This window comes from Dryobates pubescens, chromosome Z (genome assembly GCF_014839835.1).
Source record: "Dryobates pubescens isolate bDryPub1 chromosome Z, bDryPub1.pri, whole genome shotgun sequence".
NCBI classification, from domain to species: domain Eukaryota; kingdom Metazoa; phylum Chordata; class Aves; order Piciformes; family Picidae; genus Dryobates; species Dryobates pubescens.
The window spans coordinates 44,759,468-45,024,705 of NC_071657.1; the positions used below are offsets into that span (position 1 = coordinate 44,759,468).

The window sequence follows — 265,238 nt, forward strand, 5'->3', positions numbered from 1 at the left end:
CAGGTAGAACAATATTTTCCACACTGGGCTCCATGAACAAAGAAGGAGTGGTAAAGGGTCTGGAGTGATACTAAGGACCTGTATAAAACAGCAACATCAGATATATGAAGCAATAGGTTCTCACCAATGGGATCTGAGAGTGGTGCATTTTCTTTGTCCCCTCAAAATGAAACACAACTATTACAGCAGTAATAGTTTAAATGGAAGGTGTCATTTCTTTGTTTCATGGGGTTGTGGGTTTTGTTGGGGTTTTCTTTCTTTGTTTTGTTGGGGGTTTTTTTCAGAAAGTTGCTTTTTTTCAGGAAGTCTTTTACCATTGTACTGAAAAGAAACCATTCAAGAGCATGTTTTTGAATCCCACTGAAATATAAATATCCTTGATATTAATTGATTTCACTTGGATTTAGGAGAAAAAAATCCATAAATAGAATCCCAATTATCAGTGCATCTGTAGATAAAAAGAGAAAAGTATCCATTTTAAAAATAACATAATATCAGAAAGGACCCAAATAAGCCAGCTTTGGCAATAAGAAACAAAAGGATTCATTTTTGCCCTCAGTGGTTTCTGAGAACACATCTATCAGAAAAAAAAAAGGAGGAATTATGAGATTCATGTGGACTTCAATAATCAGTAAAAGTGTGTTTTGGTCTCCAACAGATCTCAGACTCTCTATTAATAGCTCCTTTCTTTTTTCATATCAAGTACATCGACTAAAGTATGTCGTGGACTCTTAGGTGCTCTGTTCAAAATTCAGCCTAACATCTTTGGTGCAAGCAGGTAATTTAAGTAGAAAATATTCTCTAGGTTTATACCAAACTAAACTTTGTTGCCTATTAAAAGAAAAAAAGAGTTGAGGTAACTACATTCCTCATAAATCTCAAGAAAGTATTCAAAGAACAAGTCATCAATAGATACTGTTTGTTATTACTTTTTCCAGAGGCTGATGACTAATAAAGATTATATACAAATGCTAAATCTCACATGATGGATTATTGGCACATGAGATATCTCAGATGATAAATGTTCCTCAAAGATTCTAGAACAAACAGTATATTCTGTACAACTCTCTATATAATGAAAGATCTAACCACTTCTTCCCATCTTCCATCTACAGATGCTGTCTTCTTCGGAGGAATGCTTAGAATGTCTAGAATAGGATGTATGCTTCACACACACATGAAAAAAACCAAACCAAACCAAACAAAACCCCACCATAAAACAACAAAAAAAATAGAGTTGTTAGCATCCAGTGATACTGACTCTTTAATTAACCACTGAGGAAGTGAAATACCAAAAAGTCATTTAACCAGTGTAAGGGCATAAAATCTACTTGCTGAAGCAGCAGGTAGTGGAGATGAAGAGCAAAAGAGATATGGCCTGCTGCTTGCTTCGGTTTTCCCAAACACAAAAAGACAGTCTGACTGCTGCTAATACTGGGACAGCAGCTGGGGATGCCATGCAACAGTAGTTATCCCTACTCCCACCCATTCTGTTTCCCTGGCAGTGTTTTTGCTCTCCCTATAGCAAAACCAGCTCCAACCCCATGTCAATCCCTTTGTCTGAGGTAGCAGAATTCAGTCATCTTCCTAGAACTGACAAACTTTGACTTTATCATGAATGTTAATCATCAAACACTTTAAACTCAAGTATTTGCATGTGGCAGTTAATGACAGCATATTAATATGTTATAAAATCAACATTATTATGTTTGAAATGTTATGATTTTAATGTTTCCTGTGAAAATGAGGAACAGTGATACTTGTTACTCTCAAAGTCTCATTTTTTGTAGAAGCCAGTACATAACCAGGATTGATTGATTGATTGATTGATTTTAATTAAATTACATTCTCAAGAGTGGTAATTCTGCCCAAGCAAAAAAAAAAAAAAAAAAGGTCACTGAATTGGAGTAATACACAAAGGAAAACTTATTCTCTTCTAAAACAAGCCATCAAGGCCCGACATCCTCTATATAAAATAAACCTGCAATATTCCAAAATGGGAGGAGATTAATATTTAAGGAATTATGCTTTTATTATTATTATTATTTTATTGAAGCAAACCTAGCTTCTGCCAGTGATAATTACTTTCTGCTGTATCAATATGGTTTCTTTACTGCATTCATTTTACATATTTGAGAAGATGACAGGAAGACTCTTCTTGACAATATTCTGCAGCTTTATAGTGGTAATGAGAAATCTGGTACCTTCTTTCGGAGAGTGAATTTTCCTAAGTATTTCAAAAGAGAAAAGGGACCTGCTTTTCATTGTAAATGACTTCTGATGATTCTGGTAGACTGTACAGGAGGCAGAGGACTCCTGGATACATGTTCCTTGTGCTGTGTCTGATTAGAAGCACAGTATAGTTCAAATCACCTAATATCTCAGTAGCTTTACAGTGCTGGTGGCCCTGCAGTACTTTGCAATGTAAAGCCTGCTGTGATTGAGGTGAACTTCCGTAACCATGCAAAAAATCTTGGTGTAGTAATATGACAACTGGGTGACTCCAAACTATGAAAGGAAAAGGTTTTGGCTTAGGAGAGCTGAGGATGCAGCACTCTAGTCTCCACCAAAGAAAGAGCGAAGAAGTAGAGTGGCATGACCTGGGATACATGCAGGGTTTGGCAGCTAGGACAGCAGATCATCTCTTTCATTTATCTTTGAAGATGCCTGTGGCATCCTAGAACATTACTGAATTAAATGAGAGCTACCAGGGTTTGCTGACAAAGCATGGCTTCCAAAACTGCAGATTGCCATGGAGCAGCACCCTTGCCACATGCCTAAAGCCAAGCAACTGATAATCCAGCATCCAGACAAAGGGAATCAAGGGGCTAGCAAGACACAGCTTTACAATCATGGGCACAAACTAAATGTGACCAATTCAAGAATGACAATAATAAAACATCTGGAGCTCAAACCTTGACAGCAACTGCATGAAAAAGAAAAAAAAGAAGAAAGAAAAATTAAAAAAAAAGAAAGATAAAAAACGTCTTAAGAACACAGTAAATCTCTACCAGAAAACAAAGGTATCAAAAGTATACCAGAATTCCTACAGAGACAGAGCAACAGAAACAACTGTGTCACCACCTTCACTCAGTGTGGTGTACTATCTGTAAGGCATATCCTGGTTTCCTTATGCCTACTCTCTGTAGTGTACTTTGGTAGGGGAGGGCGGGCAGAAATCACAGAATCAACCAGGCTGGAAAAGACCTTTGAGATCATCAAGTCCTATCACCCAGCAGCATCTAATCAACTAAACCATGGACTAAGTGCCTCATCCCACCTTGTTTAAAACACTTGCAGCAATGGTGACTCCACCACTTCCCTGGGCAGCCCATTCCAATGGCCAATCACTCTTTCTATGAAGAATTTCTTCCTAACATCCAGTCTAAACATCCCCTGGTGCAGCTTGAGACTCTGTCCTCTATTTCTGGTGCTGGTTGCCTGGGAGAAGTGACCAATCCCCTCCTGGCTACAGCCACCCTACAGGTAGTTGTAGAGAGCAGTAAGGTCTCCTCTGAGCCTCCTCTTCTCCAGGCTAAGCAACCCCAGCTCCCTCTGCCTCTCCACATAGTGCTTGTGCTCCAAACCCCTCACCAGCTTTGTTACCCTTCTCTGGACATGTTCAAGCAAGTCAAAATCTTTCCTAAACTGAGGGGCCCAGAACTGGACACAGGACCCAAGGTGTGGCCTAACCACTGCTGAGTACAGGGGCAGAATGACTGCTGGCCACACTGTTCCTGATACAGGCCAGAATGCCATTTGCCTTCTCAGCCCCCTGGGCACACTACTGCTTCGTGTTCAGCCTACTATCAACCAGTATCCCCAGGTCCCTCTCTGCCCGGCTGCTCTCCAGCCACTCTGACTCCAGCCTGTAACACTGCATGGGATTCTTGTGGCCAATATGTAGAACCAGGCACTTACATGTGTTAAATCTCATGCCATTGGACTCTGCCCATCTGTCCAGCCTGTCAAAGTCCCTCTGCAGAGCCCTCTGTCTCGGTCTGGAGAGGGTAAGAGACTCAGTTCTTTTGAATATTCCTGTGTTGTGAAATTCGAGGCACAAACGAGGCCAAAATATCAACAGCTAGACTATTTATTACATGAATAAAGTGGACGGATCAGAAGGGGAGAGGGAGAAAATAGAAAGAAGAGAGAGAAGAGAGAGAGAAGAGGAAAGGTATTATATTACCATACCCCTCACCCCTCCCCCCAAGACAGTTTGAGTCTGTGGAGGAAAGGTGCTGCAGGAGATGTTGGGTCTGTAGAGAAAGGGTGCTGAGGCTTTGGCTGGAGAAGAGATGTGATAAAGGTGCTGCAGGAGATGTTGGGTCTGTAGAGAAAGGGTGCTGAGACTTCCTCTGGACAGCCTGGGTCTGGAGAGAAAGGGTGCTGAGGCTTTGGCTGGAGAAGAACTGTGGTCCTCTGGTCAGCCTCTTCAGCTCCATGAGTTGCAGCAGGCGGAACTTAGGACACGGAGAGAGGGTTCAGTCTGCTTCTTCCAGGCTCCACGGCCTCTTTTTTCCTTCTCAGCGGCATGGTCCTTCTTATGCATTTTTCTTCATCTCCATTTTTCTTCTGAGTTTTACTTCTGCCAAGCCAGTAGTTGCTCAAGTCTTTTATACAGTTTTTAGTCCTTAGGTATGTGTTTAAGTATTGTCCTTCAGGAATTCAGGGGCCAGGAAATCCTCCTTAGGTAAATATCCAAGTATCTCTTAGAATAAACCAGGTTGGAAGAGACCTTCAAGATCATCGCATCCAATCCATCAACCAATCCAACCCACTTAATCAACTAAACCATGGCACCAAGCACCCCATCAAGTCTCCTCCTGAACACCTCCAATGATGATGACTCCACCACCTCCCCAGGCAGCCCATTCCAATGGGCAGTCACTCTCTCTGTATAGAACTTCTTCATAACATCCAACCTAAACCTCCCCTGCTACAGCCTGAGACTGTGTCCTCTTGTTCTGGTACTGGCTGCCTGGGAGAAGAGACCAATATCCGCCTGTCTACAACCTCCCTTCAGGTAGCTGTAGAGAGCAATAAGGTCACCCCTGAGTCTCCTCTTCCCAAGGCTATGCAACCCCAGCTCCCTCAGTCTCTCCTCATAGGGCTTGTGTTCCAAACCCCTCACCAACTTTGTTGCCCTTCTCTGGACTTGTTCCAGCAAGTCAACATCCTTCCTAAACTGAGTGGCCCAGAAGGAAATCTTTCTGTGCATTCCTGTGTGTTTGGGCAGGGGTCTGAATGGAGTGGGGAGACCTCTGCCTCCTCCTTCTCCACCTACATGCCCCCACACTCATTACACATCAGGAAACAAGTGGTGAATCCATTGTCTCACCCTTTCCAGGGTACTTGATGGGTGGAGATTATCTTGTCCTGAAGGCCTGGTGGCTGGGTCTTTGGGCCATTGTTGTAGGCCAACTGCAGTCCAGTGTTATCATGATGCAATCACGAGGTGATTTGAATCCAGGATTGGTAGACAGGATTCCTACATGATCTTTGTACCTTCCTTCCAGTGGCTCTGCCCAACACATATTGTCCGGGCAAGAGCAAGTGATTTTAACTTTGTTGAGTCACACAAGGAGTTTAGTCTCTCACACCCTCCTACCCTCTAACAGATCAACACCTGTTCCTAACTTTGTGTCATCTGTAAATTTACTGTTGATGGACTCAATCCCCTCATCCAGGTCATCAATAAAGATATTGAACAGGATTGGGCCCAACACTGTGTGGTGAAGAGGTTATTAATTTATGAATTATGAAAATATTATTTTTATTAATTATCAAATTATTAATAACCAATGAATCACCAACTTATATACATGTTCTAGTGCACATTCGTGAAATAGATTCCACAAATGGCTTAGTGTTATGATTAGAGCTTAATTGAACTAATTACAAACTATTTCTATATTAAGTATAACTAAGGGTGTAGTTCTGCTGCTTGGCCACTAGATGGCGACTCTGTGGAACGCAGTTGGCTTCTCTCCACGGCAGTGGAGAGGAAATGGAACCTGGGCTTAGCTAGCAAGCAGGCTCCCTTCACAGGACTCGGCAAGTTCCCTCCAGACTATAGGCAGCGATCCTGGTGTGGATCGGCCTGTGGGGCTGGTAGGGCTGGTCCTGGGACGGGGTCGGCCCTCAGAGTCGACTCGCACGGCAGGGCAGGGTGACGGTGCTGGCAGGCGGGCTCGGCCCTGGTCGGGGTCGGGCCGCAGGGTCGGCCCTCATGGAGTCGGCTCGCACGATAGTGTGGGGCGACGGTTACCGGCAGGTGGGCTCGGAGAACGCAGCTACAGGCGGGGCAGACCCGGCAGGGGTCGGCCCGGCTATGGCAGATTCCCGAGGCTGAGTGACACAGCCTTGGAGACAGAATGTGATTGCGTTAGGCGGCGGCTCCTCTCGCTTACTGAGCTTAAAGGAAGAGCAGGATGCTCAAAGTGGTCCTGGCTTCAGGTGCAGTATAAGTACGAACGATGCTTTGGCTAGTCCTGGTGTTTAACAGGGCTCAGAGCAGCACACGTGGCGCTCTTCTCTCCCGCTACGGCGGGGCTAGGCAATTGTGGACTCGGTCTCTATCAAGTCCCTTCTCCCCGGCAACTGGGCAGGTCTTACCCTTGGGGGTTGGTCCAGTCCTCTGGTGACACGGGGGCTCTCCCAGTCAATACGATTGGCTATGGCGAGACTGGGCTCCTCGGCTCAGTGCAGCGTCTTCCCTCTGTGGAAATGATCTTCCAATTGCTTCTCACAATGCAGAGGCTTTTAGTAAGCGTGCATGTATATAACAGAAGATAAACAACAATAAACTCAATGGCAGAGGCTGCGGCTCGGAGGGTTACACTCTCAAGCAAGCACAGAGACAAGAATGGAAGAGGGGGCAACTTGTTTACCAGCTGGGGTAATACTTATAGAGTTCCTCAAGGCTGGGTTTCACCAACGGGCACTCTCATAAACAACTAGCTTCAGCCTATGGGGAGCATGAAGCTAAAATTCTACCATATTTGTTGTTTGTTGCACGAGCCCAGCATGCGCTGAGTGTGTGCTGGCCTGGCTAGTGCCTTGGCTTTTGTCTTCCTCCTGAAGGAGGGGGAGCTTGCCCACATGCTGGGACAAGATTCATTATCTGGGCATAATGTGCCTTCACCACACAGTGATCCCTGGGGGACACCACTAGTGACTGGTTGCCAGCTGGATGTGGCACCATTCACCACCACTCTCTGGGTTCTGCCCTCCAGCCATTTCCTATCTCAACACAATGTGCTCCTGTCCAAGCCATGGGCTGACATCTTGGCCAGGAGTTTGCTGTGGGGGACAGTGTCAAAGGCCTTGCTGAATTCCAGGTAGACTGCATCCACAGCCTTCCCCACATACACCAGGCAGGTGACCTGATCATAAAAAGATATCAGGTTGGTGAGACAGGACCTGCCTCTCATAAATCCATAAACAGATTGGGTTTTTTGGTCTGCATATGACGGTAGTGTAAAGGGACTTCTGAGAAGATTTAAGTTGCTTTAAACCTTGTAGCCATTCTGAAACAAATATATTGAAAATATCTAATATCAGATTAAGTGAACTGGGATTTAGTATTAAGGACAATATTATAGAAAGATCTTAACCTTCCTGTAGTGTTGCAGAAAATATGTGACAATTAGGATTTGCCCTAGGTACTGAAAATTTCTAGACATGTTACTTGTCTAAACAAGTCTGTCACACAGTGGTAGAAACAACTCTTGCCAGCTATGTGTAAGAGACCTGTAAGTTCTTTTAATAAAAGCACAATAGCATTTACTACGCTTAATAGTATAGTGTTACACAGAGATAAATGTAACCCATCTTTTTATGTTGAAAGAAAATAAATTAGGTGTCCTTAGATGTTTTACCTTAAAATTGAGTTTTTAAGAGTACTGAAAAGATTTTGATTTTATTCAGTTCCTTCCCAAAATTTTGCATTGTATCAATTCAAGGAATTAGCAGCAATGAAAGAATAAAACAATTTTTAAAATGTTCTTCTCAGAAATGTATTTAATGTTTCTAGTAACTAGAGACAGATGGAATCTAAGCCACAGATAACCCTGACAAACTTGGTGGCCTGTTATGATGAGTTACAGCATTAGTAGATAAGGGAAGAGCAACTGATGTCAGGTAGCTGGACTTGTGTAAAACATTTGACACAGTCCCACATGGCATCCTAGTCATAAAACTGGAAAAACATGGACTTGAGGAATGGATCATTGACTGGATAAGGAATTGGTCAGATGGTCACACTCAGAGAATTGTAGTCAATGGCTCAGTGTCCATATGGAGACCAGAGCAAGTGGCATCCATCAGGAGTCAGTACTGGGACCAGTGCTGTTTAACATCTATGGCACCAGATCTGAGGCTTTATCGGATATTCCTTCTCAGTCCTACTCCAAGATGCTACAGAACTCTGACCTCAGGCGCTAGTGGACACCATTTCTGGCTTCCTTTGCAGCAGTGGTCAGCAGAATTGGCCTGGAGGCTGGCCATGCTGTTATCACAAATGGATGCTGTGCAGAAGAAGAAAAAGAAATGAACTATTACTGTCCAAACTCAGTGACACACAGACTCAAGAAGTGCTCCTTTGTTTACCAGCAGTATGCCCAAAGAGGACTGAGGAAACCTGTGTCTTCATGTCCAGCCCCTTACTATCACAGGTATCACAAACACAGGTCCATGGTCCCCCATCAGTCCATTTCTCAAAGTGCTCTCAGCTGGCTGGAATTTTGGCCCTGCCTGACCTCCGGGAATGCTGTTGCTGTGCCAGAGCCTTGTTCCTTTCAGAAAACACACAACGCTTCCTTAGGTTCACATTTTCTGAAGACATGGGCTATTTTAGTTGGCAGAAAGGCTAAGGGGCATAATCCATTCCTCAGGGAACCCAAAACCTCTAGGGAATCTTTATCCCAGTAGTGTCCCATTGCTTTTCTGAAGGACACTGAGGTATAGATTTTAATCAGCAAGACAAGAGCAGGGAGACACATGATGCTCTCAGCTCTGGGTTCCAGCCTGCCTGGTATCATTACATTTGAGGGTGCATAGATGCCTTCAAGTTTAGGTGATGAGGAAACTCTTCCACAGTGCAGCTGTTGCTCTTGCAACTGCTTTGTATTTTACCTGCAGATAGTCCTTGGTAGATCATCACCTGTCCACATCCACCTCCAGACAGCAGTGAAGAAAGTCAAAAAGGACAGCAGATAGTTCAGCAGGGTTCTGTGGCTTTGATGTCCCATTTGCAGTAATCAGATCACCTACCTAAATAAAAAAGCAGTACATCTGCTTCTTTCCTATCCACAAATGCCCCTATAGACACCTCTCTCTCCTTTCAGGTCCAGTCACCAGTGGCAGCTTCTTCCCTGGCATAGAGTTAGAGACAATATTTCTATACCAACAAATAATCCCCCTTGATACAGCCACAGCTACTCCAACATCAATATGATTTTGCCTTGATGGTGACTGTGTTGGCTGATCCAGTGAGTATGAGCTACATCAGCAACAATATATTTGACTTCCATAATGCAAAGACTGTTCAATCACTTGCTCTCTTCATTATAAAAATGGTACAGAGATCAAAGAATTTAATGGGCTTGTTCCTTGGATAAAGGCACTGAAACATTTGGAATCTCAATTCTAACACAAAGAATCTCACTCAAATAAATTATAAAGAGAAGACATAAACTGACACACAACAGCCACCTGCTACTGTACCTTTCAGCAGTCCCCCACTTCCAGATCAGCTTCACTTTGTGGATACATAAAAAACTTGCAGTGTTCTAATCAGAACAATGAGTAGTTCCTTCCCTGCAGTAAGTTGTGACTAAGCCATGAGCACTACTGTGAGTTTACAAGATTCTTTTTCCCTGCAGATATGGTTGAAAGGCCTTTCTAAATAGCTCCCCAGTTGGACAAGCTTGGCACTCAACAATTCTTGAGCTACAGCTCCCAGAGAGTTCAACACCACAAGAGAAATGTCAGGCATGACACACTTCTGAACTGGCAGTGTGCCACTTCTCTGATGTTCTGTTAATGTAACCAATGCTGTGTACAGGTTCTGATCATGTGCTCCAGTGACATGCTTAGAAGCAGGCATTGGTGGACAGTTCACTCTAATGTGACTGAGATTTTGTATCCTAGGAGGCAAATGATGGGACCAATCAGAAAGACAATGGTATCTACTGATTTGCACCTTATCCTGCTACAGTTTTCATAGGTGTATGAAGGTTCTCCTTTGGCCATCTCTACTGTTATTATGCCAAGGGACCAGATGTCCACCTTGGGGCCATATGGCTCTTCCTTCACCATTTCTGAAGCCATCCAGTGGGGAGTTCCAGCATACGTTGTCTTTTTGTCCTGTTCAGGGGCGAGCTGAGCACAAAGACCAAAATCAGCTGAGAAGGAAAGCAAGTCTTGTTAAATCCATCTTGGTCTGAGAACATGTGGTTGAACTTACCTGAAGAAGCAGCTATGCTCTGGTTACTCAGTACAGTAGCCAAGGAAGTGCTGAACTGGCCACTTTCCAAACCCCTCAAGTTCCATGCAGGGGCCTTTATTCTTCTGAAGATTTAGCTGGTCACTCCTCCTTTATGGAAGGAGTTGCCCAAATAAAAACCACTCTCACAGCTTATTCCTTTCTATATTTCTCTGTATGCTGGAACTGCATTCTCAGCTTGCAGATGTGCTCAGGGCACTGCCAGTCATCACTTCTGGGTAACTGGCAGTCAGTCAAAAAAAGCCCCACATCACATGCTGGGAATGCTGCCCTTAACCAAGAATACCTATTCAGTTTGACAAACCCATCCATTCCAATCAAGATGTTACAGCTGTTGCAGTCTCTGTGAATGATCCCTTTGGAATGAAGAAAATCCAAGCCTTTAGACACTGGCAGATGAAAAAGAAACATGAAGGTAAAAATTAAGGACCTGATTTCACCACAGAAGAAAGCAAAGGCCTCTAAAAGATTTAATTACTGGATGAATTGTGAACAATGGCAAAATGTTTGCTCTCAAGAGGCATAGCTTGCTGCTCCAATGCTAGCAGAGGACTAATGGCCTTCTAAAGGAAGGTCTACGAGCTTTTGGAAATGTCCATTGTTAGAGATTGTCCCCTGAAAGCACAGGCAGAATGGCTGCTGCTACACTGGGTGTGCTACTGCCATGCATATGAAAATCTGTTTTGCCAAAACAGAAAAAATCCCTCCTGAAATATGAAGTGCATCACTTTCAAGTGGGAGGTTGTATGGCAAATATTTTATGGGTAAGCTCTGCAGCAGATTTGAAAGAGCTTGGTAGTCATTTGTCAGAAGCTAGCACTCCATTTTGGGTGGAAGGCTGCGCATATCCTTCTATGCTGAAGATGGGGGTAGGGGGTGTGTTTGTCGCAGTTTGTTGTGGTTTGGTTTGGGGTTTTGTTTGTTTGCTTTGTACTTACATTAAATTCTGTCATCAATGTGTTTGCTTTTACAGGTGAGGAATGCAGTACAGGCATGTTCCAGGGAAAGGGTGAAAATGGCAAAGGTGAGAACAGCAAAACTAAAATAACAAAGAGTACAGTAAGAGTAGAAAAGAGGAAAACAACAGAACTGAAGAAGTTCAGTGCTACTGGCAGGCAGCTCACTGAAGGTGTCCTATCCTCTCTGTACTGTAAAAGCTATAGAGAAACAAAAGCCTCTGAAGATGTCATCTCTCATGTTCTTACCATCTACAGAGAAGGACTATCCTGTCCCAACAACTGGAAGCACATGTGAGATCCCTTACCTCCCTACAGACAGCTTCTGCCTGTCCTTCATCCATATACATATACATCCTTCATACATATACCATAACAGCACCAGCCAGGGAGCCTCCAGACAGGTATTTCAGGACCAGCCATAGTTCATCACCCACCGCACAGCTGAAAATAAAACAGTGGCAGAGTAGATCAATAATAAAGAGTTCAATAATCTGCCAGTGAATATCTTTGGCTTGCAGAGGAACATTCACCTAATAAGAACAGAACCATTCAACTGCCTAGATAGTTGATGATGTTTGGGTTCTTATGGTCCAGTATAATCAGGATTTCATTAATCAGAGACATCTCAGCCTCTTTGCTGACATTCATATGCTTAATGGCCACCTGAAAATGATATTGAAATGCATTAACTTCAGTAGCCTGTTTCACAAAAATCAGAATGAACTCTGTCTTCTCCTTAGATTCAGGAGCTCAGTTGCTTCCATGACAACACCCTATTTCTCTGTTGCCTTGGGTGCTAGTTACAAGAAACAAGGCCATGGATATTTGGCCTTGTAAAATCTGGAGAAATGCTCTTTCCACATTCAACCATAAATCTCTAGCAACACATTCTGAACCTAGGCTCTACACAAATGGACTCTGTTTCTCACCTCTAGCTTAGAGCAGTTACAAAGTGTGGCCCTGCAGTGGGTAAGAAACCCACCATGAGATTCAGTTGTCTTTGCTAACAGCCAGAAATTATAGATCAGAAATCTGAATCTGTAGCCCCAACAAGCAAATTTTAAAGAAACCACCTTGTCTGTTTATTGCCAGTATGATCACTTTTGCTTTCAACCATTGCAGTGGTCCTTCCTCTGCCTCATCTGGGCTCCACTGCCTTGTCCCTCCAGGCTCAGCCCTACCTCCCTCTCTACCTTCCAGCACACCTTCAGCCAAGGAGTCTGTGGTGGGTTGAGAGAGAAGGCCCAGCTTGCCCCCCCCCCCCACTAAGAAGGAATAGAAAAAACCCCACAGCTAACTCAGCCAGAAAAGCAAAGGGAATGCTGTATTTTACAAGCAATATGGAAATGCAGGGTATGTACACACAATATATACAGTATTTACAATATATATACAGAAATATACAGCAAGAAGGATACAGGAACAGCCCCCCCCCACACACCTCCGGACAGAGGGGGTTTCCCCCTGTACCTCCTTCACCCCCCTACCTCCCTTTTTCCCCAAAGAGGGTTAGAGAGAGAAAAGGGGAGCTAATAAGGAAGAAATCTCTTGTTAAGCCTAGTGCAGGATTAGTTAGGATTAGCTTATCTGTTATCGTTCTGGATAGGTGCTCAGAAGCAGGCAGGCTGGAAAGGGTGAGCGAAGAGGAACACACACAGGAACTCAGGAACATTCCAGCTGCACTAAAACTTAAAGCTACATTCTACCAATCTACCAATGAAATTCGTTTAGAATACCATGTTTACAAAACATTCAGCCAGAGTGTCCCAGCATTGTCCCTTTCTTAAAGGCACAGCCTCAAATGGTCACAGAGTCCTACAAATATGTCTTCCCCAGGGGTCCCAGAACCAACTTGCACCTTCTCAGGAGTGGTGGTGTAGCAGGGAGAGAGTTGTGGCCTGTGGCTGTTTAAAGCCTGCCTCCTTTTCATGCCTATGCTTCCTCTGCCTGGTCCTGCTCTCAATGTAGCACAGAAGATACCACCCCTCTGCTTTCATTCCGGTTTCTCTAAGCAGATTTTTGGGCAAGGTTTGCATCTAGTCCAACATTCTGGTTTGGAAAAGGAAATGAATGCTAAGGTGCCATTGTCAGTGTAAGCACAGATAGCACCAGACTCCTGCTGATCCCAGGCAGACCAGGACCTCCCCTGTGGAATGTGCAGGCACTTTCTCAGACATTACTCAACACCAGTGTGCAGTGGTTGTTGCAAAGCAGATTGCCCAGTGTAAGCATTTAGTTACTGAACAAAGAGCCACCTTTCTCTAAAAGAGCTTTCACTCAGAAGGTGAAGAGGCCGGATGATGGATTTTGCCAGCTGACACTGGTCCGTGTTTCAGAGGAACTGCATTTGCAGGAAAGGTCTAGGGGTAACCTGAAAGCCCCAGTGTGCACCACAAGGGAAAGCACTGAAAACCTGCAAAAACTCTGGGACTCCTGCACTCACCTCTTGTTCTGTGGCTATTTGAACAGGACGATAAACAGCTCCGTGGCCCCTAGAAAAATAACAGCAAAGAAAGGAGCAGTTTTGTGCCTGTAGCAGAAAGAAAGCCCAGACAGATCTCTGCTGCTTGCAGTCTTTATAAATCACCCATGTTTATCCACTCCTTCAGCCAGCAGCTGAAGGAACAGGAAGAAAAAGGACTGGTTCAGCAATCTGGTTCTTCCAGATCATCCTCTCTGATTGCCTTTGTGATTATTTTTTTCTAGAGGATCTTTCCCTTTCACACTAAACTGACCTGCAGTATCACAGTCATGAACTGCTTATGGCAGCTCACTTACTCCTCTGCAAGAAGAGTGTGCAATCTTCAGGCTGCACTAAGAGCTGGAGGAAATCAGCTCAGATACCTCTTTTAGGCCAGAGATTTACCACCTCTCTTTTGCACTAGTTGTTGAGAAGCACCTCACCCCAAGGACTGCCAAAAAGTTGTGAGGGCAATCGCCATGTTCTCACAGTGATCACAATCATCTGCCTCACATACGTTTATTCTGACTCTGCCGTTTTCATCTGACAAGTGTCTTTGGAGAGAATGACACCAGCTTTAAGTGACCACTGATACTTACAAATAACTTGTGGAAGAAACTATCATTGAACTAACCTTTGCCAAGTTTTTCAGCTTCTAAATATTTTTTCTCAGAATGTCCCATGCTCACAATGCTCCCTGGAAGACACAAAGTTATAGAGGCTTCCTTAAAGGTGCAGCAGATCAAGCCACAGCCTTCTGCTCAACCAGAAAAAAATCTCTACTTTTACCTTTGCTGCAGAAGGAAGCTCAGGCAAATCCAGCTGTGCTGGTTTAAGGCTTAATTGGAATTTGAGAGCTCAGATGAGTGCACCTGAAGGATGCCAAGGGCTCAGGTCCAGCCAACAAGAATTTAGGAGGGGCAGATCCTGCCTTTCCAACCTGATCTCCTTCTATGATCAGTTGACCCACCTGGTGGATGTGGGGAGGCCTGTGGATGTGGTCTACCTGGACTTCAGCAAGGCCTTTGACACCGTCTCCCACAGCAAACCGCTGGCTAAGCTATCAGCTCGTAGCTTGGACCGCAACACTCTGTGCTGGGTTAGGAACTGGCAGGAGGGCCGAGCCCAGAGAGTGGTGGTGAATGGTGCCACATCCAGCTGGCGGCCAGTCACCAGTGGCATCCCCCAGGGATCAGTGCTGGGCCCCATCCTCTTTAATATCTTCATTGATGATCTGGATGAGGGGATTGAGGCAGTCATCAGCAAATTTGCAGATGACACCAAGTTAGGAGCAGATGTTGCTCAGTTAGAGGATAGAAGGGCTCTGCAGAGGGACCTCGACCGACTGCACAGATGGGCAGAGTCCAGTAGGATGGCATTCAACAAATCCAAGTGCCGGGTGCTGCACTTTGGCCACAACAACCCCATGCAGAGTTACAGGCTGGGGTCAGAGTGGCTGGAGAGCTCCCAAACAGAGAGGGACCTGGGAGTGCTGATTGACAGCCACCTAAACATGAGCCAGCAGTGTGCCCAGGTGGCCAAGAAGGCCAATGGCATCCTGGCCTGCATTAGGAATAGTGTGTCCAGCAGGAGCAGGGAGGTCATTGTGCCCCTGTACTCTGCATTGGTTAGGCCACACCTTGAGTCCTATGTCCAGTTCTGGGCCCCTCAGTTTAGGAAGGACATCGAGACGCTTGATTGTGTCCAGAGAAGGGCAACAAGGCTGGTGAGAGGCCTTGAGCACAAGTGCTATAAGGAGAGGCTGAGGGAGCTGGGATTGTTTAGCCTGGAGAAGAGAAGGCTCAGGGGAGTCGTCATTGCTCTCTACAACTACCTGAAAGGTGGTTGTAGCCAGGAAGGGGTTGGTCTCTTCTCTCTAGCAACCAGCACCAGAACAAGAAGACACAGTCTCAAGGTGTGCCATGGGAGGTTTAGTCTCGAGGTGAGGAGAAAGTTCTTCACAGAGAGAGTCCTTCGTCATTGGAATGGGCTGCCCAGGGAGGTGGTGGAGTCACCATCCCTGGAGGTGTTCAAGAGGGCATTGGACGTGGCACTTGGTGCCATGGTGTAGTCATGAGGTCTGTGGTGACAGGTTGGACTCAATGATCCTTGAGGTCTCTTCCAACCTTGGTGATACTGTGATACTCTGATACTGTGATGATAACAAATCGAGAATTCCTCTACTTGCTCCCCTCCCTTTCCCTGATAAGGAAAGGGGAAGAAAAGAAGGAGAAAAGGGAAAAATGGGATAGGAAAAAAGTGAAGGAGGTGAATCTACCAAAAAAAAAAAATGTATCTGGAGTCAGTTTGGAAGTACGAGAAGTAAATTTTTTAACAAAATATACATATATAACAGTAAGAGGAAAGGTTTACAAGGGTAAGGGATAAGGATAGATTGGAAAATATACAAAACTAAGCCTAGATGGCCTTGTATTTTCCTGGATGTAAGTGGATTCAGTCCTCTAGAAAGCGTGGGTGCAGATTGGAGACAGAGCCAGTTCCAATCACGTGGCCAGTGCAGGAAACCACCAGCAGCTAAGGTTCTTTTGAGCAGGCAAAGCAGATGAGGGCAAGGGCAGCAAATATCCTCCTTTTTATAGGCTTGCTGGACAGGAAGGCAGAGTGGAATTGACCACCTTTGACCTGGGGGACTCCTCCTCCTGGGAGGTTTGGGACCTGTTCAAAGTGGTCTGGACATTAAGAACATTCTGTACACGACTGCAAGTGACAATGGTCCAACCTGGTGCTTATGGAAGAGAGCTCCGTTGAGACACGAGGATGCCCACTTGGTTTCTGGAGTCATGTCTAGAGATGCTCAGAGGCAAATTACACTCCAACAGAGAAAGAGATTCTAATTGCCTATGAAGGAGTAAAAGCTGCTTCTGAAGCAACTGGAACTGAGTCACAACTTCTTCTAGCTCCCAGATTGCCAGTTTTGAACTGTATGTTCAAAGGTAAAAGTTCTTCACCACATCATGCAACAGATGCCACATGGTCTAAGTGCATGGTTCTGATAACACAGAGAGCTTGAATGGGAAATCTTGAAAGGCCTGGTCTGGTGGAAGTGATCACAAATTGGCCTGAAGGCACTGACTGCACAAAACCTCCAGAGGACAGAGTAACTCCTCATGAGATACTGGGAATATTAATTAGTTTCAAATTTATCACAGTACATTAGAGGTTAGAAGGGACCTTAAGAGATCATTGAGTCCAACCCCCATGCCAAAGCAGGATCACTTAGGGTAGTCTGCACAGGAATGCATCCAGGTGGGTTTTGAAATCTCCAGAGAAGGACATAGAATAGAATACATATACATAGAATAAACCAGGTTGGAAGAGACCTTCAAGATCACCGTGTCCAACCCATCAACCAATCAAACACCACCCAAACAACTAACCCACGGCACCAAGCACCCCATCAAGTCTCCTCCTGAAAACCTCCAGTGATGGCGACTCCACCACCTCCCCAGGCAGCCCATTCCAATGTGCAATCACTCTTTCTGTATAGAACTTTTTCCTAACATCTAGCCTGAACCTCCCCTGGCGCAGCCTGAGACTGTGTCCTCTTGTTCTGGTACTGGCTGCCTGGGAGAAGAGACCAACATCCGTCTGTCTACAACCTCCCTTCAGGTAGCTGTAGAGAGTAATAAGGTCACCCCTGAGTCTCCTCTTCTCCAGGCTAAGCAACCCCAGCTCCCTCAGCTTCTCCTCGTAGGGCTTGTGTTCCAAACCCCTCACGAACTTTGTTGCTCTTCTCTGGACTCGTTCCAGCAAGTCAACATCCTTCCTAAACTGAGGGGCCCAGAACTGGACACAGTACTCGAGGTGCGGCCTAACCAGTGCAGTGTACAGGGGCAGAATGACCTCCCTGCTCCTGCTGGCCACACTGTTCCTGATGCAGGCCAGGATGCCGTTGGCCCTCTTAGCTGCCTGGGCACACTGCAGGCTCATGTTCAGTCTACCGTCGACCAGCACCCCCAGGTCCCTCTCAGTCTGACTGCTCTCCAGCCACTCTGACCCCAGCCTGTAGCTCTGCATGGGGTTGCTGTGGCCAATGTGCAGAACCCGGCACTTGGATGTGTTAAATCTCATGCCGTTGGACTCTGCCCATCTGTCCAGCCTGTCAAGGTCCCTCTGCAGAGCCTCTCTACCCTCCAGTAGATCAACTCCTGCCCCCAGCTTGGTGTCATCAGCAAATTTACTGATGATGGACTCAATGTCCTCGTCCAGATCATCAATAAAGATGTTAAAGAGCATGGGGCCCAGTACTGATCCCTGGGGCACACCACTAGTGACTGGCTGCCAGCTGGATGTGGCACCATTCACTACCACTCTCTGGGCTCGGCGCTCTAGCCAGTTCCTAACCCATCATAGTGTGCTCCCATCCAAGCCATGGGCTAACATCTTGGCCAGGAGTTTGCTATGGGGAACGGTGTCAAAGGCCTTGCTGAGGTCCAGGTAGACTACATCCACAGGCCTCCCCACATCCACCAGGCGGGTCACCTGATCATAGAAGGAGATCAGGTTGGTCAGGCAGGACCTGCCCTTCCTAAACCCATGCTGACTGGGCCTGATCCCTTGGCCATCCTCTAAGTGTTGTGTGATTGCACTCAGGATGACCTGTTCCATAATCTTTCCTGGCACTGAGGTCAGGCTGACAGGCCTGTAATTCCCTGGCTCATCCAACCGGCCCTTATTGTGGATGGGTACCACACTGGCCAGCTTCCAGTCATCTGGGATCTCTCTAGTGAGCCAGGACTGATGAAAAATCATGGAGAGTGGCTTGGCCAGCTCATCTGCCAGCTCTCTCAGCACCCTAGGATGGATCCCATCTCGTCCCATGGACTTGTGGGGGTCTAAGCTGCTGAGGAGAGCTCCTATCACTTGCTCTTGGAACACAGGGAAACTATGCAACTCCCTAGCTCCTTCTGCCAGCTCTGCAGGCCAGCTGTCTGGTAGACGTTCTTTCTCGCTAGTAAAAATTGAGGTAAAGAAGGTGTTAAGTACCTCTGCCTTTTCCTCATCCTGTGATACAACATTTCCCTCCATGTCAACCAAGGAGTGGAGGTTGTCCCTGCCCTTCCTCTTGCTATTAATATATTTATAGAAGGACTTTTTGTTGTCCTTCACATCAGAGGCCAGTTTGAGGTCCAAATGTGCTTTTGCCTCTCTAATTTTCCTTCTACATGCCCTAGCAACCTCTTTAAACATCCCATGGGTTGCCTCCCCTTTCTTCCAAAGATGATACACCCTCTTTTTTTCCCTTAGTTCTGTTAAAAGTTCATTACACAACCAGGCTGGCCGTCTGCCCCGGCAGCTCCTCTTCCGGCACATTGGCACAGCCTGTTCCTGAGCCTTCATCAGTTCTTTCTTGAAGTAGGTCCAGCCCTCCTGGACCCCTTTATTTTTAAGGGCTTTCTCCCAAGGAACACTCTGAATTATTTCCTTGAGCAACCTGAAGTCCGCCCTCCAGAAGTCCAGAGTGGAGGTCTTCTTGCTGCCCCTCTTAATTTGACCAAATACCGAAAATTCAATTATCTCGTGGTCGCTGGCCCCTAAACAGCCTCCGACCACCACATCACCCACCAGCCCTTCCCTGCTGGTGAAGAGGAGGTCAAGCATAGCCTTGCCCCTGGTAGGCTCACGCAGTACCTGGGATAAGAAGCTGTCCTCCATGCATTCTAAGAACCTCCTAGACTGTCTCCTCTCTGCTGTGTTGAGATCCCAGCAGATGTCAGGCAGGTTGAAGTCACCCATAAGGACAAGGTCAGGAGATCTTGAGACAGCCTTAAGCTGTCTATAGAATGCTTCGTCGACATCATCCTCCTGGTTGGGTGGTCTATAACATACTCCAACCAGGATGTCTGCCCTGCTGGTCTTCCCTCTAATTCTTGCCCACAAGCATTCAACCTGATCGTCCCTAATCTCTAGTTCAATGGCATCTAGTGCCTCCCTGATGTACAGGGCCACCCCTCCACCCCTTCTTCCTTGTCTATCTCTCCTGAAGAGCCTGTAGCCGTCAATTGCAGCACTCCAGTCATGTGAGCTATCCCACCACGTCTCTGTGATGGCAACTACGTCATAACTTTCCTGCTGTAACAAGGCTTCCAGCTCCCCTTGTTTGTTTCCCATGCTTCGTGCATTAGTGTACATGCACCTCAGCTGGGCTGCTTGTTTGGCCTCTGACCCTAGCTTACTGCCCCCAGACTCTTGCCTGAGGGGACTAGTTTCAGCCCCTTCCCCCTTCGAAACTAGTTTAAAGCCCTGTCAATGAGAGCTGCCAGTTCCCTCCCCAGAATCTTTTTACCTTTGGGGGACAGGCCATTATCATATATTGTGATCTTTCCCCTTCTTTGGGACAGAAGTACTCCATCTGTTGCCAGGTGGCCTGGTGCAGTAGAAAGTTTACCAAGATCAAAAAACCCAAAATTCTTTTGTCTGCACCAGCCTCTAAGCCACTTGTTGACTATGGCTGCTGTCCTGTTCCTTGTGGTATTCCCTCCTGCAACTAAGGGTATTGAGGATAAAATTATTTGAGCACCTGACCCCTCAACCAGATCTCCCAGGGCCCTGAAATCATTTTTGATAGCCCTGGGAGTTCTGATTACAACATCATCATTCCCTATCTGTGTAAGTAGCAAAGGATAATAGTCAGAAGGCTGTACCAGCCTGGGCAGCCTTCTGGTAACATCATTAATTTGGGCTCCAGCGAGACAACAGAGTTCCCTATGAGATGGGTCTGGCCGACAAATGGGGCCCTCCATTCCCCTCAGAAGTGAATCGCCAATAACAATTACCCTCCTCTTTTTCTTGAGGGAGCCGGTCCTGATGCCAGGGGAGGGTTGTTTAACCTTAGGCTGCTTTGCCTTAGGCCGTTTAACCTTAGGTTGTTTACCCTTAGGCTCTTTAGCCTCAGGGAGAACCCCAGATGGTGTGTTCTCTGGCAACAGGACCACCTCACCCTCGATCTCCAGTGCCCCATACCTGTTCGTCAAGAGCAGTGGGGAAGGCGTGGGAAGGCAAGGAGGCTTAACCTTGTGTCTTTTGAGAGGAACCTGTGTCCATTCCCCTCTGCTTTTTGGGTAACCAGCCTCTGCTGTGGGAGCCTGCAGGGCCTGCTTACTCTGGTTCATATCTTTCCCCCTCTGGTTTATCTCTTTCCTCTTCTGGTTCATCTCTTCCCTACATTTCCTTACACTTTTAAGACTAGCAACCTCATCCATTAGTCTGGCCACCAGATTAAGTAGGTAGTCAATCTGCTCACACCTTATGCAAGAGTTACCCCTACTACTCTGCATCTCAAGAGCCAGGCTCCAGCACTCTCTACAGCCAGATACCTGGACAGCTACCTGCTTATGTTCTTCCTCAGTCTGGGTCGACACTGACTTTTTTAGGGAGTTTTTGCTACGAGTTACAACCATGATTGTCCCTGACCACAGCACCCACTAGAAAAAGAAAGGAAAAAGAGAAAAAAAATAAAAAAAAAAATTAAAAAAAAAAAAACAAAGAAAAAAAAAGAAGTAGCGAAACCGCGACAATACAGGCTTCCCGACGAATGGACCCCTTGCGCGCGACTGCAAACCGCGTTTAAATCAGCCGGGGGTGACGCAGTGATCACGAGCCCCAGTGGCGTGAAGAGACGACTCCCACCGACCTCGCGGCGTGCTCAGGGGACGTTCTCAGCTCCGGCGACCTCCGCAGCCCAACAGGAGAGAGTCGGACGGTCCCCGGTGGCTGCAGGTCCCGGTGCGGTCCCAGCACGGCTTCCCGACGAAAGGACCCCTCATGCTGAGGAAGCTCCTCCTTACAGTGATCTTTCTGATGATGAAAAGAAATATGCTTTGTTCACAGAAGGTTCCTGTCAATTTGTTGGAAGTCTGCAGTGTGGAGTCCCACACTCAGAGTTGCAGAGGCAAAAGATGGAGAAGGTGAATCCAGCCAATTTGCAGACATAAAAGCTGTCCTGCTAGTTCTCAATGTAGCTGAACATGAGGGATGGCCAAAGCTTTATCTCTACACTGATTCATGGATGGTAGCAAATTTTCTGTGGGACTGGCTAAAAGACTGGAAGAAGAATGAATGGCAGAGGAAAGGAAAGCCTATTTGGGCTGCCAATCCGTGGCAAGGCATTGCTGCTCGCATTAAGAGAATTCCAGTGAAGACACATTGATGCTCACATTCCTCAGAGTAAAAATAATGAGGAACAGCAATACACCCATCAGGCAGATTTAGCTGCAAAAGTTTCTCAAGTAGATGCAAACTTGATCTTGATTGGAAACACCAAGGTGAGATCTTTCTAGCTCTGTGGGCTCATGATTCTTCAGGACATCAAGGCAGAGATGCAACCTACCTATGGGCTCATGACAGATCCATAGACATTTCCATGGATGCTATCACACAAGTCATCCATTTGTGCTGCTATTAAGCAGGCAAAGTGAATCAAGCCCTTGTAGTATGATGAACAAGGGTCCAAGTACAAGTATGGTGAAGCCTGGCAGATTGGCTACATCAGTCTACCTCATTCTCAATCTGGTAAGCAATATGCGCTTACTATGGTAGAGGCAAACACTGTATGGTTGGAAACTTATCCAGTTCCTCACGCAACTGCACCATTCACCATTCTTGGTCTGGAAAGACAAATCCTGTGGAGACATGGAACTTCAGAGAGAATTGGCAGTGGAACTCATTTCAAGAACAATCTTATAAAAAACTGTGCCAAAGAGCACAACACTGAGTGGATATTACACATTCCCTACTATGCACCAGCTGCGGGAAAGATTGAATGCTACAATGGTTTGCTGAAAACCACTCTGAATGCCGTGGGGGGTGGATCTTTTTAAAACTGGGAGAAACATCTAGCACAAGCAATCTGGTTAGTAAATAGTAGAGGTTCAGTGAATTGAGCTGGACCTGCACACTCAGATTTGCTACAAAAATTAGAAGGTGATAGAGTTCCTGTTCTTAGAGAAAAGAATCTATTGGGCAAAACTGTTTGGGTATTTTCTCCTTCAGGAGAGGCCAAACCTGTCCAAGGGGTGGTTTCTGCTGAAGGTCCTGGTCACACTTACTGGATAATGCAAGACAATGATGAAATTCAGTGTATTCCACAAAGAAATCTAACTTCAGCTGAGAGAGTTTAAATTCGGGTTGTTGTACAGATACAACATTGTGCCCATAGGAAGAATCCATGAGGAATCTATGGTGCATGAACCCTGAGAGTCCTGAGAGCCCTGAGTCACCTGAGAGTCCCTGTTCCTTTTCTTCATCTCATCTACAAAGAGACAAACTGTTTTCTGTTTCCTTGAGTTTTTAACTTTTGAATCATCTACATCTGAGATAGCTGGAATGGAAGATAATCTGAAGATAGGAACTTTACCCATTATTGTAGATATTGTTTTAGATTAGATGGATAGTATTCACAGCCAACGGAATTGTTTAGAAGGGGTGGGTTGTGGTAGTTTTAGCCTATGCCTTTAAAATTTTTTCATAGATCTTAAACAGAAAGTAGTAAAATGTAAATAAATCTAAATCACTATTGTGTGTAAAAAGGAAAATAATGATAGTTCTAAGCAATCCCATTGGAGAGTTATCTACCATAAGATTTAGTTTACAAAACAGTTTCTCTTCTCACCTCTTTGTTCTAGGAGATACTAAGTTTGTGCTTCTGCTGGCTTCTGCTTTACCTTGGCTGCATTGTTTCAGCTAAGTTCTAACTGTCTCCTGTCACTTTTATGTACAGGGAGGTAAAGGGGAACAGGGAGGGAGAAGCTATTAGCTGCCCCTGGTCTTTGACCAGGGGGATCCTTGTGCTGTTCATTAATTATAAATACATGTAAATATTGCAAATACTGTATATTTTGTACACATTAATTGCATTCCATTGTAGATCATACTTTTGCTTGTAAATACAGCTCTCATTTGCTTCCAACTGAGTTGGTCTGCCAAATTTAATGTTGGGAGGAGAATTTTCAATCCACCACTGTACAGTAACTTTATGGTAAGAGCACTTATTCCAGATTCTGTTGTGAGTTTGTCGTACAGATGATGTCCACTGCATGCCTTCTTTTCTATCTTAATTATTTTATGTTCCCCTACAAGGGCAAAAAGACAGCCTTGCAGTGTTATGGGACCAGTTGATAATACAAAGGGAAATCACATTCAAAATATGCCTCGTTTAAAAGAAAATACATTGAAACACAAACATAACATAATACTTTTGAAGGAAAAACATGTATTGTGTGTGCTGAGGAGCAAATCAGCTACCTGAAGCTGTTACAAAAATGTCATGTTTGTATCCCTTTATAATTTAACAAGATGGTACTGTTTCTGTTAGTCATCCTGCTGATAAATATAGATAACTGGAAATCTCTCACAAAAATAATTCAACATGGATTTCTCTAATATGACTTAGCAGCAACAGCAGAGTAACCTTATGCTTTGTGATTGGTATCTGATTTCAGGCACCAAAAGAAATAAGTAATTGAGAGGATACACAAATACACTGTGTTTAAGCCACATCATGATGCAGGATTTGTTTATTACAGAACACAGAAACCATGCCAGTAGTTGATGGTCAAATCAGATTCATACTGGACACTTGAAGCTTTTTAATTTATTTTCCTGTGCTAGAGAGATCATCTAAGCAGGGGGCATAGGTTATGACCTATGTCTGACTCAAAATGGGGAATGAAAGAGTACTGTTTTGAGAGTAATCAAAGTCTTTCTCTTCTGTAAGACAGAAAATTTGTTATTTTCCAAACAAAAGCCAGAGGTTGGCTTCCTTGAAACAAACACCTGCACAACTGGATGTTTTTAAGTCCAGACTGGATGTGGCTCTGGGCAACCTGATCTTGTGGAAAGTAGCCCAGGCAGGGGAGCTGGAACTAGATGGTCCTTGAGGTACCTTTCAACCCTGACAATTCTATGATTCTATGAACTCATGCATTGACATAAGACAACAGCAGGAAAGTAACTAGGGAGACCTCAGCAGAACGGCAGTAAGTTTTGTACTCACTTCTACCAGGTTGGTTCTTGAGGCTAAATATATAATGGGAATGAAATACACACTCTCTAGACAGGTCAAACAGTTGCAATGTTCTTTGCATGACTTGCTGACAGATAGCTCATTAAGCAGCACTGCATTTGACTTGAAAGGGAGAGATTTGCTCTGAACTTGCTAAACTGCTGCCAGTGGCACAAAGAAGATATAAATAGATGAGTGGAGAGCTGATGGGCCCATGGAATAACTTGCAAAGCTGATGAAGGGAAATCTATACATAACCTGAAGAAATTCTTATAAGAAAGTCTTTTCAAAGATTAAACATGAATGGATTTATTAAGACAAAATCTTTGATTCATCTCCACAGTCATCCTAGAGACACTGTGCAGGCAAACCACCTTGTCTGCATCTGAGCATGATAAGCTCATTAGCATGATAGTCCTTGGTTCAGAAATCTTATGACAGGAAAGGAAGAAGTATGCAATGCTTAACTGAAACTATGTGGGAAATTCAGGTAGTAAAATGCAATTATTTGAAAAGAAATTTTGCCAGAACACTGTATTTAATGAGGCTGGCATGGGAAAGGGCCAAAGACATCCAACAGGAAGGACAAACTGACCAGGGAGTAAAGAACTTTCAACAAGGTATAGCACTGATACTGGGTTTAATTTCCTCAAAGAGAGGAAGTCATCAAGTCACCTTGCTCAGTGTAAAAGTGCTTAGTCCAAGGTCATGAAAAGTATCTGTTGTTTTTTAACCATCACAGCTCAGGATTTTCATATGGAGATGAGAGAAATATCCTGTTCTTTGCATAAACACTTCCCTGTCTTGGGAAGATGGTTGTCAGACTTCCTTCTGTGGGCCAGTCATCTAAGACCTATCCAGGATTTGTTTTGCGTCTGGCTTTTAAATTGGTGAAAGAAAAGTAGGGAATCTCACAAATGTGGTAACTGCCCAACTCTCAGCACTGTAATGTGTTCATTCAGCTTTTGCTCAGAGCAGTCCCATTTAAGTCACATTTAGTTTCCCTAAGACTTATTTTCCATTGCAAAAAGATAGCCCAGTCAAATTAGGATTGATTCTAGCTTTCTTGCAAGAACTGGACATAACACTGCACAGCAAAAAGACTGCAATAGTAATGAAAGGAAATATTGGTTTAAGGAGATTACCTCCACAGTCTTAGAGGCACTGCACAATATGTCCACAGTCTTTCAGTATTGATACATTCCTGAGAAGATTGCATAACATTTCATATTTCTAGATTCTTTTCGCAGAAGCAAAGCAGAGATTTGCTGTGCTTATGAATAACTTCACACTCTGCTCTTCCCTAGTGTTTTGGCCTAGGAAACATGAATTTAGATTTTACTTGCATTCAAGCAAAAGTAATTTTAGTAGCAATAACCATATATTATTAACACCATTTACAAACTTTCTTTGCTAAGGACAGCAAACAAGCAAGAAATGTCTTTATTTTTTTCTTCATTTTCTTTCAACTAAAGCTATCTTGACAAATCTGCAGTTCCACAATCAAGAGTTGAATGATGTAATTGCCCAGACTGATCAGTGTGCCCTCCTATGCATCTTGAAAAAACAAAACCTTTAGTGATATTCAATAGCATTCAGTGACATTGGAAAGCTTACCCATGAAAGAAATAGACACTGAAATTAGAAGTTCACTGCTTTTCATTCAGAACTGATTCTGGTCCAATACTGGTTCTTTGGCTGCACTCCAAAGAATTTATAAAGCAAATACTGATCCCACTGCAAAAGATAAAAATGTCAGCTTGTGGTCTAAAATAGTTTCTACAACATGAAAAAAAATGGCCTTTAGGGCTTTTCTGTGACATCTGTAGAAATGTCAAGAAGTTAATTTTCTCTTAAAACCAATTTTGTCATATGCAGCCTTGTTTCATCACATTTTCCTGAGCATTTCTCTGATCCTTTGTTTGCCTAATGCAGACACCTTGACGTTGTCGGTAATGATAGTGTAGGGGCCTATAAACAATTTCTTGATTTTGTGATATTAATTTGATAATTTTGTGGCAATATAATTCCTACTGTAAAGAAAGCAGAGAATAGAGAATGATAGTACATTTGTAACAGTAGAATGTAATTTATAGGTGTATTTGATCTCCAGTAAACTGTGACAAACGTTTGACTGAAGAGGAAGCTATTTTTGCTGCCATGTGCTAGTATGCTGCTTTAGATATGTAGTTTGCTGAATCAGAAGTTTACTGTGGTTTGTTTTTTTTCTTTCATCAGTGACTTTAGGATTTGTGCTGTCGTGGAGGAATTTTATCCTTCTTTTCAGTGGATATCAGTGTTTTCTGTATTGTAGGATACCTTTCCAAGCATTTCTGTGAAACTGAAAAAGCAGAACAAAGGAGAAAAGCAGTTATGTTAAAGTGCTGAATATCCAGAGAGGCTTCATCTGGGCCAGTTGTGACAACTCAAGAGGTGATAGTTTTAAATGGAAAGAGGGAAGATTTAGACTAGCTACAAGGAAGGAATTTTTTACAGTGAGTGTGGTGAAACACTGGAACCATTTGCTGCAGTGTCTCATCCCTGGAAACATTCAGGGTCATGCTGGATGGAACTCTCATCTAGATGAAGATGTCCCTTGCTCACTGTAGTGGGTTAGGACTAGATGACCCTTAAGGGTCCCTTCTAACCCAAAATATACTTTGATTCTATGTATTCATTTTTCTGATTGGATTTGACGTTTTGTGTTCTCCCATGCTGACAGTGGTCCCCTCATGGCCCCATGCCTGTTGCTATGTGATATGCACCATCACTTACACATTGCCAGGCGATGCTGTGTTCATCCTTCTTTGCAGTGTGCCCCTGAGTGCTTCACTGGATCTGTTGAAACAGCTTCTCATGAAGGGTTATGTGTAAAGGCTCATAATGTGACCACCAACAAATACCACTAAAATGTGATAGCCATGTGATAGAAAACATGTTCAAAGCAGCAGCAAAATCCTGATGGTGTCTCAAGAGAATCCTGAAGAAATCAGAGCTCCTCCTGCCGCCTTTGCTCCTGGGTCATTAGGAGAGTCACACTGTCATGTTTGCCATTTGATTAAGTTAAGCAAGTTCATACTTCTCTTGTGACCATTGTGCTGCTGGCACTGCTGGCAAAAATGGAAGAGATCAGCTATGTGACCAAAGAGATCTCCAGAAGTCATGCAAGGTAGACAAGTGATGGTTTAACCTCATTTCCTATGTGTATGAAGTGATGATCTTCAATGGCATATCTGGACTATAAAAAGGTTTATTTTGTGCCTTGAAAACTTCAGAAGCCTCATCTAAAGTAATTTAATTTTATAACAATATTAGAAACCTTGCTTTTCTACAATGAATCTCTTTTTTACCCCTGAAATTCTTATTGGTTCTTAGCAGTTAAAAAATGATTCACCCAATACTTTTTAGAATTAAAGTCTATGAGAAATGTTAAGAGTTTGTTGTCTGAGGACTGCACATAACTGTCAGCCTGTGGCTTGGACAGCAGTACTCTGCATTGGGTTAGGAACTGGCTGGAAGGCAGAGCCCAGAGAGTGGTGGTGAACAGTGCCACATCCAGCTGGCAGCCAGTCACTAGTGGTGTCCCCCAGGGATCAGTGCTGGACCCCATCCTCTTTAATATCTTTATCGATGATCTGGATGAGGGCATTGAGTCCATCATCATTAAATTTGCAGATGACACCAAGCTGGGGACAGATGTTGATCTGTTAGAGGGTGGGAGAGCTCTGCAGAGGGACCTTGACAGACTGAACAGACGGGCAGAGTCCAATGGCATGAGATTTAACACATCTAAGTTCTACACACTTGCCACAACAGCCCCATGCAGTGCTACAGGCTGGGGTCATAGTGGCTGGAGAGCAGCCAGGCAGAGAGGGATGTGGGCGTGCTGGTTGATAGTAGGCTGAAAATGTGTGGGCAGTGTGCCCAGGTGGCCAAGAAGGCCAATGGCATCCTGGCCTGCATCAGGAACAGTATGGCCAGCAGGAGCAGGGAGGTCATTGTGCCCTGGACTCAGCAGTGGTTAGGCCACACCTTGGGTCCTGTGTCCAGTTCTGGGCCCCTCAGTTTAGGAAAGATGTTGACGTGCTTGAACATGTCCAGAGAAGGGTAACAAAGCTGGGGAGGGGTTTGGAGCACAAGCCCTGTGAGGAGAGGCTGAGGGAGCTGGGGTTGCTTAGCCTGGAGAAGAGGAGGCTCAGGGGAGACCTTATTGCTGTCTACAACTACCTGAAGGGAGGTTGTAGCCAGGTGGGGGCTGGTCTCTTCTCCTGGGTGGCCAGCACCAGAACAAGAGGACAGAGTCTCAAGATGCACCAGGGGAAGTTTAGGTTGGATATTAGGAAGAAGTTCTTCATAGAAAGAGTGATTGGCCATTGGAATGGGCTGCCCAGGGAGGTGGTGGAGTCACCATCTCTGGAGGTGTTTAGGAAGATACTGGATGAGGTGCTTGGTGCCATGGTTTAGTTGATTAGACGATGTTGGGTGATACATTGGACTCGATGATCTCAAAGGTCTTTTCCAACCTGGTTGATTCTGTTCTATTCTATTCTATTCTATAATGAAAAAAAACTTGTACAAATGAACTGCTCCATACTACTTCAAAACTAGGACACCCTTAATTCTATTACTTGCATGGATCAGTACTCACAGGTAGGTTCTGTGTTTTTCTATGATAAGTTCCATATTTTTGTAAGAATGTTCACATGTTTTATTCCTGGCTTTTTCTATTTTCAGTTTCATTTTTTAGAAGAAGTGTTTAAAAAAAAAAAAATTAGCAAAAGGCCTAAGTCTGATCTTTTGCCTAAACTTTTTTTCTGCCTATGCAGAAGTTCTAAGGAACTGGCAGGACTAAGACTGTCTTTGATATTTGTGGAGTAGCACAAGCCTTTCTGCCTTGGTGGGCTAAGGGGCATCATCAAGGCAAGGATAACACAAATTATTTGCATTATTTAGTTTGTTAAAAATGAAAGCATGTGAATGTCAAACAGGGAGTCTCAAACACTAAATAAGCTGAAAAGTCAGTTTTTGTCTCATTGGCATTTGGAATTACATCCAACTGAAAGCAATGATAGAATTATCCCACAAAAGTGGAAAGAGAAGCAGGGCATCTTTTTGTGGCTGTTTGAGGCTGTGCCTTTAAGGAAGGGACACTCTGGCTGAATGTTTTGTAAATATATTGTATTCTAAACGAATTTCATTGGTGGATATGTGGGAGTATGATTTTAAGATTCAGAGCAGCTGAAACTTTCAGGCAGTTCACTTCCCTTCGCTCACCCTTCTAGCTGACTGCTTCTGGGCTTCTGGCCAAAATAACAGATAAGCATTAATAAGCACTAATCTTGCTGGACTAGGCCCTTCTCTGCTCTTGTTAACTCCCCTTTTCTCTTTCTAACCCTCTTTGGGCAAGAAGGGAGGTAGGGGGGTGAAGGGGGTACAGGGGGAAGCACCTTCTACTAGGGGTTCCTATTCCTGTTTTTGTTTCATTGCTGTATATTTCTGTATATATTGTAAGTTTGGTATATTTGTGTACATAAATTCCCTGCGATCATTGCTTTGTAAATACAGCATTTTGCCCTTTTGCTTCACCAGCTGAGTTGGCTGTGGCTATTTTGCTTCTTCGTGGGGGAGGGGAAGCTGGGCCTTTCCTTTCAACCCACCACACTTTTCTTCATGGCTTTTCTTAACCTATGTAAGTGTTGCAGTTTGAGCTGGGTGCCCCCCTGGTGTGTTCACTTCCTGTGTCCAGAAGTCCAGCCCAGCGGGATGGACACAGGAAATTGTGTATTTCCTACCATAATTCTTTGCACCACTATAAGATCCAGTGCGGAGTCTAGCACGTTCTCTTTTCTTCCTCCTCCGCCAGCCGGTAACTGGGGGAGATGTCTCCTGGCTTTGGGCCTGGCTAGGCCCAAGGCCACGGGGGGATGGGCAGTCTCAGGCCTGGCCAGCTGAGACTAGCCCAGCAGAGGGAGGGGGAAGAAGGAGCCCTGAGGGTCTCGGGTGTACCCTCAGGTGGGAATGGGATGCCTCTGGGTTTGCTTTGGGATCTTTCTTTGTCACTGCGCTTTGGGTTCTCTGTCACATTCACTGCTTTCTATTTAAACTTTCATCACTTTTGCAATCCGTTTGTCTGAGTGTTTTATTCCTGCCCGTGGTGGGGAGAGAGGGGGCTGCCTCAACCCAGCACACAAGGTGCTCAGTACTTGTCAAGTTTGTGCACATCTGCATTCATTCCAAAAACACCTGTGTGTTTTTGGATCAGTTTCCATCAAACTTGACACAGCGGCTGAGTTTTCAAATACAGTCCATTTTCTGTGAACACACTGAAAATTGATGATTAGTAAGAAAGTAATACCCTCACTTGAAGAGAATTTGGGTGAATATCAGTTGTTGCATGCCTACCTTTCACCTTTCTTTTGGAGGAACCAGGCAAGATGAATACAGCACTGTCCTTGCCCAGGATGGAACCTGCCTGGGTCACCAGCACTATGAAAGAAGATGGGAGGCTGCAGAGGATTAAAGTATTTGATAGAAAGAGTGATTTAAGAGCGGAGGGAAAGGCAGAAATATGTATGAAACAAATACATTTTAGAATAAAGTCCCTAAGTGATAATCAAAGATAAACCAAGATATCTTCATTTTACCATTCTGGGACTGAGGGGAAGAAAGAAAGAAGGAGAGTTAAATTGAGATGTTGAGACAACTGTGCTGATGGAGAATATTTACAACTGACTGTGATACCTTCCTGTGATCAAGTCATAAAATCATAGAAATGTTAGATTGGGATAATCAGTTTCAGGGAGAATTTTGGATTTATTTTACTTGTGACTAGTATGGCTATATTTTATAGTTTGGTGAGGTGCCTAAAGGCCCAAATACATGTGTGTTTAAGTAGTGTTGATATTGGAAAGTCATATACGAATTAAATCTGTGGCAGCCCTTCTGGGTCGAAGGTAGTATGACTGTCCATTTTAAACTGAGAATGATCCATTTCCTCCCTTCTCCTCCCTTAAAAAAAAAACAAAAATCATCAGGAAATTGGACAAGTATCATTGTTTTAAATTACCTATATGTAATAAAAACTTTAGTTTAAGAAAAAGGAGAGAAATTCCAAGTAATGAAAAACAGTGAAGGTTTGTGAAATAGTGTGTGGTGAATGGGAATGTATGAAACCACAGAAAGAACATATTTTATTAGCAATCTAAATTGAAAAGATTGCTGGTAGGAGACCTATAAATCCAATTAAGGTACATAAAGATGCTATGTAAGTGAGAACAAATACTGCAAATGAAGAGTAGGAAATGGATAACTGCAACAAGTATTTCTTATATAGGGGCAATAACACATCATTCATATAAAACAGGAGCAAATACTTGTTTGAAGGACCACTTATATCCGAGAAAAACTCTTTGTATATAAAGTAGATAGCAGAGACAGGTTCTTGAGAAGTCTGTTCAGTTTTAAAATGGCTCCTTTCACAGACAGAGGAGCAAATGTCACCCATTAAATTAAAACTTCGATAGAAAAGCAGGCCTGAAATGAAGTGTGACTTTCAAAAAGCATTTAAATAGTGTTCAACTTCAAGTCCACTCATAGTCCTCTCATTTGAACTTTCATGAAAAAAATACTTCCTTTATGACAAAATCTTAAACACTTTGAGTGGTTATTTAGATACTATACATGCAAGCATAATAATTTTCTGTGAATATTCATAATGTTTTGAAATGTCCTTTTTCATTCTTCAGCATACAAAAGAACTTGTGCAAAAAATGTATTCACAAAGGTAAGAACTAATAGCTATAATGGCTGATTTTGTTATTCAGAAAATACAGAGAATTGTGTTAGTTTATGTCTGGATGTAAGCACTGAAAGAGAATTAATAAATGTTTTGCAAGAGTATCTGGAACAAAGTCAGGCAGAAAAAACATAAGTTTTAAAAGTACATTGATTAAAACAATATAGGTTGCAGGATATTCACAGAACTGGTTGGAAAGAGATGTACCCTGAGGCTGGGTAACTATGAGTGGCAGAGTGCCTAGTCCAGTGGTCACCAAGGCTGGTGAGAGGCCTTGAGCACAAGCCCTATGAGGAGAGGCTGAGGGAGCTGGGATTGTTTAGCCTGGAGAAGAGAAGGATCAGAGGCGACCTCATTGCCCTCTACAACTACCTGAAGGGTGGTTGTAGCCAGGTGGGGGTTGGTCTCTTCTCCCAGGCAACCAGCACCAGAACAAGGGGACACAGTCTCAAGTTGTGTCAGGGGAGGTTTAGACTCGAGGTGAGGAAAAAGTTCTTCACTGAGCGAGTCATTCGTCATTGGAATGGGCTGCCCAGGGAGGTGGTGGAGTCGCCGTCCCTGGAGGTGTTCAAGGGGAGATTGGACGTGGCGCTTGGTGCTATGATCTAGTTGTGAGGTCTGTTGGAACAGGTTGGACTTGATGATCCTTGGGGTCTCTTCCAACCTTAGTTACTGTGATACTGTGATACTGTGATACCTCTAATTTCTTGGAATTTCACCCCTGAGCAAGTGCAAAATCCTGACAAACTGGTGAAATATTTGGAAAAAGTCTGTTGTCAGCCCAGAAGATCCCAGGAGACAGAAATCACTGTGATGTGTTTGGGCCTGTCGCATGCCTGTCAATCTGTTCTCACCACTGTTCAGAGTGCTTAGGGGCAAAAGAAGGAGATCAGGTTGGTCAGGCAGGACCTGCCCTTCCTAAATCCATGCTGGCTGGACCTGAGCCCTTGGCCATCCTTCAGGTGCGCAGTTATTGCCGCCAGGATAATCTGTTACATCACTTTCCCTGGCACTGAGGTCAGGCTAACTGGCCTGGAGTTTCCAGGTTCCTCCATCCAACCTTTCTTGTGGATGGGGACCACATTGGCCATTTTGCAGTCATCTGGGACCTCACCGGTGAGCCAGGACTGGAGGAAAATGATGGAGAGTGGCTTGGCCAGCTCATCTGCCAGCTCTCTCAGCACTCAAGGATGGATCCCATCTGGTCCCATGGACTTGTGAGTGTCCAAGTAGCTCAGCAGGTCCCGAACTAATTCCTCATGGATTTCCAGGGCATTACACTGCTCCCCGACCCCATCGCCCATCTCAGGAGGCCACTCGTCCTGAACTCCTGCCTTGCTGTTAAACATTGAGGCAAAGAAGGTATTCAGGACCTCAGCCTTTTCCTCGTCTTCAGTCACAGTGTTCCCCTCCAGGTCTAATAAGGAGTGGAGGTTCTTCTTGCCCTTCTTTTTAGTGTTAATATATTTGTAAAAATGCTTTTTATTGACTTTCACAGAGGTGGCCAGCTTCAGTTCCAACTGGGCCTTTGCCTCTATAAGTTTGTTCCTACATAATCTAACAACTTCCTTAAACATATAATGAGAAAACTTCCCTTCCTTCCAAAGGTGATACAGCCTCTTTTTTCCCCTTAAATCCTCCAGGAGCTGCTTTCTCATCCAGGCTGGTCACCTTCCCCGCCAGCTCATCTTTTGGCACATGGGAACTGCCAGTTCCTGTGCCTTCAAGAGCTCCTGTTTGAAGTAGGTCCAACCCTCCTGGACCCCTCGGTTCATGAGGGTTGATAACCAGGGAACTTTACAAAAAAGTTTCTTAAACAGACTGAAGTTTGCCCTCCGGAAGTCCAAGGTGAAGGTTCTGTTGGTGCTCCTCCCTATCTCCCTGCATATTGAAAACTTCACTATCTCATGATCACTGCACCCTAGGCAGCCTCCCACCATCATGTCTGCCACCAGCCCTTCTCTATTGGAGAACAGCAGGTCAAGCAGAGCCTGACCCCTGGTAGGCTCACATATCAGCTGCATCAGGAAGCAGTCCTCCATGCACTCCAGGAATCTTCTGGACTTCCTCCTCTCTGCTGAGTTTAAGTTCCCAGCAGATATCTGGCAGGTTGAAGTCACCCACAAGGAGATGATCTTGAGACAGCCTCCAATTGCTTATAGAATAATTTGTTAGCCTCCTCACCCTGGTTGGGTGGTCTGTAACAGACTCCAAGCAGGATGTCAGATTTGTTAGGCTGCCCTCTGATTTTAACCCACAGGCCCTATGAGGAGAGGCTGAGGGAGATGGGATTGTTTAGCCTGGAGAAGAGAAGGCTCAGGAGGTGACCTCATTGCCCTCTACAGCTACCTGAAGGGTGGTTGTAGCCAGGAAGGGGATGGTCTCTTCTCTCTATCAACCAGGACCAGAACAAGAGGACACAGTCTCAAGCTGCGCCAGGGGAGGTTTAGACTCAAAGTGAGGAGAAAGTTCTTCACTGAGCGAGTCATTCATCATTGGAATGGGCTGCCTAGGGAGGTGGTGGAGTCACCATCCCTGGAGGTGTTCAAGAGGAGATTGGATGTGGTCTAGTCATGAGGTCTGTGGAGACAGGTTGGACTCAATGATTCTTGAGGTCTCTTTCAACCTTAGTTATACTGCGATACTGTAATATACAGAGCCACCCCTCCTCCTCTTCTCCCTCGCCTGTCTCTCCTAAAGAACCTGTAACCCCCCAGTGTAGCACTCCAATCGTGTGTGTTATCCCACCATGTTTCTGAGATGGCGACTATATCATAGCACCGTGGTGGACCAGGACCTCCAGCTCGTCTTGCTTATTGCCCAGGCTGCGTGCATTGGTGTACATGCACTTCAGCTGGGCTCCTGACTTCTCAATTAACCCTAATTTGTCCCCTACGCTTTCTTCTGCAGAGGGACTGATTTCCTCACCCACCCACTTCAGACCTAGTTTAAAGCACTCCTAACGAGCCCTGCCAACTGTAGTGCTAGGACTCTCTTATCCTTTCTAGATAATTGCACCCCATCAGGACCCAGCAGGTCAGGTGCAGTAAAAGTTGCCCCATGATTGAAGAAACCAAAGTTCCGCTGCTGGCACCATCCCCTGAGCCAATTGTTGATGGTGTGGGTTCTCCCGTTCCTCTCAGTGTACACCCCTGCCACTAAGGGAACTGAGCAGAACACCACTTGAGCTCCTGCCCCATCAATCAATTGTCCAAGGGCCTTGAACTCCTTTTTAATCACCCTGGTGCCCTTCTTGTCAATTTCATCACTCCCAGCTTGTATTACCAGCAGAGGGTAATAGTCAGAGGGCTGGATTAACTTTGGGCTTGCTCCTTGCAATGTCCCTAACCCACGCCCTGGGTAGGGAGCAGACCTCCGTGTGGGATGGGTCGGGATGACATATGGGTCCCTCAGTACCCACCAGGAGAGAGTCCCCAACAACTATAACCCTTCCTCTTTTCTTTGTGGAGCTGGTCATTATAGCTGTTGGGGACTGCTTGGCCTTAGGCTCCTCTCTGGATGGCTGCTCCTCAGCCCTCTCATCCCCACTGCCCTCAGCCTGCAGGGCCTCATATTTATTATGCAAGGGCAGCAGAAGAGGAGGAGAGGGCTGGGATGGATTTCTCTTGCCACCCCTGGCAGGGACCTGTATCCATCCCTCCCCATTTCCAGAGACCCTTCCCTCAGCAGGGGAGATCTGCAGAGCCTTCTCCCACAAATCTAACTCCCTTTCACTTTCCCTTATTGACCTCAGCCTAGTTACCTCCTCCTTCAGCTCGGCCACTTCATCCTTCAGCTCCTCCACCAGACTGAGGAGAAAGTTCACCTGGTCACACCTGACACAGGTGTTCTCTCCTTCCCCCTCTATTCCAAGTGCCAGGCTGAAGCACTCTCTGCAGCTGGCAGCCTGGACTCCAGCATGCTGATGAAGCAACTCTGTCTGGGTAGATTCTGTTCTTCTACCCTCCGTCCGAGTGACGACCATGGTGCAACGTTTGAGTGATTTTTTATTTTTTTTTTTAATGCAAGAAGCCAAAAGGCTCTCAAAACAAAATGGTGCTGTGTCACAGCCTGGGCGGGATTTAAACCTCCCGCGGCTGACATCACACTCCCATTCCTGCTCAGGCTCGTGAGAGCACAATCCTGTCGGACCCCCTGCCTACCAGGAGTCCTCTCAACCCGCAAAACCCCAAAAGGAAGGCAAAAAGCCAAGCAGAAAGCTCACGATTCAAGCGGTGCGGTGCTGAAGTGGCTGTCCCGATAGGCTCTCAAACCATTTTATTTTTTTCCCATCCCAGAAAAAAAACCCAACCAAACAACAGGGTGGAGGGCTTGCGAGTGCTTTGCCCTCCCTGCAGGGCATTTTCCCCCTGGGAAATTGAGTCTGTTCCACTACCCCCTCCCTGCCCAGCTAGGTTATAAAAGGCAGTACGTTGCAGCCATTAGCTCTCTTTTTTGGCCTCTGCATCTCCTGGACGAGAGCTACTGCGGCTGCCTTCCTGCTCCTCTGCCACATGGTCAGGCCTGATCCTTCTCCCTACTGCCTCTGCACCTCTTCAGAGAGAGACTGGTTTTATATTCTTTTTTCTTTCCCAACCATCCATCCTTGTTCCTTGCCCTTGTGAACCTTACCTTGCTTTCAGCGTGGGGGTTGGACTCAATGATCTTTGGAGGTCCCTTCCAACCTCTAACTGTTTGTGATTTGGTGATTCTGTGATCAGTAATTTGAATCCATTAATGCTAGAATTTTAATTTACAATCAATTTCATATGACATGGTCTCAGTACCAAGGGACAAACATAGTTCCATTTTCCCCTTCACTTTCTTTTCCAAGTAATATTTCTCAAAATTGATTTTTTTTGTCTTTATTTGAGTAGTTTGCAATTCTAATAGGCTGATTTTTTATCTGGCTGCTTCAGCACCAGCTGTAAAGATGAACCATATTGAACATTTTATTAAATCTTCTACTATATTAATTTAATTTGTTTTAGACACTGTTGAAAACTATCCAACAAGTGCTTTTTTTTTTTGTTTAAATAACAAAAATCACACACAGCTTATGTATAAGGTTGCCTCGTACAGACAAACCAATGCTTGCTTAGTATGATAGGGAAGAGATAAATGCTTCTCCATTTGCAAAAATGTACATAAAAAGTCTCTCTTTTTCTCTTTTTGTTTTTGTTTACTTTGTTTTGTTATTTATCAGAGGCTGTGCTTATCATGCCTTCAGGATGTATTTGGGAATTAAATCAAAGGTGGTGGTTTTCTACATTTTGCCTTTGCATTTCAGGGCAGTAAATCAAGTGGATCTATAGTACAACTCACATGTTGTGATTAATAAGGTGGGGTTGTAAACAGTAATAAAGAGAAAAATTAAACCTGTGGCATGCCATCTCAGTTATCTAGAGGCTGTATCCTCTGTGAAATGCAGTCATGAGCACACACAGTCTTTGTAATTCCATGGTGAATTCCTGTTTTATAGTAATGCAGTATTCACTTGCCTAGATAAGGAGAAGGTCTTGTGGTTTGAAGCAACAGGATTTTCTGGGAGTCTAGATGCCTGGTTGTGGTGGTTTAGGCTGGGTGCTGGCCCAGATGCCACTGCGCAGGCCACACCTGGGAGGTCCCAAGGGGTGGGCCCAGCCCAGGGGGTGGTCACAGGGACCAGGTATTCCATTCCCATAATGCCCTGCTCCCCTACAAACAGGCCATGCGGGGTCTTCACTTCCTCTTTCATCCCCTGCTGCTGCCTAGGTAACATGGCGTGAGCTGCCTCCCTTGGGCCTGCTCAGGCCCAAGGCTGGGTTGGGGGCAGGGGAAGAAAGAGCCCTGGGGGGGGTTGGGTGTACCCCCAGGTGGGGATGGGATGTTCTTGGGTATGTTCTGGGATCTCTCTCTTTGTCATGCTGCTTGTGGGTCTCTGTAAAACTTTCATTGTTGTTTATTGTTGTTTTCCTATTTAAACTTTCCATCACTTTTGCAATCCGTTTGCCTGAGTCGTTATTTCTGCCTGTGGTGGGGAGGGGACCTGCCCCAACCCATTACACTGGTAGTAGGAGCATTCAGGAAGGAAATGCATATGACCATGTCACCTGAGAGGAAGAAGGTCTAGCCATGAACCACAGATGACTGTTTCTGCTTGATATATGCTCTTTTCATAGCTCAGTTTTCCTCTTCTTTTTCATTCAGTCACATGGCAAGGTTGTGAGTTCCAGCCTGCAGTGTGCAGGACTGTTCACACTGGGCAGCATGGTCCTCCCTCCTTTTTTTCTCTTCCAACCTGGTTTATTCTATGTATTTTCTATTCTATGTATTTTTTCTCTAATGTTTTCTGACTACAAAATTGTATCGGAAATCTGAGATAAATATACTCTTGCCAGAAAAGTGCCTCTACTGCTTCTCAAAATACAGTCCTCATGTCATGATGGCAGTGCCTAAAGGTGGAAACTCTTCCATGGCTTTACCTTCCCACCCTTCTGGTATCCCTTTTCCTTATTGACACCATCTCCCTCTCCTTGGGAACCTCATCCTGAATTGTTCCTTTCAGATCAATTGTACTGCAACAGAACTACCAGGATCAAAATAACCTTGAGAGGCAAAAAATTGCATAGAACTTTTAAAAAAAGAAGTATTTGTTTCCACAGTTGCTTTAATAAATAAGGTCAGACTAATCTACAGTGAGTTAAAAACACCACAGAAAATTTGAGAGTGCAGTAAAGGAAAATAAAACAAAGACAAAGAATTACAAACTCACTGCTACTGTAGTTTTGTTTCAGGAAAATTAACCTGTCCTATAATTTGACTATTATCCCTAAACTGAATTTTGGGTTTTATTGTTTTTCTTTTAGTGCTTTTAGCTTCAGTTGAGTAGCTAAGTGTGAGGAAATATACTACAGTATCATTTTTGTATGGAGATTAGCTTGAATGGGTTTTATTTTCCTCATAATTAATCAGCCTGTATAGTGCTGTGTTTTAGAATGGTATTCAAAACAGTGTTTATAACATACCAATGTTTATTCATTGATCAGTGGGCCTATGACACATCAGGACATTGAGGAAAAGATGCAACATTGTGATTGAGGTAATTGGTGTAACTAATTGAGACTCTGGCACACAGGTTATGCTTTGAATGCAGAACATGCCAGAGTCAAGAAAGACAAGCAGGTAAAGCTTACCTTTCTCACATGGAGTATGATACATAAGATGTTAATATGGGGCGGTTTAGGGGACTCATGTCACACTGCCACAAATATTCCAAGGCAGATGCCACTTTCTTACAACAGTGGATGAAACTACCTGACTGCCAGAAACATACCATGGAAATATGCCATGTGATCCATACTGCTGCCTGAAACACCATCCATGGTGCTTGAAAATCAAGCCTCACAGCGGCAGAGAACTCCAGAAAGAAACCCATTGGACTATGAGACTCATAGATACCTGGGCTTATCATTTCTCCCATCTCAACAGGTGTGGAGTGAGTGAGTGAGCTACTGTGTGGTCTTTAAGAAGCTTGCTGTTGAAGGTGTATATTCACGAAGGATACCTGGGCTGTAACTATTTATTGGCTCATTTTAGAAAATAATTTGCATTGCATACTTTCATTCTGTGGAGAAAGCTTACATACTATTCCTAGTGCAAGTGTCTTCCTTATTTCAGCAGACAGGTGTTCATTGGAGAAGATACTATATACTGGGTTCTCTCAGTTTAAGAAGCAGAATTTGTTTTAGAAAAATAACCAGATTGTTGTTGGAGTTATGATAAAACAGGCTTAAATCTTTGCCATGAGAGGAGTAGCGTTTGCATTTTGGACACATTTTTTTGTTAGGACTGAAGAGTTGAAATAGATGGCAATAGTGCTGGTGGACATATCTCCCTTTTCATTATGTAATGCCTTTTACTTTACACATGAAGAAATAATTCCAATTCAGTTAAAACAATATTTTAATTGTGAATTTAAAAAAAATAAATTTAAAATATAATGATTAGTCACTAGGTAAAAAAAAAAAATTAAAAAACCCACAATGACACAACATTTTTTATGCGGCTTTATTTGAAAGGAAATTAGCCAAAAGCAGAATTCAGTGATGATGTTGTCTGTAATGGATGAGATAATGCCATGATTACAGTAAAAGAATAATTTGAAGTTTGAAAACTTAAAAATGCGTAGACAATTGTTAAATGAAAAAAATTATTAAAATAAAGTCATTGCATCCCTCTGAATTCTAGTTTACACACAGAGACAGAGACATATATTCATACATATATGAAACTAAGACTGCAAATTTTCCAAGAAGATGTTTTGAACTTGGAATACCAGACATGGTTTAAACAAACTTTTCTATCCAACACAGGTGTGGGTCAACCTGTTGGTGTAAATAGGTTGGTTAAATTAAAGCAAATAAACAATGTTAAGTATAGCAGACCCATGCTCTTTACAGTAAAGCTAATAGACAGCATCTGTGCATCCACTATACAGTGTTCAGACTAACTGACAACCACCTTAAATAAATAGATTAACGTCATTTGTGCAACTGGAAGAAAGTTCTCAGTTTATTTCAAGCAATGAGGCATCTGTGGCTTTTTGTCTTAAGATAATATAGCCATATCTTTTGTGACTGTTCTTTCAGGTCTGATAGCCCCTTTCCAGAGCTGCAGAGTGGATAAAAATCCCTCTTATCTACAAAATAGAAGTTGGTTCTTTTCTGAGAATCAGCAGTTCCCATTTGAATTCAAAGAAAATACAAGCACGTGCAGGAGCAAAGATCTGAAGCTGGTAACAACTGAAAGGAGAGGTTATCTCCCAGAGCCACCTCTTACTGGTTTTGTACATTACACATATAAAAATTGATTTTTAAGGTAAAAATGTTGCAGAGATCTATTTGAATATGCTAAATAAGAAAAACTTGGGAGGTAAAAATATTCAGATATGTGTTGAGGATGATGCACAGTTTGATCTCACTGACATAACAAAAAATTATGACCTCCCTCATAACTTTATATTTGTGCTATATTTTAACATTAAGACTGTTGCTTACTGTACTACACACAGAGCAAGGAGGCTAGGGCTCTGAAGAGTGTGCACTAAAGTCTTATAACACTTTAGAAGCAGAGACTTGAAGAACTGCAAAAACTATTATGTACCAAGAGAAGGAAGAACCTGAACTATTTCCCTTATCAGGTTTAGAAGGCCCTTAATGGAAAATAACATGTAGGAGAAATGACAGCCAGAGACCTGACTGTTTGCAAATATCCAGGGCTCTAGAGGGAGGACTATTCCTAGATCTGGAGTATTCATGATGGAAAAGAAGGAACTGCCATCTTGAAAACAATGTAGTATCATAGTATCAGTCAGGGTTGGAAGGGACCACAAGGATCATCTAGTTCCAAGCCCCCTGACACGGGCAGGGACACCTCACACTAGATCAGGCTGGCCAGAGCCTCGTCCAGCCTGGTTTTAAACAGGGACGGTGCCCCAACCACCTCCCTGGACAACCCATTCCAGGGCTTCACCACTCTCATGGGGAAGAACTTCCTCCTCACATCCAGCCTAAATCTCCCCACCTCCAGCGTCATTCCATTCCCCCTAGTTCTATCACTACCTGATAGCCTGAGAAGTCTCTCCCCAGCCTTCTTGGAGGCCCCCTTCAGATACTGGAAGGCCACAACTAGGTCACCTCAGAGCCTTCTCTTCTCCAGACTGAACAGCCCCAACTCTTTCAGTCTGTCCTCACAGGAGAGGTGCTCCAGCCCTCTGATCATCCTCATGGCCCTTCTCTGGACACATCCCAGCACGTCCATATCCCTCTTGCAACAGGGGCTCCAGAACTGGACGCAGTAGTCCAGGTGGGGTCTCACCAGAGCTGAGTAGAGGGGGAGAATCACATCCCTTGACCTGCTGGCCACACTTCTCTTGAGGCAGCCCAGGATCTGATTGGCTTTCTGGGATGCAAGTGCACACTGAGAGCTCATGATGAGCTTCTCGTCCACCAGCACCCCCAAGTCTCTCTCCTCCGGGCTGCTTTCCAGCCAGTCACTGCCCAGCCTGGATTTGTGCCTGGGATTGCCTCGACCCAGATGCAGGACCCTGCACTTGGTCTTGTTGAACCTCATGAGGTTGGCTTGTGCCCACCTCTCCAGCCTGTCCAGGTCCTTCTGGATGTCATCCCTTCCCTCCAGCTTGTCTGCTGCACCACACAGCTTGGTGTCATCAGCAAACTTGCTGAGGGTTCACTCAATGCCACTGTCCTTGTCACCGACAAAGATGTTGAACAAGCCTGGTCCCAGGATTGATCCCTGAGGGACTCCGCTTGTCACTGGCCTCCACTTGGACATGGACCCATTGACAGCCACTCTTTGGGTATGGCCCTCAAGCCAGTTCTATACCCATCTAGTGGTCTAGCCATCAAACCCATGTATCACCAGTTTGGAGACCAGGATGTGGTGCGGGACAGTGTCGAAGGCTTTGCTCAGGTCCAGGTAAACAACATCAGTTGCTCGCCCCTCAGCTATTAATGTTGTCACCTGTTCATAGAAGGCCACCAGCTTGGTCAGGCAGGATTTGCCCTGGGTGAAGTCATGATGACTGTTCCAAATCACCCCTTCTCTATTCTTCTGAGTCAGTAGTGCCTCCAGGAGGACCTGCTCCATGATCTTTCCAGGCACAGAGGTGAGACTGACTGGCCTGTAGTTCCCTGTTTCCTCCTTCTTACCCTTTTTGAAAATGGGGGTAATGTTTCCCCTTTTCCAGTCCTTGGGGACTTCCCCAGACTGCCATGACTTTTGAAATATAATGGAGAGGGGTTTAGCAACGTCATATTATTCTCCAAATTTCAAATATAATATTTTTGAAGGACAGTGATTTCATAAAAACAGAGGAAAACAGGAAAACTGGAACAAGAAATTTAACTGAAAAAACCCACAATTTTTAGTTTGTATTGACAAAAACCTATCTGAGAAGCTAGCAATACCTGAATGCATGAACTCTATCACACTTTCCACGGGCTGCTAAAAAGATTCATGGACCAGCAAAAGAATAAATCACTCAGACAGATTTATTATATTTTCCCATCTCCACCTAGCCCAGATATTACTAATGTGTTCCTCCTCAGAGGATAAGGTGCAGCAAGGAATGGCCTTTAGGCTCCATTATCAGTTTCTTTTCCTGAGAAGCATATACCTAGAACACTGATGGAAAAGTATTTCCAGATTATGCAGGATGTCCATCATTGTGAACATCTGAACATCTGACCCTTCTGGAAGGTGATAAAGATGAGGAAACATCTCTAAAATATTGAATGTGAGTGATTCTGGTGCAACAGCAGAATACAAGAAAATATGTTGTGACCTAATGCACCATCTGGTCTCTAGCAATAACCAGTTAAAACAAGAAGACTGAAAAGAGCCACTTCTCTTCCTCAAACTGTCCCACATTTGCACATTACAGTTCAATATTTTAATTGTATTTCTTCCATTGCCATAAGATTCAAACACTTTCACTCACAGCATATGGAAATTAGATTAAGTGTCCTGTATTGCTCTAGACCAAGGTATTTCAGATATAAACTAGAATATATTAATCTAAATAATCAATACTCTCTAGGTGTGCATTTAGCTCAGATTTTTTGTCTTGTTTCATCAAACATTCATATGGTCAATGAGAGTCTATAGACTTTTGAAACTGAAAAATAAAAAACTCTGATTAACTAGATCTTCTGAAAACAAAATAAAACAGAGAATGTGCTGTAGTCAGTGAAGACCATGCACCTCTCTTATTTAATTATGTTGAATAATAATAGGAAGGCTGTTTGAGTTTTCTTTCTATTCTACCCTTAGCAAAACGTCATTTTTCTGCCCAAGAGCCTTTGATAGAGCTTACGCTTTAAATCACCATTTTTCTGTGATGAAAAGTCTTTATTCCTTCCTCACTGACCTCTGCATTCACTATTCAATACATTCATACTTGCTTCAGAGCTTTGATTCAGGTTGAACAAAGTAAAGGGGCATCTTATTCTTAATTGACTTAGGTGTGATATTTCCAGTCCATTCATCTAAAAGAAGTGCACAAAAAGGCATTATTTAGAATGAAGGATACATTTTATAACCTCTTACTTAAGCATCGCTCACTTATATAGATGTGTTCTCTTTTCTCTTAACTTTGCACATCTTTTTCATTTTCATTTTGCTTTTTCTTGTCCTTGTTCTGCTCTCCTCTTCTTTTTCCTTTCTCTTTTTTCTTTTTTGACAACTACTCTTCTATAGGCACAGTGATTCTTCAGTTTATATGTAATTTATTTTTATGTACTGAAAACATACAGTAGAATTCTTGTGCAATACAATACAATGTGGATTACTCAAAAGCAGATTGCTTTTAGATATTGTATATTTTCTGAGATAATATTTGTTGTTAGAGGAGTCCTGTACAGGACAAAAAACCATGACAATAGAAGCTGTTTTCTTTCTACTACATGCTTAACAAAACATTATCAAAGTCACTGGAATTATTTCATATTTATTCATGCCTGTATGAGAACTGAATGTGCCAATTCTTTGATTAAGGATTTACATATCAAATTACAATTAATACATTTCCTTTCTGTTCTATTTCAGTGTACTCGGTGACAATACAGAGGCAATAAATCTGGCATAATGCATGTGGTATATGGAAAGATCCAATGAGAATCAGGCAAAACCAGACATACTCTATTGATCTTCTGCAAGACTGAAGCTTGGATTTGGACTGTAATTCCTGAAAAAAAAAAAAAAAAAAAAAAAAAAAAAAAAAAAAAAAAAGAAGATTTTGAAGCAGTAGGGGGTTGTTGCTGGCCCTGCACCAGTGGGGCAGTGTTCCAGTACTAATGAAGACCAAAAGGCCTTCCACTTCACCAGTGCAGAATTGGCATGTCCAGCTCGCTCCCTGCACTGCCTGTACACCAACACAGGCAGCATGGAGAATAAAGAGTAGGAGTTAGAAATCCATGTGCAGTCAAGAGGTTATGATCTGGTGGCAGTTACAGAGACATGGTGGGACAGCTCACATGACTGGAGCGTGGTCATGGATGGCTATGTCCTTTTTAGGAAAGACACATCAACAAAGCGAGGTGGTGGAGTTCCTCTCTATGTGAGGGAGCAACTATAATGTAGTGAGTTCAGCCCAGGGCTGGCTGAGGGGCAAGTTGATAGTTATTGGGGTGAATCAAGGGGCAGGCCAACATGGGTGATAATGTTGTGGGTATTTATTGCAGACCACTTGATCAGGTTGATGAAGTAGATGAGGCCTTCTACAGGCAACTTACAGCAGCCTCACAATCTCAGGCCCTGTTTCTCATGGGGGATTTTAACTACCCAGATACTTGCTGGAAGGCCTATTCAGCCAGCCATTCACAGTCCAGGAGGTTCCTCCAGTGCATTGATGATAACTTCATGATGCAAATGGTAGATGAGCCAACTAGGAGAGGAGCGTTACTGGACCTGATACTCACCAGCAAGGAGGGTCTGGTTGTAGCAGTGAAGGTTGAGGGCAGCCTTGGCTGCAGCGACCACGAGATGGTAGAGTTCCAGATCTTGTGTGTTAAGAAACAAGTAAGATCACAACACTGGATTTCAGCAGGGCCAACTTTGGCCTTTTCAAGCAATCCTAGGGGAAATCTCATGGGACAGGGTACTAGAAGGCATAGGGGCCCAAGATGGTTAGTCTTCAAGGACCTCTTCTTCCAAACTCAAGATCAGAGCATCCTACAGGGTAGGAAATTGAGAAAGGGAGCCACGAGACCTGCATGGTTGAGTAGGGAGCTGCTAACCAAACTCAGGTGGAAGGAGAGTCTACAGATTATGGAAGGAGAGGCTGGCCACTTGGGAGGAGTATAGGTCTGTTGTTAGAGGATGTAGGGAGGCAACTATGAAGGCTAAGGCCTCATTGGAATTCAACATTGTGAGGGAGGTCAGGGACAACAAAAAGGGCTTCATCAAGTATGCTGCAGGAAAAGCTAACACTAGAGGTAGTGTAGACCCAGTGCTGAATGTGATGGGTGCCTTGTTGATGGAGGACACAGAGAAGGTGTCCATAGTTTGTGTTGGCTAGGCAGAATAATATGGATGATGTCACACCATGAGAAATTATAAGGATTATTGCTCCTGAGAAAGATCAGTGGGTTTGGATTATGGTGGCAGCAATAGCTAGGCCTATATGGCTTATGGATGAGTAGGCAATGAGGGATTTAAGGTCGGTTTGGCATAGACAGATGCAGCTGGTTGTTAGTGCGCCTGATAAGGCTAGAGCTAGGAAGGGGTACTGGAAGGATTCAGAGGAGTGATTTGTTAGGAGAGTGACATATATAATGCCATATCCTCCAAGTTTCAGTAAGAGGGCTGTGAGGAATATGGAGCCTGCAACTGGGGCTTCTATGAGGGATTTGGGGACTCAGGGCAGGGCTTTTACTATGAAGGTTAATAGTAGAGCCAAGTTTGATAGAGGTGTGGTTCAGGAGTCAGTTGGGGTGGTGGGATGGGCAAGTTTGATTAGGGGGAGGTAGAGGATACCGTATGTCTGGTTTTGACTGATTCTCATTGTATCTTTCCATATTCCCTGAGGCTCCAGAGGGGAATGGAACAAAGGAGGTATTTTCCATGGTTGATGAGGACTGGGTTAGGGAACAGTTAAGTAATCTGGACATCCATAAATCCATGGGTCCTGATGGAATGTACCCAAGGGTGCTGAGGGAACTGGCAGAAGTCATTGCCAGACCACTCTCCATCATTTTTGGCAAGTCATGGCAGACAGGAGAGGTGCCTGGGGCCTGGAGGAAGGAAAATGTCATTCCAACCTTCAAAAAGAGTAACAGGGAGAACCCAGGTAACTATAGACCAGTCAGTCTCACCTCCATCCCTGGAAAGGTAATGGAGCAACTTATCCTTGGCGCTGTCCATAGGCACATCAAGGACAAGAGGGTCATTAAGAGTAGCCAACATGGCTTTACTAAAGGGAAGTCATGTTTGACCAACTTGATAGCCTTTTGTGAGAACATAATCAGGTGGATAGATGATGACAGAGCTGCGGATGTGGTCCATTTTGTTTTCAGTAAGGCACTGTGCTGGGTTTCATCCATCCTGGGGGAGGGCTGCGAGAGCCCTGCTTCCCCAAGGGACAAAAGAAACCTGATCTGGGTGAACAGAGAGGGACTCAGTTTCTCCCTCCCAGGAGGAGAGATCCCCCGGATCAAAGGTGGTCTATTCCACTCCCCCTTCCTGTCCAGCAAGCCTATAAAAAGGAAGACGTTGCAGCCATTAGCCCTTTTTGCTCCTGCCTCGCCTATTTGAAAGGACCACTACTAGCCTCCTGGTTCTGCCATGTGGTCAGGCCTGGTCTTCTCCCTGCCATACCCAAAGGACTGAAATCCACATACACTGAGGGAGATAAAGGCCATCCAAATTTGGTTTTGTATGTTTTTCTATTTATCCTTATTCCTTGTCCTTGTAAATCCTCCCTGTTACTGCTATATACATATATAGTTAAAAAATTTACTTCTCCTACTTCCAAACCTACTCCAGATTATTTTTTGATAGGTTTACCTCCTTCCTTTTTTTAACTTTTGCTCATTTTTCCTTATTAGGGAAAAAGAGGGGGGGTGGGGGAGGAATTTTAGTTTGCTACCATCTGAGCTCTTAAACTCCAGTTAAGGCTCAAACCACAACAATATGTTGGCACTCCAACGTAGGGTTTGAAAAATAATATTTTATTTGAAAAGTAATACTCTTTTTGGAAAGAAAAAATTGGAAGTAGACAGGATAATTTTGAAGACATTAATGTTCCAAGTGTTTCATGGGGTTTTGGCTGGATCTTTTGGAACCGTATGTATAAACTAAGAACTTATCATGTGGTTTGGTTAATGGTAGAGATGATGCTCCATGGGATAAATATTTTAGCAATGCAGTTGGGCATGTACCTCTTAAATTCTATGAATTTAACTGGAAGTGATAACTTGTCTGACATAGACAATTTTTCTGAAGCAGGCTTGAAACTAACAGTGTAGATAAAATTGTCTTTGAGGGAAAATTGCATTATATAACAATATAGAATAGAATAGAATAGAATAGAATAGAATAGAATAGAATAGAATAGAATAGAATAGAATAGAATAGAATAGAATAGAATAGGATAGGATAGAATTAACCAGGTTGGAAAAGACCTTTGAGATCATCGAGTCCAACACTATCTAATCAACTAAACCATGGCATCAAGCACCCCATTCAGTCTCCTCTTAAACACCTGCAGTGATGGTGACTCCACCACCTCCCTGGGCAGCCCATTCCAAAGGCCAATCACTCTTTCTATGAAGAACTTCTTCCTAACATCCAACCTAAACTTCCCCTGGTGCAGCTTGAGACTGTGTCCTCTTGTTCTGGTGCCGGTTGCCTGGGAAAAGAGATTAGCCCCCACTGGACTACAACCTCCCTTCAGGTAGTTGTAGACAGCAATAAGGTCTCCCCTGAGCCTCTTCTTCTCCAGGCTAAGCAACCCCAGCTCCCTCAGCCTCTCCTCACAGGGCTTGTGCTCCAAAACCCTCCCCAGCTTTGTTACCCTTCTCTGGACACGTTCAAGCAAGTCAACATCTTTCCTAAACTGAGGGGCCCAGGACTGGACACAGGACCCAAGGTGTGGCCTAACCACTGCTGAGTCCAGGGCACAATGATCTCCCTGCTCCTGCTGGACACACTGTTCCTGATACAGGCCAGGATGCCATTGGCCTTCTTGGCCACCTGGGCACACTGCTGGCTCATTTTCAGCCTACTATCAACCAGTACCCCCACATCCTCTCTGCCTGGCTGCTCTCCAGCCACTCTGACCCCAGCCTGTAGCACTGCATGGGGTTGCTGTGGCAAGTGTGTACAACCCTGCACTTAGATGTGTTAAATCTCATGCCATTGGACTCTGCCTCTCTGTCCAGCCTGTCAAGGTTCCTCTGCAGAGCTCTCCTACCCTCTAACAGATCAACATCTGTCCCCAGCTTGGTGTAATCTTCAAATTTACTGATGATGGACTCAATGCCCTCATCCAGATCATCGATAAAGATATTAAAGAGGATGAGGCCCAGCACTGATCCCTGGGGGACACCACTCCATTTGGTCTCATTCTTCAGTTACTAATTATGGCAGTGTATCCAAGCTGAATCTTGCAGTTACAATAATTCAACTCAGGAAATTTCTGGTAGTGATTTTAACAGCTTCCTTTGTTCACATATGCAAGAAAATTAGCTTCACAAATCCATCCAGAGGTTTACTGAAAACAAACAAATCTGTATTTTAAAGCAGTTCTTCATTAAGACTGAATAAATGTAGGAATCTGCACTTAAATTTGGTGGGAAATATTCTCAGAAATGGTCACTGGCTCATATTCTATTAAATTCCTTCTGATATCTGTGCATTCAGAATATATTTTTTCTGTGCTTGAGTTCAGTTTTTGAAAATACTATTCTTCATAGCTAATATTTACAAAAGTCTAGCTACAAAAATACTATGAATTCCCAGACCTGGCTCTCACACAGGTAAAGATATCAGTGGAGACATTCTAGGATGTATTCTGAATAAACCTTTCTGATTTTCTATCCTGACTTTGAAGATACTTGTTTATACCCCACTTTAACTTGACTGGTCACTTTTTAATATATGCATAATATATGCCATCACAGTTCACAAAGTAGTATTCAGGTGACTGATTGTTGAACACTTGACTGGAGCATTTATTTACCACACCCTTAAACATTATAGAGACTTCAGGATATGGTCAATTGTCAATTACACTGATCGAAACCCACAATCACTCCTGTGAAGCCTGTGTAATTAACCTAAAAGTACGTATGTTATATATGTGTATGTATATGTATGAAAATTTCAATGGTTAATGAAAGTATCCAGCTTACAATCACATAGTTCACATACAGTTCTGACAGTCAGGAACACTTCCAAAAGTTAACCATGATCTCAGAATAGCCAAATGGTCTGTTCAGGGAACTTATGATCCTAATTGCCTAGAGAATCTCTGAACTATCTCTAAGTTAAACCTACTCTGAAGCAGTCCCTTTTTCCTCTCCAAGACCACAGTTATTCAAGACTGTAAGAGACTAAATCTTGTCTCTCTTGATGTGAATCAATGAAGATAAAATCACCTTTGCTGCTTGCTCAGACAGTAGTTGATATGTATTGGGCAGACACCACTTGATAATGACTCTCTGGAATTTGCATAGACAAGATCATCTCTACACATCAGCTACCCCGTAAAGGGAGGATGGTGAAAAGGACAATGGATTCACCACCTGGACACATACCTAAAAAATTGTATAATGTACCTGAGCAATACTGTCTCAGGAGAAGGAAAAGACCTGGGCAATGCCTGCTCTGAAGGAAAACAAAGAAAATACCAGGAGAGAAAAGGACAGAGACATCACCATGTAGCCTGGAAGAAGCAGACCAGGAGGAACCCTCTCTCTGTGTCCTAAGTTCCACCTTCTGCAACTCATGGAGCTGAAGAGGCTGCTCAGAGAAGGACTTGGACTTTGGGATCTCTCGCTCCCCTCCTCCAGTGGAGGACAGCACAGCCAACAAGCATGACCTCTCCTCCATGCCAAAGTGGCAGCACACTTCCTCCGCCGACCCAAACCTTCTTGGGGAGGTTGGTGGTAATATAATACCTTTCCTCTCCTCTCTACCTCTTGTCACTCTCTCTCTCTCTGTTTTTTCTCTCTCTCTCCCTTCTTCTGTTCTGTCCACTTTAATCTGTTAATAAACAGCCTCACTGTTGATCTTTTGCCCTCATTTGTGCCTCTAATTTCATAACACAGGAATATTCAAAAGAACTGAGTCTCTTTCCCATTCTGGAATGAGACAGAAAACCCATACCTACTACTGCTGTAGGAACAAAGGAAGGATAATGCAGGATACTTTTAAGGTAGAAAATTAAATTCAGCTCTGGTGTGCAAGCTACAACGTAGCTTTAGCCACCTCCTATGTCACCTTTTTCCTTCTTGCTGTGCTGTTAACAGTAGAGAATTTACTCTGGTTACATGATAGGCAACAGTTCTCTAGAAAGAATAATAATTTCAGCACTGACTTCCTCTCCTGAGGACAAAAAATTATTTCTAGAGGTATTTCAAAAAACATTTTTGGTCAGGAGCTTAGGACTGGGCAAAGATTCTGCTGATTAGACTAGTTTTGGGGGTTTTGTTACCTACTTACTGGTTGGTTGCATGTTGTGTGTTATGCTGGATGGTAAAAGTTGCATTTTTATCACATGCTTACTTTAACTAAGTGAAAGAAGATAAAGTCTGTGAGCACGTACAAAAGTAAACTAATTGTGTTTATTCAGAATATTTAAAAAATCTTGGTCTGTGGAAAAATAGTACAGAAGTCCACCAGGAGATGTGACCATTAGAGGTATGGAATGGAATGTGAACAAGCCTATAAATTCTTCTCTGACACACAGAATTTTTATATTATAACAGACTGCTTTGCATTGAATAAGAATAGCTTAGTGGGGGTCAAATCTAAGTTCAGATAAAAAAAAAAAATCTGTGCTTAAAACATTCCTAGAGATAAAAAAAAAATTAAAAAGATGAGTGGTAGACACACATTGACTGAGTTACTAGTGCTTTTTGCATAATAACCAACTAATTTGCTCTATTGAATTGATAACCAAGAATATTTTTGATAGTTGTCTGAAATAGTAAAAATACAAGCTTAGAGACTACTAGAACTATTTTTCAGTAATAGAGTGGAACTTAAATAACTTACATGGTATTGTTGAAATTCAGTAGCAATAGGTTATCAACTCTGTCTTTTTAACACAAAATATTTAACATAATGATAAGTATAGTGTGCAGGACTGCATATTTGTATGGAAAGAGAACTTATGTTGTTCAGTATCTATGCTGAATGCTGTAACTATGATATGTAGTACACTCTTCTGTGATTAGAAAATACTGGTGAAATTGCCAAATGAAGCTGAAAATGGATGGTTTATTTCCAGTTGTCTGTACGTTAAGAATCTTGAGCTCAAAATCACCCTATATTTTAAGTAATCTTGCTAATGTATTGGAATATCACCTAGAAAAGGAAATCAATGTGACAAATATTTACTTTAATATGAATTCTTCAATTGTCTTTAGCTGACAGAGAATTTGACTACATGAGTGCAATTCAGGCTTTGTATATAAAACTCTGATCAATTTTCATAGTGAAATATGAAAAATGTTGCCATCCATGTATAAGTGCTTTTTTAAATGAACTAGAACATAGGGAAGATACAGCTGTTGCTAGTAAAACTGCTTTAAAACAACATCCAAAGTATAAGGGGTGAAATATCCAAAACACAATTATTCCACTTTCCACATTTTTTTAAATTCAGAAGCACAAAAAAGGAAAAGAAAAATCTTTTTCATCTGCTCTATGATAAAATCTAAAGTGTGACTATCTGTCCATATGCTCCTGCTATGTGTATACGGAAGACTTTCTTTTAAAAGTGTCTTCCTTGCATAATCTATACATCTTTACATGTATATTTGGTGTATTTCAACAGAAGAAGCCTGGCAAAGAAGATCCCTTAAAAGGGATTATGAAAAAGCAATGAAAAAAATTGTTTTTCAGAAAGAAAAGAAAAAGTTGAAAAAGCATAGGCCAGGACATAAAAGATTTAATTTTACCATTGTTGAAATAAAAGCCAATATTGGAGCTCAATTCACGAGACATTTTTATTAAAAGTCATGTTCCTGGTTATCAGCTTCATAGAATCATAGAATCAATAAAGTTGGAAAAGACCTCAAAGATCATCAAGTCCAACCTGTCACCCAAGACCTCATGACTACTAAACCATGGCACCAAGTGCCATGTCCAATCCCCTCTTAAAACACCTCTAGGGACGGTGACTCCACCACCTCCCGGGGCAGCCCATTCCAATGACGAACAACTCACTCGGTGAAGAACATTCTCCTCACCTTGAGTCTAAACCTCCCCTGGTGCAGCTTGAGGCTGTGTCCTCTTGTTCTGGTGCTGGTTGCCTGGGAGAAGAGACAACCACCTCCTGGCTACAACCACCCTTCAGGTAGTTGTAGACAGCAACAAGGTCTCCCCTGAGCCTCCTCTTCTCCAGGCTTAACAATCCCAGCTCCCTCAGCCTCTCCTCACAGGGCTTATGCTCAAGGTCTCTCACCAGCCTTGTTCTTCTCTGGATATGTTCAGGAGTCTCAATGTCCTCATCTTCTATTTAACTAGAAGGTATCTGCAAAAGAAAATTCTTCAACTTTATAGTTCATTGTAACGTATAATGACATAGATAAAAACAATGATAAGGGACTATGAGCAATAAAATGTGTAACTGTTATGCAGAATGCTTAACACAAAGTCTGTAGTGTCTCATCTTAAATTCTGTGTAGTACTTTTATTAGATTATTGTATTTTAGTAATCCAGCAAGACGTATTTCTCTGCAGTTACCTTGCCAATACTAAGTTTTATAAATGTTATATAAATGCTCATCAGTGATGAAATGAACACCACTGTCTCCTGATATCCATTTTTATTCAAGCTGGAGCTCTAGATTATATTTAAATTATATATCTGTTTATTAATGCAAGTAGCAGATCTTGATCTGTGCTCATCAGGATTAGCTCTTGGGATGCTGAATATTTAGCAGAATATTATAGTCTCTTGTAATCATGTTTATAGAAGTTGTATCATTTTAAATGAGGGGGGAAAAAAAAGAAATTGGAAGCCTAGTTTGCACTGGAATGCCAGCGTGGATTGCAAAGGACAAATCACAAACTCTTCATGTGGTGACACTGAGGAGGGACCAACCTAAACTTCTCCCCAGCAGTGCTGACTGCTGGAGTTCATAACACAAGCTCATGCTGACTGTTTGTTTGTATCCCAGACGTGATAGTTCAGTTGATTGAAGTGGCAAGATTGGCGCAGGTTTCTTGCTCTCATATAGAATTGTTTGAAAATTGCTGTGACTGCACAAGAGAATGATAGTCTTGCCTGCAAAGACTTGAGATGCTGGGAATGTCTTGGCAAGCTGTCAAGCATTCAGTTGTACCCCATGCGGTGCTATTTTCTATAATCAATCTTTGTGTATTTCTTATCCCATGCAAAAGCACACAAAAAATTCAAATGCCATGCTGACTAACATCTTTTCAGTCCTTGGAGAAAAAGATGTGCTTTTAAACCCTATGATTTTTTTTTTCTTTCTATTTTTTCTTTTATTCTTCACTGTGACCCTTAATTTATAATCTCATGGACTGACAGGCAGTGCTCATCACACTATAACTTGCATTTTACACCTACTTTGTTTTGGAACAAAATTTGAGGAGAAAAAAAAAAGAGAGAAGGAGAAGGAGAAGGAGAAGGAGAAGGAGAAGGAGAAGGAGAAGGAGGAGAAGGAGAAGGAGAAGGAGAAGGAGAAGGAGAAGGAGAAGGAGAAGGAGAAGGAGAAGGAGAAGGAGAAGGAGAAGGAGAAGGAGAAGGAGAAGGAGAAGGAGAAGGAGAAGGAGAAGGAGAAGGAGAAGGAGAAGGAGAAGGAGGAGAAGATGACAAAACCAACAACACACACACAAAAAGGAGGAAAAAAAAAACACATAAAAAGAAAAAAACCCACCAGATTACTAGAATCCTAGTATAGAAACGTGCTTATCCTACTTGATTTTTTTCCCCTTTGTGGTGAAAAGCAAGTAAAAATGCATTTGTTATTGTATCCAGCATTCCATCACCATTATTATTGCTGTTCTCTAAAATCTCTCTTTTATTATAGTCATCTACCATTACTTGTTTATAAGATCTTTGGAGAGCTGTGGGGTTTTCTAAGAAATGTTGGCAGCATTGTGAAATTTTTCTATAATAATTGCTGAAAATAGCTCATCCACTGACATGCTCAAATAACCCCATTAAAGTATCTCTCTTGATCCTTTCCTATGTTCATTCCCCTGGGAATTCCTATAGCTATTGCTATCCTGAAGGCAAGAAGCTGCTGTCTATAGTGAAAAGGTGGCTGTTATTTTCTGAGCTGTTGTCATTCCCATAAGAAAGCAACTCACCAACGCTATAGTTAGTCACTTACAATACCTAGCTCTTCCAAACCAGGCTCAGACAAATACCAAATAGACTTTCCCTGCAAGCTGAGTTCAGCTTTTGAAGAGTAAACAAACATTTCATTAAAATAGTCTTAGTAAAGACAGACAGGGAGAACTGAACTGAGCTGTCACCTTGTATTAGTCACACCCATAAATTCTGCCATGTTACAGTGTTCAGTTGTGGTATCCCAGAGAGCTTGGAAAAGGCAGTTCTTCAGGTTTCCCTCACATTTTGGAGTTTTTTTCTGGGGGGGGAGGTTATCATTTCCCTTGCAGTGTCCAGTACGTGTTTGCATCAGTACTGTCATGTTTGCTTTGTGCAAGTGTGCTCAAATACTAATCTCAACAGCAATAATTTCTATTAAGACACTGCAGATAATAATTTTTGTTAAAACTGCTTTTTCTGCATTAGCTCTTCTTTCATGTCCAGGGCAAGGCATTTCTCATGCTGATATTTTCCTGTTCTTTTGTATTCTTTTCTTCCCAGTAGCAGTGACAGTTTGTTCAGCACCCACATTCACTGTGACAATCTGACAACTGGTATCACCAGGCCAGAGTTATGTGCAGTTTATTACTTTAAGTAGGATTTATCTAGTACAACCTCACAGCCTAAGGGGGTGGAGAAAGAGATTTAATTCAAAATTAAAGTCTTGTAGGAGTCCTTTTAATATAAGAAAAATAGACAGAAGGAATACAGAGTGAGGGCAGAATTTTAATGGTTGGAAAAGCATGACATGTGAATGTGATTATTAAATGCAATGAGTCATGGAAGTGGGAAGAGCACACATGAAGGGTGGGAAAAAAAAAAAAAGCAAAGGAAAAAGAATAACAACAGACTTCGTAACATGTGATAAAATACAAATAAAACCTCCATAAGATTTCAATGGAGTACTGGCTGAAGATTTACTTTCAAAGTATAGCTTTGAAAACACAAATTTAAACAAAAGTCCAGATCAATAATTCTTGAAAGTAGCCATTCAAGTAAAAAAGAAAAATCCAATAGAAACAGCTTTTCATTTAACAAATATTACTTTGCTTTGCAAGCACTCAAGAACTGTATTATTGTTAAAGAATACTGTGTAAACAATGAAACTGAGAGCTGACTACTGCACTCAAGTATTCCAAATTCAGATACTGTTCCAAGGCTGTTACAGTCTGATCAGGAATTTTCCTCTATAACTTAGGCCATGAGAAAGAAATAATTTCTTACACACAAACCCCATAATCCCAGACATGGAAGTTCTTTGATGTTACCTTTCACTGCTACTGGTAAAATGAATTTATGCATGAAAATCAAACAAGGGAAACAAATGGGATGGAAATAGGTGAGCATAATTAGAAAATGTAGTAATCTCCATCTTCTACATAATTAGCATTGGAGAACTTTTGTGGGTTTTTTCGATACAAGGATTTTTTTTTTTTTTTTAATCAGTGAAGAGTTCATCTCATTATACCATGGACTACCAGTTTTCTTTGATACTTCAATGATCAGAGGGATGGAGAACCTCTCCCATCAAGACAGGCAGAGAGAGCTGGGAAGTTATCCATAGGACAGCAATGTGCCATAATGGTCAAGAGGGCCAAAGGCATTCTGCAGTACATTAAGAAAAGTGTGTCCAGCAGATCTAAAGAGGTTCTCTGTTCTCCCTCTCTGTTCCACATCTGGTGAGACCAGATCTGGAATCCTATGTCCAGTTTTGGGTTCCAAATTTCACCATCAACTATTGGCTCAGGGGATGGTGTCAGCAGCGGAACTTTGGTTTCTTCGATCATGGGACAACTTTCACTGCACCCAACCTGCTGGGTCCCGATGGGGTGCATTTGTCTAGAAGGGGTAAGAGAGTCCTAGCACTAGAGTTGGCAGGGCTCATTAGGAGGGCTTTAAACTAGGTCTGAAGTGGGTGGGTGAGGATATGGGTCCCTCTGCAGAGGAAAGAGTAGGGCACAAATTAGGATCAATGAGAGTTCGGGAGCCCAGCTGCAGTGTGTGCACACCAATGCACGCAGCATGGGCAATATGCAAGAGGAGCTGGAGGTCCTGGTCCACCAGGGTGGCTATTATATAGTTGCCATCTCAGAAACTTGGTGGGACAACACACTCGACTGGAGTGCTACACTAGGGGGTTACAGGCTCTTTAGGATGGATAGGTGAGGGAGAAGAGGAGGAGGGGTGGCTTTGTATATTAGGGAGTCACTTTCTGCCACAGAACTTGAGGTGGAAGATGAGGGAATTGAGAGACTGTGGGTTAAAATCAGAGGGCAGCCTAACAAATCTGACATCCTGGTGGGAGTCTGTTATAGACCACCCAACCAGGATGAGGAGGCTGATGAATTGTTCTACAAAAAACTGGAGGCTGTCTCAAGATCATCAGATCTTGTCCTTGTCAGTGACTTCAACCTGCCAGATATCTGCTGGGAACTTAACTCAGCAGAGAGGAGGCAGTCCAGAAGATTCCTGGAGTGAATGGAGGACTGCTTCCTGACGCAGCTGTTAAGTGAGCATACCAGGGGACAGGCTCTGCTTGACCTGCTGCTCTCCAATAGGGAAGGGCTGGTGGGAGATGTGACCGTGGGAGGCTGCCTAGGGTGCAGTGACCACGAGATAGTGAAGTTTTCAATATGCAGGGAGATAGGGAGGAGCACCAACAGAACCTTCACCTTGGTCTTCCAGAGGCCAAACTTCAGCCTGTTTAAGAAACTTATTTGTAACGTTCCCTGGCTATCAACCCTCATGAACCGAGGGGTCCAGGAGGGTTGGACCTACTTCAAACAGGAGCTCTTGGAGGTACAGGAACTGGCAGTTCCCATGTGCCAAAAGATGAGCCAGTGGGGAAGGTGACCGGCCTGGATGAGCAAGCAGCTCCTGGAGGATTTAAGGGGAAAAAAGAAGCTGCATCACCTTTGGAAGGAGGGGAAGGCTTCTCGAGGTATGTTCAAGGAAGTGGTTAGATTATGTAGGAAAAAAATTAGAGAGGCAAAGGCCCAGCTGGAACTGAAGCTGGCCACCTCTGTCAAAGACAATAAAAATCATTTTTACAAATATATTAACACTAAAAGAAGGGCAAGAAAAACCTCCACTACTTATTGGACCTGGAGGGGACCACGGTGACTGAAGACGAGGAAAAGGCTGAGGTCCTGAATACCTTCTTTGCCTCAATGTTTAACAGCAAGGTAGAAGTCCAGGATGAGTGGCCTCCTGAGCTGGGCAATAGGGTTGGGGAGCAGTGTGATGCCCTGGAAATCCATGAGGAATTAGTTCGGGGCCTGCTGAGCCACTTGGACACTCACAAGTCCATGGGACCAGATGGGATCCATCCTAGGGTGCTGAGAGAGCTGGCAGATGAGCTGGCCAAGCCACTCTCCATCATTTTCCTCCAGTCCTGGCTCACTGGAGAGGTCCCAGATGACTGGAAACTAGCCAGTGTGGTCCCCATCCACAAGAAGGGTCGGATGGAGGAACCTGGAAACTACAGGCCAGTTAGCCTGACCTCAGTGCCAGGGAAAGAGATGGAGCAGATTATCCTGGCAGCAATAACTGCGCACCTGAAGGATGGCCAAGGGATCAGGTCCAGCCAACATGGATTTTGGAAGGGCATGTCCTGCCTCTCCAACCTGATTTCCTTCTATGATCAGGTGACCCGTCTGGTGGATGTGGGGAGGCCTGTGGATGTGGACTTCATCGAGGCCTTTGACACCGTCCCCCACAGCAAACTGCTTGCTAAGCTCATGGCTTGGACCACAACACTCTGGGTTAGGAACTGGCTGGAGGGCCAAGCCCAGAGAGTGGTGGTGAATGGTGCCACATCCAGCTGGTGGTCAATCACCAGTGGCATCCCCCAGGGATCAGTGCTGGGCCCCATCCTCTTTAACATCTTCATTGATGATCTGGATGAGGGGGTTGAGTCAGTCATCAGCAAGTTTGCAGACAATACCAAGTTAGGAGCAGATGTTGATCAGTTAGAGGGTAGAAAGGCTCTGCAGAGGGACCTTGACCGACTGGACAGATGGGCAGAGTCCAACGGCATGGCATTTAACAAGTCCAAGTGCCGGGAGCTGCACTTTGGACACGGCAACCCCATGCAGAGCTACAGGCTGGGGTCAGAGTGGCTGGAGAGCTCCCAAACAGAGAGGGACCTGGGGGTACTGATTGACAGCTGCCTAAACATGAGCCAGCAGTGTGCCCAGGTGGCCAAGAAGGCCAATGGCATCCTGGCCTGCATTAGGAATAGTGTGTCCAGCAGGAGCAGGGAGGTCATTGTGCCCCTGTACTCTGCATTGGTTAGGCCACACCTTGAGTCCTGTGTCCAGTTCTGGGCCCCTCAGTTTAGGAAGGACATCGAGACGCTTGATTGTGTCCAGAGAAGGGCAACAAGGCTGGTGAGAAGCTTTGAGCACAAGCCCTATGAGGAGAGGCTGAGGGAGCTGGGATTGTTTAGCCTGCCTGGAGAAGAGAAGGCTCATGGGTGACCTCATTGCTCTCTACAACTACCTGATAGGTGGTTGTAGCCAGGAAGGGGTTGGTCTCTTCTCCCAGGCAACCAGCACCAGAACAAGAGGACACAGTCTCAAGCTGCACCAGGGGAGGTTTAGACTCGAGGTGAGGAGAAAGTTCTTCACTGAGCGAGTTGTTTGTCATTGGAATGGGCTGCCCAGGGAGGTGGTGGAGTCACTGTCCCTGGAGGTGTTCAAGAGGGGATTGGACGTGACACTTGGTGCCATGATCTAGTCATGAAGTCTGTGGAGACAGGTGGGACTCAATGATCCTTGAGGTCTCTTCCATCCTTAGTTATACTGTGATACTGTGATACTGTGAAGAGACGGAGGTCTGCTAGAGAGAGACCAACAGAGAGGTACAAGGGTGATTGCAGGACTTAAACATCTCTCCTACAATGAAAGACTGAGAGACCTGAGACAGTTTAGACTTGAGAGGAGAAGGCTGAGAGGGGATCTTATCAACATCTATAAATATCTGAGGAGTGCATGTCCAGATGAAGGTAACAGTAACTTTTCAGTGGTTCCCAGTGATGGGACAAAGAACAATGAGTACAAGCTAGAATACAGGAGATTCCACCTGAAACTGAGGAGACAATTCTTTACAGTGAGTGTGATGGAGCACTGGAACGGGGTGCTCAGAGAAGTTGCCCAGAGAGAAGGAGGCTCTCGAGACTTTCAAAACCCTCCTGGATGCATTCATGGGCAGCTTACCATAGGTGATCTTGCTTTGACAAGGGACTTGGACTCAATGATCTCTGGAGGTTCTTTCCAACGCTTAGGATTCTGTGATTCTGAGATTGTTCAGGACGGAGAAGAGAACAATCCAGCAAGACCTTACAGCAGCCTTCCAGTACCAAAGGAGCCCAAAATAGATGTGGAGAGTTTTTACCAGTGCATGTGTTGTAGTGCAGGGTATAATGGCTTTACACTGAAAAAGGGTAGAGCTAGATTATATGTAAAGAATAAGTTCTTCATTGTGAGGTTGGTGAGGCGCTGGAACAATTTGCCCAAAGGATGTGGATGCCACCTCCCTGCAAGTATGCATTCAAGGCCAGAGTGGGTGGAACTTTGAGCAAGATGATCTGGTGAAAGTTATCCCTGTCCATGGCACCAAGATTGGATCTTTAAGGTCTCTACAACCCAAACCATTCTGTGATTCTGTAATTCAGTTTTTCTCAGGCACACGGGACCATCCAGCCTGATAAGGAAATAAGTAGTGCTTCATAATACCATAGGGCAACTTCTTAGCCCAAAAGGAAGTGAAATGTTCTTGTGCTGGATCACTGGAGAATGTTCTGCATCCGTAGGTAAGGCTTTCATGTTTATGAAGTTTTGTTTTGTATAAGCAACTTGCTGAACAAAACTTCAGAGTCACTTACCTGGGATATCTAGCACCTTCTTGAAACTCAGTGTGATGGCAACTAATAACCTCAAATAATGATGGTAGTGAGACAAAGTTACTCCCATGACTATCTGTCAAGAATGTTGCAAAAATGAAAGTTGGATTACTAAAATATGCTCCTTTTGATATTCCATGATTTTCAGGTTAATATCTGCAGTAAAATATCCTGAATCAAATTAGAGTGAAGGTCATGTAACCACATATGAATGATGGTATTTTGTGACACATTTAATTCAGCACTAGTAATGCTTTGTTCCCCACTTCCTTGCTCACTTTTAGCATTCAGTAAATCTGTAGTTGGCTACAAAGAAATGGAGCCAACATTTTAAAAATGAAACCACAACAAAACAATCAAACAAAGAAATAACTGCAAAAGAAAAATACTTTTGGACATGGTACAAGTTTTGGGAAGAAGCTTACAATCAATTTTTAATCAGCTGCTGGTGGAGCTAGCATGCTAGTATGATTACCCATAACCTGACTATACAGCCTCATTTTCCTGTACAGAGCATCATCCGTCAGAGGACTAAATGCTTGAAGACTCCTCATAGTCATTTTCTTTGAGTGGAATTTCATGTTTTTTCTTCTCCTTTTAATACTTCAACATTAGCATATTGCTCAGAAAAGAAGAGAAATGTTATTTGGGAAATGAAGTACTGGAGGAGAAGTCAGTACACAGCATTTCATCATCCATCCTCACTGTGGTGCTCTCTGGAAAGGTGCTAGAAATCACAGAGTGCCATGTTGCTGCGGTGTGCTGCAGTGCTGCATGGTGTGCCCAGTCTCACAGGGCTGTGCACTGCATCTGTTGTAGAAGAAGAAAGGGTCGTTACTGTGTTAACTTTCAGATCTTGAAGGGTCCCCATGCAACATGTGTAATTTAATACTTAATCTTACTTAAAGTTTTTTTTAATCTCAACCAGGAATTAAAGATTAAAATAAGGAAGTCTGCAGCCTGCTTCCTGACAAAGAAGACCTTCACATGGTTTGTAAAATGATAATTTAACATAAATCTTCTAAATTACAAATGGAAAGTAATGGAATGACTTCTCTGGAGGTAGCAGATGTGAAGAGCAGCAGTGTGTTTTGCACTCAATACTAGCTAAATGAATTTACATTAATATATAAGTGAGTATAAAGTAACACATAAAAAGCTTTATGGATTTAGCAACACAGTTTTACAAACCTCTACAATGCTGACTACAATTTCCACAGTGATCTTCCCATTTACATGAAAAATGAATGTTCTTATTTGGTTATATCTGTAGTCTTCCTTTAACAAGACTTCTGAAGCATTACAGGAATTTGTTTATTTTTGAGGCTCAATTAAAAAGAAAAAAGCACCAAGTTGACAACTCCATAAAACTCTAACTTTTTCTAACTATGACCTTTCTTTGTACTTGAAATAAGGAAAAAGTTGCCTTCTTCATCACATTTATTGTAGGAAAATTGAAGAATACAAATAATAAAAAACTACAATTAATCATTTGGCTCATCAGAGAAAATATAATAAATTTGGGACCCTATTCACTCTTTCTGTCAGAAATATGTTTGTGAAAAATTATTAATAACCAAGGAAGGAACCCATACTTTAAAATGCACTCCCCAAAAATAGGGACAATTAATTAAGAGCAATGCCTAATTTAACCAGCTGTAGATTTATTATTCTTGAGTGACATATATTTCTACATCACACTCATGGGAAAATTACATCAGTGAATATATATATATATGTACATAGTAGGAATAAATACTTTTAGAAGAGAAAGAGAGGGGGAAACAGAGGGAGAAGAGAAAACAAGGCCTTAAGAGAAACAGAGGCCTTAAGAGAAAAGGTAAATATCTGGCTTCACAAACAGCCCAAAATGTCACCTTGTCACAAAACTGTTTAACCCTACTTCTGTTTTCCTTCTTCAGCTTCTTATTCTCCTTTCTAGATCTTCCTGGTTTCTTCTGTTTGAAAAAAGACTGAATAAAGAAAAATCAAAAAAGAAGGAGGAAGAAGACAGAAAAATCTATGTTGCTTGAAATGCTTGTTTCGTTTGTTTTTCTGTCTAGTGCCATTCCAGGAAACACTGTCCGAGTATGCAAATGACTAAGAAGGAGGAGGAAAGGTACGAAGATATTTTATTATTCTACCCAGAGTCATATTCCCCTAGCCTACTTCCTTGGAATGATGGGTCACCTCAAGAAGTGTCCCTGGCTGAGCACAGGCCATTGTTTCACAGCTACCTTGTCCCAAAGGGACAAAACACCTCAAAAATGCTCTGAACCAGACAATGGGGCAGGAGCCAGCAGGTCTGGTTTTTCAGGAAAATGCCCACGTTGTCCAGGATTGTCTGAACATGTCCTGGAGCCCAAGTGGGCCAGTGTGTGTGCCTTTGACCGTGTTTGGAGAAAACTCTTTCTATAGGTTACAGTGTCAGGGTTTTATCTCTCAATCTATGTTTTCACTGGCCATTATTGTCTGGGGAAATCTGTAAGTACCAGCTCAAAGAGCCAGAGCCTTGCCTTGCCATTGTCCAAGCTCTGGGAGAAATCACAAACCTCACTTGGAATCTGAGCTGTGTTTCAGTTTACCCAGACAGGACTGCAAAGACCCCTCACTGTACAGCATTGCAAAGCCCAGGAGCAGAGCAGATGCATCTTGCTGGGCCGAGCGGTGAACCCCCTGGGAGGAGCTGAGTCCCCGGGACAGTTTTGTTTTATTGGAAGAAGTGACGAGTGCTGCTGCAAAGAATTGCAGCAGCAGAACCTCTTTTCTAATGCTTTCAGCTACAAAGCCTTCAGAGATAAATCCTGAATGTGTCTCAGCAACAACCTGAGACCAAGAGAAAGTGAAACAGCTTCCACGTGGTCGACACCATTTTGGTTTTGATTAAATCCCCATGTGTGCTGTGGGATACCACAATCAGTGAGTAATTATAAAATCTGATTTTTATAAGCATCTATTAAAGGTCTGTTGCCCTAGGGAATTCTGGAGTTCCCCCTCCCTTGTGGGCAATCTCCGTCTTTGTTGCCGATGTTCCCTTTTTTCTTTACAGTTTAAAGTGCTGTTTGTTGTTTCTGGAATTTTGCTCATATTTTTTAAATTGTTACTTGTTCCTGCTGGTGAGGTATCTGTTCCACAACCAAATATTTTGAACTAGTAAATAGGTTTTATTAATATTTTCTGTGGGATTTTTTATGATTAATAAAGTTATGAATATTTTTATTAATAGTTCCACCTATTGAATGTTAATAGCCTCCTTACAATCATGACATACCTCTCTACAATCATTAGACAGGGCACTCTCGGGATGTGGTTTAATGGCTGTAGTGGTCTTACATTGACAGTTGGACTCAGGGACCTTAGAAGCCTTGTCCCACAGAAACAATTCTATGATTCTATGAAAATCACTGCCCCTTCTGTATGTCCCTATCAATTTTCCAGTACCATTGCTTTTGCAAGGCTGGTTGCTGTCCAGAGAGTTTACCTGATTCCTCTCATCATGCTTCTGCAACAATACATCATGCAAGGGAAGGAAATTAACCTTTTCCAAGCAGTCCAGATTTTATCTGGATTAAATGACCTCTGACCACAGCCTCAGTGCAAGCCAAGGCTACAGAAGCGGTCCTTCAGTGTCTACCAACAAGAAATTTATCTTTTCCAACAGAAATTTACCTTTTATTCTAACAAACTTGTAAATTAATTAAATATTGTCATGACTTTTCTACAGCTGTGAATGCTAAACAATTTAAGAGAGATGCCTCAAGATAACATCAAAGGAATTATCTAGGAAAATGTATGTGATGGTTCAGGCTGGGTGCCCCCCCTGGTGCCACTGCGCAAGCCACACCTGTGATGTCCCCGCTTTTGCAATCCATTTGTCTGAGTTTTCCTTTTCCCCATGGTGGGAGCATTGGCCTTGCAACCTGCCACAATGTAACAACTGAAAAGTTCTTGCTTTTCAGATATCTCCTAATTAACTAGATTTTTTTCCTTCAAGGGTTTTTCAGTCTCCCTCAGTATTAGGAATGATACAGTAGATCTTTTTAAATATGATCTAAATAAGATAAATTTATGCTACCATATGGTTTTAAAAATGCACTTCACAATGAACAAGGAGCTTTTTAAGACAGTTTAAGTTTGTTGTTTTTTTTAATTTATTAAAAATCATATTTAGAGAGTTATGTATAAACCAATTTTTTGTCAAAGTATAAATGCAAAATTTTCAGTATTGCAGCTTACATTTTTATGTAAGTGTATACAATAAGAAATGTTGATTTTTCTATCTAAAACAGATTGTTAAACAAAACATATGAAGATTGTGATAATTAAGATGAAGCCTTGTGTCTGTGCTACCCAGTTTTATTTTTGTTTGGGTTTTTTTATATGTATCTTTTTCTCCTTATCTTGATGTTCCACACTAAGTCAAATAATCTTTACCTAGAAGTGTGGGCAATAAGCCAACCTTTATGAGCTATTAATGGTAACCTTATTCACGAAACAAATTCTCCCTAAAGATCAGGAAGACAAACACCAGGGCTGAACCCTTTTTTTTTTTTTTTGGTAACCTGTGGTATCAAAAGTGACTTTTTTTTTTCCCAAAAGCAAAGGATTCTATGTGGTTATTGACACCTATAACTTCATTAGCAAGACTGAAATTTTGAAGTTCTCTTTCATGTAGCATTTCAATAAGACAAAAAGATTTGCATACGAGGAGCTATAAGGAGATTTCTGTGATGATTTATTACTCTTCTGACATCAAGTAGAAATAATCTGAAACAACTCTAATGTGTAATTGGCAGAATCACTCTACATAACTTCATCTCTCTGTCTTTTTCCATAATGCCAGTGTCATAAGCATTATCTGCAAAAATTTGAAATAAGATTAGTAAGTGTGCTCATAAAAGAGACCTTATTTTCTGCTGCTTCTTTGGTTTAATGACTACAGTTTCTAGAAGAAATAAGTTTAGATTCATTGTCTCCCAACAATTCTCACCCCTTCTCTCCCTCCCAAAAAATGTTAAAAAGTCTTTAAAACAAAATTGAAACTCCAGTCAATTTTGAAGTAAAGTCTTTTAGTTCTAGTTAGGGGGTAAAAATTAGGCTAGAAAAGGAGCTAACTTGGAGCCTGCATTTTGGCAGATACTCAAGCAAGAATCTTTAGTTGCTCTTCCACCATCTTACTTGTCTGTCTGGACAGGGAACTGCAACAAGGAAACTACCTGCCATGAAAAAAAGCCATTTAAATCAATACTCCAAATCATGCTGTCTACTTGACAACAGAGGTGATTTAATTTTTCAGCATTCAGAAGGGTGTCCAAGCTTACAAAATTTAAAAATAAGATTGTAATTGTGCAGCAGAAAGTGAAAGAGGACAAACTAAAAATGGCCCAAAATACCTGTGTGCAGCCACTAAATGTTATATCTCCATCAGCCAAGTTACCCACACCACCAAGAGAAGTGAGAGAGGGAGCAATCATAGGTGTTAAAATATCGTATTACTCTTTCTCCTTGTGTGGGTCAACAATTCATGCTTTTATACATACCCAGCATAGAATCCCAGTTTCTGTGGATTAAGACTCGAAGAATACTACAGTGATTTGTGAATAAATCATGTCAACCAGTTTTTACAATCCTGCTCTTAAAATGAAAGAAATCTGCTTCTGCAATATTGTGATATAGAGAGGCAAAAGCCCATTTAGAGGTTAGACTGGTCTCTGCTGTGAAGGACAACAAAAAGTCCTTCTACAAATATATTAATAGCAAGAGGAGGGGCAAGGACAGCCTCCACTCCTTGGTGGGCACAGAGGGGAACATAGTAACAAAAGATGAGGAAAAGGCAGAGGTACTTAACATCTTCTTTGCCTCAAATTTTAATAGCATGATATGTTGTCTTCTGGACAATTGGCTTCCTGACCTGGCAGATGGCATCAGGGAGCAGTATAGTTCCCCTGTAGTCCAGGAGGAAGTAGTTAGAGCCTTCTTAGCCACTTGGATCCCCACAAGTCCATGGGAATGGATGGGATCCATTCTAGGGTGCTGAAAGAGCTGGTAGATGAGCTGGCCAAGCCTCTCTCCATCATTTTCCACCAGTCCTGGGTCACCAGAGAAGTCCCAGATGACTGGAAGCTGGTGAACATGATGCCCATCCACAAGAAGGGCCAGAAGGAGGAACTTGGAAACTACAAGCCTGTCAGCCTGAACTCAGTGCCAGGGAAAATTGTACAGCAGATCATCTTGGGGGCAATCACTGCACACCTGAAGGATGGCCAAGGGATCAGGCCCAGCCAGCATGGATTTAGGAGGGGCAGGTCCTGCCTGACCAACCTGATCTCCTTCTATAATCAGGTGACCTGCCTGGTGGATGTAGGGAAGGCTGTGGATGTAGTCTACCTGGACTTCAGCAAGGCTTTGACACCATCCCCCACAGCAAACTCCTGGCCAAGCTGTCAACCCATGGCTTGGACAGCAGCACTCTGCGTTGGGTTAGGAACTGGATGGAGGGCCAAGCCCAGAGAATGGTGGTGAACAGTGCCACATCCAGACGGCAGCCAGGCACTAGTGATGTCCCCCAGGGATCACTACTGGGCCTATCCTGTTCAATATCTTTATCAATGATTTGGATAAGGGGATTGAGTCCATCATCAGTAAATTTGCAGATGACACTAAGCTGGGGGCAGGTGTTGATCTGTTAGAGGGTAGAAGGGCTCTGCAGAGGGACCTTGACAGGCTGGACAGACGGGCAGAGTCCAACAAGGTGTCATTTAACAAGTCCAAGTGCTGAGTGCTGCACTTTGCCCACAACAACCCCATGCAGTGCTACAGGCTGGGGTCAGGGTGGCTGGAGAGCAGCCTTGCAGAAAGGGACCTGGGGGTACTGATTGACAGCTGGCTGAACATGAGCCAGCAGTGTGCCCAGGTGGCCAAGAAGGCCAATGGCATCCTGGCCTGTATCATAGTGTGTCCAGCAGGAGCAGGGAGGTCATTGTGCCCCTGTACTCTGCATTGGTTAGGCCACACCTTGAGTATCACAGTATCACAGTATCACTAAGGTTGGAAGAGACCTCAAAGATCATTGAGTACTGTGTTCAGGTCTGGGCCCCTCAGTTTAGGAAAGATGTTGACTTGCTGGAAGGTGTCCAAAGAATGGCAATGAGGCTAGTGAGAGGCCTCAAGCACAAGCCCTACAAGGAGAGGCTGAGGGAGCTGGGACTGTTTAGCCTGGTGCAGGGTGACCTTGCTGTCTACAACTACCTGAAGGGAGGTTGTAGCCAGGTGGAGGTTGGTCTCTTCTCCTGGGTGGCCAGCGCCAGACCAAGAGGACACAGTCTCAAGCTGCAGCAGGGGAAGTTTAGGCTCAAGGTGACGAGAAAATTTTTCACAGAGAGAGCTGTTAGCTGCTGGAATGTGCTGCCCAGGGAGGTGGTGGAGTCACCATCCCTGGAGGTGTTCAAGAGGGGATTGGATGTAGCACTTGGTGCCATGGTTTAGTAGTCATGAGGTCTATGGTGACAGGTTGGACTTGATGATCTTTGAGGTCTTTTCCAACCTTATTGATTGATGATTCCATGATAAATGTCTTAAACTTTTGTGCTTTTGGTATAAGGATTTCTGAATCTTCCTTTTCATTTTCCAGCATAACAAAGATACATTTCTAAAAATCACATACATATATATTAAATGCTATATAATGCTTTACATAAACAACCTACCACAAATAAGTGGGTTTTTTTTCCCCAGATCTTATAATTCACACATTTCAGATGCTAAAATTATCCTGTCAGCCTTGAATGCAAAGCTGTCATGCTAGATGCTGACAATACAAATATTATGCGTTTGTTCAAAAAGCAATATTGAGATCCTTTGTGGCTTAGTTTTGGATTATTTAAGAATGAAGAGTCAGGTGATTGAAAAAAAAAAAAAAAGAGCAGGATTTTATTTCAAATAAAAATGAATGAACCAATGAATGAATTAATGGATGGATGTTACATAGACTATAAGTCACGAAAACTTTGTTACATTCACATTCTTATTACAATGTCGCATCTATATGAATCTCAGGCTGTTGGAGAAAGTTCAACATTTAATGCATTAATAGAAAGAAATATGTTGTGCCATAATGAATAACATCTCTTTTTTTGTTTTGAGAGGTTAATACCTGTACTACAGGATAAGCATTTATCTGGCAAGTACAAACAACAACAAAAAAGGTCCACAGCTTGCAGTTTCTGGTTCTAAGTCCCACTGCAGCCTGAATAATGTGCAAAGAGCACGTCAACCTCTCCTTGCATCACACATTCAGAAGGAATGTGGTGTTTTGACAAAAAGGATGTTAGTAGAGACACTTATTGTATAAAAAGCTTAGAGCTGTCTTCCTTGAGACTGGCTTTTGAAGAGTAGACAATCCAGCTAACCACATTTGCTGTGAGGCCATAGAGTAAATGGAATTGGAGGTTGAATGAAAATAACTATACCTCCTATACAAGAAAAAATGTGAAGCAAACACTTAAACCATTAAGCCATCAGTGGTTGCTGCATTTTTTAGTTTAAATTTTATGGTATCAACAAGTTTTGTAAAACAGCAAGATATATTATCTTACTGAGTCAACAATGAAAGCTTTTCTTTTTTTTTTTTTTGGGGGGGGGGGGTGCCGTTTATTTTTTTTTTCTTTTTGTTTCTTTTCTCTTTGAAGTACAGCAATTACCTTACATTTTAAAATACAAGTTACATAAGAAAATACCACACGTCATTTTGTGAGCTTTAATATTTTCCTTAAAACATTGGTTTGAAAAATATCTATAGCAATGTACCAGTAAAACCAGGGAAATGAAGGGTGGGGATGATGTTCACTGAAGAGTATTTACCACTGGGGACTCCACTGGCATTCAGTTGTCTCATTTAATTATCACTTTCCTGATTCAACCATTATTCATGAGCTTCCTTGTGTTCTTAAAAAGCTCTGAGCTATGCTTGCCAATGTTATGGCATATTATGAAGCACAGTTATGCAGCAAGAGGGAGGGGGTGATAATGCATTGGTCTATACTGCTGGCATGTTTTCTACTTGAACTCCTCAGCTGCCAGCAGAATGCAGAGCTTTTTATTCAAACTCTACTGCTGTTTTTTAAGCATTGTGCTAGAATTACAATCCTTTGCATTGCTTGGGCAAAACACAGCAATACAAAGGCAGTATGAATCATTTGCATGAAGTTTACACCAGTTTCCATTTGACTGCATTTCTCTTTTGTAACAGTGGTGAAAGAAATACAGGAAAAGTTCCTAACAGATGCAGGCAGAATACACTTGGGTAGGTTTGAGATTAATTTTAATTGGCATCAGTTTTATCCATACATGAAACTGGTGCATACTCATTTCCTTTCTTCATGCCCTCTCTCCTAATTTAAATGTTTAGGGGGTTAGCTGAATATACACTGCTAGTTTACTAGGTTTAAATTTTATTAAAAATTTATATGTCCAAGGTAGTCAGAATAAAGATAAAGATAGAAAGGCTAAATTGAAGACAGTTGTTTTCCTACATATGCCTCAAATCATGCCACAGATAATTTAAGAGGGAGTAGAGCAACCAAAATTACATAATTTCTATTCTAAACCACTGCATTTCATTCGTAATAGCAATAATCCTGAGGAAATCAGTAATCAATGAAGTTAACACCTAGTTTCCTAGAATGTTTTCTGCCCTTGGCTTCTTCTTAGGGCATTAAGTCAAAACCCATAACTTTTAAATAAAGATTTTCTAAAATTTTTTTTAGTTATTGCGTAAATGCTGAATTGGTGCTTCACAAGCACATACGTAAAACCACAATACAGCTAAGGTAGAACAGTTATTACTGGGAGTACAAAAGCACTGCTAACACTTTTAGATGTGAAAAGCAAAACCAGGAAACAGCTCAGCATATTTCTGAGCTGTCTTGTATCAGATATATATATGAGAGTAAGAACCAGATTCTCCCAAATTTATGCTAAGGTGAAAGGAAAAATGGATCAATGCTTTTTGCACAGTCTGGTCAAAACACTTATTATTTCAAATTCCTCTTTCAAGCATGCAGATTCTCTTGGTTTAAATGAAACGATAAGGTAATTTGAAACAAAATGTAGTTCCAATAAATTCAGCAGAGTTGCCTTTAATTCAGTGGCAAGCAAGTATGAATTTGGCAGTGAATTATATACTAACAATGTTTACAAAATTCTGAGGTCTTCACTTACTTAAAGGTTTCATTAATTTCAGTGGCAACAGTAATATTACATGAGTAGGAGGTTACTTAAATAAGTGTTATTTTCATATCTAAATACATTAACACTGGTATGAGCTATGAATGAATAAAACAGCCCAACGTCTATTCAGAATTACATTTGTGTAGCTAAGAACAGAATTTGGCTCCGTGTGCTTGGCTGGGGCTCGAGTTGCTAAGACTCGTCTATGAATTGAAAAAGCTGCTGCAACCAGTATGTGCCAACTGAGCCAGTGCTGGAGCTGTTGCATCTCCTTTGCTCCAAAGGCTCAAGAGCAAAACTACTTGCACAAAACCTATATGCCTCTGACTGAGGAGCATCAGGACTGATTTCTGTGACATGTGGTGTATATCCTGTGCTGGATGTATAGCAGGATATTCAGCAACTTGCACTAAGAAAGCAAGACAACACTGAGAGGGGTAGGTTTTAAAGACAAAGCCCCAGTAAGCTGGCCCAGTGTGGCTTTAGTTTGGAGACACTAGTTTTGATTTTTAGCATGAAGAGTAAAAGCTGTTAGGGCAGTTTTAGAAAGGGACACAGTATGTATACATTATTAATTGCTGGTAATTTTCAAATCAGTACTGCATATTGTCCCTAAAAACTATGCCTTAATTGAACTATGCCTTAATTGATTGTAAGTAAATGCAACAATCTTTTCTTACTTTATACTTTATAAATAAATTTTTCTGCAGATTTTTCCATCATGTCTACTGGATGTTGCTTCCATTCTTCTGTTCCTGAAATTTTAAGTAAGAAATTTTTACTACCTGCACTTTGTTTTTGCTAGCTGTCAACTAGTCAAATAGGGTTAATCCAGTAAAATCTTTTTCATTAGTGTTGTTATTAGTTGCTTTATTTTATGTTTAAGGCAGCATCATGTGGCTTCAGGGTCTCCTTTATATCTGAAAATTGATCTTCTGGGTCAAATTTTCAAGTTTTTAGTCTTTGGGGGGGGGTGTTTGTTTGTTTATTTCAACCAAATATTAGCACATTCAAAATATTTGTTTTCAATTTTTTTTTAATTATTACTATTTTTGGGTAGGATATGCAGTTCAATATAATCAGTTGTTTAAGTTTAGGATTGATATGTAAAAGAAGCCTTATCAAGCACATCAATCCCCTACTTTTCCTGTTCATTATTTTTCCTTTGATCACACTTAACAAGATAACATAATTTATGGGTAGCACAGAAGAAGTCAGAATTACCCAAGCCTACTTTCACAAGGTGCAAGCATAAAGGTAAACACAGGTCCTATTTTTAGATTTTTTACAACATTCTTTCTTCTAGGCATTGCATTTTATTATTGTACAATTTATCTTCCTAAGATACTACATTTTAATTGTTACTTCTCAGTTTCATCAATAAATATTATCTGTCTGGGACCTTAACGTAAAGTGTAATCAGAAAAAATCTGCAATCATCATTATATAAATGCTCAGACGCCACTGGGTAACAAAAAATATACATTTCCCTCATATTGGTAATTAACATTTTTTTCTCAGCCAAGTACTGGTAGAGGCTAACTACACATTTAACCTAACTAATAGGTGACTGATAGTGACTATATAGCTCAATGGTATTACACTGGTAGTTTTCTGTTTCTTTCATCAGATGAAATAAACTCTGCTATTTACAGATATTTCCCAGTAACATCACAATGCAACTCTGTCAACATTGTTAATGAAAAATTATATTTCTACAGCACGTATAGAGAAAACTGCAGCTCAAAAAAACCACAATGTCACAGTATTTATTATGTATTTAGAAAAATCATATTTTCTCCAATCATATAGAACAAGATATATGGTGGAACTATGTAACCAAAACACATAATTTGACTATACAGAATTTGGAAGGTGGTGGTGATGGCGTGGGAAGAGGTGTTAATACAGTATAGCTACAGACACAGAAAAACTCAGAATGTGGAACTACAAAAATGCAGTTTTCACCGGAAACACATTTTTTTTTTTTAATAGTCTTCATTGCTATAGAAATTAATTTCAAAGAAGTCCTAAAGAAGTCTTCATCTCCTGTTTTGCCAGAAGTAGTATATGTCATTTCAGAGCTTACAGCAGTCTCCACAGAATCTGAGAACCCAGCCACAAAGATAAGCAAAGAGTCTTTGAACCTGATTAAAAATTCTATCGGAAAACAGTGGTAAGTCTTCCATATTTGTGGTAGCTGTGCAGCTAAGGAATTGCCACAGCTTTCAGAGCTAGTCTGAATTCCCAAAGCATTAGAAGCTTCACATCCAGCACTATTGTGGAGCTCACATTCTCCTCACAAAATTGGATGGCACTTCCAAGACATAACAAAATGATTGAAGGCTGTTTAAAATGAGCACTCATAGACTGTTGGGGTTTTTTTAAATCTCCAGGTAGGACTCAGTTTTAGCTGGCATTGACCACCTCATTTCTTCCCAGCCAGACTAGTAGCCATACTGCATTGTAGCAAAGGTAGAGATCAGCATCACATTTTTTACTGCCAGAGATTATGGCCTCATTTGCTGGTTTACATACATGCTTTAAAGACATACAGAGAAACAAAACTGATCCTTGGGCAATCTAAGTTTAAAAGGTAGGCATCAACTAATAAAGAAGCAGTTTTGCAGATGAGACAAATGTATGATCAACAGTGTGAAAATGCTGCGAAAGAATGTAGCAGCATGTGAAGAAATTCAGGGGAATGAGGAATAGAATAGAATAGAATAGAATAGAATAGAATAGAATAGAATAGAATAGAATAGAATAGAATAAACTAGGTTGGAATAGACCTTTGAGATCATCAATTCCAAATTACCATGCAACACTATCTAATCAACTAAACCATGGCACCAATCACCCCATCCAGTCTCCTCTTAAACACCTGCAGTGATGATGACTCCATCACCCCCCTGGGCAGCCCATTCCAGTGGCCAATCACTCTTTCTGTGAAGAACTTCTTCCTAACATCCAACCTAAACTTCCCCTGGCACAGCTTGAGACTGTGTCCTCTTGTTCTGGTGCTGGTTACCTGGGAAAAGAGACCAGCCCCCACGTGGCTACCCTTCAGGTAGCTGTACACAGCAATAAGGTCTCCCCTGAGCCTCCTCTTCTCCAGGCTAAGCAATCTCTAAGAGTGCAATATCCACAGACAAAAAAATATTTATAACTGCTGACTTTAAGTCTTGCTCTGAAACCAAACAGTTTAAGACTGAAGCTGAAACTTGGCCTTTAGCTTCCTTCTGCACATGTATATTTGGGAATGCAAGGTTTAATTCAGCATAGAAGCTATTTCACAAGTATCACCACAATGTGACTGGTGAGGAGGGTGTGTGAAAAGAAGTGATTATATATTTTTTTGTTTAGCATTGGTTCAATTAGTGTGTATTTGACAAAGGAAAAACTAGATTATTCTTTAAATGACATGTCTGTTTCAGTGACATAATTTATAGGACAAAGGAAGCAGGGGGAAAAGAATCTTATCTATACAGGTTTTTGTTTGTTTTTTTTAACAAAATAAATAATCTACAACTTCTACAGCTTGCAAGGAACAACTTGACACAGCAATTATTTGAATAATGTTTTCATTATCCCTTTGACTCCTTAGACTGGTTTACATTTCTCTGTAATTTTGAAATGATTTGGTAGTATTTGACATTACTTTCCTTTATTTCTTGAGCATTGACTGCTTCTTTACTTACTATCTTCCTAGTCATAAAGAAACACTGAGTATGGCATTGCAAAAATGTCTGTAATATATAATTATCTAACCTATCTTAACATCCTACTGAACTTATCTAACATAATACTTTTTTTTTTTGTTCTAATGAGATAGTTTTAAAAAATATTTTGAAATGTAGAAAAGCATACAAGTATTTAGGAATATTGAAATTATAATACTGTATCATAAAATGGTCTAAAGCAATGTTTATTCTTCAACAATGGTAAGCACTGTACTCTTTACATTTAAAAAAATAAACATCTCAGCATCTTGTAGGCCTCTTTGAGAGCTAGAAAACAAATTATAAGATATTTTCCAAAACTTAACACTTAGTAGCCTTGAGAAATTCACTGTTTCCATGGATTCCAAGCTTTTTGAGTCTGCTCAGAGTACTGTCACTGCTCAGAGTACCTGTATAAAATTTCAGGTTCTAAAATGCAAAAAGTTTAAAAGAACCATTATGTAGCCTTCTACCCTACTCAGTATTCACCCATAAGTGCTGAGGGAACTGGTGGATGAGGTTGCTAAACCGGTAAGATCATGGAACAGATCCTCCTGGAGGCATTGCTGAGGCTGAAGAATAATGAAGAGCTGATTGGGTACAATCAACATGGCTTCACCAAGGGCAAGTCCTGCCTGACAAACCTGGTGGCCTTCTATGACAAGGTCACAACATTAATAGCCTGGACCTGAGCAAAGCCTTCGACACTGTCCCACATGACATCCTGGTCTCCAAGCCGGTGCAGTATGGGTTTGGACCACTCAGTGGATAAGAACTGGCCTGACAGCTGCATCCAAAGAGTGGCTGTCACTGGGTCCATGTCCAGGTGGAGGCCAGTGACAAGTGGAGCCCCTCAGGGATCACTACCAGGACCAGTCTTGTTTAACATCTTTGTTGGTGACACGGACAGTGACATTGAGTGTGCCCTCAGCAGGTTTGCTGACAACACCAATCTGTGTAGTGCGCCTGACATTCTGGAGGGAAGGGAGGCACCATGACAAGCTGGAGATGTGGGCTCAAGCCAACCTCATGAGGTTCAACACGACTAAATGCAATGTCATACATCTGGGTCAGGGCAATCCTAAGAACTGATATAGGCTGGGCAGTGACTGGCTTGAGAGCAGCCCTGAAGAAAAGGACTTGGGGGTACTGGTGGATGAGAGGCTCAACATGAGCCACCAGCGTGCACTCGCAGCCCAGAAAACCAATCACATCCTGTGCTTCATCAAGAGAAGTATAGTCAGCAGGTCAAGGGAGGTGATTATCCCCCTGTAACCCACTCTGGTGAGACTCCACCTGGAGTACTGCATCCAGTTCTGGAGCCCCTATTACAGGAAGGATCTGGACAATCTGGCGCATGTCCAGAGAAGGGCCATGAGGATGATTAGAGGACTGGAGCACCTCTCCTATGAGGGCAGTCTGAGAGAGTTCAGGCTGTTCAGTCTGGAGAAAAGAAGGCTCCAAGGAGACCTTATTGCGGCCTTCCAGTATCTTAAGTGGGTCTACAAGAAAGCTAGTGAGTGACTTTTTAGGGTATCAGGTAATGATAGGACTAGGGGGGAATGGAAAAAAAATAGAAATGTGGAGATTCAGATTGGATGTTAGGAAGAAGTTCTTCACCATGAGGGTGGTGAGATGCTGGAACAGGTTGCCAGGGAGGTGGTGAAAGCCCCACCCCTGGAGGTTTCTAAGGCCAGACTGGATGTGGCTCTGAGCAACCTGATCTAGTGTGAGGTGTCCCTGCTCATGGCAGGGGAGTTGGAACTAGCTGATCCTTGAGGTCCCTTCCAACCCTAATAATTCTATGGTTCTGTGATTCCCTCTCTCCTCACAGTAGTTGCAGTGTGCTCAGCAGAATTACAGAAACACAAGTTATACATCATGTAATACATCATGTAATACAGTATCAAGTAGAGCTTTGAGGGATTATGTAATGCATGTAAGGCTCTTTTAAAATTTTATATATTTTTTGTGTTTCTGGGTCTACCAGTAATTATCTTCCTGCTTACTCTCTATCCTGTTGTTCTTGTAAATAAGTAATTTTAACACAAAAGCTCAAGTATTATGTATAATATAGAGTAAAAATATTCTCTGTCCCTTTTAATGTGATTCTCTAATTTTGCATAGCTAAAATGGTAGTGTTTAGAAATCAACAGTTTTGGGAAGTTAACAGGAGTTATTATTATAAATAACATTATTATACTAATGTTATTTTGTTGTAGTAAAAAGACAGTTATTGTGCTATTTTGCTATTGTGCTATTGTGCTAATCTTCTAATCTTGCTTTATAATCACTAATTTGTGAATATAGGGGTTTTAGCCTATCTTTTATTTCTTGGTTCTACTGGTTTGTAAATTGAGTCACTTTAGCCTATTATCCTGCTGTTTTTTCATTAATCTTTTCCAAATGTTTCTGTTTCTACATTTTGGATGATAATTGAAATTACTATTGTGTTTTCATACTGTTTAATCAATGAATTTAATACTTCTTTGGATAGTCATTCCTTGTCCATTTACCAAGTTCACCTGCACTGATTATGGTCTATCTCCCTGTGATGCAGGAGCAACCCATCATAGATCTGGGGGACCAGGATCTAATTATTTGTGCCTGGCATCAAAAGCAGTGTCCTGTTAGTAGTAGCAGCCTTGAAGCTGGTCATTTCATTTGAGCAATAATTGTAGGTATTTGGAGACTTACTTTCCATTTGTACTCTCACCCCGTTATAAACATGTCATGTGAAGGTTTTCCTTCTACAGAAAGAAAGAATGCATCTCAGGAAGGCCATGTTTCACCCTGGTAATTTCTAAGTAAAGGTGAAGCAGTATCATGAATAGGCAAAAATACTAAAATAATTTGTGTGTAGTACAGTGCAGTGGAGCTCTAGCCCAGCTTACTGTTTTTCGCCACATGCCTCCATTCTGTTGAATATATTCTGCAGGAGAGATATTATGCAAAATACTGTGTTGCAGCCCCCTCACAGTAATAGCAAGGAGTGCAGGACAGGCTGCTAAACCTGTCCATGCAGCAGAATAAACTTCTTACGCAGAGTTAGTTCTCTGCTATCACAGTTTGACTGTTGCCAGTACCAAAAATAATTCATTTAAAGCTACTCTGGCATTTTTATGCTACACTGTATCCTAGTGGGCTTTTACATTTTCCTGTTCTTAGGATTTAAGTCAAAAATACCAGAAGAGAACATTTGCAGGTTGTCAGGTGCAACTGGCTATCCTGGAAACCTGAGATTTAAAGGAATATTAGCTTCTCGGCCTTCCTTATTTATGTTCAAGCTGTTCATTTATCTGTCCATGAGACAGATATTATGGAGGCACTGAGATATTTAATGTTAAATACTTAATTGTTGACTGCTTTTATAATGGAGCAACACACAGCAACATTAGCATGGGATGGCATATGTGCCAAGAACTCGGGTTTAGATCAGTATTTATTAGTGTCATATATATCTCATGTGAACTATTCTTTGCATATCTATCTACATGAATTGCTCAGTGTTTTTATAGCACTATGTCCCCAAAGTGTCTACTGGAGTCAGTCAGTTAGTCATACCTCATCACAATGAGTACACACTAAATAATTTTGTAATTAAAGCAGGCAATGTTTATTAGCCAATTTGTTTCAAAAAAATATTATATATCTTATGTGATTAAATGAGAATGTATAAAAGAAGAGGAAAATTCAAAACAATAGCACTTTCTGTACTAGGTCAGCCAACATGAGAAGATTTTAATATCAGAATTGTGCTAAATAAGCATCCTAACTCAGACTGTAATTCAGAAAAGCACATAACCGTGTTTAATCTTAAGCACTTGCATTAGTACTTTCTCAGATCAAGACTTGCTAAATCTGCCTGCCTCATAGAAGGGGTTGAGCTGAGGACATTTTTTCCTTCCTGAGATTGGCCTATGAACTGGAAAGAAAAATTAACTGCATGAATAAAAGTTGTGGTAATAGCTTTGTATGAGAAAGATTTTTTTATTTTTTTTTTTTTAATGAAAGAGGAACAGGGTTAGTCGCTTCTGTTTTTGGAGACTGTTTTTGTTATGTGACATAACTAGTTGGCTTGCTTTGCGTTGGCCTGTAAATGGATCATGCCAAAAATAGGGGTAAGCAATCTGTAGGCTCTTCTAGTGTCTTTAAATATCTACTTCAACATTTTAGTATGAGTATTTTCAAAAGCCTGACTCTATTCTCATCTGTTTCAAAAACTAGAGCAATAGCAGGCACTTTGAACATCTCTGGCCATAATGTTGCCATAGTGTTCAAGAATATTTTTTGCAAGTATCTGAAAATAAGTGTACTTTGAGATACAAATTTTGAAGGTAACTATGCTGAAAGCAACTTTAGTTTTCACCATAAATGCAGGAGATAACCACCTCTACACACTTCTTAAAGTACTTACAGTATATGCAATGTGAATAGGTGCATCCAACCACTAGTTTGTTTGTTTGTTTGTTTGTGGTTTGGTGTTTTTTTCAGTAATACTTCACAAACATAAGAAAACACACAAACAAACTTTGTGTATAGATCTGGAATACTGTTGTGTAGTAAGTGTATATTCCACAAAGGGGAACTCTTTCTGTATCAGGTCATTCCATAAAGAAAGAAATATACAAGTGTAAGAAAATTAGAAGAAACTAAAAGCTGCCTTAGAATAGGAACTCTTAAGCACTCTTCAACTGTAGCTGTTTCCAAGAGCTACAGCTAAGGCTGCAGAGTACAGAGGTATACTCAATGTGCACAGGAGATTAGTCTAAAACAGAACCCCAGATATGAACACTTCAAAAATCACAAGAAAGGCAAAATATCGAAATGTAAACACCTCTTGGCTCATCAAAAATGTGAAAGAAATAGGTTTCTTTTCTGTTCAAAATCATGGAATACAGCCACTTTAAAACACAAGATAGAAATTATCTTTTTATCTCAAGCCCATCATTGTGTTTGCAACTTATTGCAGCAAAATAATAAATTCCTGAATGCTTAAGAGAAGGTTTTAGGTTACTCCCTGTCAGTGTGTTTTATCCTTCTTGCAAAGTCCACAATGTTAGATTAAATTTTTCTAAATTTTTCCATTTCACATTCCTGTCATATTTTGTATCCAAGATTTCAATTTCAGTCACAGCATTGTGTTGAATACAAAATGTTACTGTTTCCTTTAATTTTACCTCTTAAAATGTAAAACTGTAGTGCACAATTATGAACAGGAAAACTAGGATTTCACCAGAAACTTAATTCATTTGCTAAAAAATAAAATATCTGTGTTCTGAATTTTGCTTTTTCCCCCCAATGAAACAACATAAAAAATGTTTAAAATCAGACTGCTTCTATGAGGCAAATAGGAAAGTTTAGCTGGAATATCAGCGTACAGTTCAAGTGGAAAATCCCTGCTTGTAATAGATCCACACTTTTTAAACTATTGCATGAATAATACACATTCAAAGAAACATGTTGTTCCTGATGTACAGTGCCTGGTGCCTCAGAGGCTTCCAGTAGAAGGGTTCAAAGAACTGAAATCCTCTTATCCTTCTGTCTCCTTCCTGAAGCCCCTTCTTCTTGGTTTGCCTCCAAACAGCACAGGAACGCTTGGCCCTGCTAAGAAACTAGAATGTGGACACAAATTTCAAAAGGTCATTGTCACTCCATAGCTTTTTTCTGTGCAGAAAGACAGTCTTTCACTGCTGCTCCTCACTTCATCAACATTTGAATATGATGCAGTTTCCCCTGAGCAAACACCGGGTTATTTGGGCATAGATACTACAGCCAAACTTAACTCCTTCCCTGTCTGAGTTTCATGACCCAAACCATCATTTGAAAGTTTGTACTCTACTAGGGTTAATGCAGCTCTGATGAACAATTACATCCTTAGAGTCAGACTTTTCCATTTCTGACTCTTTCAGGGAAACACTGAGGGAAAGGGAAATTCTCACCAGGTATCCATTCTTGTTAAAAGAGATACATTTAAGTGAGACATTTTATACAAGGATCCAGTGGTTGACAACTGCACCTAAATCATGAGGCTTTCATTAATACTTGAAAAAAAAAAATGCATTTGTAAAAAAAAAGAGACCTTGAAATGTATAATCTATACACATTTTATAATAAGTTGGCAGTTTTACAGAAAACAGATATTTTTAAATGTTGCAAAGTATTTCAGGAGTTGAGATTTTTATCTCACAAGGCAGAGGAAATAATCAAATATGGTTTTTCATTCTGATTTTCTCAAGTTTCTGGTTATCTTGACATGCAGAATGCATTGCATGCTTAGCTTCTAAAACTAAACTGGCATAACTAAAAGTTTTCAATTACTGAATATTATTTCTGATTGCGTCATGATTTTCTAGGGCTGCTTTTAAAAAAAATGTTATTAGTTCAGAAAAAATGCACAGTTCTTGAATGAAATAATATTTTGTGGAAACAATTTGAAATTTCATGGTTGTTACAGGCTTTATAAAAGATAAACACAGTACAGTGTATGTGTGTGCTTTCAGACTGCAGGCATGAAGAAAGAAGGAAGAATTTAGTACATGAATCAGAAGTAAAGAATCTATGGGAGAAGTCCACATTCCTGAACCTGTCAATAACTCTGTTCAGAAGTTATGAAATAAAAATTAGAAAGTCATTCTCATGACTTACATAAAGTTAAAAGTGTCTGGCAATGACAGAGATGAGATGAACAAAACTGTGACCAATCTTGCTCCTACTGAATCTAAGAAATAAATTTAGATATGTGATGCATCTGTCTTCCTATCATGTTAACAGAAATTGATATCCCAGGAAACTCTGTCCTCTCAAGAGAGTTTGTTTAAATTATTATCTATTCAGTAATTTTTAATGAAACTACTAAATTAGGTGTAACATGCTACAGCTTTAAAGACTATATTACAATTATTGCAATGATAAAACGATGTAGTCTTAAATATTGTCTTAGAAGATTTGTTATCCAAAGAGCCTTGGGAAAGCTGATAATGCAAGAGAGTATTCTGAAAGACTATTTCTCATTGTTTAGCTTGCAGTGAAAATATATTGGCTTTTTTTTTTTTTTAATTTTTAAATAAAATAACTTATTTATTGTGTTTTAACTCTTTTGCCTGGCTTTTTCTAAACTTTTACTCCAAAACACTCATCTTAAACAAGAAATCCCACTAAAGGCTCTTTGTAACTTAGGATAATTGCCATTTCACGAGCATGGTGGATTCAATCGTACCTCAACTTATTTAGCTATTAAGCTACTATAAATTTCTGCATGACCACAGACTATGTGGCTGTGTGATATTTACCTGCTTCAAAGAGTTTCAAACAGACATGCGTTGTGGAATAATGTATTTATAATTTGCTTGGTGCTCACTGAAGTCTACATATGCTTATTATATCTATCATATTATTTGCTGCCATTACTAGTGCTAATCAGATGATATTTCACCCTCAGTACCAGAATAAACAGTGAATTTAACTTGCTCAACGTAGTTGTTAGTTTCAGCTAGAAGTTAGCTGAGACATGTATACTGAATGCACTAGTTAGCAAGTAGATAGCTTGTCACTTCCTAGTAAAGTTTTGACTGATGTTAAGATGCAGCTTTACAACAATTAAACCAAAAAATCATATCGGCATAGACAAGAGCAATTCAACTCAGAATATGAAAACAAAACAAAACAAAACAAAAACCCACCAAAACCACTTGTTGCCTCTTCAAAATCACCTATCTTTGCTTCCTCTTGGGCATCCAACTGGAAGAAAATAAGTCTTGACTGCAACACATCAAGTATGAACTTCTCCCAGCTGCTTTTCTAATGTCACAATCATTAGACAGGAGCTAATTAATCCTTCACCAAATTCCAAACTAGATATTGGGTAAATTATACACATTAAAAAGATGAGATGAAAGCTCCATTTTTTCTGACTTGTTTTGCAAAATGACGTATGAGAGTGGTTTTATTGCAAGTACCTCAGAAACCATTGAGTCTGATGAACACACTGAAGTGATGCCTGATGGGAAAATCCACAAAAGAGTCTTAGAATCAAAACTGTTACCACCAACCACATCTGCTGAAATCTCAGCTATAAAGAAGATGAGCCATTGTAAATTCCTGGTCTTGTGATGTGAAAAGGACAGCATGTAATTGACTTTGCAAGCCACACTGGTGGAAGTGGAGTAAAAAATAAGCAATCAGTAAGAGGAAATGTTATAAGAAAACTCCCTGACCAAATGTTAATTTTGCATGCAGCATATAAATTGTAAAAATACAATGGTCAATAATTTTGAAACCTGCCATCTTAGGAATTCAGCATGCTTTTCAAAAATTTAATTTAATTTTTAATTTAAACTGACTCTGTCTTTACCAGAGTGAATACAGTTATAATTATCAAGTAAATCAAGATATTTTCAGTATTAGTAGAACTGATTCTTCATGCTTTCCTCATTGCAGTTTAAGCAGATGTTTTGAAGGCAGCTAATCACAAGACCTACTTTCTGTGAACTTGTCAGTTTTTTGATCAGCACTAAAACTTTTACTGTTTGCACAAAGAGTGGAAACCACTTTGTCTATATTGATTCTTAACTTTTCAAAGCACAATAAATCATGCATATGATCTTGGCCAGGTCTGTATCTCTTTGACATTTATCCCATTTTGATTTATGAGGTCAATATGAAGAATGATGTATGGATACACTTTAGTTAAAACAGGGGTTTTGTGGGGTTTTTGTGGGTTGTGTGTGTCTGTGTGTTTGTGAGTTTTGGTTTGGTTTGGTTTTGGTTTTTCATGGGCAAAACGTCACTTAATTCAGAAGGGAAGTTGCAGGTCAGAGAAAATACTCCTGTCCCCGGAACAAACCCGATTCTGCAGAACCGTCTGCCGGTCTTGGGAAAAACAAACTGCTTTCGACGTCCAGATTTGTTGGTCAATGGGAAGATGATTCACCGCCAAACTGTCCCATTCATGTTGGAAAATGCAATTTCTTGGTGACAATCAGAGTTGGGTGAGAGCTTTACTATTCCTCCCTAGAGACATCCTTCCTACCCTCCCAACAAAAATACTAAAGCACACGGAGATTATCTGCGCCTGTTTGTTACCTTTCTCCACAAGCTCCAGAGCGCTGCAGATAAAACTCATTTCGGTATCAACACGCCATGCCTCGGCTGCCGGACAGGACCCGCCGGCAGCCAGGCGCTCCTAGAAGGAGCAAAAGTTGCCAGGAAGAGGCGGCACGGAACCTCGCGGAGCTGCGCGCACGGGTCCGGGTCCGGGTCCGTGTCCGAGGCCGGGGGCGGTGGCGGCGGTGGCTCCCTGCTGCCCGCGGTCGCGGCTCCGCGCGGGCGGCCGGCGATTGGCGGCGGCGTTGACAGCGGGCGGGGCCGTGCCGGCGGCACCGCCCGCCCCCCGCTATAAGCCTCTTTGCAGCTTTCTCTTTGGGTCTCATTCCCGCTTTGCGCGTCTCTGTGTCTGCGCAGTGGAAAGCTGCACCGGGGAGCTGCTGAGGGGCGCCGGTGTCATGTGAAAGCGCACATGCCCTGTCAGGCGCGCAGCCTCCCCTTCTTTTCTTCCTCCGCGTGTTTTTCCTATTTTTAATAACGTAACTCCTTTCCTTCCTCCTACCCTGTTTCGCCTCTAGCCACCCGCCGCCGCTCCGCGGCCCAGGCGTCCCCTGCAGGGGCTTCGCCGCGGGCGGGCGGGCGTGGGGCGCCTGCCAGGGAGGCGTGTGCCCGGCGGCGGGCAGCCTGCGGAGCCGCACCCCGCGGAGCCGCTTCGGAGGTTATGTTTTTCCCGGCGGAGCAGAGCTGTGGAAGCTGCCGCCTCCGCGGGTGCTGAGACGGGATTTTTGTGGTGCGGTTCCCGGGCTCCCAGCTTCATGACTGCGCGGAGCGGGGAGCCAACACCATGCGAGGTAAGCGGGCCGGGAGGCGGCTCTTTCTGGGAAAACTGCTGGGGAAGGGACCGAAGGGGAGATGTCGTGCTGGGGAAGAGGGTCCCGGAAAGAAAGTTTCTGGGTTGTGCCCGCCTGCTGGCGTGGGGGCTCGCGACGTGTTCTCTGCATGTGCGGTGCCCGGGGTCAGCCGAAGAGGCCTTCACGGCCGGAGGCAGAGGGGGTCACCCCCCGCATACCCGTGCGAGAATGCTCGGCCTCGCCCTGGGCCGCAGCGGGCGGTGTGAGAAGGACGGGGCACGCGGTTGGCAGTGTCGTGGAGTCCCCGCTCGCAACTGTCCACGAGGCGCACTCGGCCTCGGCGACTGGCCCCTACCGGAGGATCCGCCTTCCTGTTGGTCCTGGGGCGATGCCAGCACGGGAGGGGCTCCCTCTTTTCTCCCCAAAAGTTGTTTTCGGGACTTCATCGCTGTCTTCGCCCTGTTCCTCAGACGGCATGTCGCCCGGGAAGGCCCTCTTCCCCAAGGATCACCTAATGGGGCGGGAAGGGTTGCGTTGCCCGGGACACCCTCTCCCTTCCCCCGTGTCCATAGCTCTCTTAAATGGCACTCCGAGGCGGCGCCTTTGCAGCCCCACCCGGTGAGGGTCCCGCGGGAGAGAGCACAGAGCTTCCCTAACAACGGAACACCCCCACGGCATGGAGACGTGCCCGGGTGCTTGTCCTGAGAGTATCTCTGGGTTGGGAGAGGGGATGTATGCTGTTACTGGTACGCTGGACACCTAAATGAGTGAGGAGGGGTATGGGAGGCGTGGGAGCGCGTTGTTCCCTCGTGGCCGAGATCCGGACTCCGTTGGGCCCCCATCCCCGGGCCAGGCGAGCAGCGGCACCGGAACGAGAACAACCCCTACCACCCCCCAGCCACGCGCGTCTACTTCGCCCCCATTTTCCATTCCCCTTTATCTCGCAGTTCTTCAGCCCGGTCGCTTCCCTTACCCCTCGGCGTAATAAAGGGACAGAGACTACACTTTCACGGGGTATAGTGAAAGAGGACAAGAAAGGCTTACGAGGAGGGGAGCACTGTCGGTGTTGACAGAGATGTCGTTTGCAGATTTCTTGGGTTTCTGGTTTGCTTTAATGAATGGGGACACAGACGCTGTAAACGAATTTTATCTAATATTTCCTCGTGCGGGATATCACGTCCTGTAGCTGCGTGCGTTAACAGCTCGAACAGGTCACTCGTGTGTGTGTGTCTAAAGGAATGGTAACTTTGACATTTGCTCAGATAAACTTAAAAAAGAAAACCCACAACAGTTTCCCTCTGCATTCATAGAAGGCGGGTGTCCGCTTTGGGGCATGTTTCAAGAACTTGCTAAACAGCGTTTGTCTTTCATAAGAACTACAGAAAACGAGGACTCTCAGTTCTGTATAGCGGCCCCTCATGCATCTTTGCAGTTTTGGGGGTGTTGTTTGTTGGCTGGTTGTGGGTTTTGTTTGCTTGGGGGTTGAGTTGTTTGGGGTTTTTACGGGCCTCCAGTGCAAGCAGGAGCCGAATTACAAATAGTCTGGGAGATTGTCTTCGAAACGCGTCTGTCAGTACCCCCCTGGGCAGGAGTCCCGACTCCCGTGTTCGGGAAGGTTTGTCCACCGGAGCCCCAGCCGCCCGGGTTTCTCTGCCGCTGCTTCGGGGCGGCCAGTGCGGTCGCGCCACGCAGGAGCTCCGTTTGGCCAGTGTGAAGTTGCATGTCCCTCTCCTCTGCCCCTTTCCTTTAAAACGTGGTCCATGGTGCCCAAGCAGCCATGGGCAGGGAGAGGAAGGTTGGGTCTTTACACACACCTGGCGGCATCATTTGCGGGCTTTACCCCTGCCCCGCAGATACCTCCTACTACCCCTTAGGCTGTCCTGTCAGCTACTGTCCATGAAAATGCTGCTCTGCTCCTAGAAAGCAAGTTTATATTTTCATTATATTTAGGCTTGCACAACAGGGAATTTACAAGTGAAGGGGTAAAAGGGACTACAGTGGAGGGAGGAGAAAAACAACAAATACGAAACTTTCATTGTTGTGAAAAACTTAGTGCAAGAGGTTATTGAACTCACACTTTACATCAGATGTACATAGGGATGAGAGCAGCGCTTGAGGCTCCCTCAGATGAACAAGGATGTTGTATGCAAATTGAGCATCTGTCTACTGCATTTGTGCCTTTGCTAATGAAGGAAATGTGGATGTTCACAATTTGTTAAAATGTGATATCCATTTACAACAATGTTTCTAGACAGCTCTAAGCCTTTTTGTGAAGGTACAGTTGGTTTCAACTTTGTTACATCCACTGTTGGGCTTGAAGGAGGAAGTCCTTTTGTTTACACATTTGAGGTCTTTCCCCTAAGTTTCCCAACTGAGTGGTGATCTTTCCAAGTTGCAGTTGGCCCATGCAGGCCAACGTGCCTGAGATGTGCAGGTACTGCTCTTCATAGAGGATAGAGGCCAAAGAGCTAAAAATACTCAGCCTGTGTTACTGCCTGCTGCATCCCAAAGCATTGGGGAGGCTTAGAGGCTGTTTGTCATTCGACCCCATGGAAGCACAGCTAGTTTTGAGGCACACCTCAGCTGTTCTGCTACATTATACTCATTGGTGGTGTCCTATCTAGAATGATAATTCCCTATGCTTCCAGTCTTTGTTTTAATCCCTTTGAGTATACATAGCTGTGCTGTCTTGTAGCGGAGGAGTATTCTGGTACAGGAGGCAGAACATCTGAGCTTTTGGTGCTCTCACTGTCATGGTAGGTCCAGGTATTTTCCTCTGAACTTGGAATGGAAATTTTGAAGTTGATGACTTCTGTACTTACATTTTATAGAGGCAAGAAAATGTAGAAGGGAATGGTAGTTCCTTTCTTCCACTTGTCCCACTCCTGATAGCCTATAATAGGGTTAAGAACATAGAAGGTGTATTTAATATTTCTCTGGGAAAAGAGGACTGAAAATGTACTGAAATTATTGTGCTGCTTAGTTAAAGAAAATAAAACCTACTTTTTTTTTTTTGTATCTTGAAAGTTTTTTTTCTGAAACTAATTTTTAAAGTTTAAAACTGTTACTATTTGATGAATTGTATATAATACAGCTGATACGCAAACATAAAAACTTCCCCAAATGACAAAACCATCAATGTCAAATCACTGAATTTTGCTCTGGGCATATGCTATCGGTACACAAACAAAACCCAAGTCTGTGATCACAATAATTTCAGTTGACTATAAAGAAGCTATGCAGAGTACTCCTTCTATTGAACTAATATTTAAACTTTCAGCTGGATATCCTACTAAAAAGTTTTCTCTTTTATGTTTCAAAGAGAAAGAACTCAAAAAACTGAAGCCAAGATGCTTGACCAAGTTTTGCTGTTTTGTTTTGTCTTGTTGGTATCAGGACTGAGCAATGATACATGTTGCATAATGTTACATAGTTATTCTGTTTTCATGCATCATTGAAATATTTGTAAGCAATTAGGATTTGTTTGGTTCACACTTTCCTATGTGCAGTACTGCTGAGTGAGCTTATTAAGTAACAGAGGGAAATAGCCTGGATATCTGAGAAAGTTCTCTTTAATAGATGAGCACACGGAGTCTTTACAAGCTCATTAAAGCAAAGGAAAGTTATTTCACAAGACATTCCAGAAAAAGTAAATGTGACGCTGTCTGGAATATGCAACATCATTGACATTGCTTAGGATAATAAACACATTGACTATTTAAAACAAAGGTGGTAAGAGAGAAGCAGTACTGATTTTGGTAGACTTAGGACCCTGCTGTACTACAGCAAAATGTGTTTGTCATCACAGTGTGATGCATCCAATCACTACCTGAATAATGTTATTTGATTTCATTGAGGCTTCTTGATATGCGGTTGAACTCCAATTTCTGGTGTTAGGCCTTTGCAAGAAAAAATTTAACAAATGTTGGTAAATGCATAGAAAATGAGTCAGCAGTAAACTATTCCTGTATTACATAATAAAATATCCAAATATGTACAGTTAATATAGAATAACTCCTCTTTAAAATGAACATAAATAAAACCTGCAGAGTGAGAGCCTGTTTGTACCTTTGCAATACTTTACTTCCAATTGCATCGTACTTACTTTCCAATGAATGCTTTGCATTTATCTTGATATGCTATGCCAAAGTGTTGAGAGCACCACAGAACGAAAGTTTCTTAATAAAAGCCTCTTGGGTTTAATATCATTAGGAATTTTACCATAGAAAAGATTTTTTTTTTTAATTGTTTTTTTCCTGTTTGGTTTTTAATTAAAAAAAAATGGTTTTCATGTATAGAAAGCTACTGGTTCTTGAATATGATAGTTACTTTTAAAACTGTGAAAATATCATGTACATTAACTGGAAACAATTTCACCTTTGTGGTATGGACAATGTCTGATATCCATTCATGGCATTTTACAGATACAGTGATGAGCAGTAACTTGGTATAACTTGTGCATTTGACAATGCAGTCAATTACTGTTTTGTGATTAAAATCTGTACCAACAATTTGGGGGAAGACATACCAGGAGGAAAAAAAACAACACCTATGTTCTGATAGAGCGAGTCAGAATTCCTTTTTACAATGTACTTGTGCTAACTAGAGGAAAGTTTTTAGTATGTTATCCTGGGTACTGCTAAACATGATGTTGATAAATGCCTATTATGAAATGTATAGAAAACCAAATCACAGAAATTAAAGATTTCAAAGCTTTCCCAAGAAATCATTTTCCTCCTCCTCCAGCAATACGATGAATTCACAGAAATCAAAGTCTCTGCTATGAAATTGAAGAATATATGCTTTGTAGCTGAAAACAAAAGACGCACCCAGGAGAAAATATTGTTTGAACTAATCATCAAATGAATAGAAATGAACTTTACCAGTACACCAGTATAATGGGTTATGTTAACTAGCTCTTTCGTAGTCCATATGCTGCCCTTTCAACCCACGACCCTATCGAGCTCTTAATGAGGAAAATCACAGGTGTTATAACGACATTTGTGGTAAATCGGGCTAAATATAATGGTTGTATAAATAAGCAACTGTAGTAACACAGGACAAAAGGAAAGTTGTTACAAAGAGAAGAAATAAAAAAGAGAGAAGAAACTTTGAGCATTACTGCGCAAACATGAGATAACAATGCATTGGTTGTTACGCAGTTTTACACTTCCAGCGTGCCCTAGATCACTTGCTAGTGAGCTTAGTAATAAACCTGTTAAATCAACTTCAGCCAAAGTGTAAATTTAATAAACCTGATACATTTGAATTAAAAATCAGCTGCTTTACAGAGTAATTTTAGCAGCTTCATGCATTTAGCGCAGTTGGGGCTTTCCCTAATGACTTTCATAGAGAAACTCTAAATGTCAAAATGTTGTTCTTTGTACTTTGTTTATGAAGTTTAGTGTTGTTCCTTCTGATTCTGTATGCTGTCTGGGCAAAGTCTACAGTGCAACTCTGAGAAAGAGACATCTCGCAGTGTGACAGGGAGCAGCAGACAGAAGGTGCATTTTGGATTGTGCTGTTTTTCTGTTTGTGTCTAATATTGCTATCGTGAGCATATTAAAAGCTCTGATTAATGCACAGGATTGAGAATAGGATACAGCTGGGTCAGCCTGGTCCTTGTTTTAATGAACACTGACTCACTTGAGGGGTCCTACTGATAAGACATTTCACCCACTGTATTTTTAATGTCTTAGAACTATTTTTTGTAAAGCAGAAATGCTCACGCTTAATTTTGCCAGACACATTCTGCTGGAAACTTATGCAAACAGAATGACAGCTGTTTCTGCTCTGCTACAAGTATATAGGCCAATTTAGTCTGACATAAATGTTGTTATTATGCTGTTAATGATGAATTCTTTTGATGAATTGTCAATTACAATGCATTTATACAATTTTAAAGCAAGATCACCACTTTTATTGCAGCAGGAAAATGTGCTGAATTTTTAAAATCACATGTTTATCTGGATCTACATAATGGACCTGCTCATTAAAGAGTAAATGTCAAGGAACTATGCTTACTTGACAGATAAACTAATTTTCAAATAATTTTCCTGTTGTTGTGGGCCTTGTTTATGCAGTAGTTCAGTCAGATTTGATGGGGCTATACCTTATAGTAAGACTACTGCCTTACAAGTAAGGCAAACTGAATTTGAGGGAGATTGTTCTATGTCCATTGGAAACCTAGTGACCTGGCATTCTATGAAAATGCAATAATTATAAAGGTGCACAGGAAATCAACATTTTAAGAAACATGCTGTGTTTGGGAAAAAAAAAAAAAAAAGTCTGAATGTGAAATTTTAATGAAATCATCTCTGACTCCTAAGTGCCTGCTACTCTCTGCTGCTGCAATATAGCCATTAGCCTGGCTGGAAATTCATATTTTCTGGAAAGATATACTCTTAAATATACTACTTGTTGGGATTTTGTTTGTTTGTTTGTGTTTGTTTTTTAGATAATCCTGACATAGAAAAAGTGCTCAAAACCACTTTTTTCTCAGCCAATTATCAGTACATTTATTTGTTTACTTGTTATGCTGTATTTCTGCTGGTAAATAGTGCCAAAGCGATCTTTAACTAAAGACTAAGAAAATACATACATTTGTAATATATTTAGGTATGAATATGCTACAAAGGCTAGTAAACATTTCAGCATGGCTGAAAGCAGTGTAATTTTCAGGGTAGTTTTGACAATTATTGTGAATTTAGTCTTTAAAGCATTTTGTTTGTCTATAGATGTTATTGAGGTGGTCTCACAATTAACAGATTCATTTAGTTATCAGTGATTACTTAGAAGGTATCCTGAGCATGACAAACACCATTCACACCAAATTTATTCTTTTTAAGAGTCATATTTCTATTTCTGCTTCATTAATCCATAGCAGGCCTAAATTACTTTATCTTTCAGAGTAACTTTTCCAAACCAGATGTGCCTTTTTGTTGCATTTATTTTTTTTTCTCTGTAAAGCAATCCTTTGGACTAAAAATATCTTTTCGTATACAATTAATATGTATTATGAGTTTTTTTTGAGTGAAGGTGTTTGTGGTGGGGGAAAAAAGCTAAATTAAATGAAAACTAAGAAGTTGTTAAATTGCAGTTCAGTCTACTGTCAAAATAATGAGCTGTCAAGAAGGTTGCATATTTTGTTTTGGAGCAGGTTGTTGTTGGTCTTAGATGAAATTATAGTTCTCCTAAAATAAACTTCAAGTGTAAAAAGTGAAGACAAGGCTATATTATAAATAAGCAACTCTTAAATTACCATTTCCACTACAGCAGGAGGTGGAGTGTGATAGCCTTTATGGAATTTGATAATTTGTGGAAGTTAGATTATGCAGTATGCAATACACATTGAAGATCTGGACTTGGAATCTACTGACCAGAGTTGATAGTCTGTTCCTGTTTGTTATAGTGAAAACTGTGGGGCAAACAGTCTTCCAAAAGATTTATTGGCAATTAAAATATTTTTTTAGGACATTTTAGTGAATTTACTATATGTGAACTGTATAAAACAGGGTTTAGCAAAATTAAGGATAATATTTTCATTTAAAATGTTGTTTAGAGGCAATAATGTGTGTTAACATATCTTTCTTTCTTGAAAATACACCTGATTTTACTAAGTAAACATAAACTGCTGCTGGTTAAATTTCTGATTTGAGAGCCTGCCACAGGAGTGCTTTTTGGAAATTCTAACTCTGCTAGCACATTTTTCCTTGATTACTTGTATACTTCCACAGTGAGGCACCAATTTTGCTTCTCAAAATAAGATGGAAAAGTTAAAGTAAATGTTGCATTTCAGCTGGCAAGTTGTGAAACAGGTGCTCTGTTACTTCTTCTCATATTTGTTTGGGAGAAGAATGAAGCCATAAACTGGCTCTGAAAAGCATTGCTTGCTTCAGCATGCATTGTTCTGGGGATTTTATGCAATATTTGTACAGTGAACTGTGTTTATTAATTAATTGGAATGAACTGAAAAGAAAGGAGAGACCATGTACAGGAACTGAGGCCAGATACTCAAATGCAGTGGAATCCCATATGTGAACAAATGCAGCACAGTCTAGTGGTACAGAGAAGTAATGGCACCAGAGAAGAAACATACTAAGGCACAATGCCCTTTGGTGATTACAGCTTTGTGAAGAACAGAAACTCTTCTTTTGGAAAAAGTTTGACTTATGACTACATAGAGATTATTTTATTTTGTGTAGGAATTTATACTAAAATTCTTAGCTTTTTTCCTTTCAGTGCATTTGTGAGAGGTATACAAGTACTGGCTGTTACAAGTGTCTGTCAGCAAGCCAGACTTCTTTTAATGACACAAGCCATTCTCTCTATACCACTAAGACATGGAAATATGGTATGAGAATATCAGTTAAATTGTTTTTTCTAAATGTCTTGAAGGCTATTATGTATGTCACGTGATAACATTTAAGCAGTACTGCTTCAGTAATGTTTAGTAGGTGTACTAACTAGAATAATGGGAGATTTTAATTTTAAATTAATGTTCCATTTTATTTCTAAAAGTAAAAAAGTAGCGACACTTTCACCAAATCTCATTCAAAAATCTATGTACTAAATCTAAATTTGTGTCTAAAATCACAAGGATTAAATACTATAAACTACGGTGACATACAGATAACCCAGCTTTTATTCATTTGGGTGGGATGCATTTTACTGAGGAATCACAATTGTTGGTATATACTAGTTTCTTCTTAGCCACAGCCAATTCTAGAAAATTAAGATTATATTAATCTCTCAAATGAGGAATCTCTCAAACAGGAATAAGGAGGAAGATCAAAATAACAATGTCATTTATTATAACTCATGGAGAATAACTCAAACTAAACATTGTTCCATACCTTAAAGAACATCACCATCCTATTCCACTATAATTTGCAGAGCAAAATTTCTTCATGCTTATGAAATTCCTTGTTCTGAGCTGATCAGGAATTACCAGTGTTGTGATGAACCTTTGAAAGTATCTAGTAACTACTATGATTTAGCCATAATTTAATTGATAATAATATCTTATTAAAAAAAAAAAAAAAAAAAAGTAGAAAACTTTGCATGCAATACCTAGTCCAACATTTTCAGAAGTAACAATTATCACACTAAGATTTCTGGAGAAACTGTTCATATGTGTCAATACTTCCAGCAAAGGTATGTTTCAGAGTATTACATCAACTGCGTGAAATCTGTCTGCAGAACTTTGGCTGAGCCAAGCTGTATCTTTAATTTTGAAACCAAAGTCCATATCGACTTGTCCAGAACATTCTACTGTGGCACAATATGGTCATTTGTTTTTTTACAGTCTACTGATTTTCAGAATATGGGTGAGCCAAATAATACTATCACTTTGAGTGCAGCAGATCAGAGGGGAGAGAACTTGAGCTGTCTTAATGCAGGTGCCTGTGCAGGTGTTGCTTTCTTCATTTATCACTGGTCTGAATTTGACAAAATTCCAATACTTATTTTTGTAAAAGATCACTTACAAAGAATTGTTGTAAGTGAGAAAATGCTACAAACTCCAGTGTGAGTGACATGAAAAACAGGAAACTAAATAACACCTTTTGCAGCAAGCTATTTTCAGACTTCAGCAGAACTTAGGATAAAAAGATTGTGCCAGCTGTATCATAAAACTGAAGGAGAGAACTGAATCTTTTCAACATGAAATTTAAACAGGTAGAACACTAAAAAGGAAGGCAAACAGTGGAGGGTAAATTTGAATATACAACAAACAAAATAGAAGGGGTGATGTTCCCAAAGAGAGTGCCATGGGAGAAGCCAGTAGAAATGGAAAAGAACAGAATATAGAAAGGAAGAATGAGGAAATTGAAGTTTTTTTAAAATACAAATGTTGCTGTACTACAAAGTCCTGGATTTTTCAATTTCCACTTATTTCAGGTGGAGTTAACTAAACCGGGCATACTGTTACAAATGGGGAAGAAAGAAGTGGCATAAAGAAAAACAACGTGAATGTATTCATTGTGATATTTTTTTGTTACTTTGTTGTAGTGGGATTTGAAACTATTGTTTTCAGCTGAACACAAACATTAGACATCCATTCTCATTCATTTCACTATGTACATCTAGAGCTCCATGACTCAGGAGTGCTGCAAGTTTGAACATCACATATGCAGTTATGTAAGCTGTGTGAACAAGCCTGTCAGTGCACCTCAGCCAAGTTAGTCATTTGCAAAATACATCCAAACCTGATCTTTTTAAACTCTAAATTGAGTGAAATTAAATGAGTTTGCATTTTTTCAATCTTTCTACACTTTTTTCTGTCCCTTGTTATTTCTCAGGTTTTTTTCAGTCACTTTTGTTAAAAATACTACACTCAGAAAAGTCCTTGACATTAAATTTGATTCACTTGTTAGAATATATATGATTGATTCATTAGCCTGTGCCCTGTGTATTACAGGAAGATGCTACATTCTTCTTACCCTTTGTTCCTTTTGGTTTATCTTTGTTTGGGATATACTGTAGGGAAGAAATAAACAATTTGTTAAATCTTGGACTGGCTACATCTTTGTCATTTACTCTATTACATTTGTATCTATGTAGCCTTGGAGTTACAAGAGGTGCTTGAGGGGTGTATCTACTTTCTTAGTACTGCTTGATTGCCAGCACCTGCTCTTTGTCTTGCCTGATAAAAGAATTTTCCTGTATCTGGATTTATTTACTTTTATGAAATTGTCTGTTATGCAGAGTTCATGCAGTTCATATAATAGGCTTTTGGAGTTAGTGGAAATTAGCAGTACTGAATGTCACATCTGATTGCAAAACTTTTTTTTTTTTTAAATTTTGGTTTTGTAAGATGTAAATAATGGACTTAGGTTTTTTATTTCTTCATGTTAAGAAGGTAAAGAATGCTCTTCTGATGCTCTCCATTTCTCCTAGATCAGGGTGACTTTTAAGTATGTATCCTTGACTAACTTTCCCTTCTATAGCAGCTCCACAAAGGTTATTACAGAACCAAAGAACCACAGAATTCTCCATAACCCAAGGAATAAAAAACCCAAAGTCCAACAAACAAAAATAAAAACAACCCACCAAAACCAAAGAGAAATATGAGTTTTCTGAAAACTACTCGGGTAGCATAGGAGGCTCATTTACATTAATTCTCTGCTTTCCCACCTCCCCTCTGTAGTTTTCTGTAAGTCCTAAGCATAAACCAGGCAGAGAGCCAAGCTGTCATCTGTTAACATCTATTTCATCCTTCTTGGGATCATTTGAGCTAGAGGAGTGTGTATGTCTCAGAGAAAAGTCTTCATGATATGAAATGTTTAGCAATGCATCAGATTTTGATCCACTGTTAACCTGCATTATTGGGCAAAACAGAGCAGCACTATGAAATCATTTCAGGGAGACGAATTCTATTACTGTGATTTTTCATAATCTCCATAACAACATTTTTATTCATAGAATGGCTTGAGTTGGAAGAGACCTTAGTGATCATCTAGTTCAAACCTCTCTGCCAGGGGAAGGAACACATTTCAGTGGACCAGGCTCCTCAAATCCTCATCCAGCCTGGTCTTAAACACTCCCAGGGGTGAAGCATCCACAACTTCCTGCTCTAGTTTAAAACCATCACCCCTTGCCCTATCCCCACATGCCCCAATAAAAAGTCCTTCTCTAGCTTTCCTGTAGGTCCCCATCAGGTACTGGAATGCTCTTATAAGGTCTCCCCAGCGCTGCCTTCAGGCTGAAGAGACTTTTTCCCTCAGCCTGTCCTCATAGAAGTCCTCCAGCCCTCTGATCATTTCTCTGGCCCTTCTGTGGACCTGTCCAACAGATCCAGGGCCTTCTTGTGTTGGGAGCTCCAGAGCTTGATGCAGTACGCCAGGTGGCATCCACAAGACCAAAGGAGAGGGGCAGAATTGCCTTGCTTGACCTGCAAGCCATACTTCCTTTGATGCAGCCAGGATACAGTTGGCTTTTGGGGCTGTCAGTGCACACTGATGGTTTATGTCAACTGCCCTGTCAGCCAGCACCCCCAAGTTCATCTCTGCAGGGCTGCTTGCAATCCACTCATCACTCAGCCTGTGTTTGTCTTTGGGGCTGTCCCAACCCAGGTACAAGACCTTGAACTTGGCCTTGTTGAACTTCTTAAGGTTGACATGGGCCTGCCTTTCCAGACTGTCAAAGTCTCTCTGGATCAAATCCCTTCCCTCCAGTATGTCAATTACATCACACGGTATGAAGGGTGCACTTGATCTTTTGATACAGGCTTCAGTGTGGAACAAATTAAAGGATGTGTATATTCTTTACTCATCATTTTTCATTTAAGTAAGGCCATTTCTGAGAAACTACCAATCATGGTTTAGAGGCCAACAGTTACAGTATTTCAAGCAATGCTAAACTACTAATACTTTGCTTACTGCTCAGCAAAGTAACTGAAAATATTTCATATTTTATGTGTGTATAGATAAGTTTCATATTTTATGAAAGAATAGGTGATATTTTGATACTTTTATGCCTAGATTAATTGAAAAACTCCTTCAAAGTTAAGTTGGTTTTGATGTGGGTTTTTTGTTTTTCTTTTCATGATGTGACTTTCCAAGAGTAGATTCACATCCAAGCATATAAATGTACCTTACTTATTTATGTATTTTTGTGTTTTATAATGCAGAAGAAATTATAAAAATAATATGTTATTTTCCAGTCCTGTTTGGGTATCAGATTTTACTCTTAGAGGTAACCAGTCATTCTGATGTCTGTTTATTGGTTTTAAGTTGGTGGTTTGTGGTTTTTTTTGGGTTTGTTTTTTTTTTGTTTGTTTGTTTTTTTGCTGTTGTTGTAGTTGCTTGTTACCTGTTAAATTTTCTTCCTGCTGTATTAGTTTAATCCTCACCTACTGTGGCTGTCAGGTATTTGTTGCATCTCAGTACATTTAATATTTTTGTAGTCTTTGTGGTTTTTCCCTTTGCGAAATGCTTCTGTCACAAGTATAGTCTGACTGACAGACTTAATGGAGAAAGACCACTGAATCAGTGTTTAAAATGAGCTCACAATGTGATCCTACCACACAATTCATTAGACTTACTAGAAAAGCAGGTTGAAGAAGGGTTTGTAATCATCTGTATCAGACTAGTTATACACACTTGTGAATTCTTTTTGTAGGGATGTTCATCAACTATTCATGTAAAAGAAATTTAAAAAATGTGTAAAGTTATATCATTTACTTTCTTCCCCTGTGTGACTGTTTCTGGCTATAACAGTTCCTCTTCTATTGCAGATAGAGTGACTTTATACAGTAAGGGAAAGAGGCAGAATGCTTTTGTGCATTGACACTTTGTCAAATCAGTTAAATTAGAACTTTCCTAAATGTTTTGCTGTATAATGCACATCACACTTGCTTGAAAAAGGTGCCAGATCGGTGAGTCGTCTGTGTCCTTCAGGGTTTTAGGACCCGATGCTGAAGGGGTTTTTGACATGTGAATGGTTGCATGGATGAGGAGACTGACATGCCAAATACTTTTTCAGGCAGATCTTGTTAAGTGCAGACTTAAGAGATGTCCTTGGGAGCTGAACTGCCCACTGCACTGGGACTGTCTCTCTCCCATGCCACTTTCCTATTGTGCCTAACACTGACCTTGAAAGACCCTTTTCCTGTGGCTGTTATAACCTCGACCTTTTTCCTGACAGTGCCAACAGGGGTGCCAATTAGTGCTACGTGGTGGGTTTTGTTTTTCTTTTTGTATGAACAAAGTCTATTGAGGCCTGGATTGGGACCACCAGCTTACTTCTTGAAAGCCACCAAGTGCCATGGCATTTTTATTTCTCTCAGTCACTATCGACCTGTTTTTGAACCTTCATCTGTAATCTATAGCCAGTCTTCAATTCAATCATTAGTTTGAAATAATTTCACTTGGTAAGAGGTGTTTGCTTCTGAAGTAAGATATGATAATATACTATTATATAATAAATACCTAAAGTAACTTTAATTTCTTCTTGTGATTACATGCTGAATTTGAGTCTGTTTTTTACAAGTTCATAATTTTTATCAAAATATTGAAGAATTGACCGGGCATACAAAAAAAGGCACAGTAGGAATAACAGGAGCATTAGAATTTTATATCAAATAAATCCCATGTGTTGAGATAAGCTTTGCAATCTAATATACAAGCATGAGAGTCTTTATTCTGTTCTTGGTTTCTTGTAAGTGATCTTAGGATATTTCTAGTTACTAGAGATTTTCTGTCAAAAATATTTAAACATATTCAGGCATATTCCAGACTTTTTAAGATTTCAGAGGTAGAAAACTGAACTGAAAAATAGAGTTGTTTTTAAGCATTGCAGGGAGACCAGGATTAAATCAGAATAATGTTTTGAAGCATTCTCTATTTTCCTGTCAGCAGAAAAAAGTATTTTACAGGAATCTTGGTTTCTTCTTTCAAATACAAGCAAACAGGATCTTGTCTGTCTAGTAGAAGTGGCAATCACTAGTAGCCATTTAAATCTACAATGCCAAATTTCAGTTGACGTTATGTATGTGTATACTCAACATGTCAGCTGAATACAACATTCTTGATTTTATCTTTTTTCAGTATTTTTAATATTTAAAAAAATCAAAATACTTAATTCTTTTGGTTTTATAACTGGACAGTAAATAAATGGTACCATTCAGTTTTTGTTCAGCTTTTCTTGTAGCTGTTTTTCCTTGAGTGAAAGCTGTGAATCCTTCATTTTGAGGCATATTATAACAGTATCTGCAACTTTGAGTCCTGTGGTGATGAAGCTGAAGTTGAGGAAATACTAGAATTTTGTTATTAGCGACAGTAGAGAGGAAAGCACAGGGAGGGCAGAACTAGGCTATTATTGTCATAATATGGCTATAGACTGGATTGTGGATATATCCTCTTAAAAGTGCTGTCCTGATGCTGCAAAGAATAAGTATTCTTACTTGTTTAGAATTTTTATATCCATGAAGAGGCTATATAAGGAATGATGTAAATGTTGGAACAACTTAGCAAGTTATGCCAGAAAAGATTTTTATACCAGTTCTGTAAATTCAACTGCTACGTTTCTGAGAAAGAGAAGGCTGTAAGGAGTAGAGGCAAGTGTATGAGTGAGTGTGAGTGATTTTTGTGAAGTGGGGCAAAGAAATCTGTGTTAAAGATGAGAGAACTGGGGGAGGGAGACACTTTAGTCTCTCCTTTAAGTGCATCTCCCTCCTGAGTACACTTACTTCCATCACAATGGAGTAGAAGAGATCTTTGTTTCGTGGTGCAGTACCCCTGGGACCTAATTTAGCTTTTATAGCAAATTCAAAAAGAGATCGAGTGAGCAAGAGAGACTAGAAAAAAGATATGAGTTTGAACCATAAATATTGTGGGTTGCTTCTGCAAATCCTTTAAAAGAAATTCTAGTAGAAATGCTGACTTGGACGGTCTACTAAAAGAGGGCTAAACCTCAGAAATGCACTTTCTTTCTTTATTCAGTGGTGGTAATGAAGAGATAGTATGAATGTGTGTTTTAGGGCAGCAGTGGCTTTCTTAATTTGAGTAACAACTAGAAAACCATTAAATTCAAGCAGTAATACAACATTAATTTTTTTTTGCTTCTGAAAATGCCTTTTTTGTTGAAGTCATACTGTTAGAAGCTTATATTGTATCCAGTACTGTGAACAACAAAATCATTCTCAGCCATCTCAAAACTTAATCTATGACATTTTTTATTTCCTTCTCATGTGACTTCTGTTTAAGAGTTCAGAATGGGTTTTCTATCTTCTACCACATAATTTTGCAAGGATTGAATTTGGACCCCTGGATTTGGGGTCATCATGGTATTTTTGGATAATCTTTTTCCTGTATTTTACAGGTCTATATTGTCATCATGAATGGAATTGTATTGTGTGTTCATGTAACCCCATGAATTTTACTCAGTAGGACCCATTTCTGTAGACTCTTGACATCAGAGCTCTGCTTTGCCACGCTACAGATGTGCCTTGTGAGTATCACTCTTCTAAAAGTGTAACATTAATCTAATTCACATGCAGGGAAAATTTGCTTTGGTGCAGCTTGCTATTCTGTTGCCAACACACACATGTTACTTTGATGTCTATAGTTATGGACGGCTGCAGAAATATATTTTTTGTTAAAATGAAATTAAATGAAATGTATCATCCATTACCCTGTTTAGCTTGAGGTTTTATTGATGTTTTTATGGCTGATCCAGTTGTCCTGCGGGTTCATAACTTACATGATCATTTCCTTTAAAGAGTATTTAATAAAAAAATACATAGGCTTGTCAGTAACATTTGAAAAGCTGCTACTATTCACCTCAAAAGTATAAAAGTATGCATTTAAAAGTGCATGCTTTTAAGGAATTTGGTGGGTTTTTTGTTGTGTTTTTTTTTTTTCTTTATCATCTAATTTCAGCTGGCTGCCTTGTTCCTTTTCTGAGGGGCACTTGCTAGTAAATATCCTACTTCCACAAACTTGTATTCACAGATGTAATTGCTAGTTTAAGACACATCACTTTGCTGAGACTTGTTGCTGCTGTTGCTAGGCAGCCCAATTTGTACCAGCCAATAGCACAATGTAATTCTCTTCAGCAGCCGATTTCAATTAAAGGTCTGGACATATAACTGGTTTCTTCAAGCTGGTCACTTCCAATATGAAGGGCTGAGCTGCACAACAGCTTGATTTCCTAAGTTTTTCTGTAATGAATTCAGACTAGGTATATTAGAAAAATACTGAAACAAATAATTGAACTGTTTCTTTTTTTTTCTTGCATAAATCAATTTGGATGGGAAGCTAGTGTTTGCAATGATGTTTGTTTCCTTAATTTTCTGTATAGATTTTATGCTCTCTCTGGTGTGTTGAGAAGAAAAAGAACTGAACATGAACTAACAGAAAACCCTCTTTTAATCTGCAACCTGATTAGGAATCCTCAAAAAAGATCCTATGCCAATATTTGCTTCTGCCAGAGAAAGTAGCGTAAGAGATATTTTCAGAAATGTTTCTGAATCTGCTTCACAATATTACATCTTAAGCAAAAAGATCTCATCATGAAACTGATAAAAAAAGTTGTCCACCTCACCCCCCCACCCCCCCCCCCCCAAAAAAAAAAAGAAAAGGAAGAAAAGAAAAAGAAAAAGGACTATTTTGGTATGTTGAGGAGTTATATGGGAACCCAAAAAAGATTAGAAAAAGGAAATGTTTTATCTCAATGTGTTGAGTCATGGATGGGGAAAAAAAAAAGTGTCAAAAGTAGATTTTGACATGGTTTAATTTAAAATTTAAGATAATTGTGCTAATTTCATTTACAGCAGAGACTGAGGAAGCATTTTTGTAGACATGGCTATCTTGCCTCACCAAAATGTACATATTTTACTTTTGCCCATCATTGTTATGGGAAGTAAAGGTAGAATTTAACCATTTAATTCATGTTTAAAAATATTTTTCTTGTTCTGTCCCTCAGCACTGTTAACATACCTCATTCTATTGAAGATAATGAAGACCTTGCTTCCCAGAATTACAGTGATCTCAGATTTTATGTTGCTGCATTAGTATTTTCATCCAAATTCTGATAACAAATAGGACAAACCTGTTATTTAGTCCTTCTGTGGAGATGCATTACTGAATAAAGAAGCAGTAAAAGCATAGAGAGAGCAGTACATTTTATAAGGTTTGCAACAATAACCCAGTATAATTTACTATGGTTAGTATTTTGATCCTTTGCCAGCATGCAGACCTGTAGTTTCCCTTTGTTTGTTGGTTTTGTTGTACAGATTTTGTTGAAGTATTTTGTCTGGTTGTAAAGGTGTCCTGGGACATTTTTTTCCTCACCAGGTTCCACCCCAATGTAAAATGTGGTCCTCTGTTCTGGAAAGAAAGAGGTACTACATTTCTAGCATTTGATTCTTGGACTATTTCAAGGTTGTTCAAGGTCTGCTAAATAATTACTGAGAGTCCAACAGCATGAGATTTAACACATCCAAGTGCCGGGTTCTGCACATTGGCCACAAGAACCCCATGCAGAGCTACAGGCTGGGGTCAGAGTGCCTGGAGAGCTGCCAAACAGAGAGGGACCTGGGGGTACTGGTTGATGGTAGGCTGAACATGAGCCTGCAATGTGCCCAGGCAGCCAAGAGGGCCAGTGGCATCCTGGCCTGCATCAGGAACAGTGTGGCCAGCAGGAGCAGGGAGGTCATTGTGCCCCTGTACACTGCACTGGTTAGGCCGCACCTCGAGTACTGTGTCCAGTTCTGGGCCCCTCAGTTTAGGAAGGATGTTGACTTGCTGGAACGGGTCCAGAGAAGGGCAACAAAGTTGGTGAGGGGTTTGGAACACAAGCCCTATGAGGAAAGACTGAGGGAGCTGGGGTTGCTTAGCCTGGAGAGGAGGAGACTCAGGGGTGACCTTATTGTTCTCTACAACTACCTGAAGGGAAGTTGTAGACAGGCGGATGTTGGTCTCTTCTCCTAGGCAGCCAGTACCAGAACAAGAAGACACAGTCTCAGGCTGCACCAGGGGAGGTTTAGGTTGGATGTTAGGAAGAAGTTCTATACAGAGAGAGTGATTGCCCATTGGAATGGGCTGCCTGGGGAGGTGGTGGGGTTGCCGTCATTGGAGGTGCTCAGGAGGAGACTTGATGGGGTGCTTGGTGCCATGGGTTAGTTGTTTAGGTGTGTTGGATTGGTTGAGTGGTTGGACACGATGATCTTGAAGGTCTCTTCCAACCTGGTCTATTCTATTCTATTCTATTCTATTCTATTCTATTCTATTCTATTCTATTCTATTTGTACCAGTGTTTTCAGTTGCTGGAAGCTCTCTCTAAGGCCTCATCAGGCTGGCTACTTAATTCACAAGTTCTCAGAGCATCTCTAGCAAGAACCCAGTAATTCTTCATACCCCAAACTGGTGCTCCATAGAAACTCTGTGATCTTCATTTTGTCTTTTCTGTCTTATCTAATGCCATTCTCCATCCACTAGGGTGTTCCTCCATTATCCTTTTGGTTAGCCCATATGAGCTTCACATCACCTGCTGGAGGTCAGCATAATCCTATAGCACCAAAGAGACTTGACACAGAATGTTGTGGGAAAGAAATTAAAATGGCTGTGAGTACATGCATAAGGGAGAAGATAAATACTTGGAGCAAAGGCTTTTCTACAGGACATTGAATAAAGAGACAAGGATGCCAATATATTATATCCACTTAGCACTCAGTAAAGGCCAGCAGAGATTACTGACAGGAACTAAGTACTTTATCTTTTCTCATCCAGGCACTAGATTAAGAGCCAGTACAATTCCTCTCCTCCTAAAAACAGAACCAAACCAAACACACAACCAAACAAAAACCTACATTTCTCTGGTTTGTTTTGCTCAAAGCATTGGCTAAGAAATCTTTTGGGCACAAATTTATTTCTTTTCCAGACACTCAGCCTACGTGAAAGAAAACACAGGACAATCTCCCAAACTCTTCTTATGACTTAAGGTTTATTGTGGTGTTCCTAGGCTGCATGTTTAGTGTCTTGCTCATCTCCAGGCTAGATTATTCTAGAGAAATATTTTTGTAGGTTATGATGGTTGGATCTGATGAAGAGCTTCATCTGGAATAAAACCATGCCAAATACTGTAAAAATAATTTAAATCATTTTTCCTTGATTTAGCAGAGGGAACATGAATCCTGGACTTCTCTGAGGCCCAAGATAGAAGCAGGAGGAAAGGACAGGCATTTCTGTTCTTCTAGCATAACAGCCCAAGTGATGATGAACTTAACATGTATCAGGATAGGACAAACTGTGATTATGGTCAATCACATGAATTCTTGTGGATTGACTACTTGCTTATGCAGAAAAGATGGAAAGAAGGAGGGGAGAGAGCAGAATGCAGAAGTCAAGAGTGTGCTTAGATAAGGGGCTGCATCTACAAATCAATCTGGTTTTTTCTGTATCTGTTTAGCCTGTTGTTTGTATTGTCTAATGTGCTGCCTTTGAAAAGAACAAGGCTCCAAAATGCCATTGAAAGTCACTTTCTTTTCTTATCTCCTGTGTGAACTATTCTGTCATTCCTATCCCTAAATATTTAAGACAGTTTTTGAGGCTATCCAGCCTTTTTCTGTTTCACAAAACCTAAAAGCTGTTCTAAAAAGTTGCTATATTCCTTGCAGGGATGGTACAGTATCTAGTTATTTACAAATAACATAGATCTGTTATTTGTAGTAATTCTTCCATGAGGGCTATCAAATGAATACTATTGTCTTGATTTTTGGCCTACAGTAATGACCTCAGAATGGGGAAATCATCCTGTGAAGTCACTGTTCTACTTGCCAAGTTTTAACTTTCTCCTGGGGAGACATTTTAGACCATAGCTCATCTATGTGAATGATCCTCTTTCAAAAATAGTGTTCAATTTTGCAAGGAACTAGCTGTAGACAGAGGCCAGGAAAGGCTGTATGTGGCAGAGAGGTTTTTCTGGGAATCACTCTGGGGGTGTCACTATGGAGTGTTATCTGTGGCAAGCAATCTGAGGGATGTTGATTGACAGGCTTATGTTAGGTAGGCTGAGCAAATGATACTTTCAGGTGTAGCTCAAGGCATTTAGTATGGGCAGTGGTGTAGATGCAGTTTAGAAATACATGTTACTTGGTAGTTTCATCAGACTGCTGTATCATGCCTTAGGTTTTTTAAGTTTGCAAACTGAATGGGGCTTGATAGGTCAATGTTGGTACGTTTACACAGCTTATACTATGTTGAAGGTTAAACATACTATAGAAATTACTGACTTTATTGTAATACTGATTTCAAAGGTAACTTTGTGTTTTGTTAGTGTTCTCATGATGCTATAAAAACTTAGATTATTATCTACCAAGTCATTATAAAATAAATTTCGTACCTGTGAACTAGTCAAGTATAAAACTCTGTAAGAGCCTCTTCTAAGCTGCAGAATACTTAGTCTCTGAAAGCTCTTTTGCTTTTAACATATAGGTTCTTCTGAAATCAAAAGTTCCTATTTTCTCCTACCTGTTTGTCTTTCCCATCTGTACTCTCTCATGGTGCAGAATGTTCAGAGTGTTCCTATGCCTGTGATTTTTGAGGGTTAGGAATTTGACTAACAGAGCAGGATGTACACTGAACATGAGTGGGAGATGACGGGGGCTTTTTAAAGCAGGGTTAAGAGTATGATCATGCACCAGCCAAGAGTACTGTAACAACATTGCTGCAGACAATATCGAGGAAGTAAAGAATGGAGATGTTGGTTTCTATTGTGCTTTTTGATGGAAATATCTGGAATTTTTAAAGATTCATTGGGTCAGATACAGGGCAAACATGATCCATTAGCTCCATGGAGCAAGACCGAATGTCCAGATTTCATACGCTGACCTCAGGTCTATTTTCCAAATTTGAAACTGGATAAAAATAGTAGTTGAGTCAGGAACTGGAGCAAGAGCATCCTCCCCAAATGACTTGGTGACAGTTCTAAAGAACCATGCTCACCCTTGTTCTCTTTTGATTTTCTCCTTAACTTCCTCCTTTTTCTAAAGAACATTAGTCCAAAATTCAACTATGTCATAAGGAGAAACTAAGAATATTCACTATCATAAAGTCTCTGAAACTTCTGCAAGTTCCTTAACATGATTATTATGGTCTACTTATGCCTCTTCATAGGCCCTTACATATGCCCTTAGCTGCCATACTATTTAGCGGTAACAAATGTCTTGACTTTCAGATTGTATTAATCATCACAATTCTGGTGAAAATGCTTAAATTGTGACAATTTTCTTCAGCTTAAAGTGTGCTTTAATGTCAATGTCTTCTAAGATTATAATTGGAAGTGCATTGGGAGATCATGGTCAGAGTGAGAAATCATTATTCACTTTTAATGGAATAATGGCGGTATTTCCTGAACTAACAACTCCAAACGCCAAAGAGTAAACAAAGATACTGAAGAATTATTGAAGTCCCAAAAACTGTAGCTATATGAGGATGGTTTCATTTGGAGTGTTTAGTTGCTGTGATTGTTTTTTGCCATACATACAAGGTAAACACGCAACTTAGTACCCAATTGTTTACTGAGGGTGCATCCAAGTTGATCACAAGTTCACAAAATCAGGTGTTGTACAATTGTTGTAGTAAGTGGCATGGATCAGCAGTAGACTTAGTAGTGTTGTATAGTGCTGTCCTCAGAGGGTTGTTCTGCCACCAGCAGCAGGCCTAACTGTGAGTGATGGTTCAGAAGTGCAGCAGGATTGTCATTTGTCCTACCACAGCATCAAAGTAGTGTTGAACATAATCGCCCAATCAAGTTAATGCACATGAATTTATGGACCACTCTGCATTGCAGGTTGTTTTTTGAATGATTCCCTTGATTTCACTGAGTAAGAATAAGAATTTGTAGAGTAAGAATTACTTCATCACAGACTATCAGTTAATTTTGTCTCTCAGCTCTGTCCTGTGTGCACAATAAAAAAGTTTCTAAGAGATTCAGTGGGTTTTGTTTTGGCTTCTCCTAAGCAGTTGAATAATTTATTCTTTTATGCAGGATAAACCTGATCCTTCTGGCTGACAGAGTAAAATCACTCAAATCTTTTTTCACTCACTATTTGTAAGACAAAAAGTATCTTCAAAGATACACTGATCATTTGAGCTGTGTGTAGCTGGCTTCACAGATAAAGGAAGATGGTTGATTTTTCTTTTATTATTTATTTTTAATTCTACTTCCGTGATAAATAAGGACTGGCTCCTGGGAAATATTTTTCTTTTTCTCTTTTTTTTTTCTTTTTGATTTTTCATTTAATACAGAATCACAGAATTGTCAGGGTTGGAAGGGACTCCAAGGATCACCTAGTTCCAACGCCCCTGCCATGGGCAGGGACACCCTCCACTAGATCAGGCTGTCCAGAGCCACATCTGTTCTGCCCTTTAAAAACATCCAGAAATGTTTTTTATACTCAGAATGTCTGCATGCAGGAGAGAGATTTGCAGTAAAGAATTAATGTGCGCATATTCCTTACATTTTCTCTTACTTGGCTCAGAATATGTTTCCAAATACTTTGCTTGTGCCACATTGCTATGCTGTCTTAGAGAGTCTTGCTATTTAAGATCCTTTGTCTTCAGCATTCTTCCTGTCTTTTCTACTATTACCCAGGTATTTCCAGGTGTTTCTGTTGCTTTACTTCCTTGAGGTTTAAAGAAATCTTGAACCAAAACATTTTTCCTCTGCCAGTGAAATATCTTTCTTAGTAAGTCTTCACACGCAGCACAACCTCTTTTTAGACATAATTTCTTTACCATTACTTAGGTGCTGGTTACGGAAAAGGCTGCCTTTAAAAGGCTGTTACTCAGATAATACACTGATATCATAACACTGAGGTAATACATAAAAATCTGTCTGTGAGTTTTGTGTTGCCCCCACCCCTTCAGGTATGCGAGCATTTCACTACTAGCATCCTTCCTCTGATACCAGTCTTTCTGTGGCAGTGCATCTGAAGTCTGTAACTTTTTCTCTTAATTTCTCTTACCTTGACATACTTAACTTCTCATTTCAGACAGTATGTCTGTTCTTAAACCTGTACTAAGAACCCTGCTGCATGTAACCATTTAATGACACATCCTTTGATGCCTGCAGACTTTTGCCTTTGATCTTTTCTCTAGGTTAGCAACCCTTAACTGTTTCTTCTCCTATCCTAGAGGTGCTTTTGTGATGGGCCTGTTGGAAACTGCATCCTACTCATCTCTCTCCAGTTATGATTGTACTGTATCTAACATATTAACATATCTTTCCATATGTTATCAAAAATTGCTAATTGAATCACAAGTAATTTGATAAACTGTGTGCCTAGAGAGCTATGCTTTCTGTTACTTTTCAACACATACTCTATAATGTTGGTCTCCTCTTCAGGAAGGGACAATTAAAACACAGTCAAACAAAAAAGGTCCAAACACAGACTTTTTGACTGAACCACAGATGTATGAAATGTCCCAAGTTCTGGTATTGCTACATGAACCAGTTACATGATTTCTGTAGTAACGTGAAGCATTTGGGTAACGATAGGTTTCTGTTCAGGTGGCTAAGAACTTCAGATTTGGAATACGTAAATTTTCTGTAGGATTTTGATAGTTTATTCCTCCTAGTACTGCCTTTTTGCCCTTGCTTTTATTTCTAAAGTTTCTGTTGCTATTTTGAATGAATACTTTGCCACCACTTCAGTTTCCTTTGTTCACTTATATGCCTAAATTGCATTAAGTGTCCTAATTTTGAGCCATGAGCTGCTCAGGGTGACAGGACAGAAAGGTATTTTACACCCAGGGAGTGAAAAACACACAGAATTGGAGGTTAAACTTTACTGCTATTTACAAATGTGTACAGAAATACAGCAGGTATTCGGAGAAAAGAACTGTATGCATATATTAGACCCAGTTCTCCACCTGGGCTCCTCAAGCCAAAACCTTCCAAAAACATTACCCCAATCAGCCTCAGCTTGTCCCAGGAGCAGGGCAAACTGCCCCCCCCCCCCCCAAGACAGGCCTACCACAGCCTCATTTCCCCCCAGATAGGTCTCAGCCGCCCCCCTCTCCCCTAACACACCTACCCCACCCCCTAGCCAAAATTGCACAAGATGAAATTCACTACAGAAGGCCCAAAACTCTCCCACACTACCATAGAGATAAGAGGAGTTGTGCCAGGTGAGAGCAGAGAGAGGGAGGAAAGGAAAAAGAGGAAGAACAGACAGAGCTCCCCTTATATAAGGAGATGGAGCATGATGGGAATGAAATAACAAAGATTACATTTCCCTGTGTCCACCTCCTTTACTTTCTGGTACTTCTGGAGGACTTTTTCTGTATGGTTAAGACAACCAGTATTAAACCCATAACACTAAACCATCACAAGGCTAGCTTTTTTTGATAGTTCTCTGCAAATAAAAGTCAATTTCCCAATACTTTACTATCCAATGAACTTTTTTTATAATGTGTTATTTAATATTGCTGAATCATATCATGGTCACTTTGCCAGTCAATTGCTGTTGTGTGACAATGAGTGACTACCTAACTCTGAGCTGGTCAGGCAATTAGGACCAAGCAGTAAATGTGAGCCTTTTCCTTCTGTATTTTGGCTCACATATTTATTCAGATTGCCACCTATTCTCCAAAATGTCTTCCAGAATTGCAAGTGATGAATTGCAAGTGTTTAGTATGTTCAGAGGAGTCACCAGAATTAGCTCTCTAAAGCTCTTTTCCTGGCTACACTGCATCTTTATTCAATTGTGAAGTAGGGGTAAGAATTGCTACATTCCTGGGACAGTTGGATGTTAAATTAATACTTGCAAAGAACTGCATGTTGTTATAGCAATGGCAGGGTATTTTTTAAAAATTTCTTTTACTAGGTAGCAGGTTTTCCCTTGGAGCATTCAACCATCAATGGCTGAAATTGGATGCAGCCACCACATTTCCCCCACACCATATTACACACTGACAGAAAATACAAACAGAAGAGGAAAATCTGTGGGAAGGAGAAGAAGGATAAAAAACATGTACTGAAATAAGCAGGGTAGCAATAAAAATTTGTCAAGTTAGAAAACTGTTGTCATATTTCTGAAATAAACAACACAAGAAAATCCTCTGGTAACTGTTTGCCTTTACTTGCTGTTACTGTATTTCCCTAGATAAACTTCTCTGGACTTTTCCCAGAACTACATCCAAAACTTCTGGCTTGTAAGGCACAAAAGGGCAATATAGTGGAGTTCTTCCCTGCATTTTTGGTACATTCACTCTTTTTGCCTTCAGTATAGCACTAAGAAAGACCTTCTTGAGGCCATTAGTATTTTAAGAGATAAACACTTAGGAAGGGTATCAAAAGGTTTGTAGAACAGCTGTTGAGGGACTTTGTAAAAAGGCGTGTAGTTATAGGATGAGAGGTAACGTCTTAAAATTAGAAGAATCTAGGTTTAGATTATAGATTAGGAAGAAATTTTTCCCCATGTGTGACAGTGTATCCAGGAGCTCCTTTCTCATGCAGGCAGGTCTCTTAACATTCTTTCCTACCTTCCTCTTTGTCAGTATACTTTGCTCCTGGGCACAGAGAAGGTGATCCTTGAATAGGGACCAGCTGTCCTGGGCCCCCTTTACCTCCAGGGCATTGCCCCATGATACTTTGGCCAGCAGATCCCTGAAGTGATCAAAGTATGCATTGAGGTTTTTTTAAGAGTTAGTATTACTTCTTAACCAAAATATGTATAATTGTAACTACTAGATTTTTTTAATACTAAAATATTGGAGTTTAATTGCATAGACATTCAATCCCTCATATCTTTCCTTAAGTGTTCTCAATGTCTTTGGGGTATTCACTAATTTTAATTGAAATTTGTATCTTTTGGTTGTTTTTAGTAGTTTTTGGAGTATATGTTTATTCTGGCACAGAAAATTTGCATTATTATGTGTGTTACCATCATAAAGACTTGGTTGTTTTTTTTTTCAACCATGCTTCTTGGTATTTGACATACAAAACATATTTTATGATAAATAAGTTCAGACTAGAAATTCATACATGTATTTTCTCACATTCTGCCTGTATAAATAAGAGCTTGTGTTGCAGTTAATTGATTGTGACAAAATAAAGCTTTAGACTTACACTATGGTGTAAATGAGATCATGTTTGTTGTTTGTCCTGTCCAGGATGTAGAAATACAGGAGTTGCCTCTCAGTTTTACTGAAATTTGTTTTTCTGTATGTTACATTTTCAGCTGAGACAATGTTTTTCATAGTGAAGACAGTATTTTCTTTTGTCTATTGTAGCTGCAATACTAAAGATAACTCATAAATTTACTAGTCTGAAGTTGGGAAGTTGGTTAGAAATGTGAAACAGTAAGTTTCAAAGTTTCATAAATGCATAGTACATAGAATATATATTTAAGTACATAGAATAGTATATAAGTATTTAGTGTATAGAATATATACTTAAAGTGGGAGTTTTGAACCTGTGAAATTTCACTTGAAATGTCTCTAAACAGTTAATACTGATAATGTAATTTTATATAAACAATAATGATGAATGTTAAACACGCAATTTTATTTTGTAAGTTAGAGGAAAGCATAAGAAATATACTTGAATCTGTAATTTTTTTTCAGAAGTGGATTGTTTGGGTTTTGTTGTTTTATTTTATGTATAACTTTTAAATGAGGAGAATGATCTGCTCAGCAAGTCATAATTACAAAAATGGCATATAGTTCACAGAGTTGGGAAAAAACCTGGAGAAAATAAGCAAAATTAATTTCTGCATTACTGTGCATAATTAATGACTCAGTAAAATAAAGGGCAGATATTATAAAGAATGGATGGAATATTGTTTTTTTCATTGTAGGATAAAGGTTTACTTAAATTAAAAAACTGTGGCAGCAAGTAGTAATGTCTCTGAAATCATTTTGTGTAAAGTAACAGAAGCAGCAACCATCTACCTTCGTTCTCCACTTTGTGGAGACAGTGATGCAGGATGTTTTATTTCTGATGTTAATGGGTGAGTAAAATGTCTGGGGATTTTTCTTACTTGGTGTATGCCTGTAATTAATGCCACAGAATTCCAGGCAAATTATCCATTTTAAGCAGTTTCTTCTCCTATGTTCTCAAGTATGCAAAAAGAAACTGCAGTTTCCTTCAATTATTTGCATTTACTTGAATTTCCTCCATAAATAATATCAATTCTCTGGATTGTCTATAAGCATTTTGTTGGAAATGTTTGGTATTTTAAATTCCAGATGTGATCATTGTCCTTTAAAAATAATATCTGGCACAGTTTCTGTTCATTAACCAGTAAAGTCTATTCTAACAAGTGTCTTTCTACTTAAGTACTCAGAAATGCAAAATTCAAGACCATTCTTTCATATATATCTGTGGTAGTGTTTATGGAAGTTAGTAAATCTGTTTGCTAGGGTATTTTATGGAAGGTGAGTGTGAAAAGTGAATACATCTCTTTTTCTTGGAAATAATTTCTGAAAATGTTTTGGGATGTTTATCTACATGACGTCTATATAAAACTCCCTCACAGAGGTGCGCACAGAAAAATAATACAAGTAACGACCACAATAAATATCCTCATCTTTTACAATAGTGAAAACTGTGTTTACATCAGTAGTAGACCTCCTGATGACCACTAAGATTGTCATGGTGCAGTCACAGGATAGTTGTGACCTTCGACTGTAGTACCTGAGATTGCTCAGTACCTCTGAAAAAGTCCTGTGACCCTATAAATTTAATTTTGCACTAATAGCCTTATATTTAATTAAGCAATTGTTTGCTTAATTTTTTTAATTATGATTGAAGGAGCAATGTCAGGCTATTTCTGGTATCAACAGTGATTGCTGAATTGCTGGGTTTGTAGCAGAACGTAGTAAGTTATTTAAAAGTGTTATATTCTGATCATGATGCACAGACTTCCTGCCATGGTCATTGTAAGCACAGTTGAAACAGCTTTTCTGGGAGACTTGAAGGAAAAAGTAGGAAAGGAAGCTGGTCATGGTTCAAATCTTGTTTGTTTCCCTGGTGGAGATTTCTTAGTGCTCTAATAAATATTTCAGTAAGTTAGAATTTTGGGTGAACTTTTACGTGATTGGGAGACCAGCTTCCTAATTCCCAGAGGGACATAGCCACATACTCCTCAAAGGACTTAAGTACAAATACTTAAGTATTCCGAAAACTTCCCATTCTATTCAGGTGCCTAATTTTTCATAGAAAATTGACAGTTGGCTGCATTTCTACAGGAATTTTGGGAATTTCACTACACAGTTTTCATCCTCAGAGGTTAGAAAGCTGCTGCTAAGGACAATAATCAAGCTCACAAGTCTCAGAAAACATCATAGGAAGATACATCTTGAACGTGACAGTTTTTCTGGTAACTTTGTTATCTGAATGAGATTGTCATTAAAACTTGAACAAATAGTATTTGAATTCCCTTTTTTGAATAAAAGAACAGGTCTTTTAAGACACGTATTAAATTCTACTCCAGGCATAATTCATACAACAGGAAAACTGGCAGTTATGGGAGGGGGAAATATCACAAATACTTTTTATTGACTTGCAGAGTGCAGGGACAAGTGAAGAACGAAGAGGGCCTTCTACCAGTAGGGTAGAGCTAGATAGTAAAACCTGGATTTTAGCTCTCCCACCTAGAGCAAGGGTGGACACATGCATTTCTGGCCATCTTGCCTCAGATATCCAACTTCCTTATCATGAATGTGATGCAGTTAAGAAATTTTGTGCAAAAAGGTTTCCCTTAGTTTATTTATGTACAAACACTTTTAACCTACAAGACAGCTATCTGCCAGCTGAAACCAAGTGCCTGAAATTATGAGGGGCACCTGTGCCTACTGGCCCATCATAGATAAGATACAGGGCCTGAGTTGCACCTTTCAGGGTCCAAGCCTGTGGTATGACAGTCTTGCAGGTCCCCAAAGACATGGTAGAAGGTAGAGTACAATAAGCAATGAAAGCCACATTGTTTGAGAGTAGAATATTGGAGGTCATACATGATGCTTCCTAGTCATATGGACTAGCTGGAACAAATGGCATGAATAAGTAAAATATCTGTTCTGCATGGAGCATTTATCTCGTCTTCTGAGCATGGGGCAAAGATTAGGTGTGTATCAGCCAGCTATATTTAATGTTTCTTTCTCCAGCTGAAAAATGGGTTTGATCTATCTTGAGCTACTAAGGGAGTGGGTGTCAGAGAAATATTGACAGGAATCTAAAGAGAAAAAAGAAGCACAAAAGCAAAACTCTGTGCCCCTCCAGTGACCTTGCTGACAGCTCTGCATGTCCTTAGATTTGGCTTCCTGTTTAGATGCTCCCCACTGAAGGTGTCCTTAAATTTTGACCTTTCATTAAGAAGAGGGTATGTAAGCTTGTACACTGGGTTGATGCCTGTCATTTTTCAACCATTCCTGTTTTCAGAAAAGTACTGTTCTTCAGGTTACTAAGGTTGGGTTTATCCTATAGAATCTAATTCTGTATCTAAACTCGCCTTGCTGAGTAGGGAACAACACTTTTGTTTTTTCTGGCTCAGTTGTGTACTGTATTTTATCCTTCAAAAGTATTGTTAATGACTTCAAAAATGCAATGTAGAATAGCAGCTCTACTGTATGCAGAGACCATGTGCAATGCATATTAAAAATTCACAATACAAATGGTATTCTACTGCTAATGTAAAAGGATTTACGTATGTAAAGCTAGGATGGAAAGTTATTGTATCTATGTAAAAATGTTTTAAATTTCTTTAAACTTTTACATTTTAAAATGCAAAACATTTTCTAAAGTGAGTATTACAATACTAAATATTTGTAATACTGAATCTATTATTGTAATACTGTATATGTGCCAACATTGCAACAGTGGCCATGCTCAAAGACTTGAAAATTTGCAGTTAGAGAAATTGAGTTATTCTAATATTGTTTGGCATAGCATTAATTTCTCTATTCTTCCTGCAGAAAGAATATGGAATAATTAATATGTAGCTGTATAATTACTTCCTACATTATTAATCAGTGAGGCTGTACTGATTTTGTCGTTTTAATGCATGTTTCATTACTGAAATCACACACAAAAAAATGTGGCCCTTAGTTCTTACTTTTGCAGCCAAATTCTTGTAATTTGTTGTTCCCATATAACTAGAGTGTAAAGGATCAAGGATGATATAGCAGTAGGGAGGGGAGAATGCTAAAAGAAGTGTTTTGACATCTTGACACTATTTTGACAGCAAGGCCCTTCAGGAAGAGTAAAACTCAAAACAGCAAGAGAATAACTGATGGGAAACTGTATATGATAAGAGTATTTCAGAATATGGAAGTTGCTGAAAGAAAGAGAAAATAAAACAGACCAACAACAAAATAAATGCTGAAGGGGGTTGATTAAGAAATCCTTCTTCTCAAAATTATTCATTACACCACACTATATGAGAGGCTTAAATATCTTTAAAACCTTCTCTTGATTACAAACCAAATTCTTGCCTTTTTCAGCCTGATATTTCCTCACTTCAAGGATAGGGACATGCTTAAAAGAATCCAACACAGAGCCACAAATATAATTAAGGGAGAGGAAAGGCTGAGGGAGCTGGGTCTCAGACTTGGAGAAGACTAAGAGGTGGTGTCATTAATATTTATAAATATGTGAAAGACAAGCATCAGGAGGACGGAGCCAGGCTTTCAGTGATGTCCAGTGACTGGACAAAGGGCAGTTGGGGCAAGGGTTGTGATGAATTCATATCTATTAATTTCATACTAGTTAATGGAACTATGAAAAGCATCTGAGATCCAGCAAAAGTCTATTTTGCTGTGGTAACTTAGGACTTATCTGTGAGATCCGTGCTTGCATTCACAGAACTGTAATCAAAGTTCCTGAAACTCTTCAGTCTGCATTTAGGGTGAATTCTTTGTAAAAATGTCTATGTAGTGCTTTTGTATCAGGATAGAGCCTCCAGCACTAACAAAAGACCCAGCCTACACTGGAGTTGTGAATGACTTGGTAAAATGGCAAAATAAAAAATGGCAATTCACACCAATGATCACCAACAGAAACTAGATTAGGCACTGAGAAGCAAGAAAGAAGGGAAATTTAATTTGCTTAATAATCGAAGTTGGAAAAACTTTTTTTCAATTATCAAATGGAAAATCCTAAGTCTTCCAGCTGATTGTGTTGAAGGTAAATTGAAATGTTTTCTCATTTAACAGATTCTGTGAATATTCCTAAATATGAGTATCCTAAGCTGTTCTAGACTACTAATAACTAGATATTTTTATGATGTTGCATGGACTATAGGTTTCAAATACACAGATAACAGAATTAGGGATGTGTAGCTACATAAATCTGTCACTCCTACATAGTTGAGCAATCAAACTTTGTTAGCGGTATGTTTAAATCTAGATCCTAGCTCTCCACTCCATCCTGATCATGCATGCAAATGTATGTATGTGTCACACAGTAGTACAGAAACCAACATTTTCTTCTAAGTCAAACTTCCACATGACAGAGCAATAAAACACATCACAGGAGTTTGTATTAGTAATTATTCTCAACCCTGTTTTAAAAGTGTTTGCTCTGTCACATTCTTCTGGGATGGAGACAGTGTATTAGAAACTGAGACACTCCTTGGGAAAATGCTATGGGAAAGGGTTTTGGTGCATTGCTTTTCTACATCTCTTACAATCTCCTATAAACTAAAGGAATTTTTCAGTTCTTAATTGGTAGAGGAATGCATTAGAAAAGGAGTTTTAGCTGAGACGCTACTCACATTATTGTTGCAAATAATTGGATTGTTTCAGCTAGCACATCAGCTATTGTGAATGTCATATGGCTGCTACGAGCTAACACTGAAATATTTGTTATAAGATGACAAGCAGGTAGAAGACCACAGATCAGAAAACACTGATTAGAATATATATATTTAATATGTATTTAATAATGTCCAGTGGGGATAGCATGGAATAAGTAAAAAGAGCATGTTTTTCCAATTGAGTCCTTTGATTCAATGGCATGATTAGTTCTTTATTTCTGCATTGTTCTTCTTTAGAAAATGTTAACCTTTCTTTTTCAGCAAACAAGGTGGGACGGATTGCATGAATACATTGTGACTTACTTTGTAGGAAGCTTAGTAGTAAAAAAATACTTAGATATGAAGTAATATACTTTTTGTCTTAAAGGAATACAAAATCATGTTGAGTAAGGTTTTCATTAATAAATAAATCAAAATTAAAAAGATACTACAGTATTGAACCAAAGTGTTTATCTTGTATGGCATTAGGAACTTTGTAATGGTGAAGTCAGTGGAACTAAAGCCCTCTCACAATAGTCGATGAAGGCTCTAAGATTCAGCCATTTAAAGAGCAAAACCCCAACATGAATTAGATCAGACATGATGCTGAACCCTCTGCAGGGTGCTGGTACACACAATGGCTATATTGTGAGAAGTCTGACTCATAAAGAGTGTCTTACATAAAGCATATTATATAAAGTAGTTCTTCACCTGCTGGCATGCATTCAGGACTGCAGAAAGTTCTGCAAATCTCCCAAAGTTTGAATGTGTCACCATGTTCAAGTCTGCCTCTGTATCTAAGTGGCTAGCCACTACTGTTAGACTTTATAAATATGTAAGCACTCATCAGACATTGAAATGCAGTGTTGGGGATATCAGTGATGAAAGAGGAGTGTGCCTGTTGGAAAATGTGGTAAATAGTGCCTTTTCCCAAAAATGTTAACCGCAATTTTGGTATCTTCACAGAGCAAATAAGAATTTGCCTATGTGTGAAATATTCAGTGTAGTGAACTGTCTGAAATGAAACAGTTAATCATTCTCTATATTATGATGAATTAATTTAAAAAATATTTTTAATTGCCAATATGCTGAAATATACAATAATAATTATATTTTATCCTACAAGCACATCTTCAGTTTGGCTTTGCTTTACAGCTCACAGGCTCTCAGCCCATTAATCAGAAGATGACACTCCTAAGTGGTAAACCTGATGATACATATTAATATTTATGGTTTTGCTATACTGTACTCTTGCTTTCACTATACTGGGAAAGAGCAATGCTGTCTATCAGTATGAGCTAACACCTCTTTAAAACTGTAAACTGACAAGCAGCACACTGGCATTTTTACTAATTAATTTAACAAGCAGATGACAACTAATCAAACTGAACTGCCAGGCGGCCTGCCTATACAGTAGCAGGCATTTGCTTTCAGTGCCTGCTCTGTGGTTTTAGGAATTTTACTATCTCACCAACATTTGCTGAATATAATATATTTCTTGAATGCAGATTACTAAAGGAAAAACAAAGCAACTGTTAAGGTCAGCCCAGAATATACGAGATTTCAGATATTTCTTTATTTAATGCAAATGGACATTTTCAGTAGAAGATACTGGGGCATTTGGAAGTAAGATCAAGCATTCAGGTATATGTATGTATACACACATATGCACATATATATATAAAATATAAATTTAAATATAGTAGTATGGGTTAGGAACTGGCTGGAGGGCCGAGCCCAGAGAGTGGTGGTGAATGGTGCCACATCCAGCTGGCAGCCAGTCACCAGTGGCATCCCCCAGGGATCAGTACTGGCCCCCATCCTCTTTAACATCTTCATTGATGATCTGGATGAGGGGATTGAGTCAGTCATCAGCAAGTTTGCAGATGACACAAAGTTAGGAGCAGATGTTGGTCAGTTAGAGGGTAGAAAGGCTCTGCAGAGGGACCTCGACCGACTGGACAGGTGGGCAGAGTCCAATGGCATGGCATTTAACAAGTCCTAAGTGCCAGGAGCTGCACTTTGGCCACAGCAACCTCATGCAGAGCTACAGGCTGGGGTCAGAGTGGCTGGAGAGCTCCCAAACAGAGAGGGACCTGGGGGTGCTGATTGACAGCTGCCTAAACATGAGCCAGCAGTGTGCCCAGGGGGCCAAGAGGGCCAGTGGCATCCTGGCCTGTATTAGGAATAGTGTGGCCAGCAGGAGCAGGGAAGTCCTTGTGCCCCTGTACTCTGCATTGGTTACTTGAGTACTGAGTCCACTTCTGGGCCCCTCAGTTTAAGAAGGACATCGAAACACTTGAACGTGTCCAGAGAAGGGCAACAAGGCTGGTGAGAGGCCTTGAGCACAAGCCCTATGAGGAGAGGCTGAGGGAGCTGGGATTGTTTAGTCTGGAGAAGAGGAGGCTCAGGGGTGACCTCATTGCTCTCTACAACTACCTGAAAGGTGGTTGTAGCCAGGAAGGGGTTGGTCTCTTCTCCCAGGCAACCAGCACCAGAACAAGAGGACACAGTCTCAAGCTGCACCAGGGGAAGTTTAGACTCGAAATGAGAAGAAAGTTCTTTACTGAGCGAGTTGTTCGTCATTGGAATGGGCTGCCCAGGTTGGTGGTGGAGTCACCATCCCTGGAGGTGTGCAAGAGGAGATTGGACGTGGCACTTGGTGCCATGGTCTAGTCATGGGGTTTGTGGAGACAGGTTGGACTTGATGATCTTTGAGGTCTCTTCCAACCTTGGTGATACTGTGATAGTACTTTTCATTATAATATTTCCATATATTAATACTTTGCCTACAGTTGTGTGCCAGTCCTGCCAGCATTTTGAAGATAAAGCTCTTCAAATGCACATGAAGTTGTGGCTTAATTTGAAATACATATTTATTTTTTTTTTTTTTAATGTGGGAGTTGTTGGTTTGGGTTTAGGGTTTTTTCTTGATTTTTTTTTTAAACCCAACATTTTAAGGAATTTTATCTGTGACTACTTTAAAAAAAAAAATGAACTGATAGAAATTACAGACTCTTTGCATTAAAAGGTTTGACACTATTTAACCTCTAGAAGGAACAATTTTTTTCAGTGGTCTGAGGCTCTGCCACTGTCCTCATATACCCAGTCCTTGAGGCTCCATCTCTGAGCCATAAACATGGGTAGAGCCACCCAAGTGGAATATTTCTATTGAAAATATTCTACTCTGATGATACTGCTTCACCTGATGTTTGAGTTCATGAGTTCAGAGATTTCTGGCGACTCTAAAACATTGTCTATCTAAAAATAAACTGACGCAGTGTGCTGAAGCCAGATTCCAAGCTGCATGTGCTGTCAAGGCTACTTTTCCTTAAGGAGCTTCCTCAATCCTTAGTCTCTTTCCTGAAGAGCAGCACAAACATCCAAGCACGAGGAAGCATCCCAGCTGTGTTGGGATGTATCCCAACTGTGTCCTGACTTGTCATGCCATAAAACAGTTCTCTGTGTGGGTCATATGGTATGTGCTTTGCACAAGGTCATACTGCAAGTCAGAGTCAGGTCTGGAGTAGTAACTGGATTGAGAAGCAATGATTCTTTCTCCCACCATGACAAACTGCTGCATGCCACTTGCTATTATGCTATGGCAGTGGTGAAAACCCCCCTACATTTTATTGTTGTTTCTTCAATAAGGGGTAAGGAATGCAAAACTGACTGGAGATTCCTGTTCATCAACAGTAAAGCAGCATAATCAAATGTGCTTGATACATCTCGCTAATGGCTCCTTTAGTTTAAAAAATAACTCAAAATATAAATCACCAGCACAAATAGGAGACCAGTAGCCAAACTGCCTAAGAAAGTATAGACAGCATTGTCTATACTAGGCACACATTGACCTATGTTTAAGCACGCACAATCACGAGGATGTTCTGGAAAAGGCTTCTGTATATCCTGTGTCTGACACCTCACTTTATCAGTTTTATGTCTGGGCAACTCTACTGAAATCTCTCCATCTGTAAATAATTGCAAATTTTGTGTGCTTTTTTTTGTGTGTGTGTATGTGTGGTGGTGGTGTTTGTTTTGGTTGTTGTTAAAGTAGTTAAGTTTACATATCAACTTTTAGGTCTAATCTGCCTATGGTTAAGAATTCTGATAAAACACAGCATATTGGGGAGATTGCAATGGAGACTTCCAGGACCCAACACGAAAGGAACAAGAAAGAGGAGACGTAGGCAGGAGCAGAGCCTTAACTATGCCTGCATCAATCACATACCTTTTCATACTATTCATCCCTTCTTCAACTCCTATGTGTTTCCAGTTTTGACTTGGAGGGGATGCTACATGTTGTTCTCTGTAAGCTGTCACTAGTGTCTCTAGTAGAGGCGTTACACTGTCTCAGATGAAGAGCTTGGGTTTGCAGACAAAAGAAGAGCTCTTCTGTTTGCAGATCTCATAAGCTTGTACTTCAAGTGCCAAATATTTGAGAAAAGTCTGTGATTTCATTGTATTTCACTTACACCTGAGTTCCAAAGCAAGATAAGCAAAAACCTGTGAATGTTGATACACGGCAATGCTTGCACTAAAAAAGTAATAAAAAATGTTATTGCTCTTAGAACGCCACATTAACATGACTTCCAGACAGGGACATTTTTGTCTGAGAATTGGCCTGCTCAGGACCTACCTGTTGGTGGCCAGGGCTATGCAGTTTTGAGACCCAGCCTGAATATTGCACACTACTTGAGAGACAACATGAGCTCTCTCCTTTTCCTGGCAAACAGAGGTTCTCTTTTAGAGTGCTGTGCTACGTTTTGGTTTGGTTTCTTGTTTGGTGTATTTTGGTTGTTGGGTTTTTTTTTGGTTGGTTGTTTTTTGACACATTTAGCTTAACAAAATATCTTCATTACTGACAGTCCTGAGAGAGATAACTGTGTTTTACTGCACCATGCAATGCTGTACTGTGAGTCCACTGTGGTGACTGAGGAAAAATTATGAAATAACTCAAGGACAACTGAGGCAGCCCTGCAAGACAGCATAGCACCACAAAGGTTATGCTAGTGTATTTAATCCCTAGGTATTGCATATTAAAGTGGTTGTGTGAGGACATCACTACTTTTTCTTTGTTGGTTTTTTTTTTTTTTTTAACTACAAATCTAGGCTAAAAATTTCATTTGGCAGCCACTGAGCCACTCTAAATTCAGCAGATGAATCTAAGCAAAGAACAGATCTATCACTGTATCTGACTGATCTCTCTGCACAGTGACAAATTCTCACCTCTCTATATAGATCAGCAGGCTCTGTAACCAGGCAGTCACGCCTAAGTTGTGACAGCACATCACAAGATTGGCAATTTGGAACCCCCAGAGTACAAGGTAAAACATGCTGTTTTTTTACATGAAAACAGCAGCCTTTTACATTCCAATACTTTTTACAACCCTCACTCCCCCATGGGACTTTCACAGGAAAACATAATGTTCTTCTATCTTCCAATACACAGAAAAACATACAAAGCAAGGAAGTAATGAAAACAAATCTACCAGTCTGAATTTTCTGTAACTTTTATTTCTTTAACATATTTTCATTCTCTCAGCTCAGGCATAGTTAAGAAAAAAAATTTCCCGTTTGTAATGTAAAGTTAAAAGCTTCAATCTTGAGATAAAAAAAAAGTAGGCATATCAAGTCACAAAGAGAGATGGTCATAAGAAGAATAGCAGAGATACTGTATATCACCAACTGTCTTTGTTGTCAGTGAAAACTGGAAATACATGGCTTGATTTTCAAAGCTAATGGTACAGATAAAGCATATTTTAAAATTAGGTTTGCATGTTACATTGCTTCTGTATAGAAATTTGATTACTATAATGCGTGGCCATGTCAGAAAACTCATCGTGATTAAAGACACTGGCTCTAAGGTAAAGGCATTTAGGTAAATGTCTTAGGATATTTTAAGAAGCTGACAACATCTGCATTTGTATGTTTGCATGTTGAATGAAACCATTAGGAACCACAGAAATGGGGAAATGGAGACAAAATATATAAAATTTCAGTTAAAATTGTATTTGGTTTGGCTGCACTAAAGTTAGCTCTTCCCATAGTATCTTTCATAGTGCTGTGCTTTGTAGTGGTAGCTAGAAGGGTGTTGATAACACACCAGTGTTTTGGCTACTGCTGATCAGTGCTCACAGAGCACCAAGGCTGTGCTTTTCCAACATTCCCCACCCTGCTCCCAGTAGTGGCTTGAGGGGTAGGGAGATCTTTGGAGGGTACACAGCCAGGCCAGCTGACCCAAACTGACCAAAGGGCTATTCCACATGACACAACATCAGCTCAGATGTAAAAGCTAAGTGAAAGAAGGAAATGGGGAGGCATTCGTTGATGGTGTTTTCTTCTGTGTGCTCTTGCTCTTGCTTTATTAAACTGCGCTTATCTTGACCCACAGGCTTCTTGTTATATTTTCCCTCTTCCCTGGCCATGTAAGAAGGGGAGTGATAGAGTGGATTTGGTGGACATCTGACCCCCAGACAGGGCCAGACCACCATTAATAAATAAGTAAAATAATTAAGTGGATTTTCAAATATATAAATATTATATCTTTATTTATTTATATATATGTATATTTTTTTTTCTTCTATATAAATATATAAGAAAAGCTACGAGGCACAAATGAAACGTGCTTATTCTCCCTAATGTGGAAATACTTACAATACTGAAAAATTTATGTGATGTTACGGGTTTCTCTGAAAATATTAATTAAAAAAAAAAAAATCAGTTTCCAGGTCAGAAAGCTGAGAGGATCTTTGTAGGAAGATTCATTAGTGAATAAATAAATAAATTTCATGTTAGGCTTGAAATTCTGTGTTCTGTTGTGTGATGTGGGTGTAATAGAGATCTGCCCATTACATTGTTACCTGGGACTTGATATGAAGGTGTGATGGTTCTCCAGCTTTTTAAGATAACTGTACCTTATACACATTCAGATTTTTTATGTATCAGTATTCAACTCTAGCATTAAACTTTTCATTTTAAACTCTTTAGGATGACTAAGTGAAAACAAAATAATTGGTTGTCTGGAGCAGATGCTGGTTACTGAGCATGGATTCACAGACCACAGTCTGGAAACTGCCATTTGATTGCCTTACCTGATGATTTGGAGTTTTTTTACAGTTGGCGTATAATTAGCCATGCTATGCTTCTTTCCTAGAGTTTTATACATTTTCTCAAAACCACAGTTTTTGTTGGTAGAAATCACAAACTGAGTTGGACATAAAGCAGATCTGTCTTCTCAAGAGATTGTCACTGCTCTCCAAAGTGCCAGCATGCAGGATTTCAGAAAATAACCAGTCTACTGCATCAGTCTATGTAGTGAGGATGACTTATAAAAGAACATGTTGCAAAGAATAAGTGTGGTCACTGAGATCAGATGGAATCCTGGGAGTCCTTTGGTATTAGAAAATTCAGGTGTGAGAATAATAAAAACTTTGAAACCATCCAATATATTAATTATGCAAGGTGTGCTGTTCTGGTTCCCTGGTCTGCTAGGCCTGAAGTGTCATTACTTATAATAATAATTTGGAGTACCAGTGCAGCAAGGAGAACATACACTTGGCAATGGCTTGTTTTCTTTCATGAGAAGTAAAGCCTCAAAGCCTTCCTTTTTTAATGAACATAACAGATAGATACAGATAGTTCTTTAGCATGCGTTGGTGTGTATGTAAGTTCAGAGCCTCAGTAGAAATGAAATAATAATTTTGATTGATAAAAGAATAGGACATCGGCTCTGAAATTATTGATTGTTCTACTAAGAGAAATAGTGTGCTTTTGCAACACTAAATTTTGGAATGAAGTAGCCACATTTAAAATATTCCACATGCCAGAGGTTCTAAGAGTTTATTTGCCAAGCAAAACGGCTTCTAAGAGATAACTCTGAAGGCAGCTGTGTTTATACACTACAGTCCCCAGAATGCAAGCCCTTTAAGATTTTCCCTCCCTCCATAATGATTTTAAGGTATCACTTTCAAAAGTAAAGCAAGGTGTAGCAAGGTGTTGGTCAATTATTATTGTATTACTTAAAAGACCTCAAGTACATCCAATTCAGTTGATGGTGAGAGTAGCGCTTAAGAGTAAAGAATCAAATTCTAGCCTCCAGGGTTTTTAAAAGGCATGAGAATATTTACAGAATGATCCAGGAAAAAAGGAATGCAAGGTGAAGAACAGTTCTAAATGTTTCTGCATAAATCAGAGAAATTACCTGTTGAGGAGAGGCCTAGGGATGTTCATTGCACGCTCTTTCTTACAGAAAGCATATGGAGAAGCATGTGAGAGAACCGCATAGGACCATCTTTTCAAAGGTACCATGATATCTCTGCTGTAAAGCACAATGAGGACATTTTCCAGAACCAGTTAATTAAGTAGGCATAATTTCTTGAGAGTCCACCATAGCAAAACCCCAAAGAAAACAAACTAAAACCAAAGTCAAAGCAAATACTATTTCTACCATTGCCATGCTAATGGTATTCGCTACAAAATATTAAATTATAAACCTGACTTTAGTTGTCAGCCTGATTTCAGTTCTTAAGATACATACAGAAGAGGGCAATGAGACTCATAAAAGGCCTGGACCACATGATCTACAAGGAGTGTCTGAGGGAGCAGGGGTTGTTGAGTCTAGGGAAAATGAGGCTGTGGGGGAGGCCTTATCACTCTCTACAGCTACCTGAAGGTAGGTTAGAATGAGGAAGGGGCAGCCTCTGCTCCTTGATGACAAGTTACAGGACTGGAGGAAATGGTTACAAGCTGCACCAGGGGAGGTTTAGGTGGCATATTAGGAAATAATTCTTCAGTGAAAGGGTTATCAAACATTGGAACAGTCTGCCCAGGGCAGTGGTGGAGTTAAGGTGTTAGATTCAGCATTTAATGCTGAATCATGGTGCAAATTAAGAAAGTCTAGAGAAATTAGTTTTGAAACAAAGTAGCTTCATATAAACTTTGAATCTCATATGACCTTCATTTTAATCTTGACTACCTGTTACTCAGTAAGCATCCTTGTCCAAGATCAGCTTTACTTGCCCATCCTAGAAGCAGGCTGCAATGCAGAACTTGGAAGAATGCTTGCAAATTAATACCGTGTAGCTTAGTATGGTAAATACCCACATGCATTTCTCTTTTCACATTTTGTAGAGCAGAACAAACTCCATGCTACAAAAGCAACATTAATAATCACAAATCTGAGTAAAAAGTGCATCCTATTCTATTCTATAACAGCATTAAGGAAAACACTTTATACTTTCTCAATCCTCAAACATTTCCTTTCAAAAGATTAAGGTAATCCATGAAGTAAGTTTTCCTCCAATCAGGTTGTAGTTTCAAGTGGCAAAGAGGTATTCCAAGTATCCTTATCTTTAGGTGTTCAGATGGCCAAAATCACTTTTTAACTAGTATGAGGAGAAAATACAGCTGCTTCATTCTTAATTGCTAAAGGATGTTCTAAATTCCTACATTTCATGCTATGTGATTTTTTATTCACTGTGATTTTTGCTGTTTTTTAAGATTACATTTGCAACCTCCACACCTATTCTTTACTTCAGGAAGGGGAAAAAGCAGTGCCAGCACTCTCAGTTGCAATGAAGGGAGCACAGAGTAAGAAACACAGACTTCTCCAGTTCTCTGTGCCAGATGTACAATTTAGCATGTGCTGTGTTTGTGGATTGTGGCCACTCGGCCAGTGTGCTGGGAAGAGCACTATTTCTGCCTGGCATCTAAGGGCAGCTGTACCAAAAGAAGCAAGTTATGATAGCAAAGCGTACAGGGTTCTGCTCAGTGTCTTAATGGTCTAAAACACAAGCAAGTGCTCTGCAACTATGAAAAAACCCTGCCTCCTAGGGAGATGCCTGGTTGAGATCTGAATCATGAGCAGTGTGAAATTTGGGAGAAAGAGACAGTTTTCCTGTTGCCTGTAATCTTTAAGACATTGTGAAAATCTGCAAGAACATTCTACAAAGAAGAGAATCACTACCCTTTATCATTGTAGATATACAGTCACTGGATATGTGCTAGGTGGAAAGTGAATTGATTGGTTAATAAGACTTCTTTTTACATGCAATGTGCAACATCTACTGTTCTTGTTCCTTTACAAAAGTATCCATTTCTTTCAGGGAACAGAAAACTTCACTTAGGAGAATAGCTTCAGTTCCCTTTCTTTTGGCTAAGTCAATGAATAATTGGTAACATAAATCCCTAAGTAAAAGAAGAAATCAAGTCACTACTGTGCTTAGAAATCCTGTATTGTTTGTATTGTCTAAAAAATATGATTGATATTTTTAAAGAATTCACACACACACAAAAAAAAAAAGAAATAGAACAAGGAAGAGGAAGAAAAAGAGGAAGAGAAAGAAGGAGAAAGAGAGAATGAAAAACAACAGCAAGCAAACAAAAAAAAATATCCAAAGTGGGGGGGGTGGGGAAAGAAGCCAGGTGTCTATATTTGGGGGTTGATTTTGCAGTAGTGACACTGTAACCCTAAACGTAGCAGTTTGGAAATGGATGCAACTGACAGTCTGATTAATGTATGTGCTCTTAAAATGTAGAATAGGAAATTGAGCATGTATCCAAAATCTCTTTTCCTACATCAATGAAATTCTTTTATATTGGCATAAAGTAAGGGAGAATCAGGTCTTCTGTCTTTATTCCCCTGAAGCCATATACTTAGGACATGAATTTTTGATAACCTTTAATAATAGCACTTCTCTGTAGCTCCTTCCTATCTTACAGATAAATAACATTTTTGGGTAAAATGTAGTGGTACTGAGACCTTCAAGAATCATGTAGAGGAAAAATGCTTTTCAATATTAGATAATGAACTGCAGGTAGTCATGCCCAACCAATGAACTGATCTTCAGATACCTCTATTTACATTGTATAATGCCAGGAGCTGTGGTATGTCAATGGAAACAAACTGCCTGGCACTCGTAGATAAAATGAGAGGTCTGTTCAAATGTGTATTAGGATAGTAATACCTGATAGTTGACCATTTTGTGTCTAGAAATAGCATCTAGAGTTCAGATATGTGCATTACAAAAAGTTATACAGAGAGTTTCATGTTCCAATAGAAACTTGCTGCTGCTGGGGTCAGAAAGGAATTGTCAGGACATTGGAATAGGTAATTTCAGGGTTCCTTTACAGCCTGAATTATTCTGTGGTATAGTGGTTACCCAAATCCATAGCTAAGCCTGGGCAGAGATGTGTGGAATTAAGTCACATTTGTTTGAAGAAATGCCTACATGGAAGGAGGATATCAAGATGCTGGGCTCTCTGCTCTCATTCTATATGATAGATCCTACTTTTCTAAGATGCAGCTTATTTGGTGCCTACATAACTTCATTTCTTTTTAGACAACTCCATGTAATTCAAACAATGAAATGTGACTTCAAAAGATTAAGCCCTTTTTTGCAATCAATCATAATGTAGTTTTAGGGAAGGAGGCTTAGATGACATCAGTGGAAATAAAGTCATGTAGTAAGAAAAGATGTAAATACTTTGTCATTTGCAGGTCAGTGGTTACCTTTTTAAAGATTTTCCCTTTATACCAGTCAAGATTCCTGTAATAAAGAGAGTCATGAAGATGTCATGTATTGTATGAGCCAGATAAGGGGTCTTCCATAATACTCAAAAGCTGCATTTGGGTTATAAATTCACATGACAAAGCTGAGGACTTTTTGAAACTGGGATTTAGAAGTGTGTTTTTTAATGTCTTTAAAAGAATAAATGGAGGGCCGTTATTCGTTTCACAGTATCCTTATCTGATTGAAACTTGAAGATAAGTTCCCTTTTTGTCAAAGAATGGATTGCAGATAGTTTCAGAAGAAACAGAAAGTGGTTGAAATACTAACTAACCTGTCTGTTCTGATGATGCAAAAGTTCTTAGACAACAGAGATTGGATGACACTTTCTTCTTTCTTCCCAAGACATTTTGTGTTAAATGGTGTTATACAAAATCTTGTTTATAGCCTTTCAATGCTCTAATGTTAAAGTGAGTAAGTGCCATATAATTGTCCTGGGGAGCATAATATTATGTGTTATGTAAGACAACAATAAAACCAGGTGAACATTTATTTTTCTTCAAGGTCCACTTTTCCTTGTCCTTTTCACTGTTTGATTTCCTGATGCGCTGAGGTTATAATATAGTCTGCGTCTTATGCAATTCTGAAATCAGAGCTGGTATGTGGTTTCTTTCAGCCTGTCAAAGATGCAGTATGTTATATTATATTCAGCAGTGCTGCTCAACACAGCGTATGACTGTAAATCTTCTTTTTATGTAGCCTGCAGTAGAGAACTTTGTCCTTCGTGATTTACCAGGTTTTATTCATCTGGAAAAGGACTAGCATTCAAGAGCTGTTTCAGGAGGGACTTAACTGGCTCTGCAAAGATGTGAGGAAAGGAAAAAAAACCAAGGCGGGGGGGGCAAAATCCAGTATTTAAAAGAAACAAATAAAAAAAAGTCCAGCCAAACCAAACAACCAAAACCCATAAATAAAGAGAAACAGATCAAAATTTTACTTTACTTCATGATTGCCACAAAAATTCTGAGCACGTGTTGCACAAAATTGTAGGTCAGGAGCTAGTAACAGGAAACGTAACTCTGGAGGCCGCTCCGGTCAGGATGGTAGCATTTTGTTCACTTACTTTTAAACCCCTGAAAATTTTTGCTCTTTGTGCTACCACATAATCAAGCTGTGGCTTGCACTCATTTTTTGGAAGTAACTGTAAGGAAGAGCTTATAATACTGTGTTTATCTGCTTCTGCGTGTAGATCTGACATAGCTGTTTGTGTGTGTGTCAAGAAGGAGGAATTACTATCTGTAAGCCTACCAGAAATTTCCACAGAAGGCATACATCTATCCAACACTGCTGAACAGACAATTTAGGCACTTCTTAAAACTATGTATTTAAGCCTTAAAGTCCTGTCAGTTACTGTATTTGTATTGCTGAGACTTAACTAGACTCCACTAAAATTGTGTATTGTATTGCTACTAAGTGTCAGCTGTCTTCTGACTGTACGTCATTTCAACCTAGATTCTGAATAAAGGATTTCTGAAGATTTAAACCCTGGAATTAACCCATTCTACACTGAATTTTTGAGCCATTAAGAAGCTGCTTATAGATTCATTTAAAAACATTGTGTCAAAGGTTCTATCATAGTATCATAGTGTCAGTCAGGGTTGGAAGGGACCACAAGAATCATCTAGTTCCAACACCCCTGTTATCATTCTTAATGCCACCATCTCCCTGGAAACAACACAATAACTTTCTAGATCTCCCATAACATCCTCAAAGGTAAGCTTAGGAAGTGTGTGCTAGATGAGTGGACAGTGAGGTGGCTTGAGAAATGACTGAAGGACAGAGCTCAAGAGGGTTGTGATTAGTAATGCTAAGTCCAGTTGGAGGCCTGTAGCTATTGGTGTCCCCTAGGGATCAGTACTGGGCCTAGTCTTGATCAACAACTTCATCAATGACTTGGGTGAAGGGACAGAGAGTACTCTCAGCAAGTTTGCTCATGATACGAGATTAGGAGTGGCTGACTGACAGGCACAGCTGTGCAGCAAGACCCGAACAGGATGGAGAGCTGGGCAGAGCAACCAAATGAAATTTAACAAGGGTAAGTACAGAGTCCTGCATCTGGGAAGGAATGAACCCATGCACTGGTACAGGTTATGGGATAACCTACTGGAAAGCAGCTCTGCAGAGAAGACCTTTCGAATCCTGATGGGCACCAAGTTAATCATGAGCCAGCAATTTGCCCTTGTGGTCAAGAAGACCACATTAAGTATATATTAATGTACCACATTATGAATACATTAAGAAGAGTGGGACTGGTAAAAGCAGACTGAGGGAGGCTCTTCTCCTCTACTCTGCCTTAGCAAGGACTTATCTGGAGTACTAGTGGGGCTATGCAGTTAAGAGAGACAGGAACTACAGGAGAGAGTCCAGTGGAGGCCTGCAAAGTTGATTAGAGGACTGGAAAATCTCTCTGACGAGGAAAGGTTGAAAGAACTGTGGCTGTTCATAGATTGAAGAAGAGAAGACTAAGGAGGGATCTTTTCAATGCTTATCGTTGGGGTGTCAAGAGGATGGGGCCAGACTGTTGTCAGTGGTGCACAGCAAAAGGACAAAGAGCACAAACTGTAACACAGGAAGTTTCCTCTCAACATGAGGAAAACCTCATCTGATTTGAGGGTGATGGAAGCTGTCCAGAGAGGCCGTGGGGATCTCCCTTTCTGGAGACTTTCAAAACATAACCAGACACGTTCTTGTGCAACCTGCTTTGGGCAAACATGCCTTAGAAAGTAGGTTAGTTGAGATGATTCCCAGAGGTCTTTCACAACCCTTACCATTCTGTGATCTCTGTAAAGTGAAAAAAACTTAACTGACCAGGGAAATATTTGTTTCTTCTTATACTAGGTATCACAGCAAGCTGTAAATACACACAGTTACAAAACTGCGGATATTGCTATTGATCTGTAACATCTAACATGCATATGCCAATCTATTGTTCTGCAGACAGCAAGGATAAACATGCAGCACAGAAAAGTTAGTGTTTGAGCTCTGACAGTCTGAATATGGATTTAAGGAGGAATATTCATAGGGGAAAAAAAATCTTGTTTTGCACAGTTCAAAAGTCTAGAGTATTGAAGGAGGCATAGTGTTTAAGACAAACTCATTAGTACCCTAAACAAGATGCTCCAATAAGCAGAAAATGCAAGTGAATGTGATAAAGTAACAGTGAATTAATAAGAAACTAGAAAGGTTTTTCTCAGTCATTTACTAATTATTCTACAAAATGTGAAAATAAATGTGGGTGTATTTTGGATATCTGCATTTAAAGACAAAAGTGTCAGGGTTTTTGTATTACACAAATATAGAGGGAAAAATTGTGGCTGAATGGCTGTGAAAGCAGGTTAAAATCAATTTTGTCTGGTCAATAGTATAAAATATGAGCTATTTTATAAATAAGAGTTTGCACAAGCCCAGAAGAAATCATAAACTAGAATGCATCATCTGGGAGACGTTCAAATTCTTACCACATTTTAGCATTCATTTCTTTATATAATCATATGGAGGTGAAATTTCAGGTACTCACTCTACACTACTTGAAGCTGTAAAAATACTCAGCACTTCTTTGTCGTCTCATTTGTTATTTATGTGGTCTTCATACAAAGATAGGAATTATGGTAGGATGACTGCAATAATTTTTCCACAAAAAAATTATAAAAATGGAGTCTGTGTTGTATGCTGGATATTCATGTTACTAATGTCAGCTTACATTAAATATTTTTAAAGTTTAGACTTGCAAATCCATGTCCAAATAAAAGTTACAAGTTTCATGGTAATCACAATTTACAAGCTTGATCCTGAGTTGTCTTCACTCAGTGAACTTGATCATCCTCTGTTACTGGCAGTACATCTCCATAGAGCTGTAGAAATTATGTTACTCTGACAGATAGCACCACAAACTAGTAAGATGTTTGAATCACAGTGTTGAATACAATGTTGTCCAAGAAGCCTAGAACAGGGTGGGATGGGGGGGCGGGGCAGGTGGCATACTTTTCATAGGTATGTAATTTTAAATAAAACCTAGATAAACAAAACTTGCATGTTTAGCTATGGAGATTGAAATTTCTTGCCCGTTTACACTTTGCAGAATATATCACTGGATCAAGACTGGCAACAAAACCACATTCCTATGTAAGTGCACCTACCTGTGTGCACGCGTGGTCCCTTCCAACCACTGGCATTCTGAGATTCTGTAGTCTAGTCCAAGGTATCTGTTTTACTCAGCTATTTTCCTGGTGGAACAGTGGTCATGACAGAGTTTGATGAGTTGTACATATCACAGGGTCACAGTATCACAGGATGTCTGGGATTGGAAGAAACCCAAGGAGACCATCGAGTCCAAACACCCTGCCAGAGCAGTACCATACAATCTAGCTCAGGTCACAGAGGAGTGCATCCAGATGGGCCTTGAAAATCTCCAGAGAAGGAGACTCCACAACCTTTCTGGGGAGCCTGTTCCAGTGATCTGTAAAGAAGTTCCATGTGTTGAGGTGGAACCTCCTATGCTGCAGCTTACATCCATCGTCATATAATTGAATAAAAATGTGTAATTCCAGAAAAGTTTGAAGTTGTGTAAAATTCACTGAATTGAATTGAAATGATTAGAGGTTATGAATGATATTTTAATGGAGTGTTGTGATAGAAAGAGGATTTAAGCTACACTTACACTTTTTTTTCACTTAGTTGAATTGTTAAACTCAGAATTTTTGATCAAGGAGATGGCAAAATTTATGGTGACACCAAAGATAAAAAAGGAGCAGGCAAAAATGAAATGTCGTTTTGAAAGTGCATCTGCAGATCTGAAAATCTTCAATTCTACTGTGGATTTGGTAGGACTACAGAGGGAAAAAACATTTTTTCCAAAACAGGGTCTGTAGCAAAGCCTGAGCTCATATCTGGTGTTCAAAGCCTATAGTTGTGACTAAATCAAGACATTTGAAGACCTTAAACTTGGAATTTTTTGCCAAAATCATGCACAGTGGAACACATGCATGATTTTATATGATGACCAAATCACTCTTTCTTAAAGGGATGAAGAAGTTGATATTAATTCCTGGTGTGAGAATAAAAATGTTCAGAGGAACTGTTGAGTAACAAGCTCTGAACTCATAGAAGATATATCTACAGATACGTTTGTGTTTTTTTAAGTTCTCAAACATATTTTACAATACATAGAATGTGCAAATCAAAAAAAGGTACCAAGTACAACAGTCATCAAAACCATAGTGGCATGCTTGTTGCTTTTAGAAATATCATTGTGGTGAAGCCTGCTGGATTAGTATCATCCACAGTTTCTCCATTCCCGTTCAATCTCATATGTTTAATTAAGTTATTTGGTTGGTTGGGTTTTTTTACTTTCCTCCATTTGGATCAGGTCATGTAACATTCTGACTACCTCTTAAAATATCCTGAAAGCTGGGAAACTTGGGTCTTGGTATTTCTTGCAGGATAGGACCATATTTTGTATCTTTAAAAAGTGAGGACTGAAAGTAAATTTTTTTGGACTACCTGTTACAGAGGATACAAGGTTATATGTCTTACAACAACAGGCTTTTAGAAGTTTTTGAACAAGTGAAGTTTATTTTGGCTTATCTGAAATACTGTGACTACACCCATCATACAAGGTAACTTGGAAAACAACATGTTTCAGTGGCAAAACACATGAATCCTTTTTCATTTATGTCAATAGCCTCCTTTGGCTGCCTAGCTCTACATCTAGAAACATGTATCAAAACTCAGCCTGCAGTTAATGATATTCGATATGTGGTAGATATGATGTGGTAGAATACAAAATTCATCACTGGACAGCACTTCTGGAAAGATGAGTGAATCAGGTTAAACTGCTTCATTTTTGTTTGGCTGCAGCATTTATTTACATTAATTTTCCAGAAATGAAAGTCAATGTGGTGATGATGATAATATTTTCTCTTTTACCTAGTGATACAGGAAAGTGACAGTATGAATGTGCCTATAAACAGAACTATCACTTATTCTTCTAGACCAGCCAATTAGAACATAACACATTTCTTTTAATAATAAGTCACCCATAGATTCAATCTTCCATTCTTGATAAAAAATAGAACCCAAGTACATCAGAAGTATTCTGACATTTAACATACAGGGACTTTTAAAATAAAAAATATAAACAACAGGCTCTCAGCAAGGAAAATAAATATATTGCAACCATTTCTAAGCCTCGGATGTGCTGGAATTCATGCTGTGAATCTAAACGATGGTATTCATTAGTCTCAACATTGTATATTCATAACTGAAAATTTCAGGGAAAAAAACACCCAAATGCTATGTGATTATGCCCTGTTTATACATGCAAAATGTCGCCACCATATACTGAAACCTACAAATATACTTTACAGGGAATGTTTGAAGGATGGGATTAGATTAGATGATCATCAGAGCCATTTAGAAAAATAGTCCTTTTACAGCTGATATGCTGTGGAAGTGGTACTGTATTAATAAATAATCTAACCTATGAATATTAAGTTAATAAATGTTTGTACAGGAAGGTCATATATTCAGATACACATGTTGGTTGAATGGCATAACTATATAGTTATAAACTTGCTGCTTATATCCTGGAAAATCAAAGGCCTGTTTGTGGGGCTTTTGACCTGAAGGTGAAGTGAAGTTCACAAGTAACTAGTTGAATGAGTTGCACATTTTGGTAATACCGTCCACAGTAGTTGTGGGTTTTTTTATTATTTTGTTTTGTTTTGTTTTGTTTTGTTTTGTTTTGTCTTAAAAACTGATAAATTTTTTATCTTGTCATTCTCAAATGTGAAATTATAAAAGTAAATTTGTCCAGGTTGTCAGCTGCAGCAAATTAGTAGCTCCACTAAAGTCTGTGTAATATTATTAATGTACAAAAGCTATGAAGCTGTGGCCAGGTGTTTTACTTGGCATGGATTTTATAGGTCAGGTATACATAGTTGGGTGGTAACAGGCCTTGCTGTCACAGGCATGTCTTGGAAAGTGCTGCAGGTATGGGAACTGTTTACAAGAGCTGCAGCATACTTGATCAGGCAAAGAATAGAATAGAATAGAATAGAATAGAATAGAATAGAATAGAATAGAATAGAATAGAATAGAATAGAATAAACCAGGTTGGAAGAGACCTTCTAGATCATCATGTCCAACCTTATCATCCAACACTACCCAATCAACTAAACCATGGAACCAAGTCAAGCCTCGCCCTGAACACCCCCAGTGACGGCGACCCCACCACCTCCTCAGGCAGCCCATTCCAGTGGGCAATTGTCTCTCTCTCTGTGTAAAACTTCCTCCTAACCTCCAGCCTAAACCTCCCCTGATGCAGCCTGAGACTGTGTCCTCTTGTTCTGGTACTGGTTGCCTGGGAGAAGAGACCAATCTCCGCCTCACTACAACCCCCTCTCCAGACTAAGCAACCCCAGCTCCCTCAATCTCTCTTCACAGGGCTTGTGCTCCAAGTCCCTCACCAACCTTGTTGCCCTTTTCTGGACACGCTCCAGCAAGTCAACATCCTTCCTAAACTAAGGGGCCCAGAACTGGACACAGTACTCAAGGTGTGGCCTAACCAGTGCAGTATACAGGGGCACAATGACCTCCCTGTTCATGCTGGCCATACTGTTCCTGATGCAGGCCAGGATGCCATTGGCCCTCCTGGCTGCCTGGGCACACTGCAGGCTCATGTTCAGCCTACCATCAACCAGCACCCCCAGGTCCCTTTCTGCAAGGCTGCTCTCCAGCCACTCTGACCCCAGCTTGTAGCTCTGCATGGGGTTGTTGTGGCCAATGTGCAGAACCCGGCACTCTCATCTTACTCATCTTACCGACTGTGGTGATTCACATTACTTGTGAATGCCCGTGTGTAAAAGCATATATACATTAATATATACGTTACCTAAATGTAAGTACATAGATTCATATTATCTTTACTTCTTCAGTTTCCATAGTCTTTTGATATTACAGTGCAAGCACAACAAATATAAAGCAAAGAACCTGCAGAAAAAAATATTCGTGTTTTTTCCAGCCCACAGTGTGCTTGTCACTTGAAATGTATTAATTAAACTCAAAAAATTGACATGAGCTGGGGTAGAGAACATGATTCTGCAAAAAAAATTGGCTTTTATGGAACTAAGCTTAATCTACAGAGACCCTGGGTAATATTTTCTTTCTCATATGCTGTCATGGATTTAACCAATACTGAGATACATTTAGCCTGTTCTTAATTATTCTGTTATAACCAGGTATACAAATTACTGTAAGGATTGGTATTTTACATAGCAAGCAAGTCAAGTAACTTCCACTAGATGGAACCAGATTGGCTTCTGCATGCAACATATTTATGCTTCTGTAGGAAACTATGTCATGTGAACTCTGCTGGACATTTATCAAGCTACTCACTGATAATAGATGGCTTTTCCTTCTATGACTATAGCCCTCTGCAAGAGTAATTGGATAAAGTAGTTTGTCCAGTTTTAACATGGAACTAGACAGGTTCATAAATGGAAAATAATATAGAAACAGCAATAAATAAAAATAAATAGAAACAGCAATAATCACATTGAGCTGTAATCTTACACCAGCAAAATTAGTTTTGTTGCAGTTACTAAAGTCAGTGCTTTGACAGAGACATATTCCAAGTTTCCTTCTGTTGTATAGACTAAATGGCTAGTATATGCTTCTTGAGACAGTAGTTGCTAGCTTCTCAGTGATTTCTGGGTTCTAGAGTCTTTACAAAAAGAGTATACCACAACTTCAGATCATAAAGGCTCCAAAACCAACAAAAAACCCCACCCCTGTTTTCCACCATGAAGTCAGTAACAGTCAACAAATGCAGTGTATTTATATATGAAAAGAGAAAATATAGACTAAGCTCAGCCACTTTGTAACTCACAAACTGGTCCCACTTAATTAGCCTGTAAATAAGCAAGTTATATCTGACTTAGTTTCTTACAGATTATTTTATAAACTTTATCTTTGGGCTTGTGCAAATATCTGTAATGGCTAGTAGGTACAATTTCATCCAGCTGTTGTAATAAATCAGGCAGTACCCTAAAATGGATATATTCTGTTCTGTTTGATATGACATAATTGTTCCCAATTTGTGAAAAATAATTCCAGCTGAGCATTACCATCATAAATTTATAATTAGATCCTGAATTTTCTTAAATTGAAAATAAGCTAAGAGTTTATCTCACAGTTTTACCTGCTTGGAACATCAGTAGAGTGATACGAAGTGAATTGTTGTACTATCACAGTATTAAAGAGGTTTTCCAGCGCATGTGAATGACCCATCCTTTTCTAAAGGACTGCACTGCATATCACTTTATTACATAATTAACAGAAAAGCTATCACCTGAAGAAATAACTGTGATGTATTATTAATTAAGGAGCTGGATATGCCTGGGATGTCTCCTAACTCTGAGAGTGTCCAAGGAAAGAGGGCTAGTATCACTGCTGGAATTATTCTGGGACCCACTACAACTGAGTTCTATTCATGAAATGAGCTAATTAGTTTTTACAGTTAGAACAAATGAAAATCTGAAAACTGTATTCTCAATAGTAAAAAAATCTAGTAGTTTGTGGGCTTCAGACAGCACCCTCTGACAGCAATTAGAAACTATACTGACACTGAATTTGGAACCAAATCTTGTTTGTCTCAGTGGGCAAATGTAGCACTGTTAAGTCCTGTTATTATTGAAGTGCTATTAAACCCCAATGGGAATGATAGCTTTATAAAATCTGAAGAATAAAAAAGAACCTTTGCCTTAAATTCCTTAAATAATCTGTAGGGCCTCCATTTTGTCTTACTGTAAAAGCGCCAACTGTCTGAGACATAAGACTGTCAAAAGTCAGTCAGATAAAATTTACCAAAATGGCTTTTCCTTCACTAGTGCTGATAACAGTGAAATGAGTTTGACAATTATGAACAGCAATTGATTTCAGTCTGAGATTTCTAAATTTTTAAGTTGATAAAAAAATCCTGTTTTGTTTTTTTTTTTAATCTGAAAATGTTCTGTATTCAAAATCAAAACTGTTTGTGGCAACAGGTATGCAGCATACCAGGACAGAATATTTGGATCAGAACAAATAGTACTGAAGAAAGAAAGAACTAGCAAAACTGCAGGAAAACTGCTCTAAACATGGTCTTTGTTAGTGGCTAAATCGGCCAGATGGACTGTAATACAATGTCATTCAAGTCTTTACTGTGAAAAGTATTTTGTTGTTTATTCAGGCTAGGATAACCCTAAATTAGATAGAATAGCCAATGGACAGGTAATGAGGAGATTGTCTTCTTTATGAGATTTGATCTCAGTTGGAAGAAGCCCAAAGAACACCATGCAGTGCTACAGGCTTGGGAAAGTGTGGCTGAAAAGTTGTCCAGCAGAAAGGGACCTGGGAGTTCTAATCAATAAGTGGCTGAATATGAGCCAGCCAGTGTGCCCAGATGGCAAAGAAAGTGAATGCAGTCCGGCTTGTATCAGAAACAGTGTGACCATCAGGAATAGGGAGGTGATTGTTGCCTTGTACTCGACATTGGTGAGGCCACACCTCCAGTACTATGTTCAGTTTTGGGCACCTCAATACAAGAAAGAAATACAAGAAAGTGCCTTGAGGCATTAGAGCAGGTGCAAAGAAGAGCAACTAAGCTGGTGAAGAGCCTACAGAATAAGGCTTGGGAAGAATGGGTGAGGGAGCTGGGACTGTTTAGTTTGAGGAAAATAAGGCTCAAGGCAGACCTTATTGGCCTCTACAACTACCTAAAAGGACAGTATAAAGAGAGATAGGTGCTAGTCTCTTCTCACAGGTGATAGAATAAGAGGGAATGGCTTGAAGCAGCACGAGGGTAGGTTTAGGCTAGATATTAGAGGAAGAAAAAAAATACACTGAAAGAGTAGTCAAGCATTGAAAAAGGCTTCCCAAGGAGATGGTTGAGTCACCATCCCTGTATGTGTTTAAAGATTGTTCAGCCATGGTGCTTAGCGATATGGTAGAGTGCGGTTAATGGTTGGACCCAATGAGCTCAAGGGTCTTTTCCAACCTGAATGCTTCTGTGATGTGATAGATTTCAGTAGATTCACACAAGTTATTTACTGAAGTCTTGAGCTGTGCTAAGGCTGATATATCTCTCTAAAATATTTTTCATAAAATACTTCTAAAGCATCCTTGAATTTCCTGTTACAGAATGAGAAAACTTGTGAAATATCCACAGTCTCTGCAAGGTAGTAAAATACTCACCATCTGTATCTGAAAGAAGTCCAGCAATCCTTTGTAATCATTGGATTGCAGCAGATGAAACCAAGTATCTCGTCTAGCATGGATCAAATAAAATTCTATGACTGAAGTTGTCAATTCAAATGACAGTTTCAAGAATTTTTACACTTATTTGATTTTTCTGTTCCTCTTATTAGAAGAGATCCATTTGTAGGATGATTCACCATTTTTAGGGAGATGAAACCATATGTTTTTATTTACATTTTGGTGAATTTTTCAATCTGAGTAGGCATTCCTCTAATTCAGTCTGCTATTGGAAGATCTTCATGCTGTATCCTTTCTTCAAACTTCACAAGCTATATACCACAGCTTTCAGCTGTGTGAAGAATTTGTCATACAGGACCAAAATGGCAACTACTCGTTAACTGTGTTGTGAACAGTTTGCTGTATTAACAGTTCCAGGAATATTTTTAGTATAATGTTCCCTGTGACAATGCCACATTTGTTAACGTGCAAAATTTTAAGAATGACCACAGCAATTAAAAATACTCAACTTGTTTTACAGCTGTGTAAAACTTTGTGTTGCAGGTCTCTTGATATTTCTGCACTATTATATGAGTGTTTCCCATGGTGCTATCTGACCCTTAGCTTTGGATAGAAAAATACGTTTTTAATTGCTTGTATGATATATTGACTATACAGCACAGGTCATTAACATGTTCTTGTATCTTAATGCTACAATCAATATATCAGAGGATTGAAACGTCTTTCTTTTAGGTAAGAAACATCTCATTTGTTGAAATTGCATATGGCTTCATACTATTTATCTTAGAAATATCCCTTGCAGTTTCAATGGACTTGATCCTACTGAGAATAATTGCACTTCTGATCATCCTGAGTTTTTGTCAGATGTTGAAATAATGTAGTTTTATTCAGACTGCAACTAAACTGGCCACCTGAGAGCCCTATCTTCTTCTTTTTCTGCTGTTCTGGTGCAGTGACCATGTAATGCAAAATCTTTCCAGATCAGAAGAGATATAAGAAATATTTCTATTGGGGTATTTTTATCATCTGCCTTCTTCCAAAAGCAACAAACACTTTGCTTGCTATCTCTTTCCTTTCTGGACTTTTAGAGAGTATCAGTGTATGTGTGCATAGAGCAGAAGAAAAGGAAATTTCTTTTCCCACACTCTTGTTTGGAAACCTTTCTGCTGGAAAAATATAGCTTGTATATGAATTTCATCTGTAATATTATATAAAGTAATTTCTACATAAAAAATATAGTGACATACAAACAGCTATAGTCATCAAATGAAAACATAATTTTATCATTAGGTTTCATACTCTTGGAAACATCAGAAATCATCAAACCCAAAAGAAGAAAAACAGCAGCCTTGATTCCAAAAGTACTTTGTCAGTCTTAACCTAACTGTACATTGGCAACAATATTGTGCAATTGGCATTTAGATCAATTAAATGCTTTTGCCAGGTGATGATGAGAGTGCTGCAGAATTTCATCCAGCAAAGCTATATTGTAGAAGCTTGGTTTTCTCTTTGTAATTAGTCATATCTTATGTAAGCAGTTGGATTTTGGTAACTTAAAAATGGACATCTTTTTATACTCCATTTGGTTGTTGCTAACTGGAATGACACAAAGTTGAAGAGTATAAAAATACATACCAGACAACTGAGATGTCGTCTGGTGTGTTTCTTTTACATAAGGACTAAAATTTTTCACAGAATAGTCTAGACAGTGGCAGAATGAAGTGAGGCAACAGCCCACACACAATTTGGGGAGCAACTGCTTAAACAGGTTTCTGAGTTCTTCTCCCACCCAGAGATTTTGATAAAGAAAATAATAAAAAATTTAGAAGCATCTCAAGTCCTTCTGAACATAGGGTAAGATAGGGGGAAAAGTCAGCAAATGATCAGCCGCATTATTATTACCTTATGTACTAAGGGCACACTTTTGTGGACTCAGGATGGATTGTGGGGAAAAGGGAACAGGTAGAAAGATGATTGTTAGTCTCTGCAAGCCAGTCCTGAAGAGGCAGCAATTTGTCATGAAAACCCTGATAGGGAAGTGTGCTCTCACAGACAGAGTAAAGATTAGTAGCCTTCATGAAAGGAGCAGCAAAATAGCCTGCCTGGGTGACAACAGTCTGTAAGGAGCAGATACTACCCTTTATCAAAGGTGAGTCATTTCCAGCCTTGAAGGGAAGAGAAAAATTCAGAATCTGCTGGTGAATGGTGAACTGTCCAACAAACAAGACACTGTACTCATTGTTTAACTCAAAGCCCATCTGGAAGAGACAGACTTCAAGATCATCAGAACATGTGTCTTCAGCTGAAGAAGATTAGTGAGTTCATGAACTGCCCTCTATCAAAATGTTCCTCAGTACTTTACAGTACTGTTCTTGTGACCAGAGCTTTTGAAGCTGAGGCAGAAGTTTGCCAGGGTAAATTACATGTAATTCAAAGTTACATAGTGTGTGATACCAATGAATAGTGTGATTTTAGAAAGGAAACCTCATAAAACATTGTGCCTGCAAGTGTACGTGATCAGCCAGTTGCCCTTTCATAGCATGAAGACTCTTAGGATTTGCTGCACAGGATAATGCTGGGTTAGAGCTTGCCAAAAGTTCAGATCAAAACCAGGTACATAGATGTGCATGGTAGAGTGCAGCTGTGGGAAGGCCTGTAGTGCCTGATCTGCCTCCATGTCTTCATGGAAACCTCTGTATAAGCCCTGGAAATGTACCCTTGTGATGCAAACACCTCCTGGGGTCATCTGAGATTTATTAAATTAATTGTAAGTGCTAAGTATTATTCCAAACACAGGAAGAGAAAAATAGGCAGTTATGAATGGGAAGGGGAAAAAAACAAAACACAAACAAACAAACAAACAGAAAACCCCCTGTGGTAGTTTAAGCCTTAACTGGAATTTAATCTACCAAAAACTAATCTGGGGTTGGTTTTGAAGTAGGAGAAGTAAATTTTTTAAATATATATATATATATATATCAATCAATAACAGGGGGGATTTACAAGGATAAGGAATAAGGATGAATAGGAGAATATACAAAACTCAGTTTGGATGGCTATGTATCTCTCAATGTATGTGGATTTCAGTCCTTTAGAGAAGCGTGGATATGGCAGGGATAAGATCAGGCCTAACCATGTGGCAGAACCAGGAGGGCAGCAGCTGAGGGTGCTTTCAAACAGGTGAGGCAGGAACTAAGAGCCCAGATGGCTGCCACGGCCTCCCTTTTATAGTCCTGCTGGACAGGAAGGGGGGGTGGAACAGACCAATTTAGGCCCAGGGGACCCCTCCTCCCTGGAGGGAGAAACCATGCCCACCTGGACCAGGTGTCTTTTGTCCCCTGGGGGAAGCAGGGCTCTCGCAACCCTCCCCCTCCCCCTGGATGGTGTAATCCAGCACAGCCCCACAAAACTAATCTGAAGTACTATGTTTTCTATTTCCTCTCAGGTTTTTAGGATTTATCAAAAGCAAAAGTAACATATATTGCTGATAGGATATGCAGTAATGGAATGAGCAACTGTCTTTCTACTGGAGATTTTCAGGCATCAATTCTTGCACAGATTTTATTTAGTATTTCTAGTAATGACCCTTTAGAGATGTGCTGACATTACAAAATTGGAAGGCTTTATGAATCTAGAGAAGGTTTGTAATGGTTTGGAATCTTTGGTAAGGAAAACTTTGAGGGTGGCCATAAGGGTGGGAATAGAATTGGGGTAAAATTCTGTTAATACAAATTTCACAGTGTATTCTTGTGGATTAATGACTGAGCTTCAGTGATATGGGAGCTGAGGAAAGTGACAAGGACTAACAGACTCACAAGAAGCATCTGGTTGGAAGAGACCTCAAAGATCATCCAGTGAAGACAAAAAGTGGTCACTGGATAACTATCAATCATCAGGTCTCAGTGTTTTCATTGTTTTGTTTGATTTCACTTTTCCTTTTTTTTTTTTTTCCTCCTTTTCAGATTTTGAGTGATTTTTTCCAGAGGAGATTGAAAATACATTGCTTGTATTGACTAATGCAAATAAGAACTGCCTTGCAAGATTACTATTGTGCGTTTTGTGCATTATCCAGTATTACGGTATTTATGCCATTTGCCTGTGATTTGTGAGATAAAGATTCAAGTACATTGCTGCCAAGGTAGAGAACACACACTTTGGTCAGGGGCAGGTTTGTGCCTATGTGTGCTTCTGTGTGTAGAAAGGTAAAATAAATAAATAAAATATGGAACTTTCTAAACTCAGAGCTTAATGAACACTTCACTCAAGGAGAAGTAGTTCGTATATGTAGAATAGAATAGAATAGAAAAGAATAGAATAGAATAGAATAGACCGGGATGGAAGAGACCTTCAAGATCATCGCGTCCAACCTATCACCCAATCCAACCCACCTAATCAACTAAACCATGGCAACAAGCACCCCTTCAAGTCTCCACCTGAACACCTCCAATGACGGCGACCCCACCACCTCCCCAGGCAGCCCATTCCAATGGGCAATCACTCTCTCTGTATAGAACTTCTTCCTAAACCTCCCCTGCACAGCCTGAGACTGTGTCCTCTTTTTCTGGTGCTGGCTGCCTGGGAGAAGAGACCATCATCCGTCTGTCTACAACCTCCCTTCAGGTAGTTGTAGAGAGCAATAAGGTCACCCCTTAGTCTCCTCCAGGCTAAGCAACCCCAGCTCCCTCAGTCTCTCCTCATAGGGCTTGTGTTCCAAACCCCTCACCAACTTCGTTGCCTTTCTCTGGACATGCTCCAGCAAGTCAACATCCTTCCTAAACTGTGGGGCCCAGAACTGGACACAGTACTCGAGGTGCAGCCTAACCAGTGCAGTGTACAGGGGCAGAATGACCTCCCTGCTCCTGCTGGCCACACTGTTCTTGATGCAGGCCAGGATGCCACTGGCCCTCTTGGCTGCCTGGGCACACTGCAGGCTCATGTTCAGCCTACCATCAACCAGTACCCCCAGGTCCCTCTCTGTTTGGCAGCTCTCCAGGCACTCTGACCCCAGCCTGTAGCACTGCATGGGGTTGTTGTGGCCAATGTGCAGAACCCAGCACTTGGATTTCTTAAATCTCATGCCGTTGGACACTGCCCAACTGTCCAGCCTGTCAAGGTCCCTCTGCAGAGCCTCTCTACCCTCCAGCAGACCAACTCCTGCCCCCAGCCTGGTGTCGTCAGCAAATTTACTGATGATGGACTCAATGCCCTCATCCAGATCATTAATAAAGATGTTAAAGAGCACAGGTGCACAGGTGTAAGTAATTAAATACTTACTGGCCTTAAAAAGAAAGAATGTGTCTCCTTGACCTGGTGATGGACCAAAGAGGTGAAAAAACTTGGATAGTTTATAACTGAGTCGTTATAGTTATGAATAGAAATTTCACATTATAAATATTTTCCTTCTGGTTTTATTAATGCTCACAATCAAAACAGTGTTTGTTCTTCGGACATTTGTGTTATTGCTGGTAGTGATATTATTATTTAGTAGTAGTAGTATTTACTGAAAGCTCCCAGGTTAGAGTAGTTGAAACAATTTTTTGCTGTTTGTTATCTTTTTGATTTGTTGAAAGAACCAATAAATAAATCAATCTAGCCTAGCTCTTCCAGCAGGCTTGGTATATAAAACTCTGTAAGTATTGGTGACATACTTTGCATCTACTTTTCCTTCCATATTTTGATTCTGCTTATTTGAAAGGAGATTTATATTTAAAAACAACAACAACAACAAAACTCACCAGTTATTTTCCTAGCATGCTCATTCTTTCAAATCTTTGCTTGTCTGCAGGGCTTTGTGTTTTGAAAAGGATAACTGAAATCAGAAACCAAAAAAAACAGCCAACAGCAGCACTTATGCATGTCATTTAACTAATTAATTTTTCCATTAATCTTGTATTTTAGAAGGAAACTTTGGCACTTTTATTTCTATCATGTAATAACTTAAATGCAGAGCTCCTGTGAGTCTGATCTGACAACCTTCACCACAAAGGCAGAGCTCTCATTAGTCAACTGGACTTAATGATCACAGCAAGGCAGGATTGAAATTTTATTGGCATGCTTCTGTGTGACTGTGACAGCGTTGACACTAAATCAAATTCAATTAGCAAGGGGTTGCTAATGAGTTATACTGCTTTGCAAAGTAGAAAGGACAAAGCATTTTGCAATCTCCAGCCTGCAGACTGGTTGCCATCAGTGTTAACGGAGCAATAGCTTAAGGAACCACTGCAGGATTTTCTCCCTAGATTAACGTTAAAGAATGCTTTACTAATTAATCCCTGAACAAATATGTTGTGTATTACTGGAGAGGGGGTGGCAGGAAGGAAAACACAAGCAGTATTTTTGTCCTTAAGTGCTCTTGAACCACTGTAGAGCATAAAGAGCAGTGAAAACTGCATTAGCAGATGACAATATTGCTGAAAAGAGTCCTGCATCAGGAAATGTGTCCTGTGAGCTACCAGACCTAACGTCACTGCCTGTCTGAAGTTCTGCTGGATATTGCCATCTCAGGAGCATGCAGCAGGCATCTGTTTATGTGCCTAGTCCTATGGCAGGCTGCATTGCTAGCCGCACCCAGCAGACTGTTTAGGCAGCCCCAAGGCTAAGGGTGTGTTCTCTGGGACTAGGACCCTTTGAATGAAAAAGTATGCACGGGTGTTTGGCCAAGGCTGCAGCACTCGGCTTCAGTGTCTGGTAGGGCTGGTCTCTGTCAAGTGAGCAATTAAACAGCAGCTTTCCTTATGCAGTACCCACCATACTCGAGGGGTTGCTGGACTCCTGTCTGCCTTCATCTGTGTTGTTTACCTTGTAAACCTGCCTGTGCAAGTGAAGTATCTTTTGAGTAAAAAGTATGTAAATATTTATCTCATAAACACATTAATGAAGTGGTCTTCACTGAATTTCACAATAACAGTGACAATAATTATTATCCCTTTATTGTCTGCTGACAAGTCCAGTGCATAATTCTTGAGCAAGCTATATAGTTATCATTCAAAATTAATTGTCTCCTTTATAGTCCTCTATCAGTATATCAGTACTAACTTACAGTGATATTTTAGTGTTTTCTGAAACACTGGCATTTCTAGTGGATGTGACATCTCTTTTTGGTTTACGAAAACATACTTTATGTTAATGCATGTATAGAAAATCAGTGTTACATGCTTATATCATATGACTGAAATTTCAATAGATCATAGAATTATTTCAGCAGGGAAAGATCTCTAAGACCATCAAGTCAGCCATTAACCTGACACCACCATGACCATTAAACCATGTCTGAAAGTGCCAGTATTTCTTTGAATACCTCCAGGGATGGTAACTCCACCACCTCCCTGGGCAGCCTATAACAGTGACTAATATCACTGTAATGGCAAAATGTGAGGCTATTTCCTCTTGTTCTGTCACTGGATTCTAGGGAGAAGAGACCAACACACACCACACTACAACCTCCTTTCAAGTAGTTGCAGAGAGCAATAAGGTCTTCCCTCAACCTCCCTTCTCCAGGCTAAACAATCCCGGTTGCCTCAGGTGCTCCTCCTAAGAGTTGTTCTCTAGACTCTTCACCAGCTTTGTTGTGCTTCTCTGGATGCAGTTGAGCAACTTAACGTCCTTCTTGTAATAAGGGGCTCAAAACTGAACACTATATTTGAGGTGCAGCCTCACCAGTGCTGAGTACAGGAGCATGATCACTTCCCTGCTCCTGCCAGCCACACTATTCCTAATACAAGTCTGGACACTGTTGGCCTTCATGGCCACTTGAGCATACTGCTGGCTCATGTTCAGTGAGCTGTCGATCAGCACCCTCAGGTCCCCCTCCTGCCAAGCAGATTTCCAGCTACTTCGTCCCAAATCTGTAACATTGCAAGGGATTGTTCTGACCCACATGCATGACCCAGCACTTGTCTTTTTTAAACCTCTCACAGCTGACATCAGCCCATTGATCCAGACTGTCCAGATTCCTTTGCAGAGCCTTCCTACTTTTCAGTGGGTCAACATTGCCTTCAAGTGATCTTCAAGATCATCACGTTCAACCAATCCAACCCACCTAATCAACTATACCATGGCACCAAGCACCCCATCAAGTCTCCTCCTGAACACCTCCAATGATGGTGACTCCACCACCTCCCCAGGCAGCCCATTCCAATGGGCAATCACTCTCTCTGTATAGAACTTCTTCCTAACATCCAACCTAAACCTCCCCTGGCACAGCCTGAGACTGTGTCCTCTTGTTCTGGTGCTGGCTGCCTGGGAGAAAAGACCATCATCCGTCTGTCTACAACCTCCCTTCAGGTAGTTGTAGAAAGCCATAAGGTCACCCCTTAGTCTCCTCTCCTCCAGGCTAAGCAACCCCAGCTCCCTCAGCCTCTCCTCATAGGGCTTGTGTTCCAAGCCCCTCACCAACTTTGTTGCCCTTTTCTGGACACGCTCCAGCAAGTCAACATCCTTCCTAAACTGAGGGGCCCAGAACTGGACACAGTACTCGAGGTGCAGCCTAACCAGTGCAGTGTACAGGGGCAGAATGACCTCCCTGCTCCTGCTGGCCACACTGTTCTTGATGCAGGCCAGGATGCCATTGGCCCTCTTGACTGCCTGGGCACGCTGCAGGCTCATGTTCAGCCTACCATCGACCAGTACCCCCAGGTCCCTCTCTGTTTGGCAGCTCTCCAGGCACTCTGACCCCAGCCTGTAGCACTGCATGGGGTTGCTGTGGCCAATGTGCAGAACCCGGCACTTGGATGTGTTAAATCTCATTCTGTTGGATTCTGCCCACCTGTCCAGCCTGTCTAGGTCCCTCTGCAGAGCCTTTCTACCCTCCAGCAGTTCAACTCCCAAGCAGTTCAAGCTGCCCCCAGCTTGGTGTCGTCCACAAATTTACTGATGATGGACTCAATGCCCTCATCCAGATCATCAATAAAGATGTTAAGGAGCATGGGGCCCAGCACTGATCCTTGGGGCACACCACTAGTGACTGGCTGCCAGCTGGATGTGGCACCATTCACCACCACTCTCTGGGCTCGGCCCTCCAGCCAGTTCCTAACCCAATGCAGTGTGCTCCCATCCAAGCCATGGGCTGACAGCTTGGCCAGAAGTTTGCTGTGGGGGACGGTGTCAAAGGCCTTGCTGAGGTCCAGGTAGACTACATCCACAAGCCTCTCCATATCCACCAGGTGGGTCACCTGATCATGGAAGGAGATTAGGTTGTTCAGGCAGGACCTGCCCTTCCTAAATCCATGCTGGCTGGGCCTGAACCCTTGGCCATCCTGTAAGTGCTGTGTGATTGCACTTAAGATGACCTGTTCCCTAATCTTGCCTGGCACTGAGGTCAGGCTGACAGGTCTGGAATTCCCTGGCTCATCCAACCGGCCCTTCTTGTGGATGGGCACCACATTGGCCAGCTTTCAGTCTTCTGGGACTTCTCCAGTGAGCCAGGACTGCTGAAAAATGATGGAGAGTGGCTTGGCCAGCTCATCTGTCAGCTCTCTCAGCATGCAAGGATGGATCCCATCTGGTCCCATGGACTTGTGGGGATCCAAGTGGCTGAGGAGATCTCTAACTACCCCCTCCTCCTGGAACAGATGAAAACTATGCAGCTCCCTGGCTCCTTCTGCCAGCTCTTCAGGCCAGCTGTCTGGAAGATGTTCTGTCCTGCTAGTAAAAATTGAGGCAAAGAAGGTATTATGTACCTCTGCCTTTTCATCATCAGGAAGTCCTCTACACATCCCAGGAACCTCTGGGACTGCTCCCTCTCTGATGTCTTCTGTTTTCAGCAGATGTCGTGAAAGTTCAAGTGCCCCACAAGAACAGAGGCTAGTAATCGTGAGACTTCTCCCAGATGCCTAAAGAATATTTTATCTGTCTCTTCATCCTGGTTGGGTGGTCTATAACAGACTCCACCAGGATATCTGCCTTGTTGATGTTCCCTGTTTCTTATGCATAAGCACTCAACCCTATTGTCACCATGATTAACCTCAATACAATCAAAGCAATCCCTAACATACATGGCTACCCCACCACATCTTCTGTCTTGCCTTTCCCTTCCCATTGATTGTGACACTGCAGTCTTATGAGACATCCCACCACATTTCTGTCATGGACACTATATAATAGGTTTTGTGATAAACAATAGCTTCCAACTCCCCCTGTTTCTTTTCTGTGCTTCACACATTAGAGTAGATGCCCTGCATATGGAGGTCTTTTTGCAGGGACAAAACCTAATTCCTACCCAGATCTTCTCAGGTGTTCCTGTGGTTGCTAATTCATCAGTAATGTAAGACACTAATCTTCGCAGCTACATGGCTCACCATTCCCTACCTCCACTGTTGCAGCAGACCAGAAGACTCTACTGGAACATCATCCTTCAAATATTGGTGTGCTGCCTTCAGGCTTTTGTTAGCAAGCCCAGTTTTGTGCCCTTTCCCTTTAAATCTAGTTTAAAGCTCATGTGCTAGGATCATTTTCCCCTTTTGAGACAGGTGTATCCCATCTGTTGCTAGCAAGTTTGGTGTCCTGTAAAATCAACCCATGATTAAAGAATCCGAAGTACTGTTGGAGATACCAGGCTAGGAGCCAGTCATTGATCTGATACCTCTTCCAGTTGATTGTTTCATTACCCCTGGCAACTGGAGGTAGAGAACACTACTTGTGCTCTCAATCCCTTAACTACTGGTTCCAAGGCCATTAAGTCTCTCTTCATTGCCCTTGGACTTATTATTATTACTTCATCACTGCCTCCCTGAAAGATCAGCAGTGGATAGCAGTCTGACAGCTGTACTAGGAAAGGCAGTGTCGCTGTGGGGTTCAGCGCAGCACCCACAGCAACAAGGGTTGAATTCAAGCAGGGGGGTAGGGAGCGCCCAGGTCAAGAGCTCCTGCCCGTGGCAGCAAGCCCACAAGACTCACGACTGCTTTCATGCAGCTTGCATTCGTAGCTCACCTCTGGGTGTGGTTGCAAGGCATTGATTAACCTCCCTCTTCTTCTTACTGGCTGACAATACTTATTAAGGTAGCGCAGGTGACTCTTATCTCATCTACAGGAGTTGCTTGTTAAGCCACTGCAGGTGGTTCCCATTTCTTCTCCTTGCAGTTTCTCATCCTCAGTCATCCAGTCCGGGGGACACAGTTCCCCACAATTCACCCTGTTTTTCTTCTTTTAATATTTGTCAGCTCCTGCTGAAGCTTATCAATGACATCATTCAACTGCTCTATGTCTTCATCTTTTTTTCTTCTCTCTTCACACATTCTTGATCACTTTTCAGACATAGTCTTTATCTTTTTTCCTCTCTTCACATTCCTGATCACTTTTCAAATATCCCACCTGGGCTTCAAGCTCCCTTATCGCCATTAACTTCATTATCAGTTGTGCCTTCCAGAGGTAATTCTTCCTTTACTATGATAGCGCCAAACTGTTTTCTTTTTCTCCACCTTTTGCAAGTTTTCTGCACTGATGATTAAGGCTTGTTCTAGCTCTCTTACCCTGCACTCTAGTTTCTTAATTTCTTCATTTCACTCTTGTGTATCTGTCTGAAGTTGCTCTTTGCGGGGCAAAAGCTCACTGCTTTCATCTGTTCTTTCTTTTAGGTGATTTGTTAACTGCTCAACCTCTCTGTTCTGATACTTGCTGACAGGCTAAGCCTTTGTCCTTTTTTAATTCTTGGACCATCATATTCCAAATGGCTGACTTGCCTCACCTGGACAGATAAAGCTCCGGTTCTGGACCGAAATGCAGTATCCCCAGTGGCTCACCTGCCTCACCTGGTGTCTCGGTCCGGAGAGGGAAGGAGATTAGTTCTTTTGAATATTCCTGTATTGTGAAATTAACGGCACAAGCGAAGCCAAAATATCAACAGCTAGACTATTTATTACATAAATAAAATGGAAATAAGAAGGGGAGAGGGAGAAGATAGAGAGGAAGAGAGAGAAGAGAGAGAGAGAAGAGGAAGGGAATTATATTACCACACCCCTCACCCCCCCAAGGCAGTTTGAGTCTGTGGAGGAAAGGTGCTGCAGAAGGTGCTGGGTTTGTAGAGAAAGGGTGCTGAGGCTTTGGCTGGAGAAGAGATGAGGTCCACTGGGCAGCCTGGGTCAGCTCCATGAGTTGCAGTAAGCGGGACTTAGGACACGGAGAGAGGGTTCAGTCTGCTTCCTTCCTTCTCAGCGGCTTGGTCCTCCTTCAGCGTTTTTCTCTCCTGCGTTTTTCTTCCTCCTAAGCCAGTAGTGGTCAAGTCTTTTATACAGTTTTTAGTCCTTAGGTATGTGTCCAAGCATTGTCCCTCAGGAATTCAGGAGCCAGGAAATCCTCCTGTAAATATCCAGGTATCATTCCCCAGGAAATCTTTCTGTGTAATTCTGTGTGTTTAGGCAGGGGTATAGAGGGGGGGGGGGGGAGGGCCTCCGCCTTCCCCTTCTCCATTTAACCTGCCCACACACCCATTACACCCATTGTCTTGCCATCCCCCCTTCCTGGAAATGATCTTGTCCTGAAGGCATGATGGCTGGGTCCTTCGGCCATTATTGTAGGCCAGCTGCAGTCCAGTGTTATCACAATGCAATCGCAAGGTGATTTGCATCCAGGATTGGTATTGTCTGGGCAAGCAGCAAGTGATTTTATCTTTGTTGACTCACACCAGGAGTTTAGACTCTTACACCTGGACAGGTGTCAAAGCTCTGGTTCTTGACCAAAATGCAGTACCCCCACTGCCTTTAGCTGCACTGGAATCTAGTCCCTCACCTGGACAGGTGTCAAAGCTCTGGTTCTTGACCGAAATGCCTCACCTGGACAGGTGTCAAATAGTTTCACTGGGCTGTTAACATCTCCTGGTCCTTTTCTTGAGCAGCCTGTGCCTTCCCCCTCTCCTAAATCAATATCTACTTTGTGTTATGATGCCTTTTTCTCAGCTTCATGCTTTCCCTTTTTTTTTTTTCCCTCTTTTCCCTCCTTTTTTTTTTCTTTCCTTTTTTTTTTCTCCCAGTTTTCCCATGCTTTTTAGTTTCCCTGCTTCTTCTTCCAGCAACTTCATTTGATTTTGAAGAGCTGTGTTTAAACCATCTTCATGAGCTTCCTCTGTTTCAACAAACAAGACTTAAAGCTTTCACATATGAATAGCAGCTATCTCAATCTTCAACTTACTTTGGAAAAACATTCAATAAGTGTTTAGCCTCCAGCTCATCAATTTGTGCTTGATGCCAGTTCACAGAGCCCCACACCATTTCAGTTTTTGTCTGTAGTTCAAGCAACACAAGCTTCAAGACGAATCCGCTGTTTACTTTTTAGTGTAGATATAGGTTTCTCACCTTTCAGTCGGGTGCTTTGTCTAAAGCTCAGCTGTAAGAGACAAAACTTGCTGCTTATGCTTCTCCTGTAGGTACTGACTTTGGAGTCCCAGCTCATCAACATGTTTCTTTTTCTAGCTTTCAATGCACATTCTTCTTGCAGACCAAGGGTGGCTTTTTCCATTTCTTTTGCCATAAGCACTTTTGTTGCCTGTAAGTCGGCATCAAGTTGCCTCATTTTAGCTTCTTGAAGTTCAGACTCCTTTTGTAAATTCTGCTTCCTTTTTCCCCCCCATTTTTTCTTTCAATTTCCTTTTTTTCTTCCATTTAATTTCTATCTTTTTTTTTTCTTCATGTTCTGCTCTGATTTGCTTGAATTCTCTGGTCCTCACATCACATCAGGTTCACCATTTGTCACTGTGGGGTTCAGCACAGCACCCACAGTGACATGGGTGGAATTCAAGCAGGGGGGTAGGGAGTGCCCAGGTCAAGAGCTCCTGCCCGTGGCAGCAAGCCCACAAGACTCACGACTGCCTTCATGCAGCTTGCATTCGTAGCTCTCCTCTGGGTGTGGTTGCAAGGCATCGGTTAACCTCCCTCTTCTTACTGGCTGGCAATACTTATTAAGGTATCGCAGGTGACTCTTATCTCATCTGCAGGAGTTGCTTGTTAAGCCACTGCAGGTGGTTCCCATTTCATCTCTCCTTGCAGTTTCTCATCCTCAGTCATCCATTCCAGGGGACACAGTCCCCCACAAGGCAGCTTTTTCCTCACATCACTAACCCAGGCCCTTGGGAGGCATGAGACATCCTGAAGACATGGATTGAGTCTGCATATCAGACCTTCCACTCTCTTCAGTAGGAAGTCACCCATGACATTGATGTATATTTTATTCTTCACTGAAGTTTTCATGCAGGGTTTTGATAAGCTAAATGGTGTCAGCAACACCTCTAATCTGGGTGATCCATATCTGTATCATCATCTGTGTCCCTTTGAGAGCATTGTATCTGATTTGCAACGGCAGCTGGGAAGGTTAAATCATTACTGGGGCATGCTTACTGCTGCCATTTTCCACTGTCTTCTGAGTCACCATATTTAATCAGGCAATGAGATGACAGCGAGCTCTTCATAACATGAGCTCTATTTGCCTCTTGGTTTTATCTCACAGGGGGCAAAGTGTGATGCCAAGAGTCTATCCCTTCCTCACATTCCCAGATTTTTCTCAACCTATGTAACTCCTCTCAGAGCTCTGTTACTAAGCAGAGGAGTTCTTCTGTCTGAGCACACCTCCCATAGGCATGCTTACTTCTGCCATCTGACGTAGGCATAGTGGGATACACCATGTGGCCCATCACCTGGGTAGCAGCGTGTTCCCATCAGAGCTCCATCTGAGACATGGCATCAAACCTGGCAGGTAGAGGGCACAGGGATGCCTTGGCACTCCCTGGTCAAGCTGGACAAGCTTTGGCACCTTCTTTGTGCATGTCCTTCTGTGTGAATTGATATGCCACAGCCAGACATGCCCCAGATGATGTCATACACCCTGTAAACTTGCTCTTTTGGGGCTTCCTCTAATGATGTATGTCTGTCTGGTCGCAGTTACACTGGCAACATCCTGGTCAGCCTGTCCTGGAAGAGCTGCTGGCTCCTGGCAGGTTTCTGATTCCCTGGCATTTCCCTACCAAAGGAGAAGTGCAAAAAACCTCCTGTACACCAAAATATGTCTCTATAGTGCTGGTTCCACTGGTTTCAAAGCAGTTTTCAAAGCAGCTGTTTTCTAAGAAACTGGCTGATGATAGCTTTGTAAATTTAAATAATTTGTACTGGCATTTTCTCCCTAAACTGGTAATGCCTATCTAAGTAAGTGTTCCAGAAGACTGTAGGTTTACAAAATAAAGGTCTGAGGACGGTACTTCATGTTGTCCAATCTCAAGCCATGACCAAAAATAATACGTATATAACTATATAAGCTCTTTACCTTTGCTCTTCTTTGCTTCTGAGCATACATTCCTGCTCCTGTCACGTTAGAAAGCATACAGAGGAATGTTGTTTATACAAGGTTATAGCATGTTCCATAGTAAATCCAGAACCAAATCCAGTAATTTTTTTATTTCAGCCTTCTACAATGACATTTTTTTTCTGTCAAAGTCATTCAAATATTCATGCCCTCATGCTACATTTCACCATGGCCTGACTTTGCTTTGTGAGTCATGGCACCAAGCCTGTTAGAGTTCACACATATGTTATGGTTTTAGGTAGGCCTGCAAGGAGTAGAGAGTTGGATTTGATGATCTTCAGTATTTTTTTCCAACTTGAGATACTCTGTGAAACACTGGTGGCTTGATAGTAGCTGACTGATTGTTAGACCTGCATATCCTCTCAACTGACAAATTAACATCTTATAAGATGCATGTAGACGTGGCCCTTCAAGACATAGTTTAGTGGTAGTGGTAGTTGGATTACAGTTGGTCTCAATGATCTTAAAGGTCTTTTCCAGCATCAATGATTCTATGACTCTAAAATAAACCATCTATTAAGAAAGTTTCTGAACAAGTTTAATTCTCTTATTGTAGTCTTCCTATTCCTCAGCAGCTTTTTAAATTGGCACATGCATATGTGGTTATTTTAATATTTTAAAAGTATTTGGATACCAATGAACATTAAAAGTCTTATGGGAAAATTAAGAATTCTTAATAAATGTTTGTAGTGCATTATTGTGTAGTGCATACAATGAACTAGATCCCAGGGCAAATATCGAACAACTAGCAGAAAACAAGCTATTGACTGGTCACTTTTTTCAATGAACACCATCCGTATCATGAATAGGGGTAGAGACCTGTGGAAATCACATTACTGAATCTTGTCATACACAGCAATATCATGCAACATGTTCACTCAAAGGGAAAAAGAATATTTCTGGTATTTCCTAACTTTGGAGAACTTGAACTCGCTGCCTTAATAAGGTTCTGCAAATGTATGTTGCATGTGTGTTATGTGCATTGTGTAGCATGAATGATGACATTGTCAGACCACAGGATGGTATTATGTGGTCCAAATATTCCATCAGAAATGCTTGGAAAATACAGAAATTTGCTTCATCAGTGATTTTCCATTGCTGAAAACCAACATAAGAGGACACTGGACCTCCGAAACTTTAATTTCTACTTCAATATTTTTAATTGATGATGGCCTTTGAGCAATTCACTTAATAAGCCTCAGATCATGGTTGTGTTGATGAGCCTGAAGAAATTCAATCAAAAACGAAGGAGTTGAGATGAGTATATATCACCACATCAAAATCTATCTCTAAATGTGTAATGTAAGAGCTAGAGGAGGATGTAATTATTACTGTGCTATATAAAGCATCAAATTTTTACATAGTATTTGAATTACATAGTAAATCAAATGGCAGAGCCAGGAACTGAAGCCCTGTTTTGAACTTCACTTCCCAGATCTAGCCACATCACTACCTAATGAAGATAAAAGGTTCAGGGAACAGCTTTAATTAAATCATGAATTACGTACTTGTTTTAACCCTCCTCTTAGAACAATGTGTGGTCGTTTGAGGCTGTGCCTTTAAGAACAAACACTGCTGGAACACACTGGCTAATGTTTTTGGTACTAGAACCAAAACATTCTGATATTCTAAACAAATTTCATTGGTTGATAAACAAAAATTCAGCTTTAGATTGTGAAGCAGTTGGAAATTTTTTTTTTCCTCAGTTCAGTTCGGTTTGGGAGTTGGGGGAGTTTGGTGTTTCAGCCTGTTCTCCCTGCCTGCTTCTTCTGCGAACTGCTGGAGTTGGCCTTCAGATAAGCAAACACTAATCCTGCATGGGCTTTTGAAGCTTGCTAACAACTCTTCTCCTTAGTAACTTGCCTTTCTCTCTCTCTAACCCCTTTTTGGGGAGAAAGGGAGGTAGGGGGGGGAGAGAGGGGGTTCCAAGGAGGGGATCCCTCCCTCGGGGAGGGATTTTTGTTGTGTTATTTGTCTTTGCTGTGTATTTCTGTGTATATATTGTAAATACCTGTATATATTGTGTTATATATAACCTGCTTTCCATATATGCTTGTAAATATATAGCTTTTGCTCTTTGGCTGAGTTAGCTGTGGTTTCTTACTTTGTGGAGGAGGGAGAGCTAAGCCCTCTCTCAACCTACCACATTATTGGCGCCCAACGTGGGGTTTGGTGACAAATTAGTTTGATTTATTGCTTGCTTGAGTTGGACGAGCAAACATGAAGGTGTTTTGGCTTTTAGAGCGTCTGTTCTTCTCGGTCTTTGGTGTATTGATCTACAAGTATTGCCTGGGTATGATTATCAATCAGATAGGTAAATATATAATGCAAAAATTATATTTGTGGTTTAAGTACAAGATGCAGCTCCTATATGATCGGTGCCTGAAATTCTTTTGGGTGAAAAGATACAGAAATGTAACATCTAGCACACTCCCTATTGAGATAAAAGAGTTTAAGATTCCGGTCGGTGAAAAGGTAATTTTGAGTGATGGCTGGGATCGAAAGCTGATTTTCTTGATGTGTGTAGTCCTGCTGCTGGTGATAAGTAATGTGTATTTGCTGGTAACACTGTACTTGGAGAGAAAAGTTTCTAAGGCATGTTTTGTTATTAAACGGAGGGCAAAGAGACGAAAACACCACCCTGGCTCTGTTTCAGGAACATCCAGTGAGGATGATAATGGAGAATCTGTGTCAGTTAAAGATAAAGCTAAAAAGTCAATCGGCAAGGCAGCTCTGAATAGCAATGGTGATGATTCTGGCAAGCAGCCAGGGGCTGTAGTAGCCCCAAACATGGCGGCTCCCGTGTCCCCGGCAGCCACCATTAACGAGGCAAAGTCATTTCCTCCTTCTTCCATGGCAGGAGCGGAAGCGTCCTCCAAAGCGGCTAATCTGTCTCAAAGCTTATCAGCTTCTGATAATAAGGCAGCTGGAAACCCAAACACAGCTCCAGTAAAGCAAGTAGCAGTTTTAACAACAAGGAGGGGTAAGACTAAAGCTGATTCAGGAGCTGATGGGGATGCACAGCAAGGTTCTTCTGCTGGGGAGGAAGAGAAAATTTGTCTTAAAAATATAGCTGAGTCATTGAGATCATCAGAGGATCGAGATGCATCTCTTGGTAGGACAGCAGCTAGTGGTGGTGCTTCTCAGCTTAAAGGGATCCTTGAGAGCGTGACAGAAAGGTTGTTTGGACAACAAGTTGAGGAAGAGGAGGCAAAGGAAGAAGAACAAGGAGATGACATAAGCGACTGCTCTTCACCCCGGGAGGAGCTTAGAAATGTAAGAAAAGACTACCTCAGAGCAGATAAGGAGCCAGTTCTCGCTTGGCTTGGTAGATTTTATGATACAGGTGCTCCAGCTCTAATGGTTGGAGACAAGTCAGCAGCTCAGCTAGGAACTCTCTCAAAGGATAATGGAACAGATAGACATCTAGGCAAGGCTCTCGGTAAGGTTAATCTGTGGATACGCCTTCTAATGGTGGTTCTCATGAGATACCCTTCCCGAGATGATCTTCCATGGAATCCTAAGCCCTGGACTACCATAGATGAGGGAATCAAGCGTCTGAGAGAATTTGCTGTTAGAGAGATACTCTATGGTGAACATGAATCTCTGAATCCTGATGATGTTCCTGTGGGAAATGGTCTTGCTAAAAAGCTCATCAAGCTTGCTCCTTCTAATTATGCAAACATTCTGGCAAGCGGAATTGTAGCAAGAAATTATGGTGGAGCTCCTCCTACGGTTGGCCAATTCACTGATCAATTGAGACAATTGGATGATAGCATGACACGTGTTTCTTTGGTTTCAGCCATTGAAACTCTGTCTGGAAAACTGGAGAATTGCATGAAAGAACTGAAGGATGAATTTAAGAACACCATATCCCAATTGGCACAAAGAAATAATTCCAATTCTTCCTCCAGGTGGGTGCAGGTTTCATCTGTGAGGAACAGACGTCCTCCAAGGAGGTCATTCCAAAACAGATCAAACCAAAACAGACCACCAAGGCAGTCACATAGGACTATTTGGATTACCCTGCGTGATCAGTTTGGTGAGAACATGAACAGGTGGGATGGTCAACCAACTTCTAATCTTTTCAGGAGACTGAGAGAACTGCAAAGTGGCAGAACCTGAGGTAGCAATACCAGAAGGGTAGCTGTTACTTCCACAGTTCCCCAGTACAACTCTAGTAGCTCCAACAGTGGCTCCAGCTCTAACACTGCACACTGTGCTTGTTGCACCTGTGGACATGTTCCCCATAATTAGGGGTGCCCTGCCTCCCGCCAGGGGGAGGAGAGGGGTAATAGAGATAACAGAATCTATTGGGATATGTACATCCAGTGGCCTGGCACTTCACAATTTCAGAAGTACAGGGCCTTGGTTGACACAGGAGCTCAGTGCACCATATTGCCATCAAATTATCAGGGATCAGAGTCCATAACTATTCTGGGAGTCACTGGTGGATCTCAAGAGTTAAGTAAGGTGGAGGTTAATATAAGTTTAACTGGTAAACAGTGGAAGAAGCATACAGTTGTGACCGGACCTGATGCACCTTGTATTTTGGGAATTGATTTTCTGAGAGAAGGGCGTTTCAAGGACCCTAAAGGTTACAAATGGGCTTTTGGAGTAGCTTCTGTAGAAATTGATGGACAAAAGCTGAAACTGTCTGCTAGACCTGAGCTTTCTGATGACTCTGCAGTTGTGGGACAACACAAGATTCAGGACATTAAATTGCCGGTTGCTTCTCGGACTGTGCATCACAGACAATACAGAACCAACTGTGACTCTTTGTTGCCCATTCAGAATCTGATTCGTCAGTTGGAGAGTCAGAAAGTCATCAGCAAAACTCATTCACCTTTCAACAGTCCAGTGTGGCCTGTGCGAAAGCCGAATGGAGACTGGCGTCTGACAGTGGACTACCGAGCCCTGAATGAAGTAACACCACCTATGAGTGCAGCAGTACCAGACATGATGGAACTCCAGTATGAGCTGGAATCCAAAGAGGCCAAATGGTATGCTACCATAGACATTGCTAATGCATTCTTTATTCCCATAGCAGAGGAGTGCAGGCCTCAGTTTGCTTTCACCTGGAGAGGAATCCAGTACACTTTCAACAGACTGCCAATGGGCTGGATCCACAGCTCCAGCATCTGTCATGCAGTGATCCATGATGCTCTGGAGGAAGGTGGTGCTCCAGAACACATCCAGTTCATCGATGATATCATTGTCTGGGGTAAAACTGCTGAGGAAGTCTTCGAGAAAGGTAACAAAATCATGGACATTCTTCTGAATGCAGGTTTTGCCATCAAGAGAGACAAAGTGAAAGGTCCTACCACAGAGATCCAGTTTCTGGGAGTGCAGTGGCAGGATGGACGCAGACACATTCCAGTGGATGTGGTAAATAGAGTCTCTACCATGGCAAATCCCACGAACAAGCAAGAAACTCTACGTTTCCTGGGAATAGTGGGATTTTGGAGACTACACATTCCTGGATACAGTCAGATTGTGAAACCTCTGTATGATGTGACTCGAAAGAGGAACAGTTTCCACTGGGGCCCTGAACAACAAGCAGCCTTTGACCAGATAAAGCAAGAAGTGGTACAAGCAGTGGGTCTGGGACCTGTCCGAGATGGTCCAGACATTAAGAACATTTTGTACACGGCTGCGGGTGACAATGGTCCAACCTGGTGCTTGTGGCAAAAAGCTCCAGGTGAGACACGTGGACGACCTCTTGGTTTCTGGAGTCGAGGTTACAGAGGTTCAGAGGCTAATTATACTCCAACAGAGAAAGAGATTCTAGCTGCCTATGAAGGAGTAAAAGCAACTTCTGAAGTAACTGGAACTGAATCACAACTTCTCTTAGCTCCCAGATTACCAGTTTTGAATTGGATGTTCAAAGGCAAAGGTTCCAAACCACATCATGCCACAGATTCCACCTGGTCCAAGTGGATGGCTCTGATAACACAGAGAGCTCGAATGGGAAATCTTGAAAGACCTGGTCTGGTGGAGGTGATCTCAAGTTCGCCTGAAGATACCAACTGTGCTAAACCTCCAGAGGAGAGAGTAACTCGTGCTGAGGAAGCTCCTCCTTACAATGACCTTTCTGATGATGAGAAGAAGTATGCTTTGTTCACAGACGGTTCCTGTCGTCTCGTCGGGAACAAGCGAAGGTGGAAGTCTGCAGTGTGGAGTCCAACACGCCGAGTTGCAGAGGCGAAGGATGGAGAAGGAGAATCCAGTCAGTTTGCAGAGGTAAAAGCTGTCCAGCTAGCTCTCGATGTAGCTGAACATGAGAGATGGCCAAAGCTTTATCTCTACACCGACTCATGGATGGTAGCCAATGCTCTGTGGGGTTGGCTAAAGAACTGGAAAAAGAATGGCTGGCAGAGGAAAGAAAAACCCATCTGGGCAGCTGAACTGTGGCAAGACATTGCTGATCGAGTCGAGAGAATTCCAGTGAAAGTGAGACACATTGATGCTCACATTCCTGAGAGCAGAGCTACTGAGGAACAGCAACACAACCATCAGGCAGATCTAGCTGCAAGAGTTTCTCAAGTAGACAGGGACCCTGAACTTGATCTCGACTGGAAGCACCGAGGTGAGATATTCTTAGCTCGGTGGGCTCACGATTCATCAGGACATCAAGGCAGAGATGCAACATACCAATGGGCTCGTGACAGATCCATAGGCATTTCCATGAATGCTATCATACAAGTCATCCATGACTGTGACATTTGTGCTGCTATTAAGCAGGCAAAGCGAATTAAGCCTTTGTGGTATGGTGACAGATGGTCCAAGTACAGGTATGGTGAAGCCTGGCAGATTGACTACATCACTCTACCACGTTCTCGTTCGGGTAAGCAATACGTGCTTACTATGGTAGAGGCAAACACTGGATGGCTGGAAACTTATGCAGTTCCACATGCAACTGCACGCAACACCATTCTCGGTGTGGAGAGACAGATCCTGTGGAGGCACGGAACTCCAGAGAGGATTGAGTCAGACAACGGAACTCATTTCAGGAACAACCTTGTAAAGAGCTGGGCAAAAGAGCACGGCATTGAGTGGATTTTCCATATTCCTTACTATGCACCAGCTGCAGGGAAGATTGAACGCTAGAACGGTTTGTTGAAGACCACTCTCAAAGCCATGGGAGGTGGATCTTTGAAAAACTGGGAGAAGCATTTAGCACAAGCAACCTGGCTGGTGAATAGGAGAGGTTCAGTGAACCGAGCTGGACCGGCACATTCAGATCTGCTACGGAGAGTAGAAGGTGATAGAGTTCCTGTTGTTAGAGAAAAGAACCTGTTAGGTAAAACTGTTTGGGTATTTTCACCCTCAGGAGAGGCTAAACCTGTCCGAGGGGTGGTTTCAGCAGAAGGTCCGGGTCACACTTATTGGGTAATGCAAGAGAATGGTGAGATTCAGTGGATTCCACAAAGAGATTTAACTTTAGCTGAAAGAGTTTAATTTCAGACTGTTGTACAGCTACATCGCGTCCAAAGGAAGAATCCCTGAGGAATCTACGGTGCACGAACCCTGAGAACCCTGAGAGCCCTGAGTCAACTGAGAGTCCCTGTTTCCCTGTTTCCCTTTTCTTCGCTTCATCTGCGGAGAGACAAATTGTTTTCCATATTCTTGATTTTTTTATTTTCTTGGACTTCTGAATCATCTACATCTGAGTATAGCCGGAATGGACTATGAACTTGACTTACAAACTGTAAATATTGTTCTGGATTGGATGGACAGTACGAACAGCCAATGAAATTGTTTAGAAAGGGGTGGACGGTGGTCGTTTGAGGCTGTGCCTTTAAGAACAAACACTGCTGGAACACACTGGCTAATGTTTTTGGTACTAGAACCAAAACATTCTGATATTCTAAACGAATTTCATTGGTTGATAAACAAAAATTCAGCTTTAGATTGTGAAGCAGTTGGAAATTTTTTTTTTCCTCAGTTCAGTTCGGTTTGGGAGTTGGGGGAGTTTGGTGTTTCAGCCTGTTCTCCCTGCCTGCTTCTTCTGCGAACTGCTGGAGTTGGCCTTCAGATAAGCAAACACTAATCCTGCATGGGCTTTTGAAGCTTGCTAACAACTCTTCTCCTTAGTAACTTGCCTTTCTCTCTCTCTAACCCCTTTTTGGGGAGAAAGGAAGGTAGGGGGGGGAGAGAGGGGGTTCCAAGGAGGGGATCCCTCCCTCGGGGAGGGATTTTTGTTGTGTTATTTGTCTTTGCTGTGTATTTCTGTGTATATATTGTAAATACCTGTATATATTGTGTTATATATAACCTGCTTTCCATATATGCTTGTAAATATATAGCTTTTGCTCTTTGGCTGAGTTAGCTGTGGTTTCTTACTTTGTGGAGGAGGGAGAGCTAAGCCCTCTCTCAACCTACCACACAATGGCAGGTAAATAAAAAGTGGATGATCCTGCAGAACACTATAATTGTAGTAATAAAACTTTGAATGAATCTAAAACTGTAACACTGAGAAAGAAAGCAAAACCCAGAAAGGTGGAACCGTTGATGTGATGGGAAACAGACCCTTGGTTAAGGAAGTGGAGACTCCTCGCGTAAGCATATTGAAGCCATTTATAGAAGTAAGAGAATTGCAGAGGATTTTTCTCAGGGTAAAATCCTCTTGAGTTGAATGATTAAGTTGCTGTAGTTAACCTGATCTTAGGTAGGCAGCAGCACAAGTACCATTAATAAAGCAGTATTTTTTTTTCCTTACCCAAAACTAAAATGGAGCTGTGCTACAGTTGGATAGTTACAAAGCAAGTAAACTTTCTTTGTCTACTTTACATCTCTCTACCTAAAATGACAACAGCTACTGTAAAACCAATTCAGTCTAATAGGCTTGTTTATAATGAAGTATAAGCGAGAAACTACTTGATAAGTGGATTTATTTTATTAGTAGTAGGCAGGAAGCCCTGGATGTTTTGAACTTAAATTTATCTGTGCTGGTAAATTAATTGTTTTTTAAACTTTTTATTGATATAATAAAAATCAGGCAAGATATGTTCTAAAGTAATCTGTATGGTCCTCTGTTGTTTCTGAAACACAAGGTTTGAATCTTTTCACTGTACAATATAACTGAGCACTGCAGTTAAACAATATTGGAACTGGACAGATTTTGTTACAGATTTTTTTAAAATTTCTTTATTTGTCCAATATCACCAAGAGTTTGTAATATACTAAATTTCATGATTGGAGGACTTTTGTTTGTTCAGTCCTTTGTATCTAAGTCAGCCCTCAACGTAATTAATTTATTAAAGTGTTAACTTGAATTCAGTCACTAGGTCAGTTCAGAATAAAGTAGCTTCACTAGAGGATTTATTATTGTTGTTGTATTACCTCATGACATCTTACAGTATTTCTAAAATACATAGTTGATGCTCAGCTTTGTATGTGAAACTACTTTTATGTGAAACTGCATTGTGATTTAAGGGTTAATAGGTGGACAGGCAGACCCTAGGACCCCAGGTGGGGTCACCAGGTCGTGTTATTCCCTCCCCTTTCCTGCCTATCCTCTGTTTAAAGGGACAGGAAGCTCCTTCTCTCACTCTTCCTTTTTGTCTTGCTTCCTGGTGAGGACCTGTTCTCTTGCTGCTGGAACCCTTGGTGTGGTCAAAGCTGCTTCCACACGTTTCAGGCCTACATACATGTGTTGTGGGAAAATCCATTGCCATCTGTAATTAGTTTTTGCATATATCTGTATATATGCTTTCCCTCAATCTCTCTGTACATCCCTTTTCCCTTAATAACTTCTATTTGTTACAATTACTTTAACTTCCAATTCAGTGCAAGCCCTTTTGTGTACCCCTTACCTCCTCTGCCTATCTTTTCCCTAATGGGGAGGACAGAGGGGCAGAAGGGAGTAATCCAAATTCTGTCCTCTGGGATTTTTTTAGCCCTGAAACCTCACACAGTGACAAACTGTCCTTCAGATCTGAATATATAGTAACAGTGATTTACAAATGGCTGTGTATTTACACTTCCATGTGCACAAACGCAGTCTTTGTAAGGAGGGGCACATGAATACAAGTGAAAGTAAAACCTGCTGGCTTTTGCATTGTGGGATATTGATACTCTAACTAGTATGTGTTTGAGTAGTTGTCATGGATTGTACCTTTTGCTGTGTATGTCAATTTTTTACAATTTCACAGTACATCTAACTGGTTACAATATGTGTGTATGTGGGTGTATAGCTGATAGTCTACTGTTTCATTGAATGACTTCTGCTTTAAACATTTAATTAGGTATTTTCCTGTGATAGGCATAAGATAACAGGTTTTTTTCTTAGGTTATTTGTCCACATTTAAGAAGCAAGCAAGTGAAAAATGGGCTATCTGAAATGTGGAGTCTACTAACTTGTATTTTGAAATGCACAGTAAGATATAACAGCGGAGAAAGCAAAGAAAGTAGTTTTATCTTTCAGTGCTTAATTCAATACTTATAGTGATGTATTTTTTACAATTAAAACAAAAGCATGCCTGCCAAGCTGGAGCCCTCTACTGTGCACTGTAAACTTTAATGAGGTCCCTACACATTGTCAGCCTAGGGACAAACTGGAAAAAAACAGTCATCTAGGGAAGTCCAAGGACCTGTAGAAGAAACTGGTTGCCACTGCTGTTGCTGAATTTCAGAACTTCACAGTTTATTTTTGCGACTGTTCAAAAGCATAACTTTTTTTTTTTAATCCAGTCATGCATATGATTTTTAACTAAACTAAAATAAAATTCTTAATTAGTTTCATGTTGATAGCTTTCCAGCTTACCCAGTTCTCATTATGTTTCACCTATCTTAGTGAGAATTGTGTCATATTATGCAGTGATGGTTGTATTTTTTATATCAAAACTTCACTGCAGGTTAAGGCTGCAATTGCTATTAGGAAAAATGAGAACTAGGTATTGTATGTCTGGTTCTGGGAACTGAAGGACAGATACTTGATCTCTGTATGTCACCTACCAAAGTATTGAGAATTTCATGCAGCAACAGGACGGGATGGGGAGGGAGCAGGACACATAGCATGACTGTGACAGAAGATGCCTCTAGGGCTTTAAAAGCTCCTGTTTTAAAGGCACTACTCCAGTTAATAATACACGATATAAAAAGAACCCAGTGGGACCCCATGAGTATTTGAGCTTACAAAGCTACCAATGACAAATGAACTCTCTCCTTTTACTTTTCAAGTGAGTGCATTTAGAATGGTCATTATTGAGAGAAAAAGTACATGTGGAGCTTCACAATGCTATTTTTAGAGAGCTTTTGTAAAGAGATGCTGAACTTCAGCTAAGTTTTTTATATTAACATTGGCAAGTGTGGCAAATGCTACTAAGATACATTGCGTACTGAAGATTGCATCCTGATGGATGGTTGGAGATACCCAGCAGCAAAGGAAAGCATGCTAAATTGTAGTGTCTAGAGATTACTTCTTATGACAGCACTTGGCACACATTTAGGGTTGCAGGGTAGGATAAGACAGCTCACCATTAATGTTGCACAGAATAACAGATTCTCCAGCTTTGGTGTATTTGCCTTGAAATAGCTAGACCATAGGCAATAAAGAGGAAGACAATTTGCTTTCCAAGTGACTTATGCAGTCTAAGCTATTCTGTTGAAATTCTTTAATAAGGTGTTTTAATTATTGCACCAAACTTCAGATGAAGTTCTATACAGAGAGAGTGATTGCCCATTGGAATGGGCTGCCTGGGGAGGTGGTGGAGTCGCCGTCATTGGTGGTTTTCAGGAAGAGACTTGATGGGGTGCTTGGTGCCATGGGTTAGTTGTTTAGGTGGGTTGGATTGGTTGAGGGGTTGGACGTGATGATCTTGAAGGTCTCTTCCAACCTGGTTTATTCTATATCATTCTATTCTAAGATCTCTTAGATGTGCCCCACTTAAAAACGATGGTCTAAGATTGGGTAATGTGGAAACATTTACATTTACGCCATCAGAACTAATGCTCCCTTGCCATCCAGCCTGAAGGCAGTATTCTCTTACTGCATTGGGGAAACAAAACCTTTGTGGTTACTAAGCAGAATTTCACTGACACAAAGATTAAAAACAGCTTCAAATTCACACTGTACTTACAAAGAAAATATTTACATTCTGTGAAGAAGCAGTGATTATTTTCACTGTAAGAAAACAGACAAGAGAAAACTGTTACTTAAAACGAGATTTATCTGTGAATGAACAACATAGCTGAAAGATGAGTTCATAACAGAAAAACAAGTAGCCAGATATGCCATACAGAGCCAAGAAAAAAAAACCCTCATAAGTCAGGAGAAAATTTTAAACAAAAATAAGTCATACTGACTAATGTAGGAAAGGAAAGCATCATTTCCACATGAAGAAATTACAGTAAAGGAAGCATTTCAGGCCCTATGTTTCTGTCCCTTTTCCCAGCTTGAAACTCAGAAAGAGAAAATCAAGGTTTCAAGATATCCAGATCACTCCCCTAAATTCCTAGATTACTCTAGTAATTTATATTAAGTGTATGCCTGTGAGGATGGATGTGAATGTACTCTTGCAAAACATCCTTAATGTGACTAGGATTTGTGTTTTTCCTTGCCTAAAGCTTATATCTGCTTAACTTTTTTTTTTTTCAGAATGGCAGCTACATGTTGTCTGAAAGGTCCTCATAAAGATCACCTTTAATCTGACTGCAGCAATGGGTCAATATACAAGTTATCAAAGTCTGAACATTAGTAAACACAGAGACCATTTGACCAGTGCAATCTCTAAGGTTGTCTAATTCTGTCAAAGCATTAAGGATAGCAAATATACTTTGCTGTAATTTTTATTTTCACTTCTTCTGTATTTCTCTCTCTGGGCTCCAGGATTTCAAACAAAATTTTAGAATGTGTGAGATTGTACAGCCAAGCTCCCTTGTGACATGTGTTTGACTTCCATTGTCACTTCATTTTTGGTCTGGAGTAAATAAATACTGTGGGAAATGAACATGCTCCCAAGCCATGCAGTTGTGATTGGGGAAAAAAAAATATTTGCTATTAACCTTTTTATATATGTATTTTCAATATTAATAAGCAAAATAAACTAAAAGCACAGCTGAAATTTACATGTGAAGATTTGCTTGGAAGCTGAAGTCTCTGTGGAAAACTGTATGTACCCGTTGACTCTTTTCTCATTTGTAAATATATACTTAATTATATATACTCAATTAAATATTAAACCTTGTCTTAGCTATGTTTCTAGGCCATCATAGCTAACCATTGCCATCATATTGAAGTAGAATTATAGAATCATAGAATCAAGTTAGAAGGAACCCTTAAGGATCATCAAGTCCAACTCCCTGCTCCTCATAGGACTACCTAAAGCTAAACAATATGACTAAGAGGAGAGGTTCGGAGAGGAGAGGAGAGGTTCGGAGAGGAGAGGTTCGGAGAGGAGAGGAGAGGAGAGGTTCGGAGAGGAGAGGTTCGGAGAGGTTCGGAGAGGTTCGGAGAGGAGAGGAGAGGAGAGGAGAGGAGAGGTTCGGAGAGGAGAGGAGAGGTTCGGAGAGGAGAGGAGAGGAGAGGAGAGGAGAGGAGAGGAGAGGAGAGGAGAGGAGAGGAGAGGAGAGGATTAATGAGGTTGGAAAAGGCCTTCAAGATCATCAAGTCCACACAACACCATCTAACCAATTAAACCATGGCACCAAGTAGCTCATCCAGTCTCTTCTTAAACACCTCCAGTGATGGTGACTCCACCACCTCCCTGGGCAACCTATTCCAGTGGTAAATCACTCTTTCCATGAAGACCTTCTTCCTAACATCCAAACTAAACCTCCCCTGGCACAGCTTGAGACTGTGTCCTCTTGTTCTGGTGCTGGTTGTCTGGGAGAAGAGACCAACACCCACTGGACTACAACCTCCCTTCAGATAGTTGTAGACAGCAAGAAGGTCTCCCCTGAGCCTCCTCTTCTCCAGGCTAAGCAACCCCAGCTCCCTCAGCCTCTCCTCATAGGGCTTGTGCTCCAAACTCCTCACCAGCTTCGTAGCCCTTCTCTGGACACGTTCCAGCAAGTCAACATCTTTCCTAAAATGAGGGGCCCAGAACTGGACACAGTGCTCAAGGTGTGGCCTAACCAGTGCTGAGTCCAGGGGCAGAATGACCTCCCTGCTCCTGCTGGCCACACTGTTTCTGATACAGGCCAGGATGCCATTGGCCTTCTTGGGCACCTGGGCACACTGCTGTCTCATGTTCAGCCTACTATCAGCCATTACCCCCAGGTCCTTTTCTGCCTGGCCACTCTCCAGCCACTCTGACCCCATCCTAGCACTGTATGGGGCTGTTGTGGCCAGTGTGTAGAACCTGGCACTTAGATGTGTTAAATCTTATACCGCTGGACACTGGCCATCTGTCCAGCCTGACAAAGTCCCGCTGCAGAGCTCTCTTTTGTTTTCCTCAGCCTTCTTGTTTCACTGAAAGAAAGCCTTCAGTAGTTACAGCTCATTTTCTTAGAAGTGAAATCTCACAGACCACAGATATTGTCCTTTAAAAATGATAGGGTATTTTTAATTAATTTTTGTGAAGATTACACATCCTGCTTTTTAAAGATTGTTCTTATTCCTCCACTATGTATTTTGTAACATTTCTTCCCCATCTACTGGATTATTCTTCAAAATAAGCATAACTCTTAAACTTCTTTTTACAAGGGTATTTCTGGATGGAATTGGTAGGTGGAGTTTAGGTACATTAAGCTGAAATGTGTTGTGTGCCAAGCTCGCAAGGCATACTGTATGCAGTTTGTGTGTTACGTAAATTTTACATTAGTTGAATTGCCTCTTTGAAGTTGTCCATAGTATATCTGTCAGTGATGAAAAACTGCTTAGAGAACTGTAAAACCATAGAATGGTTCACATTGGACAGTAAATTTAAAGGCCACCAAGTCCAACTCCCTGCAATGTGAATGTAAGGCATTCATTCAATTATGAGACCCAAGTACTTTGGATATTCAGAAATTAGCCTTAAGCCTTGAAGCACTGAGTTTTATATTTGGATCTTTGGATGAAAAATGTGTACAATCACATGTATGATGGCAGCTTCTTATTAGCAATTCATTTGAAGAAATAGCTACTTTGGACACGTAATACGTGAAGCACACAAGCACATAAATGAGGTTTTGATAAGTAATTAGGTAAATAGAAGAGACATTGTTAACAAATTAAACTTGTATATACATTGATACGTTAGTTGTATCCTAATGTTTTCTTAAGCTTGAAACAGATCCACTTTTATGTCCACATATATAATAGCACTCTAAACCAGCTTTTGGATCTGAAACTGTAGAAACAGGAGAAGCAGAAACGGTAGTGGAAAACTAAGCTGCCATGAGGACTCTTCAGCCTTGTGAATCATCTGTATCTGATCAGCTAATACCAGCTTTCAGTTGTATTGCCCGAAGTGCTACTGAGTAAACTGGTAACTGGCTCATATTGCTCAAATGAAGCTTTGGCCTGATATCTAATGTGTGATTTAGGAACTTAAGCAGGTCTTGAACCCTCCTCAAGAGGAGGAGGATTCAAGAGAAAGACACAATATAACAAGACCACGAAAAAACTTCTGGGTGTCTGACATCAGCCACTAGTGATCAAGTTAGCCATCAAGGTTGTTCTGCACTGTTAATCATAGCAATAAGAGAGGCATATACTTTAAGAAAACAAAGACATTGACCTGGGCTTTGCTACTTCAGAACAGTGCATTGTACAAGATCAACTTGCTCCTGAGACAGAAATCAGACTTTAAAAATTGTGGTTAAATAAATTATTTCCTAGATGTATCAAGATTAACATAGAAGATTAATTTACTCAATGGGCTAATTCTGGAGAAAACATCCCTTAGGTTCATTGTAGGTAAAAAGAGAAGAGTACAGGTTCAAGGAAGTTTATCCAGATGTGTATGTAGTTAGGGAAACTTTTTTAAATCTCGGAAGATGCTTGTTTGTGTTTTGTTTCTCATTCTTTTATTGAATTCTTTACTACTGGAGGCTGGTTTTGGTTTAAAATACGAGTTGGAACTTCTCTGAAGAAAATTTGTGACTGAAATTTGTGCATTCAAATTTTATAGTAGCTTTAGTAAAAAAGGAATTTTTAGTTGGATTTATTTGAATCCTTTACACTCTTGCTGCACTTGTAAGAGCAAGACAAGCTGAGAGTGATATTCTGCTTCTTTCTGTGCATTGATAAGTTGATAAATTTCATATAGTTATAATCACTCATTAAGGAATTTGCACGTTGTATGTCACTGAACACCAGTCACACAGCAGAGTCAGAAATAAAGGTTGTTTTTCTATACAACACTTAATTGTCGTATTTATGGAAAAGGAAAGAATCCACTTCATTCTCAGACCCCACACTAAGCTTTCAGGGCCTGGAATGGAAATGGAAGAAATGGAAATAAAACCTTCTGAGGGGAAAAAACCACACAAACACTGGAAAAGCAGGTTTGTTTGGTTCTTTTTCCTGTAGCTTTTTAGAGTCCCTCTAGTGGATATACAAAGTACCAAGTTGAAGTACTTGCAGCATCCCAGAACGAGCCCAGCCCCTGCCTTCAATTGGGTGTGACGTGGCTTTGGACTTTACACTGTTTCTGGTATTTTGCCTGTCCATTGATACTTCACGAATGTCTTGTCTTTCTGCAATCATCCTCTGCAGAAAAATAGAGATGCAGCAAAAGTAATTTTTCTGAGTAGGACCTGTACACCTGAGCTTTCATAGATTTTCAGCCACAAATAAAATTGTTCTGTGGATCAAACAGAAGGATTTCTCAGCGTTATTGATACTAGTTGTAGTAAAGTTCACAATTTAACCATGGACACCTTGCCAGCAAAGGAAGGATACAGCTCACGTAGGGCTGTAGCAGCTGATAAACCTATCTGTAAATCAAGAGGCCAAAAGATGCCTCTGGTAATGGATTGTCTGTTAAAGAAACAACTGAACTCAGGGCTTCATGTGAAAATTAATGGAAATTGAATCCAGAAGGATTTAATTTGAAAAACAGATATTTTCCTAGGAGATATCTGGGGTGAAATCTTTATTCTTGCGCATCCTCTCCGAAATAAAAGATAGTCCTCTCTCTACCAACTACCATCGTTCTATTCTACAGGTACCTTATCCACTTAACCTTTTTTCTGACTATTTGTCCAAAATAGCAAAGCCTCCTTGCCTTTCTCTAACTCCCTACTTAATGACAACAAGGGCAATTTGGATCATTACAGTTACTTGTTTACTTAAGTCTCTCAATGATCTGGGTTTTTTTTTGTTGGGGTGGTGTTTGGTTGGTTGGTTGGTTGATTGGTTGGTTGGTTTTGTCCTGGTTTGTGTGTTGGTTTGTTTGGTGTTTTTTAATGGTCCTTTTGCTAACCATTGAAAACTAGGAAGAAGCACTATCTGAATTCAAGTTGCCATTGTATCTCTTTTAAGATGGGAAGTGGAAATAGGAGTGGCTCAGGCACATAATCCCCCTTCACCTACATCAGGAATCTTTTCGTGATCCAGAAATTGCAGAGTTCAACTTTGAGTGAGATGGAAAGCACATTTTAGACTATACTGGAGCAAGATAAGTAATTTACAAAAGAGATGTGGCTTCAAGTCTCTTAGGCAACCAGAAATACTTATCCTTCAAGTATGCCACAATCTTTAACCATTCACCTGGGTAAAAGGGACTGCTAGCATTTCCATTTCCTTGCTGATTCTCCATTCATATCCATAAACTCTGATTATTTTGTCTGAAGGAGAAAGTATTTCTGACTCCAGAACAGTTTACTTGTAGTAAACAAACACCTAGTAAATAAAACACCTGAAGCAGATGAGTTAATTTCCCTTGATATAAATAAATTAAAAAATAATTAAAAATAGTAGTAGTGGTATAGTTTTGAATATTTACTAGGGAAAGACATCCTTCTAACTGTAAACAGTCTTACTAGCTGCTTACACCTTGGTTCTCTTTCATCTGTAATAGAAAGATGCAGCAATAACAGCAGAAACTATTTTACAGGTGTATTTGCAGGCATGGATTTCATGCCGATGAATGTCTTCAAGTTCTAAGTGCCATTTTCAAAAGTAACTCAGGAAATTGAGGCTTTAAATGTAATCAGCTCCCAAAAAGAGTTAAGTTGTCCCACGCAAATTCTTTAAAATATTTTTTAGGGTATATTTTGATACTAGAAACAAAAAACGGTTTGTACCACCAAATGAAAAACTACTAGGTACTACCAAGACTTAATTAACTAGTGCCCACTGAAATGATACGTGGAACTCATGCAGATTTGCAAAAGCTATACATCACTTTTGAAAGTGAAGCTCCCAGAATTACTAAGAGGTTTTTAAGCACTTTATCATGCACTGCAAGGTTTTCTTTTCCTTCTGTAAAGAAAAATTAATCAGCCTTAGGAATAAAACAAATGGTTGATCTATAAGACAAATGTCAAGGCACAAAAAATTCTTTGAAAGAATGAGGAAGTATCAATGGCTGGAAAGAAAAAAAAAATTAAAAGGATGTTTATTTTGAGTTATGCACAGCTTTGCAATTCTGATTTCTGAGCTATCAGAAGGCTTTTAGTGTATGCTTCTTTACCTACAGGCTATGCATGCATGTCATATACTGTGTCAACACACTTCAACAATGCTGAAGAAATACAGAATTGAAACATTTTTAGTTGTTGAAGGACTGTTTCAGCTACTTACCTGAAGGGGGGTTGTAGACAGGCAGAGGTTGGTCTCTTCTCCCAGGCAACCAGTACCAGAACAAGAGTACACAGTCTCAAGCTGCACCAGGGGAGTTTTAGGCTGGAGGTTAGGAAGAAGTTTTATACAGAGAGAGTGATTTGCCATTGGAATGGGCTGCCCGAGGAGACTTCTCAGGGTGCTTGGTTGCATGGTTTAGTTGGTTGGGTGGTGTTGGATGATAGGTTGGGCACGATGATGTTGAAAATCTCTTCCAACCTGGTTTATCTTTCTATTCTATTCTATTCTATTCTATTCTATTCTATTCTATTCTATTCTATTCTATTCTATTCTATTCTATTCCATTCTATTATCAGTAAGGATATCTTTTTCTTTTTTTAATATATTGGTAACTACTAATTAAATGCCAATAAATTTAGTTCTTTTCAAGTGTAATATTCAGCTAATTGATTCATATTATTTTGAAGTTTCTATGAAGACTTAACTTATGTATTAGTTTTGAAAAAGACTCCGTTTTAGTTACTTAAAGTTGACAAAAACACAATTAGCACATCTAGCATGATTTTTGCTGCAAAATTCCTAGTTAATTTTTTATTTAAGTCTGTGTAACAGCTACTCTCTTCCAGGTGATTGGTTAAAATTGTCTGTCACAATATGACATATGCTCATTTTATATTTGATTTCATGAGTAGCTTTAATTCTAAGCAAATCATATTTGGACTTGTAATGGGTTGGGGCAGATCCCCTCCCCACCACAGGCAGAAATAACGACTCAGGCAAACGGATTGCAAAAGTGATGAAAGTTTAAATAGAAAGCGGTGAATGTTACAGAAAACCCAAAGCGCAGTGACAAAGAAAGATCCCATCCCCACCTGAGGGTGCATGCAAAACCCCCAGGGCTCCTTCTTCCCCCTCCCTCTGCTGGGCTAGTCTCAGCTGGCCAGGCCTGAGACTGCCCATCCCCCTGTGGCCTTGGGCCTGATTGGGCCCATGGCCGGGAGATCTCTCCCCCAGTTACCAAGTCTCGGAGAGGGAAGGAAAGAGGAAGTGCCAGACTCCGCACTGGATCTTATAGTGGTGCAAAGAATTATGGTAGGAAATACACAATTTCCTGTGTCCATCCCTCTGGGCTGGACTTCTGGACACAGGAAGTGAATGCACCAGGGGGGCACCCAACTCAAACTACAACAGGACTCAAGAAATTCTGTTCTAGAGCCTCTGTAATACATTTTTACTTCTAAAGTAAAGCAGGAGTATATTGATGGCCTTGCAATTCTCACCTCTTCCAATAGCCTCTTGTTATTTTTCTCCTGATGGTTCATGGCCTGTATACTTCATTTGAAAATATTTATTAGGGACTGTTTCTGTAACTGTTCCACATGGCAAGAGCTGAAGTGTGACACTTAATTACCTGCTGTGTACAACAAAAGAATTGCACTTCGTTGAAAACTTTGAAGGTTTCGGGAAAAAAATTACAAGAAAAGTCCAAATGTGCAAATGTAGAACACTTGTAATGAGTGGCCAGCATGTAGGGTACATGAGCAAGTATGTGTCATTGGCACAGTGGTCAGTTGGCAGTTACCAGATCTCTGCAGTAAAAACCTACCATCCACTTTCAAAATTGCACGTGGTATATTGAGTCAGAAGGGGTAGTAGAAAAGCAAACTGAGAGGACCTCCTTTTGTTGTTGTTTTTTTCCCACTGGTTGTATGGAAGAGAAATTTGAAGAAAGGATTTGTGTGTTCAAACTCTACTGGAGATAAAGTAGGGGAAATTATTTTATTTATGTATATGTGAGTAAGTCTCTATAAAACCCACAAGAACTTTCAGGAAAGGAGATGGCAAGTAGGATTTGATCATAAGTAGTTGCAGTATTGAGAGGATAGTAGAAAGGCATCTTGGGAAAGGAGGCTGAGTGGCAAGCAACAGGGTGGAATTCATTTGTTCTGAAATCAGTCAGAAAAAGGAGAAAGGAAAGGCAAAAGAAAACTTAAACATTGTCCTTTAGTTGCCTAAATGCATCTTGACAGAAGAAATTATTCAAATTCCCCATGGACTCCAACTGGATAAATATGCAATCCATCCCTTTTTGGAGAAAGCCAAGCAGACAAATGTTACCATCTTTTAAGAGATCCAGTACCATATCACAAGTTAATTGTATGCACCCTGTTAGGAGTAACAGTGGAGTTCTATAATAAAAGAAAATCATGATATTAACAGCTGTTCCTAATTCACAGAATCCCAGAATCACCAAGGTTGGAATAGACCTCAAAGATCATCAAGTCCAACCTGTCACCACAGACCTCATGACTAAACCATGGCATCAGTTCAGTGTCTGATCCCACAGATAATATCACAGTATCGCCAAGGTTGGAAGAGACCTCAGAGATCATCGAGTCCAACCTGTCACCACAAACCCCATGACTAGACCATGGCACCAAGCGCCACATCCAATGCCCTCTTGAACACCTCCAGGGACGGTGACACCACCACATCCCTGGGCAGCCCATTCCAATGACCAATGACTCTCTCCGTGAAGAACTTTCTCCTCACCTCGAGCCTAAACCTCCCCTGGTGCAGCTTGAGACTGTGTCCTCTTGTTCTGGTGCTGGTTGCTAGAGAGAACAGACCAACCCCTTCCTGGCTACAACCACCTTTCAGCTAGTTGTAGAGGGCAATGAGGTCACCCATGAGCCTCCTCTTCTCCAGGCTAAACAATCCCAGCTCCCTCAGCCTCTCCTCACAGGGCTTGTGCTCAAGGCCTCTCACCAGCCTTGTTGCCCTTCTCTGGACACGTTCAAGTGTCTCAATGTCCTTCTTAAACTGAGGGGCCCAGAACTGGACACAGGACTCAAGGTGTGGCCTAACCAATGCAGAGTACAGGCGCACAATGACCTCCCTGCTCCTGCTGGCCATACTATTCCTAATGCAGGCCAGGATGCCATTGGCCCTCTTGGCCACCTGGGCACACTGCTGGCTCATGTTTAGGCAGCTGTCGATCAGCACCCCCAGGTCCCACTCTGTTTAGCAGCTCTCCAGCCACTCTGACCCCAGCCTGTAGCTCTGCATGGGGTTGCCGTGGCCAAAGTGCAGCACCCAGCACTTGGACTTGTTAAATGCCATCCCGTTGGACTCCGCCCATCTGTCCAGCCTGTCAAGGTCCCTCTGCAGAGCCCTTCTACCCTCTAGCTGACTAATGTCTGCTCCTAACTTGGTGTCACCTGCAAATTTGCTGATGACTGACTCAACCCCCTCATCCAAATCATCAATGAATATATTAAAGAGGATGGGGCCCAGCACTGATCCCTGCGGGACGCCACTGGTGACTGGCCGCCAGCCGGATGTGGCACCATTCACTACCACTCTCTGGGCTCGGCCCTCCTGCCAGTTCCTAACCCAGCACAGAGTGTTGCAGTATATTTAGCTGTGTTACTTACTGTGGTAGTTTTAGACTGTGCCTCTAAATTTTATTCACAGATCTTGAGCAGTAAAGTAGTAAAATGTAAATAAATCACTATTGGGTGTAAAAAGGAAAATAAAGATAATTCTATGCAATCTCATTGGAGAGATATCTACCATAAGATCTTGTTTCCAAAAGAATTTCTCTTCTCTTCTTGCTTCTTTGCTCTGGAGAGAGATACTTACTTGCTCCTGTTTGATCTTGGCTGCATTGTTTTCGTATTAACTCCTTTGTTCCTTTCTCTTGTCTTTTGTACAGGGGGCTAGGGGAAAGTTAGAAAAGGGAGGGAAGGAGAAGCTAGTAGTTTCCCATGATCTTTGACCAGTGGGGATCTTGTGCTGTTTATTAACTGTAAATACCTGCAAATACTGTAAATACTGTATATTTTTTGCATATTCATTACATTCCATTGTAGATTGTAGTTTGCTTGTGAATACAGTTTTCATTTGCTTCCATACTGGTCTGGTAAATTTAATGTTGGGGGGGGAAGTTTCAGCCCACCACACTTACACAAGGGATTCTGATATTATGTCTTCACACATTATCATTTATATAGAATGGAGTAATGGGTAATCTTTGACCCAATCTAATGTAAAAGTTTGCAAATGCAAACACTGGAGGTTAAATTAGTAGGAAACCTGGAAATCTTAGAGTACCAAATGACTATATTGTTTACAAAAATTGCTTTATATCTAGTACTGAGTTCTGAGTGCCTGTCAGTTCTTGTTCATTCTTCTAGATACATTCTCTGATGTTTAGCCTGTAATGTGAAATCCTGCTAGAGTATGTGGTAGAAGGACAAATGATGGTACAAACAGCGCATACAAGGAAATGACAGTATAGAATTAGTGAAGAACTGAGACATGAGCCATGTGAAACTCCTCTTTTTTGTTTGTTTTCAGTAATTTACTTACATTTCAGGAAATTATTAACTATTATGTAAATTCAAATACTAGATTGCATAGTATACTTCAGATTTCAGTCTGTCTCTTTTCACTTTTTGTCTACTTTTTGTGCATATTTTTCTCTGACATAATAGAATTTCTTGCTGCAGAGAGGATCATTTTGGAAGCTGCTCACTGATGACTTGTACTCATCGCTAGTGAGTGATATTTGGGGCTGAGAAGAGGGAGGGAAAAATTTAAAGAGTCACAAACTGACAATGTTAGCAGCAGCTGCATTTGAGAAGCCCTTAAGCAAAGACCCTGCCAGCTCATGTAACAGCCAAACTTCTTATTGGGAAAATAGCACATGAGTCACTTGAAGTAAGGAGATTCATATTTTCTCTTAGACATGCCTTTTCTTTGCATGCTGTTTAAAGGCTGAACTGTATAGAACAGGATTGACATTATGTAATTACTTGCCTCTTACATTGTGCTAACTCAATTTGCTTTTCATTTGCAAGTATTTAAAAGACCATTATTTTCCCATCAGACTTTACTGTCTGCCAATTAAAGCTTTAGATCTATGATGGGGAGAGAGAGCTTTGTTATAAAAGGTTTCAGGTAGACATATTGAAAACATCTGCTTTGAATTGCTTTTCTTTCTTTTTTCCCTAATGTATGTGATTTTTACCAGGTATAACAATTTTCCTGACATTTTTTATAATTTTTTTGTAGTACTTTTAAGCAAAGCAAATTATTTGTTTCTAAATGCCACATTTGCTTAGCAAAAATTGCTAAAAGAGTAAGAGGAAAAGCTCCAAATACTGCAAGGTTTTATGTTTCTTTTTCCTTCTTGGCTCTAACAGCTATGCTACACTGAATAACCAGCTAACATGGGCTGAAGTTATGGGATACATCCCTGGCATATTATTTTCCCAATACCTAGGTAAATAATTCTCAGTGGAACTAACATTACAGTTTTGTTCAGCTCTCCTGAGTCACATGATCGGAAGTCATTTGTGTCCAAGGGAACATGAGGTAGGGCTGGTGAATAATCGAATGTTGAACTACCTGAACTGAAAATACTAATGCTATTTGTAGTTGGTGACTGTCATCTTAAGTAATAAGAGCTATGTTAGTAAGGCCAGTCTCTTGCACAGTAATTTGAATTTGGGTCATTTATGGGGAAAGGCTGCTCTTCTGAAGTACAGAAAATCATAGTAATTGCATTATGCATGAGAACTGTGCAAAGGGGCAAATGATATACACTTTCCCCCCTCAGAAGAAGCATTTATAGAGAGAAGAAAAATGGATTAAAAAGTTCATTTTAAGCAGACCTGAGTATACCATGCCACTAAAGCATTTTTAATAACAATACCATTTTTGACAGCTGTAATTTCACTGGAATTCTGTGTTTAAGAATCCAACAGACAGTATCTTGGTACTAAACCTTAATAAATATGGTTGTCCTGCTGTACCCTTGGTTTAACTATATAAAGTAAATTAAGTTCTCAGTATTGGTTCCTAGAGTGGCAAATCTTTCAGTTAGGTGAGTAGATGTGTCTTTTCTAGATATGTATCAGAACTAAAAATGTCAATAAATTTATTTTCTTACTGGATTCTTAGATTTCCTTACCTATTCTATCACATCAGGGAATACCAAATTCTGCATCTAATTGTTTCAGTGTCTTCATCACAGGTTATATCTTTTATTGCTCTCAAGAACGATCAAAATATACTAGCAAAAAAGGGTTATATTTCATGGCCTAGAAAAACAGAATCCCCTTTTCATGGGTTGTGATGAAGCTAACAATGGATTAGTTCTTTTGTCCCTAGTTTTATTTTTATTTTTAATTTTTTTTAAATCTAAAAAGCAGATAGTAAAGGTTTATATTTAATTTCTCTAAATTCATTGGTAGACACTGGAAGAGGGGGCTAGAAAAGCATACTCAACCTAATGACAGTGTGACAGTAACAAAAAATATAACAGTAACACCATTGTTCTACTGGTAGACTCTTCTCTCCTTACAGTTTGTTCACATTTCTTTTAAAATGGCTGTGTGAAAGGCTTCTGACAAGGATGTATTATTTCACGAGCATGGCAGGAAGCCGTACTTGTGATTCATTTGACATTGCTCTTTTCTTTTATCCTGTACATAGTGATAGGCTTTATCAGTTGCTGAAAGAGGTGAGTGGCTCTTACTGAGGGCTCTCACTGCGTCTTGTGAAAGTGTTCTGTCACATTGTTCCTAGTACACCAGGTACGTTTGCCTAATTAACTAAACGTATCTGAAGGTCTGTGTGGCGTGAACATTTTGCATTTCTTGGTTTGTACTGCTGTTAAGAGGTTTACAAGTGATTTTACTTTGTCTCAGATGTGGCCACATGCCCGATGCTGTTAGGCATGGACTTAGGGACAGATTGTTCTGTACGCTATAGCTTTAACCAACCAACAAAAAAAAAGGCAACCTATCTGTTTTATACATTTAGGATGACCAAGCTGTGTGCTCTTTAGCTTTAATGAAGTTACAGCTATGTTCATTAAAGTTTTGTCAGAAAGAGCATTGTGTACATTGGACAGAGGTGTGAAAAAAATCAGTGTGAGCAGGTGCTTACATGTGGTGTATCTAATGGCTCCATACTCTGATGCCAATATTAGGATTTTATTCATTAGTTGCTATGAAGAAAAAACCTAGGTAAATTTTCAAATTTAAACACACCCTTAATAGGTTACCCAAGGCACTTAAGATACTTTCTTCTCCAGCCTGTGTGTATGGGCAGTTTACAAAAGGCCAGTTTTAATGGCAAATCATTGCAGAGGCATTTAGGCCTCGTCCAGGTTTAGTAATCACACTTTGAATCAAACTGCTCTCAAAATGCAGGTGTCTAAGCACCAAAGTATTATGAGTTCTTCGGGGTTTTGGACCTAACATGTATCAGTGCAGATGAATATATTTTCATGTCACCAGACAGAACGAAGCTGTGATACTGATGGCAATTTCTCTGCCCTTCATTCCATGCCTCACTTTCAAGGACAGTGCCACAATCTTTGTCAAATGTTGGGAAACTCTTAAATGCAACAGCTAACATAGCAGCACAATTCATTGACAAGTTCATGCTTAATCCTCAGTTACATGTCTTCTGCCTGAAAAAAAATATTATCTTTAGTAGTTATTTTTTTTGGTACTTCTAAATTGTTTTGACCTCGGTGTTTATAATTCACGCATTGCACTTGGAAACAGAAGCCTGTGGTAATGTTTGGAAAAGAGACTTAAAAGCACTTACTCTTTCAGTCAGAAGCACAGTCTGCACCTTCAGGAGTGAAAAGGAAAAATGCTGACTGAGGTGTTAAAGCAAAGTTCTGAGGTTCTTGTTTTAGAAAGGTTTGATGTTCTGTTGTGTATTATTAATGGGCATGAGATTCAAGATTAGAAACCCAGCAGTGATGCTTTCTTTGTGGCTGACCTTATAATGTGACAAGCAATGTTCTCATTAGTGAAAGCTTGAGTTAAATGTAAGACACAAAATCCCCATTTTCCCCCCAGGTGGATATAGCACAAATTCATAGGCGGTTCAAGATCCCCACTGAATAATTCTGCTATGATAGTCATTTTACCCCACTGTTTCCAGTACTGGGGCTTGGCGTGTTACCATCACAGTTCACAAGAAGCATTGCTGTCTATCAAATACCATCTGCTGATACGTACAATGCAGGCATACCAAAGGCATTTTGTTTTTTCCTTGCATTAAAGTGGAAATACAGAGGTCTCAGACTGAAGTTGGTGAAGTTACGCTGGCCTCACTAAGTTATTGGAGGTAATTGTGATCATTGGCAGACACAATCATGTTAGATCTGCAGTTAGTCATTACACTTAAAGAGTGTCATCTAAAGAGTTCAAAGCAGACTACATTTCAGGAAGAAGAGTGCAGAGAAAAAAGAAAAAAAAAGAAGAAAGAAAGAAAGAAACCAAACCCCCAAACCACCACAAAGTACCACCTTAGATTTAGGTCTGCTTTTCTTGTGAGACACAAATCTGTGCAAACCATAGCTTTGCTTAACAGGCAAGCATTCATCAAAGCATTCCCACTTCTCAGAAGGTAACTTGCAATTAAAAGAACTTTTGATGGCTATTTTAATCATAGTGAAAATATCAGTGAATTGGACACTAATGAAGACTGGAGCATAGCAGGCTTCCTACAAGAAAAGTTTGGTAGTGTAATAAAGTGGGCTGTGAACCTTGAGACCGTAAAACTCTAAAGTACCTGACTTGCTTCTGAATGGATTTAATCATATATTTCTCTTTATGTGTGTCAATACTGGATCCATTTTAGGGAAGACACTTTTTTATTGAGAATAAACTGTCACTCCTTGGAAGATAAAACAAGGATATGCTGCAAGTTTCCACTCGGGAATTATAATAATAGATAAGCTAAAAATATGATCAGCACTTTCAGTTTTGTTCAAAGTTACTATCTCCTACATGTCAATATTTTTCTTCTATTTTTCTAGGGTTAATCACCTAGTCCTTCATTCTTAAAACTCATTCAGTGTCATACCAGCATAGGAAGTCTGTCAATATTAAAAGGTTCTCCAAAGATCTGTCTTTTCTGTGCATAAAGGTATAACCTCCCTTACAATTTTTGAAGTCTTTGAACTTAAAATGCGCTACATAGTGGACCAATAAACCTTTAGAACATGTTTTCTGTCATTCATGGCTCTCCTTCACCCACTCTGGTGGAGTTACTTTTCACCAAGAAAATCCAACAAGAACGACAACAACAGCCCAAAAGCAATGAACAAAAAAGAAAAACACCTTGCTACCAGTTTCTTGTGCTAATCTTTTTGCTGTGATTAACCTATATATTCCCCCATATTCCTCCTGACTAGAACACCTAGATCCTTTATATTGTACTACTCTTTCTTTAAAGCACTGGTTTTTTTATATAACTTGAGCCTGCAATGGGAACACATTTTTGAAATGTCTCTAAAGCTGCAGAGACTTAGATTCATAGTGCACAAGATTTCAGTATGAAGCAAAACTTTTTTTCTTCTTCTCTGCCTGCAAGGGAGAAAGGCCAACATCCAAAAGGACATTTGAGAGGTGGATCAGGGCTTGTATGGCTGAAGAATATACAAAGCAAAAAAAAGAACAAGGTTTTCCTCATCATATTTGCCGAAGAAAATACCTACTTTCTAAATTGAAAGAACAGAATCACTTTCTCTGCAGGAAGGTGCAGGACCGCATCCTAGAAGCTGCTTCTCAGTTTACTACACAATGTAACCCAGGAGGATGTATCATATGCAGCCTTCCAAAGAAGAGTCATATAACCTCTTAAATAACATTATATAGTCTCTATAATACTATAACTTATAGCCTCTTTGATAACACTTTTTTCCTTTATTTTTTAACCTTTGTGGAATGTAGCAATAAATAAGAGGACCAGACCTGCAATTAATATGTGGCCCAGTTTTGCTGACTTCAGCAGCGCTGAACCAGTTAACACCAAATTAGGTTCTGTACCAGTATAGTATTTCCCATGCATATACACAGACACACACACACACAAGGCGGCTGGATGGAAGTAAATTCCACTGTGTGTCCCTTGTAATCTCCATGTTTGTTGACCATTAGAGCAGTAGTCAGATTGTCCTTTACTTAGCCAAAACATCTAGCTATCACCTAGAACAGATTTTACCTAAAACAGCTGAGGGCACAAGATGGCTCCTGTTCCTCAAATATTTGTTGGTTCTACAAAACCCCATAATACCCAGTTAATTGGCTTTGTAAACTACCTTTCTCTTTGCGGAGTTTCTGTGAAACAGCTTTTATAGTTTAATGGTTTGGGTTTTTTGTTTATTTTTTGTTTTTTTAATTACCAGGATAATTACTTACTTAAAATTTTTCCTTTCCATAGGTAATCATGTGACTGTGTGTCAGGTGCTATAAACTGATGAACAATTTAAACTGATGAGAAAGTTAACTATAGGAACACCAGGGAATAAGGCTACCTCTCATAGCATTCATTGGTGTCAAATTCCTCTCTTTCATGATCTTAAAAAAATCTATTGTATTAAAAAAATCTGTTTTCTTTTATAATCAGGCAGAAATGAACACAGACTATTTTTCCATGAACATGCAATTAGGATCTTTTCAAGTTCATTGCAAGGGGGTTGGACCTTTAAAGGTCCCTTCTAACTGTAACTTCTCTGTGTTTCTGTGATCTCTTCATGTTGAAACAGTTAAAAAGAAAGCTAAGAGCATGCTGGCTCCTTATATTAAGATTGTCCATTAGTTTGGGTGAGTAAGCTAGCTTGCAAAACAGCTTCCTGGTCAAAAAGCAGCTGGCTATGCATATTTGAGTTTGGCAGATGAGCTGGCCAAGCCTCTCTCCACCATTTTTCAACAGTCCTGGCTCACCAGTGAGGTCCCAGACGACTGGAAACTGGCCAGTGTGATCCCCATCCACAAGAAGGGTCGGATGGAGGAACCCGGAAACTGCAGGCCAGACAGCCTGACCTCAGTGCCAGGGAAAATGATGGAACAGATTATCCTGGTGGCAATAACTGCGCACCTGAAGGATGGTCAAGGGCTCAGGTCCAGCCAACATGGATTTAAGAAGGGCAGATCCTGCCTCTCCAACCTGATCTCCTTCTATGATCAGGTGACCCGTCTGGTGGATGTGGGGAGGCCGGTAGATGTGGTCTACCTGGACCTTTGACAAGGCCTTTGACACCATCCCCCACAGCAAACTGCTGTCTAAGCTGTCAGCTTGTGGCCTGGACGGCAACACTCTGTGCTGGGTTAGGAAGTGGCTGGAGGGCAGAGCCCAGAGAGTGGTGGTGAATGGTGCCACATCCGGCTGGCGGCCAGTCACCAGTGGCGTCCCCCAGGGATCAGTGCTGGGCCCCATCCTCTTTAATATATTCATTGATGATTTGGATGAGGGGGTTGAGACAGTCATCAACAAATTTGCTGATGATACCAAGTTAGGAGCAGATGTTGATCAGTTAGAGGGTAGAAGGGCTCTGCAGAGGGACCTCGACAGGATGGACAGATGGGCAGAGTCTAATACGATGGCATTCAACAAATCCAAGTGCAGGGTGCTGCACTTTGGCCACAGCAACCCCATGCAGAGCTACAGGCTGGGGTCAGAGTGGCTGGAGAGCTGCCAAACAGAGAGGGACCTGGGGGGGCTGATTGACACCCGCCTAAACATGAGCCAGCAGTGTGCCCAGGTGGCCAAGAAGGCCAATGGCATCCTGGCCTGCATTAGGAATAGTATGGCCAGCAGGAGCAGGAAAGTCATTGTGCCCCTGTACTCTGCAATGGTTAGGCCACATCTTGAGTCCTGTGTCCAGTTCTGGGCCCCTCAGTTTAAGAAGGACATTGAGACACTTGAACGTGTCCAGAGAAGGGCAACAAGGCTGGGGAGAGGCCTTGAGCACAAGCCCTGTGAGGAGAGGCTGAGGGAGCTGGGATTGTTTAGCCTGGAGAGGAGGAGGCTCAGGGGAGACCTCATTGCCCTCTACAACTACCTGAAAGGTGGTTGTAGCCAGGAAGGGGTTGGTCTGTTCTCTCTAGCAACCAGCACCAGAACAAGAAGACACAGTCTCAAGCTGTGCCAGGGGAGGTTTAGACTCGAGGTGAGGAGAAAGTTCTTCACAGAGACAGTCATTAGTCATTGGAATGAGCTGCCCAGGGAGGTGGTGGAGTCGCCATCCCTGGAGGTGTTCAAGAGCGCATTAGACGTGGCACTTGGTGCCATGGTGTAGTCATGAGGTCTGTGGTGACAGGTTAGACTCAATGATCTCTGAGGTCTCTTCCAACCTTGGTGATACTGTGATACTGTGATATACTATGGGAGTTTTCATTACATATTGGGTCATCTCTTTGAATTGTCAGCAGAGTATTATTATAGAAATACTAATTTAGAATTGAAAACTATGTCATATCATTTTATTTTTGCAAGAGTTCAAACATTGCTGTCTTCTTCTGGGACTGAATTTGTAAAATGCAACCATTGCCTAAGACTCCTGTGAACTCTGCCTGCTGTGGTACAGAATACACCCAAGAGGACATATGACATAGGCTGCTAGTCAAGTGATAATTCTAGTTATTTGAAGGCCAGTGCATCTGGAATTGTTCCTCGGTACCAGTTTGATACTAATTCCTGTATCAGAAGGATCTGTAATATTTGCCAACAAGCTATTGATTCCTTTCTGATTCATGTTGAACTAATTTTCACAAATTACAGAGGGAGAAGAGGGGAAATGAACCTTTACATGCTGTTCATTTCTTTTGGCCAATTCTTTAATCCATGTATTTTATCTGAGGAGAAAGTGGTATGTCTAATAGGGAATGGCAATATATTATGAAAGAGTGAGACTTAAAAGTCTTGTTAGGTAATCACTAGTTCATCAGAATGAAATGTTGTTATAAGAGGAGGAAAATTATGCACCAATTATTTATCCTGTTAAGAAAAATGGTGCCACACAACATCGAAGCCTCACAATTATGAAATAATAGAGGGCAATTTGTATTCTTCTAGCAGGCCAGAACATTTTTATTCCTTTGAAGCACAGCAGCCAAGAGTTAGGGACCTTACTTAAGATTATAATCCCATTTATATATATATAAATCTTATTTAAATTTATAATCCTATGTAGCCTATGTAACTGATTCTAGGAATAGTCATGAAAAATATAACTATGTAATGTTTATGCAGATTTAAATGAGTTATTATGCATAATTAATTCATCCTGTTTCTTACTATTCTTCAAGTAATGTTTTCCTTATTGTAGGAAAAATACTGTTTTTCAGAACACTTACTCCAATGAATGTGCACATTTGTTTTTTGTGCTTTTCCTAATCTTCAATTATTACCCTTATTTTCATAAACATTGGAACTTTCCTCTAATATTTCCCTTTGCATTGCTTTCTTGTTTATCAGAATTCCTCAAATGTTATATCTAACCAGAACAAGCGTTCAAATCAAAGTGGCAGAGCTGACGGCAATTTTGAACATCTGTTTCTAAACAGTGTGTAGGATTAGCAGTCTTCTGTATGCATAAGGCTTGTTGAATCTTGAAAGCAAAGTCCTCTCTGTTTTATCTTTGGCACAAATTCTAAGGGAAAGAATATACATTTAGCAGGACCAAACTGTTAAAATCTGAATCATCTCATATGACTCACATGACTGGAGCACTGTAATTGATGGCCACAGGCTCTTCAGGAGAGACAGGAGAGTGATAAGGGCTGGAGGGGAGGCCCTGTACATCAGGGAGGCTCTAGATGCCATGGAACAAGAGATTAGGGATGATCAAGTTGAGTGTCTGTGTGTGAGAATTAGAGGGAAGGACAACAAGGCTGACATCCTAGTTGGAATCTGTTATAGATCACCCAACCAGGAGGAGGAGGTTGATGAATTATTTTATAGGCAACTAGAGGCTGTCTCAAGATCACCAAACCTTGTTCTTACGGGAGAGATATCCTTGTCTGATATCTGCTGGGAAGTTAAGACAGCACAAAGGAGGCAGTCTAGAAGGTTTTTAGAGTGTAGAATAGAATAGAATAGAATAGAATAGAATAGAATAGAATAAACCAGGTTGGAAGAGACCTTCAAGATCATCGTGTCCAACCCATCAACAAATCCAACCCACCTAAACAACTAACACATGTCATCAAGCACCTCATCAAGTCTCCTCCTGAAAACCTCCAATGACGGCGACTCTACCACCTCGCCAGGCAGCCTATTCCAATGGGCAATCACTCTTCCTAACATCCAACCTAAACCTCCCCTGGTGCAGCCTGAGGCTGTGTCCTCTTGTTCTGGTACTGGCTGCCTGGGAGAAGAGACCATCATGTGTCTCTCTACAACCTCCCTTCAGGTAGTTGTAGAGAGTGATAAGGTCACCCCTGAGTCTTCTTTTCTCCAGGCAAAGCAACCCCAGCTCCCTCAGTCTCTCCTCATAGGTCTTGTGTTCCAAACCCCTCACCAACTGCGTTGCCCTTCATTGTATGGAGGATAGCTTCTTATCCCAGCTGCTGCGTGAGCCTACCAGGGGTAAGGCTTTGCTTGGCCTTCTTTTTTACCAATAGAGAAGGGCTGGTGGGAGATGTGGTGGTTGGAGGCTGTCTGGGGTCCAGTGACCATGAGATAATTGAGTTTTCAATATGCAGTCAAGTTAAGAGGGGCAGCAACAAAACCTCCACTCTGGACTTCCAGAGGGCAGGCTTCAGGTTACTGAAGGGAGTAACTCAGAAGGTACCTTGGGAAACAGCCCTTAAAAACAAAGGGGTCCAGGAGGGCTGGAACTACTTCAAGAAAGAGTTCTTGAAGGCACAGGAACAGACTGTGCCAATATGCCGGAAGATGAGCCGCCGGGGCAGACGGCCAGCCTGAATGGGCAATGAACTTCTGAGTGAATTAAGGGTGAAAAAGAGGGTGCATCATCTTTGGAAGGAAGGTGAGGTAATCCATGAAATGTTTAAGGATGTTGCTAGGTCATGCAGGAAAAAAGACTAGAGAGGCAAAAGCCCATTGGGAGCTTAGACTGGCCTCTGCTGTGAAGGACAACAAAAAATCCTTCTACAAATACATTAATGGCAAGAGGAGGGGCAAGGACTACCTCCACTCCTGAGTGGACATGGAGGGGAATATTGTAACTTAAGATGAGGAAAAGGCAGAAGTACTTAACACCTCCTTGGCCCCAAATTTTAATAGCAGGATAGCAGGATAGGTTCCTGACAACTGGCCTCCTGAGCTGGCAGATGGAGTCAGGGAGCAGTAGAGTTCTCCTATGATCCAGGAGGAAGTAGTTAGAGACCTCCTTAGCTGCTTGGATCCCCACAAGTCCATGGGACCAGATGGGATCCACCCTAGGGTGCTGAGAGAGCTGGCAGATGAGCTGGCCAAGCCGCTCTCCATCATTTTTCAACAGTCCTGGCTCACTGGAGAGGTCCCAGATGACTGGAAGCTGGCCAACGTGATGCCCATCCACAAGAAGGGCTGGTTGGATGAGCCAGGGAATTCCAGACCTGTCAGCCTGACCTCAGTGCCAGGCAAGATTATGGAACAGGTCATCTTGAGTGCAATCACACAGCACTTACAGGATGGCCAAGGGATCAGGCCCAGCCAACATGGATACTTGTTGATAGTAGGCTGAACATGAGCCAGCAGTGTCCCAGGTGGCCAAGAAGGCCATTGGCATCCTGGCCTGTATCAGGAACATTGTGGTCAGCAGGAGCAGGTAAAGTCATTCTGCCCCTGGACTCAGCACTGGTTAGGCCACATTTTGAGTACTGTGTCCAGTTCTGGGTCCCTCAGTTTAGGAAAGATGTTGTCTTGCTGGAAGGTGTCCAGAGAAGGGCAACAAAGCTGGTGAGGAGTTTGGAGCACAAGCCCTATGAGGAGAGGCTGAGGGAGCTGGGGTTGCTTAGCCTTGAGAAGAGGAGGCTCAGAGGAGGCCTTACTGTTGTCTACAACTACCTGAAGGGAGGTTGTATCCAGGTGGGTGTTGGTCTCTTCTCCCAGGCAGCCAGCACCAGAACAAGAGGATGCAGTCTCAAGCTGTGCCAGGGGTGGTGTAGGTTTGATATTAGGAAAAAGTTCTTAATAGAGTGACTGGCCATTGGAATGTGCTGCCCAGGGGGGTGGTGGAGTCAGCATCTCTGGAAGTGTTTAGGAAGAGACTTGATGGGGTTCTTGGTGCCATGGTTAGTTGATTAGATAGTGTTGGGTGATAGGTCAAACTTGATGATCTTGGACGTCTCTTCCAACCTGTTTAATTCTACATGCAGCTCTCAATAGGCAATGTGAACTGTAAATATTTATCATACTATCTCGTCCCTTGACTAGCAAATTGCATTATTCCATTTATTCATATGAGATAAAAAACCCAAACCAATAACTGTTGATTGTTGAACGTAAGAAGACAGTAATTCAGAAACACTGCACACTCTGAGTGGCCTTCAAAGACGAGTAAGGAGGGAAAAGAATTTGTCCTACTAAGTGCTTGCTATACTGTAAACCATTTAAGTGAAACGTCCAAAGATGTAGGTTGACAGAGTAAATACTAAGTGTACTTCTTGTAGGAAAGAACATTTTTTCTATATAGACTGCTATTTTTTGAGCAAGTGCATATTTACTGTGTAGAGGATTGCATAGAAAACATGCTCATTACTGCTCAAATAGCCATCGTAGCCAGCTTATATAACACTAGCTAAAGCTGCTAAAAATTATTTGCAGAACATTGGATCTGATGAGCTCAGATATAAGATAGCTTGGGTCGTGTAATATTTGGGATTACTGTAATAATCTCTTTAGGGATACTGCAGTATCAGCAGAACCATTGCTTGAGTCATTAAGTAAAGTAGAAACTGTACAGTAATAATTCTGCCTTTATTATACACTTAAATATTTTCCTACAAATAAGGCAAGTTTCTGAACTATTTGGGGGCCCAGGATAATTTTTTGAGCATTTAATTAAATATATATAATTTGAATTCACCTATGAAGCCCAAGGCATAAGTCCAACAACCTGGTTTTGTTGTGTGGCAACTTCCTTTACTGTAGCACTATTCTATGAAGTTACACTTGTATTTTCCTTGCAGTATGAGTTACCAGGGTGAAGAGCTCTTAGATACAGAGAAGCCCATGTTGAGAAGCAATAAAAATGCAAAGTATTAGATGGTTATGAAAGTTTACTCATTCTTTGGCCCTTTTTTACTTCTTTGAGCATAGTGGGTCAAGGTTTGATCCATAGTTTCTGATAACAGAGTAGATTTTACTCTTTTTGGCTTTGGTGACTGAGCCATTCTTGTTTGTGCTACCCATTGCTGCTATGCAGATGATACAGACAGTTCTGCTTTGCTTTGGTTGCCTTCCCTGCCTGTAAACCATCCCACAAAAGCCTAGGACAGCCATAAACATTCATGCTTCTTACACACTGTGTTTTGTCCAAAATAAACAAACAAGCTTCTAGGTAGCAATTTCTGTGCCTTTAGCATCTTCCTAACCTTTTGGTGTTTGAGTATTGGGATGTCATTCTTGTGAAATAAGCTCTACAGATTTTATTTGAAGTCCATGAGTCTCCTATCTTGTAGCAATACCACAGAAATGCAGATTTTCTCTTAATTTAAAAATGTTTTTAACTTATAACATCTACAGGAGAAAAAAAGTAGAAAGCCAAATTAACCATATAGTAGTTATCTCACAACATTATGTCACTGCTATCAAGACTTTTGTTGTTCGCTTGCTCACAACCACCTTTGCTCCACAGAGAATCATACAACCTTGCAAATCTTGCAGCTTCTCTAATTGATTAGCATAATGAAGGTCAGCTCTGAGCAATTATTCTTAACCTGTTCTAAGCTTGAAGTCCTTTGCTCTTATCTAAGGTGTGATAAAAAGCTAGAGTCCAAAAGCATTTCTTTATAGACTGCATCCCTTGGTTTAATAGAAGCTATTACATCTCTCTGAAAAACTCAGGTATATCCATGGACCATCACAAGCATAGCAATTTCTTAGTATTCACAAATTGTTAAATAACAGTTAGATCCACTGTAGTTTCATTCTGAGCAGAAAAGAAAGGGCATTTGAGCAAATGCATTTTTTCTTATTTATCTTCTTATTGTGATGGGAAAAGGTTTTTCTACTGTGTTCCTATAATTTCATGTTCTCTGTGGAACGTAAAGGCAAGTAATCTGTGAGGATCACTCTTCCCAAATTTTTTCCAAAATTAGTATGTAACAATAAGATACATAAAGATCAGATAATATGAGCAGTTTGGAGATTACCTTTAGCTCTGGAGTAGCCATAATAATTTGAACTCATTTTATTTCATCTATTTCAAAGCATTTGACAATGTCTGTAAACATACTATGGCCATGAAGCACATATAAAATACCTTCTGCAGTGCAGATATAAATATACTTCCTTCACATGCAAAACCCAGAAAAATAACTAATACACAGGGTGCAATTTTGTATTTTTCATTGGTCTACAGACATTGCCATGCATATTTCTAAGGTCTGATCTTGTCTTTTCTTTTAAAAAAATAAATGCGTACAATAAGGATTCACTGGATAACTACATAAATAGTTTTTTTTTTCAAATAAAAGAAAATAAATTTAAAGAGAGCTTTTAAAAGGTTATCTTCTGATAGTCTTTAGAATAGCCAAGCAATAAAGAGTAATGCTGATATGTAAAAAGAGTTGACGTGGAATTCACTGCTCTGTTTTGGTTTGTTTTGTTTTTCCCTCCACTGGAAAATCAGAAAAGAGGAAGGGTTAAAGAAAACATATCATGGAAAGAACTTTCCAACTGACATTGATTTTAAGCTAAAAAAACTTCAGCTAAGAGTATGAGACCATGAAAGTAATCAAACCTCATGGTTTACATGGATTTATGGGAAAAAACAATATTTTTTAGCAGTAATCTATCACCATTTTGAACAATGATCTGTCAGGTTTGTCAATATCCAACTTCCAGGATTATCACTTGCCTTGAAATTCATGACAAGTTTTTACAGACCACATATGTATCAAATCTACTGTGTATGCCCAGTCAGACATGCGGATGTATAAGAATCTCTGCTTCTGGGGAACTTGTATGTCTCTGCACATGAGCGGTAGGACTGCCATATTTAGGAATGATCAGGCTTGCTACATACGTACAGAGAGCCTGAGGAGAGTGGACCTGACAGTCTTTGTAACTCCACAAAGTCCAAACTCCAGATCTCAGTTTTGTGTATCACTGTGAGAAACTGTGTAGATTTTATGCAACCATTGTTTTCCTGAGTGAATTCCATCATATCTACTTGCTCTAATGGCTCATTTGGGACATGACTGACAGCACAGGTATCTACAGACATATTACTTACTGCTAGCTGGCACTGATCAGCTAACAGAGATACTGTTAACTATATAGCTCTCACTGCCTGAAGTACAGCTGAAGCTGCAAACATACCTAGTATGCTCGATTGTATATTTTTAGATTATTAAATACAAATTCAAAGTACCTATGGTCCTGCTGTGAAGACACAGAATGCCTAATCCAGTGGCAGAGAGTATACCAAAATCTAAGTGGCAAGCTAACCTATAGTGAAAACTTTGATTCATGGTGATGGGCAAGGAAGAAAGACTGGTTTAGTCATGGAGGTCAGGATAAAAAAACAAACAAACCAACCAAAACTAAACTAAACAAACACACCAAAAAAACCCAAAAAAACCCACCAAATTAAAAAAAAAAAAAACAAAAAACAAAAAACACGAAAAACCACACACCAGAATTGGCAGCTAGATAAAAATGCTGAATGCACTTCACTTGAAATTACTTGGGGATACAAACATGAAAGTGAAGAAAGCCAATCTACTAGAATTTTTTTTAAAACTCCATCTTAAGGATGGTAGGAATTCTTGGAAGGTGAAGGAGCTGCTTCTTTTGCTATAGATTATTTGATTAGCCTTGATTTTTTCAAATGCAGTCCTTTCTGGATCAACAAATTAGAAGACTTCCTCTTCAAAGTTCATGCCCATCATGCTTTAGTACCCACTTTGGATCAAGAACTACATATGAAAAGCTTGATTCATTTTTTCCCCTTGTAACTAAAGCTACAGCTCTGGGAGACAGTATCACAGTATCACAGTATCACAGTAACTAAGGTTGGAAGAGACCCCAAGGATCATCAAGTCCAACCTGTCCCAACAGACCTCACAACTAGATCATGGCACCAAGTGCCACGTCCAATCTCCCCTTGAACACCTCCAGAGACGGCGACTCCACCACCTCCCTGGGCAGCCCATTCCAATGACGAATGACTCGCTCAGTGAAGAACTTTTTCCTCACCTCGAGTCTAAACCTCCCCTGGCACAGCTTGAGACTGTGTCCCCTTGTTCTGGGGCTGGATGCCTGGGAGAAGAGACCAACTCCCTCCTGTCCACAACCACCTTTCAGGTAGTTGTAGAGGGCAATGAGGTCACCTCTGATCCTTCTCTTCTCCAGGCTAAACAATCCCAGCTCCCTCAGCCTCTCCTCATAGGGCTTGTGCTCAAGGCCTCTCACCAGCCTTGTTGCCCTTCTCTGGACACGTTCAAGTGTCTTGACGCCCTTCCTAAACTGAGGGGCCCAGAACTGGACACAGTACTCAAGGTGTGGCCTAACCAATGCAGAGTACAGGGGCACAATGACCTCCCTGCTCCTGCTGGCCATACTATTCCTAATACAGGCCAGGATGCCATTGGCCCTCTTGGCCACCTGGGCACACTGCTGGCTCATGTTTAGGCGGGTGTCAATCAGCACCCCCAGGTCCCTCTCTGTTTGGCAGCTCTCCAGCCACTCTGACCCCAGCCTGTAGCTCTGCATGGGGTTGCCGTGGCCAAAGTGCAGCACCTGGCACTTGGACTTGTTAAATGCCATGCCATTGGACTCTGCCCATCTGTCCAGTCGGTCGAGGTCCCTCTGCAGAGCCTTTCTACCCTCTAACTGACTAACATCTGTTCCCAACTTGGTGTCATCTGCAAACTTGCTGATGACTGACTCAACCCCCTCATCCAGATCATCAATGAAGATGTTAAAGAGGATGGGGCCCAGCACTGATCCCTGGGGGACGCCACTGGTGACTGGCCGCCAGCCGGATGTGGCACCATTCACCACCACTCTCTGGGCTCGGCCCTCCAGCCACTTCCTAACCCAGCACAGAGTGTTGCGGTCCAAACCATGAGCTGACAGCTTAGCCAGCAGTTTACTGTGGGGGACGGTGTCAAAGGCCTTGCTGAAGTCCAGGTAGACCACATCCACAGGCCTCCCCACATCCACCAGACGGGTCACCTGATCATAGAAGGAGATCAGGTTGGAGAGGCAGGACCTGCCCTTCCTAAATCCATGCTGGCTGGACCTAAGCCCTTGGCCATCCTTCAGGTGCGCAGTTATTGCCACCAGGATAATCTGCTCCATCACTTTCCCTGGCACTGAGGTCAGGCTGACTGGTCTGTAGTTTCCAGGTTCCTCCATCCGTCCCTTCTTGTGGATGGGGACCACATTGGCCAGTTTCCAGTCATCTGGGACCTCTCCAGTGAGCCAGGACTGGAGGAAAATGATGGAGAGAAAATATGGAACGCTTCACGAATTTGCGTGTCATCCTTGCGCAGGGGCCATGCTAATCTTCTCTGTATCGTTCCAATTTTAGTATATGTGCTGCCGAAGCGAGCACTGCTGCCGAAGCGAGCACAGTAGTCCTGTTTCTCCTGAATGAAGTCCTTCAGAATTTAAACTGAGATTATGTAAAAGGTGACCTTTGCTTTTTTCTTGTTAGACAGCATATGCATGCGAGTGGCAGTCCTCACAAACACACAATCACAGAATCACAGAATCACCAAGGTTGGAAGAGATCTCAAAGATCAAGTCCAACCTGTCAGCACAGACCTCATGACTAAACCATGGCACTAAGTGCCACGTCCAATCCCCTCCTGGACACATTAGCTGCCTGTCGACTGTTACCTTTGTTCAGAGGAAATCATATTTATTCCTAATTTCACCAATATAATAATTCTTGAAACCTAGTTGTTGCCCTACTTTTGGGATTAAAATAAAATGTGCCCAAAGTACATTTTTCTTGCTTGTTATAAAAAAAAAAAAAAAAAAAAAAAAAGAAAAAGACAACTCAGTATATTTTTTATTTCTCTTGAGGCAACATTTGAAAAAATAGTTAATATTTGGTTTGAAGCTTGTTATAAGCACATATTTGTTTTTATCCAAGTGTTTGTTTTTAATATATGAGATGATTTTGTATCTGCTTCCTTAATGGATTCCACCCTTCTTCCTTTTGTCTTAAGAGAATTAATTTGATTCTAGGTGGTAAACCCAGCATTTGTGGATTATTGTTACTAGTCATGTACAGTCTATTAATTTCACAATATCACTGTATGTTAGAGGTTGGAAGGGACCTCAGGAGATCATGGGGTCCAGCCCCCATCCCAAAGCAGGATCACTTAGGGGATTCTGCACAGGAATTCATCCAGATGGGTTTTGAAAGTCTCCAGAGAAGGAAACTCCACAACCTCCCTGGGCAACCCATTCCAGTGCTCCATCACCCTCACTGTAAAGAAGCTTCTCTTTATGTTGAAGTGAAATCTTCTATGTTCAAGTTTGAACCTGTTGAAGAGCTTGGCCCCATCCACTTGACACCCACCCTTTAGATACTTATACACATTGATAAGATCCCCTCTCTCTTCTCTTCTCAAGACTAAACAGCTCCAGGGATCTCAGTCTCTCTTCATAGGGGAGATGCGCAAGTCCCTTAATCATCCTCGTGGCTCTCCATTGGATTCTCTCCAGCAGTTCTGTGTCTTTCTTGAACTGGGGAGCCCAAAACTGGACACAGCATTTCATGTGTGATCTCACCAGGGCAGAGTACAGCGGGAGAAGAACTTCCCTACACTTGCTGGACACACTTCTCTTGATGCACCCCAGGATACCATTGGCTCTCTTGGCCACAAGGGCACATTGTTGTCCCATGGAGAACTTGCTGTCCACCAGCTCTCCCGGGTCTTTCTCTGTGAAGCTGCTTTTCAGCAGAGCAGGAAATGCATTGTGTCATTCAAATTCATAAGGTGCTATATAAAACTAGACTCAGTTCCCAGCCTCAAAGAACTTAATTAAGTATAAAACTTAAGTGTAAAATAAAAGATTAATAAATCAGAGAAACAACATACCCCTGTGGTATTGATGAGGGAAGCTACAGTTAGTGATAAGGAGCAATCACAGTGTAGCATGGATCCAAACATAAATGTTTTGTTAGACATCAGAGTGATCATGATCTACAGGCATTTATCAAGTGATACATCTCAAAACAGGATGAAAAATGAATGGGTTGAAACTGTGGGGGAAAAATGGGGAGTTGAGGCCTATTTTATTACTTGAAAAGAGACAGGAGACATTATTCTTATTTGCATTATTAAAACTGATGGGTAAGTAAGAAATTGGAAGGGCTTTAAAAGTGAAGACAAGTAGTTTTGTACTTATTCCTTCCTCATGGTTTCCACATTGGGATAAAGTAAGTTCTAGTCTTGTTCTGCTGAAAGTTACCATTGTGGCAACTCCATTGTTACTAGTTCAATCAATTTTTACAGGAATATTCAGGAAATGGTAGTGAATCAATGTATTTTATACCAGTAAGGAATTCAGAACTGAGCTGTTTCTTTTATAATAGCTATAAACAAAGGTAGGCTATACACGTCCCTAAAATGTTTGTTGGTCTAAGAGGAGAAGAAGAAAAACAACATAAAATTATAGGCAGCTGAAGAAAGATACTATGTGAAAGAGGTATACTAGCCTCTGACAATTATTGAAACTGCAAAAGAAACCTGCTATACTGGGTGTTAATTACAGTAATTCAAGAGGTTTCTGTGAATGCAGTGGTGTCTTTTTCAACTGGCCTATTCAATTAGTGTCTCAAATTTTCTGTTATGAATCCTTAAATTGTTCCACTGCCTAGAAGAGGGTAACAGAGTTTATTTCTCCAAACTTCATCAAATGCTTTCTGTGTCCTAAATGTGCTGCATGTCCTGTGAGATCTCTAAGGAGCCAAGGTAGCAAGTTCCTAGACATCCTTGATTTACTAATTTATAAAATAGTTAGATTTAAGTAAGAGTTTGAATTAAATGATGAGCCACAACTCCAAAATATTTATTTCATGTTAATTGAAATCTGGAGCCTTATCATTTAGTGACCTGATCCACCAATATTTGCCATGAATGTAGTGATTATAATTACAAGTCATTCATGGAATTACTGATTTCTCACAGTAACAAGTACTGTGCTAAATGCAGCAAGTGTCACAAGATCAATTCTTCCATTTCTGTTCCTATAGCAGTTACAAATTCTATATGCAAGTCCCATTAAAACTCGTTTCATATTGTTTGAGGGTTTTTTTCTTCCTTTTGTCTTGTCTTTTTCTGAAGTTCTCACATTCCCACAATAGTTCCTGCCTCTGACATACATCTTTGAGACTTGTCAACATAAAGCAGCATGTGGTCCCAGAGGTGAGCTTAGCTTCTCCCACATGACTCTTCAGCAGAGAACTGTGAGCAGTTTCTCAAACTAGCCTCTCAAACAGCAATACCTGGAAAGAGAACTGTGAGCAGTTTCCCAAACTAGCCTCTCAAATAGCAATACCTGGAGGTGCACGTTTAAGTGTTTTAGTTATCTATTTTTTTAAGCAGGATCAGCCTGGCAAAATTGCCAATGAACTACAGATGCTTTTCTGTAAGGAACTGGCTTCCTTTTTTTTTGTTTGTCTATCACACTACTGCTGTGTTTCAGTTTCTTTAGAACAGAAAGAAACTACCACCACCACCCCAAATTTGTGGATGATATAGGACATTATATTTCTAGATATGAAGTTTCTTAAGTACAAACACAGGCAAAATTTTGCTTCTGAGCTGTGTTCGTCACACATATTAACAAATAAGAAACTGGTTTGCTTGCCTGTTCATGATCAAGAAACTGAGCTCACAGTGGGGAACTAAAGTTTCTTTAGCCTTCAGTCCTGGTTTCAGATAGAACAGTATTAATTCTTTTCAGTGATTTTACTATTCAGCTCAATCACTTCTGAAATGTACAGTGTATTTTCATGGACAACGCCTGTTCCCACTAGTGATAATGCTTGATGCTTATAGTTAGTACCAAGGATTGGTATGCAGGCCAAGGCCACTGTTAAATCTTGTGTACCATACTGGGGGTGCAGTAAGAAAAAGGTCACACCTACAGGAAGAAATGGACAAGACAGGTCACCCGAAACATGCCATATACTTCATATTCAGTATGAGGCTGAGAGATCATGAAAGCCAAACTCTCTTCTTTAGTGGCTGTTTCCCAAGGAAGACCTGTCCATTCTGCCTTTGATCTCGATCCATGTGTTTTCTAATCCAGTTCCAGAGTCAGACTCTTGAATCTGGTTCCTGTCTGTCACTGAGTCCAGTCAGAGATTTCACCAGTGTCTGCCACATCATCAGTGGTGATGGCGACATAATTATTTTTTTTTTGTTTTCCAGTTATTCCTTTTCTCCTCCCCTTTGGGAAATGGGAGGGGTTAATAGAGTGCATCTATCATTCATTTAGTGGCCAGACAAGTCTTAACCTTTGACGCCATTAATGAACATCCCTCTTTCCTGACTTCTTTGGGATACTGTGTCCCATTGGAATAATTACTTGACTTTCCAGAGAAGAGGGCTTGATAGAAGGGGGTGCAATGTGCCCCTCAGTGTGAAGTGTGGTGCCTGTGGGACATGCTTCTGAATTTTGGTTGTTTAACCACTTGGTGGTAGGTAAATTACTCTCTGGAAACTCTGGACTTATCTTAAGAGTGGTAGAAATGAGACCATACGTAGAAACCATAAAAAGCAACCATAGTTAGAAACAGGAAAAAATCCATGCTCCATTATTACATTGTCACAGGATCCACCATACAAGTGTGTTTCATGCTCAACTTAGAGCGTTCAGTCATCTTTAAGTATGGAGTTTTTTCCAGTATTTAGAAACTTTCCTACTCTCTGCAAATTTGAAATGAGATACTTTCCTTAGAATGATCATCTGGACAATAATAATGTTTTCCTCTATCCCAATATATTCTTGGAGCTGAGGTGTCCAGTTAATGTACTAACAGTTAGCAAACCTTGTGCTCAGGGTAGCCCTGATAGGGGAGGTCTCAGTGTTGCTACCCAAGAATTTGATAAGTGACTTGCATCATGGAAAAGTGCTTGTATTCTTGTCCTGTGCATAAGGAAAGGCATCTACCAGGAATACTGATCCTTGCCAAGTATAATGCTACTTTCAAGTGGCAGGAGAATTTCAGGGAGGCAGGCATCCCACATATGAAAACTAGTGAAAGGGAAAGAAAACAGGTCTTCCACTTGAGAGATCCCGGAGGACTGGAGGCTGGCCAACGTGATGCCCATCCACAAGAAGGGCCGGTTGGATAAGCCAGGGAATTCCAGACCTGTCAGCCTGACCTCAGTGCCAGGCAAGATTATGGAACAGGTCATCTTGAGTGCAATCACACAGCACTTACAGGATGGCCAAGGGATCAGGCCCAGCCAGCATGGATTTAGGAAGGGCAGGTCCTGCCTGACCAACCTGATCTCCTTCTGTGATCAATTGACCCGCCTGGTGGATGTGGGGAGGCCTGTGGATGTAGTCTACCTGGACTTCAGCAAGGCCTTTGACACCGTCCCCCACAGCAAACTCCTGGCCAAGCAGCCCATGGCTTGGACGGGAGCACACTACATTGGGTTAGGAAGTGGCTGGAGGGTCGAGCCCAGAGAGTGGTGGTGAATGGTGCCACATCCAGCTGGCGGCCAGTCACTAGCGGTGTGCCCCAAGGATCAGTGCTGGGCCCCATGCTCTTTAACATCTTTATTGATGATGTGGATGAGAGCATTGAGTCCATTATCAGTAAATTTGTGGACAACACCAAGCTGGGGGCACGAGTTGATCTGCTGGAGGGTAGAGAGGCTCTGCAGAGGGACCTCGACAGGCTGGACAGATGGGCAGAATCCAACGGCATGAGATTTAACACATCCAAGTGCCGGGTTCTGCACATTGGCCACAGCAAACCCATACAGTGCTACAGGCTGGGGTTGGAGTGGTTGGAGAGCGGCCAGGCAGAGAGGGACCCGGGGGTGCTGGTTGATGGTAAGCTGAACATGAGCCTGCAGTGTGCCCAGGCAGCCAAGAGGGCCAATGGCATCCTGGCCTGCATCAGGAACAGTGTGGCCAGCAGGAGCAGGGAAGACATTATTCCCCTGTACTCTGCATTGGTTAGGCCGCACCTTGAGTACTGTGTCCAGTTCTGGGCCCCTCAGTTTAGGAAAGATGTTGACTTGCTGGAGCGTGTCCAGAGAAGGGCAACAAAGTTGGTGAGGGGTTTGGAACACAAGCCCTATGAGGAGAGGCTGAGGGAGCTGGGGTTGCTTAGCCTGGAGAAGAGGAGACTCAGGGGTGACCTTACTGCTCTCTGCAACTACCTGAAGGGAGGTTGTAGACAGATGGATGTTGGTCTCTTCTCCCAGGCAGCCAGCACCAGAACAAGAGGACACAGTCTCAGGCTGCACCAGGGGAGGTTTAGGTTGGATGTGAGGAAGAAGTTTTATGCAGAGAGTGATTGCCCATTGGAATGGCCTCCGTTGGGAGGTGGTGGATTCACCATCATTGGAGGTGTTCAAGAGAAGACTTGATGGGGTGCTTGGTGCCATGGTTTAGTTGATTAGGTGGGTTGGATTGGGTGATAGGTTGGACGCGATGATCTTGAAGGTCTCTTCCAACCTGGTTTATTCTATTCTATTCCATCTGACTACAACAAAGGCACAATCCTTCCCCACATTTCGGAATGTGTGCTCTTACACTGTCAGGAAAGGAAGTACATAAAGCGTTCAAAATAACGGAATGAAGTAAACAGCTATGTTGGCAATGAGAAATATATGGAAGATAGTGATTATGTTTTTCTTTTCCAAAATAAATTATTATTACACTTATAAAAGGATCTAAAGCACACTTATATTCACGCATTTTCAGATGAAGCCTGTCTCTCCAGCACACAGGCATTTATTGCTGTCTACAACTACCTGAAGGGAGGTTGTAGCCAGGTAGGGGTGGATTTCTTCTCCCAGGCAACCAGCACCAGAACAAGAGGACACAGTCACAAGCTGCACCAGGGGAGGTTTAGGCTGAATGTTAGGAAGACCTTCTTCACAGAGTGATCAGCCATTGGAATGGACTGCCCAGAGAGGTGGTGGAGTCACCATCACTGGAGGTGTTTAAGAAGAGACTTGACGGGGTGCTTTGTGCCATGGTTTAGTTGCTTAGATAGTGTTGGATGATAGGTTGGACTCAATGATCTCAAAGGTCTTTTCCAACCTGGTTAATTCTATTCTATTTTATTCTATGCTATGCTATGCTATGCTATGCTATTCCATGCTATTCTATTCTATTCTATCCTATTCACTGGCTACTTAAACTCAGTCTGAAGGTTGAAACAAATAGCTTGAAGAGAAAAGGTTAAGATATCATTTACAAGCCTATCTCTGCCAGTTTAATCAGTATCACTATGTGTCTTGAAACCATATTCTGAAGAATGTGAAAACTTCACCGCTTCTACTGCTTTGAAAAAGAGCATCAAAACATACCATCCAACTCTACCTCACCAATATGAATTTGTGAATATTTGAAATATTTAAGCAACAACAATGCAAATAATTATTTAGGACCCCCTAGTGACTGTTATTATCAATAATGTGGATGAAATTATCCAATAAAGAAAAAGAAAAAGAAACTTGATTTTGAAAAGAAACTTGATAATCATGAGGTATCTTAAATTAGTGAAGAGTTTTGTGGAGTATGGTAAAAACTACAGTGTAAAATTTGGCAAATTGGAGCATTGGGAAACACAGTATAAGACACAATTTTATATTATCAGGCAGGTAAACAGTTTTTCTACTGTTTAGCTTTATTGTTTAAGATCTTCTTTTGAGAAAGAAAGTAATTAAATAGAATTATGTACTCAAAATGTTTGTCTTGTTTTCTTTTTTAGCACAAATTGAAGTGATACCATGCAAAATTTGTGGTGATAAATCCTCTGGAATACACTATGGAGTCATCACATGTGAAGGCTGCAAGGTATGGCATTTTAATACATCATAGTCATCATCTGCATTAGCCTGAGACATCTGTGTATAGTAATATGGTCTTAACATGCTTTCAAGCAAGTGGTGCCAAAGGCTGTAAAGGCCACTGCTGATGTAGATGCATTTCACGCCTAATTTTAATAGTTGCTTTTTTTTTTGTTAAATAGTCTTTAGGGTTGCCTCCTCGTTTGAAACATGAATTGTTTGCAGGTTAAGTGCTGATACAGAGGCTAGCAAATGTAAGTTACACCTGTTCTACCCTAAATCAACTTGAAACGTGAATTTCTTATCTTTTGTTTCCTATACAATCCATGTAGCATTAAAAGCTGATGCAGTATCTCAGTTCAACATCTTAAAAAACCTGCAGGTGTCAGTTTGGTCCCATTTTATCCCCTTTGTATTCTCTGCATGCTAAATTTTAATCTCCAGAAGAAAAAAAATGCCTTGCATTATGAGTAGTGTAGAATAATTCTTTGCCTTCTCCCTTACAGTTTCCAGCCCAGCGTAATGGCTGGGAATTAAAATATAAAATAAAATGGGGGGAAGGAGGCAGGGGAAGGGGGTAAAAAACCTTTTCATGCTGCTTAGTCATATTAATATGTTAGCTTAGTCATTAGTTCAAATAATACGAATCAGAATCCAAGCCAGTTTTCAGCTTAAAAGTGCTCTGTGACTTTATCAGCTAAGGAACTGTATCATTACTCATTAAAAAAAAAAAAAAAGTTTCATACTACATGTTGACATTTCAGCTTTGACTGTAATGGCAAAATTGCAAATATGGAGTTGCAGTATCTCTGATTTCTTCTATGTGGAAACACACAAGCTGATACATTTCAAAGGGGGTTCATGTTTGTAGAGTGAAGTGGTTTAGCTAATGCTTTACAGAAAAAAAAAAGAAAAAAGGAACAATCTGAAAAATTGGATACACTAATTTCCAATAGAAAGCTTTTAATGCCAACACATCAATAAGGAATATATTGTCACAGATCAGATGTCTTTCAGAAAAATGAAGAGTAGTAAACATAACAACTCACAGTGTGTCTTACTGTGACACCGGTCTACAAATAAGCATCTTCCTACAATGATCACATGAAATAACATTAATCTGATACTTCGGTACAAATGCTACAGGGAAAAAGTTCGTTAAGCAGAAAAACAGCAGCTTCTGTAGTTACTCAATGCTTACAGAGCAGTTAGGGGTAGAATGTCCTTTAAATGTGGATAAGGGTTAATGCTGGCCCTTGTATGTGCCTCAAGAGGAGAGGATACCCGTCAGATCTCTGTGTAGACTACTACTACAGATAAAGAACTTCTCTTCCTTTTATGGTATTTTTAACCCTATTGGGTTTGTGCCAGTTTTGCAGTATCAGATCAATTAGCTTTCTTCTTGTGTGAGCCTGTTGTGGAAAAAGATGTCAGTTTTCGCATTACGACCAATGGGAGATGTCTCAACCTGTCAGAGCTCTAAGGTAAGTGCTGTCTCTGGCACTACAGCTCTGCTCTTTATTGGCCAGCAATTAAATGACTCTATGCTCAGCCTTCATAGTAATACGTGGTCATTTCTACCTCCTTTTGTCTGTGTGAATTAGGAATCTGAATTAAGTAAGAGTGAGACCATGTGTTCAAGAAAGAGATGAGAATCATGCTACTAATATGCATGCATGCATGCAGGCTCAACTTCAGGACACATCATCTAAGGATGCTGCCAGGTGCTACAAACTTTCAGCACATGAAATCCTTTTACTCTGTCCTTATATTAATTATGCAACTGCAAATGCATATTATATGTGCTTAAGGGGCGTTGTAAATATTATTGCTGTGTGAATGCCTGCATACACTTGAATAAACTGCTGGACCCAAATGAAGTAAAATGATGGCTCTCCCAATGTCATCACTGAAACGATGAAGCCTGAAGACAGGATTCCATTTCTTCTGGCACTGTGTCTCCTTTTGCCAAGGAGCCTTTAATGATCTTGCCTGCCTAGCTACCGCTAGAGCAAAGTGTTTGCTGTTATTCTTTTGTCATATCATAGATGGTAGTTTACATGGCCATTGGTGTCCTGACTGTAATGAATAAAGGGACTTGTTCAAGATGCAGAAAAAATTATTGTCAGTGTTAGGAATATTGAGAAACCTGTCTTAGACTGTAGCTCCTCAGTAATGAACTGCATCCTTCTTCCCCCGAATGGAATTATTCACAGTTAATATGGACAATACAAAAGTCTCATCAGAAAAAATAAATTCATTTTATTATGTAACCCTGGATCTTTGTCTTAAGAGGGGCAAAAAAGGAAAAACCAAATTCTTCTGAGGTGAGATCAACCTTAATGGTATAAAATAACACTTCAGGATAAGGCACAGTCAATACTAGATTGTTTTGTGGTTTGGATTTTTTTTTATATTATTTGATTCACAAAATTATTTAATTCATTTAACTGACATTATTTAATTCATGGATTCACTAAGGAGAAGCCTTGTTTGACTAATCTTATAACCTACAAAGGCATGACCAGATGGATAGATGAAGGGAGAGCAGTGGATATTGTCTATCTTGATTTCAGCAAGGCTTTTGATACTGCCTCCTGTAACATACTCACTGGCAAACTCAAGAAAATTGGGTTAGATTATTACAGAGTGGGGAGGATTGGTAACTGGCTCAACAACAGAGTCCAGAGTTGTGATCTGTGGCACAGAGTTCAACTGGAAGCCTGTGGCCAGTGGGGTTCTCCAGGGATCAGTACTCAGTCCAGTTTTGTTCAATGTATTCATTGATGACCTGGATGAGAGGATTAAGAGTACCCTGGGGGAGATGGTGACATCCCATTAGGCTGTGCTTTCATACAAAGAGATCTGGACAGGTTGGAGAGCTGGGTGCAGGCAGACCTCATGAAGTGACGAGTGCAGTGCCCTGTATCTGGGAAAGGATAACACCAGGCACCAGTACAGAGTTGCGGTCATCCTGCTAGAAAGCAGCCTAGTGGAGAAAGACCTTATAGTCCTAGTGGACAGCAAGTTACCCATAGGACAGCAATATGCCCTTGTGGGCATACTCTGCCCTGGTGATACCACACCTGGAATACTGTGTGCAGTTTTGGGCTCCTCAATTTGAGAGATAAGAGATCTTCTGGACAGAGTCCAATGAAGAGCTGAGGATAAACGGGGGACTTGAACATCCCTCCTATGAAGAAAGCCTGAAAGACCTGAGGCTGTTTAGTCTTGAAAAGGGAAGGCTGAGAGGGGATCTTACCACCATCTATAAATACCTGAGGGGTGGGTGTCAAGCTGAAGGTGCCAAGTCTTTTTGGAGGTGGAACAAGGAACAACAGGTACAAGAAAGAACACAGGAGGTTCTACCTCAGCTCAAGAAGACAGTTCTTTACAGTCAGGGTGACTGAGCACTAGGACAGGCTGCCCAAAGAAGTCATGGAGTCTCCTCCTCTGGACCCACCTGGATGCATTCCTGTGTGATCTGGTATAGGTGATGCTGCAGGGGGAGATGGACTAGATGATCTTTCAAGGTCCCTTCCAACCTCTAACATTCTGTGATTCTGTGATGTGTTCTCTCAAATGTATATCAACATAGGAGCTACTAAAATCTAAACCTTTAAACCAGAAAACCCTTTGCATGTCAAATGAGCATTAGCTATACAATTCAGCAAATACAGTAGAAATATCTGTGATTAGTATCCATTCAGCCTTAAAGTCACCTCCCCAGTTTCACAGAGATTTTGGTCATCTGGGACCAGATAAGTCCCCATGACATTTTTCCAATCATAAATCTTAATTTGTTTTTTAGATAAACTGTAATCACTGATACAACCATCATAAACTAGATGAAGTGAGTTTTGTTATGCTTGACCTTAAAAAAGTGCTGCTGACAATTACTTTGGTGGGAAATCATACCTGTCACCTGTTTTTACTGGCACCCCACACCATCCTCATTGGGTTCCTCATTGAGTAAGAATTTAGGCAGAAACTGTAGCAAGCAAATTGAGCCCTGTGATGCTGTGGCCACGCTGCTTACCCACTCTTGTTCATCTAAAACACAATGCACTGTAACTTCTGTTGCTTGCTGTTACCGTGTGGAGCTATCACTGGTTTTGCTCGATCAATGAAGTCAGCTCTTGCTTTCTGACTCCATTCAGAGCTATTTGGAAACCAGTCCAGAAAGGCACATCTGCTTCCGTATCATTTCTGCTAACTAGTGTAACTGCAGTAATAATGCCTTTTCCCACCTTTTCCTCTCATGGCTTCCTGCAGTGTATGGGCTATTCTTCAGTTCTCCAACCACACAATCCTGCAGCTGCCTGCATCTAAAGGTGCCAAAGTAGTCAAGGAGCATCTCTTTGTTTCGTTCTCTCTAGGCTCTGTTCCTCCTGTCCTTTATTTTACAGGAAAGAAAAAAAAAGTTCACAAAATATTCTCTCTCTGGCTTTCCCTTTCTAAGCCTCACCCCTGGTTTCATTCCTCTTCTCACCTCTGCCATTTCCTGTGACTTCTACCATAATGGTACCTCTTGGTGTCATTTGTAGCAGCTGGGAGCTCATTAGGCCTTAGATATGGGTTAATATTCTCCTTTTAGCCATCTGTTCCTTAGCCAAATAGGCCACAACTGGCAAGACAAACCTTCTAGGAGATAGAATATCTACAAATTTTTACATAGATAAAATGGATAATGTTATATTCCATTGAAATGGAAAATGTCATTACTTTCTCATGGTAGCATCTAGAAGTGTTGCTTTGTATGTTGGCTTTACTTGATACAGTCATTAAATCCCAGTGCTTTTGTGATGCTTGAATTTGAATTACTTTTCACTCTTGAAGTGTATGGTCCCTCCAGATCAGATCAACATTTGCCAACTTAAATTGAACAGTAGACTTCAGCTTCTAATGCTATTCATAGGCAGAGTTGTTCATTACAGGTCCCTTTCATTAAAGAAAGAACAAGTACTTTTAAGACATCTGTTTACAAATAGTGACAGACTTTTCCTCTATTGTAAGCATGCATTAGATGATACATGGTTGTTATTGTGCAATAAGAATGTGTTTTGTAACATTATTTTTTGCATTTTAACAAAGTAGAATCGCATGGTTTGGGGGGAGGGGGAAGCATAATTCTTGCTATAAATAAATGTTCTTTAATTTCACTATGCAAGGTCAGTGCATATGCAAAGCTGTAGCATAAGTAACATTGCACTAAATAAGAGTTTATAGCAGTCATTTAAATGGTTCTCTGTGTGTATGTGTGTATATATGCACATTGTAATACTCTTTCTCTCTTGCTCTCTCGCTCTCTTGCCCCTAGGGATTCTTTCGGAGGAGTCAGCAGAACAATGCCTCCTACTCCTGCCCAAGGCAGAGAAACTGTTTAATTGACAGGACCAACAGAAATCGTTGCCAACACTGCCGACTGCAGAAATGTCTCGCCCTGGGAATGTCTCGAGATGGTAAGGAGTCAGAATCCTGCTTCACACCTAAACCCTTTGAAACTCTTTTTCACTGCTGACTTATTTAAACTCCCTGTAGATTTCTGGAAAAAGAGAGAGGAGAAGCTCCTTTCTTTGTAACACACACACTGTGAGAGTCGGACTTTTGCCATTCAGTTAACAAAGGAGGGTATTTTCATGGGGCAGGTGTGGAAATCACAAAATGGAGAGCAGTATTAGCTTAGAACAGAAAAAGTCAGAAGCTAAATATATTGTTCTGACCAAATGCACAAAAGGGTCACCTCTGGAGAGTTAGATTTATATTCCAGTTTAAATAACCTCTAATAAAAAAAAAATAACATTTATCTTAATATTAAATATTGATATGTGAAGGCATCACTTTCCCTGAGATCTCTAAAGATCTGTGATATTAAATGGGCCGTTAAGAAGAAATTTACACCTTGATAACATTAGGGGTTTTTCTTTGTTTTAATCAGAACACTTGATCAAATATTTTGCATTTCTAAAAAAACTCATTTCTTTTACATGTGCATTGTTCCCAGCCCCATCTGGGTCACAGATAAAACATTTCGTAGTTTAGCAATGAAGGTGGACGCTACGCCAAAGGAAAGGTCCATGTTATATCCAATAGCAGGTCCATGTAGAGCTCTGGTACACTTTCCAAACTGTGATGTGAGAAGCCATGATCAGTGGGCTGAGAACATGCAGCACACCAGAGCTCCGGGAAGCAGGAACCTTGAGCAAGGCTGTCCACAGCTGACTTTCTTCCACCACCACTGCTCGTGCAGGGGTTTTCCAGCTCACAGACACAGTGGGTAAAATAAAGTGTTCCATTTTGGAAGGCAGATTATATTAATTGCCATTGCCTTGAAGCTGTTTTGTGTCATAGAACGTTCAGGTAAAATACACTGTTTGAAATGAAGAGTCATTGATGGAGAAGTTCAGACTTGATGGGGCCTTGGGTGGCCTGATCTAGTTGGAAGTGTCCCTGATCACTGCAAAATGACCTTCAAGGGTCCTTTTCAACCCAATGCAATCCATGAATCTGTGAATCCACAAAAGTTACTTAAAACACTGCTTCTTTAGATGGTCCACATTTTATAAACATGTTTAAAATTTGGAATATGAAAGGTCTTTTCCTACTTTAGTGTGTCTCGTATCTCACTGAAACAACTTGTTCACCAATCTGCGAGGGGCCTCACAGTATAGCGTTTAATCCGGGAACTCTTTTTGGTCTTAGCATGCTGTTTCCTTGATGCCTTAGATCCCAATTCTTCCTGGAGGTGATTAAAGTAGTAGCATTTCAGTATTTTAACAGCATGTGCTTTCCTCCTAAAAGCAGTATTTTCCAATAATTTGAGGTATCACAGGGGCATTTTAATGTAACTGGCAGCCCTGTCTTCCCAGCCTATGATTCAGGGACCACTGCATACAGACAAAGGGAGTGATTATTCTCACAGCATTGCTTTCCTTTCTCATTGGTTATTTAAGGGTGTTTATTCTTGATGATATTAAGCGCTTTTTTGCAAGTTTAAAATTGGCTGTATGGATTTTTTTAACAGGGAAATTGAACATGATTTTTACCTCTCAGTCATGTAACAGATTCATTTTTATCATGCAGAGGCAGGATGCTAATTGACAGCAGCTGGAGAATCCAGTTAATGAATATAAAATGAGAATAAACAGTGGGTGTTTGTTTTTATTACTGAGGCCCTGTATTTGAAGAAAATACAGTTACATTTTTCAAAATATGGTTGTTGTATTTTGACTGGAAGGGTGTGCCGTGTACCGTGGACTGATTCCAGGGGCAAGCTGTGTTCATGTGATGTAGCTTTCAGCCTCTGTGATGGACTGCTAGTAACCTAAGGCTGGCAACCAGAAAAAAAACCTCTTGGTGCAAAAAGGTGGAAACAGATTGAAGAAGCTGAAATCTTCTTGGTGTTCTGGCACTTCCTTTTCATATTATGCTCTTTATTTTCTGTTCTTTTCCTGAAGATTCTCATCCACATGTACATATTCAGACCTTTCTCAAGGACCATAGCTGAACTATAGGGTAGCAAAAATGAGAGACAGGCCCATCTTGTGCTAATAAATATGATGTCCCTGGATTGATACCAATTACAGATGTACTGGAAACACACAATGTTGGAGAACACACTTCATAACAAATAGAAATTAATATTTCCAGAGCAATGCCCTCTTATCTGTGCTCTGACAAGTTCATGGGAATGTCTCTTTGATTTGTTTTCAAGCATAATTAACAGCTACCTCTGCTCTGAGATCCCAACAGCTAGCCCAGACTTCATAGATAGGTGTGAGTGGGGGGGAAGATAATCAGCTATGACCTGGATTTGGATTTACTTCTAGTTGCAGCCTATCATTTTTCCAAATTTCAGTCTCAGTGTAATGAACCCTGCTTCTGGGGAGAGTATTTTGCACTCTAATGTTTCCTTTCTTTCTCATCAGAAGGACTGCATGGATTTATGCACAAAGATTATGTAAATTAATTGTGTAAATCCCTGAAACTTTCCTTTGTGGAAAAAATTACTTCCGTTTGTGCTGCTTACCTCCAAATCTGTGATTTTTCTCTAGGTTCTAACTCAAACCTGCAAGATTTTATGTTTTTTTAAGTGTGAAGGAAACATACTGTTGAAAAGATGTGATAATAAGACTTCAGGGCTTGTTTTCACACACAGTACTAATCCTGTTAGTGCACTGTTTAAAGGTTTGTGGAAAGTTAGTAAATCATATGGGTTATGATTCTACAGACTGTACATTTCATACAACACTGGGTTGTTATTCAGTGATTACTGACATTTAAAAGGATGAATGGTCTTTTTAACGTTCATAGTGGGAAGTGAGTTCCTTGACTGGTCTTCCTGTCAAGTAAGAGTCACTGTCATCACCCTGTAAACCAAGGATACAGTATTTTTTCCTTTGTGAGATGCATATGGTGTAAAGCTTTGCATCCACTCACATTTAAAAAAAAAAAATCTTTTCCAGAGCAAAAATAATGCTGGAATTCAGTATCATGAGTTCTGGGGTGGAGGGGAATCAAACTGAAAGACAACAATAGTTTGCATTGTGCTTTGCTTTTCAGCTGTGAAGTTTGGAAGAATGTCCAAAAAGCAGAGGGATAGCTTGTACGCTGAAGTGCAGAAGCACCAGCAGCGACTGCAGGAACAACGGCAGCAGCAGAGTGGTGAGGCAGAAGCCCTCGCCAGGGTTTACAGCAACAGCATCAGCAATGGCTTGAGCAACCTGAATAATGAAACTGGCAGCACCTACTCAAATGGGCACGTCATCGACCTGCCAAAGTCTGAGGGTTATTATAATGTGGATTCTGCCCAGCCTTCTCCAGATCAGTCTGGGTTAGACATGACTGGAATCAAACAGATAAAGCAGGAACCTATCTATGACCTCACCTCTGTACCAAACTTGTTTACCTATAGCTCTTTCAACAACGGGCAATTAGCTCCAGGGATATCCATGACTGAAATAGGTAAGGAAAAGTCTCATTCCTTTGGTGTAATATGTATACATAAATATAAATTGCAGTACTGTCTTTATTAAAATATCATACAGGAATTCCATACACAGGTACACAATAATTATTTTTTCATACATGTATATGTGTACAGATGCAGAGAGTTAAGGAAAGAAAATCAGTCTGGCAGTAATTGACGCAGTATCAAGGCAGTTCTGTTTTAACCAGGTTTGCAAATTATGCAGTTTCTTGAACTCAGGAATTCACACTGTTTAGAAATATTAACATCAGATCAGTTGATGAATCAATCAGAACCAAATGATAATTAATAGCAAGGAGCTTTTTTCAAATGAGCTCATTACTATCAGGGTTAAATGATCTCTTCAGCCTGTCATCCATGTTCTTGTCAATACCCACAATCTCCACAGCAGCAAATTCTAGGGTATTTAGTGTCAAAAGGCTCCAGCTTACTGCTTCTGGTGTGTGGATGCACATACAGAGTAAGTTCACTGAATTTGTGAGGTGCAGAAACTCTGAATATAGTTGTATGGATACTCCAAAAAGTAGCAGACAGACCTCACTGTTTGATGAGAGAGTTCAGAAGGTAACAGCTAACAGTAATTCTTCTCTAAGGAGCATTTCTCTTCATCTAACACCTCTAGTTGTGCCTCTCCAACACAACTGGAAGTACTACTTATATTGTAAAGAAACAACATGAAAGAAGATTGGCATCCTAATTAGGTACTTTCCAGCCGCCATGAGTGAAGTATGCTGAGTCTCTTGTGGTTCAGAATATAATGAAAAGGTAACACTTCATTAAAGGAATTTAATTAAAAAGAAAGAAGAAGGGGTGGTAGAGGGGGAAATTATATGGTATTCAACAGTACCCATAACAAGTTCATTAATGTCACATCAAAAAGCTCCTCTGTAGTTCTGACCAGGCCTTACTGCCTCATGGATGTATATTGAGATGTGTAAATATATGTGCACTGAGACCTATGTGGGGATGTAGCATGCATTGGAGGTATATTGCAGAGAGGTGATACATAGCAGTTACTGTCTAATAAGAAAATGAAGGTGCAGCTAGACTCTGTAGCATGTTTTCTACTCATAAATTCTATATGCAGGAAGATGTGTAACAACTTATGTGCTTTAGCTGCAAATTTTCAGGAGAAAGTTCACTTTTCCACCACTCTGTCTAGTGGGACATTTTATTACCAGGTTTGGCCTAGGCTGCTGTCCAGTGAAGTCCTATATCCACTGTGTAGCAGTACAGTGGATTAGCAAGGAACACCTGCTCCAACTTCCATTTCTCATGTGCAAACCTCAGTCCTGCAACAATGGTTTGTAATACTCCAAACCAGCTGAGAGATATTTTAAACAGTCACAAGAGCAATTTGTTTGCAGCACAGTGTACCAAAGGGAAATGTTCTCAGAGGGGTTCAGAGGAGGTACCTTGATAGTCTATGAATCAGGATTTGTGTGTGGTTGCAGAGGTGAGTCCAAAGAAAGAAGATGGCCACAGTGGATAAAGGATCCCACTGAAGCTAACAGGCTCTTTTGACTCAGGAGTGTTAGAGACCTTTTATCTCTTAAAGGTCCACTTAGAAATAATGCATAATTTGTTGATGTTTTTTCTCTCCTAGTCCTAAATCAGCCAGCCCTAAGCCCACCCCACATTTCCCAGTCTTTAATACTCTGTGTCATCTGGTGAATGTTTCCCTTCTAGAGCACACAGCAGGAAAACCTCAAAGCACAGGACATAGCTAAGAGCCTGTCTGTGAGCAACTGGGATTTACCTCTTTTCCTTTTGAACTTGGAAATGGGGCTCCTAAATTGTTAGAATTTTGCCCAGGTACTGGTGCTTCCTACAGCAGAGAGGAAAGGGTGTTAGTGAGAGATAATGTACTGTAATGGACCAGCTGACAAAACTGAAAAAATGGAAGAGATGTACCATAGAAAACTAAGATTGTCTTCCTTGGCTTTTAGCTAGGCTTTTTACTGTCTCTCATAACATCCTGTGGGAAAGATCACAAAGTGTGGCTTAGAAGAGTGGATGGTAAGAGGGATCATGAACTGGCTAAACAGAGCCTAGAGGGTCATAGCACAGAATCCAGTTGGAGACCTGTAGCTATTGGTATTCCCCAGGGCTCAGGGCTAGGTCCAATCTTGTTCAATGCATTCACCAACAACCTAGATGAAAAGATGTCTGTGCTGCCATTGGTGAGACTGGGACAGACTGGACAGCTGGGCAAAACTGAACCTAATGAAATTCAACAAGAATAAACGTAGAGTCCTTCATCTGGGGAGGAATAGCACCATGCACCTCTACAGGTTAGGAACTGACCTGCTGGAGAGTGGCTCCATAGAGAATGACCTGGGAATCATTGTTGATAAGTTATCCATGGGACAACTATGTGCCCTGGTAGCCAAGAAGGCCAATAGTATACTTGGGTACATTAAGAAGAGTGAGTCCAGCAGGTGGAGGGAAGTTTGCTTCCACTCTACTCTGCCCTAGGTAGACCACATCTGGAATGTTGTGCTCAATTCTTGCCTCCCCTCTTCAAGAGGCACAGGAAACTGCTAGAGAGAGTTCAGTGGGTCACTACAAGGATGGTTAAGGGACTGGAGTATGACTTAGAAGGAAAGACTGAGAGACCAGGGACTGTTTAGTCTGGAGACTAAACAGTCTCTCTGGCTGAGAGGGTGCCTTAGCAATGTCTACAAGTATCTACAGGGTGGCTGTCAGGAGGATGAATCCAGTCTCTTTTCAGGATGAGGGGCAATGGACATTTCCATCTCAACATGAGAAAAAACTTCTTTACTGTGAGGGTGACAGAGCACTGGAACAGGCTGCCCAGAGAGGTTGTGAAATCTTCACTAAAGATCTTCAACACCTGCCTGGACACATTGCCATGTGACCTGCCTTTAAGTGATCTTGCTCTGCAGGTGGGTTGGACTTGATCTCTGGAGATCCCTTCCAACCCCTAACATTCTGTGATTCTGTGATTTTGTGTGAATGATATTTTCTGGTTTTGAAAACAAATATGAAATTCCTCCTAATGCTTCACTGGATTGTTGGACCAACTGTAAAGCTGCAGTCATTCAGTTAAAGCAGAAAAACTCTAAACACTAGGATACGTTAATTTCATATTACAGTGTGCTTAAATTTGACTGCAGCACTGTATCTTACTTCACTGCCATCTAGGAATATGTTCAATTCATGTTAAATAGAAGTTACTACCTTCACTGTTAGATGAAATCATAGAGAATGCATAAGAAATAGAAAAAACTACACTGTAATAATCCTCATACCTGATAGAATTTTCTTCATACCATCTTGTGATATAACCATTGGCTACTTTGCATATTGCAGATGTTAGTTCTCTTCCTCACTGAGGACTTTCTGTTAGATTCAAATTTCCAGTCTTAGTTTTCTTCTGTTCTTTATATTCCTCAAATGCATGAAGCACACGTATTAAGCACAGTCTCATTTGTCACTTTGCTGATGTTGAGTGCAACACTCTTAATTTTTCCTCATAAATGAATGTGTGAGACTCCTTCTATCCTTGGGCTTGTGAAAGTTGCTTTAAGCTCTCCAAGCTTCTTCACAGGTGGCCCAGAGTCAAAACTGTCTTTGCAGCTTCTACATCATATTCATAATCAGTTCACTTATTCTTTCAGTGTTACTGCTTTGTTTCTTTCTCACTCACTTCTCTCCTGTATAGGGCAGCTTTTATTGATATACCTCTGACCATATATTTCCAGATTTTAATCTCATTTTCTCCTTATTTTTCTAACATTTTCTCTCACGTTACATTATTTTACAGTCTATTGATGCTTTGTGATTTCTTTCAATATGGAATTTTCTTTTTATTTAATTAAAATGCAGCAAACCCTTGCTTTCAGATAATCAATAAAACTGTTAAATGCTTGTAAAACAGGCCTTAATAATGGTCCCTGGTGCACCTGTCTGTAAAACTTGCTGCAGTTGCATAAATTACTTTAGTATTTATTTTTTGCTTATAATCCAGCACTAAGGTTCTCTAAAAGATCAAAATACCAAGTCTTGATTTTCCTGTCATTTTGATTTGGTTATAAGAAAATATTTGCTAAGATACTTTCTCACAGAAGCTACACATCATTTACATTATTTTCTTCACATGTTAATTTTATAATTCCATCAAAAATGAATCAAAATGGTCAGGCCTACTTTAATCATTAACACTTCTATGATTTAATTCAAGTGTGAAGTTACTCTTGCTTTCTAAACATGCCTCAATCTACACTACACTTTGTAGTGGAAAATTGTTTGTCTTAGCAGTTTTGTAATAGAAATTTTTACACAGTGTTTCAACACAGTATTATAATGGCACAGTGAGCAAAATGTTGCATGATTACTCATATCTCTAAATACTGTACTAGGAAATGGCTTTAGGAGAAAGAGGTGCTGGCAAATTAAACTTATGAGCTCCTTCACACATATTTAGAATACATAGAATGCATAGAATAAACCAGGTTGGAAGAGACCTTCAAGATCATTGCGTCCAACCCATCAACCAATCCAACACACCTAAACAACTAACCTATGGCACCAAGCACCCCATCAAGTCTTCTCCTGAAAACCTCCAATGATGGTGACTCCACTACCTCCCCAGGCAGCCCATTCCAATGGGCAATCACTCTCTCTGTGTAGAACTTTTTCCTAACATCTAGCCTGAACCTCCCCTGGCACAGCCTGAGACTGTGTCCTCTTGTCCTGGTACTGGCTGCCTGGGAGAAGAGACCATCATGTGTCTCTCTACAACCTCCCTTCAGGTAGTTGTAGAGAGTAATAAGGTCACCCCTGAGTCTCCTCTTCTCCAGGCTAAGCAACCCCAGCTCCCTCAGCCTCTCCTCATAGGGCTTATGCTCCAAACCCCTCACCAACTTTGTTGCTCTTCTCTGGACTCGTTCCAGCAAGTCAACATCCTTCCTAAACTGAGGGGCCCAGAACTGGACACAGTACTCGAGGTGTGGCCTAACCAGTGCAGTGTACAGGGGCAGAATGACCTCCCTGCTCCTGCTGGCCACACTGTTCCTGATGCAGGCCAGGATGCCATTGGCCCTCTTGGCCACCTGGGCACACTGCAGGCTCATGTTCAGTCTACCATCGACCAGCACCCCCAGGTCCCTTTCTGCCTGGCTGTTCTCCAACCACTCTGACCCCAGCCTGTAGCTCTGCATGGGTTTGCTGTGGCCAATGTGCAGAACCCGGCATTTGGATGTGTTAATTCTCATGCACTTGGACTCTGCCCATCTGTCCAGCCTGTTGAGGTCCCTCTGCAGAGCCTCTCTACCCTCCAGCAGATCAACTCCTGCCCCCCAGCTTGGTGTCGTTAGCAAATTTACTGATGATGGACTCAATGCCCTCGTCCAGATCATCAATAAAGATGTTAAAGAACATGGGTCCCAGCACTGATCCTTGGGGCACACCACTAGTGACTGGCCGCCAGCTGGATGTGGCACCATTCACCACCACTCTCTGGGCTCGGCCATCCAGCCAGTTCCCAACCCATCGTAGTGTGCTCCCATCCAGCCATTTAGTGCTGGTATATTCCTTCAAATGAGTTGAATATTTCAGGGTACAACTGCACATTATCTGATCAATGTAAGAAGGATAGGTAATGACTGTGGTGGAAGACAGGGATAAATATAAGAAAGTGCAATTTCAGATAAAACCACAAATATCTCTTGTAACTGCCAGAGTATTCAGTGAAGAAAAGTTGGATAAAACCAGGTGGTTCTTCATTAGGCAGAATCATAGAACTGTCAGAATTGGAAGGGACTCCAAGGATTACCTAGTTCTAACCTCCTTGCCATGGGCAGGAACACCTCACACTAGATCAAGTTGCCCAGAGCCACATTCAGCCTGGCCTTAAAAACATCCAGGGATGGGGTTTCCACCAGCTCCCTGAGCAAGCTGTTCCAGTGTTTCACCACCCTTATGGTGAAGAATTTCTTTCTAACATCGAATCCAAATCAACCTTTCTCTAGGTTGGAATCATTTGCCCTAGTCTTACCACTACCTGACACCCTAAAAAGTCCCTCACCAGCTTTCAGGCTCAGCCCAGTCAGTATTCCAGTTCCTGCTACTAAAACAAACTCAAAGCATATAGAAATCAGTTCAAAGCTCACAAATAAATAGAGCCTCTGCTGGACATCAGATGCAGTTCCAGGACAGCTCCTTTTTCTTTTAAATGAGATGATTTTGTCCTTAACAAAGCATCTTAGTGGAGGCGATCTAGATTTGTAGCTAGGTGGGTCCAATGCAGCAAGAAGATGACTTGGAAAGGCTGTTTCTCTACCTAGTTGAGAGTTCATGCCAGATCAAATTGAAGAGTGCTCTGGAGATGTACATACTTAGGTAGTCAATAAGGTACCAAGTACAGGAGGTCACCTGGCCCAGCCCTTATAATTACAGAGAAAGAAAAGAAAGGAAAAAATAATATCATTTATGTATATTTACATGGTGTTTCTTCAACTACAGCAGTATTTGAAGGTACTTAATAGCCTGGAGAACTTACATTTCTATCAAAATAAAAGTAAAATTATAAGGTTTGTATGCTTGGACATGATTTTCCCTTTCCCCAGCCCCTCTCACCCTGCTGTCCTGTGGGCTTAATGTGAGCAATAGCTTACTAAGGCAGCCAAGTAGTGAGAACTGGAGGAGGCATCACCTGTTCGACTCACCAAATCCATCATAATGTACGTCTTTTTTAACCCTGACACACTGACTGGGAAATGATAGCAAAGCAAAACATTCTAAATGTTTTAAAACCCAAATCAGGATGGATATATAAAATAAATTTAGAAAATAAAACCTACAAATTATATCTGGTTCATATGGAAGCCTTAACTTATACATTCATCTCAGGAGTTAATGGTGGGCAACTGTAAAGCTATTCTGTAAAGTAAATTGCAAAGTATTCTGTAAAGTTACTAAGTTTCCATTGCTGCAATATCCTACAAGCAAGAACTCAACATTTAGTTCACTATTGCATCCTGATGGGAGATACTCTCCTGGAAACATTCTCAACTCCTCTGCTAAAGATACCTTTGAAGCTAGTACCACACCATTCTCCTTTTGCTAAAAATCTGCCCATTAATTTGAGAAACAGTATATACTGTTTATAGATGGCCACTGCACTCTAAGTTGCATATGCAATATATATATGTATATGTATGTATGTGTGTGTATATATATATATTTCAGCACCATAATGATGATTTAAAGGTGATGTTGTGCCTTACTGCTGAAAGCTGCAAAAGCACTTCTCCATTGTGATAAGCATTCTTCATTATTATTGTCATTTAACTCCCTTCTCTGTATCTCCAGCATTTCTTCTCTGTGCCAAACCAAGTGTTAATGATCAGCTTCCTGAGCACATATTGGTCAGTTAGATGTTGTTTGGAGGGACACTGTAGGGACCCATCATATCCAAAATGCAGTGAACTCTCTAGGCAAACCAAAAGGTGACAATAACATCACTGTTAGTGTTCCCTTTGCAAGGCAACTGCCTACCACACAGTGAAGCAGAAATGATGGCTTTGTGACTATAATCCTATGTAATGTTTCTTCACCTCTTTTTCTGAGCCATTGTTTAATAAGGTGATAGTGAAATTTTGCAGGGCAGGTATCTGTAAACTTACAGCTTTATTTCAGCAGAGCAATGTTGCCATCTAGTGAGCAATTAAAAATGTGCAGCATGTGCATTTCTGCACCGATACCCTTGGGGCACTGTATATTACCGTCATTACCTATTTAAAGGTGACAATCAGAATAAATTAATATTTCAGTTCTGTATTCTTTTTTGTTCCCATGACAAAACTTAGAAAATCTTCTGGGCTGTTTTTTTGTTTGGTTGGTTGGGTTTGGGTTGGTTTGGTGTTTTGATTTTGTCGTAACTAGGTGGTTTTTTTCCCCCTTTTGGACATTCAAGAAGAGAACAGAGACTGGCAAGATTTAAAACAGATTTGACAGCGTTGCTCAGGAAATGTTTCACTATAAAAAATTAGACAGAAAAGTGAAGGAATAAATTAGAGCATTACAATGCTGAAGCATTCTAGCTGAACTGATGCTGGAGTGAAGGGTGGGATTTTTATATAATTGGAGATTCTGATTTTTTAAAGCATGTATTTAGAAATCAATCTAACCAGTAAAACTGACAAATCATTTAGCATAAATTGTGGGGAAAGAATGTAATATTGTTGAAAGTTTCTAACATTTTTTTAGTTCTATCTTTCTCCACCTCCAAATTAGTAATCTCTCTTTATTTATAAACTTAGTCCAAAATCAGCCTAATTACAGATTTACATAAAGGCTTTAATGAGTTTATTGCCCAGCCTTGTAGTTTAAATGATCCAAATGTTCCCAAATAACTAATTATCTTTTACTAAGTGGATATTTCAGCTCTTACTTTTTTAAGAATACTTGGGGAGGACACAATTAGTGTTACAGCTTTTGATGTAGACATAGAAAATAAAGAAGGTTTTCTAGAAGGTATTATATTTCCACACCATTTTTTTTCACTGTGTGATTTTAGAATTACCAGTATCTGCTGCCTCACAGCCATTGCAATGGACTTTGTGTCAGTTGTGTGTTGGTTCTGGCAGTCCTGCTTTACTACGGTTAATTTAGTTGCAGCAGATCAATAAGCACAATGTGATGCCTTTTTACTAACTCTAGTTTAAATTTATACTGTAAAACAATTGATCTAAAACTATTTGAAAATAAAGTAAAGCCTAAATCTATACCTGAGATTGGGCTCTCCAAATTGTAAAGCTGATAGCATTCCTAGATGAGGTTTGACCATACTACAGACTATGCAGTATAGATGCTGTAGAAAATGTAATTTTAAATATTACTCTTTATGTTTATTGTGGGGATTGATCTTGCAACTGTAATACAATCAGAAGTTTGGTTTACAAAGAGATAAAGTTTAATTACTTCTGGCACAGGATGAATATTTTCAAAAAATGAAAATTTTCTACTGACTGTGTTTTTCTGCATCATACACAGCAATGAGGTCCCATCTTAACTGTAGTTGTGATTATTTGAATGATGTAAGAAGCTGAATTAAGCAATGAAATTAATAAAATCAGTAATATCTATTTACTGTAAGAGATTGAGCATGGGGAATATCTTGTGATCTTTTGTTCTGTTTTAATTACTTTTCGGATTGTGCTACAAATTAATTTAAAAGATACATGGAACAGTATTAAAACAACCTTATCTACAGCTTACATTTCTTAAGGGTGGTAATATAGTCTTTTAAAGTGGACACATTTCTAATCCATTGGAACAAGTATATAAAATCCCTTATTTCTCAAAAGGTATGAATATCTTCTTGCATAATCAGGCTTAACAAAGTGTTCATTCTGTTGAGAATCCAAAAAGATTTGTGGCAGTCAAAATATGTAAAATCATCATACATCCCATATATTACCTTATATCATGATAATCTTCTCGGGAACAGAACTGCCTGTGAATATTCTCAGATTAGATATCATACAAAAGGATCAATGTAAAGCTAATGGTATAATAACTACTGAGGCACGCTGCTGCTGGTGGTTGTAGGAATAGCCATTCGGCTGATTCTCTGCTAAATGCTTCAGAGCAACAATGTCGATAGCATTTGAGATGTACCTGGTTTTCTGCAAGATGTGCTCAAAAAGAGAAGGCCAGAGCAGATGCCAGGGCCTGGAGGGCCTGGAACATATGAAGGATACTGTCTTGCAGGGTTGTGTCTTGGAACACAACACTACAGATGAGGATCAAAAGGGCAAGACACTCATGAAATCATCAATGATGTATATGGATCAGTGGGATCAGTTTGAATTAATACTGATATAGTGCTTAACTTCTTGTAAGAGCAATGCCTTTATCTGAGCATTGATGATCCAGGTCTTTGTGTTTGTACTTGCAAGCCAGTCACCACCAACAATATTCATACTTCTGCTTTTTTTTTGGTCATGATGGACATTATTCAGTCTTTAATCCTCAGGCTCAAGGAAGCCAACAGGAGTTTTCGTTGGTTTTTTTTCCTTTCTCAGTTTAACTTCCTGAAGCAATAGCTGACATTTTCACACTGTGTGACCTCTGTCTGGCAGATTTTATTACTCATTTCATGATTTTCACTACTTTGCACCTTGCTTTTGAGAATAACATAACTGCTTGTTATGCAGATTGTGATGTTGTTCCTAGCTCTCTAGACAATAATGTCTTTCTTCAGTCTATTCAGTTTTGATAATTTATTTCACTGAACAGTCACAATTCTTTTATACAAGAGTGAAAATATATGAGAAAAAGTTGGAGTGAAACACACAGGTGAGGTACATGGATATGTTTAGTGGACAAATACAGTACAAGACCTAGGGCTCAGACAAAAGCTGAAACTGTTTATCAGAGCAGTTTTAATAGTGCAGTAGGCTAGCCGAATGTCATGTGCCAACAGGAATAGTTTAAGCAAAATATTAAGGAAGGGTGTGCTGCTTTGTGTTCCCTTTTGGTATCATGGACATTTTTCCCCTTGGACAGTGAAATCACTAGCATCATTTATGACAAACAAGTTGTTTCCCTTTCTAACACTATATGCTGACACCACTTTGATTCACCACAGTTGTCACACTACAGGAAAATAGAACCACCACAGAATGATTTGTCTTAACTTTTTAAAGCATTTCTATACCTAGATTGCCTAAAATCTCTGTGGAAAGCTAAATGTAGGCCTGTCACAGTGAATGAAGGGCTAAAATATATGTCTAATCTATCAGCCTTTTGCAGACTGTGACAGGGAAAAATCCTTCCAAACAGTTTTAAAAATTCTTAATATTCAAGTTATGCCTTGTATATTTCTGTGTTTCATGGTGAACAATGTTCACTTCAAACAATGTTTGCTTAATTTAATAAATGAAACCACATTCTTTTTATTGTAATAGCCTTGATTTTAATATAGAGATCTCTTTGTGTAAGCTATGCTGAAAGAAGTTAGGAAACAGCTCATCTCAATAAATTTGTGATAATTATACAGTGCCTGTAGAGTCCATGTCCCGTAAGCTCTAGCTATCGCCTTGGTTAGCGCTTTTGCTGCCAGCTAAATGGTTTCTAATTAGTACAAAATATACATTTTTCACAAAATTGGCTGAGACCCAGGAACAGTATTATTAAATGGGGACCTTTAAGCATTTATAAAGATCCTCTAGGATTTAACAGAATTCTGAATCCATTCTCTAGCTTCCTCCATATTAGGACTTCATTTAATTGTCATTTCTATTTTTTATTAGATTTTGGGGGGGGGAGGGGGAGGGGAGCAGGGACGTTGGTTTGGTTTGGGGTTGTGAGGGTTTTTTTGTTTGGGGTTTGGGGGTTTTTTTGGAAAGACAAATTAAACTGATTTGTTTCAAAGCGAAGAAATACAGTATTCACACAACTAACATCGCCTTGATGTGCAATTTGTTCTTGACAGTAATCATTCAATTACTTGAACACACGGGAGGGTTATTCTGGAACAAAATTCAAATGATTCTAGTCTCATATCACAGAATTGCAGAATATATCTGGTTAGAAGAGACCTCAGAAATAAGTCCAACGCTTGAGCAACCCTCAGCCCAACACTAAAACATGTCTCTGAGTGCCAGGTCCACATGCCACTGGAACACACCCAAGAATGGTGACTCCACTGCCCTGGGCAGACTATTCCAATGTTTGATAACCCTTTCATGAAGAAATATTTCCTAATATCCAGCCTGGCACAGCTTGAGACTGTTTTCTCTAATCCTGTCACTTGCCCTTCTTGCTCCAACCTCTCTTCGGGTAGTTGTAGAGAGTGATAAGTTCTCCCCTCAGCCTCCTCTTCTCTAGCTTGAACAACTCCAGCTCCCTTATAGATCATGTGCTCCAGGACCTTCATTAGCCTCATTGCCCTGCTTTAGTCTTTCAGATTATCTTCCTAGCCTGCATACTGTGTAGTGTTAGAAATTTATTAAACAAATTAGGTCTGTGAGACTTGCTACTCCATCTATAATGTTTTTTGAAAGGGGAGTTTTTCATGCATTATGACGTTGAGAATGCCAGGGACAAGTGAAAAACAGGATGAGCTTTTTGCAACCACATCTAGGAAAAGTGTTCCTGATTTTCTGTGAATAAAAGATTCAGCCAGTTCATTTACAAAAATTGGGACCTATTATTCATGCTTGGCAACAAATACAAGACATTTTCACTTTATTGCCTGTGTCGCTTCCTCTACTGCTGTCTAAGAATTCCTTGGGGTAATCTGTGTAATTAAAAGTTTGCAAGATTTGTCATTTTGCAGTTATAATAACCTTGAATTAGGGTACAGAAGAATGTTAATCTAATGCTAGTTTTGCATTCTTTTGAGCCATAGAATGGAGATTTTCTTTAGAATAGATAGCTGGAGTTTGATAGTTGTATGAACTGATACTCATGCTTATAGCAGCCAGCCAAAGCTGTGGTGTTATTGTAGCATTAATTCAAAGTGGATCCCTGTGAGAGCTCAACTTAGGATATAAGCTGAGATGAGCTCTTAGCTACTCAAATGGATCCTAAGGTTAAGTGGCAAATTAAAAATTCATTATTCATTTTAATTGAGGATGATTATCAGTTTTTTAGGAGGCACACTTCAAAGTTCTTTAGTTCCCAGTGCAAAAGAAGGGAATGCTGAGAAAAACTAGCATCTCTCCTGAGGAAAAAGAGACAAATGAAAGCACTAAAGAGCCTGTAGGAAGCAGACTGCCAAGTGCTGTGGATAACTCCTACTTAGCAGGCCAAGTTCACTGCTGGTGAATGTTTTGTGCAGTCCATGAAATTATTACACCTATTTCCACCAGCATTGTACTTGACCCCAAATTAGAGCAGAATAGCCAAATGTGGAAATTGAAAAGGTCATTTGCTGTTCTGGAAGTTGTAAGCTTTAGTCCCAGGTTTAGGCAAGAGGTTTATAGGTTGTAAAGTGTTGTTTTTCCCTCATAACATATGGGTTTGGCCTGTATTCCAGATGGAATACAGCTTTTGTAGTCTTGTTTTCTGCCCAATCTTTCTGTGAGGATCACTGAATAATTCCTTAGCTACTGTCCTGCCCCAATGAAGGGAAGCAGAAGTTTCAGACAATTGAGTTCTTACAAGGATAGTTCCATCAATATTTGCATGTGGCCTTTTTCCATTGTAGATCTGAACAACTGATTTGTAAACACTGAGTCATAAGCCATGGAGCATATTCTGTAGATGTTTATTTATTCTGTTACCATACTCCCTTGCACATAGAGCTTTTATTTCACATATTGTACATGTACATCTTTCTGTTACATTTTTGTTTTTCTATCTAGTCATAGATAGATCTAGATCTACATCTAGACAAGAGACCATATTGTCCCACAAGTTGCCTATCACAGACCATAAAATCACATATACACACAAAGTATTTTTCCAGAAACCCACCATTTTTTCTCTAAATGAGAACAAATAATTTTAACACATCCTTCAGCTCGCCGTTTTACTATTTTCAGCTTCTTGCAGACACCTACTATGCAATTGCCCCATTTTTTTACACACTGCTGCATTGCAAAATCCCAATCAGTTTTTTCCCCCATCCAGCTGGAACCTTTCACGGTCCCTCAAGCAGTACCTGAGCTGATGGTGGAGGAACTACAAGAGAAGCTACAGGAAAAGCAGTGTTCCTACCACTGCAGGGCACACAGGCAAGCCTGATGTCTCAGGTTTCTGCTATGCCAACCAAAAATATCTAGGTCTCTTTGTCAGGAGACTTTACAGCTAGAAGAGTGGGTCATTTGTAGACTCAGGATATTTTATATTGGAAGGGATTTTTAAAGGTTGTCTAGTCAACTTACCTGCAATGAGCAGGGGTGTCTTTAAAAAAACAACAACAACAAAAAAACCACCAACCAACACACTAACAACAAAACTAGTCGCATATATGTAGGACAGAAATTAAATACAAATGGTCATTACAGGATATATCTTGTTTGAGTATTTCTGATTTTTCAAGACCTCATACTAGTTGAAACTATTGACTCTCAGTTGAACATGGAGGTTTGGTGTGTTGCCTTTTTTAAAGGAAGCTTAGCATTTGTACAAAAAGTGTCTGCTTTCCATTTAAAATCTCAAGGTACCAATACTAAGAAATCTTACATGCTTTTACTAAAAGATTTAATATCTTGTATTCAGTTTCTAGCAGTGTTTCAGATCCACTAGGTCTCAGAGAACCATGGTATTTTGGATACAGCACAGTACCCATGTCTTGTAACAGAACAGCTTTACATTAGCTCTCAGTACTTTGTTCTCAGTGGTGTAGGACCACACAGGCTTTGACAAGATGTGTACTGATTCCAAATTCATTATCAAAAAGATGCTAAAGGCTGAAAAAGATGATGAAGTCTAAAAATTACAGAAAAGTCGGCTATGGTCTTTGAAACCCTATTTGAATTATTTTCTTTTTTCTGTTCCTGAACCATCTAAGAAGCCAAGACAAGCTTATATTTCTTTTTTTTCATTGTGTAAGTTCTGCACACCAAATGTATGCTATATTTGCATAAACCTTCTTCCACAAGCTCCACAATTGAGTGTAAGCAGCAACCCCCTCTGTTGTGTGTGCTGACTGAGCAATCCCCTTGTCCCCTGAGGTCCAGTGTACCTTTTCCAACACACACTCAGCCTTGCCTAGCCTGAGGCACAAGAGTTTCAAGTCCGTCTTGCACCTGATTCCTCTTTGGATGTTAATATTTGGAGCTTCCTCTTGCTGATTGCCCTAGGCCTTTGCACATCTAAATGGGATTTCATGTCAGTTCCGCAGAAGCATAAGTGCATAAGGAAAATATGTATGGGAGTAAAACACAGGACACCATCCCTACAGAACCCTGAATAGTGTGTCATCAATTTGTTCCCCAGAAAAATACATAAATGATAGGAAAGGGAGCTTAGGATCTTTGTAGTAATGTAAAACAGCTGATCAGGCATATTTTGAGGTCAGTGAAATGAAAAGGTCTTATTTTCAGATTGCTGGCATGAGGTCACATTATGCTATTCAAAATCTGTCTATGCAATAATATTAAGGTATTTAACATAATTATGGTAAGCATTTTCATTATGTCAAGACTGTGTATACGTCTTGCTTTTGTAACAATGGTGAGGCCAGCAGAGGTAGGATAGAAGCATAAAAGAGGAAAAAACAAACCAGTGGATGAAGAAGGCAAAATCCTTCACCAATCAAGTTGAAGTGTTCCGGTGTTTTATGTACAAGGGCTAAATATTCCTCTGACCATACCTGAGTTCTGGCTGGCTGAATCCTTCCAGAAATATAAGTGACAAAACCTATACTTGATCTTATCTTCAACAGTCAGGTTTACTATGGCTAAAGAGGTTTTCAGAAAGATGATGTTGTTAGAACTGTAGTTTAAGTAGAAAAAAAAGGTCAGGATTTCTTATATTTTTTAATTACAGACATGCAAATAAACCTTTGTTGATATTAAAAGAAAACCTGACCAACTCTTTACATGCATCATCCTTTTGTTCTAACATGCCCATTTAACTGAGGTTTTTGCTATATAATGCATCAGCTTACCTTTAGGGGTTAAGGCATCCAGCCTTCCACAAAATAACACTGGATAGATCCCTGTACACTAATATACTGTAATATACACTTGCAGTTATCTTTATGCCCAAGTCAATTCTTCCATAAGGAAACCTAAAGATAGGGTCAACTTTTAAAGGAATGCCATGGAGCTCTTTTGTGTTTTCTTCAGTACCTTTCCACTGAGCCTCAGCTTGTTAACTGTGACAGTAGCACAGGTATCACCTCTAAATAACATTCCCTTAGCAGTGATTTCAGCAAGCACGCACATGTTTACATTTATTTTTCAGCTTTCCTTGTTGCAGCTTTTTTTTTAACTCGGTCAGCATTTGGCCAAAGAAACAGTGTTATTTTGGGACTCCGAGCATCAGATACACCCACTGTGTGGAGACCATTGAGGATGTGAATGAGTAAATGCTGGCATTCCTAGTTCTTTCTGCTTCAGATTTGGCTAAGGCCTTGTCAATATCCTTTCCTTTTTTGAGAAATATTTTTTCTGCAAACCAACATTTCTGCCAGAAGGGCTTCAGCTCAGTTCTGTGACTGATCTGTCCATTGTTTAAAGGGTATTCATTTTAAGTAGTATCTTCAGGCTGAAGATACTACATACAGATCTCAAAACTACAAAATAATAAATCATGTAATTTATATAGCTTATCAAGACATCTCAACTTTCAGTGCTAATGAATCCATGCTAGAAAATTTTATGAAATTATTTTAGTCCACTCAAGTGACTTAAAGGGCAAATATCTATTTTCATATATGTGTCTGAGACGCTGACTCTTGCTTTACATAAAATGTCTAGCCAGCATTGAATGCTTCCCTTTCTGCTTGGATCCTGCATTACATGTTACACAATAGTTTATAAGGCTTCCTTTTCAGAAAAACTTTAAGGTAACTTAATCCTCACTGTGAGATCTATTCCCCGTCTCTCACGTAAATTCCAGGATACTATCAGTTCTAGCATCAGTTTCCATTCTCATTGAGCCAAACCAAAATTGATTCTGCTGAAAATTAAAGTGGGGAAAAAGGAGAAAATACGTGTTTCCTGTTTCTTCCATTTCAGTCACCTCAAAGTAATGCAAATACCCATGTCAGGATTGAGCATCATATCTGGACAGATGCACAGGCTTGGGGAAGGCAGGAGTGATCAACTAAGCAGGGTCTCCAAATGATATTTGTTTAAACATGGCAGGGGGGGGAACATTTCCAGGTGAAAGTGTCTGAATAGTTTCACAAGATTCACTATTTATCAAGCATTGCTTGGCTTTTGGTTGAATATTGAAACACTTTTCAACAGTCATCTTCATAAATAAAAAATATTATAAATACAGCACTGGAAAGAAAAGGTAATTTTTCCTTAAATCTGTTTGGTTTTTTTCAACATTTTGTTATTGCAAATCACTAGTCACTGTCCTATACAAGCTATTTTTTTTCTGCTCTTCACAGATCGAATTGCACAGAATATCATTAAATCTCATCTGGAGACATGTCAATACACAATGGAAGAACTGCACCAGCTAGCATGGCAGACCCACACATATGAAGAAATTAAGGTTTACCAGAGCAAGGTATGATTCTGTGTCTAAACTTCATACAGAAATTCTTTTGTCTTTAATGTCATCAGGACTGGATCCTCTGTTGCAAAGATTTTAAGAAAATAAGAAAACCTAACTTCACTTATTTATAATTTGAGAACACATCCCTTCTTTATGTGAATAACAAATATCTGTCAATTGCAGACAATAGATAATGATATACTGAATATATACCTTAAACTGAAGTGGTTGGAAGCTGGGTGGAAAAATTTGTTACACTATGGTTTTGTTCCACCTCTGCAACTCCCAGGTCAGGTTAAGATTATTTCTCACTGGCACCAATTCAGATGTAGTCCAGCCAACAGAAGGGGAAAAAAAAAAAAACAAAAACAACCAAAAAAAACCACCACACACAAAACCCTGTTGTACCAGCATCATTTGAATTAATTCAGTTAGATTTCCTTTAGCATATTAGCTGATCACATAAAAGACAGAAGAAATTCCATCTCATTCTCTGAAAGCAGAGAGGCTATGCAGTACTAGCAAGAATAAGAACACACCATGGCTTGCAAATCTGTGACATGCAAACCAAGAGTATCCATTTACATCTCCACACTTGTGTGTGCAAGGAAAATTATTATAGGGACAAAATTTCCATGCAATTAGAGTTCAGATCACAATGGTGCTTCAATTGGGTTTTTTTTAAGTTTCAAAATAGAAACAATATCTTACTGGATATCTTGAGAGCACTGTGACACTTTTTCCCTGAGAGTACTCTGGATGTTTCCATTGTTTGCGCTATTCTCTGTCTTGCACAAAAGCCGGTATTCAAATCACATTTTGACACTGGACAATGCCTTCTCCCTCTTTGAAGAGGCAATGCCAGAGTTCATATCACTCAGTTTGTGAAAACAGCCTTCTAAAGAAAGTGTCTGGTTCCTTGAGAAGCACAGATACTTCTATCTCTGCTTGGGGATGGAGATGGACTCTGAGGAGTTCATCTTTCTGAAAGGCCACCTGAAAAACTTACACACTGATGAACACACTGCTTACTGCTTTTCTTTTCTGTCTGTATTTTCCCGAAGACCAGAGAAGCTCTGTGGCAGCAGTGTGCGATTCAGATCACCCACGCTATCCAGTATGTGGTGGAGTTTGCAAAGCGCATAACAGGCTTCATGGAACTCTGTCAAAATGACCAAATTCTCCTCCTTAAGTCAGGTGGGTAAATGCCAGTCTTGAAACTGATTTAGCATCCAGCACATCAGAAACATGTTCTACTTCTTTGTTCTGATAACCGCTTTTATTTTGAAGTTTTAATTTCAGTTGGTTTCATTATCTACATTAACCCTTCCATATTTTGCCACATTAATCATATTACTGTTTTCTGATCACCTTCCTTCTACAGTTGGTTGTGGTTATTAAGTACATGCACACACACAATTGTTGCAGAAACTTTAGTCTTCCACCTGACATGTGGTGAAAGGACCCTGTGAATTTTGCTGCTTGAATCAGTCATCTGCCACCCTGGAAAATCCCCAACTGTCATTAGCGAAATGAGGCTCCTGCGGCCTGCCTCTGTGGTCATCTCTAATCTTTTTAATGAGACTACAGAAATACCCTTCAGCCAGGGCACAGGAGGGAAAATCCCTGCTGATGCCAGTTGGTTTCAGAATAAATGAGAGTGGATTATGGTAATGTGCTCTGGCCATGCTCTCTGTACATGCCTATGTGTAATTTTTGGATAATTCTTTTAAAATACTTTCAATAAATGCCTACTTTTCAGGATAAAATATTTCAAACTGAAAGTATCTGCCCAGGTCTAAATTAGGTCTAGATTAAGTCAAGGATGCCAATTTGTTAGAATGAAGGGGGAAAATCAATCTAAAAAAAAAGATTGTTAGGCTGTACCAGAAATTATCTCTTCTGATTCAAAGCAGTCAGAATTATTTCCTTCTCTCATTCAGAGACATACCATGCCTTCAAAGTGTGTCTGTCCCTGCCAATGTGTTTAATGGTTGATGTCTTCTAAAGACTTTCTTGAAATTTTCTATATTCTGATGTTTTTGCAGTAATGTGTGGTACTTTTCTCTGGTTCTATTGTTTGTTTGTTAGTTTGATTTTTTGTTTTTTTGTGTGTGTCTAATAGGCTGCTTGGAAGTGGTTTTGGTGAGAATGTGCCGTGCCTTCAATCCACTTAATAATACTGTTCTGTTTGAAGGGAAGTACGGAGGGATGCAAATGTTTAAAGCCTTGGGTATGTTCATCTTTTTTTTCAACAAGTTACATTGAGTCACATAGTGACAGACTGTCTTTTTGATTCATAATGAAAAAAACAGTAGCAATAGCCATGAAGGTTTTTCAGACAGATTTCTTATTCTACCACATAAAGATCTGGTAAAAAGTGAGCTTATGTCATTAATTCAGTTACTCTTGATATATCAAATCACTCTCACTATTGTGTACTGCAGAAGGTAGCACACAATTTTAGGCCCAGCAATGAGTGGACTAAAAGGATGAAGTATTGGGAAATATAGACAAGGACTTACTTAAAATACTGTTTTGCCTAAAACGTCTAAGGTCATTTAGATTCAATATTGAAACAATTGCATTATTACTCAATATGTTATTTAGTGCTACCTGAAATTTTAATAGCTAAATGAATGGGGTTTGCTGTTCAATGAGATTCTTACCATGTCAGAAATGTATACATGCCCAAACTGAAAGGGAGATATTATGTATTATCATATAGGTATGTATTTTTCTTAATTGCATATGAATAAATCTAATGCTGTGAGTTTAAAGCATTTGCTAATGTGCATTGGTTGTCTTATTTTGGTATTTATGATGTTCTCACTAATTTTCATAAATATTTATACTGTTAATTAGAATTATTAAGGTTGGAAAAGTCCTCTAAAATAATTAAGTCCAACCATCAACCCAACACTACCTTGACCATTAAACCATTTCCTGAAGAGCCACGTCTATATGTTTTTTAAACCCCTCCAGGGATGGTGACTCCTCCACATCCCTGGGCAGCTTGTTATATATATGCATATATACATGTGTGAGTGTATATATAATAAACTTATTTAGGGCTGGCCATTTATATCTCTTAGATAAAATATCTGATTAGAAATGGCATTTCTTTCCACAATGGGAAAAGAAAAACTTCCTCTATGTTGTCCGTGCATTTTTCATAAAGGTCATGCCCCTAATTCTTCACAATTTTTGTGCTTCAAAAGGTGTTTTAGAGAGAGTTTTTGCAGTAGGTGGTATTGTAATAGCTTATGGAAGACACTCCTCTTTGAAGTACAGGCATTCAACCGCTACTGGTTTTGAGATCAAAACTATACACTTTTCATGGCAGGTTAAAGAACTGATTTTGTCCTCTGTGGTCTGCAGGTTCTGATGATCTGGTAAATGAAGCATTTGACTTTGCAAAGAATTTATGTTCCTTGCAGCTGACTGAGGAGGAGATTGCCTTGTTTTCATCTGCTGTTCTGATTTCACCAGGTAATTTTTCATTCCAATCACCATAATGACTTTTATTTTTTCATCTTTGTGCCCTTCTATTTCTACCTACTTAAAAAGCTGATTAGTCTGCACTGAGCAATATTAATCAATGGAATAATACCAGAATTACTCAAATATACCTCACTATCTCTTTGTTAGTATTGCACATGCTGGAAATAGATCAAAAATTTGAGGATAACAGACATAGAGCAGGACAGTGTGGACAAGTGGTGCAGGCCTGACGTTAGACCGTGTACAGAGAATCATGGCACTCAAGGAGGTCCATGCTCCTCCTAGTATTTTCAGGGATCTCAAACCTCACTCCTCTGAGCAGGTTATGAAATAGTCCCTAAGTACTGTCAGCTTTTTCTGTGGGTCTAAGAACATGAGCAGTAAAAATCTTTATAGGATCCTGTGTGAATTTTGCTCCAAATGAGAGGTAGTGATGGCTATGTCAACAGGCCCATTTTCATGTATTCACATATCATAACTCTGCACAGGCAAGCATATATTCAGTAAGTGCTGGCTGTCTGACCACAGTAAAAAGGAGGCTGTGATTTGACTAAGAAGGTGGATCTACTAGTGGAGTGGATCCCCACATCTTAGTGTGGGATTTTTAAACATGTCTCAGGAGAGGTATGCCCTCAGTTACCACCAAGAGTAACCTCTTGAAAGATCTTTAAAAAAAAATCCCACTTTTTTTTTTATTATTATTATTATTATCTATTATTTTTGCAGTTTGTTTTAAAGACTTTGCTAGGTCACTTTGCCTTTTTGTACATCTGTGGTAGAGATTATGTTAGGCAGAATTAGGCTAGCACAGATGGTGTCAACATGTTCACTCTCATCATTAATGATATGTACTGAGAGGACTTTGCTCCTTTTATTTTCCCTTTGAGTATTTCTTGCAGTCATCTGCTCAGAGGTGAAATGGTTGAGCCAGTGACTTTTCACAGTATTAAGACAGGATGTTCCAGAGAGGACCCTCCAAACAGCACTTTTCCACCTCATTGCTGTCCTAACTGTGTGCAGAGGTGAGAGTTGTCTGTGTATTGTCCTTCAGATACCCAGACTTCCTCTGGAACAGGGGACTTCCAATGTCTTCATGGATCCCAATCCATCAGGCCTCTCTCAGTCTGAAATGACCAGAGCTGTGACCATGACAGAAGTGTGCAACCAATAGGTTCTTCTGACTCAGTGCAAAGCTGAAAACAGCCTGGAATTTGTGGTTTGTTTTTTTTTTTCCACTGGGCTGTGAAGTTCTTCAGTAAGATGTTGGCACAGACTACAGAAGGTGATTTCACTGTTTCCAGCTGAATTCACATTACAAAACCAAGGAAACAGGGAGCCAGTGGTGGGATCATTGCAAGCGGGATCTGTAGATCTCTTTTGCAAGTTTTTTCTCTTCAGTTTATCTCTGTACAGTTAGGAACAGGAGCTGTAGAAGTTACGTGAACATACAGCAACAATACGATAATTTCAAAGCTGACATCAGAGCGTTTTGAACCAGATTTGGGCATATTGTCTGTATGGAGAAAGAAAATTCAGTTACATAATTCAAGCCAAATGGAAAAGAGGTCACATTTCAGTGTTCCAGATGACCTTGGAAAGGAGAACAACTTATAGTCCTATTCAACAAAATCTGGTTGCAGAAAGCTTCTAGCATCACAGAGTGTCCTGTGCCTTAGGCCTAGGCAAAACCTATTTAAGTAATAAAAGCTTTCCATTGGTTTTAAAGGATTTTTGATTTAGTGAGATATGAACTGCATATAGGCATTAGATGGACATTAAATGGACATCAAAATTCTGATTCAGCTCTACAGTTCTGTGTATGTCCATTTTGTTTGCAAAGCACAAAGATTTCTTACATTCTGCCAGCAGCTTGTGTTACCTGAGTATCCACAGTCATTTCTACTGCTGGCAGCTGTACTAAGTACTTGAAAAAGCTAGCAATTCAGTGCTGGCTTTGAGTTAGCTATATTGCAGGCATGCATTGTAAGTTTCTCCATTAACTAGTAATACCTTTCCATCCAAATATATCTCAGACTTTCAGAGCTAGGGGTCTCCTGAATAACAGTTTCTGTTTCTGCTAAGCAGCACAGACAAATAGAGGCAATTCCAAAGTTTTCTTCACTATAATCAAGCTTCAGGGTTAAAGGTGTTCCTACAAGATTAAATATTTCAATAATCCACAGTTCCCCTTTTCATGTCCAAGTTGACTTTTCCCTACCTGCAAGCATGCATACAGTATCTCCTGTTCTTTTAATAGAAAAAGGAAAAAAAAGTGAAAGTATGGATGTATGCTAACTACTTATTTTTATAATCTGTAAATGTGTAACTTTAGTCATAGAACATTAAATAGGAAAAAAAAGATGGGCTGTAACAGCATGGAATCATAGAATCATCACAGAGTGTGATGTGGGGTGGAAGAAACTTTTAAAGGTCAGCTAGTCCAGCACCTCTGCAAGTGAAAAGGGATATCTTCGACTAGATTGGATTGCTCAAAGTCCTGTCCAACCTGACCTTGAATGTTACCAGGGATGAGGCTACTACCACTTCTCTGGTACTTCATCAACTTCATGGTAAAAGCTTTCTTCCTTATATCATTTAAATCTAACCCCTTTTAATTTAAAACCACTACCCCTTGTCATATTGCAACGGATACTGCTAAAAAAGGTTGCCCCCATGTTTCTTATAGTCCTTCTTTCAGTACTGAAGGGCCAAAATAAAGTCTTCTCCAGGCTGAGCAACCCCAACACTCTCAGCCTTTCTTCATTGTAGGGATGTTGCAGCCTTCGGATCTTATCTGCAGCACTCCTTTGGAACCACTCCAATGGGTCTACGTCTTTCCTGTGTGGAAAGTCCTGTACTGTGTCCAGAGTTGGACACAATACTTCCAGTGTGTTCTTACAACACACTGGAGCAGAATCACCTCTCTTGATCTGCTGGTTATGATTCTTGTGGTGCAACCCAAGACTCAGTTAGCTTTCTCAGCTCCAAGCACACATTGCTGGCTCATGTGCAGCTTTTCATCCACCAATAGCCCTAAATCCTCTCAAACCCTTCATCCTCCAGCATATATTGATACCAAGGCTTGCCCTAACCAAGGTGCAGGATCTTGCACTTGGTCTTGTTACAGAATACAGAATTAAGAAGGTTGGAAAAGACCTTCAAGATCATCGAGTCCAACCTATCACCCAACACTATCTAATCAACTAAACCATGGCACCAAGTGCCTCATCCAGTCTTTTTAAACACTTCCAGTGATGGTGACTCCGCCACCTCCCTGGGCAGTCCATTCCAGTGGCAAATCATTCTTTCTGTGAAGAATTTCTTCCTAACATCTAGCCTAAACCTCCCCTGGCACAGCTTGAGATGGTGTCCTCTTGTTCTGATTGCCTGGGAGAAGAGACCAACCCTCACCTGTCTACAACCTCCCTTCAGGTAGTTGTAGCGAGCAATAAGGTCTCCCCTGAGCCTCCTCTTCTCCAGGCTAAGCAACCCCAGCTCCCTCAGCCTCTCCTCAAAGGGCTTGTGCTCCAAACTCCTCATCAGCTTTGTTGCCCTTCTCTGAACACGATCCAGCAACTCAACATCTTTCCTAAAATGAGGGGTCCAGAACTGGACACAGTAACACCTCATGAGGTTAAAGATCATGAGCTTCACATAGGCCCACTTCTCTATCACGTGCATGAGTGAAAGCAGTATCTGTACTATAAAAAGGCTGCAATTTTGAATTGCGCAAATAATTCCCGTGTCACCTGTTCTGCTAAATTTAGGAGTGGGAAGTCAGGGAAAAATAGTGCTGATTGAACTGATATTGAAATATGCCATTTTTTTTCTTAGAAAATTGTAACAGTAAACAATATAGAAAGAAATTATTTCCTTCCACACTAGGTATTTTATATTCTCCAAAGTAAAGTGTTTAATCTTGGGAACATATGTAAAAATGTAAATATTAAGCACTGTTTCACCAAAACACCTGCACCAGTCCTTCCATTCACTAATACAGATACACAGAGATTCTCTATGGGAAGTACTCATGTTAAAATTTTTTTTCCTACAAAAGCCATCAGCCTGAAAGGTGGTTCTTCTACCCTTGATCTCAGTGTGTGGTTAATTTACAGTAAACAGAGCAATACTGTTATGTATAAGGGGATACAAAACTATCCATTAATGTAATTGCTAAGTTTGCAAAGCCCAGAGTCAAACAGGGTTTTTTTGTCTGATTCAGAGCACAGATCCAGCTTTTCCTCTTTAGACTGGACCTAAGCACTCTGCTTGGAGGTGATTGTTCAACTTGATTTCTCATTTCAGAGGTTGAAACATTGCAGAATAAGTCCAGTAAACGTTGCAGAAGCATCTCCACCTGCAGACACTTGAGAGCCAGGTGGTTAGACACTAGCCTGGTTGATTCCTTGGTGCCAGTCCATCTTCTGAAATTTTGCAGAAACAGATCTTGTAAATTGCCCTTTGTGTTGTCACCTACCCTGTTCTCCAGGCTAGTGGCCTTAGCACTCATTAAAGGCAGACTATTTCAAAAGTCAGAAGGAATATTAACTGAATTGAGCCCCATTTTTTGTGAATATACTTAGAGGTACCTGAGGATTTCCAGCCAAACCTGCAGATGGTTTTCAGATGGTAGAAACCACATTTTGGGAGAATAACTTAATTTTGAAAGACTCACCTAGATCTTGTCATGAATCTAAGAACTCTTGTGTTATATACAACCTGCTGCATGGACAGTAAGCGATTAAGCATGTCCTCCAACAGCCTCAATCTATTTTTAGGCTTATTCTTGTGGCAAAAACATTATCCTTGAAGACTTCTGATTAATCTTTTTAGCTCCAGACTCCCACAATAGGCCTTGATTTAACACTGTTGAAAAGCATGTTTTTGAAATAACATAAAATTTGCCACCTAAACTGTGAAGTCTAGATATTAGTTTGTGATTATTCGTGACCCACTGGCTTACCTTCTGGGAACATGATTCTCTAACCTTTGCAAAATAATTATTTTCTTTTCCTGATCATCTGTTAACTAGCTACTGGCTTGCTTTTTCTGTTTTCTCAGTACTTGCTGATGGACATTTTCCATACACCCCTCTCCACAGACAGTCAGGCAAATAACAGAATCCAGCTCCTCCTGTGATGAAATACTATTCAGCTCCAGCCTCTGGGGCATTTGAGCTCATTGAAATGGTGGGCATATAATTTCTCAGGATTATTTTAGTGAATGAGAGTGGGTGAAATAGCTCTGAATGTGAAAGGAATCTTGCTGCAATTTTCAATTTTTACATGAAAATTCATGGGCATTGATAAGACAGATTGCCTGTTTGAAAGTTAAAATCTATACTCAAGAACTGATCTGGTTTGAAGAAGAGACAAAGGAAGAAACGAGTTTGAAGCAAGGGAAAACAGAAGGCTCAAGAGTGCTGTAAACACGTTGAATTAATGGGTTTGGGATTATCTGTTGCTTCTCATTCTGTGTGTTTGTATCCTGAATCAGTAGAAGCCACCTAGGTTTTGAAACAACTGTATCTGTAGCTACTATTCTCCCAGATAATCTTTCATTTTGTATTGTTTAAAAAGATAATATTTTTAAATCATGAGAAACTTGCACTTCAATACATTGCAACAGCTCATATGTCTTTTGAGTTATTAACAATCTTTTGAAGGAAGCAATGTCTTTTTGTCCAGAATATAATATTTGGTTTCAAAATATTCACCAAGTAAATAGTATTTTTTATTTCTATTTTTAAATAATAATATTCTGTTTTTCAAAGAACTGTTTTGATAAATATGTTTATGATTTATGGTTTAAGACACTGAGATAATTTGGCATGTTTTTTCACCTAGCCAGTATGAAGTTAGCAAAACACTGATTTTACCAAGAGAGAAATATAGAATTATTTGGTCTTCTTTCATTTCTGCTTCTGTTGTTATCTCAAACATCCTGATGTAAACACATAGATGCAGAGCCAACACTGAGTTCCTGTATACTTGGATAATTAAACTCTCAGGTGATCCTTTAATAGGTTAAGATAATTTTTCTCTGAAACGATGCCTTGGCAATCATGCAGTACTTCCTCAAGGGAATTATGATTACTGTGAGTCCTTGCCAATATGGGACACTCTGGTCACACATGAGCCTGCCTCACATTTGTGCATTCATGACTTCAGCACTTTCTTTCATTTTTGTCAGATCGAGCATGGTTAATAGAGCCTAGGAAGGTCCAGAAGCTTCAGGAAAAGATTTACTTTGCACTTCAACATGTGATCCAGAAGAACCACCTCGATGATGAGACTTTGACAAAGGTGAACTGTTGAAACAATGAGCTAGGGTCTCCTTGATTGTGACATTTTTTCTTGTGTTCTTCAGGTTTTTTGTGGTGTTTTGGTTTTTTTGTGTATGTGTGGGGAGTTTTGTTGTTGCTGTGTTTTCTTGTGTTTTGTAACCATTTATCCATGCATTGTACATCAACATAAGTCAAAAGCAACATGCTATGTTCTTGTGATGTATAATGAGAAGTAAGGCTTGTTTTAATCTTGTACCTGTTTTCTCTTACTCGGCTTTTTGTTTAGTCCACTAATATGTTTAAGTGGTATCCTAGCATGAATGAGACTACATTAAAAGAAAGTGCCCCAGATGGAAGTTCTTTGCTAAAACCATTTTTGGCATTTTGGCTAAAATTTGCAATACAATGTTTTTTAGGCCTTTGTGGTAAGAAAAAGACTTGGTCCTTTGGATGAGTAGTTTGATGGACTTCAAAATAAAGTATTGCATTCAGTTACCCAACAAAATGTTAATATAGTTATTATAGAAATTGTAATTTATACTGATTTATTTTTTTTTTTAATGTCTTACAGTTAATAGCCAAGATACCAACCATTACTGCACTTTGCAACTTGCACGGAGAGAAGCTACAGGTATTTAAGCAGTCTCATCCAGATATAGTGAACACACTGTTTCCTCCATTATACAAGGAGCTTTTCAATCCAGACTCAACTACTGGCTGCAAGTGAAGGGGATAATGAGAGTTTTCACGTAGTCATGGAATGCATCACTCTTAAGACAAAAAGAAATGTTTTCATGAAGAACTTACTAAAAATGTCACTACTGCAACACTAGGAATGTCCTGCACTTAATAGAAATATTTTTCACCGCTACAGTTTGAAGAATGTAAATATGCAACTATGAGTGGGGATGTCTTTTTTCTCCTTTCTTTGTTTTGTTGGGGTTTTTTAATTAATTTTTATGGTTTTATTTTTTTATTTTTGAACTGACAATGAGTATACAAATATAGGACACTGGGTGGTTTGTTGGTTTGGTTTTTTTTCTATTTTATTTTATTTTACTAGGGGATGTTTTGGGAGACAATTGTTCCTAGAATTTTATTGTAGATAAACATGAGAATAGAGCAGTACTTTGCGGTATTACTCTTACTGTTTATTGTTCAAATATAATTTAAGAAAATTCCACTTACTAGACTTGCCTATTTCTATGTTTTTAGATAGTTTAATGCATGTGGAAATTTGTAGCTGTCTTGAAAAATACTGGTGCATGTATGGAATATACACACACACACATATATATATATATGTGCTATATACTTTTTAATATGCCTCTACATATATATATATATATGTAGATATTATATACATACATGCTGTAGCTTAAAAATCCCATGCCTACTTTTAAAGGATGCTCAGCCTGGCTGTCGTGCATTTCTTACTCTCCAAGTAATGTATTATTAGATTACTATTGGCAATCAAGATTTGCTTTGCCAGTCAGAGTTAAATTATCAGCTGCCAATGTGTAAAAGCAAGGTCAGTTCTGAGATACATTTAATGTAGTGTGTGTGTGCAGTTTGTAAATGAAACATCAGGAATGTATCAATGGTGCAAAAGCCTTGTCTGGATCATTTTAATGAAGGGAGGAAAAGGGGTTTTTATTTTTATTTCCTCCCTGTTACAGGGATAGAGCAAATATAAAACTGAACATTGTAGGACCTGATTTCAGTAGTTTCTGAAACATGGAGCAAAAGTGTAGACAATCCCACACATACCTTTTTTTTTTATTCCACACATGATTTTAATTTGTATGCTCTGCTTTGAAAAGAGGTTGGAAGACTTGGTTTGTTTTTTAATGAACTCAGAGAAAAGACGTGTAGTGAACTCAGTGAAAATTATAGGAAGCTTAAAATGTAGCTCAGAAGAGGAGCAGAGGGAGAAAAAAAAGTAGAGAAGTCAAAGCAAGCAATGCCCATGCTTATAAAGGCAAATACAGCTATGACTGTTTCTGAGAGAGCCATCATCTAGATGGGACTCTTGGTTTCCATTGCATATATGTTATATACACAGGCATATATAGGTATGTATATATTTGCATGTATACATATATGTGATTGCTTTGGGGGCTTGCTTTTTGCCTGTCTCTGAAGTTACTTTATATGCATTTGCTTGCAAAACCAAACACAGAGGGGAGTATAAGGGCTTCCAAAGGACCCATCATGCACGAGAATGCACAGCAGTATTGTAGCAGGGAGCCCACAGGAGAACAGCTAGGCCCTCGGGTGTGTGCAGAAACATCATTGGCAGTGATAACTTGATTCTGGGGAACTTTTCCAGCAGACACACAGCTCTGGTCTCAATCTTCTGATCCCTTTCCTGCCCAATCAAATAATTCACAGGTTATTCCAGGTACTTCCTGGAGTTTTCCCTTACCCTCCACCAGCCAGCTTGCAAGTTTATATACATGGTTTCATGACAGAATCCAGTCTAGACAACCTTGAAAATTGTTTGCTATGTTTTGGCAATGCCAGACCAGATACAAGAGCAGCTATAAGCTCATCTAATAAATGTTTCTCTGTAGGTCCATTACAAATTGAAAAAAGAAAAAGAGAAAAGACCTGTGCAGCAAAGTTTGTCGTGCTGTGAATTTTCTTGCAAATTCTGATCTCTACTGATTATAGTAAATTATCTTCAATTACATAATAAAGCATTACTCTTGATGCTTCTTTATACCACTTAAACCTGGCATTTATACCACCACCCTGGCATTCCCTTACAAGGTGATTTATCTGTTTCCATCCCATTTTACATGGCAAAACAATGAAAAGACCCCCAAAACTCCAACTCTCTCATACTTTAAAAAAACTTAGTTATTAATATTTATGTACTGTTTATGTGATATTTTTCTGGGAAAAACATTAAGTTAAACTGAACCCTGGAAGCACTGAGTTTTAACTGCAAGGGATTCATGGTTTTCCTTGTCTTTTCCAACAAAAGAACATATACATATATATTTGTTTTAAATCCTTTACAAACTTGCTTTCATTACATCAAAAGTAACATATTTAGCTAACCCACAACAAATTAGAATATTACTGTACTTAGTGATGATAAATAAAAACATTTATCATGTTTATAAATAGTCCTTCACAGTTACATATTGAATCTTGAAACTGTTTTGTTCTTTTCAAATAAGCTAATCAGTCCTTGAGATTTTTGACATGTCTCAGTCAAGATAACGAAATGGAGATCACTACTGAAAAAGACATTATTTAAACATTATACACCTGGCTTTTGATCCTTAAAGTACTGTTCTTAAGTTACTGCAACCTCATGGCCTTTTTAATCAGCAGGGATAACTGTCACTTTTGAAAGATGCAGAAATGAAGGAAAATATTTTAAACAACTTGACAGAGACCACAGATGCAGCAGTGTCGAGTCCTGGAATAAAGATGGAGTCTTGTTTTTTGTACTAAAAGTATTAAGCGGCTGGCATACAAAATCTTCATTGCCATAGATAGGCAATATCCTATATAAACAATTACAAATACTGCCAAAACAGTTTGTACCTTCAGTTAAGATGAATTATCAACAGAATGGACTATTTTTGTTACTACTTTTAAAGATTTTGGGCAAATAATGTTGTTTATTTTGAAAATAAACATTCATTCTCCTATTATATTTATTTATGGTAAATAAGGCTATTCAATTTTATTTAATTTTCTGTATGTCAGGATTGGCCACATAGGTAACATGTTACCTCTTTTGACCTTCATTGACTGATTTTAGAACAACCAATAATGATCCTATTCTACAGTCTGGATTTTTATTGTTGATTTTGATAAATAGTTATTTACACTTAAAATTTCAAAGAGATTTCATATTTTCAAGTTATTCATAGACTTTAAATAACAAAATAGCATTAATTCAGGTGAATAACTGCATAATCTACTCATAAAATGCATTTCAGAAAATTCTTTACTTTTTCTTGGCTTTCACTAGTCCATAGTAGTATCTGAAGCTTTTCAATTAAATTTTTGAAATTAGGATTTGTTGCATCTGCTATTCATAGTAATTTGTTACTTTAGTTGATTTTTTACTGACAAGCATTTCAAATGAGACACATTTTTTAATGATTGATTAATCTTCAACAAAAAGATATTTAAAGCATGCATTGAATCTTCTGCTACTAGCGTTGCTCTCAGATAATTCAACCACTTTGATCTAAATTATTCTTGGCATCAAGCAAGCAGATGCAGGCTGTTCATTATGCTACCACAGAAACTTAATTTTAGAGTAAATGTCACTCTTGCCAGCTTTGTATAAAGAATTAATTCCAAGAGTCATATTTCCTTCTAATGGAAAGATTGCTTTAGTGATTGCTAGGAAAAACAGAACAGAACAAAAATTTAAACAAAAAAATAGAAGGTAATAGAAGGCAATCAGCTGAGCAACTTGTTTCCAAAAGAAATTTATATTTTCAATTGATTTGTGATAGGCAATTTAGGAAGTGATTCTGCAAGTTGTCAGACTCCCTTAATTCTAACTAGAGCTACTAAAAATGAAGGCATCCCAGCACCACATTCAACTGCTCATAAAGTCAGAGGCCCTTGGTGTTGAAAGGTCCCCTCTGAGCTTTGTAGAGCTCAAGTCAAACATTGCTGTCATACTTGCATTTTAGTGCTTTCACTTCACACTTCCCATTGTTCATTTCAGCTCTGTTTCACAGAGACCAGTTTATTTCCTCCTTTTGCGCCTTGAACATTGATGCTGCCTCAATGCCTGTGACAGATTATGGGGCTCCAGGTGGAGCAGCTACCAGATCTGTCCATGAAGATGAGCTTTACTATATGATGTACTTTCTTTGTTTTCATGGTGGCATCTTGCATAGGTGTACGTTTCCCTTCTACACAAAGAGGGTGTAAAGCTGTTGTTGTGTACTAGCCTCCCACCACTGGGCTGTGAGAGTTTCTCTAAGGCTGCAGCAGTCTCACAAATTGGTCAGGCAGGCATTTACAGACATGCAGCTGATGGCTTCTTTCCCTGTTGTCTTTTCACCTTCTCTAAAACTGTGCTAAAAACACATTTGGAAGATGTTCGAGGTTCCCCCTTCCTCCTGACTCTGCATTGACTGTGATACCAAGGTCCAGCTTCAAAGCTGGAAGCTGGTTCCTATTTTTGGAGTCATTGTCTGTTGGGTGTCCCAGGAATATAGCCCTGATCAGTAAGATCAAACTGAAAGATTCAAAAGTTTTTTGTCCAAATACATCATGTCTAAGCACATATGCAAAGGAGACCAGAGACAGAACATCTTGCTTTGCCCTGGCAGTAGCAAAATGTTACATTTACATCTAGCAGCCTGTCCCAGGACTTTCTGCTTCCCGTCTAGAAACTCCTACCTCTGACATCCATTAGGAACTGTGTGTCAGAGACCCAGTCATCTTCTATCCTTTTTAAGTTTCATGCTTTGTAAATGACAATCACTGCTTGATGCAGATGTTGCACTATGCCGCTCAGGGATGTTTCATTGCTAATAATAGCTATATAACAGTGATAATAAGTAAGAGAATGTTAACGGCTTTGAAGGGCACAGGTTGAGCTGCCCAAATGAACACGACCCAGACAAGGCTTTCAAGTCTTAGAATTAACATTGGCACAAACTGAATTCACTGTCAGCATTTCCTCAGCTAGATGCAGGACTTATGTCATCCATTGTTTGACAGTCAGTGGAGCCCTTAAAGTCCTTTTGGAAATAAAATGCAAGTGAGCTTTGTAGGAGTTACTGAATTTAGACAACTGACAAAAGAAAGTGCAGTTTAAAGGTACTGAGTCTGGATACTATTAATGCAAGTTGCTGCAGGCATGTAAGAAAGGTTAAGAGTGGAATAAATGATAGTATGTCAACAATGACAGGACCAATTACATTGAACTGCCACATGGAGAAATGACTGTAAAAAGGAAGTAGAATAAAGTGGCTAACAGATATCTTTTCCTCTCAGGGATGCACAAAGTCATAACCTCTGTAGCAATGCTTCTCCAATGTATAACCAGTACTCTTCTCTCCTCCAGCAAACAAGTCTCCATTTTATACTGGGCTAGTGAAAAATTCATTACCATGAATTTTGAAATTAGCTTCTGTCCATCCCTGACTTTATACCACATATTTTTCATAGACCAATCATTGCATGGCCACACACAGAAAGACACATTGCAGTGGATTATACTGCCAGTCAGGACCAATAATTCCAGATCTCCAAGGGGTTTTCCTCAGCTCTCAGTATGATCATTGGTCCTATTCTTACAGCGAGCATGTATTCACTTTGACTCCCTCCATCTTCTGAATTCCCTACATCCATGGACAATGGGTGGATAACTTCAAGAGGTGGAAAGGAGAGGCCAGTATCCTTGTGTATCAAAGTTTTCATAATTGTGTCCTTGCCAGCTGTCCTATTGCAATTTGAATTTTAATCTTTCAGGTTCTGGTAGCCCCATCCAAATGATGGAAATTCTTTTTAGCATGATACATGGCTATTAAAACCACCATTCTTTTATCTAGAAGACCTTGCTACTCTCCTTTTCCATTTGCTCCTAATTCCTAATGAATGAGGCCTGGAGTGGTAAAAGATTCACCTTTGCTCTTTCTTAAAGCTGATCCTTACCTGTAGCTTGCAAGCAAAGTTCCACCAACGAGGCAGAAAGCAGATTCCTTCCTCCTCTTCCTTCACCCTCTACATTCTCATCTACAGGCATTGTCCCTGCATGTGTTGTCCTTGCACATAAGTAAGGCTTTGTAACAATGAGCCCAACACCCTAGTAATTTCCCATCATATAAGTGGTTTGCAGCAGATCACTTAACTATAAAAGCCACTTATGCATGCAGTCTTCAGACACAAGCCACTGTGAAGAGACCTAAAAGTTACACAGTGGTAGCTCACAGATTAGTAACTCTGAAAAAGGCAGCCTGAATGTCCAGTGACATGATGAATGTGTCAGTGTCCTCCAAACAATCCTTGTATTTCACTTATGCTGAGAGAATATGGCAATGCAGAAAATGCTCTGGGAAAGGAGAAATATTTCCTAGGTGTTACTGGAGGCAGCGAGGATAATACCGCTCACAGTGAGTTCAGCAGCATGCTGTACTACATTTACATTTCATCCTTACAGTTCAAGCACAGCACATAGGGAGACTGAAAGAAAACATCATTAGATGTAGCAGCAATAAATTATAAGCATTTCTCTGTAACTGTACTTGCAGAAATTGTTTGCACGTGTTTTTCTGTACAATAACATAAAGAAAAAACTTCGTCTAATGTAGATGCCGCAGTGATTTTGCATTTTTGTTGGATGGAGCTGCTAATTTGTGGTTGAAGATACTGCTGTTGAAAAAATGTATGTGCTTCAAGAAAAGGTTGAGGCTCTTGTTTATCTCTATACATTAGCAGCAGTAAAGTTTGTTCAGTATAAAACTTGGTCTGGACAGAATTTTAAAAATGTTTCCTAGTTTTCAATGTTATGATCACATTGGTCCCTTGTTTGGGCAACAAGAACACAACTGCATTGAAAAACAAGCAGGCCAGATGGTCAACCACAAAGAACAGCAAAGAACAGGCTGTACCTTGAAGACTGTTCCAGATAAAACCAGCGTTTGGGGGGAGGGGGGATGGGGGGGTGGATAAAGATGGGAGGGGGAAAGGGGAAAAAAAAACAAAAAAAGCACTTATACTTGTCTTGATTAGACACACAGCTTAATAAGTCAAAGTTACTACATTAGGCTGTTGATTTTGGGGATTCAGATTCAGATGCACTACATTTGTGTGTTTTTTAATGTGTCACTTCAATGTCAGAATCAGGCAAAAAATGGCGCTTTGTTGTTGGTAAGAAATGCTAATAATCATTTGACCCTACAGAGTGTGGGATGCACATTCTCATGCTGTAGATGGGGATTTATTTGTGCACTTATTCTTAAAAAGCCACTGAGTAGCATAGCAAGTGAACTAGCCGTGATAATCTTTGCCTCTTGCGTGACTGCAGTGTGACCTCTAGTAAGCTACGGGGTGCAGCGCTGTGATTGTAAATGTGGCCATAAATAAAGCACAACAGAATTCTAAGATGCTACCAACACTCAGCTAGTTCAAATGCATGGGGTATTTTGAGATTTATGCTAATCGCTGTGAGATAATTCCCATGTTAAACTAATTACTCTGGTTGTAATGAATGGATGGTATAAATAAAACAGGAATCAGAATAGCAACAAAATCCCTTATTTTCTGACTGCGCTCTCTGCCTCATCTGGTTAACACTAAAGAAATTTACTTAAAACTACACAAACAAGAAGAAAGAAACCTGAGTATGTATTGTAGAAATGTAGAAGACAAAGTATTTTTTCAAATTTAATTACTTTTAATATATGCTTGTGGAAGGTCTGATACTCTGTATGCTGTCTCTGTAATTTTTGCTGTAAATAACTTGGGACAGTGAATACACTGATTTTTCTATGTCTCTGTTTAAGCAAAAGACTTTGTAACAATTTTTTTTAAAGAGGAAAAACATCAAAGAAGAAATTATGTACTTGCTTCCTGTAAGTGTAATGTACTCTTCAGTTTTCATGGAAACTGATTGTAATAGATGAAGCTTTTTGACCATCCATTGATGTTTAGTGTATACTTCTGTTTGTAATGCAGAAAAGAAAAAAAAAAAAGGGAGGGGGAAGTAGAGATTGTCAATGAAACATGATCCCAGTGAGTCTGTAGAGCGAGTACTGCATTAATAACTTCAGACTGCATTTGACTAATATAATTTGAAGAACCATTGCTCAAGAAATAATGTTTCCTTACAGCATACGGTTTTTATAAATCCTGGCATGAATTATATTATTAGAAACATTTCTTTCTTTCCTATGAGCAAGATATTTTTGTATGCCTTTAGTTTCTTATTGAAATTTGAGATCACTCATTAGTTGTAATCTGAAGCCATAACTGACCTTCACAAATTACATGTCTTAAGGATCGTAATAGAAAAAGAAATTATGTCCAGTTTATCAACAGCTATAATAACACAGGCAGGAGCATAAATACAAACACAAAGTGTTTGGATGTTTTTCCAGCATCCCAATATGACTTTAATGACTAGTATTTTATGATTACCAATTTATAAAAAAAAGAAGAAAAAAACAGGAAAAAAAAAAGAAAACATAAATAAAGAAAACATAATTAAAATAGATATTTAGATTTAAATGAAACTTTCTAATATTTTTTAAATATCCCTGAAAATGCTTCCTTGCTTTTAGGATTATGAGAAAAACTGATTTTTTCATACACTTCCCTCTTTCAAATATCTAATATTTTTATGCTATTTCCAGTTAATTTTGTTGGAGTGGAGTGAGATGTTAAGACCCAGATCTTCAAGCCCTTAGCTGTTCAGTACTTCACAGTAGCTATATTGTTGCAAACCAATTTTATTTGAATTTTGGGAGTGTGTTGTTTGCTGCTTGATGCTTACAACTGTTGGGAACACACAAGAGTTGCATTCACTGTCAGGAAGTGTGATTAAAACCAGTCAAATAAAATACAAATAGCACTCAAAGTGAGTCACTCTCAAAAGCTGAAAAAAATATTTTCTAAAATCAAAAGCCTCATAGACTCAACAGTGATTTTGGGGTATTAATGGTACTATAATTATGATATACCTTAACTGGTTTGTAGATGCAAAAATAAACAAAACAAAACCAAAACACCTCAAATGAACCATGACATACTGGATAAAAATCTGGTTTCTTTGAAACCAACAGCAAAACCCCTTATTGATTTCCATGAAGCCAGGAGTTTGTCCAGCTTTTTTACATCTGCAGTTTTACTCTGATCTTTCTCTTTGTTTAATATAACTGACCTGATTTATGTGTATGTGGGTAAAAATACAGCCTGATTTATTTAGAAAGTGACCGTTGAGGATTTTTCTTTTTTATTATGAATTCCATAGGAGCAGGAGCCGTGAAAAATCAAAAGGTTCTATATTACTTTAGAATGTAATAGATTTTTGTCTTATTTTATGTCCTGTAAAATATTAGTTCAATACTGTTAGCATTCCATAATAATGCACACATGATTTTTGAATGTTTTCTGTAAATGACAATCAATGTTGATGAAGCTCCTTTCTTTAATGAAAAATTTTAAAAAAAAAAAAATTAAGAAGAAAATTAATTCTGTTGTGTGACTTGTTTTCCCTTTAACTGGATCTGTCAGGTAGCTACTGTGTGTGTACTTCTAAAAGAGATGGGTAAAAACAAAAATCTAAACCTCAGGAGTCTGTACTTTAAACTAATTCAGTGTAGCGTGTTGCTCCATCAGTGCACCAGAAGTGGCTCTCTTTTGCAATTTAAATTGCATCTGCAACTTTTTGATACACAAACTCTTAGATTTATTAATGGTTTTCTCTATTTATTCGGGGAAAACCTGAACTGTTAGAAAGGCAAAACAACACTTACATTAAGACAAATTGCACAGTAACATTATAGAAAGAAGACCCCATATTGAAAATAAATTACAAATAGAGCAATTTTTTTTACCTTTCGTATGTCTAGTAATAATTGGTACTGAAGGATGAACAGAAATTGTTAGATGTCAAAGATGAAGATGGTACCTTTCAAAGATACTCTTTTCATTTTCAGGACCCTAAATTTAAAGCAGAAATAAATTCAAAAATACAATATCTCAAGGCTTCATTTTGCAAACTCTTAAGAACATGTCTGTAGTGTTAGTAACTTCGGGAGGATGAATGCATAGGCTTAAAATCAGCTGTATGTTTACATTTTTCTTGCATCTGTGGTGGGTTGAAAGCTCCCCCCTCCCTCAACATTGAATTTGCCAGACCAGCTCAGCTGGAACAAATGAAAGCTGTATTTAGAAGCAAAACTACAATCCACAAATAAATGCAATGAATATGTATAAAATATACGGTAGTTACAATATTTACAGGTATTTACAAGTAATGAACAGGCAAGACCCCCCCCCCGACCAAAGATAGGGGGAAGATAATAGTTTCTCCCTCCCTTCCCCCCCTTACCTCCTTGTACACAAAAGGGGCAAGAGAAAGGAGCAAAGAGGTATTTTGTTAAACTTAGCCAAAACAATGCAGCCAAGGTCAGGCAGAAGCAAGTTAGTCTCTCCCAGAAAAAGAGGCAAGAAGAAAATGTTTTGTACCACCAGTTTAAGTCCCTTATCTCTCCAGTGGGATTGTTTAGAACTATCATTATTTTCCTTTTTACACCCAGTAGTGATGTATTTACATTCTACCACTTTTTGTTCCATATCTGTGGAAAATTCTAAAAGGCATAGCCCAAAACTACCACAGTATTTCAATGCAAGAAAGCAAGTGTGGGTTCTGAGGTGCTGTAAGTGCAGCTCAGCATGACTGAATTTTCAAATTTTAGAATTTAAGACTCATTTGGAGATTTCACATTCAACTGAAATAATTTCAGGAAAATGCAACAGGGAGTTCATATATAAATATTTTCATTTTGTAAATAATGAAACTGAACAGTGTATTAGCCATATGAAATAAATGGACTGTTGCACTTTTTGGTTGCAAAACAGGGAAACTTGCAAATATGTTGTAGCTGTTTAAATCATAGAATCATGGAATTACAGAATGTTAGATGTTGGAAGAGACCTCCAGAGATCATCAAGTCCAACACCCCTGCCAAAGCAGGATCACGTAGGGTAGTCCACACAGGAATGCATCCAAGCAGGTTCTGAAAAATCTTCGGAGAAGGAGACTCCACAACCTCTCTGAGGAGCTTGTTCCAGTGGTCACAGTGAAGAAGTTCATCCTCATGTTGAGGTGGAACCTCCTGTGCAACTGAGAAGAGCCTGTCCCCTCCTTCTGGACACCCACTCCTCAAATATTTATACACATTGTTTTTTCATAGGGGAGATGCTCAAGTTCCCTAATCATCCTCATGGCTCTCTGTTGGACTCTCCAGCAGATCCCTGTCTCTCTTGAACTGGGGATCCCAAAACTGGACACAGTACTCCAGGTGTGGTCTCACTAGGGTAGAGTAGATGGGGAGAAGAACCACCCTAGATCTGTTGGACACTTTTCTTGATGCACCCCAGGATACCACAAGGACACATTGCTGTCCCATGGAGAACTTGCTGTCCATCAGCACTCCGAGGTCCTTCTCTGTGGAGCTGCTTTCCAGCAAGGCAGAGCCTAACCTGTCCTGGTGCTTGTATTAGTCCTTACTGAACTTCATGAGGCTTACCTTCAGCTAACCTGTCCAGATCTCATTGGATGGCTGCACAGCCTGACGGGGTGTCAGCCAAGCCCCAAGTTTTGTATCATCAACAAAATTGATGAGGGTACTCTCAATCCCCTCATCCAGCTCATTGATAAAGATATTATTAAATAAGACTGGGTCCAGTACTCATCCCTGTGGAACAACACTGGACACAGTCCTCCCAGTTGACTCTGTGCCACTGATGACAATCCTCTGAAGTCTGTTTTTAAGCCAGTTTTCAATCTGCCTTATGGACCAATTGTCTGTGCCACATTTCCTAAGCTTTTCTACAAGGATGTTATGGGAGACAGTATCAAAAGCCTTACTGAAGTCAAGATGCATGACATCCACTGCTTTTCCCTCATCTACCCATTTGGTCAAGGTTTCATAGAAGGCTGTCAGATTAGTCAAGCAAGATCTCCCCTTGGTAAATCCGTGTTGGCTATTCCTGATAACTTTCTTGTCTTCCATGTGGTTAGATCTTTCTGGGGTGGAGGTGAGGCTGACTGGTCTGTAGTTACCTGGGTCTTCCTTCTTGCCTTTTCTGAAGACTGGAGTGACATTTGCTTTCTTCCAATCACAGAATCACAGAATCACAGAAACATTCAGGTTGGAAAAGACCCTCACGATCATCAAGTTGAACCAATAACCCTACTCTACAAAGTTCACCCCTAAACCATATCCCCAAGCACCATGTCTAAGCAACCTTTAAACTCATCCAGGGTTGGTGTCTCAACCACCTCCCTGGGCAGCACATTCCAATGCCTGACCACTCATTCTGTGAATTATTTTTTCCTAATATCCAGTCTAAACCTACCCAGACATAGCTTTAGGCTATTCCTTCTTGTTCTATCACTAATCATCTGTGAGAAGAGACCAGCACCAGCCACTCCACAAGGTCCTTTCAGGTAGTTACACAGAGCAATGAGGTCTGCCCTCAGCCTCCTCTTTTCCAAAGTAAACAGCCCCATCTCCTTCAGTTGCTCCTCATAAGACTTATTCTTCAGACCCTTCACCAGCTCTGTTGCCCTCTGCACTCGCTCCAGCACCACCACATCTCTCCTGTATTCAGGTGCCCAAAATTAGACACAATACTCAAGGTGTGGCCTCACCAGAGCAGTGTACAAGGGGACAATCACTTCCCTACTGCTGGACACAGCATTTCTGATACAAGCTAGTATGACATTGGCTTTCTTGGCCACCTGGGCACACTGATGGTTCATATTCAGTGGCTTGTTGATTACAACACCAGGGTCCCTTTCTGCCAGACAGCTTTCCAGCCACACTTCCCCAAGCCTGTAGCATTGCCTGGGGTTGTCATGACCCAAGTGCAGGACCTGGCATTTGGCCTTGTTGAAGCTCATCCCATTAATGTTGGCCTATTGATCCAATCTATCCAAGTCCCTCTGTAGAGCCTCCCTACCCTGATGCAGATCAACACTCCCACCTATCTTGGTGTCATCTGCAAACTTACTGATGACACACACTGTGTCTTCATCAAGGTCATAAAAAGGTCAATAAAAATGCTTTTTATTATCCGTCACAGAAATGGCCAGCTTAAGTTCTAACCGGGCTTTTGCCTCTCTAATTTTTCTGCTACATGTTCTAACAACATCCTTAAACATATGACTAGTTGCCTCCCCCCCTTTCTAAAGGTGATACAGCCTCTTTTTTTCCCTTAATTCCTTCAAAAGCTGCTTGCCCATCCAGGCCGGTCACCTTCCCTGACAGCTCATCTTTCGGCATGTGGCAAGTGCCAGTTCCTGTGCCTTCAGGAGCTCCTGTTTGAATTAGGTCCAACTGTCCTGGACCCCTTTGTTCTTACGTGCTGCTGTCCAGGGTACTTTCCGAATAAGCTGCTTGAACAAGTTGAAGTTTGCTCTCCGGAAGTCCAAAGTGTTACTGTTCCTGTTACTGCTCCTCCCTATTTCCCTGCATATCAAAAACTCCACTATCTCATGGTTGCTGCATCCTAGACAGCCTCCTACCATCACATCTCCCACCAGCCCTTCTCTATTTGAGAACAACAGGTCAAGCAGAGCCTGACCCCTGGTAGGCTCACTTAGCTGCATCAAGAAGCTGTCCTCCATACATTCTATGAACCTTCTGGACAGCCTCCTCTCTGCTGAATTAAGTTCCCAGCAGATGTCTGGCAGGTTAAAGTCACCCACTCTTGCTGGCCTTACTCTTGATTCTTACCCTTAAGGACTCAAACCTATCATCGTCTTCATTAATTTGCATGGTTTCATATGTTTCCCTAACATAGAGGGCCACTCCACCACCTCTTTTTCCTTGCCTATCCCTTCTGAAAAGTTGGTACCCATCAATTGCAGCACTCCAGTTGTGGGAGTCATCCAATAAGGTTTCCATGATGGCTGCTATATCACAACACAATGGCCTCCAGCTCCTCCTGTTTGTTGCCCATGCTGTATGCATTGCTGCATAAACAGTTCAGTGAGAGCACTGAGTACATAGTCTTCAACCTTGAGGCCAGGGTAGACCTTTTGGTTATCTAAGATATCAACACACTGCGCTACAAGCTTTGGGCTACTACACCCAGAGTTCTTGGTGTCAAGGCCAGCTACATCTCTGTCCTCCTTTAAAACTAGTTTAAAGCCCTGTCAATGAGCCTAGCCAAATCTTGTGCTAAGATTCTTGTCCTGTTATGGGACAGATGAACTCCATCTGTCACCAGTATACCCAGTGCCAAGAAAACTTCCCCATGGTCAAAAAACCCAAAGTTCTGTTGGTGGCACCAACCTCTAAGCCATATGTTAATCATGTGGATTTTTCTCTTTTCTTCAATATTGCTTCCTGTCACTAGAGGGTTGAGGAGAATGCCACTTGTGTTCCCAAGCCCTCGAGCAATGTCCTCAAAGCCCTGAAGTCTTTTTAAATTGCTTTTGTATTCCTATGCATTGCCTCATCGCTCCAAATCTGCAGAACCAGTGGTGGGTAATAGTCTGATGACTGCATCACATCAGGGAGTTTCTTAGCAATGTCCCTAACCTGTGTCCCAGGCAGGCAGCAGACCTCCCTATGGGGTGGATCTGGCCTGCAAATTGGGCCTTCAGTTTCCCTGAGAAGGGAATCCCCTACTACTAACACCTTTCTTTTTTTCTTGTTTGCACTAGTCCCAAGTTGTGGGACTGGTTGACAAGTCCTGTGTGGCTGCATGCATGGACAATCATCTCCTTCCCTGTTTGTCTGACCCTCTGTTTCAAGAGCCCCATACCTGTTGTGTGTGGGCAACTGGGAAGACTGGGGGGATTGGGAGGGGACTCACTTACCTCTCCTCCCTCACCAGAGAGACCTTCCTCCATTCCTCCCTATCTCTTAGGTTTCTTCCTATTTCAAGCTGACAAGAGGACATGGGATCTCCTACTTCTTGTGCAACCCACACCTGCTGACCCTACCCCAGGGATGGCAGAGTCCAACTCCCCAAGTCTATCTCCTCTCCATATCCCCATATAGTCCTTAGCCTTGCAAATTCTTTCCTTGAGCTCAGCCACCAGTAGATCATTCACCTGCTCACATCTAATACATGTGTTGTCTCTACAACCATCCATTGAAAGTGCCAGGCTCTGGCACTCACCACAGCCAGGGGCTTGGACACCTACATGTCTGCTCAGACTCTGGGTACCCACAGTTCTACTAACAATAGCCTTCACCCTGGTTGTAACCATCTATCATTAACTGATTTCACAGTCTGTTGGGACACACCCAGATAACTTACATTGCTTGTTGTATGATCAGTCACCTGGCACCTCTCCTGTTCTCCATGACTTTTCAAAAATTATGGAAAGAGCAGCAGCATGAGCCAGCTTTCTCAGCACAAGTGGATGCACCCCATCATGGCCTTTGGATTCATGTGTTTTCACTTGGTACAAGTGATCTCTAACCTACTCCTGACTGCCCAATGGAGTGTCTTCTTCCCTGCAGTTCTGCTCCCTTGCTTCCAGAGACTGGGGTTCCTGAGGGCTGGTCTTAGGAGTAAAGACTGAGGCAAAGAAGGCATTCATCACCTCTGCCATACCTGCATCCTCTGTTACCGTATCTCCCATAACATTCAGCAGTGGGCCCACCTTTTCCCTGCTCTTCCATTGATGTATTTGAAAAAGCTCTTCTTGTTCTCTTTCACCTCCCTGGCAAGACTTAGTTCCAAGAGAGCCTTGGCCTTTCTTTTTGTATCTTTACATTCTCTGGCAATATTTTTATAAACCTCCCAGCTGATCAGACCTTTTTTCCACATATTGTAAACCTTCTTTTTCTTTTTGAGTTTTCCCAGGAGTTTTTTGCTTATCCACACAAGTGTCCTGTCTCCCTTACTTTTTTTTCCCAGGGGAATACATTTTTCTTGAGCTTCGAGGAGGTAATGTTTGAATATCAACCATCTCTCTTGGGCCCATCTTCCTTTGAGAGCTCTAGCCAAGGGGGCACTTCTAATTAGAGTCTTGAAGAGGGCAGTTAGCCCTCTTGAAATCCGGTGTTGAAATCATAGAATCACCCAGATTGGAAGGGACCTCCAAAGGTCATCTATAGCGTCCAACCACCCTGCAGTAAGAAGGGACATTGTTAACAAGACCAGAGACCCAGAGACTCATCAAACCTCATCTTAAATAGTTCCAGGGATGTGGCCTCAACCACCTCTCTGGGCAACCTGTTCCAGTGCTCAACCACCCTCATTATAAAGAACTTTTTCTAGCATCCAGTCTAAATCTACTCTTCTTTAAACATGCAGTGTGACAGTGTCAGAGGTACTCATTTTATACTGGCTTGTATTTTCTCAGTTAGAAAAGCAGAAGCAGTGATTTTTAAAACAATATGAATACATTTTGTGCAGTTCATGTTTCCTTACTGTTTTGTTTAATATTTTAAGACTGCTTTATCTGTCTAGTCTGTCTAAGAAAAAAAGGTTTTAGTATAATATCCAATTTTCCTGAAAGACAGAAACAAACTTTCATAGATCCTGATAGGCAAATAAGGCAGTGATGAGTACTTTGCATGAAAATGAGAACATTATTTTGAAACACTGTTACATTAAAGTCTTGCAGAGAATCACTTACTACTCTGTTGTGACAGTTAAATGTCAGTGTAAATGTCAGTGTGCTCAGGCATAGAATAGATTTGCTCCTACTTGTGTGAATTATTGTACATATTTTCCACATTACAGTATCTCAAAGACATATGATGAACAGAACCTTTCAGAAAAGACAATGGTGAAATGAATCAGCAAAAAATCAAACAAAAACAAAACCCCAAACAACAACCATGGAATAGAAATAGCTGTCAGTCTCAGAAGTATTGTGTACTTACAGGTATTCTCTTAATTACAAACTCAAGCAAATGCAGCCTTCTTAATCACATGGATGTGGTCAACCATAACTTATCATGCACCTTGAGCAACATCTTCTTAACAGGAACTGTATCATGAACTGTGATCAACACCATAAAAATAGCCAGCATTTGTACTAGATAAATCAAAATCAGGCTGAGCATTTTTTCTGCCCCTGTTCCTTCATAGTCCTCCACTGTTCACCTCATATTCCACCTCCATCCCCAAGAGAAGTATTTTTTCATTCCTTTGAAAACTGGATTGTAAATTACTTAGAAGGACAGAGTGATTTGTTCTGGTATAGTTTTGAAATGCCTTTTCCTTATGGAAGGTGGCAGGTAGTTTATTTATGCAGGAGCTTTGTTGTGGTTTATGGTCTATATATGTGAGAGAAGTGACATTTACAGGAGATGTAACAGCTTTACTTAGTCCTGATAAAAGGACTCTGATCCCAGAAGGGCTTTATTCCAATTATATTGAACAGGAAAATACAAATGCTATCTCTTTCTACAGAAATGCATTAAAACTGTGTGTAACTATGATTATTTAAAAATCTGAGCAAATCTTTTACCTGGATATTCCACATCTAAGGGCTCAATTTACCTGGCCAGTGTTACTTTTGAATTGCTTTCTTGAGTACCTTCTGCTATTGAAGGTCTCCGGTCTTTCATAGCTGTACCTAGGGCATTTCAAATGTAAGTATGTGCTGGTGTTCAGGTATTCATAGGGATTTTAAGTGTGTAACCTACATACTTCAAATGGAAGCCAGGAATTTTGCATGTATGAAAGTAAACATATTAGGCATCATCAGTGATTTGGAAATAATTGTTGTGATCTTCCTTCAAAATCGTCTCAACAGTACCTACAATATGGAACTTAAGAGGCTATTTCCAAGGCCAGCACATTCTGCCCAGTCTTAAGGAAGCTGTTATGTACAATTCTTCCATTTCAATCAACCAAACAGTAGTGATGTTGAGCAAATACTGATCTTACCTTCAATTTCTAAATATTAATAAATAACTTTGATTCCTTGTAACAACTGATGGCTGAACACTATGAAGTTTCAGCAAATATATGCTGATATTACTCTCTTACCAATAAAAATTTCCTGTTGGCTTAGAAGTTAGTTTTCTCACTTACTGGGCTTGTAATTGCCCCCTCACTTGTTTCTTGAGTCAGTGCACTCAGGAGCACTGTGTTATTAAATTGGAGGTAGGAGAGCTGGCTGGGAGGTCATGATGTTAGAGACAATTCATCTTGCCTTAATCTCCATTAAAAGCCCACAATCCCCTAACCAACATGCCCATCTTCTCACTACAAAAGATACAAAACACTTTTATGCACAGTGCTTCATAGTAGATGTTTCTGGAGACATTATCAGCAGATGCAGATGGGAATAGATTTCTCTCTTTTGTTCTTCAGCCTATTGTATTTACTTGCTATGAATGTTGAACTGCCTGACTTTAACTTCAGTGTAATTTTTAAAAGGGAAATACATTTCAGGAACACACCCCTGTTTGTGTCTCTTCTAAATATCCTTCACCACCATATTATCAATTTTGTTCTCTACTTTCTCTGCCTTATAATAAAGGGGAGTTGAGGGTCATCCTTTTGAGAAGTTCCCTGGAGAGTCAGTGGCATAAGCTTGTATGCACTTTCTAAGTTCATACCCTATCCAAAGGTAGACATTTGCTTAAATAACTGTCTGAATGTAGCTATTCACAACATTTTACTAGCCAAAAGCTTTGCAGAAAATTGATGCTTTAAGAAGCAATTTTCTGTTCACAAACTAAAACATAATACAATTATATAGCTAACTGAGGGGTCTACTGGAAAATGAGAACAAGGCAAGGTTTAAACTTTATGTTTTCAGGATACTGGCTCTGGTGATAGACTACTCCTGACATTTTAGGCAATCAGATGATTGGCATCTGTATGTCTACTTACCTGTTTCTTGGAACTTTTAACTTATAAACACCATCTTCACCTTTAAAGTTTCCAGGTGTTATCAAATAAACCCATGATGTCTTGGCAATGACTACCTTGTACTCTTGATTTCATATGGGTTGCTAAGGAAATCCATTCTGCTTCTCTCCAAAATGAGTTATTATTCCAGTGTCTCAGAATTACTTGTTCTATGCAGGTTCGTCTGAACTGTAACAACAGTCTCACCCCTGAAGGAAAAATCCTATAATCCTGTCACATCACTGAACCAGCATGCTGAGAAGCTTGTGGATATTTGGAAATCACAATTTAAAGTTATCACTCCTAACCTTCAAGGTGCATGCTAAAAGATATCCAGCCATACTAAACTGCTCATTCTTTACACCTTCTTCAAACACCGGCAAAGTACATATACCATAACTTTTACACGTCAGTGAATCAAATCAGTAAACTGAAGGCATTTGTAACTGATGTAAATAGTCTAGCTGTTGATATTTTGGCCTCATTTGTGCCTCTCATTTCACAACATGGGAGTATTCAAAAGAACTGAGTCTCTTTCCCTCTCCGGACCAAGACAGGTGGGAATTTTTTTACCTCATTCTCTTTCATAGTCACATATGTTGGTCATTTGCCATTGATCTTAGTTATCCAGACCCCTAGCTGAAGCAGGAATTTTCCAGACCAGTTCAAGCAAAAGCCATTCTGTATGCTGGCCTGTGTTACTGCCCCTGAGGCAATCCTTTCTAGACTTGGAACAAAAGGCTTTGAAAGACCATTCTCTGAATCCAGGTTAAATTCTGCTCCTTATACTTAGGTATTTACATTACATCATTAAGTAATTTCCATAGTCACTTATTTCCAGCTGCAGCCCTGATAGTCCTGAGAGATAGTGTTGTATAGCATCACTCAGCTGAAACTAAAAGAAATGTTTGAAGAAATGTTCTCTCAATCACATCTGGCTGAATAACTCCATGTACTTGCTGCAGCACTAGCAGTTAGGTAGGATGGGTGGATCTCTATCAAAACATTTGGGCAAGTTCCAAAATTAACACTTTTCTCTCAGAAATCATTACTTTGAGTGTGTATTGCAGTCCAGTTAGCACCAAGCTCAGCTCACATATGTCACTGGGAGAGTGCAATATTCTCAAATAAGACACAACACTGTTCTTCCTTGGTTTTCATCTCCTTTTTTGGGGAAATCACTATTCTAACCAACTGGTATTGGTGAGATATATTAGTCTGTGTTCTTGAAAAATCTTTTGTGCAACCGACCTCTTTTCTGCATGAAGAGTTGTTCTTCAGAGAGCTGCCATGCTGAAAAATGTTGATGAGAAACAGAGGATGCAATGAGAGTACTGAATTCTTCTAACAAATTTGTGACAGTAAAGTTCAGCAGAACATGGAAGAGGTAAAACAGTGTGAAGGTGTCAATGGCAATGAAGTTCAATAAGAAAATGGAGTCTGCACTCTAGTTCAGGTACTATAGCAGTCCAAATACTCCAAAAGAGTGACCCAGTTTTCCCTCTCTGTGAAATCTGGTTTAACTCTCTATTCTTCAGTTTCAATTTGAATGTCCCTGAAACAGTGGTTCTGCCAATGTAACTGCAGCAGGAGCAGATAACTGCCAAGTCTAATATTGTATCCTTATCAATTCATATCCCATCCCCAACTGCCATGAAGCTCCTTCTATAAGTGACTAGTACTCATCTGAGTAGTTGCCAAGTGTGAGTACATACAGATGCGTATATGCAGAGTTGAGGTCCTACATGTATTATAAAACGTCCTGAAACAGGCATTGTTGTTTGAGAAGAGACAGTAGGCTTTTAAGAGGCATTATTTCTGTATTTCTGCAACAGATAGAGGCCATGAGATGTGCAAATTTTCTGCGGAAGTTTCTCCCTCTTTCTCAGCAAAAACCATCAACTGCCCATTGACACACTGCAACTCTGTACACCCCACTGTCAGGCAAGACTCCTAATAAGAGCACATCACTGTTCTAGTACTGCTACTCAGCTTCTGACATGTATCTAGTCCACAAAAGGAGCAGCCTCTCTCTTTCTTCTGCTGGTTAGACTCAAGCCTCAAAAATTGTGTCCTTCTCACTCAAAGGGCAAAGACGGACCATGTGTTCTGGGTTAAAACATCCCACTCTCACAAGCCTCCCCCTCTAGGCACAGTCAGGAGGGAAAGCAGCACAAAAAAACTCTCTGGGTTGAGATAAAGAGAGTACAGTGAGGTGACACGATGCACAATTACCTTAGCCTGTTTGCAGAAAAGCTCAGCAAAATGAAGAAGCAGCAGCAGAAGCCAGCAGCCTCTCCCAGTCCCTCACCTGCAGCCCACCCAGCAGAAAAGACCAGCACCTCACATATGAAAACAAGTGGAACAGGGAGCCTCTCATGTTACAATCTGAACTTTGAGCCCCATGATGCTTTTCTACAGACAGCACTTTCATTTTGAAGCTGGCATGACAGCAGCATGGTATTGAGTATCAGCAGCAGATTCAGCTCAACCCATGACAATGTGTTCTTTGGACAAGCTCGTCACAAAAGGTCTTTCATCCTTCTCTTTATCTGCAATGTAAGGATGTATTTAAGGTCTCACAGATCACCAGAATCCATTGCCTCTTTGCTGGATGTTACTGATTGTAGGAATGGCAGCACTGAACGCATGCTTGTCCCTACACCGTATGGTCCACAAGGCTGATGCATTAAACAAAGGCCTTGTCATGTCTCACATTGATGCTTGCTAGGAAATATTTGAGAGCTTTCAGGTTGCAATATGGCAAGGCTTTTCCTAGAGTATACCTGGTCTCTGTCAAGACCCCAGTGAGTGCAGCAGTTCCTGCTCAGCAACCAAGGCAATATTGGATAGGAGTCTCTGGCTCCTGTGGATCAGAAGAGTACAATGGCCTCTTCTGACTGCAATATCTGTGGAGGAAGTTGATACCTCTGTCAAAAGCCTGCAGTCTGAGAAGGACTAAATTATCATAAAGACTGTTAAACTGCTGTTCAGTTTTGTCTTCATCCCTTTTCTCAGCTTCATTCCAAGTCAAAGAATCAGAAGCAGATAGCAACATGAGAGGTAGAAAAGAAAGCAGCCAACATATCATCAGAAAAGCTGAGGACTCTCTATATAATTTCCTCTCTGATGCAGAGTGGAAAGTTTCACTGACCTGCTTTCATTTCTTTACCTTCCATTGCCAGAAAAAGAAAACTCTCCTCTTACAGAACCTTCATCAGAGATGAACAATTGCCTCCATACTTAATGCAGCCTAAAATCAAACCAAGTCATCACTGCTCTGCCTCAGAACAGGAGGGTACAAAGGTTTTAGTCTGCTGGTATGAGTCTTTAGACATTAAATATTTTCTCAGGGAAAAAAAAAATAGTTAAGCCAAACCTTTTTCATGATGAGCTTGCAATTAAAAAAATACATTAATACCAGAATACATCTAGGCACTTGCCACATTCAAAAGCCTTGAAAGAAAATAAGCTGCATCCAGAGTGGTGTAAATCATGCTCAATTTATTTCTCCTCTCACTGCAAATCAGTGCAGTTTTCAGCTAACAAGAATGGGTGCCCTACTTGAGCCGACAAACCCTGTCTCCCCTAGCAGGAGAGATACTTAGCATGACATTACCATCATTACATCCCAATGTTAAAGGCAATGAAACTCCAGGAGTGGCAAAGTCAAATCAATTCAATTGTCTGATTGTTCATACTCATGAAGTAGTGAGACTGGCAGGGGTCCAGCATAAAACTTAGGGCTTTCCAGAGGAGCTCCTTTAAGGTAATTCATTGCCCTCTACAGCAGCTTAAATCAGAAGGGCTAGAATGGTCACAGTAAATGTGGCTGCTAACATTCCTTAAGAGTAATATTAGCTGATAGCCAGCTGCTAGGCCAGATGTCAAAGGTGCATTAAGAGCACTTGGGTTTGAGCTAACCCATTCCCAAGAAGCAGAATGGATTTGGCTCTGAGCAATGCAATAAAAAGAGATTGTGATTAATGAAGCAATACAACTTAATAACATTAAGTTGACTTCTTCTCTCTGGCATTTTCACTGTCCACAAAGTAGTTCTTTTACTTACCAGCAGGGACATGTAAAATGTTAATCATCAGCAGTCTGTGGGCCATTAAAGAAGTTGCTTTCCCTTTTTCAACTTGAAAACCAAGGGGGAAGGATAATAGGTTTGGTTAACAGAGCTGTTCAGATAATGGAGAATTTCAAAGAAAAGCTATCAAAGTCAGCATGGGAACTCAGAGCCTTAATCCATCCTCTCTCTAACCTGAGTTCCACCTAGACGGGGACTGGAATTCAAAACTGAGATGAAGGAAAAGTAGTCTTTTTTCAACTGAGATGTTCCAATTCAGCATAGCCTAGAATAGTGAAAGATTAAAGGAAGTTGTTGCTTGTGCCTTATCATTTAAGGGCACACTACCAGAAATATGCACTTAATGTTTGCATTTTTGGCCTTTCCACTAGATAATGAAGTAAAATGCATTCAATTGTAAATTCAAGAGAGTAAACTAAGCAGAACACAGTATCTAATGAACAGTGGATATCCATAGAAAGAAGTAAGTTTATGGAGCTCTCTGTACTCATTAGACTAGTGCAAAGAGCATCATGTACATCAAACATTTTGCATAGATTGCGTTTGGAAAATTGAAGCATTTCATGAAGCACTAGAAGCCATTTTGTAAGCTGTGGATGAAGGGAACACCAGTTCTGCTGTTCCAAGGAGAGAAAGGAGATGAAATTATCCCAAGAGTTACTGAGAGGCAGCTTTTAAGCTGTGACAGTCAGAGAGCCCTGCAGATGCTACCAATACCAGGAAGCCTGTCTAAACCTGAGTCCACCTGGAACCTAGGCGGGATTCAAGCTACAGGGTGGTCCTCACGGGCATCTAAACTTGCCTTAACTACCATGCTTAAATCCTCAACTTTAGATGTCTTCAAGTATGAAGACTTGAAGACTTTTCACACTAGCAGTTGCACTTTTAAAGCAACTTATTTTATTTTGGGTACTGTTCACCACACTGGGCAGCTCATTAGCCAAGCAATAAGTTTCAGCTGTTCAAAAAGCCCCACCTTTACTGCAGTAAATTAATCTGAAAATACAAGTACCTGGTTCCTTACACTCTTACAGTAACGGTACCACCACTTCAGAATTCTACCTTGAGCATGCCCTGAATGAAATCGCAAGAAAGGTTTGTTACAGACTAACAAGGGCTTGGGTTCAGGTGGAGGTAACGAATTGCCGGGCTGCAATTCCTGATGCAGTGAGGCTGGAAATAAAAGATGTCTTCCTTTCTCCTTCCCACTCACTTAGCTTTCTTATTAGGAATTTTATTTCCTTTTTTTTTTTTTCTTTTCCTGAACTGGATATGGAATGTGCATAAGGACATCAGGAACAGTGTGGCCAGCAGGAGCAGGGAGGTCATTCTGCCCCTGTACACTGCACTGGTTAGGCCGCACCTTGAGTACTGTGTCCAGTTCTGGGCCCCTCAGTTTAGGAAGGATGTTGACTTGCTGGAGCATGTCCAGAAAAGGGCAACAAGGTTGGTGAGGGGCTTGGAGCACAAGCCCTATGAGGAGAGATTGAGGGAGCTGGGGTTGCTTAGTCTGGAGAGGAGGAGGACTCAGGGGTGACCTTATTGCTCTCTACAGCTACCTGAGTGGGGGTTGTAGTGAGGCAGAGGTTGGTCTCTTCTCCCAGGCAGCCAGCACCAGAACAAGAAGGCACAGTCTCAGGCTGTGTCAGGGAGGTTTAGGCTGAAGGTTAGGAGGAAGTTTTACACGGAGAGAGTGATTGCCCACTGGAATGGGCTGCCTGAGTTGGTGGTGGGGTCGCCGTCGCTGGGGGTGTTCAGGGCGAGGCTTGACAGGATGCTTGGTTTCATGGTTTAGTTGATTGGGTAGTGTTGGATGATAGGTTGGACATGATGATCTTGAAGGTCTCTTCCAACCTGGTTTATTCTATTCTATTCTATTCTACTTTTCTTTTTCTATTGGTTTTGAGGCTTGCGGGGTAGGGGTGGTGATGGTTTGGATCTATTTGTGAGATTTTTTAGTAGCACAGAAGCTTGTTAAAGGAAATGGTAATTTTACACAATACACCAA

General features: G+C 40.6%; 1 protein-coding gene and 1 non-coding gene across 3 annotated transcripts; one reads left to right on the plus strand and one right to left on the minus strand.

Annotated features, from left to right (window-relative positions):
* Positions 1-85,146: 85,146 nt before the first annotated feature.
* On the plus strand, positions 85,147-240,510 carry RORB (RAR related orphan receptor B). Of its 2 annotated transcripts, XM_054178043.1 has the most exons (10): positions 85,147-85,593; positions 203,548-203,633; positions 208,947-209,088; positions 212,189-212,590; positions 229,669-229,790; positions 230,843-230,975; positions 231,904-232,011; positions 233,160-233,270; positions 239,475-239,587; positions 240,140-240,510. In XM_054178043.1, exons 1-10 carry the CDS (start codon positions 85,587-85,589, stop codon positions 240,293-240,295), a joined length of 1,380 nt encoding a protein of 459 aa, XP_054034018.1. In that variant the 5' UTR covers positions 85,147-85,586; the 3' UTR covers positions 240,296-240,510. The 2 variants fall into 2 exon arrangements, with proteins under 2 accessions (XP_054034018.1, XP_054034019.1); XM_054178044.1 differs by lacking the exon at positions 231,904-232,011.
* Positions 196,067-196,173, minus strand: LOC128899534 (U6 spliceosomal RNA). Its single transcript, XR_008463128.1, has one exon. It is a non-coding gene; the product is annotated as a U6 spliceosomal RNA (small nuclear RNA).
* Positions 240,511-265,238: the final 24,728 nt, after the last annotated feature.

Excerpts from the sequence above, each read along its gene's own strand:
- RORB (XM_054178043.1), top strand. Across the intron at positions 203,634-208,946 it reads TCACATGTGAAGGCTGCAAG|GGATTCTTTCGGAGGAGTCA; the intron begins GTATGGCATTTT and ends TCTTGCCCCTAG. Across the intron at positions 239,588-240,139 it reads ATGATGAGACTTTGACAAAG|TTAATAGCCAAGATACCAAC; the intron begins GTGAACTGTTGA and ends AATGTCTTACAG.